Below are 243793 nucleotides of genomic sequence, written 5' to 3'. Positions count from 1 at the left end.
GAGGCCTGGTGTGCTACAGTCCACGGGTTCACAAAAGAGTCGGACATGACTTAGCGGCTGAACAACAAAATCATTCAACAATACAGGCAGACCTCAGAGAAGCTGTGAGTTTGGTTCCAGATCACTGCAGTAAAGCGACTACGGCAAGAAAGTGAGTCACACAAATTTTTTTGTTTCCCAAAGCCTACAGGGTTACGTTTATACCATACTGAATAGTAAGTGTAACAGCACTGTCTAAAAAAAAAAGTATATACCTTAATATTAAAATATTGCTAAAAAGAATGCTAACCATCATCTGAGCCTTCAGCAATTCATAGCAGTAACATCAAAGATCATTGATTACAGATCCCGAGAACCAATACAATAATTATGAAAAAGCCTGAAAAGCGTGAGACTTAACAAAAATGTGACACAGAGACATGAATTGAACAAAGGCTGCTGAAAAATGGTGCCAACAAACTTGCTTGAAGCCGAGTTCTCATAAATCTTCAATTTGTAAAAAATGCAGTATCTGCAAAGCGTGATAAAGTGAAGAACAATAAAATGGTGTATGCCTGTCATTTTAAGTGTTATCTGTTATTTCCATTGTTATTCCAAGTAAAGCCAAAATTGACTATTGGTCAAGTTTAGATAAGGAATTATAAATCATACTGTTACATTTTAAACTTACTTAAGCTTAGAAAACGCCTGTTGTATTTTATTTTTTGGAAAAAAAAAAAATAGCTAGAACAGACCCAAAGTAGATTTGGCCATGTATCAGAACTCACTTATCATTGTCTCCTTGCAGGCTAATATTCTGCTAGAATTCTCCCTAAGGACTCCCTTTTGTTCACTGATGGGAAAAGGGGGGGTTGTCATTTTAACTTAGAACACATATTTTCATCATTTAATCATTTTGCTGGTGGGAATAAATTTAAAGTTATCCAACTGGATGTGTCACTTACAGGAACATTACTGAGTACCAAAAGATTTATTCAAATATTTAATTGGAAGGAACTACATCTGGAATAAGTTTTATTGGAATTCTTATAAAAAGGAAAGTAAATCCATTAGAATTAATATCATAAACAGTCAGCTTTATCTGGAACCAGAAACATTAGTGAAATGGAGCCTAGGAATCCTAACCCTTTTTCTCTGTAAAAAAGCCAGTCGCTCTCCAATTTATGTGGCAATTTTTCTTTATTGCTTTAGGTAGAGTTTTGTTTTCATCTAATGGTTTAGAGACAGATCACTCATGCCACCCCATTTATTTCTTTGCCCCCTTTCTCTTCAAAGAACAAGCAAAAAGAATGCAGTAAGAGGCATCTGCCTATCTTCAAAACACTTGAAAAATCCTGTGAAGATCAGAAGGTCAGCAGAAACTCGCTGCAGTGAGGCTAGCAGTAACTACACAAATTAAGAGACATCCCCTTAGATGTCCACGTAGATGCCATTGATCAAATAATCAAGCCTCGAGTAACGTTTTCTGCGGAGGGATTCTAGGAACATTCTGCCCAAGAGGGCCAGGCCTATGGCAAGAAAGAGGACCCCGAAGAGCATGGTCCCAATCAGGAGCCACTGCTCAAAGGCAAGGCCTTGCTGGCTTCCTGGAGCACTGCTCAGGGCGGGCTCGTCTGCACTGGCCTTCGCATTCTCCTGGGAAGCTGTCATATTTGTAGCGGGATACTCCACATTTGACAAAGGAAATGTAACAGAGGCCCCGGCACCCTCTGCGCTCCAAGTCAGATTGGCGATGTCTCCAAAGGGCACCGTGGCCGGTGGGCCTCGAGAGTCCGTGGATGCCCTGGAGATGGAAGTCAAAACCGCAGTTGTGGTCGGGCTAGTGATCATGGCTGCGGGTGGGGCGGAGGTGGCTCTCTGAGGCTGCCAAGTCAGAGATGGCATCACTGCCGTGTTGGTGACGGGAAGGGATGCGGAGAGAGCCTTCGGAGTGGCCAGGATGGTGTGCAGAGAAGACACCGTCATCGTAGAGGGGACCGCTGTCACGTTCTCGGGCAATAGACTGGCTATTGCTGGTCCTGAGGAAGACTGTGACGTCTGAGAGTGGCCTTCTTCTTTATAATCAGACGATGGTGGACTCTCTGGATCAAACTTGAGTAGTTTCTCCAAGTGATCCGAGGATCCAGACGTCTGAGAAAGTGAATCTCTCCATAAGACCGTGGGCTCTGAGTCACGGGTTGGAGGCTGGGGAGTGGGAGTGATGGCATGGGAAGACGTGCCATGGAAGAGGGAGTTTTCCTGGGCTACCCCTGGGCTTGGCAAATCAGTTCTGGCCAAAGATGGGAAATCTGAAAATGGAGAGAAAATATTAGGAAGACTTCGACATTTCCATATGAAGGGAGGACAGAAGAGACAAACGTTATTAGCTTATTCAATAAGACCTCAGACTGTTGCTACCTGATATTTCATGGTACGTGAATGGGGGCTAAGTCACTTCAGTCGTGTCTGACTCTTTGTGACCCTATGGACTGTAGCCCGTCAGGTTCCTCTGTCCATGGGGATTCTCCAGGCAAGAATACTGGAGTGGGTTGCCATGCCCTCCTCCAGGGGATCTTTCAGATCCAGGGATCAAACCTGGGGCTCCTGCATTGCAGGTGTATTCTTTACCACTGAGCCATCAGGGAAGCCCAATATTTCATGATGTAAGGACCTGGCCTCTCCTGCAGAAGCTCTGGTTTATTTCTAGAGTAGTGGTATCTTCCTTCTAGAGGAAGGAGGAGGTGGGAGGGGCCAGCAAAGATGCTAAGAGGAGTTCAGTGGGGGCAGCAAGGGCTTCCCAGGTGGCACAGTGGTAAAGAATCTGCCTGCAATGCAGGAGACGTGGGTTCAATCTCTGGGTCGGGAAGATCCCCTGGAGGAAGAAATGGCAACCCACTCCAGTATTCTTGCTTGGATCTTAGTTCTTCAACCAGGGATGGAATCCATGCCCCTAAGTGTGGAGTCTTGATCACTGGACCACCAGTGAAGTCCCCTCCTTTTGACTCTTGAAGATTAAAATTCTATAGCCAGTATCTCAGGTTCTGAAGACCATGGACCAGTATTTGAAGTCATGCTGGCCACGTGGCTGACATAAAAAGCAGGCAATCACAGTCCCAACTCCTGCGGAGGAGGAACCAGCCTCAGATGCCCCTCCTGCTTGAGAAAGGTAAGAATTTTGCTCTTTGTCACACATGCTGTTTATGACAACTCTAACTGAAACGGCCAGTTAAAGCAATCTGGGGCAGGGAAAGGCCAGTTGAATTGCACCATATTATTCTGCTACTTAGGACTTCCCAGGTGGCACTAGTGATAAAGAACTCGCCTGCCACTGGAGGAGACATAAGAGACTTGGGTTCCTGGGTCGGGAAGATCCCCTGGAGGAAGGCATGGCAACCCACTCCAGTATTCTTGCCTAGAGAATTCCATGGACAGAGGAGCCTGGCGGGCTACAGTCCATAGGGTTGCAAAGACATGCACACAACAGAGGCAACTCAGCATGCGCTACTCTGCTACTGGGTGAATCATTACACTTCAGTTAGAACTGCAACAACACAAGGAAGGAAGCAAAGGAATTTTCCAGCATTCACTGGTTCACTCTCTGTTCTCTTCTCCCTCTTCTATTTCAGATCCCCTCAATACCAGTTCTAAACCAGCCCTCACTCTCCTCTCTCCTAACAAATAGATCCAGAGGCACATTCACATTTATGACATCTTTGACTACTCTCTAAACTCCACACCACTTGAGGTCCTTTAGAACTGTTACTTATTAATCCATCTAGGACAGGGGTCAGCAAATTATGGCCTGAGAGCCAAATCTAGCCTGCCATCTCTCTCTCTAATATTTTTTTTTATTGATTTGCCTGTGCTGGGTCTTAGTTGTAGCAATATGGGGTCTTTAGTTGCAGCACTGGAACTCTTAGTTGCAGCATGTTGGATCTAGTTCCCTGATAGGGATCAAACCCAGGCCCCCTGCACTGGGATTGCAGAGTCTTAGCCACTGGGCCACCAGAGAAGTCTCTGCCACCTCTCTTTATAAGGCTTGCAAGCTACGAATGGCTTCTACATTCTAAAATGATTGAAAAAAAAAATCAGAAAGGATATTTTGTAACACATGAAAATTATATGAAATTTACATTTCAGTTTCCATAAATAAAGTTTTATTGGCACACAAGCACGTTCATTTGTTCACGTATTGTCTATGACTGTCTCTTACTGCAAGGACAGAGGTGAGGATGTCTGACAGGTTGCATATGGCCCACTAAGGCTAAAAGACTTGCCTGAAAAGCCTAAAACACTTACTATTTGGCCCCTGACAGAAAAAAGTTTGTGGGTGCCTGCTCTAGGACACTTTCAAATAGAATTCTGATGCCGGAACATCCAACAAAGTTGAAGAAAAGAGTTACTGCTGCAGGTAATATGACATCGGTCAGGCATATTGTCACCGTGAGATAAACAGCATCTGTATTTTTAGGCTGTGTCAGATATTTTTAAAAAGAGCAGGACTCATCATATTTCATTTTAAAATTAAAAAAAAAAAAGGACTAAGTAAATGCTCTGTGATGTATGTAAACTCAGAAGTTAAGCCCATTGACAACAATGACCAAAATAGCTGTTTTCTTTCTCAAGAATGCAAGGTTATAAATAAAACAAAGTGAGGGCTAGTTCACTTTCTTGATAAGATTCATCTATTGGCTAAGATCCTAGAACCACGCTGGGCTCCTCCACACCTGTTCCATTGACCTCACCCTCTGAAGCTTGCCGTTGGGCTGTCAGTCAGATAGACACGAGCTACAGAAGGCGCTGGGAAACAGCCTTGTGTACTCAGCCCCTCTTTGGAGTTTCATATGCAAGCGACTTCATGAGATAAAACAATTTAAGTATTGACTATTAAAAGTTGGAGACCAGCTGAGCCAACAGACTCTCAATTTATTCTATTTCTGAATTCCCCTATTCTAGTCTATTCTGGTCCTTGGTGGCATCACAGACCACCAAGCTGCAAAAGCAAACAAACTGACATGAAATAATGTCCAGCTGCAATGGTCTTAGAGAATGAACAGAGTGCACTATCATCTTTCGAACTTTTGGTCTGTAAATATTAGTCAATCACAGGAAATTGAGTTCACCTCTAAACAAACCACCAAAAATATCTACTGGATTTCACTCTAAGCGGGAGGTAGATAATTCATTTTTATGGGGTAATCTCAATCCAGCAACATGGGCAGATTCAGAAACAGTATTACAAACACAATTAGTAAACATCTGTGAATACAGACAAGACACCAAGTCTGGCGTAGGTTGAGTTTGCCACTAGGTATCAACCTGCTCTGGGCTGGTGGTGCCCCCTGGTGGCTGCCTCAGGAACTGTTGGATTCTAATTTCACTTCACTATCTTCACTGGTGGCTCACGCGGTAAAGTGTTTGCCTACAATGCGGGAGACTGGGGTTCCATCCCTGGGTCGCGAAGATCCCCTGGAGAAGGAAATAGCAACCCACTCCAGTACTCTTGCCTGGAAAATCCCATGGACACAGTCCACAGGGTCCCAAAGAGTCGGACACGACTGAGCGACTTCACTTTCACACTGAACCCACTCCAGTATTGCTCAGAAAATCCCATGAACAGAGGAGCCTGGCAGGCTACAGTCCATGGCATCGCAAGAGTCAGACATGACTTAGCGACTAAACCACCACCACCACCTTCACACTGGCCCTTAAAAAAATGGTTTATCCAGATCTGAAAGAGACACGTGCACCCCAATGTTCATCGCAGCACTGTTTATAATAGCCAGGACATGGAAGCAACCTAGATGCCCATCAGCAGATGAATGGATAAGGAAGCTGTGGTACATATACACCATGGAATATTACTCAGCTGTTAAAAAGAATTCATTTGAATCAGTTCTAATGAGATGGATGAAACTGGAGCCCATTATACAGAGTGAAGTAAGCCAGAAAGATAAAGAACATTACAGCATACTAACACATACATATGGAATTTAGAAAGATGGTAACGATAACCCTATATGCAAAACAGAAAAAGAGACACAGAAGTACAGAACAGACTTTTGAACTCTGTGGGAGAAGGTGAGGGTGGGATGTTTCGAAAGAACAGCATGTATATTATCTATGGTGAAACAGGTCACCAGCCCAGGCTGGATGCACGAGACAAGTGCTCGGGCCTGGTGCACTGGGAGGACCCAGAGGAGTCGGGTGGAGAGGGAGGTGGGAGGGGGGATCGGGATGGGGAATACGTGTAACTCCATGGCTGATTCATATCAATGTATGACAAAACCCACTGAAATGTTGTGAAGTAATTAGCCTCCAACTAATAAAAAAAAAAAAATTAAAAAAAAAAACGGTTTCTGCAAGAGCCAAGCTTATCCTCCCACTTCCAGTGGAGAAAATCTTTACCACCACTCTCTGTCTCTAACATATGTATTATCAAAGCAACAAAATGACAGAAGTATTATGAAAGTTATAAAATAAATTCAACTATCATTTCCATCATGATGTCCCAGCAACTATTAATATTTATGTATACCTTAAAACTAAAACGTTTTTCATGTAACTTAAAAACAATCGGGTGTTGTTCACCTGAAATTTAGGTGACCTTTTGTTCTACATCTCAAACTTATTTTTTAATATCTGCATCGTATTCCCTCAAGTGGATACATCATGTTTTACACCCTACCATTCCCTAGCATTTGGACATCTAAGCTGTAGAAACTTTTAAACTAATTTCCTTTAACAGTCACTCCCAAAGTGCTGCTTTCAATTTTAAAACTAAGTTTTACACCAATCCCTTTTTGTTTGACATAGATTTTATGGATCAATGATCAATACAAAGAAATAGAGGAAAATAATAGAATGGGAAAGACTAGAGATCTCTTCAAGAAAATTAGAGATACCAAGGGAATATTTCATGCAAAGATAGGCACAATAAAGGACAGAAATGGTATGGACCTAACAAGCAGAAGATATTATGAATAGGTGGCAAGAATACACAGAAGAACTGTGCAAAAAAGACCTTCATGACCCAGATAATCACGATGGTGTGATCACTCACCTAGAGCCAGACATCCTGGAATGTGAAGTCAAGTGGACCTTAGGAAGCATTAGCTACAAACAAAGCTAGTGGAGGTGATGGAATTCCAGTTGAGCTATTTCAGATCCTAAAAGATGATGCTATGAAAGTGCTGCACTCAATATGCCAGCAAATTTGGAAAACTCATCAGTGGCCACAGGACTGGAAAAGGTCAGTTTTCACTCCAATCCCAAAGAAAGGCAATGCCAAAGAATGTTCAAACTACTGCACAACTGCTCTCATCTCACACACTAGCAAAGTAATACTGAAAATTCCCCAAGTCAGGCTTCAATAGTACATGAACTATGAACTTCCAGATGTTCAAGCTGAATTTAGAAAAGGTAGAGGAACCAGAGATCAAATTGCTAACATCCGTTGGATCATCAAAAAAGCAAGAGAGTTCCAAAAAAACATCTACTTCTGCTTTATTGACTATGCCAAAGCCTTTGATTGTGTGGATCACCAGAAACTGTGGAAAATTCTTCAAGAGATAGGAATACCAGACAACCTTACCTGCCTCTTGAGAAATCTATATGCAGGTCAAGAAGCAACAGACATGGAACATGGACATGGAACAACAGACTGGTTCCAAATTGGGAAAGGGGTATGTCAAGGCTGTATATTGTCACCCTGCTTATTTAACTTATATGCAGAGTACATCATGAGAAATGCTGGAATGGATGAAGCACAAGCTGAAACCAAGATTGCCGGGAGAAATAACAATAACCTCAGATATGCAGATGACACCACTCTTTTTTTTTTTTTTTTTTTTTGCTTTTAGGGATCTCTCTTTTTTTTTTTTTTTAAATATTATTTTATTAGTTGGAGGCCAATCACTTCACAACATTTCAGTGGGTTTTGTCATACATTGACATGAATCAGCCATATAGTTACACGTATTCCCCATCCCGATCCCCCCTCCCACCTCCCTCTCCACCCGACTCCTCAGGGTCCTCCCAGTGCACCAGGCCCGAGCACTTGACTCATGCATCCCACCTGGGCTGGTGGTCTGTTTCACCATAGATAATATACATGCTGTTCTTTCAAAACATCCCACCCTCACCTTCTCCCACAGAGTTCAAAAGTCTGTTCTGTACTTCTGTGTCTCTTTTTCTGTTTTGCATATAGGGTTATCGCTACCATCTATCTAAATTCCATATATATGTGTTAGTATACTGTAATGTTCTTTATCTTTCTGGGTTACTTCACTCTGTATAATGGGCTCCAGTTTCATCCATCTCATTAGAACTGATTCAAATGAATTCTTTTTAACGGCTGAATAATATTCCATGGTGTATATGTACCACAGCTTCCTTATCCATTCATCTGCTGATGGGCATCTGGGTTGCTTCCATGTCCTGGCTATTATAAACAGTGCTGTGATGAACATTGGGGTGCACGTGTCTCTTTCAGATCTGGATTCCTCAGTGTGTATGCCCAGAAGTGGTATTGCTGGGTCATATGGCAGTTCTATTTCCAGTTTTTTAAGAAATCTCCACACTGTTTTCCATAGTGGCTGTACTAGTTTGCATTCCCACCAACAGTGTAAGAGGGTTCCCTTTTCTCCACACCCTCTCCAGCATTTATTGCTTGTAGACTTTTGGATAGCAGCCATCCTGACTGGCGTGTAATGGTACCTCATTGTGGTTTTGATTTGCATTTCTCTGATGATGAGTGATGTTGAGCATCTTTTCATGTGTTTGTTAGCCATCTGTATGTCTTCTTTGGAGAAATGTCTGTTTAGTTCTTTGGCCCATTTTTTGATTGGGTCGTTTATTTTTCTGGAATTGAGCTTCAGGAGTTGCTTGTATATTTTTGAGATTAATCCTTTGTCTGTTTCCTCATTTGTTATTATTTTCTCCCAATCTGAGGGCTGTCTTTTCACCTTACTTATAGTTTCCTTTGTTGTGCAAAAGCTTTTAATTTTCATTAGGTCCCATTTGTTTATTTTTGCTTTTATTTCCAATATTCTGGGAGGTGGGTCATAGAAGATCTTGCTGTGATTTATGTCGGAGAGTGTTTTGCCTATGTTCTCCTCTAGGAGTTTTATAGTTTCTGGTCTTACATTTAGATCTTTAATCCATTTTGAGTTTATTTTTGTGTATGGTGTTAGGAAGTGTTCTAGTTTCATTCTTTTACAAGTGGTTGACCAGTTTTCCCAGCACCACTTGTTAAAGAGATTGTCTTTTTTCCATTGTATATCCTTGCCTCCTTTGTCAAAGATGAGGTGTCCATAGGTTCGTGGATTTATCTCTGGGCTTTCTATTCTGTTCCATTGATCTATATTTCTGTCTTTGTGCCAGTACCATACTGTCTTGATGACTGTGGCTTTGTAGTAGAGTCTGAAGTCAGGCAGGTTGATTCCTCCAGTTCCATTCTTCTTTCTCAAGATTACTTTGGCTATTCGAGCTTTTTTGTATTTCCATACAAATTGTGAAATTATTTGTTCTAGTTCTGTGAAAAATACCGTTGGTAGCTTGATAGGGATTGCATTGAATCTATAGATTGCTTTGGGTAGAATAGCCATTTTGACAATATTGATTCTTCCAATCCATGAACACGGTATGTTTCTCCATCTGTTTGTGTCCTCTTTGATTTCTTTCATCAGTATTTTATAGTTTTCTATGTATAGGTCTTTTGTTTCTTTAGGTAGATATACTCCTAAGTATTTTATTCTTTTTGTTGCAATGGTGAATGGTATTGTTTCCTTAATTTCTCTTTCTGTTTTTTCATTGTTAGTGTATAGGAATGCAAGGGATTTCTGTGTGTTAATTTTATATCCTGCAACTTTACTATATTCATTAATTAGCTCTAGTAATTTTCTGGAAGAGTCTTTAGGGTTTTCTATGTAGAGGATCATGTCATCTGCAAACAGCGAGAGTTTCACTTCTTCTTTTCCTATCTGGATTCCTTTTATGTCTTTTTTCTGCTCTGATTGCTGTGGCCAAAACTTCCAACACTATGTTGAATAGTAGTGGTGAGAGTGGGCATCCTTGTCTTGTTCCTGATTTCAGAGGAAATGCTTTCAATTTTTCACCATTGAGGGTGATGCTTGCTGTGGGTTTGTCATATATAGCTTTTATTATGTTGAGGTATGTTCCTTTTATTCCTGCTTTCTGGAGGGTTTTAATCATAAATGAGTGTTGAATTTTGTCAAAGGCTTTCTCTGCATCTATTGAGATAATCACATGGTTTTTATCTTTCAATTTGTTAATGTGGTGTATTACGTTGATTGATTTGCGGATATTAAAGAATCCTTGCATTCCTGGGATAAAGCCCACTTGGTCATGGTGTATGATTTTTTTAATATGTTGTTGGATTCTGTTTGCTAGAATTTTGTTAAGGATTTTTGCATCTATGTTCATCAGTGATATTGGCCTGTAGTTTTCTTTTTTTGTGGCATCTTTGTCTGGTTTTGGAATTAGGGTGATGGCGGCCTCATAGAATGAGTTTGGAAGTTTACCTTCTTCTGCAATTTTCTGGAAGAGTTTGAGTAAGATAGGTGTTAGCTCTTCTCTAAATTTTTGGTAGAATTCAGCTGTGAAGCCATCTGGTCCTGGGCTTTTGTTTGCTGGAAGATTTCTGATTACAGTTTCGATTTCCTTGCTTGTGATGGCTCTGTTAAGATCTTCTGTTTCTTCCTGGTTCAGTTTTGGAAAGTTATACTTTTCTAAGAATTTGTCCATTTCATCCAAGTTGTCCATTTTATTGGCATAGAGCTGCTGGTAGTAGTCTCTTATGATCCTTTGTATTTCAGTGTTGTCTGTTGTGATCTCACTCTTTTCATTTCTTATTTTGTTAATTTGGTTCTTCTCTCTTTGTTTCTTAATGAGTCTTGCTAATGGTTTGTCAATTTTGTTTATTTTTTCAAAAAACCAGCTTTTAGCTTTGTTGATTTTTGCTATGGTCTCTTTAGTTTCTTTTGCATTTATTTCTGCCCTAATTTTTAAGATTTCTTTCCTTCTGCTAACCCTGGGGTTCTTCATTTCTTCCTTCTCTAATTGCTTTAGGTGTAGAGTTAGGTTATTTATTTGGCTTTTTTCTTGTTTCTTGATGTGCGCCTGTAATGCTATGAACCTTCCCCTTAGCACTGCTTTTACAGTGTCCCATAGGTTTTGGGTTGTTGTGTTTTCATTTTCATTTATTTCTATACATACTTTGATTTCTTTTTTGATTTCTTCTATGATTTGTTGGTTATTCAGAAGCGTGTTATTTAGCCTCCATATGTTGAAATTTTTAACAATTTTTTTCCTGTAATTGAGATCTAATCTTACTGCACTGTGGTCAGAAAAGATGACTGGAATGATTTCAATTTTTTTGAATTTTCCAAGACCAGATTTATGGCCCAGGATGTGATCTATTCTGGAGAAGGTTCCGTGTGCACTTGAGAAAAAGGTGAAGTTGATTGTTTTGGGGTGAAATGTCCTATAGATATCAATTAGGTCTAGCTGGTCCATTGTATCATTTAAGGTTTGTGTTTCCTTGTTGATTTTCTGTTTAGTTGATCTATCCATAGTTGTGAGTGGGGTATTAAAGTCTCCCACTATTATTGTGTTACTATTAATTTCCTCTTTCATACTCGTTAGTGTTTGCCGTACATATTGCGGTGCTCCTATGTTGGGTGCATATATATTTATAATTGTTATATCTTCTTCTTGGATTGATCCTTTGATCATTATGTAGTGTCCTTCCTTGTCTCTTTTCACATCCTTTATTTGAAAGTCTATTTTATCTGATATGAGTATTGCGACTCCTGCTTTCTTTTGGTCTCCGTTTGCGTGAAATATTTTTTTCCAGCCCTTCACTTTCAATCTGTATGTGTCCCTTGTTTTGAGGTGGGTCTCTTGTAGACAGCATATATAGGGGTCTTGTTTTTGTATCCATTCAGCCAATCTTTGTCTTTTGGTTGGGGCATTCAACCCATTTACATTTAAGGTAATTATTGATAGGTGTGGTCCCGTTGTCACTTACTTTGTTGTTTTGGGTTCACGTTTGTACAACCTTTCTGCATTTCCTGTCTAGAGAGATGACACCACTCTTATGGCACAAAGTGAAGAAGGACTAAAGAGCCTCTTGATGAAAGTGCAAGAGGAGAGTGAAAAAGTTGGCTTAAAACTCAACATTCAGAAAACTAAGATCAGGGCATCTGGTTCCATCACTTCATGGCAAACAGATGGAGAAACAACGGAAACAGTGACAGACATTATGTTTTGAGACTCCAAAATCACTGCAGATGGTGACTGCAGCCATGAAATAAAAAGATGCTTACTCCTTGGAAGAAAAGCTATGATCAACCTAGATAGCATATTAAAAAGCAGAGACATTACTTTGCCAACAAAGGTCCGTCTAGTCAAACCTATGGCTTTTCCAGTAGTCATGAACATAGAGAGTTGGACTATAAAGAAAGCTGAGCGCCAAAGAATTGATTCTTTTGAACTGTAGTATTAGAGAAAACTCTTGAAAGTCCCTTGGACTGCAAGAAGATCCAACCAGTCCATCCTAAAGGAAATGAATCCTGAATATTCATTGGAAGGACTGATGCTGAAACTGAAACTCCAATACTTTGGCCACCTGATACGAAAAACTGACTCATTTGAAAAGATGCGAATGCTGGGAAAGATTGAAGGTGGGAGGAGACGGAGACGACAGAGGATTAGATGGTTGTATGGCATCACTGATTTGATGGACATGAGTTTGAGCAAGCTGCGGAAGTTGGTGATGGACAGGGAGGCCTGGCGTGCTGCAGTCCATGGGGTTGCAAAGAGTCGGACACGACTGAGCGACTGAACTGAACTGAACTAAACTGATAGATATTATGGAAGTACAGAATTACTGCATTACATTATAGTTTCCATAATATTCCATCATTTCTTTAATATTCTGCTTTAATCAGGAAATAGATGAGAGAAAAGACACACAGTGACAGCAGAAGAAAGGACACAATGAGGAAGAGGCAGCGAGAAGGGATCAGAGAGATGGATGTGATGGCCCAGCTTCCAACTGATGGGAGCTCTTGAAAGGGAGAAACAAACATTCCAATTAGTGTCTTGAGCCCTGCCACCTTTGGAAACTCAGACCAAGGTGTTCAGATCCTGCTAGATACCATCCCCGGGTGTTCAACAGGCTCTGCAGTGTTCCAGGTGATGAAAAAAGAGGACCAGCTATATCCACACATTACTGCTGGTCCCGATGTTTTCATTCAGGATTATATATAGACATGAAGAAGCCAAACAGTTAGGGGCAGCCTCCCTGGCCAGTGTGAAGCCCAGAAAATGCAGAAGGTGACAAGACTCTTTCCTGGCAAGGTATGATCCTAGATGTTCTGAGAAACCTAATTTGTTCTGTTTTTATTTTTCACAACAGTCGTAAAATACACTTCATACAACACACTACTTAAACCCTTTTTAGGAGAACAGTTCCATGGCATTGAGTATATTCACATGATTGTACAACCATCACCCTTATCCACCCCCAGAGCAAAACTGAAACTTTGTACCTTATCTGCCAATCTTTTAGGACTTGTGCTTCTATCATTATTTAGGAAGAATTTACACAAGCATTCTGTGCTTTATGCTCCTATTTAAAGGAATGTTGGACATATCAAGCTTTCCCAGTTCACGAACAAAACTCAGACACAGCCTCATCCAGGGGACAAAGCAGGGTCAGTGTCTGGGCACCCTGGGCAGCACCATGCCCTGGAAAATCTTCACTGCACTCTCCCTCCAACCCCCAAACCACTTCTCTTCAAATCTCCCCTAGTTCAGCAGGCAGCGCATCTAGATGCTCAAGTCAAGAACTACAACTCGGGGCTTCCCTGGTGCTCCCGTGATAAAGAATTTGCCCGCCAATGCAGGGGACATGGGTTCGATCCCTGGTCCAGGAAGATCCCACATGCCAAGGAGCAACTAAGCCCATGCCCCATAACTATTGAGCCTGCGCTCTAGAGCTTGGGGGCCACAACTACTGAGACCATGTGCCCTAGGGCCTGTGCTTCACAACAAGAGAAGCCAGTGTGATTAGAAACCCATGCATCGCAACTAGAGAGCAGCCCCCACTTTCCGCATGAGAGAAAGTCCACGTGCAGCAACGAAGACCCTGCACAGCCAGAAATAAATAAATTAAAAGAGAAAAAGAACTAGGCTTCAGCTTCACTCTTTTCCTCATTCCCCACATCCACCAACCAGCAAGCCCTGCCAACACTACCTCTGAAATGGCCTGTAGTTTATTTCCCTCCATCTCCTCCACCGCCTCCCTGGTCCCCAAGGCCATGGCCTTCCACTGTGATCGTCATCCTGCCTCCAACCCAGCCTTCCCACCTGCCCTCTTGCTGATTCGTGCTTGTCCGTTCCGAATAGAGCAGTCAGGGTGAGTTTCGAGACATCACCTTTAAAACGGCACGTTGTGGAGGCGGGGTGAACTGGGAGATTGGGATTAACATGCATACTATTGATACTGTGTATTAAATAGATAACTAATGAGAACCTACTGTGTAGCACAGGGAACTCTACTCACAGCTCTGTGGCGACCTAAATGGGGAGGAAATCCAAAATAGAAGGGATACGCATATACCTATAGCTGATTCACTTTGCTGTGCATCAGAAACGAACACAGCATTGACTACGTTTTTGTTTAGTCGCTAAGCCACGTCCAGCTCTTTGCAACCCCATGGACTGTAGCCCACCAGACTCCTCTGTCCATGGAATTCTACAAGCAAGACTACTCGAGAGGATGGCCCTTTCCTTCTCCAAGGGATCTTCTCAACTCGGGGACTGAACCCGTGTCTCTGGCACTGGCAGGCGATTCTTGACCACTGAGCCACCAGGGAAGCCAGAGGAGCTACACTCCAATAAAAATTAATCAAAACAAAACACCCAGCATGTTACACGCCTGCTGAAAACCTCCCAATGGCGTCTTATCATGCATCTAAATAAAAACTCCCTCCCCTCAACAAAGGTTGATGGGCTCGCCCCACTTTCCTTCCTTCCTGCCTATCACTCTTTACCTGCTTCACTATGAGTCAGCCACTGAGACGGGAGTGTTTCAACAAACACTCCCAAACCATTCTGCCTTAAGATATTGGATCCGGTTGTTTCCTCTAACTGGAAGGTCTTCCCACTATTTTCTCACATCTGGCTCCTCAGTGTTCAGATCTCGGCTTAGGGGTTAGGACTTCGCAGATGTGTCCCCTGATCACCTAATTGAGACGGCCCACTCAGTGATAATCTATTAGCTTAATTATATTAATCTTAGCTTAATTATCTGCTCTTGTGACTCTATTTTTTAATGGTAATTTCATGTTTTCAGTTTCTCTGCATTGAAAATATATTCTTATATAAAGGCCATGTTTCATTTTTTCATGATCACTGTTATTTTTTTAAATGGAGGATAACTGCTTTACAATGCTGTGTTAGCTTCTGCCGTACAACGGCTGCAAGAATATATTGATATATTCCCTCCTAATTGAGGATATATACCCTCCCGATTGAGCCTCCCTCCCACCCCACCCCAGTCCCACTCCTCTAGGTCATCACAGAGCACCAGGCTGAGTTCCCACTAGCTATCTATTTTACTAGTACTATTTTTTTATTTAAAATTTCTTATTGAAGTATAGTTAATTTACTATTTTGTGTTAATTTCTGCTGTAAAGCGATTAAATTTTCAATATAATACATTCTTTTTTATATTCTTTTAGGATACATTTTTATATTCATTTATATATACATTTTATATCCTTTATACATTTTTGTATAAAATGTATAATCTTTTATACATTTTTATATTCTTTTATAATACATTCTTTTTTATATTCTTTACCATTATGATTTTTCACAGGATACTGAATATAGTTCTCTGTGCTATGCAGCAGGGCTTTGCTCTTAAAAGGGTTAAAGTACTGCATTGTATGTAGGACCTTGCTGTGTATCCATTCTATATAAAATAGCTTACATGTGCTAACCCAAACCTCCTACTCCATCCCTCCCCCAAACCCATACTCTCTGGCAACCTCAAGTCTGTTCTCTATGTCCGTGGTGATTCTATTTTTTTAAATTATTTATTTATTAAGGTTATTGTCTCTCTCTCCTAAAACATCAGTGCCAGAAGTGAGAACCTTGTTTTTCATGTTTAATGTCGTATCTTTGTATCCTCAGGGGATTAAAAATGCTTGGCACATTAGAGATGCTAAGTAAAATCTGTTGCTTATTGAATAAATGAAAAAAGATAATATTGTTTCTACCTAAGGGTATAATGGAGAAGGAAACGGCAACTCACTCCATTATTCTTGCCTGGAGAATCCTGTGGACAGAGGAGCCTGGTGGGCTGCTGTCCGTGGGGTTGCACACAGTCAGACGTGACTGAAGTGACTTAGCACGCGTGCATGCATGCATTGGAGAAGGAAATGGTAACCCACTTCAGCATTCTTGCCTAGAGAATCCCAGGGACAGAGCAGCCTGGTGGGCTGCCATCAATGGGGTCGCACAGAGTTGGACACGACTCAAGCGACTTAGCAGCAGTAAGGGTATAAGGATAAAAACTTTCTGAAACTTAAAGGAAACTTGAAAGCATTGCATCCTGAGAAATTAACAAGCCAAAGTCTCACCAAGACAGATCCAAATAATTATACCATTTCTACTTGGTTATTCTCTGTATTCTGAGCAAATACATAATTTCCAAGTATAGAGACTGTATCTCCAATGCCTTTCACAGCATTTGGCACATGGCGGATTCTCAAGAACTTCTTTTTTTTTTTTCAAGAACTTCTTAAATGCGCTTCTTTTCAGGTCTGGATAACAAAATCCAGTGAGTTTGATTTCAGCGAATGTGATAATAAAATAATTGCAACCTAACAGCAAATGGAATTTTATATACTGTATTTACACAGGTCTTAACTCTTTCAAAATAGCCACCCTGGAGAACTGTATCCTTATTCCAGTGTTGCTGACACCGTTTACAGAGGTGTTTCAAAATGTTTTCAAGAAAGGTCTGTGTGTCTTTTATCTCAGGAAGAAAAACAGAAACAAAAACAAAACAAAATGCTGTCATCCATCAGTCTTTCACTGGGGAAAAGAAAAGAGGTTTGGTTGAATCAGCTGAATTTTAAATCATGAGATTTTTCTGATGTGCCTCTGTATTTGTGATCCCCTTTGGTAGTTTTTCTTAGACTCTGGTAGAAAACCTTTCTAAGTGAACCACATCCTTAAATAATTCCAATCACAAGAGACAAAGAACAAGGTTCTTATTACCTCGAATTATCCTGTAACTCATAAGTCCTTTTGCTGGTTTCAGGGGACAGGCTTCCTCGCTGGGACAGAAGAACAGGTAGCAATTGGGTAGTTTAATTTTTTTTTGAGTGTCGAAGATCATCAAGTTACATGCTTTGTCCCCTGTAAGGAAAGGTTTCACAAGTAACTATTTTGAAATAGGATTTTCCATAAAGCATGGTGGGCAGGAAAACTTCATTTACTTTGGTAGCCGACACAAAAACCTTTTTGTCTGCTGGCTGCCGAGTCATTTCCTTTTCCTTAGTTTAGTCACGGAAGGCAATTTATAAAGACCTTGGGTTTAAAACTCTGAATGAAGGTAACTTTGGCAAAGCATATTAAATTTTTTTTAATTTAAAAATTTTTTTGGTTGCGCGGCATGTGAGATCTTAGTTTCCCAACCAGAGATTGAATCCCTGCCTCCGACATTTGAAGCTCAGAGTCAATCACTTGGCCACCAGGGAAGTCCTGGCAAAATACATTTTTAAAAAAATTATGAACGTACAATAACACATTTACAGGAGACTTGGAAAATACAGGACACAGTTACATGTAGTTCTATTACATATTACAGTTATGTTTCTAAGTAGATAAAGATGTTTAGTTGGAGTTTAAGTATCAGGCTCTCAAAAATTAATAGAAGAAATAGAACAGTAGAAGGATACAGCAGACATGAAAAAAAACCAGTTCAACCTAATAAAGATTTATACAGTTTTCACACAATAGCAGGATACAAAGTCCTATTCAAGTTTCCATAGACTATAAACCAGGAGACACTGGAACATATCCAGGGACATAAAACAAGGTGAAAAAACTTCATGATCTAAAGGTATTGAAATCACACCGGATCTGTTCTCTTGTCACTGTGGAATGATGTTAGAAATCAATATGAAAAGATATTTGAAAATAAGACACATTTTCAAGTATAATGTGATATTTACCAATTGAGATCATCACAATAGTAAAAGATGCTGGCAAAACACATTTTTAAAAGTACACTTAATTCTTTAGAAAGAAGCCTTCCATTTGCTAAAATATTTATCAAAATATACACAGAAATACTGACTCTACAATTCAGTACAGAGTTGGACTTTAGGAAGCGGATTTAACCCTAATGATTTTACAAATTTCTTGCATCCTGAAGGCATCTTAGATGCCTATGAAGTCATCAGTTCTGGTTTTCTTGAAGGGGGTAGAAATCAGTAAATTTAGCCTTATATGTATCATGCCTCCTTCCAGTGAATGAATCTGCATAGCTTCACTTTTCAGTACCATTCTTCTTTTGGGTCTTCGAATTTCGGCTCTACATTATCATTTTTGCTTGTCTCCCAATCAGGCAGAGGTCAGAGATCATCCTTGATTCCCTCGATGGGAAAGAAGACAGAGTTCACGTCTGCAGGGGTTTTTATCCCGTCGTCTCTCCACTACCCGGATAACAAGAAAGGCACTCCAGTTTCTCTGACTTGTCTTCTCCCAGCAGTGTGATAATTCTGCAGCACCATTTTAGCTGACACTTAGGTAAAGGGGAGGGTCCATGGAGTCCACTTTGTACACACAATTTTGTGTCCTTTCTATCTGTGGGCATTTTTCTAGAGTCTGTGACTATGGGCAAATTATCAAAGTGTTTTTTTGAGCCCCAAACAGTTAAAACCCAACGCTTGGTAAAAGAAGGAAAAGTCTGGGATCCATTAACTGAGACCCACAGTTACCTCTGCTTAGGGCATGGCAACCTACTCCAGTATTCTTGCCTGGAGAAACCCATGGACTGAGGAGTTTGGGGGGGGTAGGTACAGTCCATGGGGTCACAAAGAGTTGGATACGACTGAGCATGCATGCACGCACAGGAAAGCAGCAACTTTTTGCTTGTGTTTTTGCTTGTAGAACAAAGCCGTAAACCCTCATTTCTTACTGAACACCCCCCCAAGGAACTAAAGAGAAAGGCCAGGTGTCCTGTGTGGTCAGAAAATGCCCACATGGCATTCAGTCCTATTTGCAGGCCGTGTTTCTATTTCACATAAATGTTGGTGTCAACATTTAGAGAAAAAGTAGAAGTTTAAATGAGAGCTCTATCAATTGCTTCTCTATAGAGTGTCCAAAAGCATGCTCATCAATTTGAGATCACTGAAGGATTTGTTTTTCTCCTGACAGCAAATATGGGTGCTTCCCAGGTGGCACAGTAGTAAAGAACCCACCTGCCAATGCAGGAGACACAAGAGATGCAGGTTTGATCCCTGGGTGGGGAAGATCCCCTGGAGGAGGAACTGGCAACCAACTCTAGTATTCTTGCCTGGGAAATCCCATGGACAGAGAAGCCTGGTGGGCTACAGTCCACGGGGTTGCAAAACAGTCGGGTACAGCTAAGCAACTGAACAGGCATGCATGACAGCAAATATATGGTGTCGTTTCTACGTGAAATCTCTAGTTCTCTAACACCAATGGGGTGTCTTACAATTCAACTCGATTCTGATACTAATTGCCTGAAGTGTCAGACCCCACAGGTCCAAGGCTCAGTCCCAAAAGGCTGTTCCCACTCAGACGCCAGTCACAAATCACAGTCACAAGACACCCAGGTCACTCACACATACGCCCAATTAGGCTGCTGCTAAGTCACTTCAGTTGTGTCCGACTCTGTGCAACCCCATAGATGGCAGCCCACCAGGCTCCCCCGTCCCTGGGATTCTCTAGGCAAGAACACTGGAGTGGGTTGCCATTTCCTTCTCCAATGTGTGAAAGTGAAAAGTGAAAATGAAGTCGCTTAGTCGTGTCCAACTCTTAGCGACCCCATGGACTGCAGCCTACCAGGCTCCTCCATCCACGGGATTTTCCAGGCAAGAGTACTGGAGTGGGGTACCATTGACTTAGGCTACCACCTCCCATCCCAGGCTCAGTAATTTGCTAGGACTACTCACAGAACTGAGGAAAATGCAGTACTTACTGTTACACTTTATTACAAAGGATACAAATGAACAGCCAGGTGAAGAGGTACACAGGGTGAGGTTTGGGAGGGTCCCGAGTGCAGCAGCCTCTGTCCCTGGTGGGGATGGGATGCCTCCCAGCACATGGATGTGTTCACCAACTTGGAAGCTCCCCGAACCCACCATTTAGGGGTTTTCATGCAGTTTTATTATGTAGGCAAAATGATTAAGTCATTGGCCATTGTGACTGAATTCAGTCTCCACCCCACTTCCCCTACCTGGAGGTGGGTGGGGAGACTGAAAGTTTCAAGTTTCTAAGCAAAGTTTGGTCTTTCTGGTGACTAGCAATGCTCCCAAAGCTATCTGTGCTGGGCTCAGTCACTTCAGTCGTGTCCGACTCTTTGTGACCCTGTGGACTCTAGCCTGCCAGGTTCCTCTGTCCATGGGATTCTCCCAGCAAGAATACTGGAATGGGTTGCCATTCCCTTCTCCAGGGGACCTTCCCAACCCAGGGATCGAATTTGCATCTATTACGTCTCCTGGTAGGTGGGTTCTTTATCACTAGAACCACCTAGGAACCCCATCTATCTAGGACCCCACTAAGAGGCACCTTATTAGCATAAACTCAGGTATGGTGGAATGGGGCTCATTATGAATAACAGAAGAAGCTCCTTTCCTTAGGGAATTGCCAGGGTTTTAGGAGCTCTGTGCCAGGAATCAGGGACAAAGACTAGAAATAAATATGGAAATTTGTGTCCTTCAATTTCATGTCCATATATATTTATATTACCATACCATAATCATTATAGAATGAAAAGGAAATAATGATCTAAGAGAAAGCATATGATTTTGTTGGCTGGATAAATCAAGTAAGGATCATGAGTCCAGTGTTCACTAGCTCTCCTAGGGTCCTTGACAATGGGTCTTTTCCATCTTATTAATGGTTTATCTCCAGCACCTAGCAAGGCATTAGATGCTCAATAAATTTAGGTGTTGTTTTTTTTTTTTTTTCCCATTTAGGGAATTAGGACAGGATCATAAAGTGAAGTCTCTCAGTCATGTCCTACTCTTCACGACCCCATGGACTGCAGCCTACCAGGCTCCTCCGTCCATGGGATTCTCCAGGCAAGAGGACTGGAGTGGGTTGCCGTTTCCTTCTCCAATGGGCCACTAGGGAAGCCCTTAACTTCATGATTTTTAAGGGCTTTTAAGGACAGGATCATAAAGAACTGAAAAATGACCATTGTTTTCACTTAGATACATACTTCTGTTTTCAGGTCATACGTTTGGAATCTGAAATGCCCAAGGTCGTGGTTCAAGCCTGTGGGCCTCAGTTTTCTTTTGTGTATTGCACATGGGTCATTCCAAGCCCCTCCCCGTGCCTCTTAGAGTCCTAGAAGCTGCAGTCAGTGATCAGTGGCTTCCTGACTCATCTATGCCACCAGCTCCAGGAAAGGGAGGGAAAATGGAAATTTTGTGCTTCCACTTAAAACGCAAATGCTGCTTTTCCTATGGGATGACTTAAAATTTTTATTTTTTGTCTCAATTCCCTTTCTGTTTAAATGTTCTTTCTTTTTAAAAAATTATGTCACTTGTTATTTTTATTATTATTATCTTGGAATACAGTGTGACTTTCATTTTATTTATTTATTGGCTGCGCTGAGTCTTGGCTGCTGCTGCCAGGTTTTCTCTAGCTGCAGTGAGCGGGAGCTGCTCTCTAGTTAAGATCTCATGGGTTCCTCATTGTGGTGGCCTCTCCTGTTGTGGAGCACAGGCTCTAGAGCGTGTGGGCTTCAGGAGATGCAGTGCACAGGCTCAGTGATTGCAGCTTGCGGACCCTAGAGCATGGGTTTCATTGCTCCATGGCATGTGGGATCTTCCCAGACCAGGGATCGAACCCATGTCCCCTGCATTGGCAGGCTGATTCTCAACCACTGGATCATTAGGAACGTCCCTAAACATTCTTTCTAAAGTCACACCGGGGTTTCCCCAGGGCCTTAGCAGTAAAGGATCTGCAACTGCAGAAGACATGGGTTTGACCCCTGGTCCAGGAAGATCCCACATACCATGAAGCAACTTAAGTTCGTGTGCCACATCTATTGAGCCCGTGCTCTATGCTCTAGAGCCTGGAAACCACAGCTGCTAAGCCTACGTGCCCCAACTACTGAAGCCTGTGGGCCCTAGAGCCCACGCCCAACAACAAGAGAAGCCACCACAAAGAGAAGCCCACGCACCAAAACTAGCAAGCAGCCCCCGCTCACAACTAGAGAAAAGGCCGAGCAGCAGGGAAGACCCAGCGCAGTCAGTAAATAAACAAATAAAACTGAAGTCACACTGTATTTCCTATACTCCATGATAATGATAGCCAAGCATTTAAATAGGATTTTTGGTTTTACTCTCTTAGATGCCTGTTAGAACATAACACCAGTGGTTTTCAACCTTTTCCTGCCCAGATACCTAAGTGATACATACACACTCATAGGTAACTGAGTCAGTTTAAGGGAGAGGACAGCACATCGTGGAACATTCCCGAATGATTTTGCCACCCATTTTTCTACCCCACTGAAAATCCCTAGTACAAACTACTCAGCCTCATTGACCGGGTACTCACATCACAAAACACATGGAATAAACAGTCATCAAGGCATTGTTACTTACCTGATATGTTTTTTGTCAAGCAGCAAGAATTAATGCAGTCCTGTTGAGTTAATGTATGTATGGGCTCATTGCCTCTGATTCCCTTGGAAAGAGACAGCTGGATGTCAATGATCACATCTTCAAGGCTCTCAGTGAGACAGTTTTGACTGGTGGACAGTCTTAGTGTCAGGAAACAAATTATTACAAAAGTGTAAGTTAAGCTCCATCCTCCCAGGAAGAACATGTTAAATTTCAGCTTAGTCTTAGTCACCAAAGGTCAGATAAACTCTCCCTTCTGCTTGAGTCTGCTTCAAGAAGATGGTACAGATGATGGAATTTCTCTCTAGGACAAAAACAGGAAACCATCAATGAGTTTTCTTTTTTTGAATGAACCTAGAGAAGCTACATTTCATTTCCTTCAAATCAATGTAAATGACTCACAATTCATAGAAGGCCAGAAATAAACAAGTAATTTTTATTCATTTCACTTTTAATAGATTTGAGACAACCTTTCATTAAAAACTTGGCAAAAAGCTAGTAAGCACACACACATATATTGGGTTGGCCAAAAAGTGCATTGGGGTTTTTCTATAGGATCGTACAGGAAAACCCTAATGAACTATCTGGCCAACCCAATGCTATCCAATTAATTATTAAAATCTGACAAATGTCTAAGAAAGAGGAGTAAAATACCATAGTAGTCTGCCTTTCAGTTTTAGAATCCTTCCTCTTCCTGCCTCTCCTAACAAGAGCGGGAAAAGACATAAAATCTGCAGTCATTGATGAAGCAGTAAGTGATCACTGATCATTGGTTTGGACATATTTTCTCTCTCAGTAATAACAATTAACATTTTAAATCACCTACTGAGGGGAAGGCAATGTGCTAAAATTTACATATATTATCCTAGTTAATTCTTACACCAGCTCTGCAAAAAAACGATTATTTTTCTCATTTTACAGATGAGGAAACTGAGGCTGCCTTTTTTTATTGCTGTCTCTTTTTAATTATCACACCAGAGGCAGGTTAATGCCAATAATCTAATACTAGGAATTAGCTCATCAGCAGGGGGAATAGTCTAGCTTAGTTGAAGGAAAGTGTAAGGGCAAGAGTTCTTTTTGACATCCCTAAAAACACAAAAGGAGATCCAACCAGTCCATCCTAAAGGAGATCAGTCCTGGGTGTTCATCGGAAGGACTGATGCTGAAGCTGAAACTCCAATACTTTGGCCACCTCATGCGAAGAGTTGACTCATTGGAAAAGACCCTGATGTTGGGAGGGATTGGGGGCAGGAGGAGAAGGGGACGACAGAGGATGAGATGGTTGGATGGCATCACCGACTCGATGGGCATGAGTTTGAGTAAACTCCGGGAGTTGGTGATGGACAGGGAGGCCTGGCGTACTGTGATTCATGGGGTCACAAAGAGTTGAACATGATTGTGCGACTGAACTGAACTGAAAAACACAGAAGTCCTAATACGTATTAATTCCAACTCCATTGGTGAGCTGGTTCTTCCAGCAAAAAAAAAGAAAAAAGTTACACTGGCAATGCTATACCAGAAACTATCCTCAATTCTAGAATACAAATTGTTCACTAATGATAGCCTAGATCAGAATTACCAATTAAGTTTTCTTTTTAGGTCATGAAGCTTTTGGTAACCTTTTGGTCATTAACCCTTTGGTACTCTGGTGATGCTTAGGTTCCCTTCTGACACGTTTTAAAATGTATAAAAGACATGTTTTTAAATGTATAAAATGAAATATATAGGATTACAAAGGAAGATAGTCCTATTGAAATGTAATCATTGAAGAGTTTTTTTTAAATCTACAAACCTGATGAAAGATACCAAGGTTGATCTAAAGAAATCGAGAGATATTTCATGTTAATCAGCAGCATTACTCTATATTGTTGGGATGTCAGTTCTTCCCAATTCAGTCTACAGAGTCAATGTAGTTTCAATCAAAATCCCAGTACATTATTTTATAGACCTCAACAAACCAATTTGAAAATTTTTATTTTATTTTTTGGCTGCACTGTGTGGCTTTTGAGATTTAGTTCCCCAACCAGGGATGGAATCCTAGCCCTTGGCTGTGGGAGCGCAGAGTCCTCACTAATGAACCACCAGGGAATTCCCTCAACAAGCCAATCTTAAAGTTTACACGGAAATGCAGAAAGGCCCAGAACAGTCAACACAACACTGAAGAAGAACAAAGCTGGAGGACTGACACTACCTGACTTCAACACTTAACCATAAACCACCAGTAATCAAGACAAGGTGCTATTGGCAAAAGAACAGACAAATAAACGAATGGGACAGAATAGCGAGCCCAGAAATAGACCCGAACAAATATAGTCAACTGATCTTTGACAAAGGAACAAAGGCAATTCAATAGACAAAGGATAGTCTTCTCAAAAATGGTGCTGGACAATTGGACAAAAAAGAAAAAAAAAATCTAGACATTGACCTTACGCCTTTTACAAAAATTAACTCAAAATGGATCACAGACCTAACTATAAAATGCAAAGCTATAAAACTCCATGTAACATAGAATAAAGTCTCTGTGACCTTAGACTGGATGATGAGTTTTAGATACGACACCAAAAGCACAATCTGTGAAAGAAAAAATTGGTAGGTTGGATTTCATTAAAATTAAAAACTTCTGCTCTGTGTAAGACACTGTTAAGAAAATGAAAAGTTAAGCCACAGGCTAGGAGAAAGTATTTTCAAAACACGTATTTGATAAATAACTGGTAGCTAAAATACACAAAAAACTCTTAAAACTTAACAAAAAGAAAACAAACCACCCCATTAAAAGTGGGCAAAAATCTGGACACCTCCCCAAAGAAGCATATAAAAAAGTGCTCAATCTCACTGTCATTAGGGAATTGCAAATTAAAAGAACAAGATGCAGGCTTTCCTAGTGGCTCAGTGGTAAAGAATCCACCTGCCAGTGCAGGAGACAAGGGTTCAGTCTCTGTTCTGGGAAGATTTCACATGTTGTGGAGCAAATAAGACCATGCACCACAACTATTGAGCTTGTTTTCTAGACCCACGAGCTACAACTACTGAGGCTAGGAGCTGCAACTACTGAACCCATGCACTCTAGAGCCTGAGCTCCACAAGAGAAGCCCCCTCAGTGAGAAGCCCGCACACCACGTCTGGCGAGTAGCCCTCATTCGCAGTAACTAGAGAAAACCTCACACAGCAACGAAGACCCAGCACAACCAAAATAAACAAATAAATAAAATTACTTTTAAAAAATAATGAGATGTCACGACACATTTACAAGAATGGCTAAAATTAAAAAAAATCCTTAACACTAAATCCTGACAAAAACCCACATACAAATATTTATAATAGTTTTTTTTTTTTATAATTGCCAAAAAAAACTAGAAGTAGCCAAGATGTCCCTTCCTAAGTCAAGGGATAAGCAAATTGTTGTATATCCCTATAGTAGAATATTATTCAGCAGGAAATGAGTTATCAAGTCACAAAAAGAGGAACCTTAATTGTATATCATTTGGTGGAAGAAGGAAATGGCAACCCACTCCAGTATTCCTGCCTGGAAAATTGCATGGATAGAGGAGCTGGTGGGCTACAATTCGTGGGGTCACAAAGAGTCAGACAGGACTGAGCGACTAACAATTTCACTTTAACTGAAAGAAGCTAGTATCTGATTCCAACTCTATGACATTCTGGAAAAGGCAAAACAACATTGAGAGTAAAAGATCAGTCGTTGTCTGGAGGAAAGGGTGGAGTACAAAGGATTTTGAAGGCTGTGAAACTATTTTATATGACTCTGTAATGATGAAAGCATATCATTACATTTGTCAAAACCTACAGAGTTGTAAAATACAAGAGGGTACCCTAATATAAACAGGTGGATTTTGGTTAGTAAAAAAATCAACATAGCTTTTAAAAAAATTATATGGTAACAAAGCACAATCTATTATGTCTAACTTCCCAAAACAGCAAAATGAAAATAACACTGTTTCTCTATGTGAGCACATCACGTACATTATGTCATTTAATCCTTACATGAATTCTAGAAGCTAAATCCCATCAGCTCCACTTTCAGTTAAAAAAAAATAACTGTGATAAATGACAAGTGGTACATCTAATCAATGGCATAATTTTTTGAATGACCCATTTTTAATTTAATTTTTAAAGGAGTATAGTTGCTTTACGATGTTGTTGTAGTTTCTGCTGAACATGAAGCGAATCAGCTATAAGCATACACATGTCCCCTCCCTCTTGGGCCTCCTTCCCACCCCACCCCCTAGATGATCGCAGAGCCCCGAGTGGAGCTCCCTGGGCCGTAGAGCAGTTTCCCACTAGCTGTCTATTTTACACAGGGTGGTCTGTATATGTCAATCTATTCTCCCAATTCGTCTCATGTTCCCTTTCCCCCACTGCGTCCACATGTCCGTTCTCTACACCTGCATCTCTATTCCTGCCTTGCAGACAGGCTCGTCTGTACCATCTTTTTAGATTCCATACATATGTATAAATTCATATACGATATTTTTCTCTTTCTGACTTACTTCATTCTCTACAACAGACTCTACCCAGGTCCATCCACATCGATACAAATGACCCAATTTCGTTCCATTTTATCACTGCCATAATTTTGAAGTAGCATCGAATGTAATGATTTTGAGACATATTCAGTCAGGAATGCGATACGGAAATAAGTACCACTTCTGCCAGAGGCAAATCAGAGCTACCCTGCCACTAATCCCACTGCGGCTTTTGCCTACACGCCTCTTAAAGGAAATACGACCCTGCATTTAGAGGTTAGCAAAATAAACTTTTCCACCCAAGTTCACAGATTTTCTGAATGCTGTCCATGGACTTCCCCCCCCCCCCCCCAATCCCAGGGTAAGAATCCTGGCACAAGTTACTTCGGACGCTACCACACTTTGCAAATCTCTTCTAGTCACTAGAAGGAAAAAAAAAAAACCAACAGAAACAAAAATAACAAAAACCAGACCAACACTTGGCTTAGAATGGATTCTGAGAGTCTCTCCTGAAGCTGCTGCAATGAAATGAACTGTGATGTGGGACACAGGATGAAGGCTGTGCTTCTAGTACCAGCATCCTTTCTGTGCCTGCAAGCAGGAATGAAGAGCTTAGCTCATTAACGATACCCAACTATTACTAGATAAATTAATTCTTCCAATCCATTTATTATTTAGATCTTAAAGGTCCAAAGAGGAACAGATTTTTAAATGTGGCACACACATGCAATAGAATATTATTCAACTACAAAAAGGAATGAAATTCTAATACATGCTGCCTCCTGAGAACATTATGCTAACTGAAATAAAATGGATACAAAAGGACAAATGCTGAATGTGTGCACTTATACCAAGTATCTGGCTTCCCCATTGGCTCAGATGGTAAAGAATCCACTTGCAACACAGGAGACCCAGATTCAATCCTTGCCTTGGGAAGATCCCCTGGAGAAGGGAACGGCAACCCACTCCCGTATTCCCGCCTGGAGAACCCCATGGACAGACAGCCTGGTGGGCTATAGTCCAGGGGTGGCAAAGAATTGGACATGACGCACCAAGTATCTAGAAAAGGCAAAGTCATAGAGATAAAAAAGTAGAATTGAAGTTACCAGAGGTTGGTGGAGGAGGGAGGGGGGGCTATTGTTTAACAGGTGCAGAGTTTCTGTTTGGGGTGCCCCAGATACCCTGAAAATGGATAATTGGTGTGGTCTGGGTTTGGGTTGGAAAATAATTTCCAGGCATGAGACAGAAGGAGATGGAAATAAAGTTTATTAGATTGGGAAACGATGTTAGAACAGCGGGCCAGCTCAAGGGAGAACCAGTGTTGAACAGGGGTCCTTAGGCCACTTTTATACCCAGCTTACAAGGGGTGGGATGGGGGTCTTGTGGGTCATTTGCTGATTGGATGAGTCACGTATACTGGGTAGAGCGGAGAGTAAGGCAAATACCTTCTCCCTATGGGGTAGGAGGGCCAGGTTATTCTGCTCAGGAGGACCGGAAATCCATTAACAGTGATCTTGGGGGAGGGACGGATGATAAGGCTCTGCTTTTTCTGTTCCCACATTCCAAGACCCTCCTTGGTTTTTTTCTGCTCTTTCGTCCTTGGGTCACCGCAGTAGTGACGGTTACCCAATAATGGGAATATACTTAAAGCCACTAAAGTCTACCCTTAAAAATGATCCAAATTATACATTTTGTTATGTGTGAGGGAGTGAGTGAAAGTCGCAGTCCTGTCCAACTCTTTGCCGCCCCATGGACTGTAGCCCTCCAGGCTCCTCTGTCCAAAGGATTCTCCAGGCAAGAATACTGGAGTGGGTTGCCATGACCTCCTCCAGGGGATCTTCCTGACCCAGGGGTCCAACCCAGGTCTCCCGCATTGCCAGCGGTTCTTTATAGTCTGAGCCACCAGGGAAGCTCTTGTTACGTGTATTTTACCACAACAAAAAGATCAAAACAAAACAAAAAAGATCAAAACAAGCACACAGTTAAACAAAAAAAGGTTCAAAGTGAAGTGGAATTCTGTTGAAAACTAGTGGGATACAGGTGGGAAGAAGACGCACCTGAGCTTTCACACCTGCTGAATAGAGTCATGGGATCTTACCAGCAATCACTCGGTCAATATTGTAAATCATTTTTTCTCATAGCATAATCTAACTTAATTTATCAGTGTTTATAACTGCACGCGCACACACACACACACACACACACACACACACACCCCTTACAGAGTATTAGACAATTAGCAAGTTGGATGAATACAGGAGACAAAGAATACAAGAGAACAAGGGAAATTTGCCCTTTCCTTGAGGAAGTACACCGGGCTCACGAAATGATTCTTTTGCCGCAGTAGCTGGCTTGCCCTGGGACCCCCCTCGGGGATACAGAGGTCAACAGCATCCGCTCAGCCCCTCCCTGCTCCAACCCGGTGGTCCGCGCTCCCGGACGGGCGGGGGAACCTCGCCCCGGGAAAGGTGGTCAGGTGGTGATGCTGTCCGCAGGGGCTGGGGGCGGGGGATCGATGGAGAAGAGCCTTTACCTGGCAACCGGAGGCCGAGGTCCTGCTGCCCTGCACTTTCAGGGCAGCCCCGCACGTTCCGGGAAGCGGCGGCGGGTCTGCTAGGGGCTCCGAGGCTCCGCAGCTCGCGCTTAGCCTCGGGTTTGTGGTTCACGAGTTCCTGCTTCCGTTGCGGCGGCCGAAAGTTTGCCGGAGGGGGAAGGGCAGGTTCCCGCCCTGCAACCCGGAGCTGCTTCCCAGCAACCTGGAAAGGTCCCCTGGGCACCGCGGAGAGCCGGGAACCCCTCCCACACCTCCCCACTCACCCATCGATGCCCGGGATCCAGGCTGTGCGTGCAGCCAGGACGGGGGGCTCAACCCTGGTGTATGCTTGAGGGTCTGCATCTTCGGATTCCCTGAGAACCGCGCAAATAACCCATGATGGAAGTCAAGCAGTACAAAATGTACATCATCAGACGTACCTCCTTTGACTGCACTTAGCAGATTTTGCATTAAAAAAAAAAAACAACTGAAGGTTTGTGGCAATCCTGCCTGGAGTGAGTCTATTGGGGCCATGTTTCCAACAGTATCTGTATCTCTGCGCCACCTTTTGGTGATTCTCCCAACAGTTAAAACTTATTCATTATTATTATGTTTATTAGTATTATGATTTGTCATCAGTGATCTTTGATGTTACTGCTGTAACTTGCTAAATGTTATGATGATTGTTATTGCTTAGTCGATAAATCCTGTCTGACTCTTGCAACCCTGTGACTGTAGCCCACCAGGCTTCTCTGTCCATGGGATTCTCCAGGCAAGAATGCTGGAGTGGACTGCCGTTTCCTTCTTCAGGGGATCTTCCTGACGCTGGGATGGAACCCACATCTCCTGCATTGGCAGATGGATTCTTTACCACTCAGTCACTAGGGAAGCCCAAAGGTTATGATGATAGCTATCATTTTTTAAAGCAACATTTTAACATTAATGGATGTATATTTTTAGGTGTAACACCATTACGCACTTAATAAACCACAATACAGTGTAAGCATAATGTTTATGTTGCTGCTTCTGCTATTCAGTTGCTCAGTCGTGTCAAACTCTTGTGACCCCATGGACTGTAGCCCACCAGGCTCCTCTGTCCCTGGGATTCTCCAGGCAAGAATGCTGGAGTGGGTTGCCATTTCCTTCTCCAGGGGACCTTCCCCCACGCAGGGATGAACTCTCATCACATGCATTGGCAGGCAGATTCTTTACCACTGAGCCACCTGGGCTTCCCCAAACACAACTTTTATAGGCACTGGGAAACCAAAAAAACATTGTGTGACTTTACTGAGATATCTGCCTTGTTTTGGTGGTCTGGTACTGAACTGTGCTGAACTCAGATACACCTGTAGAGTGAAAACCCTGCCTCTCACCCTGTGTCCCAATCTAGTTCTCCTCCCCAGAGGCAACCTCTGATCAAACGTTCTTCACATTCAAGAGTCTGCAGGGCCTTCTATATGAGGCATAGTTAAGAGAATCTTATTCAATCGTTCAAAGCGTGGAGAGTTCTTCATTAGGTTGGAGTTCTTCATTTAGAGTTCTTCATTTGCACTTGAGCTAATGTGCAAATCAAGACTCCAGCAAGGCATTGGGATTGGGCAGGATTTATTGTTTATAGGTATGAATAATAATGATGAAAACAATGGTTGTTTTTCCCTCACTAAGTCGTGTCTGACTCTTTGTGACCCCATGAACTGCAGCACACCAGGGTTCATTGTCCTCACTATCTCCCCAAGTTTGCTCAAATTCATGTCCATTGAGTCAGTGATGTCACCCGCCCTCTTCTCCTCCTGCCTTCAATCTTTCACAGCATCAGGTTCTATTCCAACGAGTCAGCTCTTCGAATCAGGTTGCCAAAGCATTGGAGCTTCAGCTTCAGCATCAATCCTTCCAATGAATCTTCAGGACTGATTTCCTGTAGGATTGACCTGTTTGATATCCTTGCAGTCCAAGGGACTCTCAAGAATCTTCTCCAGCATCACAATTTGAAAGCATCAATTCTTCAGTGCTCAGCCTTTCTTATACTTCAACTCATGACTACTGAAAAAACCATAGCTTTGACTATACGGACCTTTCTTGGTAAAGTGATATCTTTGCTTTTTAATATGCTGTCTAGGTTTGTCATAGCTTTCCTTCCAAGGAGCAAGTGTCTTTTAATTTCATGGCTACAGTCACCGTCTGCAGTGATTTTGGAGCCCAAGAAAACAAAATCTGTCATTACTTCTACATTTTCTCCTTCTATTTGCCATGAAGTGATAGGACCAGATGCCAAGATCTTAGTTTTTTGCCAGTTTTTCACTCTTCTCTTTCACCCTCATCAAGAGGTTTTCTAGTTCTTCCTCACTTTTTGCCTTTAGGGTGGTATCATCTGCATATCTGAGGCTGCTGATATTTCTCACAGCAATCTTGATTCCAGTTTGATTCATCCACATTTTGCATGATGTACTCTACATATAAGTTAAATAAACAGAGTGGCAATATACAGCCTTGTCATACTCCTTTCCCAATTTTGAACCAGTCAGTTGTTCCTTGTAAGGGTCTAACTATTGCTGCTTGACCCACATTCAGGTTTCTCAGGAGATAGGTAAGGTGGTCTGGTATTCCCATCTCTTTAAGAGTTTTCCACAGTTAGTTGTGATCCACACAGTATCTATTATTGAAAACAATGGTGTCTATTATTAAAATGTCACCCCTAATATTTAGCATAGTACCTGGTACATAATGAGGGCTTCCCCGGTGGTACAGTGGTAAAGAATCTGCCTGCCAATGCAGGAGGCACAAGAGACTCTGGTTCGATCCCTTGGTGGGAAAGATCCTCTGGAGAAGGAAATGGCAACCCACTCCAGTATTCTTGCCTGGAGAATCCCATGGACAGAGGAGCCTGGCTACAGGGCTATAGTCCATGGGTTTTGCAAAGGGCCAAACATGACTGAGTGACTGAGCCTGCACGTACACATAATAGTAAATATTTAATGAAAATATATTTGTTGATTGCATGAGTGGAAAAGAAAGACTAGGTTATAGGTTTTATAAGTGTGTCTATAAATCAATGCTTGCTCCACCCACCCCCATATACAGGAGAACAAGCGCAAAGTTACTAAACCTTTGACACCTAACTTGCTGAGGTTCTAACCCTTCACAGTATCTCTACTTCGGTCAATATGAAAGAGCTTTCAAGCCTAAGGCACCATGCAGCTGTAGATTGTTATTCTAGGCCTAAGAACCACAGCTCTAGTTTTAACCAATAGCTACTGGAGGCGTGTGGTGCTAGAGATGCCTGTGAACAATGGTCCATTGTGTGAAACTAACTCAACTAGTTGTAGCCAAAGGATGACCTGCTCTTGAATTTCAATAACGTTGCAAATATTTGTTTTGAAAGGTTACCAAAGGAAACTCCAGAGTGAATTACCATTGGAGCAATTTTCCTATTGCAATCAGTGACTGATGCACTTAGTACGTTTTCTCTCCATAGATGATATACATGTGGGTCCGGTACATATCGAGGCCACACTCTTGGACTCTCCTTTCACTCTAGGAGCTAAGTAGATCTTTCCCCACTTAGAAACTTCAGATTCGGGGGAAGGGGCGGCAGGCGCCATGTCGGGCCACGAAGGTGGCAAGAAGAAGCCCCTGAAGCAGCCCAAGAAGCAAACCAAGGAGATGGATGAGGAAGATAAGGCATTCAAGCAGAAGCCGGAGGAGCAGAAGAAACTCGAGGAGCTAAAAGCAAAGGCCAAGGGGAAAGGCCCCCTGGCCACCAGTGGAATTAAGAAATCTGGCAAAAAGTAAGCTGTTCCTTATGCCCGAGGCAATGATGACCTTTAGTTCCATTCCTGTTTAATCACCTGGATCCCCTGCCATAATATCTGTTGCCACCTATAGCTAGAATGACGTGTTGCCTTGGAACCTATTGTACATTTAAGAATAAACTTTTGTGAAAAAAAAATGAAAGAAAGAAACTTCAGATTCAAGGCTTGGATACAATGAATGGTTAATGTTAAGTGATTTTTCAGTTATGACAGTGAACAGAAGACATTGATGAAAACAATGATTAAAGACAAATTTTCTATTGATACAGACCTGGAGTTTAAAATTAGAAATGCCACCTCATTGCTGAAAAGATTCTTGTTTTGAAAATAATTTTTATTAGAATATGGTTGATTTACAATGCTGCGTTAGTTTCTGCTGCATAGCAAAGTGAGTCCGTTATGTGTACACATATATCCCCTCGGATTTGGATTTCCTTCCCATTCGCTCATCACAGAGCATGAGTAGTGTTCCCCGAGCTATACAGTAGGTTCTCGTTAGTTATCTATTTAAAACAGAGCAACAATAGTGTGGACAAGGGAATGGCAACCCACTCCAGAATTCTTGCCTGGAGAAATCCATGGACAGAGGAGCCTGGAGAGCTACAGTCCATGGGGTCGCAAAGAGTCAGACGTGACTGAGCAACACACACACACACAATAGTGTAAATGTGTCAACCCCCATCTCCCAGTTTATCCCACCCCTTCCTCCACCCTTGGTGTCCATACATTTGTTCTCCATGTCTGTGTCTATTCCGGCCCTGTAAATGAGATCAGGAGACCCGAGTTCGATTCCCGGGTCAGGAAGGTTCCCTTTGGAGAAGGAAATGGCAACCCACTCCAGTATTTTTGCCTGGAGAATCCCATGGACAGAGAAGCCTGACGGGCTACAGTCCATGGCTTCACAAGCGTTGGACACAACTGAGCAATTAAACCACCATACTATTTTTCTAGATTACATATATATGCAATAACATATGATGCTTTTCTCTTTCTGACTTACTTCACTCCGTATGACAGTCTCTAGGTCCATCTAGGTCTCTACAAGGAACAGTTTTGTTCCTTTTCATGGCTGAGTAATGGCTTCCTGGTGGCTCAGATGGTAAAGAATCTGCCTGCAATGCAGGAGACCCAGGTTCGATCCCTGGACTGGGAAGATCCCCTGGAGAAGAGAATGGCAACCCTCTCCAGTATTCTGGTCTGGAGAATTCCATCAACAGAGAAGCCTGGCGAGAGTCCATGGGGTCACAAAGAGGTGGACACGACTGAGCGACTGACGCACATATACAATATTCTACCATATATGAAGAGAGTCTTAATCCTCTTCTGCCAATACAGTACCTCTCCGTTTATTTAGAGGCAGATTTTTTTTTAAGGTGTTTTAGTCAGAAAATATACATTAAGCACCTGCACTGGGAAATTAAAGACCAATAAGACACTGTTAACAAACACAAGTTCATGTGGTCGACGCACAGTGAGATCAAACAAAACAAAATGTCAGAGTTTGGAGTGTGGAGCAGAGAAAGGTGTATGGCAGGGCCATGCTAGGAAAACAGGTGGCTGTGCCCCCCACCCCCCAAAATTCCCTAATTCCCTAAAGGATTTCAGCAAAGCATTTTTAAAGGCCAAGTGATGGAGGGTCCCAGGGTATGTGATCATTTGGGCATATTTCTCTGACTGGTTGATGGTGGGGTAACATTATCAATCCTTAGGTGCCAAAAGGATTAAGAGCTATTTACTTACTATCATCAAGTAGTTAATTTCTTCCATTTGGAAGAAGTTGGCGGTGGTTTTTAGCATCTGAAAACCTTATGAAATATGACTGAACTACCACAGAGGATGTCGAGGAGGGGCCTGTCCTGGGAAGGCCCCAGTGGGTCCTGCTCGGCTACACACCTACCTTCAAGATCCTTGTATTTCAGTCATAGTTTAGTGGGGAGAAACACATCCTTGTAGTTCAGTTATAGTTCGGTGGGGAGAAACACAGGTAAATTAATGATTGTGTAAAGACTACATGTTATATTAGAAAAAGCTAGCTAAGGAAGCTCATGAGGGGGACATCTAATCTGGATTTCTGGGAAGAGGTGCGTAAGTTAAAAAATTGTTGACTTTGTTTTTTAAGAGCACCTTTGTTGTTTGGTTGCTCAGTTATGTTGGACTCTTTGCAACCCCATGGACTGCAGCATGCCAGGCTTCCCTGTCCTTCACCATCTCCCGGACCTTACTCAAACTCATGTCCATTGAGTCAGTGATGCCATTCAACCATCTCTGTCACTCTCTTCTCCTTCTGCCCTCAACTTTTTCCAGCATCAGAGTCTATTCCAATGAGTTGGCTCTCTGCATCAGGTGGCCAAAGTATTAGAGCTTCAGCTTCAGCATCAGTCCTTCCAATGAATATTCAGGATTGATTTCCTTTAGGATTGACTGGTTTGATCTCCTTGCAGTCCAGGGGACTCTCAAGAGTCTTCTCCAACACCACAGTTCAAAAGAATCAGTTCTTTGGTGCTCAGCCTTCTTTATGTTCCAACTCTCATATCCATATGTGACTACTGGAAAATCATAGCTTTGACTATATGGACAATTGTCGGCAAAGTAATGTCTTTGCTTTTTAATATGCTGTAGAGGTTTGTCATAGCTTTTCTTACAAGCAGCAAGCATCTTTTAATTTCATGGCTGCAGTCACCATCTGCAGTGATTTTGGAGCCCAAGAAAATAAGAACCCTGTGAACGGTATGAAGAGGGCACCTTCAGGTTCACAGCAAAATTGAGAAGAAGGTACAGAGATTTCCCATGGGCCCCGCCCCCATCTGTGCATAGCCGGCTCTATTACCAACATCCTGCAGAGGAGAGGTATATTTGTTACACAGGTTTCCCGGGTGGCTCTGTAAAGAATCCACTTGCCAATGCAGGAGATGCAAGAGACACAGGTTCGAACCCTGGGTTGAGAAGATCCCCTGGAGAGGAAATGGTAACCCACTCCAATATTCTTGCCTGAAAAATCCCATAGACAGAGGAGCCTGGCGAACTATGGTCCATCGGGCTGCAAAGAGTCAGACACAACCCTGCAATGGAGCTCACACATGTGTGCATACAATGAACCTGTACTCACCCACCAAAATCCTTCCAAGTCTCTAGTTGACCTAGTGCTGTACTAGGTCATTCCTAGTGCTAGTTCATTGACCTAGTGCTAGTTCAATGACCTAGTTCATTCCTAGTGCTGTACATTCTGTAGGCTTGGCAAATACATAATGATATGTATCCACCATTACAGTTTTCATACAGAGTATTTTCACTGCCCCCCAAATCCTGTGTTTAGCCTATTCATGCCTTCCCCTTTTCCCCGTCTGAAACTATTACAAACATTGTTAATCGGCTTATGAATGCTAAGTCATTTCACTTGTGTCCGAGTCTTTGCAACCCTATGAACTATGGCCCACCAGGCATCTCTGTCCATGGGATTCTCCAGGCAAGAATACTGGAGTGGGTTGCCATGCCCCTCCTTCAGGGGATCTTCCCAACCCAGGAATCAAACCTGCAGCTTTTATGTCTTCTGCATTGGCAGGCGGGTTCTTTACCACTTGCGCCACCTGGGAAGCCCAATTGGCTTATACACCAATATAAAATAAAAACTTTTTAAAAATTAAAAAAATAACATTTTGACTCAATTTGTAAATATATATATATATAATACATATATATTATATATATATAATGAAATCATAGTTTATTTGAAAACTCAGGGCATTAGCTGAAAATTTCGTGAAACAAACAACATGAGCTTTAAAGTTCTGAAAATGCCATAGCCACCCAACTCCTGAATGGGAAAGCATTGCTACCTTGACATCCTTGACCTGTCAACGTTGACAGTCTGTGTTACACATTATCTCTACTTCCTTCTTGCCTTTTCTACTTTCAGAATGCCTGTGGGTAACTGTCAAAGTTCCCAGAAAGTAGACTTGGGGCATCCACTTTCCTTTGAAGACGCGCAAACACCCTAACACAAGAATCAGCATTTTCTATTCATTCTTCTCTCATTTCCAGCTCCTTCCTACACCATCTAGGATGGTTTTTCGTATGGTTGCCGCTGCCAAACTCCCAGCTTTTGGAACTACAATAGGAACTTTGTGTTTTGATGTTGTGGATTTCAAACCTAAGTCTATCCAGCACCTCTCTTTTTCCATCTGTAAAAGAGGATTTAAAATGTTGCAGCATACATGTGCAAATATCAAGTCATAATGTTGTACATCTGAAACTAACATAATGTTATATGTCAATTACATCTCAATTTTTAAAAATATCAAAAGGGCTTCCCTAGTGGCTCCTATGGTAAAGAATCCGCCTGCAATGCAGGAAACCTAGGCTGGATCAATGGGTTGGGAAGATCCTCTCGAGGAGGGCATGGCAACCTATTCCAGTATTCTTGCTTGGAGATTCCCCATGGACAGAGGAGCCTGGTGTAGTCCATGGGATCACAAAGAGTCGTTCAGGACTGAGTGACTAAGCATAGCACAGTGGCTTAGTGGTAAAGAATCTGCCAGCCAATGCAAGGGGACAGGGGTTCAATCCCTGGTCTGGGAAGATCTTACATGTTGTAGGACAACTAAGCCCATGCACCACAACTACTGAATCAGTGATCTAGAGCCCAAGTTGTACAACAAGAGAAGCCAATGCGAAGCTCAGGCACCTTAGTAAAGAGTAGCCGCTGTACCACGCAACTGGAGAAAGCTCTCCCACTGCAAGGAAGACCCAGCACAACAAAAAATAAATATAAACAAAGGTCATTTTAAAAAATGAAAAAGATAATACATTAAAAAAAAAAAAAAGCAAACCCAAACACTGGCAAAAACAAACCCCTCCAAAACCTATTAGTAAATTTCTAACTATAGAGGAAACGTGCCTAGCGTGTAGAGGATGCTTAAAGGTGAATCGCATCACTACCATAGGAACCGCCTCAATCTTAGGAGAGGCTCTGCGTTTAAGGCCATCTGGCCCTTTAAGGCTGCGCCCGCTGTCCTGGGTAGCACGCTAACCCAGTGTCCCCGCCCTCCCTCGGGCAGGGGGCGGGGCACTCTAACCCGGAACTGACCGCCGGTCGCAGCCGTCGCTGCCAATCCGCGTCGCGGAAGGAAAGAACCTGCGGCCCCTGGAGCGAGTGAGTGATTGCGGCGCCGCCCGCCGGTCGCAGGCGTGGCTGGTTCCCGGCGTTAACCCGCCTTCTTGCCTTTGGTTTCCCCAAAGAAGGCGGGCGGGCGAGCGGCGTGCAGCCCCGCGGCGCCTCCCTGCAAGCCTTCCCCAAATAGGGCCTCTCAGTCCCCACCGTCCGCGCCCACGCGTGGGCTGGGCGCGTTGTCCCCACATCGCCGGTGTAGCCTCCGCACCTTGGTCCCCCAGTCCCTGCTCTGTCGCCCCTCCGCCTGAGCTGTCGCCGCCCGTTCCGTCGTTCCTCCGCTGCCACCGCTGCCGGCACCATGGGCAGTGAGCAGAGCTCCGAGGCCGAGAGCCGACCCAACGATCTGAACTCCTCAGGTCGGTGTCCTAACTACTTCCACCCTCCTCCAGCCAGCCCTGCCTGCTTGCCGGGAGGGCTGCCTTCCCAGCGTGCTGGGAACCGGGACCGGCGGACGGAAACACACAGAAAGCTCTCGCGGTACTTTTTTTCTTAAAAAAAGCCAAAAAAAAAAAAAATCTATTATCTGTCCTAGCCTTAATTTCCCTGATGGAACCCAGTGCTGTGATTACAAGCTAAGCCAGCGTGGGCGCCCAAGCCCATTTTTGATTTTCAAAACAGCCATTTGTCTCAGCTGCAGCTTACTCCTTGAAAGACGTTCTAGTTAATATTTGGCTTTAGTATTCATGACTGTCGAGGTGAGATTGCGGTCGTACAGTGGATAGGTCATAGAATCTCAAAGAACAGATTCCTCCTTAAAAGTGGATCCTAGAAATTCCTTTTCAGAAGGGGCGTGTGACAGGTGTACGTCGCTTTGAACCCTTGGGTGCGAACATGTCCAGAAACTGCATCTTCCCATCGAATGGTGTCTCGGCTCCCTTTCTCATATAAAAGTTGGTCATGAAGGCAAGTTCTGATGTTTTGCCCTACTCTTTCCCCGTCCATATTTTTTAGATTTTCTTCGAGTTTAGTGTAGAAATGGGAGGAATTTTGTTCCTGTAATGTAGTGAGCGCTCAATTAATAAGATAGATGATGCTTAATTGAGGATCATTCTCGCCTTTATTTTTTATTTCTTACACACCAAACCCTCGCACCACTGGGGCTGCCCTGGATAGTAAGCTCTGGAGTGGTTAATCGAAACTGGCTTATATCTGGGGCCTGCTCTGACCTTGGTAGGACGTGTAATTCAGAAATGTAGAAGTTAACAGAGCTAGAGGTATTCCACACTGAAATGTGACCTTCAAGGCTAGTTCAGACCATTCTGGGGGCAGTATCTACGGCTACATTTTTATTTCTTTGGAAGATCCAGAATGCAGTATCTTATAACAAATACGGTAATAATTGTTACCCTTTACTTTCTTGCCTCTGTGTCAGGCCAGAATCATATTTTGCAAGAAGTGTGTCATCTTTTTAATAGGCTTGTTCGCCTTCTAACCAGCAGCATGGGCTCTGACCAGCACCAGCGCATACTAATACTGCCGAATCGTATAGGCTGAGTGCGTCACATGTGTTCATGTTTAATCCTCTCAGTAGCCCCATTTTACAGACAAGTACTAGAGGCTACCTAGAATCGCGTGAAGTCTGTTTTCCTCTGGAGTCTGGGGATGGAGGAATCACTTTGTCCCAGGAAAGATTTCTGACTTGAGGTTTGTAAAAACATTAGGTAAATTACCAAAAGAGGCGAAGAGAGATTTCTTGAAGAGCAGTGAAAGCAGCTGGGATTCTAAGAGTGAAGGCCAAGCCTCCAGAGACTTTATCCTGCAGGAGGCAGGATGGTTCTATGGCATGTTTGGATCAACCTTTGAGTCATGATTATGGTAATCCTGCAAATACTACTTTCTAGAGTGTAAAACAATAAAGATTCATTCTTGCCCCAACCAGAAGATGTTTGGGAATGCAGGATGTCTTGGTCTGGGGTGTCCTTAAATCACTTCCTTCTAAATGGATTACATTTGCCTAGAAACCTGAAATTGATCTGCCTCTTTAGCAGTCCTTCAAATTTCTTAATTTTGGCTCAGCCTACCATTGTCCCACTGGTTCTTTCTGCCCTGTGACTTTAAGGGGCGAGGGGGCTGGTGTGGTTGTCTAGGGTTGAGAATCAGGGTTTGTTTTTTTTTTTTTTGCTGTAACTAGGATCTATTCAACATACCAGGCTTACTGTGGTAGGGTGGCTACAGCTTTGCAACCCCAGCATGGCAGGGATGGGCTATGTATACTAATAATCCATTTATCTCCCATTCCCTTCTTAACTCTGTCTCTAGCACTGTTGACCTTGAGTAAGTCACAGCTAAATCTTGTGCCCTTATTTTCTCATTGGGAAATAGGGACAAACATAAGGAGGATCAAAGAAGCAAAAATTAAAAACAATCTGCTTATTTTGTGGCTGAATAAACTTTTAGTTACAGAAGCACTTTTATAGTTGGCACGTGTGTGTTAGTTGCTTATTCATATCCGACTCTTTGCGACCCAATGGACCGTAGCCCACTAGGCTCTTGGGTCCATAGAATTCTCCAGGCAAGAATACTGGAGTGGGTTGCCATTTCCTTCTCCAATAGATGGCATATGTCCCTGTAAAGTTTGAGGATTTTTTTAATACCATAGAAAACAGAGGTCCTCTGTAATTCATCTTCCCTACCCCAGCCCCCACCACAGCGTAAGTACGGTTAGCATTTTTTTGTGTGTAAGAATGTCCTTTTTAATGACTACAGTGAAAACAGCCTTGTTGAGACAGAGGTGGCTAAATAACATGCAACTCCTGAGTGATGTAACTTTATTTTCAGTGACCCCTTCTCCAGCTAAGCATAGAGCCAAGATGGACGATATCGTGGTTGTAGCTCAAGGCTCCCAGGCCTCAAGGAACGTCAGCAACGATCCTGATGTCATCAAGTTGCAAGAGATTCCAACCTTCCAGCCACTCTTGAAAGGTAAGGGTTTGCATTAAAGAAAATTTATTGATGTATAGTTGATTTACAAGATTGAGTTTGATTGATTGATTTGTTTGATTGTGTTTGATAGAGTTGATTTACAAGATTTCAGGTATACTGCAAAGTGATCCAGTTGGGTTTGTGTGTGAGTATATTCTTTTTCAGATTCTTTTCCATTATAGGTTATTACAGGATATTGAATATAGTAAGTCCCCCACTGATATCAGGGGACAGACCTTCCAGACAGAAAGTCAGTAAGGTAACAGAGATCCTAACTGACACAATAGGACAATTATACTTCATTGATATCTCTAGGTCACTCTGGGCTTCCCTGGTGGCTCAGATGGTAAAGAATCTGCCTGCAGTGTGGGAGACTTGGGTTCATTCCCTGGACTGCGAAGACCCCTTGGAGAAGGGCATGGCAACCCTCTCCAGAATTCTTGCCTGGAGAATTCCACGCACAGAGGAGCCTGGTTGACTAGAGTCCATGGGTCACAAAGAGTCAGATACAACTGAGCAACTAGCACACTTATAAAGTATATGTGGGTGTCGCAAAGACCAGTGATTTTCTCTTAACTGAATGGGGTTTCTGCTGTAAGAATCACTCTTTCTGTCTTCCTCTCCACACAAAAAATGAGGAACTATAAATGATTCAGTCGACCTTCCCTGGTTTACTTAACCTGGTCCAATATAATAGAAAACATCTTACATTTATAGAACTATTTATATTAAAAGCTTCCTTCCCCTACACAACATATATATTAACTTTTTAGTTAATACATCTTTAGTTAATACATACTTTAGTTAATACTCTTTAGTTAATACATTTAGTTCTTACATCATTACATATGTTTGAATGATTTGTGCCTGATAAGACAACTAGCAGATAGAGGTTCAACTTCAGCCTGTATCACTGATGTCAAATCTACTCGTTACACTATTTCACGCTATTCTTAAAAAACAAAAATAAAGCACCAAATGGTGCTTTAGAAATGATCCGTGTACCATCTCATTCTTCCCAGTGCTTCATCTGCTTTACAGATGAGGAAATGCAAGCTTTTAGTCTTTCCCCATAGGCCTCATTGTTAGACTTCAGTAAACTCGTCTGGTTCTTACACAAAACAGCACGTTGTATCCTGTTACCCATCTTCTCATTAGTTTCTGTTGTTTTGAGGAGTATGTGATTCTCCAAAGAAGCCAGCATTAATGAATTTTCCATCATCATATATCCTTGTGCAATCAGATTTAAAAGATACACCTTTATCTTCAGAAACTTAGAGGTGGACACTTGTGTTCTGTCCTGATCGCTTCTGGAGTTGCAGGTAGTGCTGCTCACAGTCACCCTGATCATGCCTCTTCTTCCTGTTAACTATGCCCTCTCTCCTCCCAAAGTCTTTCTGTCTTCCTCTCCTCACAAAAAGTGAGGAACTATAAATGATTTAGTTGACCTACCCTGGTTTACTTAACCTGGTGTAGTATAATATAGAAAACATCTTACATTTATAGAACTGGTTGAGGCCGGTGTGATCTATTTTTGTCCCCCCTTTAAGAAGTGAAAGTGTTCATCATGAAGCTGCGTCTGATTCTTTGTGACTCATTGCACTGTTGCCCACCAGGCTCCTCTGTCCATGGGATTCTCCAGGCAGGAATACTGAAGTGGGGAGCCATTCCCTTCTCCAGGGGGATCTTCCAAACCCAGGGATTGAACCTGGGTCTCCTGCATTGCAGGCAGATTCTTTTTTTTTTTTTTTTTTTCAGGCAGATTCTTTTAATGTCTGAGCCACAAGGAAAGCCCCCGTCCCACTTTAGGGAAATTCTGAAAGCAAACAAAAAACTTAAAACCGCTCCCCCCAACTTTGAGATATATTTAATATTTTTCTGGAATTACTGTTTCTTCTTTGAGCATTTGAACTAACTCCTACTTTATGATAAGTTGACTAGTAGGAGAAGCATCTATAAGAAAGAAGGTTTGGTGTCAAGGCACGTTAACCTCAGATTTAAAATCGTCTCTGGGAACCCTGGGAGTGAATAGTTAGTGCACTGCAGTTAATGCAACACAGCTGGACGTGGTTGCATTGTGCCCTGGATTTTATTATTTTTTATCCAAGTGTAGTTGATTTGCAGTAGTCTGTTAATTTCAGGTGTATGGCATAATGATTCAGTATTTTGTAGATTATGTTCCATTATAGGTTATTTCAATATAATGGGCATAATTTCCTGTGCTATACAGTGTATCCATGTGGCTTATCTATTTTATGTATAATAGTTTGCATGTGTTAATTTCATACCTCTAATTTGTCCCTCCCCTCTTCGTCTCCTCTTTAGTAACTACAAGTTGTTTTTTTCTACATCTGTAAGTCTGCTTGTGTTTTGCATAGACATTCATTTTTATTCTTTTTTTAGATTCTGCATATATGTAATACCGTATAGTATTTGTCTTTTCTCTGTCTGACTTCTGTCATGAAGCATAATATTCTCCAGGTTCATCCACGTTGCTGCAAATGGCAGCATTTCATTGTTTTCTAAGGCTAATATTCCGTTGTAGCTACATCACCACATCTTAATCCAGTAATTTGTTGATGAGCACTTGGTTGTTTCCATGTCTTGTTACTTGTAAATCATGCTGCTGTGAACATCGGGGTGCATGCATATTTTCAATTTAGTGTTCTTGTTTTTTCTGAACATGTACGCAGGAGTGGGATTGCTGGATCATACGGTAGCACTATTTTTAGTTTTTTAAGGAACCTCCAGACTGTTTTCCCATAGTGGCTGCACCAAATTATATTCTCAGCAACAGTTTACAAGGCTTCCATAACCTGGATTTTAATCGGGACTTGGCTACCAACTGGCTGTGTTGCCCTGGCTTTGTTTTCACCTCTTTGAAACCATGGTTGTTGAGATCATTGAGAACAGGTGCTGGAGAGAGGAAGGCTCGCGATAAGTAGCTTGTAGTTAAGAGGAATCTTGGGATTTGGCTACTGAAGGTAGAAAAATCACTTTATGAGAGTGATGTGAAAACAGAAACGGCAACAAGAGGCAGTGGCCAGGCTGCAGGGAAACGAAAAAAGCCAGTGAACATTTACGTTACCGCACTTCACTCATGAAGAAGAAACGTCTCGGACAGTGATCAGAAAAGGTAGGCCGGGGGACAGTTGGGTGGAAATAGTAAGTATAGTCATGATATTAACAATAATTGTAGCTAATCCTTACCTCCCATACTATGTGTGACCTGTTTTTCGTTCCCCACTTCCTCCCTTCTTTCTTTCCTCACTTCCCCCTTCCCCTTCTTTTCTATCTTTCCTTCCTTCCTTCCTTTTGCTGCAGTGGGTCTTAGTTGCAGCATCCAGAATTTTCCTCGGCGATATGTGGGATCTAGCTCCCTGACCGGAAACTGAACCCTGGGCCCCCTGCATTGGGGGTCCAGCATCCTGACCGTCTGACCGCCAGGGATGTCATTTGTTCTCTCCACGTTCTAGATTAAACATTGGCATTTAGAGAGCTTCAGTTCATGACCTAGAGAACTGCCATCTCCAGTTGGCATCTGGATAGTGAGTTTTAACTATTTTGTACATGGAATAAGACTCAGTTTCAGACTCAGAGATGCAGAGAATGCATTGGTGGTTGCCAGAGGGGAGGGGGTTGTGGGGGAGGTTGAGAGGTACAGACTTGCAGTTATAAAATAGACAAGTCCCAGGGTGTAAAGTACAGCATGAGGAATATAATTGGTAATACTGTAATAACTCTCTGTGTTGATAGATGGTACCTAGATTTATCATGGTCATCTTTTTGTAAGGTATAAAAATATCAAATCATTGTTGTACACCTGAAACAAATATAGTATTAGAAGTTAGTTATACTTCTTAAAAAAAAATTACAAAACTCAGTTTCCAACTCTAGGGAAACCCATGGTAAAAATCACGAGGCTGTAAATGGCAATAGGGTGATGGCCGTCAGCTGGTTTAGATTTTCAGCTGCCTTGTTCCTTACAGAGCCTCCTGTCTTTTTTTTTGTTTTAATTATTTACTTATTATTTCTGGCTGTGTCGAGCCTCAGTTGCAGTGTGCAGGCTTGGTTGGCCCATGGCATGTGGGATCTTAGTTCCCCCGACCAGGGATGGAACCCACGTCCCGTGCATTGGGAGGTGGTTTCTTAAACACTGGGCCACCAGGAGGGAAGTCCTGAGCCTTCTGCTTTGATGTTGTTCCGCCTGGTATAAAGCCCTGCATCTGCCTGCAGGACTGGGCAGGGGTGACTCATCACTGTTGCCTTTATTCCTAATCTCTTTTTTTCCTCCTTTGCTGCTTTTGGGATGAGGCTGTTTATCAAAGTAGTAAAAGGGCCACACAGTGAGGGCTGTACCCACAGGTTTGATTTCAGAAAGCTTTATTCAAGTTAATGACAGTGTATTCTTTCAAAACAATATATTCAAGCCCTGCACAGAGTCCACTATTGTTCCGTAATGTCATCTGATACACTGCTAATGCTGGTGGGTGATCTGCGGAGGCTGTGCCTGGGCGAGTTTGGGGCGATTCTCTGACTGAGGTAATGTGTGCATTTTTTTCTTTCTTTTTTTTTTCTTATAAGCAAGCAGATTCTTTCTTTGGTCTTAACCCTTTTGGGTAAACATCGCAGGGTATAATTTATGTTCCACATGAATGCCAAGTAACATTACATTAGCAAGGTTCCTCTTTTAAGCCTAAAAGAATTTCCTTTCTTTCCTAGAAGTCTCTGAAGTAGCAACTTATTTTGAAATGTAATGCACGTTAAGAGAAAAGGAGAAATTAAAAAATTAGAAAGTAGTAACAAATGACTGTGACAGCACAAAAGCAAAATGTAGATTTGATGCAAATTAGATTCCCAGAGAATTTTTTACTTAAGATGCAACCACTTATATTTTTTAATGAACCTCACTGTTTTTTATGTCATTCTACAGAAATGAAATACAAGAGAACTGCAATATTGATGTTTTGTGTATCACAGTTATAAGACTATTCACTCCTGGTGATAAATAAATGCGCATGAGAGTGAGGACATAGTGGTGTGTACAGATAGGATGTTGTTTGGAACTGACCTTGGATACAGACATAATATTGTCTTGTTGCCAGGAAGGGGACTGTCTTATTACCAACATATATAGTGTAAAAGCTTCAATGGTACTAAGCAGATCTGTTGGGAGTTCTGTGCTTGGTTGTTAAGAAGATGATGTACACGAAGGAGGTTTTGACAATTAAAAAGAGCCTGAGGCTTTCCTTGGTGGAGCAAAATCTCGCAAAACAGCAATGAAGCTTCTGAAATCATGTGTCATGTTGAGAGAGAGTGCTTGAAGTTTAAGTGGAGGACGGTGGGTGGGAGAAGCATGAATCGATGGAAAAGGTTGATGTGAAGAACACGAGGGAGCTGGATTTCAAATGACCAGTTTATTCATGTGTTTCTCACTCACCCACCTATTAGCCAGACGAATAAAATAATAAAGGAAGTTGGCCCTGACATTCATCAGAGGCCTGCCTCTGCCACCTGCCAGGCCTCACCTCCACTTTGGAAAGTGGAGTGACAAAGGGGGAACCAGGGGTGAGTCTTACCCAGAGCCAGCCTTCTCTGAATGACTTAATGGGGACCTCCAGACCCATGGTTGATCCTAAGAGGATAGTTTCCCCCCAGGTACTATCTTTGAAATGTTGATATTTCATTCCTTTATTACCTGTTACATTGTATGTGTGATAGCGCTTCAGTTAACCTTTTAAACGTGGCCATTAACCAGCGAAGTGTGAGTCTTACTGAGAAGAGTGGGACATACCAGGAGAATGGTCACTCTCAACGATGGAGAAGATCTGTGAGAGCAACCTCCCTTTTTCCTCACTCCAGTAAATCTCTGTGCCTGTATGCGTTCTTGTTTCTTTCCATGAAGTCTCTAAGAAGGTGTGTCTGTGCCTTTTATTAAAGACCCTTAAATAATATCTTTTAAAGAAATTAAGAAGAAGATCTATATATAGAATATTTACTCGTGTGCTTATCATTTCAGGAATTCTTAATCCCTTCCTATAGATTGAAGCTTCCATTGATGAAATTTGTTCTTAGTTTGAAGAACTTCTTGTAGCATTTATTACAGTGCAGGTCAGCTGGAAGCAAATTCTTTCTGTTTTTATTTATATAAGAATGTCAGTTTCACCCATTATTGTAATAAAGTTTTTTCTTTTTTTTTTTTTTTAATGATGACTATGTTTTTGAGGAGATACTGTGAGACTGTGTAATCTTGTTTTTCAAGACCAGTTCTTTCACCAGTTATAATATCCATTGATATTTCTTGCTTGAATTAATTATACAGTGATGGTTTCCAAATAGTGGTTTTCTGACTTTATCATTCCTTCTACATTTATTGGTTTGCATTTTACTGTAAGGAAGACCCTTTTCTTCTCCCCAGTATTTATTCATTTATTTAAGTCAGTGTGGAACAGCGAATTCCTATTACATTCAGTGGGTTATGATCTGTTAAAGTCATTACATTCAGCCTTTCATATCTGTGGGTTCTGCACCCACAGATTCACCCAAGGGCAGATTGAAAATATTCAGGAAAAAAATTCCAGAAAGGTCCAAAAAACAAAACTTGAATCTTTCTGAGCACCAGCAACTACTTACATAGCATTTGCATCAATTTCCACAGTATTTGCATTGTATTAGATACTGTAAGTAATCTAGAGATGTTTTAAAGTATACAGGAGTGTTGCGTAGGTTATGTACAAATATTACACCATTTTATATAAACGACTTGAGCATCCAGGGACTTGGTAACTGTGGGAGTCCTGAAATTAGTGCCTCCATGGACACCAAGGGATGACTATTTATTTTCAATCTCAAAATGCTCCAAATTTGGCCAGTTGAAATACTGTCAGTTTAGCTTCCTATGTCCTTTTCGTGTGCTCTTATTATTCTTTGAGCATATTTTTAATTTCTGGCACAATATAATGTTCCAGAGTTACTTTGTTCTTCCCTGGCCCCAGCGCTAGAATTGAGTGTTTCTTTAGGAGTGCTGTTCTTTCAGTGGAGAGGGGTGTTTAGAAACCACTTCCATACCCTCTCAGTGTTTAAGCAAGGAAATACACACACTTGTATATATGCAAACTCACACATTAACATCAGTATTTCTTTTTATATTTACTTATATATATTGAAAGAGGAGAATGAAAAAGTTGGCTTAAAACTCAACATTCAGAAAATTAAGATCAGGGCATCTGGTCCCATCACTTCATGGCAAATAGATGGGGAAACAACAGAAACAGTGACAGACTGTATTTTCTTGGGCTCCAAAATCACTGCAGATGGTGACTGCAGCCATGAAATTAAAAGACACTTGCTCCTTGGAAGAAAAGCTATGACCAACCTAGACAGCATATTAAAAAGCAGAGAGATTACTTTGCCAACAAAGGTCTGTCTAGTCAAAGCTATGGTTTTTCTAGTAGTCATGTATGGATGTGAGAGTTGGATTATAGAGAAAGCTGAGTGCCAAAGAATTGATGCTTTTGAACTGTGGTGTTGGAGAAGACTCTTGAGAGTCCCTTGGGCTACAAGGAGATCCAACCAGTCCATCCTAAAGGAGATCAGTCCTGGGTGTTCATTGGAAGCACTGATGCTGAAGCTGAAACTCCCGATACTTTGGCCACCTCATGTGAAGAGTTGACTCATATGAAAAGACCCTGATGCTGGGGAAGATTGAAGTCAGGAGGAGAAGGGGGCGTCAGAGGATGAGATGATTGGATGGCATCACCGACTCGATGGGCATGAGTTTGAGCAAGCCCTAGGAGTTGGTGATGGACAGGGAAGCCTGGTGTGCTGCAGTCCATGGGGTCACACAGTCAGACACGACTGAATGACTGAACTGAGCTGATATTTATTGAAAAGGATGAGTTCATACTTATGGGCTCCACATGGTCTCTGTAGATTTATAGCTTTTTAGCAAATACTTTGGCCATTATTTCTTCAATATTTTTCCTGCTCTTGCCTCTCCCAGTTTCTGTGTTTGACTAGTTTTGGTGTTTTCTCACAGGTCACTGATGCACCTTTTTTGTTTTTTTAGTTGTGTTTCTTTCTGTCCTGCTTTGGATAGTTTTTATTGCTATGTTTCCAGGTTCAGTGGTCTTTTTTTTCCTGTTGTGTCTATGCTGCCCTTAATCCCATCCAATGTATTTTTTGTGGTGGTGGTGGTGTAGTCGCTAAGTCATGTCTGACTGTTGCGACCGCATAGACTGTAGCCTGCCAGGGTCCTCTGCCCAGGGGATTCTCCAGGCAAGAATACTGGAGTGGGTTGCCATTTCCTTCTCCAGGGGATATTCCTAACCCAGGAATCGAACCTGGGTCGCATGCATTATTGCAGGCAGATTCTTTACTGACTGAGCTATGAGGGGAAATGTATTTTTGATTTCAGATAATTGTGTTTTTCAGCTTTCGATGTTACTTCCCCCTATTAAAAAAAAGTCTTCCATTTCTTTATCGTGCTTATGTTCATTTGTCTCTTTTTTGAAAATATCAGATATTTTTATATTGACTCTTAATTAACTTGTCAGTCTATCATTTCTGGATCTTTCTTTTTTCCTAAACGAATGAGCTTTTCCATGTCATGTTTTCCCATTTTCCTACTTTTTTCATGACTGGAAATTTTTTACTGTATGCCAGACATTATAAATCTTGTTTTTAGGTGCTGGATTTTGTTTGATTCCTTTAAAGGTTGTTGGACTTGGTTCTGGCATAAGTTGTCATCAGTTTGGTTCTTTCTAGGCTTGCTTTTGAGTTTGGTTAAGGCTCATCTCATTGGAAAAGACCCTGATGCTGGGAAGGATTGGGGGCAGGAGGAGAAGGGGATGACAGAGGCTGAGATGGCTTGATGGCATCACCGAGTCGATTGACATGAGTTTGAGTAAACTCCGGGAGTTGGTGATGGACAGGGAGGCCTGGCATGCTGTGATTCATGGGGTCACAAAGAGTCGGACGCAACTGAACTGAACTGAACTAAAGACTCATCTAGAGCAGCCTAGCCTGGTTTATTGAGCCTCCCTCCTAAGGCAGTACCCTTCTGATCATGCTGCCCACTGCCCCGTGTGTTATGACGTCTTTCCACTCTGGCTGCTGGGAACGTGAACTACTCTGAGCCCTATGTGAGTTTCAGAAATTGTTTGGCTTACTGCTGTCCTGGGCCTTTCTCCAGCCTTGTGAAATTTCAGCCCATAAATGCATAGGTTAGTGCCAAGTGTTTGGGGGTGCACTGTGCACTCTCCCAGAGTGTGCTTATGGAATGCCCTCCCCTCCCGTCTTCTGTCGTGCAAGTGCTAGACACCTTCGTCCTAGCAAGCCCTGTCCCTCTTCAACTCACCGTGGCTGCTGGCTGCTCCTCCCTGGGTTGCATCCTGGGAGCTGCTTTCATCAGGAAGCTGGGGAAGTGATACAGCTCCCTTGTCTCCCTTCTCGCAGGGCTCAGAGTAGCGGGCTGCCTGTTACACAATATCTGCAAAGAGTGTTCTGCGTATTTTCTCTGGTTTTCTAGCTGTCTATGGAAGGCATAATAGCAGGTAATCCTTTATGGGCAGAAGCAGAAATCCCCCCCAAAGATGCTTCTTAATCCGTGTTTTTCTGTCAGTTGCCACTTCTTCAGTTTACTTAAGTCCCTCTTGCCCACAGCTTTTGATGACCGCTGGGCATTCATTTCTGGAAAATCCTGGTAAAGCCCTGTCCAGGTTCTGGTAGTCCTCCAGAGAGCGGAGGTACCAAGGGAGTAAGACACAGCTGCTGCCCTCTGAGAGCGTGGCGTTTGGTTAGTTATTTCGACAGGTGAATAACTCGTAGTGCTATAGTATGTCTAATACTGGCCAGGACCCAACAGACTAGGCGGGCACGGAGGAGAGGCTCGTTAATTGGACCTGGGAATTTAGGGCAGGCTTCACAGAGGAAGTAGCCCTTTAGCTGGGCTTCCAGAAATGAATGGAAGGTAGCCACCTTGAGAAGACAGGGTCAACAAGGGGATTTAAAATCTTTCAAGTAAACATTGGTTGGCCAAAAGGTTCACGCGGATTTTTCCCGAATGAACTTTTTTGGCTAACTTACTAAAGAGAAGTAAAAGTTGCCTAAAGAGTTCTTGACTAAAATTACATCTCAAACATACTGCTTGGAAAAAAAAAAACATACTGCTTGAATTTTCTGTTCTTAGCCAACGTATGCAGGTACCCAAATGTATGTTAAATTCTGATTTTAAGCAAATTAATTTACTGGAGTAATTATTAGATAGTTTATGTACTGACTATTCATTCGGTTCTGTTTCTTTAAGCTTTTAATTTGTGTTATACTATGATATGAAGCAAAATATACATGGCTTATTTTACTTCAGCTAGAACCCAAGGATATATCCTTTGGCTTCGGGAGATGAAGGACAGGGAGGCCTGGCAGGCTGCAGTCCATGGGGGCGCAAAGAGTTGGACACGACCTAGCGACTGAACAACAACAAAGGATGTATCTCTCTAAGCAATAACTGTTCCTGCCTGAGTCAGCCTTTTACCCCTGGAATATGGCACTGAAGATGGGTGTACAGTATATATTTCCTTTTAAGGTTGTAGTTTTGTCAGTAGTTTCTGCTAAGTGACAGCCTAGAAAAAGTCTAAGGCTGAATAGTATAAAATTTTGTTAGTCATTTTCAATTTTTTGAGTATAAAAATTCTTCTATTTTAAAATACTCCAGCATTTAAGACTGAAATGATTTTTCAGGAAAGTAAAAGTTTAAAAGGTATTGGCAGAATTTTGAAAAAATTCGATTTCTCCCAGCCCCCAAATTTTAACTGATTATTAGATATTACTTTGGTGTTAATCGTATTTGGAATTGATACTCCTTAAGGTTCCTTACTCTGAGCACAAGTGGAAGCCACATGCTTTTTTCAGAACTGTGATACTTCATATGTTTGCTTACTCATTTAACCAAATTCATTAAGCTCGTGCTGTTCATCAGATATTGTTGGGCTAGAGACACAAAAACAAAAAACATTAACTCCTTCCCATGAAGAGCTCACAGGTTTAGTGAGGGAAATATATATTTACATATATGTATAGTTTTTTAAAGATACATATATGTATTGTTCTTTTAAAAGATATTGTAGTATAGTTGCTTTTCAATGTTGTTTCTACTGCACAGCAAAGTGAATCAGCTATACGTATACATATATCCTCACTTTTTTGGATTTCCTTCCCACTTAGGTCACCAGGGAGCACTGAGGAGAGTTCCCTGTGATATACAGTAGGCTCCCATGAGTTATCTATTTTATACATAGTATCAATAGTGTATATATATCAGTCCCAATAGAGGGAAACTATTGGGTTGGTCAAAAAAAGTTCGCTGGGGCCATTACATCTTACAGAAAATCACGAACACACTTTTGGATCAACCCAATATATTGTTAACAGACAAATTGTGACCTACATGGTAAGTGGTGTAAATAAAGTGAACCTAAAGGGTGGAACCATCAGAGAACCTAAGGATGGAACAACTTACTGTGTCCGAAAGAGGCAGGAAAGGTTGACTAGAATCAGAGCAACTTAGAAGAATTTATATTTGTGGTCTTGATAGTAATGATTTCCAAAACTTTATTATGCATTAATAAAACCACCTGGAGAAACTTTTTAAAAATTGCTGATTGTAGGGCCCCCAAAGTCAAGAGGTTCAGATGTAAGCCAACCATCTGTGTGTTGAGCTAGGGATTCTGAAATGGGTTCATAAACAACACTTTGGGAAACAAGGAGCCAAAGTTTTTGGTTTTTTTTTCCATTTATTTTAATTAGTTGGATGCTAATTACTTTACAATATTGTAGTGGTTTTTGCCATACATTGACATGAATCAGCCATGGATTTACATGTATTCCCCATCCCAATCCCCCCTCCCACCTCCCTCCCCACCCCATCCCTCTGGGTCTTCCCAGTACACCAGCCCCGAGCACTTGTCTCATGCATCCAGCCTGGACTGGAGATCTGTTTCACTCTTGATAATATACATGTTTCGATGCTGTTCTGTCAAAACATCCCACCCTCGCCTTCTCCCACAGAGTCCAAAAGTCTGTTCTGTACATCTGTGTCTCTCTTACTGTTTTGCATATAGGGTTATTGTTATCATCTTTCTAAATTACATATATATGTGTTTTGTATACTGTATTGGTCTTTATCTTTCTGGCTTACTTTCACTCTGTATAATGGGCTCCAGTTTCATCCATCTCATTAGAACTGATTCAAATGAATTCTTTTTAATGGCTGAGTAATATTCCATGGTGTATATGTACCACAGCTTCCTTATCCATTCATCTGCTGATGGACATCTAGGTTGCTTCCATGTCCTGGCTATTATAAATAGTACTGCGATGGACATTGGGGTGCACGTGTCTCTTTCAGATCTGGTTTCCTCAGTGTGTATGTCCAGAAGTGGGATTGCTGGGTCATATGGCAGTTCTATTTCCAGTTTTTTAAGAAATCTCCACATTGTTCTCCATAGCAGCTGTACTAGTTTGCATTCCCACCAACAGTGTAAGAGGGTTCCCTTTTCTGCACACCCTCTCCAGCATTTATTGCTTGTAGACTTTTGGATAGCAGCCATCCTGACTGGTGTGTAATGGTACCTCATTGTGGTTTTGATTTGCATTTCTCTGATAATGAGTGATGTTGAGCATCTTTTCATGTGTTTGTTAGCCATCTGTATGTCTTCTTTGGAGAAATGTCTGTTTAGTTCTTTGGCCCATTTTTTGATTGGGTCATTTATTTTTCTGGAATTGAGCTTCAGGAGTTGCTTGTATGTTTTTGAGATTAATCCTTTGTCTATTTCTTCGTTTGCTATTATTTTCTCCCATTCTGAGGGCTGTCTTTTCACCTTGCTTATAGTTAAGGAGTCAATGACCTTGAGTGCTACTTGAAATCACAAAAACTAATAGCTCGTTCAACTAAATGATTTAGACATCTTTTTTTTTTTTTTAAAGATCTGGTTATCAAAAAGATATTTTGGAAAATGTTACTATGTTTTTTACTATTTTTTGATGAATTCAATTATTAAAACTGATTCACATTTAATACTTGTGCATTAAATTTTAAATTCATTGGTAATTTATTGTTTGTAGAAGAATCTGTTAAAAGTCACAGATTTTTGATAATGTTTAAGTGTTTTTATCTCCACCAAAATTCAGTTTCATAGAAATTCAATGAAATGCAAAGTGATATTTTAAAAAATGAGTTTGGATAATTATTTGCCTTATATAGGCAGATGAAAATCAATAACAAAAGTTTCTAAACATGTTTACTTACATATGAAATTGTCAATAGATAAATGTGTAGAAATAAAAATGCAGTCTTGCTTTTCCAGATTTTTGGAATAGACAACCATTGGGGATTTCTTTGTTCTTCATTCAGTCTTTTAAATTGAGGGCTTTTCTCTAACTTATAATTAAAATATTAGTATCATTTATTTCAGTAACTTTTATATCAAAATTAATATTTAAGCAACTACAAGAATGGGCTTTCCAGATGGCTCGGTGATACAGAATCTGCCTGCAGTGCAGGAGACGCAGGAGACACGGGCTTGATCCTTGGGTCAGGAAGATCCCCTGTAGGAGGAATGGTAACCACCCTATCTCGTTTTCTTGCCTGAAAAAATCCATGGACAGTGGAGCCCGGCAGGCTGCAGTCCATGAGGTCCAACCGAGTGACCTAGCACCCTCGCATAACTTCAAGAGAAGGAAGAAATGATAAATCCCAATGAGAGGGGTTAATAATTAAATAGGCATAAGAGACATTAAAACATTTTTTAATGCTGGTAAATATCATAGTTCTTTCTCATATTTTGCCACTTGTTTTCATAAGATGGCTTCCCTTTAATGTAGTTTAATTTATAGCGGTGTTGTTTTTGACACTTTTGCCACTAGATGTCACTAGACTAAAAGAGTTGACAAGCTGGTTGAAACTTGCTACAACCTGTGGCAATATTTGCAAAAGCCTTTGGTTAATTAAGTTTACTCTATACCTCCTCTGGATTTCTCATAAAACCAGCTCACGGCTTGCTTCGAGCACAAGCTGGTTGGAAAATATACATGTTGTGTGACACATCAGTAATCTATTATTTTACTGCTTATCAGGACAGAAAAGGAAAAAATTACTACTGCAGGAAACTTTCAGTGACCTTGTTTCTGGAGAGAAATTCCACGTTCAGTCTGTCACTATACTCAAAATATTTATGACATCAAAAATTTCTGAAGAAGTAGGATTGTGTCTTAATCATTTCTAATTTCTCAGTGGCTCCCAAAAGCTTTGGGCTTCCCTCATAGCTCAGTCGGTAAAGAATCTGCCTGCAATGCAGGAGACCTGGGTTCGATTCCTGGATTGGGAAGATCCCCTGGAGAAGGAAATGGCAATCCACTCCAGTATTCTTGCCTGGAAAATCCTATGGATGGAGGAGCCTGGCAGGCTACAGTCCATGGGTTCGCAAGAGTCGGACATGACTTAGCGACTGAACCACCACCAAAATCTTGGCAATTGGTAGGTGTTCAGTAAATGATGTTAAGCATTGAGGTAGTGTGTGCTAAGTCTCTTCAGTTATGTCCGACTCTCTGCAGTCGTATGAACCGTAGCCCACCAGGCTCCTCCGTCCATGGGATTCTCCAGGCAAGAATACTGGAGTGGGTTGCTGTGCCCACCTCCAGGGGATCTTCCTGACCCAGGGTCAAACCCGTGTCTCTTACGTCTCCTGTATTGACAGGCGGGTTCTTTACCACTAGCGCCACTTGGGAAACCCCTAAGGTAGTGTATATAGGAGATGTCAGAGGAAAAGGAAGCCAAAGGAAGCCACATGTCCTGCTCTCCAAAAGCCTGATTTGGGAGACAGTCTGCAAAAACATATGCCTACAGCTCAGGTTGGTGTATATGTAGCAAATGACTAGTGTAGTCATTAAATTCTGTGGGATCTCAGTGGATCGTTAGCTCTTGGGAGCTAGGGGCAGTGATTAAAAGTGTCTAAGAAAGCTATGAACCAGGGTTCATGGGTAGGAAAATGGGGGCTATAAAGATTGAGACAGATTAACAAGGGCTCTGAATTTGAGGCTTATACTTGGACTTAATATTTTCTGGGGGGGTAGGGAACATGAAAGAATATTGCAGTAATGAAATAATAATCTGTTTGGTTATGCTTTGTAATTTACAAAACACTAGTACTTGAAGAAAGGTGAGTTAAAGGTGATTACTCTTTGATTTTTAAAATGCTTCTGCTCTAAAGTCTGTTAAAAACACTTATTTAAAAAGATGACAGAGGGCTCAGCATTGTGCCTGATGTTTAGTAAACCCTCAATAAATGATTCTTGTTAATAGTATTATTAAACAAGAAAAAATGTTGGGGACGTCCTATAAAGTAACTGACTACTGTTCTTCATAAAAGTCAAAAGTCATGAAGGACAGGAGTGACTGAAGAATTGTCATAGATTGGAGGAAACTAAAAAAGAAAGCTGAGCACCGAAGAATTGATGCTTTTTAACTGTGGTGTTGGAGAAGACTCTTGAGAGTCCCTTGGACTGCAAGGAGATCCAACCAGTCCATCCTAAAGGAGATCAGTCCTGGGTGTTCATTGGAAGGACTGATGTTGAAACTGAAACTCCGATACTTTGGCCACCTGATGCGAAGAGCTGACTCATTTGAAAAGACACTGATTCTGGGAAAGATTGAGGGCAGGAGGAGAAGGGGACGACAGAGGATGAGATGGTTGGATGGCATCACCGACTCAATGGACATGAGTTTGAGTAATCTCTGGGAGATGGGATGGACAGGGAGGCCTAGCGTGCTGCAGTCCATGGTTTCGCAAAGAGTCGGACACAACTGAGCAACTGAACTGAACTGGAGGAAACTAAGGAGACCTAGTAATGTGGGGTCCTGAACTGGATCTCAGAACAAAAAAGGACATTAGCAAAAAAAAAAAAAAAAAAAAATGGGAATGTGAGTATGGTGTGTAGTTTAGTTGATTGCACTGTACCAATGTTAATTTCTTGGTTTTGATCATTGTAGTATGATTATGTACTATGTTAATATTAAAGGAAGCTCTGAAGGGCAGATAGGAATCCTATACTTTATACAACTTTTCTTAAAGGTATTTTAAATATTTAAAGTTTAAAAATATAATGAAGGCTTAGAAAAGATTGCAATTCCATGTTTGAACTAGGTGTTCTACTGAGAGTTCAGATATTCGAAGTTTTACAGTCTCCTACCTTGTAGAATTTTTAGGATGAACTTCTACTAGGATGGCTTAAGTCAAGAGTGAGTTCCCTTGAAGACAGGGAAGTAGAGCTTTTGAAGACCCTGAGTCCATTTGAACCCCTGTAGACGTATTGTAGCTAATACATAAAATTGTCAAATGTCTTGGCCTTTAAGGTCACTTGAATTTTGGCTCTTCAGACTGCAGTTTAATATCCTCAGCGCCCTTTTGCAGAATGTTCACAGTAATCTAATGAGATTTCCCAGGGCTTTGCCATCAGTCCCTTTGTTGCATTTCAATAAAAAATGATTTCTTATGGCATTCTGCCCATGAGCCTTTGTTATATGTTTTCATCATCTTTACTCAGGTTCCCTGTGGGCCCAGAACAACAAGCGGAGGAACATCTCGTGTTTGTAGAGCTGTTGGGTATAATTAAATCAGTGTTAGAATCTTATATATTATTGGGTTTGCCATAAAGTTTGTTCTGGTTTTTCCATAAGATGTTGGGGAAAAGTCCAATCAAACTTTTTGGCCACCTCTATACTTACAACCTTGGAAAAAAATGTTAAATTATCAGTAAAGCACACTTTCAAATACTTATGCTTCTGTGCTCTAGATGTTTAAGGTAAGAGGAAAATCTACATGGATATATCTGGATATCAGAGCTTAGGAACCTGGCATAAATAAGGGATTAGTTTCTAGTTTTTTTCTTCCTCTTGTGATTCCTTTGGTATGAGGGGACACTGGATTCATGAAATCAGTTGGGAAGTACTTCCTCGTGCCTTCTCTGTAAGAGTTTATGAAGGATTGGTTTTTGTTTTCTCTCTATTATTTATTTATTTATTTTATTTTATCTTTAAATATTTGATGTAATTCACAGTGAAGCCCCTGGGCCTGAGATTTTCTTTACTTGGTATAGATCTATTCAGATTTCTATTTCTTCTTGAGTCAGTTTTAGTACTTTTTGCCTTTCTAGAAATTTATGTCACTTATCGAATTTATTGGCATAAATTTTTTCATAATCCCTTTTAATCCTCTAAATTTTTATAAAGTCAGTAGTGATATTCCTCTTACATTGCCAATTTTGATAATTTGAGTTGTTTCTCCTTTTTCCTTGGTCATTCTGGCTACAGTGTTATCAATTTTATTGATCTATAAAGTGAAGTAGGTCATATATTACTGATTTTCTCTATTGTTTTCCTGTTTTCTGTTTTATTGCTGCATTTTTAGGGGTGAAATACATTTATAATTATATCTTACTAATGTATAGTCACTCTATCATTATGAAATGTTCTTTTTCTCTTTTTGCCTTAAAGTCTGTTTTATCTGGTTTGAACATAGCCATTCTCAATTATAGTCCTCTGTATATCTTTTTTTCATCCTTTTACTTTCAGCTTGTGTCTTTTAATCTAGGGTGTGTCTCTTATAGAAAGCATGTAGTTGGATCTTGCCGTTTTATCCAGTCTGACACACTCTGCCTTTTGGACTCTCATTTGCCTTTTTGCATTTCTTTTCCATACATTCTCTTCTTGTCTATTTTGTCCCTTTATTTCCTCCTTGATTGCCTCCTTTCCTGTAAAATATGTATTTTTTTTAGTGTACTATTTTAACTTTCGTGTTAATGTTTTTTAAACTGTATATTTCTTGGAGTTGTTTCCTTAGTGGTACATCTTAATTTATCAGACTCTGCTTCAGATTAATACTAAATTAATTCTGGTAAAATATATAAATTTTGCTCCAGTATAGCTCCATTCTTAATTCTCCTTTGTGCTATTATATATAATATCTATCTATGATATAACATGTTAAAAACATATATATATATTTTTTAACATATGTCACACCAAAATGCACTGTCAAATTTATTGGTTTTAAAATATTTACACCTTTCAAGGAAGTAGGAGAATAAATGAATAAAAACACATATATAGAATCTTTATATTAACCCACACATTTACTATTTTTGGTGTTCCTCATTTCTTCTGGTGACTTCAAGTCACCAATTGTTGTCACTTTTTTTTGGGGGGGGGGGATCACTTTTTTTTTTAAACCCTGAAGAGAATTTCTACCCTGGAATGCAAAAGTAGGAAATCAAGAAACATCTGGAGTGACAAACAAATTTGGCTTTGGAGAACAACATGAAACAGGGCAGAGGCTAATAGAGTTTTGCCAAGAGAACTCACTGGTCAGAGCAAACACCCTCTTCCAACAATACAAGAGAAGACTGTATGCATGAACATCACCAGATGGTCAATACTGATATCTGATTGATTAATTCTTTGCAGCCAAAGATGGAGAAGTTTGATACAGTCAGCAAAAACAAGACCAGGAGCTGACTGTCTCAGATCATGATCTCCTTATTGCCAAATTCAGACTTAAATTGAAGAAAGTAGGGAAAACCACTAGACCATTCAGGTATGACCTAAATCAGATCCCTTACGATTATACAGTGGAAGTGAGAAATAGATTCAAGGGATTAGATCTGATAGACAGAGTGCCTGAAGAACTATGGACAGAGGTTCGTGACATTGTATAGGAGACAGGGATCAAGACCATCCCCAAGAAAAAGAAATGCAAAAAGCAAAATGGCTGTTTGAGGAGGCCTTACAAATAGCTGTGAAAAGAAGAGAAGCTGAAAACAAAGGAGAAAAGGAAAGATATACCCATTTGAATGCAGAGTTCCAAAGAATAGCAAGGAGAGACAAGAAAGCCTTCCTCCGTGATCAATGCAAAGAAGTAGAGGAAAACAATAGGATGGGAAAGACTAGAGATCTCTTCAAGAAAATTAGAGATACATGTCATGCAAAGATGGGCACAATAAAGGACAGAAATGGAATGAATCTAACAGAAACAGAAGATATTAAGAAGAGGTGGCAAGAATACACAGAAGACCTATTCAAAAAAGATCTTCACGGCCCAGATAATCACGATGGTGTGATCCCTCACCTAGAGGCAAACATACTGGAATGCAAAGTCGAGTGGGCCTTAGGAAGTATCACTATGGACAAAACTAGTGGAGGTGATGGAATTCCAGTTAAGCTATGTCAGATCCTAAAAGATGATGATGTGCAAGTGCTGCACTCAATATGCCAGCAAATTTGGAAAACTCAGCAGTGGCCACAGGACTGGAAAATGTCAGTTTTCATTCCAATCCCAAAGAAAGGCAATGTCAAAGAATGCTCAGACTACCACACAGTTGCACTCATCTCACACACTAGCAAAGTAATGCTGAAAATTCTCCAAGTCAGGCTTCAACAGTATGTGAACTGTGAACTTCCAGATGTTCAAGCTGGATTTAGAAAAGACAGAGGAACCAGAGATCAAATTGCCAACATGTGTTGGATCATCGAAAAAGCAAGAGAGTTCCAGAAAAACATCTGTTTCTGCTTTATTGACTTTGCCAAAGCCTTTGACTGTGTGGATCACAACAAAATGTGGATAATTCTTCAGGAGATGAGACTACCAGACCACCTTACCTGCCTCCTGCAAAACCTGTATGCAGGTCAAGAAGCAACAGTCAGTACCAGACATGGAACAATGGACTTGTTCAAAATTAGGAAAGGAGTACATCAAGGCTATATATTGTCACCCTGCTTATTTAACTTACATGCAGAGTACATCATGAGAAATGCTGGGCTGGATGAAGAACAAAGTGGAATCAGGATTGCTGGGAGAAATACCAATAACCTCAGATATGCAGATGACACCACCCTTATGGCAGAAAGTGAAGACGAACTAAAGATCCTCTTGAAGAAAGTGAAAGAGAAGAGTGAAAAAGTTGGCTTAAAGCTCAACATTCAGAAAACTAAGATCATGGCTTCTGGTCCCATCACTTCATGGCAAATAAATGGGGAAACAGTGGAAACAGTGGCAAACTTTATTTTTGGGAGTTCCAGAATCACTGCAGATGGTGACTGCTGTCATGAAGTTAAATTACGCTTACTCCTTGGAAGAAAAGTTTATGACCAACCTAGGTAGCATATTAAAAAGCAGAGACATTACTTTGCCAACAAAGGTCCATCTAGTCAAGGCTATGGTTTTTCCAGTAGTTAAGTATGGATGTGAGAGTTGGACTATAAAGAAAGCTGAGCACTAAAGAATTGATGCTTTTGAACTGTGATGTTGGAGAAGACTCTTGAGAGTCCTTGGACTGCAAGGAAATCCAACCAGTTCATCCTAAAGGAAGTCAGTCCTGAATACTCGTTGCAAGGACTGATGCTGAAATTGAAACTCCAATGCTTTGGCCACCTGATGTGAAGAATGGACTCGATTGGAAAAGACCCTGATGCTGGGAGAGATTGAAGGCAGGAGGAGAAGGGGACGACAGAGGATGAGATGGTTGGATGGCATCACTGACTCAATGGACGCGAGTTTGAGTAAGCTTTGGGAATTGGTGATGGACAGGGAAGCCTGGTGTGCTGCGGTCCATGGGGTCACAAAGAGTCGGACACGACTGAGCAAGTGAACTGAACTGAAGAGACTTCCTTGGGTATTTCTTGTAATATAGGTCTACTATCAATGAATTTTCTGTTTTTGCTTATTTCAAAATATCTTTATTTTCATTTTTGAAAGATATATTTGCTGGATATTAAATTCTTGGTTGACAAATGTTTTCAGTGTTGTGTGTATGTCGTTCAGCCCTCTTCTAGCCTGTATTATTTCAGATATGTTGCTGTTCTCTTGCTCTTTTCATGGTTTTTCTCTGACTCTGGCTTACAACAGTTTGTTATGTAACTCAGTGTTTATCTCTTTGTATTGGTCCTACTTTGAGTTTATTAAGCTTCTTGATTGTGTGGATTAATAGTTACATCAAATTTCATAAGTTTCTTTCTCTTCTCCTTCAGGGATTTCCTTCAGGATTTGTGTATATGTTGGTATGCTTGATGTTTTTGCACAGGTCTCTGAAGCTCTGTTCATCTTTCTTTAATCTCCTTTCTTTGTTACTAAGATTGGATAAATTCTGCTTTCAGTTTCACTGATGCTTTCTCCTGCCATCTCAAAACTACTGTTGAAGTACTCTTGAAAATGTTCTCATTTCAGCTATTGTACTTTTCACCTCCAGAATTTCTATCTCCTTATGGGTGATCTCTATTTGTATATTCATTGTTACCCTACTTTTCCCCCTTAATTTCCTTTCTTTCTGTGAACTTATATATAGTAACTTCTTTGAAATATTTGTCTGTGGTATCCAGTGTCTGTGATACTCAGTTCCTGTCAGCTTCTCCTTTTCTTGAGTGTGAGTCACACTTCACTGTTTCTTGTGTCTTATAATTTTTTTGTGTGAGAACTAGACATTTTTGACAAGATATTAAAGCAGCTTTGGATTCTGATCTCAAGATTTTTGTTTTGTTTTTTAAATTGAGGAATATCTAACAATTAAATATTGTGTATATTTGAAGTATACAATTTGATTAGGTATACATATTCACTATGAAGTAATCACCACATTCAAGCGAATTAACATATCCTATTATTACTTTTTCTTTGTTCAGTGTTTCTTTGTTTAGTAATATGTTTGCTAAACCTGTAAAATCTCTCTTCCCTGTGATTTGTAGCCACTGATGTCTCTGCTGCTTTTTAGATTTGTTTTTAAGTCTGCTTTCCCAGGGGTTGTCCTTAACGTTTCCATGGCTTGCTAGTCAGCCAGTGATTAGACAGATTATATTCAGCCACCTTGATCCAGTAGGGTTTCTGTCATCTATTAATGAATCTGTGTGTGGGCAAGTAGCTCATTTAAAGTTCAAGTCATTTTCAGGACTCTCCCATCTTTTGCATCCTATTGGGTCCTTTCACCTTTTCTCTTGGCATACACACAGCCTCACTTTCAGCCAAGAGTTTGTGACTGGTTAGACCCTCTGGATCTTTGCTATAAATGCATGCAGCCTTAGCCAGGAATAAACTTGCCCCAGTCATGACCACAGGGCTTCCCAGGTGTCTCAATGATAAAGAATCCTCCTGCCAGTGCAGGAGATGCAAGAGATGTGGGCTTGATCCCTGGGATAAGAAGATGCCCTGAAGAAGGAAGCGGCAACCCACTCCAGTATTCTTGCCTGGGAAATCCCATGGATAGAGGAGCCTGGCGGGCTACAGTCCATGGGGTCTCAAAGACTAAGACACAGCTGAGCAGACGAGCACATGTGCCATCATGACCATCACCTTGGGCTGGTAGAGCTTTTAGCCCTTCCCACCTGCCCGTCGCTGAGATCGTGAATTCTGCTGACACCGTCACTAGGCGTAGTGTTACCCACTACCCCAAATCAAGTGAACCTCTTTCTCCTGCAACAGAAAAGCTGCTTATTCTCAACCTGCCCCATTCTGGCACATCATCTACTTCAACTGAGGCAGGAAGGATAGGGGAAGCTCCAGGTTAGAATGGCACAGATCCCCACTGTTCTTGTCATAAGTTCTTCTGTTTTTAGGCATAAATGCTTCTCAGATTATTGTATGCCTTTGGTTGATTTCTCAAGCTTCAAAGTGATTGTTTTTTAAAATTTGTTCAGCTTTGTAGTTGCTTTTTATAGAGAGGACTTGTTGACCACCTCACTTAACTATAGTAAGAAATCATGCCTGGCCCATTCATTTGCTTTTAATCTAACTCTGTTCTTAAATTTCTTATTGCTTTCTTATTCATGTTGAAGTATCTCTGTCTTTTAAATAATATCTTTAGCCTCCTTATATTTGATACAGTCTCAGCATGATTGGATTAAACTCTTCACCTTTCTGTTTTCTATTTACTCAACTTATTCTTTAATCCTTTCCCCCTCTCTTTTTCTCTCTACTTTAGCATTAATCACATCTTGTTATGACCCAGTTTTTATCTCCACTGTTGGCATATCATTAAAATCTTAAAAGCTTTTTGTGTCCTTGCCTTTGGGTTTATAATGCACGTCTTTAATTAATCACTGCTTCACACAAAGTGTAGAGTTTTTTATCGCAGGAAGGTATTTATACTTGTTTCCTCTTCACATTTTGTGCTATTGTTGTTATACATTTTTCTTTTACATATGCTGTAAACCCATAATACATTGCTATTTTTGTTTTAGACCAGGGGTGGCAAACTTTTTTCTGTAAAGGGCCTGATAGTAAGTATTTTAGGCATTGTAGGCCATCTGGTCTTTGTCTCAACTACTCAACTCTGTCATGAAAGCAGCCATAGACAATACATAAAGGAATGGGTGTTACTGTGTTCCAATATAACTTTACTTACAAAAACAGGAAGTGGGTGCGATTTGGCCCTTACACCATAGTTTATTGACCCCCTGCTTTAGATGATCATTATTGAGAGCTATTAAAATTAAGAGAAAAGGTAGTTCATATTAGCTTCATTTCAGCCATTTTTGGAGATCTTTATTTCCTTGTATTGATCTAAGTTTCTGTTTGAGATCACGTTACTTTTGCCTGAAGAACTTCCCCTTGGTGTTTCTCGTAGTATGGATCTGTTGGAAATGTGTTCTTTTGGTTTTTGTTGGTCTGAACAAGTCTTGTTTCTTAATTTTTAAAAGACAATTTTTATTGTTCTTTTCTCTGTGGTGTATTTCTTTTTCTGGCTGCCTTCAAGATTTTCTCTTTTTTACCCCACCTTTTTCTTTCAATTAAGATATGATTTAAATTCGGTAAAATTTACTGACGTTAAAATACAGTTCTGTGAGTGTTGGTGTATCTCTACAGTTGTAAAGGCACCCAAACAATCAAGATATGAAATAGCTCTATCATTCTCCCAAACTCCTCCCGTATTGCTTTGCAGTCAGTTTCACTCTTCACCTGACTACCCTAGTAGTTCTACTCCTGTAGTTTTGCCTTTTCCAGAATATTGCTTAATTGGAATTATATGGTATGCAGCCTTTTGAGTCTGGCTGCTGCTTTTTTTTGTTTGTTTTTTAAATTGTCTGCCCCAAATCTTAAGTGCTTCCCTGGTGGCTCAGTGGGTAAAGAATCTGCCTGCAATGCAGAAGACATAGGTTTGATCTCTGGGTCAGGAAAACCCCCTGAAGAAGGAAATGGCAACCTACTCCAGTTTTCTTGCCTGAAGAATCCCATGGACAGAGGAACCTGGTAGTCTACAGTGCATAGCGTAGCAAGATTCAGACAGATTAGCGACTAAACCACCACCACCAAGTGTTAGCTGTGGCATGTGGGATGTTTAGTAGTGGCATGCGAACTCTTAGATGCAGGATGTAGGATCTAGTTCCCTGACCAGGGATCAAACCCAGCCCCTGGCATTGGGAGCATGGAGTCTTAGCCATTGGACCACCAAGAAAATCCCTGAGTCAGGCTTCTTTCACTTAATAATAATGTTTCTGAGAGTCATTCATGTGGTTATATCAGTAGTTTGTTTCTTTTTTGTTGCTAATAAATATTCCATCCTGTGAATCTACCATGGTTAGTCTGTGAAGCCACTATAACAGCAGTTTCACATCTGTCACAACGTATGGCAGGTTTGTTTTCCAAGGATTTAATAAGCCAGTTTATAGTAAAACCAGCAGGGCCTGGACGTGTTAGTTTCATAATATCCTCTTTAACACAGGGCATTATTTACATACTTTTTAACCCAAAATGGAAATGTCTTTTAATCTGACCATAAAAGTCATATGTGCTCATTTAAAAATTATAGACCAGGCTCTTCTCTAGACAAAACAGTTTCAGTTCCTTGTATAAAATGGCACTGCCTCTTCCCTCTGAACTGAAACTCAAACACCCTCCATTTTCCCTTTCAGAGTGTGACCCCCAGCACTGAATAGAGTGGTGAGGGCCAGCCTACTGCCTGCTCTGCATACTGCATTTCTTTTAAGACCAAGTTTGAAGTTGCTCTTGTGGCAGCCTCATGCAGTGGAGACACATCTAAAATCTTAAGGCCTTTTTCTCATGTGCTAATATGAAGCCGCAGCTCCCTCTTTCTGTATTTTTCCAGATAGTCATTTGAGCCTTCAGTGAAAGACGTTACAAGCATCCATAGTTCAGTGGCAGATGTAGCTGTGTCTCTAACTTGAGGCTGTTTTTGGATCCCCATGATTCACATACTTTGCAGGAGCTCATTCAAGTCATTGTAAAATCTTAACAGGATGGGACCCACATCAGAGAGCCAGAGAAGAGCTCAAGCCATATTACAGTCAACAGACACAGATCTCTTGCCATCTGTTAAGGATATATATATGTTTTTTATTTTCTAATTTTCTTTGGGACAAAGAGCCTGCCACTGTACATGTAATTAGTGAGAGGTAATGTTCAGTATTATAAAATTGATTGAGTCTCATTTTGGTATCTTTTTCTTAGCACTGTGTTTTATTATATATGTCACTGATGCAGTATTTATTATGATATCATATGTGTAACCCTATGTATATTAGTACTTATTTAAATTGTTGAAGTGTTTTTCCTGAGACTTTAAACCACATTGAGGACCATGCTTTCCAAACACATAGTGAGCGTCACCAGAGAGATGAGACTTGTATGTACCATTGAGGGGAGAAAAAAAATCCTATTTTAAGACTCCCCCCAAACCTGAACAGGCAAATAGTGTCAATGGCTGCCGCTAATTTAGATTACATGAAATCAACAAAGAGTAACTGCTAGCCAGGGTTAGTTAATATTCAAAAGCAAAAGAAATACATCTGTCACTAAAGAAGTTAAAATGTTTCATCATGACATCCACTGTTTTCTTTGGATGTGGTTGTTGAGCAGTAGTAGATAAAGGGTATTAGTAAAACCACTGTGACTACTGTTTCACAGTAATGCAATAAGGAAAAATAGGCAAGGTGTGAGTAATTATGGAAGGGAAACCGGAGTCATGAGTGGCACATATAAGAAAAGGTATGCATCATTTGGAAGTCTGGTCCAAGGACCAGAGAGGAAGACTAACATTAACATTGTGGCCAGATGGGCTTTATCTTTCTGCTGTTCTTTCCATTTCCTGCCAATGTACTGGAAGAGATGGAAACACAATATCAAGGCCGTCCCACACATTAGAAGTGTGAGATGAAAATGAAAAAAAAAAAAAGTTCCCAGATATGAGCCTAACTCCCTTTGGTTAGACAACTAAGCCATTCTTCTCCCAAGTTGAAGCCAGCGCTCCTCCGACTTGTAGCAAATCCTGGTAAGAAGCTGCAGATATGGGCCCTCTTTATTTTTGCTTTGTTTGATCCCTCCTTTTGTTTTGATAACACTCAATGACTTACCCTTTCCAACACAGGGATGGGACGCATGTTGCTGAGACACATGTTACGGGGTTCAAAGAGAAGGTATGTTAGTTAGTTGCAGCATGTGACATCTTAGCTGAAGCTTTTGCGATCTTTTAGTTGCGGCAGGTGACACTGAAGTCTGCATGCCACAATGAAGACAAAGATCCTTTGTACCGCAACTAAGACTGGGCGCAGCCAAAGAAATAAATTTATTTAAAAAATTAAAAACAACAGAGGAAGTATGTTTTTGTTGTTGTTGTGTTAGTCATGTCCAACTTTTTGGGACCCCGTGGACAGTAGTGCACCAGGCTCTTCTGTCCATGGGATTCTCCAGGCAAGAATACTGGAGTGGGTTGCCATTCCCTTCTCCAGGGGATCGTCCTGACCCAAGGCTTGAAGCTGTGTCTCCTGTATTGCAGGCATATTATTTACCATTTGAGCCAGTAACTAACTATCCCTAACCAGATATTTTCCCCTAGGCCTATTCAAACAAATCCATTTTAAATGAGCATTTTAAATTTTTTCCTTTTAATTACACACACGTAGTGCGAGAATCTTTGTTAAACCTAGCTCAAGTTATGTGATTCCTGCTTAAAGGATTGGGTTGCTCCATCCTGACGGCCAGATTCAGATCTGAACTCCTGGGCTCGACGTGAAGATTCTAAGAGGTTTTTGTTGTTGTTCAGTTGCTAAGTCGTGTCCTACTCTTTGTGACCTGATGGACTGCAGGATACTAGGCTTCTCTGTCCTTCACTGTCTCCTGGAGTTTGCTCAGACTCATGTCCATTGGGTTGGTGATGCCATCCAACCACCTCATTCTATGTTGCCCTCTTCTCCTCCTGCTCAGTCTTTCCCGGCATCAGGGTCTTTTCTAACGAGTGTGTGCGTGCTAAGCTGCTTCAGTCGTGTGCAACTCTTTGCAACCCTGTGGACTGTAGCCTCATCTGTAATTCTTTACAACAGAAGAGGTGCTGGAAGCTTAGACATAGAAAAAAGTATTTTCACTAAAAAGGGGAGGGATGAAGGAAGATGGGGCAATTGAAAGAGGGAAGATAAATCCAAAATGTGGGTCACTGTAAGATTCTGTCCGATGCGAACTCTTTGTACCTGCAGAGCTCGCTGCCTTTGAAAATATGGACTATTGTGCCTTTATCAGCCTTGTCTTTTGCAAACTAAACATTTTCAAGGTAAGCCTGTAAGAAGATTGCAAATAAGATGCCACAAGGTTCTGACTTTCTTTTTTATTCAACATTGTATCAGTTATTTAGCTCCTCTCAAAGGACTCGGGGCATACTGTATAATTCAGTAAAGAAATGTCAACTGACCTTAAATAAAGAGGTAGAAGCATATTAATCACACTTACAGATGATAAAATGTTAGAAGGAATATCTAACATGATGGAGGACAGATCCAGGGATCCAGGGTTCAAAATGATCTCAGCAGACTTGAAAGATAGGCTGAAACCACAATGACATTTAAAAGCAATAAATGTCAAGTCCTGCGTTTAAATGAAAAACAGTCAGTTGCATAAGGACAGGGTGTGGGAAAACTGGCTCAACGGCAGTTCACTAGGGGTTTCTAGCGAGAGCAAGATCTGGACATGGAAGTGAGTACTGTACCTGCGAGAGTGTTCTGGGTGTTGCATTTAAGTTGTTTATTTACAAGCTAAGGTATATCCTGAGTAAACACCCAGAAGGCCGTTGTTTGGAAACCTTGTCATGTAAAGAAGTTTTGAAGCAGATATGAGTTTTTAAGTTGGAAAAGAGATGAATTAGGGGAATACATCTCTTCTAATAGTTTAAAAAAATTTTTTTTTAATGACTTAAAAACATTTTTTATTGAAATATAGTTGCTATAGTCTTTTTTTAGGCCACACAGTGTGGCTTGTTGGATCTTAGTTCCCTGACCAGGGGTCAAACCTGTGCCCCCTGTGTTAGGAGCGGGCAGGGAAATCCCTACTCTCTCCTCTAATACTAAATGGCTGCTGAGCAGATGTGTGATTAGATCTTTTTTTTTTTTTTTTTAAAGAAAACAAATATCTGTGAGTTTATTTTTTTCTTCTTCATTTATTTTTATTAGTTGGAGGCTAATTACTTTAATAGGTCTTTTGTGAAGTCCCAGTGATCAGAACTGAGGTCAAAGGGGAGAAGTGATTGGGAGGTGGAGTTTGGTTTGATGTAAAGGACTTTATTGAACAGTTGCAGTACATCAGGCCGTGAGCTGGGCACTTTTCGCGCATCCTCTCGCATTTAATCCTCGCAGCAACCTTGTCATTTGAGTACATTTTAGTTCCATTTTGTAGATAAGGAAACCTGTTCAGTGAAGCTGGTTTGTTCAGTATTGTGCAGCTGCAAAGGAGTGGAACAGCTGTTCATAACCTAGATTGGGCTGGTCTCAAAACCCTCTGCTCATAACTGCTAAGCTGTCTCTCAAAGTCATGATCTCTCCATTTGTAGATTTGTTTAACTGGAATTGAAAGGATCCTTTCGCATAGTTTAGGATCACTTCTTAAAATTCACAAGGGCATGGAGGGGGCAGTGTGGCATGACGGAAAAAGAATGCCGACTTTGGAGTTAGCTCAGGGATGAAAAATGTCACACATGCCATGTGATCTTGGCAAAGGCACTTAACCTCTCTGAGCCCCATTTAATATCAATGTCTGGGGGCTAGTAGGAGGATTAATCTATGTAAGCAGCATGGCTTAGGTGTTTTATTTACTTGGTACATATCAGGGACTTGACAAATAATTGCTTTAGTCATGCAAAACATTCTTTTAACTTTTTAACACTTGTGATCATTAGACTTAGACAACTATCATTTTAATTTTGTATATTTCTGTATTTTTTTTCCCGCCCCCCTCCCTCCCTCCCTTTTCTCCCCTGTTTCTGTATTTTTTAACAGAGAAGTTTAACTCTGAGATACTTTATCTCTGAGACAATACATGCTAAATACCGAATTAGAACAGAAGCTTTGGTTGCTAGACTTGATTTTGTTTACCGTTTTGTGCAGATCAGGTGTGTATGTTTACTTTTTATACTTTTTCTGTTATCTCCTTTGCTGATAAATAGCAGCCACCTCCTAATTGAAGCTGTCAGCTTGGAAACCAAAATAAAAATCAATAGGCCCTCAGGGGCCATCTGAAGGGCTTCCTGTTAATAAAAAACATAGGCATCAATGTGAGGGATTTATAATAACTGGGCAACCTGTAAGCCATTTTATTTGTTTTTCCTTGTTTTGTTGGCTTTCTAGGGAGTTGAAATTACTAAACAAGTGAGATACAATTGGATGTGACAGTTTTGCTACTGGATAGTTTGTAACAATGTAGTAGAAAAATCAAAGCACAATTTTTGACTTAAAGCCTAGAATCATAGAAGCATAGTTGCTCATATAATACAGTGTGATGTTATAATACCTACCATTGTGGAGTGCCTGTATTATGTACTCAGCTACACTAGTTGCTCTCCATGCAGAATGTTTTGGGGTTTTTTTAAATCTTCGAACCAGTCTTTTGAAAGAAGCATTAATATCATCCTCATTTTGTAGGTAAGAAAGTTGAGCTATGAGAAAGAGAAATTAGACAACTTGATCAATTTTCCACAGAGATCGAAACTTAGGTCTGTCATATTCCAAAGACCCAGGTCTTTTGATCACACTTTTGGACGCAGTAGGCCATGGTCATAGGAAACAGCCATGCAGAGGGGTTATTAATTGAGCTGCACCTATGAGAACAGGCAGAATTTTGATGGGATGTGTTGGCTTGTGTTGGGCAGGGGAGTGGGGTGGGAGGAATTCCTGGGTGGGTGGGTAGTGTGAGCAAAGTGGGCCTGAGCCTGCTGCTTTTAGGGAGCTGGAGTGGAGACAGTGAAAGAAATGCTTGAGCAAAGAGAAAGGTGCACACATCCTAAGGAGGAGTAAGAATTAAGGTCTGAAAGTGAAACCATGGCCGGATCACGGGTGCTCTTGAAAGGCATTTGAGAAAGGAGTTTGGAGGTGATGTGGTAAGCAGCAGTTGGTGTTTTATATTCAGTGCAGTAGAGAGCAGGGTGTTGGCAGGTTGAGAGCTGTGTGCTTTGGATGGTAAGGATGACAGTAACCAGAGATGGACACACCAGTCTAGAGACTGCTGTAGTATTCTAGTTTGGAGGAGCTGATGAAAGTCCAGACTGGGATGGGGACAGTGGAAGGAAGAACGAATTTGAGAGACACTTTCAAGGAAGCAGTGACAGGACCTGACAGATTAGGTGCAGGAAATAAAGGAGAGGGAAAACACCTGTAGGGTCACTTGACCGGGAGAGAGTGAAAATGACAGAATTGGGAAGGGAAATTCCTCTTTTAAATTGGCCCTGCAAAACCACATCCAGTTCGGTGCTGCACACAGAACATTCCCTGGCTGAGCACCATTCTAGCACCCCATCTGGTCCTGGAGAAGACACTTTTGAAGGAGGTGGTAGGGGAGGGAGTGGAGGGGCAGGTGTCTTTGGAAGTTTGCTCTCTTTGGACTTCCCTGGTGGTCCAGTGGTTATGACTCTGTGCTTCTACTGCAGGGAGCGCAGGTTTGATCCCTGATTGTGAAACTAGAGATCCCACATGCCGCATGGCACAGCCAAAACAAAACAAAAAAATCTCTGTTTTCCTGACTTGATTGTCTGTGGGTCCATTGAGTTCAGTCAAGGCGAATGCCTCCATGCTGATGTGCGTAAACACAGATGTGATGTTTTTATAAAAGGGAAGCTAAAAATCTTGGGTAGGAGTTGGGGGGATTATGACTGTTGAGGTTACTATTTTACTGTCCAGGCCAAGGACCAAGTCACTCTTCTGGGTCTGTGTCTTCAAACAGAGTGAGAATTTACAGTGCTCAGGTTGGAAATTGCCACCCTTATTTAGAAGCCATTAGCCTTTATGTTGATAAAATATTGTTCTTCACTGAGCATTGAAATCCGCGCCGAACAGCTGCAGCCTTTCCGGAGCACTAACTTAAAAAGCAGTCGTCATAGTGTTGGAAAATCAAAAGCATGTGGGTGGGATGAAGTCACCTGAGCAATTTTCTATAATTACAACTTTCAAGGCCTTTTCCTTTGTGTTTTTCTGGCTGATTTCACACACACGCACACATGCACACGTGTGCGCGCGTTCGCACACACATACACACACACATTCGCAAAGCTATGATTTTCTTTATAAACCTTTTGCGCTTGTTTTTGTTAAATAGTTGCATTCCCCGGGAAGATACACACTTCCTTGTTCCTCTCCTGTTTTTTTATTTGAAACCTGGCATCTCTGAAGGCTGGAAACCCCCAGACAGATCTAGCTGTCTATCTAGACTTCTGAGCTATGAGGGACCCCTCTGAAAGTACGTCTGAGTGCCTTGGAACAAATGCCTTGATACCGTAGACAATGCACCAGGAAAATGTGAGCGTCATCACACATTTTGTGTGTGGATTAGGTTCCTCAGCGCCATCCTAGTCAGCAAGTCCTGGAATGTGACAGAATTGGCAGTCGTGCCCGGGACCAACCCACACTGGGAGTTCACGTCTGTGTTCTGATAATTAAGTGAGGTTAGCTGCTCATACTCCCCAAAGGAAGGAGAGCGAGGGAATTAATGTTGTTTCCAATCATGTCTTCTAATTAACCGATGGATGGAATGGGAAGGGTTTTAAGAAAGATTTCATGAGGGACAATTAGTACCTTCCATAGCTCAGTGGTTCCATCACAGTTGAACACATGTTAGGAATACCAGCCCCAACTTTTCCAGCAAACTAACTGAAAATAATTCTGAATTGTAGCTTATTTTATGTGTGTGTTATGTATGTGCCAAGTCACTTCAGTCATGTCCGACTCAGTGCAACCCTATGGACCAAGGCTGCCAGGCTCCTCTGTCTGTGGGATTCTCCAGGCAGGAATACTGGAGTCAGTTGCCTTTTCCTTCTCCAGGAGCTCTTCCTGACTTAGAGATTGAACCCACATCTCTTAAGCCTCCTGCATTGGCATATGGGTTCTTTACCACTAGTGCCACCTGGGAAGCCCTATTTTATGTGTAGAATATAATAATTACAACAAATAAAATTGTTGGCTTTTCAAAATTGTGCGTTAAGTAGTGCCTTGCCAGAGTGATGTTGAGCAGGGAGTAGTATAATATATCTGTCTTACTATTTTTTTTTTTACTTATTTTTAATTGGAAGACAGTTGCTTTCAATATTGTGTTGGTTTGTGTCATACAGGAACATGAATCAGCCATAAGTATATCTATATCCTGATGCTGAAGCTCCAATACTTTGGCCACCTGATGCGAAAAGCTGACTCATTGGAAAAGACCCTGATGCTGGGGAAAGATTGAAGACAGGAGGAGAAGGGGGCAACAGAGGATGAGATGGTTGGATGGCATCACCGACTCAATGGACATGAGTTTGAGCAAACTCAGGGAGATGGTGAAGGACCAGGAAGGCTGGTGTGCTGCAGTCCATGGGGACTGCAGAGAGTCAGACACGAGTGACTGAACCATACCCATATCCCCTCTCTCTTGAATCTCGCTCCTCCTCCCTCCCACCCCCCTAGGTTGTCACAAAGCACCAAGTTGAGCTCCCTGAGTTATAGAGCAGTTTCCCATTAGCTGTTTTACGTATGATGATGTATATCAGTGCTGCTCTCTCAATTTGTCTCACCCTTTCCTTCCCCCTCTGCCTCCACAAGTCTGTTCTCTGTGTCTGCATATGTTACTGTTGTAAAGAATATCCAGTTTTGCTCTTTTCCCCCCGAAGTAACAAAAATTCTTTACCTGAAGTGGACTTTTGGGGCTCTCATTTTCTTTAATATTGATAGTTCTTTCTTATTACTGAAAGCAGTGGTATTGTTTTCAGGGAGGTTAAAATGATCATGTTACCTTATCAAGTTCTCTTTTACCTTCTTAGTAACAGAGGCTATATTTTGTCTTCCTGAAGCTGTTAGAAAAAATCTCTGTATACAGATACAGTACCTCAGGTCATAGAAACGAGGTGTTATGTCATTTGCTTCAGAAGATAGCCAATGCATCAGAAACAGCGACAGGGAAAACAAAATGCAGTTAGTAATCTTACTTCAGAATGAGTAAACGTTTAGGAAGAGCGAGTTCTCGCTGGACATCACTAAATAAGAATGAGTTGATGTCACACTTGGCAAGAGGCAGCTCCGAAAAAAAAATTTTTTCCAAACAAATAGTACAACATGGTGGGGAGGAGGGATTTCGGGCAAAGGGTAAAGAATGAGGGGGGAAAATAAGCTGGAGAAGGAGTGGGAGAATGAGTTACTTGTTCCAGAAACATTACTAGTAGATGGAAAAGCCATGTTTGTTTTGTCAGGAGGCATCTGAATTGGAACTTGAACTGCTGAAGGAGAGCGCTCCCTGGGGCCCTTCCCACACTCCCTGCGAGCCTGTTGTGCGCGGGTCCCTGGGGAGGGGGTTGTGTAATCGCCTTGACTCATTTTCAGGGTAGAATGGCCCCTGTAGCTGTTTTGGCTCCATAGAGGGCTGCGGCAAGTATGAGTGAAGCCATCCCTGCAACCCACTAACAGCAAACGCAAAACATCCTTTTTGTTAGGATTTGCAGCCACACTGCAGACTGGGGGGTATGTGACACCCCCTGCCTCCACCTTCCCAAAATTCTGTGCAGCCTTGGGAATGGGGGCAACCTGATGACCAATTGCATATCTTCCTAAAAGCCCCATTCCTTGGAGAAGGGAATGGCTACTCACTCTAGTATTCTTGCCTAGAGAATTCCACGGACAGGAGCCTGGCGGGGTACAGTCCATGGGATCACAAAGAGTCAGACACGACTAAGTGATTAATACTTTCACACTTTCACTTAAAAGCCTCTCTCAGGTACTGCTAACCAACCCTTGTGTCATCTTGAATTCATGTGACACATTTTAAAGAAAGTACCAAACCCTGATGAGCCTTACCTTTCCAGCAAGGTTGAAGAAATTTTAGAGGTCTTTTTCAGTATTCAAAATTCCCAGGTTGTGAGGTGTGATGTTTAAGATCTTCATCTCCTGAGAGCATGCTATGAAAATATTACTCTACTAAAGATGGTTATTAAAAAAAAAAATTATTCATTTGGGTGCACTGGGTCTTAGTTGCAGCACGTGGGTCCTTCAGTCTTTGCTATGGCGTGTAAACTGCTAGCTGTGGCATGTGAGATCTACTTTGCTGACCAGGGCTTGAACCCGGGCCCCTGCATTGGGAGCACGGAGTCTTAGTCGCTGAACCACCAGGGAAGTCCCCCAAAGATGGCTATTTTTAAGAGAAGCAATTAAACCTTTATGGTATTGAAGTATATCTCCTTTTATCAGCTACATATCAAAAGGTGAGAGCTTTTTAGTTCTAAAAGTTGTGAATCTGAAGTTTAGAAGGTCCAGTGGTAATGTTTTTGGCCAAAGTATTTGAAGAGTCCTCACAGATTTTGCCTGTTGAGTCTTTTTTTTTTTTTAGGTAGACATGTAAATATTTACTTAAAATGAGAAAAGAAATTACAACAAACTACAAATTTAAAATACTAGGAAAAAAGTCACAAAATCCAGAAATTCAACATATTTTTCTTAACTAAAAAACTGACACATCTGTTTTGTCCTGTATCTTTTCTTTGACTGTCTCTTCATATGACAAGAATATTGTAATATTAATTTCTATATGTATTTTTTCAATTCAGAAACTGTTGAGTCTTAATAATGCTGTCAGTGGATTTGACTAACCATGGATCCAGATGTAGTCCTTGTTCTGAGATCTGGTGCCTTAAATATTGAAACTGAGTTTGAGCAAACTTATTTTTCTTTGGAGACTTTAAGCCCCCTCAAAGTCAAAAGTTTTTTTTTTTTTTTTTTTTTTTAAATAATTTTCACTGGAGTATAATTGATTTACAACATTGTTAGTTTCAAGTGTATAACAAAGTGTATCTGTTATACATATATCCACTCTTTTTTAGATTATTTTTTCCCATATAGGTCATTATGGAGTGTTGAATTCCCTGTTCTGTACAGTAGGTCCATATTAGTGATCTGTTTTATATATAGTAGTGTGTATATGTCAGCCCCGGTCTCTCAGTTGGGATTCCCTGGTGGCTCAGACGGTAAAGAGTCTGCCTGCAATGTGGGAGACCTGGGTTTGATCCCAGGGTCTGGAAGATCGCCTGGAGAAGGAAATGGCAACCCACTCCAGTATTCTTGCCTGGAAAATCCCATGGATGAGGAGCCTGTTGGGCTACAGTCCGTAGGGTCGCAAAGAGTTGGACACGACTGAGTGACTTCACTTTGCATTTGCAATCTCTCAGTTTATCCCTCTCCCTCTTCCCCCATATTAACCATAAGTTTGCACTAAGCATAATCACAGGCAGTAATAGGTACTGTCATGAAATCTTAAAGCTGGTAGAAAGCTAAGTCAGAGAAAGACAAATTTCACATGATATCATTTATATGTAGAATCTTAAAACATGGTACAAATGAACTTATTTACAAAACAAATTGAGTCACAGGTGTAGGAAGCAACATTTTTTTTTTTTTTTGGAAGCCAAAGTTTTTAAATAAAATTTTTAAAATTTATTTTTGGCTATGCTGGGTCTTTGTTGCTGCTTGGGGGGCTATTCTATAGTTGTGTGGGTTTCTCATTGCAGTGGCTTCTCTTGTTGCGGAGTATGGGTTTCAATAGTTGTGGTGCATTGGCTTCGTTGCTGCACGGCGTGTGGAATCTTCCCAGGCCAGAGATGGAACCTGTGTCCTCTGCATTGGCAGGTGGGTTCTTAACCACTGGACCACCAAGGCCAAAAGTTTTAACAGGTGGATGCTGTCTTCTTGTGAAGAGGTTTGAGAAAGGGAGCAGAGAAGCAAATAATCTATGGATTGTAACAAAGTCAAGTCTGCAAAAAACTATATCATCTAAATCAGCTTTCAAGATTTGTGAAAAATAAGAGGGACTTTGCAAAACCTTGGGGCATAACCAGGTGTACTGCCTTTCTTCTCAAGGGAAAGCAAAATGGTATTGGTTAGCCTTATCAGCTGGAATACTAAAGAATGCACTGCATAAATCAACTAGAATGGAAAATAAGCTTTCAGTGGAATGAAAGTCAGTCGTATGTTCAGGCTGTCAGGGGATAACCATGTTGTTTCTTGCTCTTAAGTTCTGGACAAACCTCCATCCTCGGCCATTGGGTTTTTTCACAGGTGAAATAGGGGTATTGCAGGGATTGGTATTGATACTATTGTGGCCCTGGGCCTTATAATTCTCTATTATGGGCTGGATATATTAAATGTCTTGGTTTTTTTTTTTTTTTTCCAAGATGTTGATTAATTCTGGGAGAGGTTTTGAGGGATCTCTTTGAATGTTGATAGGAGATGAACTGTGAATTCTGCCAATATTCGTTGATGATTTTGCCCATATGGACGATAGCAGCTGATCCATTAGGGGCAATTGATTAGTTTCCCCAGATTCCATTGTAGTGTCATCAGAAATGGAGCAAATAAAAGATGTCAAAGGATCATTTAGTTCATTTGGTTGGCTATATTGATTGTTACTGTCAACTTCTAGAATTACTTTCCCCTTTTGGGAGAAAGTAATTTCAGCATGAAACTATTCTAAGAGGTCTCAGCCTCTTGGTTACTTTAGGAAATGCTTTGACTATGGCTTGCAGTTTGGCCTTCGCCCAGGGAACATAAGATATTTGGAATTTATTTGGATCCTCAGAAGAGTTAAAGGGGCACATTCTGATAGGCTCAGAAGGGGAGGAAATGGAGAGAGGCTCAAGGGGAAGTGTGGCGAAAGAATTAGAATGTGGAAGCTGGGTGTGGAGGAGGTGGGGGTGGTGCAGAAGGAAAAGGGGATGAGGGCTCTGGAGTTGGGGTCAAAGAAAGTAGGGGGGTGAAAGAGAGACCTCAGAATCCTTTTTTCCTTCTTAAATTAATTGTTTGTTTGCCTCAGTTAATGTATAATGTGCATTTTGCAGAGAGGTAGCTTTAGGCTCTTGATAGCATTTGAAAGCCTCAAAATACCGATCAAAACAGGCATCTCATTCAGTTTTAACCATTTTAGAGCCATAGCTGTCCAGTTCTGTTTTAAGAAAAGTAACTCTGGGGAGTTTGGAAGTTCTCTATAGTGGCCATTTTTATTCTCAGTTATTAATACTTCCAGATTAAGTTGTTCCATTTAATTAGAAATGTGCATGAGGCAGGACTGTAGTTTTAAAACATAAAGCTGATTAAGGTTGTCAAAGAGGAGCACCCCTCAAAGCATTTTGATGACTGGGATCTGATTTCTTAGATGTTTTTCTCTAGAGCAAAAAGAAAAATTCCTAAATACCAGTTTTAGGAAGAAAAGCCTAATTCCAAGAGGAATTGGATCAAAAGCCAGCATAGTTCCAATAGAAACAGCCCAGTTCCTAAAGGAATTGGGCCAAAAGCCCAGTAGTAGTCTCAGAAAGGACAAGGTCTATAAACAGTTTCCAGCTAAGCCTGGAGAACTGAAAATGCAAAGATACCAAAATCCAAGAGAACTTGAATTGAACCTTAAACCTTTAACTGAATTTGGCCCTGAAACTCCAAGGTTGGTAAGAAACTAGTGGGCCCAGTTGGCTGTATTCATTTACCAGCCCGAGAGGTTTTGGGGGTTCATTTCTGGATCCCACTTCTGACACCAATTAATGTTGACTTTAAAAATAAAAGTCAGTTATTTAACCCCCAAAATGGGTTTATTCAGGAATAGTAGGGAATTGAAATTCAGGACAAGCAAGTCACTGCAAAAACCATAAGTAAGTCTAATAAATAAAGGTGAGGAATCGGGTGGAGAGGGAGGTGGGATGGGGGACCGGGATGGGGAATACGTGTAACTCTATGACTGATTCATATTAATGTATGACAAAACCCACTGAAAAATAAAAAATAAAAAAATAAAAAAAAGAGAAAAAAAAAAAGGTGAGGGAAGAATGTTACTTTGTAGAGGGAAAAAGAAGGAAGTTGGAAGGGGTTGTTTTGAATGAAAGTCCATTGGAGAAAAATGAGAGTTCAGGGTGATGATGATTTCTCACTGGTTGAATTGCTGGGATAGTTAATTTCTTGTAGGAGGTGCAATATACCTCTTTTCCTGTCTGGTCCTATAATGGATGATTCTTTCCTGTTGGTGATTCTTGAATTGAGATCTGAAATTGACAGTTCTTTCTGTGATTGATGTCAAGTGGGTACCACATGAGAATTCCCCCTCCCAACTCCATATTAGTGAGGCTTCCCTTTATTATTTTTCACACCCAAAAAGAGTTTAAGGATGTGGATAGAGGCCTTGCCCTCAATAGAGATTGCCAGCTGCTACCTAAAAAAATTTTTTTCATTTGAAATATCTTAGCATGTAGCAAAAATAGCAAACACCCGAGTCTTTATTTACCAATTTTGTCAGACTTTAATATTTTAATGTATTTGCTTCAGATCTCTTTTTTTTTTTGCCCCCAGGAGAAAAATATTTCAAATGAAGTTAAAGCCTCCCTCACTGTCACTTGTAACCTCCCTTAATATTCTCTCTTTGCAAGTAATCATTGATCTGACTATTGTTTATCATACCCATGCATTTTTTTCATTGCTTTACTTTTTACCAAATATTATGTGTCTCTAGACAGTATCTAATTTATTCTTTAATGTGTTATGTCTATATGAGGTGCATTGTGTCATGTGTTTTCATATACTTTTATAACCTTTTTTGGTTTATATTTTTGATATTTGTCTTTGTTGGTATACCTTATTTTTTACACTGCTGCATAGTATTCCAATATTTCACAGTTTATCCATTGTCCTGTTAATGTTGGAGTTTCAGACTTTTTTTTTTTAAACTATTAAACAGTTTTTCTGAGGACACCTCGTATGTCTCTTTGTGCACATGTGTGAGAGTTTTCTTTTTTAAAAAATGTATTTATCTTATTTTTGGCAGCACTGGGTCTTCGTTGCTGCGCAGGGGCTTTCTCTAGTTGCAGCAAGTGGGCAGGGCACTGCTTTCTAGTTGCGGTGCTCAGGCCTCTCACTGTGGCAGCTTCTTGTTGCAGAGCGTGGGCTCGAGGGTGCTCAGGCTTCCATAGTTGTGGCATGCAGGTTCAGTAATTGTGGCTTGTGGGCTCTAGAGCTCAGTCCTAGTAGTTGGGGTACATGGGTTCAGTTACCCTGAGGTATGTGGAATCTTTCTTGGATCAGGGATCGAACCTCTACCCCTGCTTTGGCAGGCAGATTTTTAACCACCTGGACCACCAGGAAAGTCCAAAAGTTTTCTCTAGGGTATGTAGCTAGGAATAAATTGCTGTCTAGTGGATCATGAACTCCTTATTGCTAGATTCAGACTTAAATTGATGAAAGTAGGGAAAACTACTAGACCATTCAGCTATGACCTAAATCAAATCCCTAACGACTATACAGTGGAAGTGACAAACAGATTCAAGGGATTAGGTCTGATAGAGTGCCTAAAGAACTATGGAGGGAGGTTTGTGACATTGTACAGGAGGCAGAGATCAAGACCATCCCCAAGGAAAAGAAATGCAAAAAGGCAAAATGGTTGTCTAAGAAGACCTTACAAATAGCTGTGAAAAGAAGAGAGGCAAAAAATAAAGGAGAAAAGGAAAGATATACCGGTTTGAATGCAGAGTTCCAAAGAATAGCAAGGAGAGAGAAAAAAGCCTTCCTCAGCAATTAATGCAAAGAAATAGAGGAACACCATCAAATGGGAAAGACTAGAGATCTCTTTAAGAAAATTAGAGATTCCAAGGGAACATTTCATGCAAAGATGGACACAATAAAGGGCAGAAATGGTATGGACCTAACAGAAGCAGAAGATATTAAGAAGAAGTGGCAAGAAGGAAGACACAGAAGAACTATACAAAAAAGATCTTCATGACTCAGATAATCACAATGGTGTGATCACTCACCTAGAGCCAGACATCCTGGAATGCAAAGTCAAGTGAGCCTTAGGAAGCATCACTACAAACAAAGCTAGTGGAGGTGATGGAATTCCAGTTGAGCTATTTCAGATCCAGAAGATGATGCTGTGAAAGTGCTGCACTCAATTTGGAAAACTCAGCAGTGGCCACAGGACTGGAAAAGGTCTGTTTTCATTCCAATCCCAAAGAAAGGCAATGCCAAAGAATGTTCAAACTACCGCACAATTGCACTCATCTCACATGCTCTCAAAGTAATGCTCAAAATCCTCCAAGCCAGGCTTCAACAGTACATGAACCGTGAACTTCCAGATGTTCAAGCTGGATTTAGAAAAGGCAGAGGAACCAGGGATCAAATTGTCAACATCGATTGGATCATCGAAAAAGCAAGAGAGTTCCAGAAAAACATCTATTTCTGCTTTATTGACTATGCCAAAACCTTTGACTGTGTGGATCACAACAAACTGTGGAAAGTTCTGAAAGAGATGGGAATACCAGACCACCTTAACCTGCCTCCTTAGAAATCTGTGTGCAGGTCATGAAGCAGCAGTTAGAACTGGACATGGAACAACAGAATGGTTCCAAATCAGGAAAGGAGTACATCAAGGCTGTATATTGTCACCCTGCTTATTTAACTTATCTGCAGAGTACATCATGTGAAATGCCGGGCTGGATGAAGCTCAAGCTGGAATCAAGATTGCCGGGAGAAATAACAATAACCTCAGATATGCAGATGACACCACCCTTATGGCAGAAAGTGAAGAAGAACTAAAGAGCCTCTTGATGAAAGTGAAAGAAGAGAGTGGAAAAGTTGGCTTAAAGCTCAACAGTCAGAAAACTAAGATCATGGCTTCATGGCAAATAGTTGGGGAAACAATAGAAACAGTGAGAAACTTTATTTTGGGGGGCTCCAAAATCACTGCAGATGGTGACTACAGCCATGAAATATGATGCTTGCTCCTTGGAAGAAAAGCTATGACCAACCTAGACAGCATATTAAAAAGCAGAGACATTACTTTGCCAACAAAGTTCCATCTAGTCAAAGCTATGGTTTTCCAGTAGTCATGTATGGATGTGAGAGTTGGACTATAAAGAAAGCCGAGTGCGGAAGAATTGATGCTTTTGAACTGTGGTGTTGGAGAAGACTCTTGAGAGTCCCTTGGACTGCACGGAGATCAAACCAGTCTATCCTAAAGGAAATCAATCCTGAATATTCATTGGAAGAACTGATGCTGAAATTGAAGCTCCAATACTTTGGCCACCTGATTCAAAGAACTGACTCATTGGAAAAGACCCTGATTCTGGGAAGGATTGAAGTTGGGAGGAGAAGGGGAAGACAGAAGATGAGATGGTTGGATGGCATCACCGACTCGATGGACATGAGTTTGAGTAAGTTCCGGGAGTTGGTGATGGACATGGAAGCCTGGCGTGCTGCAGTCCATGGTATTACAAAGAATCAGACACGACTGAGTGACTGGACTGAACTGAAGGGCACAGGTATTTTTCAGCTTTACTAGATACAGTCAACTCTTCAAAGATGGTGCCGATCTATATCCTTACTGTGTATGAGAGTTCCTGTTGTTCTACATCCTCAGTCATACTAGATATTGTCCCAGCTGTTCCTTGTTTACAGATTCATTTAAAGACAGCTTTGTGCTTAGCAACCCGCTCAAACATGGGTCAACAGATGCAAACTTATTTTTTTATATCCGCCTTCCTCCTTTTAAAGGAATTGTTTTCACTCTCAGAGTTATAGAATCAGTGTAACTATAGCAGGTTACTTTGCTCACATTTATTTTTAACAATTAATGTTTCTTTTTATGATCACAAAGTGAATACATAGTTACTTTGGATAGTTCAGAAAACAGAAGTTACAAAAAATAAGATGCAAAATGCCACCTCCTAGACATAGCCATTGTTAACATTTTATTATGTATTTCCTTGTATTGTAAACATATATGTGATATACATTTACTCTACAATTAGAATCATGCTAAATTTATTTTATATCATAGTTTCACTTAAGATTATATTGTGGTATTTCCTGTCATTGACTATTATTTTAAAATGCTATTTTAGCAGCTGCATAATGTTTCTTTGTATTACTGTTATAAATTAAGCATTCTACCCTTAGAGGACATCTTTGATGTTAAAATAATACAGCAGTAAACAGTCTTGGTATATAAATCTTATACATTTCAGGTTGTTTCTTTGGGATAGACTTCTAGAAAAGGTCAGTACATGTGTGTGGAGTTAGATTGAAGAAATAGATTTTATAAATAAAGGCATCCATACAGAAGAAAAAAGATCAGATGAGAGAGGAATCAGAGGGGGGTCATGAGATCTATTAATTTAGCGTCTCTTACATTAGAATTGAGTTAAGTCACTGTGTGTGACTCTCTTCAACCCCAGGAACACTGGAGTGGGTTGCCATTTCCTTCTCCAGGGGATCTTCCTGACCCAGGGATCGAACTCTGTCTCCTGCATTGGCAGGTGGGTTCTTCACCACTGAGCCACCAGAGAAGCCCCTTGAATTGAGTGGCAAATCTTTAATTGAATCTGAATCTTTCTCTTAATAGGAATGATTTTAGAGGTGAACTCCCTGGAGAAGTAGATGGCAATCCATTCTTGCCTGGAGAATTCTATGGACAGAGGAGCCTGGTGGGCTACAGTCCGTGGGGTCACAAAGAGTCAGACAAGACTGAATGACTTTCACTTTTAGAGGTGAACTCTATCTGACCATGGACATCAGAGAGTTTCTTGTGTATTGTAGTGTCAAGGTTTATAGAATTTTAGAATTGGGAGGGACTTTTAAAATTTTATTGCCCAATCTTCTACTTGCAGAGTCCTTAAATTGATTGTATTTTGTAGACTATCTCATTGAAGTAGACTTACAGGTTTGACTTGCTAAATATTTAATTCCAAGCAGATTGTTGCAACACGAGGCGATCTGTTCCCTTATTGCTCAACTTTGATTAGTTAGTTGAATGTGGTTCTGTCATTTAAGCCCAAGTTTGATTTTCTATAACTTTCACTTACCATTTCATTTGTCTTTTTTTTTTTTAATGAAAGGCTCCCTAAAAGTGTTGCTGGAAATTCTTCATCTTTATTTATTTGTTAACTTCTACTATAACTAATATGAACCAAACGTATGTTTGACCTACTTTTCGTCTTGTTTCTTTCCAAGATATAATTTAACTTTATCTTGACTTTGTAGTGAAAATTCCATATGTGAACACAGGTAGGCCAGAAAAACCTTCCACATATTTTTTACTTGATAGAAAAGTTCCAAAGTGTCTATAGGGACTATCTGTTTTATTATTATTTCTAAGTTGCATATGAGCGGAGGTTTTGGCTTATATAGTCTCACTTTTCCACTAATAATAATAGCAACTTTTATTTTTCCCTTTCTTTCCCATAAAGGGGTTACATGTATTACTTCCTTTAAAACCTGTCTAACCTCTTCGAGTGGGCATTTTCCTTATTTGACAAATGAGAATGCTGAGGCTCAGAGAGGTTTAAAGACTTTTTCTGTCACATAGCTATTAAAGGTAGTGCCAGTTTTAAACTCAGGTCTCATTCCCAAACCTGTATATTTAAACCAGTTTACAAGTCTGTCTCAGTAACTTATTTCTGTTAATTTTGCCATCATATTTGATTAGTTTCATCATAAAATCAGATGTATTTCTGTTCAGAGGATGTTCGCATCCTTGGCTTCCTCAGTTGGGATATCGTATTGCTAGGGTGGCAGGATTATCGGAGGTGTTGCTTCTGCTTGCTTCCCATTTGATGACCCCAGCTCTCCGATCCATGGTTTGGACACACCAAGGATTTCCTTCCTATGATAGCCCATCTCTCCCTAGTGCCCTACGGGACTCCTTCCAGTCTCTGGGGAAACTGAAACACAGGGTGAGAAAAAGTCACAAATAATTACATTTTTTTTTTTTCTTTTCTGAATGCTGTCAGCTGATATGTTCCATAAAGAAGGATGTTTTCACAGCTGTGTGCTTTGGGGGTAGCGGGGAAAGTCTGAATTTTTATAACTTGGGTGTCTTCTACCACAAAGGGAGTGACGCACATGGTTTGATGAACTTGGAATGTGGGAACCCATCCTCTCAGCCCTGTCATAGTGACCTTGCATTTGTGGTCACGTTGGGATCCAGGTATGTCACCTTGGTGAACTTGAGACAAGGGTCAGGAGACCATGGAGGGGACTTGCTGAGTTTATGGTTTAATTACACTAGATCAATCACGCTTTGACTGAGTGGCGGTGACAGGAGGCAGTGTGTGTGTGTTTCTGTAGTTGCCAGGGGAGGGGAACAGAGTTTAATCTGCGGTTTTGTTGACCTTTGGTATCACTTTTATCTGTAGTTCCATAGACCTGCCTTTGCCGAATTTTCAAAAGACTGCAGTCAAGTGATTTACAGATTAAGGTCTCCTGTACTGCTTGCGCAAGAGGAGCCTATATCTTTCAATACGGGTGACGTAAGTTTACTTTAGAGGCAGGAATGAGTTCATTTCTTTGGAGAGATATGAACAGAATGTGCGTCTCTTGCTTTCATGAGAAATAATTTTCTTTCTTTTTTTTTTTTGGCAAGCACACTTGAAAGTTTTTTTTTTTTTTAACTGAATAGTGTATTGGTTTTAAAATTTTATTTATTTTTAATTGGAGGATAATTGCTTTACAGTGTTCTGTGGTTTCTCCTGTACAACAACATGAATCAGTCCTAACTATATATATATATACACATCCTCTCCCTCTTGAGCCTGCCTCCCCCCTCCATTCCACCCCTCTAGGGAAAAATAAATTCAAATCAAAACTTTGCTTTGAGGAAATGGAATGGAGTGACCGAGCCCTCAAGCCTCTAGAATTTGGGAGCTTCAGCCAAGGCCCAGGGGGGTACCAATTGTGTGTTTGCAGAATTCATACAAAAGTGAGCATTCCTCAGAATATGAAACGGCAGGCATCTCTGGAGTACTACTTTGTATATATCTGTGAGCTACTTATGTGCCTTGAGTCTGAATTTCAGAGACAAAAGTACATGATTCCTTCCTCAAGGACCTTACCCAGTAACTGGAAAGAAAGCAAGGAGGTCAGTAAAATATACAAAAAGGATGCTATGATAACTGCCAAAAAGGGAATCTTCAACCAGGTGTTTTCCAGAGCTCCAGCCCCTGAAGAGTAAGATTTAGTTATAAATGAGCTATGTTGCAGCTGAAAATATTTTGACTCCAAAGTATAACCAAGTTTCAAATAAGCAAAACTGCCCTAAGCATAAATCAGAAGGAAAATAGTATTTTAAATTAATTCCTCAAGTGAGTTGCCAAATTTAGGACACTAGAATTTCAAGAATTGGCAGCTCTACAGCTCTCATGGTTTGGGTATTATCTCCCTTAAATTACAGGAGTATTTCTGTCACCAGAAATAATTAATTTACAGTATTTCTTCTTTGTTAACCCTATCGCTGTGGTTTGTTGTCATGATTATTATTACTGTTTATTTACTTTCTTAGTAGAGAAGGTACTAAAATCTGTCTCCTAAGGTCGCCTGACAATTAAAATAGAACATATAATATGTTTAGCACAGTGCTTGGCTAAGAGAGTGACATCATTAATGTTAACTGTTGTTTTTTTGAAATTTAATGCTTTATTCAGTGCCTGCCATATAGTTAAGTTTTAGTAAATTTTGATACTGCGTGGTTATAAAGGGCTTTCACATATCTCGTTTAATCCTCTCAGCTGCCTTCAAGGTACATAGTTTTACCCCTCTTTTACTGATAGAGAAGTTGAAGTGAAGTGTATCAGTCAGATTTTCCGTCTGATTTAAGCCGAGAAAGAATTCCCCGAAAGGGCAGTGACTGGTTTACAGAATCTCCTGAAGAACTCTAGAAGGAGGTTTTGGACAACCTACTCAAGCAAATGGCCAAAGTCAGGCCACAGAACTGACCCGGTGAGGTCACTGGCTGGCATGACCAAGCCCTTGACACGCCTTGTACCACAAACGGTGCCGGCTGGCCGCGGAGACTGGACTTTGCCACTCTTTCTGCTTCTGTTGCTTCCTCAGAAACATGGTTCTCCAGAAACCGGAGAATGTACCTCTTGGAAGGCCCCTATTTTACAACATTTGCTCCCTATTGAGAAGCTGGGGCGGGTGGATAGATGGCTGGAACTTCAGTCGTTGAGCTTATGTTCTGGCTGCAGGGCAGGTGGGAAAAAAGGCTTTTTGGCTCTTCAGTTGGGGTGTAATAGGTGACTAGGCGCTCACGTGTGAAACTTTGCCTCATTGCTAGCTCCTTGGGTCCTAACTCTCTGTGTTAAGAAAAAAAATACTCTTTTATTTCCTGTTAATTGTATATAAGCCGAGTAGAAATCAAAATTGTTTTCCTCACTGATTAGGACATTTGTGCATGGAAAAAAATAAAATAAAATAAAAATAAAATTGTTTTCCTTATTAGTAGGCCTCATGTGTGGGGAAAAATCAGTTTTTCTCTAAAATCCATCTTGTTCTTAGAAATTAGCTGTTAATTTATAACAGTATTGCCTGAGCACTTTAAGCTACTAGTGAGTGTGAGAACATTCTGTCCGTTCAGGGTGTTTTGTTCAGTGTAAACAATTTATTCAATGTGTCCCCTAATCCGTGGGACAGAGTATGTAATCCTTCAAGGAAGCCATGAGTTAACACCGACAAGAAGGGTGACTCCTCTGAACAAAGAAGTCCTGACATTAATATTTCTGATATCTTTTTCGTTGAATCCTTTTCTTAGTACTTCATTTGTTTTTGTATAAAGCAAATCTGTGATTCATGTTTCTGAAAACCTTAAAAAAAAAAAAATTAATTCAGGTCCCCAATGTGCTTGCTGTTGACTCTATAAAGACCCTTGCAGAGTCTGTAGTGTAAGGAGCTGTGGACACATACCTCAAACTAAATGTCAGTGGAATCAAGTGTTAGATGCTAGTGTTTAAAAGAACACTTTGTTCCTTAAAGCAGACTCTTTAGACAGGGAAGAAGCCCTTGGTGCTCCACAAAAACCATCCTTACTTTGTCTGGAAAGCTACATTTTTGAAAGCATTGATATTTCAGTAAGTGAGAACACCTGGGCGTGGGGGATGCTTGCTGCCAAGTTGCACGGAGGACCCAGGTGCCCAGTTTACAGGCTGGCATCCATTCTTCAGAGGAGGGAGACAGAATGGGCTTTCCGCATTCATTCAGTGAGAGATACTGAAAACCTGTGGCATCCGAACTACGCATGTTCGTAGTAGACTGCATTTCTCTGATTATTTTTTTAACTTTTTATTTTATATTGGAGTATAATCGATCAGCAGTGTTGTGATAGTTTCAAGTGGACAGCAAAGGGACTCAGCCACATATACGCATGTGTCCATTCTCCTCCTCCATATCTTTTATTTTCATACTCAGAGTCAAGAGTCTTCTGAATTTAAATATGTTCCTTTCTGCAGGTAATTCTAAATTAGTCTTGACTTTGTTTAAAAAAAAAAAAAAGAAGAAACATGGTATGACCATCTAGAATAATACTTCGTCTCCCTCTGCAGAGAAACTTGGAATTTTTGAAGTTTAGACTTGGAAGCAAACATGGTTCAACTCACTCAAATTTCAGAGAAGGAAATGAGACTTAGATATTTTCCCTTGGTTTATCCTTTTATAGTTTTCCTTTTATTCCCCTATTGGCCACATATTTTTGGCCACTTTATTAGGTATTGTGAAATATTTTTGTTGAGCAAAAATGAAAATCAACCTACTTGACTTCTTTTGTTGTGTAGAGTATACAGGAACAAAATTTACCATCTTAACCCTTTTTGAATGTGCATTTCAGTGGCAGTAAGTACATTCATATTATCGTGCAACATCACTACCATCCATCTCTAGAACTTCTCCATCATCCAAAATTGAAATTCTGTACCCATTAAAGAGTAACTTCCTATTTTCTCCTCTCAGCCCCTGACAACCATTCTTCTTTCTCTCTCTATGAATTTGACTGTTCTTTGTACCTCATGTAAGTGGAATCATACAATATTTGCCCTTTTGTGTCTGGCGTATTTCACTTAGCATAATGTTCTCAGGGTTCATCCATGTTGTAGCATACGTCAGAATTTCCTTCCTTTTTAGGCTGAATAATATAACATTGTATGTATGTACCACTTTCTGCATATCCATTAGCCTATTGATGGATGCTTGAGTTGTTTCCGCTTCTGAACTCTGATGAATAATGCTGCTATGAACAGGAGTGTACAAATACTACTTTCAGTCCTGGTTTTCAGTTTGAGGTATATACCCAGAAATGGAATTGCTGATAATCATACAGTAATTTTTAATACAGTAATTTTTAAATACAGTAATTTTACATACAATAAATTTACATACAGTAATTTTTAATTTTTTAAAGAACTACCATGCTATTTTCCACAGTGACTGTACTACACATTTTACATTCCCATCAGCAATGCAAAAAACACTTTGGAGAGTCCCAGTTCCTCCACATTCTCACCAGTTCTTACTGTTGTCTGCTTTTTTGATAGTAGCCTTACTAATGATTGGGAGGTAGTATCTTACTGCAGTTTTTATTTGCATTTCCCATATGATTAGTGATTTTGACCATCTTTTCATGTGTTTATTGGCTATTTATATATATCTTCTTTGGAGAAATATCTATCCAAGTCCTTTGACCATTTTTGAACCAAGATGTTTGGTTTTTAATGTGAGTTTTAGGAGTCTTTTTTTTAATATATTCTAAATTTTAACCCCTTATCAGATATGTGGTTAGCGTATATTATCTCCCATTCTGTGGGCTGCCTTTTTACTCTGTTGTTAGTGCCTTTTGTTGCATAAAAATTTTAAATTTCCATGAAATCCAACTTGTCTGTTTTCTCTTTTGTTGTCTGTATCTTTCATGTCATAGCCAAGAAATCATTGCCAAATCCAATGTTGTGAAGCTTCTGCCATTTCCTCAAAGAGTTTTGTAGTTAAGTCTGACCCATTTTGAATTAATTTTTGTATGTGGTGTTAGATAAGAATTCAGCTTCATTCTTTTGCACGTGAATATCCAGTTTTCTCAGCACCATTTCTTGAAAAGACTCTTCTTTTCCCCATCAATGGTCTTGACACCATTGTAGGAAAGCATTCAACCATACACATGAGGGTTTGTTTCTGGGCTCTCTATTCTATTCCATAGGTCTACCTTGGTGGTTTAGTTGGTGAAGAGTCTGCCTGCAATGCGGGAGACCCAGGTTTAATCCCTGGGTCAGGAAGATCCCCTGGATAAGGAAATGGCAACCCATTTCAGTATTCTTGCATGGAGAATTCCATGGACAGCAGGCCTGGTGGGCTACAGTCCGTGGGGTCACAGAGAGTCAGACACGACTGAGTGACTAACATTTTCACTCTTATTCTATTCCATGGATTTATATGTCTGTTTATGCCAGTAGCACATTGTTTTGATTATTGTAGCTTTGTAGTAAGTTTTGAGTATGAGTCTTCCAGCTTTTGCTCTTCTTTTTTAGGATTGTTTTGCTTATTGAGGTTTCTTTGAAATTCCATATAACTTTTAGCATGTGCTTTTCTATTTCTGCAAAAACTCTTGGAACTTCAGTAGACATTGCATTGACTCTGTAGATCACTTTAAGTAGTATTGATATCTTAATAACCTTGTCTTTTAGATCATGAAAGATGAGTTGTCTTTCTGCTTATTTATGTCTTTTTCAACTTCTTTCAGCCGTGTTTTTGCAGTGTTCATCATACAGATCCTTTGTCTCCTTGGTTAATTCCTAAGTATCTTTTTTTCATACTTCAGTAAATGTAATTGTTTTCTTAATTTCCCTTTTGGATTGTTCATTGTTCGTATATAGAAATGCAACTGATTTTTGTGTGTTAACTTTGTATCCTGCTACCATGCTGCCTCTACCGAGGATCAGGGCTTCCCAGACCTTTCTTAAGCCTGTACCTTTCCTGGGCATACACAGTGAATTTCTGATTTCCCCCATATATGTGGTTGCTTTTGATTGTTCTCATGTCCATTGTCTAGCTCCAGATGTTCTCATGTTCAATGTCTAGCTCCAAGAGGGGAAAAAACAGGAAAATGAAAGGGAAGAAAAAAGGTGCCAACACTTTAAGTCCCCGGAAATCACTTCAGCTGGAGGGTGAGAGGCCTTGCAGCAGTGGAGGATGTGCACCACGAGTGGACACTGCTCCTTGTCTGCCCCTTTGTGATCAGAACAGGGACCCCTGCTGTTTGGAGGGACAGGCTCCTTACTGCCCACCCTGGCTCCTACAAGCTGTGTGTAAATTGTTCACCGCTGCATGCCACAGGGTTTTGGGGATGGTAAGATGCTGCTGTGCTGAAAGGCTGAAAGTGACTGAAATCAAGCCCAGTTTACCTTCCAGACCCTCCCCTGGAAGTTGAACCCTTCAGTAGACTCCAGAGTTCCAAAATAGTTATATCAGACAGATTCTGCCAGTAATTGTTGTCTAGGTGGAGAGACGGATTCCTGGTGCGACCCAGTCTACCATCTTCCCAGGATCCTCTCTGTTTGATTTTTAAAGGAACTACCATATTGTCTTCCACAGTGGATGCACCATTGTATATTCTTACCAGCAATGCCTAAGGGTTTCAGTTTCAGCAATGTTTTGAAACATTGTTTTTGAAACATTTTGTGTCCTCATCAGAATTTATTATTTTCTATTATTTGGATAATAGCTACTATGTCAGTTAAAAGTGGATCTCACTGTGGGTTTTTTTGTTTTTTGTTTTTCTTTTTTTGCATTTCCCTAATGAGTAGTGATATTGAGCATCTTTACTGTGCTTAGTGACATCCTTGTATCTTTGGCGAAATGTCTACTTAAGTCCTTTGTCCATTTTTGAACTGGCTTTTGTTGTTACTTTTCATTTGAGTCCCTGTTCACCTCTGTGTTCTTTGTATTTAACTCCTGCTGCTTCTGGTAATCTGCCTGAGGAGGTGGATCACTTTTCTGTTATTTTCCACAGTGCTGATATATATAGTATACATAGAAGGCGGTGCTAGCAGATATTCGTATATCTGCTATTATGCAGGGCCAACCCTGCTTATTTGATTACAGCAACAGTTGGTAGTTGGGGACTTGGGGACATTGAGGACATTGACAAAATTAACATGAATTATGGCAGGCATAATTCATAATGCTTGGTATAATTCTCTCAGCACTCCTTTAATGCAGACAGTATTTAATTTGCAGATGAAGGGTTTGAGTTCAGGGAAGTTAAGCATCCACCCTCCCATGACACAGGTGGTAAACAGCAATTCCTGGATTCAGATTCCCAGGTCAGCCTGATTCTAAAGCTTATACTTTCTTCATTATGTCAAGCTGCCTCCCTTCCTTGCCCTGTAAGTTCAACAAGAGCGCAAGGCTTTGAACCTGGAGACTATTGAAGAAGGATAGTGAGTTGAACCTTTACTTAACTCTTTGGGAGGAAAAAGTGGAGGAGATTGTAAAAAGCTAATAAGTTAAGTTCATACTAGTCGATAGGATTCCTTGAAGATAGTGAGGTATCTCATTTGTGGGTACTGATCATGCTTGGAAAAGCTGTATCTGCTTTGGGTTGTTGACATCCTCTGTTCTTGTTTCTTTAGAACCATAAACCAGGGCATTGACCAAGAACAAATGGGTGCCTGGACCTGGAGGGGTGAAATGCGTTTTCTGCCCTACCGTTTATAACCCCCCAAGCCTGAGTACCCCTTTACCGCCAGAGTCTTAAAACAGGGAAGATGAAAGGGAACAGATATTTACCAGGATCCTGCTGTATGCTAGGTAAATCCCGAAAGGGAAGTGATTATTATCCCAGTTTTACATGAGAAAACTGAGACTCAGTGGTATAAGGTAAATTGTCCAAGTTTATATAGTTCATAAATAATGGGACTCAAATCAGCTTTCCCCATATTCCCTGTCTTGGTCCATTTGGGCTTCTATAGCAAAATATCATGGACTGGATGTCTTCAATCAGCAGAAAATTATTTCTCCCAGTTCTGGGGGCCGGGAAGTCCGCAGTCAAAGTGCTGGCAGATTCAGTGTTGGTGAGGGACCACTTCCTGATTCACAAACGGCAGTCTTTTTACTGAGTCCTACATGGTGAATGAATCAGTTTCACCCTCTGAGGTTTCTTTTATGAGGGCACTAATCCCATTCGTGATGGCTCCATCCTCATGACCTCATCACCCCAAAGGCTCCGCCTCCTCATACTCTCACATTAGGTTTCAGCACATGTATTTTGGGGGGATACAGACATTTAGTGTGTACGTAGCACTACCTCAATGAGGAAGTTCTTTCTTGGCCCTCTGGTAGTTAGAACCTCTGGTAGAAATTATTAGGAGGGAGCATTCTCTCCACACTGTGATAGATTGGCTGTTACACTGGGGCTGTCTACACTTGTAGTCTCTTCTGCTACATGGATTAACCAAAATAATAATGGTAGCCATTCTGGGTGATTGCTTCTTCTGAGTGAGATTGGTGTGCCTCTGAGGTGGACATAAAAGTTCCTCAGGGAACCAGTCATAGAGGGCACCCTTCTCTGAATACTGGAAAAGAATTGATCACTAACGTACATCATAAGGTCCTGTTTGAATGGGCAGGTGTTTGTAGACCTGAGTGCCTTTGGGATCTAGAGTTTAGGTACATGATACACATGGCTGATGTACTTTTGATTTTGAAATATTCTGTGACCAATAGAGTAAAAAAATCCTTGATTTTGTGGGGAGGTGATTTTTTTTATTATCTGTTGCTTAGTTGTACCTTCACAATAGCTGTTGTCAAAGTTACATAGCTTCTGCTTTCTGGATTTTGCAGAAGAAAATGACGCTTGTTATACTCTTTACCAAATTTGAGTGCCATTCCTATAATACTGATTTCTACTCCTGGAAGTAACTAAGCTTTTAAAAGTTAAGGAATTCAGCTTGGTAATAGCATAGGTTAATAGCCATATGGCTCTGTACTATACTTTAGAAAAACTTTTTTTTTCCTACCTGACATTTCAGAAAGAAAAAGATTTCTCAGCAAAAATCTTTTCCAAATTTCTAACCCTGATGGTTTTTCCACTCAACACTTTACACAGAGAGGTGGGTACAAATGGCAAGTTGCTGTATCTGTGTAATACTCAGGCGTGGTTCTCACCCATCCCCAGAGCCCACTCTTCATTCCTGTGTAAACAGAGTGGTTTCAGCAGGATCTTAGGATATGTCTCAGTATTTACCATTTGCAAATATGGAATCTATTAAATCACGTCTTTAACTCAATAAACATCTACTTTGTGTATATCACTGTGTTAAGCTAAAAAAGAGAAAGCTGAGGGTAATGGCCCTCTTCCCTAACACAGTAAAGAAGACATAATTTAGAAACTTTGGTTTAACATGAAAAACTAACCATAAATCCATAGAAGAATAGAATATCAGGGATGAAGTGTCATGACTGCTAATTTTTTAATGGCTTAGGAAAAGACAACAAAAGCCTGAAGTATTGATAGATGTGATAAAATGTCAGTGGCTGATTCTAGATGGTATTTGGGTATATAGTTTTTCTTTTCTGTCTATTTGAAAATTTATGTAATAAAATGTAAAAAGGGGAAAAAGGCTTAACCATAAAGAGCACTTATAAAACTATACAAAAGCTCATTTCAAGGGTATATAGGGTTCATTGTCTGTTACCTAAGCTAAAGGTTTAGGTTATCACTAGATTTGGTAAGTAAGACTCAAAATAGAGGTATAAGCCTAGAGGCCCGCAGAGGCCAGGCAGGTAATGTGAATGAGGGATGCTGGTTGGCTGAGTTCAGGTAGAGGTTGACAGAGCAGGAGAGCACACGGTTAAAGCATCAACAGTTTTTAAAAATGAACATGTATGCCAAATAAAAGCCTCTTGGAGGGCGGCAGTATATGGTCTCCTGCAAATGAAAAAACTTATCATCTCTGAATGTACCCAGCTTTTCTGTCTGCTCTCCCCCTTTCATCAGAAGATACAGGGGTGATATAGGGGTGCTTCAGGCATCAGAATGGGGGAGCTGAGTTCCTGACACTTGAGAACCTGGGAAACTTTGTTCTCTTTGCCTGAAGGACCAGCCTGATTGTTGGAGCTCTGTAACTTTAGGAGTAGAAAAAGTGGCCCATCTTTTTTTTTTTTTTTTCTTTCTGTCTTGCTCCTTCTGTGTCCTGGAGCTGGATTTGTGGGCTGATTTACAGAGATTCCTGTGAGTCTAAGAAGCACATTCTGATAATAGACCTGTGGACCTGGGCTTTGTTTGTAGGTGTTTAGGGGAAGGTACAATTGCAGTTTATAAGGGTGATTTCTCTTTCTTCTTTAAATTTATTTTTATTTTTTTAGAAAAAAAGCACGGTTTTATTATTTCAACTACAGAGGGCAGGTCTTTGCAAAATCAGGGGGCAAGTTCTGACAGCAGGGAGGAGGCCCCTACTTGCCAGCGATGAGCGGGTTCCTCAGGATCACGATGACAGAGTCCCTGCGCAGGAACGTCTTGGAGATGTAGCGGTCCTTGTTGACTGGCTTGGACTTCTTCTTGCCTTTGCCGCTCTTGGGGACCTCTGTCCACATTTCTTTCACGTTCTCCAGCACCGTGCTGCAGTGCCTGTCGAAGGCCTTCACGCGGCCCAGGAGCTTCTTGTTGTTACGGCAGTTGATGAGCACTTGAGTGTTGTTTTTGACTGACTGTGTGAGCACGGAGAGTGGCCCCGAGTTAAACTCCTCCTCCTCCCGCTTCTGCAGCTCCTCTGGGGTCATCTCACTCTTGGGCTTGTTGAGGAGACTCATGATGATGATGGTGACCGCGTTCTCAAGTCACTACCGTCTCCTACGCGGTGTGCCTTCCGAACCTAAATTTAATTTTATTTATTTTGGCTCCCCCAACCAGGGAAAGAGGCCATCCCCCTGCTTTAGAAGTATGGAGTCTTAACCCCTGGACCACCAAGGAAGTCCCTTTAAGTGTAATTTCTCTGACATTGGAGTTGCTGAGCAGCTTCATTTGAACACCTTAGGGTGCCTTCTAGACTTAGCAAACTTTCCCCCCACCTCCCCCATTTTTGTAGGAAGAAGGGTCAGTGTTTTGATTGAAGATCTGTCTCTGGTTTGGAGGCCCTCTGCTTCAGCCTCTGGTACCATAGGCCAGCCCTGGAGCTTTCCTCCCCGCCACTCTTCAGGGCAGGCTCTGGAATCTTCCTCACTCACCTTGGAGGAGCAGGTGCAGGCTGAGAGCAGACCTCACTCTTGAGTATATATGGGAAGGCAGAGCAGGGACCCTGAGAATCCTTTCTCCTCCTAAAGATTTCCTCAGCTTGCTCTCTCTCTCTCTCTCTCTCTCTCTCTTTTTTTTAATTAATTAATTAATTCGGCTGCATCGGATCTTAGTTGCAGCATGTGGGATCTAGTTCCCTGACCAGGGATTGAACCCAGGCTCCTTGCAACTGTAAACCTGGAATCATAACCACTGGGCTACCAGGGAAGTCCCCCATTCTTGATAATTAAGCTATTTAAATATGGTAAAGACTATTTAATAACTACCAATAGCAATTACACAATAAACAGCAAAATACTTAAGTCTTTACATTTAAATTCAAGAGCTTGACTGAGATTCTGGCAATTACCACTTATATTTAACTGTCTAAGAGAGTCTTATAAATACAATAGGGGTATAAAATAAGTATTATAGACATTATACATAAATAAAAAAAGTCTTTTTAAAGATATCACCTGAAAAAGCCAAGATACTCTAGAAAAACTTTATTAAATAAAGACAATTTGAACATGATAAATTCACCAAGGCAATGTATTTTCTTCATTTTACATATATCTTTCTTTTATTACTTCATATCCTTGGGAGATTTTTCCATGTGAGCATATACAAACCTTGGGTTTCCGTAATGACTCAGATGGTAAAGAATCTGCCTGCAATTCAGGAGATCCGGTTTCGATGCCTGGGTTGGGAAGATCCCCTAGAGAAGGAGAGGCTACCCACTCCAGCATTCTTGCCTGGAGAATTCCATGGATAGAGGAGCCTGGTGGACTAAAGTCCCTGAGGTGGCAAAGAGTTGGACATTACTGAGTGACTAACACACATACACACACACACACACATGTACAGACCGTCTTCATTCTTTTCCGTGGTCATGGAATACCATTTATGGATGTACCTTGATTGATATTGATAGCAATCTCCCTTGATGGACATTGAGGTATTTGCTCTCCTTTTATTATTATAGTCACTGCTACAATGAATAATCATTTAAATAATGATATGTCATTTAGCATGTGTGCTAACATATGAATTCCTAGTAGTGAAATTGCTGTATTAGTGGCTGTATGCATTTGTAACTGCATAAATTGATATCATTACCCTCTATGACATCATTCGCAGCTTACATACAAATCAGCAATGCCTGTTTCTTCATAGTTCTACCCACAGAGTTTTTATCACACTTTTGGACTTTTACCAGTTTGAGAGAAGAATGCACTTCCAGTGAAGTCTTCTTTTTTATTTTTCTTATTATGAGTGAACTTCTGCATCTTAGAGTTGTGGCATTGGTATTTACTTTTCTGTGAAATGCCATTCATATCCTTTGTCCATCTTGCTTTTGCTGATTTTTTGCTTGCCAGTTTCTAGGAACTCTTTATCTAATAGGAAGCTTAACCCTTTATGATACATGTAGCAAATATTTCTTGCAGATTTTTTGTTTTGTTTTAGCTTACAGTGCTTTTTGCCATGAGGAGTCTTGATTTTTATCTTCTTGGATATATCAATGTTTCCTTTATGGTCTCTATGTTATCCTGGCCCACTTTTTTTTTTTTTTTTATCCTGGCCCACTTTTGATGGCACAAAATTATTTAATTCCTTTTCTCACAGTTCGTCTTCAGTCTTTTACTACTTCAGTCCTGGATTGACAACAAAATACTCTAGGTGCCTTTCTTCCCACGTCTACATCCCTGGAACTATATTCTTTGTCAGTAGTAGCATGGCTGTTGATAACTTTGTTAGGAGATTTTAGTGGTCTGAAAAACCCCACATTTTCTCAGCATGGACACTCTAGAAAAATCTTTTGCAGTTGCTTATAATACTGAACATGCAGTTGTCATGCAACCCAGCAATTGTTGTTGTCCAGTCGCTTAGTCGTGTCTGACTCTTTGGGACCCCATTGATTGTAGTATGCCAGGCATCCCTGTCCTTCACCATCTCTAGGAGCTTGCTCAAACTCATGTCCATTGAGTTGGTGATGCCATCCAACCTTCTCATCCTCTGTCATCCCCTTCTCCTCCCGCCTTTCCCAGCATCAGGGTCTTTTCTAATGAGTTGGCTCTTTGCATCAGATGGCCAAAGTATTGGAGCTTCAGCTTCAGCATCAGTCCTTCCCATGAATATTCAGGACTGATTTCCTTTAGGATTGACTGGTTGGATCTCTTCGCATTCCAAGGGCCTCTCAAGAGTCTTCTCCAACACCACAGTTCAAAAGCATCAATTCTGCAGTGCTCAGCTTTCATTATGGTCCAAATCTTACATCCATACATGACCACTAGAAAAACCATAGCTTTGTTTGACTAAACGAACCTTTGTTGGTAATGTCTCTGCTTTTTAATACGCTGTCTAGTTTTGTCATGGCTTTTCTTCCAAGGAGTAAGTGTCTTTTAATTTCATGGCTATAGTGGCATCTGCTGTGAATTTGGAGCCCTAGAAAATAAAGTCTGTCACTGTTTCCACTGTTTCCCCATCTATTTGCCATGAAGTGATGGGACTGGATGCCATGATCTTTGTATTTTGAATGTTGAGTTTTAAGCCAGTTTTTTCATTTTGCTCTTTCACTTTCATCAAGAGGCTCCTTAGTTCCTCTTCACTTTCTGCCATAAGGGTGGACTCATTTGCATGTCGGGGGTTATTGATATATCTCCTGGGAATCTTGATTCCATTTTGTGCTTCATCCAGCCTGGCATTTCACGTGATGTACTCTGCATAGAAGTTAAATAAGCAGGGTGACAATATACAGTCTTGACAAACTCCTTTCCCAATTTTGAACAAGTCCATTGTTCCATGTCCAGTTCTTTTTTTTTTTTTCCTAAAAATTTTTATTGGAGTATAGTTGCTTTAAAATATTGTTAGTTTCTGCCATACAGAAAAGTGAATCAGCTAAATGTATACATATATCTGGACTTCCTTGGTGATTCAGTGGTTGAGAATTTGCAAGAAAAGTTATGACAAACCTAGACATCATATTAAAAAGCGGACATCAGTTTGCTAACAAAGGTCTGTATTATCAAAGCTATGGTTTTTCCAGTAGTCATGTACAGATATAAGAACTGGACCATAAAGAAGGCTGAGTGCAAAGGAATTGATGCTTTTGAACTGTGATCCTGGATAAGACTCTTTTTTTTTTTTTCTTCCATGTCCAGTTCTATCTGTTGCTTCTTGACCTGCGTACAGGTTTCGCAGGAGGCAGGTAAAGTGATCTGGTATTCCCATCTCTTTAAAGAGTTTTCCATAGTTTGTGATCCACACAGTCAAAGGCATTAGAGTAGTAAGTGAAGCAGAAGTAGATGTTTTTCTGGAATTCTCTTGCTTTTTGATGATCCAACGGTTGTTGGCCATTTGACCTCTGATTCCACTCCCTTTTCTAAATGTAGCTTGAACATCTGGAAGTTCTTGGTTCACAAACTATTGAAGCCTGGCTTGGAGAATTTTGCTAGCATGTGAAGTGAGCGCAATTGTGCGGTAGTTTGAACATTCTTTGGCATTGCCTTTCTTTGGGGTTGAAATGAAAACATCTTTTCCAGTCCTGTGGCCTCTGCTAAGTTTTCCATATTTGCTGGCATATTGAGTGCATCACTTTCACAACATCATCTTGTAGGATTTGAAACAGCTCAGTTGGAGTTCCATCACCTCCACTAGCTTTGTTTGTAATGATGCTTCCTAAGGCCCACTTGACTTCTCACTCCAGGATGACTAATCTAGGTGAGTGACCACCATTGTGGTTATCTGGGTCGTTAAGATTTTTCTTGTATAGTTCCTCTGTGTATTCTTGCCACCTCTTCTTAATATCTTCTGCTTCTCTTAGGTCCACACCATTTCTGTCCTTTATTGTACCCATCTTTGGATGAAATGTTCCCTTGGTATCTCTGATTTTCTTGAAGAGATCTCTAGTCTTTCCCATTCTATTGTTTTCCTCTATTTTTCCATTGTTCACTTAAGCAGGCTTTCTTATGTCTCCTTGCTATACTTTGGAACTCTGCATTCAGATGGGTTTATGTTTTCTTTTCTCCTTCTCCTTTTGCTTCTCTTCTTTTCTCAGCTATTTGTAAGGCCTCTTCAGAAAACCATTTAGCCTTTTTGCATTTCTTCTTCTTGCAGATGGTTTTGATCACCACCTCCTATACAGTGTTTTGAACCTCCATCTATAGTTCTTCAGGCACTCTGTCTATCAGATCTAATCCCTTGAATCTGTTTCTCACTTCTACTGTATAATCATAAGGGATTTCATTTAGGTCGTACCTGAATGGTCTAGTGGTTTTCCCTCCTTCCTTCAGTTTACGTCTGAATTTGACAATACAGAGCTCATGATCTGAGCCACAGTCAGCTCCCGGTCTTGTCTTTGCTGACTGTACTCTTGGTTTTGTCTTGCAGTTGTACCCTTGGGCATTCATCCCAGAGAAATGAAAATCTGTGTTTACAGAAAAGCCAGTGTGGCGACTGTCCCTAGCAGCTTTGTCTGTCTTTGCCCCAAACTGGAAAAAACCCAAATGTCCTTTAACAGGTGAATAGTTAACCAGACTCTGGGTGATGCATACCATAGTACTACTCAGAAATAAAGATGAACAAACTGCTGATACATGCAACACGTAAATGAATCTCTTGAGGGATTATGTTGAGTGAAAAAAGTCAGTCCCAAAAGGTTGCATTTTGGATTTTTCCCTTTTGGAACATTTTTGAAAGTGGCAGAATTTTAGAAATGGTGAACAGATTAGTGGTGGTTAGAGCTGAGGATGGATGAGGGGTAGTTGTGGTTATAAAAAGCAACAGAAGAACTTCTTGTGGTGTTGGAATGGCTCAGTATCTGACTGTGGTAGTGATACACAAACTACGCATGTGAAAAACTGTACAGAGCTAAACACACACATCCAAGTAAAGTGGGGATATCTGAGCAGATCAGTGGGTCGTACCCATGCCAGTGTCCTGACTGTGATATTGTATTATAGCTTTCAAGATGTTGCCTTTGGGAGAAGCTAGGTAAAGGAATACACAAGATCTTGTATACAGGATCTCAATAAAAATGTCAGATCTGAAAAATAAATCCTTATTTCTGCCAAAGTCAACCCTGTCAAAAGCTCCTGTGGGGAGGCAGACTGCAAGGAGCTCCAGGCTGTCCCGTGCCAGGGTCGGCAGTGGAGGTGGGGGAGCAGGGCCTGCACCCTGCTGTCGGGCCAGAGGAGGAGCTGAGAGAATTCTCTGGAACAGCTCCATCGGGTCAGCCAGCCTCCAACTTCTTGAAGGGATGAAGCGCTTGGCTTACGCCCCAGTTCTCGGAACCAGTGGAGGTTTGACATTGGCGGTTGGGAGGCAGGAGTGGGGAAGGCTTTCCAAGACAAGCTCGGATGCGTGCAAGTCCATCCTGATGGTGCCCAGTGCACGCGCCATCGTCGTGTTTATTTCAGACCCGCGCTGTGCCCTTGGCTCTGGTGTGAGTGTACTGCTCTGGGTGTGGAAGGGGGTCCCCGAGATCCCCGGGCTCCCAGTAGGGATTCTCAGAGGTCAAAACTATTTTCACAGTAATACTTAGAGGATTGTTAATTACTCTCATCCTCTTAACAAAAGTGTACAGTGGAGTTTTTCAGAGGCTTCATGATGTAAAATAGCAACATTTTAAATGCAGAAGCCGGTCTGAGACTCTAGCTGTTTGCTATGAAACCAAGACAGTGAAAAGACTTACAAAAATGTAAATGAATGCCACTCTTCTCACTTCTTTTTTTGGGAAAATAGTGATATCCTTTAAAATATGTTATTTACATTAGCACGTAATGGGGTTATTATTATTAATTAATTAATTTTAATTGGGGGCTAATTACTTCACAATATTGTAGTGGTTTTTGCCATACATTGACGTGAATGAGCCATGGGTGTACATGTGTCCCATCCTGACGCCCCCTCCCACCTCCCTCCCCACCCCATCCCTCTGGGTTGTCCCACTGCACCTACGTTGAATGCCCTGTTTCATGCATCGAACTTGGACTGGTGATCTGTTTCCCATATGGTAATATACATGTTTCAGTGCTATTCTCTCAAATCATCCTACCCTCACCTTCTCCCACAGAGTCCAAAAGTCTGTTCTTTATATCTGTGTCTCTTTTGCTGTCTTACATATAGGGTCATCGTTACCGTCTTTCTAAATTCCCTATATGTGTGTTAATATACTGTATTGGTGTTTTTCTTTCTGACTTACTTCACTCTGTATAATAGGCTCCAGTGTCATCCACCTCATTAGAACTGATTCAAATGCATTCTTTTTAATAGCTGAGTAATATTATTTTTAAAAATGATAAATGTTCAAGAATTTTTTTTTTTCATTTTTAATTGGAGGACAGTTACTTTACAGTGTTGTGTTGGTTTCTGCCGTACATCAGAATGAATCAGCCACAGGTACACACATGTCCCCTCCCTCTCTTCCACCCCATCCCACCCCTCTGGGTTGTCACAGAGCACCAGCTGGAGCTCCCTGAGTTTCTAACTGGCTGTTTTACATATGATAATACATCTGTTTCAGTGCTACTCTGAATTCGTCTCACCTTCTCCTCCCCCTGCTCAGTTTTAATTTTTTAACAGCTTTGAATATTGCTTTAAACTACATAAGTGCTTGGGGTCCTCAGTAATTTCTGGGAGAATCAAAGTGACACAAAAAAGTTTGTGAACCTTTGAGTTGGAAGGAAGCCCTTGATCAGAAATCAGGGGACTTTAGTTCTGGTCAGGACTTCGCTGTTGTGACCCTTAGCATGTCATTTAAGCTGGTATTTCATGTTTTGTAACTGCTAATAATTATCCTGGTCTACACACCTTAAAGAAAGGTAAGGTAATTCTGTGTGAAGGCTTTGAAAAATAATGTCCCATTCAAATTTAAGGGAATTTAATAGTTATCCGGGTAAACTGATATTGGAAGAAAATGTAAAGGATGAGGCTCATGGCATGTTAGTGGACATCCTGCTCAGCTTTTAAATGTCTTCATGAAAAAAAAAAAAAAAAGTCTTCACGTTTGTATTTCCTCCTAACAGTTTCCTTATATATTTTTTTTCTTCTGTTTCTCAGACAACCATTTTACAGTTCTTTTAGTCAAGAAGGGATGGGATTTGTATTCTTAATATCTTGAAGTAGTGCCGTAAGGTCAGGTGCTGTGTCTTGTAGAAACCACTTACTGTGTGACTTTAGGAAAGTTACTTAACCTCTCTGCATCTTGGGTTCCTTACTTGTAAAATGCAGCTAGTGATCATTTACTTTCCTGGGCAATTATAAGTCTGAAAAATAATGCCCAGGAGGCTCTTTGCCAAGTGCTTGGTACATACTAGACGCTCCATAAGTGATAGTTGCTGTGATTGTCACTAGCACACGACAAAAGATGAAAAGTTAAACCTCTTACTCTGTCTCCAGTAAACTTGTCATTAAACTACTTTATTCACACGTTTACTAGTAATTTTTCATTTCATTTGGAGTTTGTTTTTTTTCTTTTTTTCTGCTTTGAAGGGCTGTTGAGTGGCCAGACTTCCCCAACAAACACCAAACTGGAGAAACTGGATTCTCAGCAAGTGCTGCAGCTCTGTCTCCGCTATCAGGACCACCTCCATCAGTGCGCCGAGGCCGTTGCTTTTGATCAGAACGCTTTGGTGAAAAGAATCAAAGAGGTAATGGGTCTCGAGAAAGTAGCATGGCTGACTCAGTCTTGTGATTCCCTGAGTCCTCTTCTCCTGGGGTGTAACACCACTGACCCCACTTTTCTGGGAAGTAGTCATTTTCTGTTTCAGTGTCTTGACATTTGTCCCCATGACTTTGGGAACATCGTCTTTCCCAGCAGTAAAATTTGGTGATGGAGAAGAGTGGCCTGTGGAGTGGACTAATCTGGAGTTTGAATCCTGGTCCCCCGTTTATTTGCTTGGGAAGGTTACCTCCCTTCTCTGGGTCTCAGTTTCCTCATATGAAAAATGGGTCTAAGAGTAGTAACCTTCCTGAAGGGTTGAGTGAAGATTAAATTGCTCAGTAAGTGTTAACTGTTGTTAGTATGTGTGAAGTCCTGCCATACTAATTTGCTTTGACTGACACTTCAGTTCTTTCCTGTGTGTAATTTATGTTTTGTTTTCCAATCGAGTATCACTTCTTTGAGAGCAAAGCATCTGACATCTTCCCCAATTATATTTTTCACTGTGTTAGCAGGGAGAGCTCAGTGATTCTTACTGGTTAGATAAAAACAATTGTGCCTACTTAACCCACAGGGTTTTTGTGAAAAAAGACACAAGATAATTCAGGTGAAAGTACTTAGTAAATGAAAGAGTGTGTGGTGTACTTGTTAAATAATTATGAATAACAATAAGTGGGTACTTCTTTTAAGCATTTAAATGTATCATTGACTGGGCCAGTGCTTTGCACAGCTCTGGGAACACCAAGGTATAAGTAAGTATGTTTTCAAAAATATTCAATCAAGAAGGAATTTCTCTTCTGATACCTTGAAGTGATATCCTATAAAGAAAAGGTCAGGAGCTGTAACTTGGAGAAACTACCTATGTGAATGGCATTTCTTGGAGTTTAACAAATTAGTCCTGGTCATTGACTCTGGCAGGAGAAGATGGACATGAGGAAACACACAGGGAAAAAGTGGAGAATCACTGCAAATTAATGATCAGTTAGTAATAGAAGTACTACATCCTTGAGATGACAAAGTAGTCGTTAGCTCTACTGATAGATGTAAATGTGCCGACACCTCCATTATTTTACTATTTACTCTCCATAGAATGTTGTGTGCATATATGCTTTTCTTATGGACTAACTACATTTATATGGAAAAGTATTAAATATGACATTTTTTATTGGTCAGCATGCATGTGGCCTTTTCGATATTAGACTTACTTTACTACATTATGGTCTGCAGAACTTGAAGTTCCAAACATGATTATACATTAGAATCACTTGTGTTTTTTTGTTAGTTTTAGTGTTGATTCTTCTCTCCTCTCCGGTAGACCTAGCATGTGGTCTGTGAATCATTATTTTAATAAACTTATTGAATGATACAAACTCGATTCTCCATTACATGGGATTTAGGAACCACTGATCTAGAGCCTTATTTTCCAAGATAAGCTCTGTAAAACTGGTTCCATACAAAGAAGGCCAGACTTTTTGCTATTTTATTACCATCCTCAGAAAGTCCCAATGCATATTATCTTATTAAAAGTTCTTAGCAATGTTACAGTAAAGAACATAAACACTTTTCAAACTTATTTGATTTTGTAACCCTTATCTTGGGTAACATCTGTTAACATTTTATATAAATAGTGTTTTTTAAAAGTTGATCTTTAGCATCTTCACAGTACACATACCCTCTGACTCTCTCTCTCTCTCTAAAAACAACAACAGTATTTATTTTGTTGCGTTGGGTCTTAGTTGCATCATTGCAGATCTTTATTCCGGCATGCAGGCTCCTCACTGCAGCATGTGGGCCCAATTGCCCTACATAATATGAGATTTTAGTACCTTGACCAAGGATTGAACCCGAGTCTCTATTGGAAGGCAGATTCCTAACCACCGGACCACCAGGGAAGTCCCAGGATGCTGTTTTTAGAGCCTTCTTTGGAAAATGCTTCTGTAGACGGAAGACCTTACCATATTTGACTGTGCTAGACATTAACTGTGTCATTAATTTTCAGATTTTAGAATAAATCAACATTTTATTGTTTTCTCTCTTCTTTTTGATGGGGTCTTCTACTCCATACCTGTCACTTCATAGTTTAGGAAATTGTGGTACAGAAAGATTAAGTGACTAGCTCACTGTCAAAGATCTGGGTAAAGTATTTTTAGTTGATAGTGCCAGACAGATAGAATTCATTATACCACACTTTCAACTCCAGAGTGGTTTCTTGGGCCTGAGTGAGTGTTAGAATCACCTGGGAATTTTTACTCCAGTATAGATGGTGGAAAACTTTACACACACACTGAAGGAGGCAAATACTGAGACCTTTCCTGTCCTCACTACTACTCTCCTGTCTGGCTACTGCAGACATCAACTTGTAAAGACCCCTGTTTCATCCACACCCCCCACTCACTCCCTGCCACCTCCCCAACTGGTCTCTTTTGCAGGAAATATCAGACATATTATTTCATTCATGAATATTTAAGCATATATATCTTTAAAAATAGAAGACCCCTTTAAAAAACTTTTTAATTTGAATTACTTTCAGACTTAAAGAACAGTTCAAAGCATAATTCAGAGAATCCCTTATATGCCTCTCATTACTTTTTCTAAAGTGAGCATCTTACAAAGCCTTAGCACAATGACAAAGCCAGGAAATTCACATTGGTACAATACCATTCACTAAATGGAGATCCTTTTTTTTTTAAACCAGTTTTTCCATTGACAAAGACTCCTTTTTGAAAACACAGCCAGAGTGCCATTATCATACTTAAAATATCGCCTTCATTCATGCAGTATAGCTGAGATGCTTTTAAGTGATGTGTTGATTTCACTGCAAACCAGTTAGATGGAAATTTTTGAAGGGAGGTGGGTGGCGGGTGAAGGAGGCCGGGCCTCGGTGTTCGTAAACACACTCGGGATAATTCTCATGAGTGACCAGGGTTGAGCACCAGTGCTGTGGAGAATTCATTAAAGACAGTTAAACTGAGTTTAAAATTCTGTGTTTGAGGAGCCTTGGAAGTCGCTTTGAGCCATCAGTAGTGGCCAGGATTGTTGCCAAGCAGAGACAGCAGGCCCGCTATGAGCCGTGCCTCGTTAGCTCTCTTACGGCCGAGGAGGTCAGCATAGTTGCAGGTTTTCACGGGAGACGTGTCATGTGTCTTGGTGCAAACTCCTGAAACACACGTGTCTGTGTGCGCTCACTTCAAACTCCAGGGTTGAAATTAGTCACTTCCAAAGGAATAAAGCAGAGGATGTCGTTTTGATCAAACACCAGCTCGCTCATATTATTCCAGATGTTTCCTGGAAGTTGGGTTGCAAGTGTAAGGAAGTAACATAATGCTATATGTGTGGAAACGTCAAGGAACTTAATAACCGTGGAGAATGTGTGTTAATGGAAGTAGAACCTGGATCAGCCAGAAGCCCTGAAAGCTGCAGCGCTTGGGATCACTTCCGTTTGGCTCAGAGGGATATGTGACTGTAACCATTGCTGATTCAGACAGAAGAAAACCACGAAGTTAGCTGGGCTTTCCTATTGCTAAATTTGGATGATGCTCTTGAATAAAAGATTGATGGGAATTTGTTTTATCAGAGAGGAGTGGACGCTAGGGGTGTCTTCCTTCACACCAGAGAGTCTTGTCCATTGACCACTAGTTTCCCTAGTAGCTTCAGGATAACCCTCAGCCAGCCAGCATGGCTGAGCCGCTATTGTCGAGTGAGGGGCTTTAAGGGTTATAAAGAAGCGTGCTATGGTCCCTGCTTGCTGAGAGCTTCATCTAGGCGAGGGAACGAAGATACACAGAACAATAAGATGAAAGATTGGTGCCATCAATGTGGAGCCCTCAGTTGTGGTTCACGACCGAAAGCCGGGAGAGTTCAAGCTCGAATATTCTGGGTTTGGTGAGGCTAAAGTCATGTCTTCAAGGAAAACTGGGATTTGGGAAATGAATGGAGAGAGGAGAGTATCGCCGGCCGTGGGACCAGCTGAGTCTCAGAAGAAAATTAGCCTCGGGGCTTCAGGAGACAGTGGAGAAACTAAACTTGTTCCAGGAAATCTCTCCGGTAAGAAGCAGATGTCAGAACTGGAAGGACCCGAGAGAGCTTCTGGTCCAAGGCCCTCGTTACACAGATGCAGAAATTGAAACTATGGAATTAAAAGCGGATGAAGATCAAATGAGATTTGGGTTTTGGTTTTTTTTTGGGGTAGTATATTAGAACAGGCTAATGGGTTGAGGGTAAAGAGACAAGAAGAGGTGGTGGATAAAAGATACAAGGTCAATTCTGAGAGTGAGGCCCCTGAGGTAGCAAGAGCCCTGGGGGCATTTGTTTTGAAAGAACAGGGGGGAACTAGGCAGGTTTTTAAAAAGAGGGTGCCTGGCACAGACCAGTCACACCTGCGGAGCCTGTGTGTTCTCTCTGAAGGAGCGGCTTTGTTGAGAGTGACTGTTGGTTAGTAGCACACTTGTGAGTCCAGGAGTTATTGAGGGCTCAGCGGAGGTGGAAAGAACTCGGGCCTTGATTTTGTGAGCTGTTCTGTGTGGTGGTTCTAAGTGTGAACTCCAGAGTCTCATTCCTGAGTTCAAACCCTGCCACTGCCTTTAATGAGCTGTGTGACCTCAAACGAGTTACTTGTTTCTTCTTATTTTTAAATCTGGTTGTGCCCAGTTGAGACATGTCTCTTAGTTGAGACTTGTGATATCTTTAGTTGTGACATGCAAGCCCTCAGTTGTGACACGTGCGTGAGATCTAGTTCCCCGACCAGGGATGGTTTTCCCCTTGCATTGTCAGTGCAGAATCTTGGCCACTGGACCGCCAGGGAAGTCCTGCGACTTGATTCTTCTAAGCCTGTTTCCTCTTCTGTTACATGAGGATAAAAAATAGTAGTCCGCCTCAGAAAGGTTCTGGTGAGGGTTATGAGTTTTTCTGTGTAAAGTATGGGACCATGTCTGCCATATAATAAACACTGTGGTATTAGCTCTTGTTATTGTTTTGAATAAAAATAATGACTAATAGAAAAAAATAACAGAAAATAATGACTGAGAGAGAAAAGCCTATCCTTACTGCTCTGAATTGGGCTGTGTGAACTTTCCTGATACCAGCAGCAGCCTAAATATTGACTCATCTTAAGTACTATCAACAATCTGAGTATCACAAAGAACTACACAGAGGCACGACTGATCATTTTTAACCCAGTCTGCAAGCCCTGCCTGTTTTCCTTCATGCCACACATATGTGTGGTCTGGAGTTTTTGTAGTTAATTTAACTGGTTATTCTGCTCTGTGAAAAGCAAACTGGTGTCTGGGGTGCGTGGACCATGAGGAATGTGATGCTGGACATGGCACGTGAGTGGTCCTCAGCCTTTAAGCTGTGAATGTCTCGCCTCTGATCGTTCCAGTGATTTCTGTTGGTATCTCATCGTTTCTAGTTAAGGATTCAGGTTGGCAGGCAGACACTTTGAGTTTTAGGTCACATCTTCCATTGAAATCGGGGTTACTGAAAGGTAAGGAAGAAAGGAACATGCATCCTCTTAACGTAAGGGCTTCCGCAGGGGCAGGGGATGTGGGGAGGAAGGTTAGTGGCAAAGACCTGGAAGGGGGCCCAAGGAAGACGTGGTTGAGACAGCTGCGTGGCTCACCGTCACTGACCTGGATCTTGTTTCTGCCCCACTCGCTGCTGTCAGTGAGAGAATGCGTTCATGGTTTCCAGTACCTTCTTAGCTGAGCTGAAGCCCCTAGGGTAACTTCGTTACAGTTTCTGTGTGCTTGTTTAAAGGCCTTAAAACTGAATTCATGAGTGATTCTGGTAGCCTCTGTGTTTCATTGTTACCTGTGTTGAAAGCACGCTCTCTTAACGTTAATCCAAATGAAGCATTTTCAGATGGACACGTTAAGAGTCACAATCCTTAGAAAGCCACATGATTACGTGGGATTATAAAGACACTCTCAAATTTCTCTAATTCCACCATTTCACGGCACATTGAAAACCAAGGGTCCCTGAGTTTACTGGGGATTTGTCCAGGCTTTTTCTCCTAGTTAATAATTAAGTCAATAGAGGATGAATCTTTCTGATTTCCCGTCTTCTTTTTTTTTTTTTTGCTATACCTTACTACTTACATTCCACTTCCACAAAACCTTATCATCAGGTTTTTATTCCTTTTTCGTGCTGTAGGCTCTCAACTAGTGTTGGAAGGAGTGAGCTCCTGTTCTCGGGCAGGGATTTCTTTCAGTCGACAATACTGTAATGCTTGAGACCCAGCTGGAGCCATTTTCCAAGTATTTGACCTGACTTCCTGTACCATTTTTCCTGCTATGGGGCCGGGGGAGAGGCTGACCAAGGTTAAGTGAGTTTCTCAGAGTTTGCACAGAGAATCCGTGTCTGAATTGGCGTTAGTATTCACTCTGAGCCCCTTCAGCGAGAAGCTGCTTTGTGTGAGCCGCTGGCCAGGTGAGGCTGTTACCCTTTGCCTGGCACCTTGACCCAAATGTCCTCCAAATGATAATACTGTTAGATTCCTGATGCTGCTTTTAAACATATCCTGGCATCAGCCACTGCTTGCTCGACTTCACATTATAAAATGGGTTTGGCAGCATTGGTTAAAGCTGTAAATTTTGACAAGAGCATTGAAATGTTGGGTTTCTTTTTGCTGAAAGGCTGAGGGTGAGGCATTTCTGGAACGTCCCAGGTTTCCTTTCTGTCTGACAAGCTACCCTGGTGTAAATTTCAGGTTGAGCCCTTGGGACAGTTGTGCTCCCTTCTTGTCCTTTGGGCAGCCTTTCTCTCCAGTAAGAAACACAGCTGGTCCCTTGCATGGCAGGAAATCCAGCTAAGGGATTGGGCACATTCTGGTGTATCTGGCTGTAAGGGACGCCATCCAGCACTTCCTCAGACCTGGCCCCTCACTTCCTCTGCACCAGCGCTGGCCTGCCAAAAGGCAGAAATCCTGGACGAAGGCCCAATCGAGTTTATTAGTCGCCTGTTGGAAATGTGGGCCTGTGTGTTTTGGCGAGGTCCGAGCAAAACCCAGCTATGCGACTGCTTTGAGGTCCCCCTCCATGCGGGCTCTGGATACTGATGTGAAGCATGTGTGAGCAGCAGCCCTGTTTGCCTCCAGGTCACCTGCCCTAGTCGTGCCCCTGGACAGCCGGCTTGGCCAGCTTTCCTAGTATACAGGCCTCACAGGCTAGGCGCTGGGGCCCCACTGCACTCTCTCCCCCAGCTTGTTTTCCAGCCTGCGAGGATGGGTGGTATTGGAGGCCCCTCAGCCACCTCTCTTGTGAGGAAAGCCAGAGGAACTGCAGTCTGTAAGCCCGCAGGTGAGCAGTATTCTGGGCACAGAACTGGAAGTAGGACCGGGGAAAGACAGTTCCTGTCCTGTGTCTCTTTCATGAAGAAAAATAAGGAAGTGTAACACATTATTGGTCAGAGATATATAAATAGGTCTTTTGTTACCCAGACATTACTGACTGGAGACTTTCAGTCTTCACTTGCAAAATAAATCGCCCGCCACAGGCGTTAGCTTCTGCAAAAATCTCCCAATCAATAATGTGTTAATACATTTGAATGTTGCTGCAATGCTCAGCACATACCTGGCACATAGTAGACATTTAATAAATGCTTGCTAAATGAACAAGTTAATATATTCTTCACATGTGTCAATGTCTTTGGCATAGTGACTGATAAGCTTTCTTATTCTATTACAGAAAATAAAAGTTATGAGAGTTCTGTTAGGTAAATGTCCTGATAGCTCAGTGGGGTAAAGAATCTGCCTGCCAATGCCGGAGACATGGGAGATGTGAATTCGATCCCTGGGTCAGGAAGATCCCCTGGAGGAGGGAGTGGCAGCCTACTCCAGTATTCTTGCCTGGAAAATCCCTTGGAGAGACGAGCCTGGAAGGCTGCAGTCCAAAGGGTCACAAAGAGACGGACACGACTGAGTGATTAAGCACACGGCACACACATTAGGTAAATGTAGGCTAGACTGCATCTATAAATAGACTCAAGAATGTGTAATGGCTCAAATGCCGCTGAAGTTTACTTCTTGCTCATATTCAGGGTGGATGTTCTGATTAGCAGGTGACTCCTCCATTGAGTTAGGAATTCAAGGCTCCTCCCATTTTATGGCCCTGCCATATCCAACGGCCACATTGCTGATAGCATTCCAGTTGGCAGGAGGGGAAAACAGTGGAGTAGCACAGATGTGAGGTTCTACTGGATCAGACCTATAAATGTTGCAGGTCACTTTGGCTGGAACTCAGTCACATGGCCATAGCTAACTCCAGAGGAGGCTGGGAAATGTAGCCTGTTGTGTGCCCAGGGTGGTTTGGGGCTACATTTTGAACATCTCATTATCTTTTTTTTTTTTTTCTTTCTAGTCTTTTTTTTTTTTTTTTTTTTTTGGTGACTTTATTTATTTTTGACTGTGCTAGGTTTTGTTGCTGTGTGAGCTTTTCTCTGGTTGCAGTGAGCGGGGGCTACTATTCTTTGCAGCGTGCGGGCTTCTCAATGCAGTGGCTTCTCTTCTTCCAGAGGATGGGCTCTAGAGTGCTCGGGCTTGAGTAGCTGCAGTTCCTGGGCTCTGGAGCACAGGCTTAATAGTTGTGGTGCATGGGCTTAGTTGCTCTGTGGCATGTGGGATCTTTCCAGACCAGGGACCGAACCCGTGTCTCCTGCATTGGCAGGTAGATTCTTTACCACTGGGCTACCAGGAAAGCCTCTGTGTGCCATCTTTGAACTCACAATTCTAAAATGCATCTTCATTCTAACTTTGAGATTCACAGGGGTTGGTGCAAGGCTCCAAGGTCCCAAGTGAATTTCACTTGATTAAGTCCTCCTGTCAGTGAAAATCAAGTGACATTAAGCAAACAGTTAAATCATTAATATTAAGTGGAAAAAATTAATACATATTATATAGTTAATAGGATTTCAGATATGTTAAATCTCTTTTTAAAAAAGATTAGAAGGAAATATGACAGTTAGCCATGGTTGCTAACTTTAGTGATGAGATGACCAGTATTTGCTTTTAGCCTGGTTCGTTCTGTTTTCCTTTTTAATGAATCTCTATCTTGAACGTGCATTTTTTTTCCCAACTTGGAATAATTCTGTTCTCTTTTTCTCATTTATATGAGCCTTATTAGGGTTCTGTCTCCTTGGCTGCTGCTTTTTGACTCTCTGAGATAAGAATACGCTTTTCAGAATGTTCTGTGCTTGTACCTTTTCATGTTTGCTTCAAGCAAACATGTTTGCTTCAGCTCTGGGCCAGGCTCTGCTCCAGGTGGTAAGGATGTATCACTGAACAAAAGAGACAGACTCCCTTCCACATAGACCTTAACTGTCCATTGAGGAAACAGGTAATAAACAAGATGAAAAAAGTAGTTTTATATATCACGTGTAAGAAAAATGCCAAGAATCAAAATAGAAAGCAAGAAAAAGGATTTGAAGTGTCAGTGGGGTATAAATTTTAGGTAGAGTAGGCCCAGAAGGTCTTATTAGAAAAGATATAGTGACCTCTTGGCTAGTACAGAGCAAGCCAGGAGGGCTGTTCCTCACAACTTCTACACCTAAAAGTTATCAAAAATGTTTCGATCAGTGACAATCATAGTACCTGCCTATCCACTCTTAACAGTCTGTTCTTTATCACACTTGTTGGGACATCTTGAACCAGAGGCTCATTTGCTGTCTCTTTTGTTTCTTGGGAGGACACTTCCAGAGCCAAACTCCTTTTAAAAACATCTCTCATTCTTTCAAGGATTCTTCTCAAGGATTCCTGAAGGTTTTCTTGAGGAAGTGTCCCTAGAGCTTGAGATAAGAGTTAACTTTTTTCTGCCCTTGTTGACAGACTGTATTTTGGTATTGTGAGATTTTTATATTTTTTAATTTATTTTTTAAAATGCTCCATCATTTTATTTTCTTTCGGCCTCGCCATGTGGCACATGGGATCTTAGTTCCCTGACCAGGGATCGAACCCACATCCCCTGTGTAGCAGTGCAGAGTCTTAACCACTGGACCACCAGGGTAATCCTGGTATCATGAGATTTTAGATGCCGTCCTGGCCTCACTCTCCAGGGTTCATTCTGCACAGGAGGAGAGAGCTTGAAACTTGTCCAGGGATGTATCCAACCATTGCTAGAGCTGCTCTTGCAGAAAATTAAGGCGACAGCCAACTTGCATTCCAGAGCAAATGGGACAGGGAAGTTGCAAGCTCTCTGCAGGACTCTAAGGAACTGTGTAAATGAAAGGATTCTTTTAGTGAGTAAAAGTCATTTCTTTAAAATGCAGCAAGACCACCAGTGGGGTTTCTTACAGGATGTTACTGTAGAAGAATGAGCGTTAGTGGCACAATTAAAATAGCGTTTAGTAGGGATTTCTTCCCGCATCCTAGCACTAAGTGAAAGTGAAAGTTTAGTCGTGTCCGACTCCTTGCAACCCCATGGACTAATACAGTCTGTAGAATTCTCTAGGCCAGAATACTGGATTAGGTAGCCTTCCCCTTCTCCAGGGGAATCTTCCCAACCTAGGGAACAAACCCAGGTCTCCTGCATTGCAGGTGGATTCTTTACCAACTGAGCTATCAGGGAAGCATCCTAGCACACCTCAGCGGTTTTCTTTCTTTTTTTTTTTTTTTTTTACTTTTTTTTTTATCAAAATATAGCTAATAACAATGTTGTAGTAATTTCAAGTGTACAGCAAAGTGATTCAGTTATACATACATATACATATTCTTTTTCTGATTCTTTTCCCTAATAGGTTATTACAAAATGTTGAGGATAGTTCCCAGTGCTATACAGTAGGTATATCTATTTTATATATTGTAGTGTGTATATTTAATCTTTGACTGACTTCACTTAGTTTGATAACCTCTAGGTCCTGCAAATGGCATTTGCTGCAAATGGCATTATTTCCGTCTTTTATCAGCCATTTTCTCCCTCACCCTTGCTGAGACCAAGACCCCCTGTCAGCACGTACCTGCCTCTGCGTCCTGTGGTTGTCACAGTTGTGGCCACAGGACCCACTCGCCTCAGGTACTCCTCTGGTCTCCGTTCTCACCCCATGCCTGCTGCGTGCTCCCTTCTGCTGGACCCTGCCCCCGTTTCTGCCCGGTGCATCGCCTTCCCCCTCCGGATATGCCAACAGCCTGTCTAAAAACACTCCTGCTCTGCCCGGTCAAGGGGTCTCTGCTGCACTTCTCCCCTCGTGCCGAGGAGGTGTTCACTGCCTGAGTCTGTGTAGGGGAGTCGAGGTGTCAATGACATGGGCCTCTGGACTCTGCCAGGCGCTGCTCGCATGTCAGGAGGGGTCACCTGGCACAGTGTTTAAGAGCACTGACTCTGGCGTCGTTTGAGGTCGAGCAGACGATTATGTTAGTATAAACTTTATCATCAGCATCGTCACCGTCCCATCTTGGGTATCTCTGGTTCTTTCCTCACGCATAGCATAGAGGATGTTAGGTGTAAAATATGTACCTGCACATACCTCCAAAGTCTGTTCTCTAAGTCAGAGAAAGGGTTATATTCATGTCCAAACTGCATAAGTGAGGGGATTATAGAGCACATATTAACCCAGTTTTACATTGGTTGGGTGCCTTAGCTCAGGGTTTAAAATTGTGAATGTGTCGCTTAGGTCATACAAACTTACATTTATTTCCCTATAATCCTGGACATGGGGAAGGGGAGTCCAGGTTACTGTGTGCCTGCCAGATTGTCTTCACATCCGCCCCCTTCCATCTGTTACCAGGGCTCCTTCAGCTCTTCTCCTAGTGTGGGAGTAAGAGTAGTAGTAATACGACCACTGTAATTTCTTTTATGTGTTTACCACGTGCCAGGTCTAGAGCAGGCATTTGATGTACCTTGTCATAGACTCCTGACAGATACAAACCAGCGTTCAGAGACCTGAAAGGCAAACCATTCAAGGGCATGTGGTTGTTAAATGGTGGAGCCGGACATTCAAATCCAAATCTGAAACCCACATGGAAGACTCCAGAGCCCTTGCTTTTTCTACTGTTTTTTCTTTTTTTTTTTTTAAGAATTTTTTTTATATGGACCATTTTAAAGTTTTTATTTGTTACACTATTGCTTCTGTCTTATATTGTGATTTTTTGACTGCTAGGCAAGTGGAATCTTAGCTCCCCGACCAGGGATTGAACCCACACCCCCTGCAGGGAACCCACACACCCGCCAGGGAAGTCCCTCTCTTTACTTCTCTATCCAAAGGCGTTTTACTCTCCAACTCCTCTCCTTGATCACACTTAATGCTCTCTTTCCCTGATCCCGTATTCCTTTCTAGTATTCTCTCCGTGGTTTCACAGCACACTTTTTAAAATTTCAGACGCAGTCCTTATGGGATACAGCCACACTTAAGAAAATAACCCTGAAGACCCCACATATCCATCTCGAAGATGCCAGTTCTGCCGATTTAAGGCTAACTTTTCCATGCTCCTGGTCAGTCACCTTTTTTTGAGAAAGGGGCTTTTACCAGTATCTCAGAGGACTGTGGCAGAAATGAAGGTGGACAGAGGGATGCCACCAGGGAAGCTGGACAGTGGTTTTGTGATGTTCCCCTCTCCCACTCAGGAGGGCTGCAGAAAGTGGGGCTTTAATGAGAGAGAAAGCAGAACAGGGACTTCACAGGGAGGCAGAAGATCCTCTGGGACTATGGTCCCCAACCTTTTTGGCATCAGGGACTGCTTTTGTGGAAGACAATTTTTCCATGGACCAGGGGTGCAGGGGAGAGCGAGATGGTTTCAGAATGATTCAAGTTCATTATGTTTATTATGCCACCGCTGATCTGATGGGAGGTGGAGCTCAGGCAGTAATGTGAGTGATGGGGAGCGGCTGTTAACACATATGAAGCTTTGCTGGCGCGCCAGCCTGCCCACTGCTCATCTCCTCCTGTGAGGCCCTGTCCCTAACAGGCCATGGACCAATACCGTTCTGGGGCCCGGGGGTTGGGGACCCCTGTTCTATGATGTTTATGGGCCCTGAACTAGTATCTTTTGTAGAGTCCAGGGAGAGTCTGGGGGGGTGGGGGGTGGGGGGTGGGGAGGGAGAAGTGGAATTTCTGCCCTTGAGCTTTGATTTTGACTCTGATGTGTTTCTCTTCCTTTTTGGCTGCCTTTCAGTGTCGCTCTCTAGCCCATTTCCAGGGCAGGGCATCGGGGTGGGGGGTGATCCGCCTGACATTGATGTATTGAGCTTTGAGACTCACTCAAAGGTTTTGAGATTTCTTCCCTCCCATCCTGCCTCCAAGGGTAAGAAGGCACAAGGGAAGTTGGACAAGTCAAAATCATTACTGGGGCAAAGTGATGCAATTATTCCTGAGATCCTGGTGTCTTTTCATTTTCTTAAAGACCCAAATAGAATGGGTCCTTTTGCTGAGACATTTAGATACATTGTTTGAACAAAGGAAGCAGGGTCACTGTGAAATGTCCATTATGTGGTAATCGATGCCATTCAGCCTGTGGTGTAATTAATGAAAACACTGGCGACAGTCTGCCCATTGTTTGTCCCTTGCGCAACAGGAAATGGCCGACTACTCTGGAGCAGGAGGAGGCTTATGTAATTCCAGAAGGACCCAGAAACTGCGCACCACTGTGAGTGATACCCTCCTAGCTGCAGGTCGAGGCCACCTGACCAGGTTCCTGTTCCTAACGGACGTGGAGACACTTGACTGACTGGACCCTGTCATTTGATTTTAACATCAATTCACGATAGGCTTTTATTTTCCTTTTGGCCAGAAATAGTGTCTTGAGAAACTTTTTTTATATATGTATTTCTTTATGATTGAAGTATAGACCAAGCACGCGCATTATCATAGTTGGTTTGCGGTCTTTTGTTAATCTCTGCTCTGCAGCAGAGTGATTCAGTTCTACACATATACTCTTTTTCCGTATTCTTTTCCATCATGGTTTGTGCCAGGATATTAAATAGAGCCCCCCAGTGCTATACAGTAGCACCATGTTGCTTATCCATCCTGTATGTACTAGTTTGCATATGCGAACCCCAAACTCCCAGTCCATCCCTCCTCTTCCCCTCCTGGCCACCGAAGTCTGTCCTCTGTGTCTGTGAGTCTGGAAAACTTCTGTTTTAGGTCACGGTTGTGACACACGCTGACAGTCCGTTTGACCAGGTAGAGCTCGCTGTTGGAAAGCTGGTGGTAGTGTAGTGGGCCGGCCCTTCGATCAGACCTGGAGCCCAGCCCTGGCGCCGGCAGTCCCTGCCGTGTGGACTGACCCTCTCCAGGGTGGTCTCCTTCTGTAAAGTGAGGAGGGGTGGGATGAAATGATCTCGGAGGCCGCTGCTGTGCTAAACCGCCATGTTCTGAGCCCCCTCGGTGAGTGAAGTCAAGGATTGTGAAATGCTTGTATAAGTGAAATGTCAGAGTACAAAATGTACAAACAGACTTTGCCAGAGAAAATGTCACTCAAGTTTATCTGCTAATAAATAGTGTATTCCCCTTGGTCTCCTCTTGGTTTTTGTTTTGTAAATGTTCGTGTTATGTCTGGCAGCTTGTTCTCCTTGTTATTAAAAAAAAGAAATGGTGGTGCTTAAATTAGAAACAAAAGTGTCCTTTCACTCTACTGGAAAACTGTGAAAATTGCCATATTAATGCATCTGTCAAGGATATCAAAAAGGTCCCGAACACATGGCCCAACATGGTATATATTTCACTGAAGTAAATCGATATTTGAATTAATGGGCTCTGAAGAAAAGATAGGGGGAGATTAGACTAGAAAGCATAGGTTTGAATTCTGACTTCACTGCTAGTATGAGCTGTCTGACCCTGGACACATTTTATGATCTCTGACCCCTGATTCTGCAGCTCTAGTAGAAGAGTATTTTCCCTATAGGCCCCTTGTGAGAAATAAAGATAATGTATCTGTGGTACATAGTACAGTGCCTGACATTTAATTGATACTCACCCAGGTGGCGCTAGTGGTAAAGAACCCACCTGCCACTTCAGGAGACTTAAGAGATGTGAGTTAAATCCCTGTGTCTGGAAGATCCCCTGGAGGAGGGCATGGCAGCCCACTCCAGTATTCTTGCCTGGAGAATCCCCATGGACAGAGGAGCCTCGGGGGCTACAGACCATGGGGTCGCAAAGAGTCGGACATGACTGAAGAGACGGAGCATGCATGCACAGTGGATAGTAGTGGTGACTGTTAAACATTATTTTATTTTAGAAAATGCTTTTATTTATTTGGCGGCATCAGGTCTTAGTTGCATCATGTGGGATCTTTCCTCGCGGTGCGTGGATTCTCTAGTTGTGGTGCTCAGACTCCACAGTTGCGGTGTGTGGGCTTAGCTGCTCTGCAGCGTGTGGAACCTTAGTTCCCCAACCAGGGATTGAACCCATGTTCCCTTGACTGCAGGGTGGTTGCTGCAACACTGGACCACCAGGAAGTCCCTGTTCTTACATGATCTTATTACATTCATTAAAATCTCTAGGGAATTACTAAATTATATATTGTGTTCTGCCTTCCTAGTTATCCTAATATGATGTATAAGATTACTCATAGAAACAGTCCAGCTAGCATGGATTTCAGTTTCTATTTTCGGTAGACCTTGTAGGCTGAGATTTCCCAGGGAAGGATTTCCCTGCTTGTCTGACTTACAGATCAAAGGTGTGATATGAGAATAAGTGGCAAGAGTTTACTCTTATAAGCCGTCACCATAAATGATTGCTTTTGGAAACAGTCACTTCACAACATCCAGTGTGTAGTAATTGATGTCATCGAGCCTATGGTGTAATTGATGAAAACACCTGTCTGTCATCTGTCCATTGTGCAACAGAGCGGCACCCTGGAGAAGATTCCTACAGAGATCTCCTGGTCCTCTTCGGGGATGGTCGTCTGGAGAAGGGGCAGAAAGCCAGAAACCACAGAGTTGACTCGGAAGAGTTTTTGTTGCAATTTAGGAAACCCTCATCCTTATGATCGGTCTGAATCCCCATGAGAATGGATGGATGATGGTGGGCTACAACGGGCCAAACTTTGGTTGACGGCAAGGGGCAGTCCACTGTCTGAAGCGGAGACAGCTGATCATATGGGTCACAGGCAAAATCAGGAGGTAGCAGATGTGTTAAAGCTCGAGCAATGAAGCCACAGCGTCAGGTTCTTAGAGCTGAAGAAAGACCTCCGGAAGATGCTTCCAGTCAGAGTGACGTTAGGAAGGTGGCCATTACGGGGTCAGTGCAGGAACAAGTCAGGAATGCGACTTCCCTGGTGGCTCGGTGGTTAGAGACTCGGCACTGACACTTTGGGGGATGTGGGTCCCACCCCTAGTTGCGGAACTGACATCCTGCATGCCATGCGGCACGGCTAAAAAATAAACAAAAAAATTTTAAAAAAGAAGAAATCCTAAAGGAAATCATTCCTGGGTGTTCTTTGAAAGGACTGATGTTGAAGCAGAAACTCCAATACTTTGGCCACCTGATGTGAAGAACTGACTCATTGAAAAGTCCCTGATGCTGGGAAAGATTGAAGGCGGGAGGAGAAGGGAACAACAGAGGATGAGATGGTTGGATGATGTCCCTGACCCAATGGACATGAGTTTGAGCAATCTCCAGGAGTTGGTAATGGACAGGGAAGCCTGGCATGCTGCAGTTCATGGGGTCTCAGAGTCAGACACAACTGAGCGACTGAACTGAACTGAAGGAAGGTTCCAGGCAATGATTAAGAACTTGAGTTTTAGGTACCTCTCGTTGTTTTATAGGATACATTTCAGTGGTTTTTGGTGCATTCACAAACTTGTGCAGCCAGTATCGCTATCTAATTCCAGAATATTTCATCACCCCCCAAAATAAGCACTGTATAAATTAGCCGTCACTCCTCATGCCCCATTCTCCCACCCCTGGCAACCACTAATCTCCTGTCTCTGTGAATTGCCTGTTCTGGGCATTTCACATACTTGGAATCATAAGATGTGGCCTGTTGTGTCTGGCTTTTTCACTTAGCATAGTGTTTTCAGAGTTCATCCATGGTGTGGCTTTTATCAGTATCGCTTCCCTTTTTATGGTGAGCACTGTTCTGTTGTATGAATATGTCACAATTTGGTTTATCCATTTCCCAGTTGATTGGCATTTGCGTTGTTACTGCGCTGTGACTATTATAAAATTGTTAGGTAGTTAGAATAGGGAAAAGGAGTCCAGAATGGTGGTGGCTAAAAGACCTGGAAGGGAAAAGCGGGCGAAAATAGAACAAAGGAAGGTCCGAGGAGCGGAGTGAGAACCTCAGGTAAAACAAACAGCACTCCTGGCTGGCCCAGTTTACATAGGACAGGCCCAGGGAGAGAGAAGCATATAAAAAGAGGAGCCAAAGCTAGCTCCCTCTCTATCTCCCGCGCGCTGGGATGCTCTTCTCTTCACGTCTTTGGGTCTACATGCCCTCGCGCCTTAAAGATGGATTTTCCTGCCATTATCTAAATAAAATAGAGCTGTAACACTGATTTATCTAAGAGCTATAACACGGTCCGTTCGACACCTGAGAGGTATAACATGGTGTGTCCAAGACCCGAGACCTGTGACGCCGAGGGGGGCTTTAATGTCCGTCACTCCAAATCTTTGTTGTGACGAGACAAAAACCGAGGAGCATATGCTCGCCTGACAAAATAATGTTGTCATGAACGTGTGCTTACAGGTTTTTCTGTGAATAGCCATTTCAATTCTCTTGAGTATATATATCGAAGAGTAAGAGTGCTGGGTCATGTGGTATTTAATGGTCACCCTGTATTTAATTCTTGGAGAAACTTAAAGTGTGCCGTACCATTCCCACCAGCTGTATATAAGGATTCCAGTTTCTCCGCTTCCTCACCAGCACTTACTGCCTAGCTTTTTATTTCAGCCATCCTAGTGAGTGTCAAGTTGTAGCTGTTTGTGGTTTTAATTTTCATTTTCCTAATAACTGAAGATGTTGAGCGCCTTTCTGTGTGCCCACTGGACAGAATTTCAAGCTGTATTTGCAACCCCAGATTTTGCCCTTGGGACAGTACTAATTTACTTAGTTATGTCAACTGCTTTCTAATCACAATTGGTAGTTCTGAGATTCAGAATGGGAGAAAGAGTGAAGCTTTTTATAAAGCATTGAAGCAGTTTCTTTTGAATGTGATCATATAATTGGGGAATTTCTTAGTTTTATGTTAGTACTTATGAAAAACAGATCTCCAAGCAGATTTGGCCGTCCGATGGTATTTCTTATAATAATATAACTTTACATTTTTATAGCTCTGGTCTCTTTTTAGGTCATTTTCAATATATCGTCTCATTTGTAATCTTCATAACAGTACTGTAAAATAATAGGTGAATGGATGGACGGGTATTACCATTCCCATTTTTAAAAAGGAGAAACTCAGGCTCATACAAATAGTAGGGTTTAAATTCAAGTCTTCTGATTTCTGTCTTTCTATGGCAGTGAATTATTAGCCAAGTCAAGGATTGGGGGTTGAGCCTGCATTGCTAAAAATCAGTGATATGCCCATCTCCAAAAAGACATTAAAGGCTTGGCCACATCCCTATAGATTATTATAGACCTGAGAATTCATTATTTGGATATATGTAAACTAGAATGAATTCTCAGTTTTCCATTTAACCCCTCTAGCTAGAAAAAAATTAAAAGAGCAGAGTTGTGTACCCCTGTGTATTCATTATACTTGGGGGCGCTGAAGGATATCTATACAAAGGAACAAAGCTGGGGCTGGATTTGAAATGTGAGGAAAGGCCAGAAAGCCCTTGGTTTGTTGGCCTCAGCCCACCGTGGCCTCCAGCTCCCAACCCCCATATTCCTAAATTGACCAGCTTGGGAAACCAGAATTTAAAGGCAGAATGAATGCAGACAACGTGAACTTAGTTGAGATCAAATAAAAATTGACCTTGAAGCTTAAGTTAACTGAGACATCACATTAAAAGCTGAACATTACTTTTAAAGGATGGAAAAAATGAGTGACTTTTTAAAATAGAGTCTCAAGCTCTTGAGCAATCTTTTTTAAAAAAATATTTATTAAGGCTGCATTGGGTCTTAGTTGCACCATGTGCGATCTTGTGCTGGGGGCGCACAGACTCGCTAGTTGCCGTGTGTGGGCTTGCTTGCTCCGAGGCATGTGGGATCTTAGTTCCCCGACCAGGGATCAAGCCTGTGGCCCCTGCATTGCAAGGCAGATTCCTAACCACAGGACCACCAGGTGAGTTCCAAGTCCTTAAGCCATCTTTTTTTTTTTTTTAACAGTTTTTTAAAAAGACAAATAACTTAAGAAGAGGAGGAAAAGCAATAATCTGTTGATTGTATAGAGTTGAATTCTGTAAACTGTGAAACACAGTTTGTCTACTCATTTTCTTATGATCTGTGAAAAAGTTAAATTTGCTTTTCACCATCTTGAACCTATCTACAACTTAGGGTTTTAGAATTTAAAAGATGTACACTCTTCTTTCTGAAGCTCTTACTGTTGTCATGCATCTTTTTTCTAACTTAGAGCTATTTACTCTTGAGGTATGTATCACTACTTTGACAAGGTTACCTTTACTTTGAAAGGGAAGTTCCATAAAGCATATAGACATCCTCCATAGGATGACCTACCTTTCCCAAACCAGCATCAAAGCTTATTCTATCAGGAAATTTTAAAAAATAATTTTTGAAGCAGTGTACTCTTGCTAGAGAGGATATCGTTTATTGAAGCTCTTCTGCTTGCTTTCAAAATATCTTTTGAAAAATGTATATATACATGCAAGTGTATGTTTGTATTTTTATTTTACCATGTTAGTAGCACCAAACAGTGGTAATAGTAACTCATTCTCATGGCTGAACATATAAATCAAAAACATATGGAAGGACTTGTAGGTAAATAATGATTTCAGTTATTACGTAGCGTGAAATGTTTCTGTAAGGGAACTTGGGGGTAAGTAATGTGACTGTGTTGTAAGATTTTCAGCAGCAGAAGTTCAGAACAAAAATAAAACTTACCAGCAAAACACACAATGGTAGATTGTCCTCTGAGTGATTGTGTAAACCTTGAAGATAGTGTAATAGTGATGAGCCGTAAAAATTGCTCACCCGCCTTTAAAATTCCTTTTTTAACTGTTTTTATTTCTTTATGTATTTGGCTGTGCTGGGTCTTAGTTGCAGCATGAGAACTCTTAGTTGCAACATGTGGGATCAGTTCCCTGATGAGGGATCAAACTCAGGCCTCCTGAGTCTTAGCCACTGCACCACCAGGGCCTTTATAAAACAAGATACATGTGCCTATGTGGATATCTTCAAAGGTCATAATTTTTTCTGCCCATATTTACTTCATCTTGCTTTTCCATTTTTCATGTAAAAGAGGTTTCTAGACATAGTTTCTCTTTCAGTTCACATGTATTTGGTAATGTGTTTATCTGGGGCTCTTCTTTGTGTTTTGTGCCTGTTATCTCATTATTCCTCACTTTAATCACATGAGGTAAGTCCTACCATTATGCCTAGTTTAAGGGTGAAGAAACTGAAGCTCAAAGAGGTTAAGTAATTGGTTCAAGGTCACAAAGATGATCAATCATATGCACAACTGAGATTTTGACCCAGTTTTGTCTGATAGCACTGTCTTCAGCTGTAAGCTATATACACGGCCGTAAAGCTAGAATGGTGACATGCTCACAGTAATCCTTTGTTTATTTTGTTGCTTCTACTGAAGCCCCTGCCCCACTTCTGAGACAAGCCCACCGCTCTGAGAGCAACTCGTGAGTCATTCAGCTCCAGCTCAGAAATGCCTCAGATGTTTGAGCAGGTCATTTTGCAGGGTCTGGATGGTCAGTTCACACCTTAGGTGAAAGCTCTGGCAAAACCTTAGGAGGTAAGCTATTGAGGGTTTAAGCCAGTGGATCTGAAAACCACTGAGTGCTTTTCTGCCACCTCAGAAGGACGGGAGCATCTGTGATACGGGTCCCTCCCCGGTGAAGTGCTCAGCCCCATGGGCGCAGGTGTCATGAATAGCCCCTTCTCATCTGGGAGCAGTAGCTATCTAGAGACTGGGATGGCATCCAGGGTCATCTTGATCATGGACGAAAAGCCTCCAGTGTCCTCACAGTGATACGGCCGTTGACCATGATGTCTTCCTTTCCATACCATGTTGGGGCATCCCCCTGGGAGTTCTGTGGAAAATGCTGTCTGGTTAATATCCAGCTACTCTTTTTCCTGATCTGTAGTCCAGCTTACTTAGCAGTGCCCATGGGTTCAATCTTCAGGCAAGTTTTACTTTTTTACCCAAGAGATCCAGATTTGACTTCAATTTCACCTCCAGCAGGACTTTTCCCTGGGTTCCCAGACCATTTCCAGTGGCTTCCCTCCTTTCCTTCATAATAAATTCAGTTGACATTCAGCTGATGAGTTGGAGGCTCACTTTCCTGTAGTGGATCTTGATCCTCCTTTTCAGGGCTTCCCTGATGGCTCAGTGGGTAAAGGATCTGCCTGCAATGTAGGAGACACAGGAGATGTGGGTTTGATCTCTGGGTTGGGAAAATCCCCTGGAGAAGGAAATGGCCACCCACTCCAGTATTCTTGCTTGAACAATCCCATGGACAGAGGAGCCTGGCAGGCTACAGTCCAAAGGGTCTCAAAGAATCGGATACAACTAGGTGATTAAGCCTGCGTACATAAAGATCTTTTTTTTAACCATGAGATTTATTTATTTATTTATTTTTTCCTATCTGTTTATTTTTTTTTAATTTTTTTTATTAGTTGGAGGCTAATTACTTCACAACATTTCAGTGGGTTTTGTCATACATTGATATGAATCAGCCATAGAGTTACACGTATTCCCCATCCCGATCCCCCCTCCCACCTCCCTCTCCACCCGATTCCTCTGGGTGCATAAAGATCTTAAAAACAGATTTTCTTTAGAAATTCAATGAATGTTTTAATGAGACGGAGGACTAGGTCAGTTCTCCTGGGGGAAAAAAAACAAACTTGAATTTTTTTCCTAACATTGAGTTGTAAGAGGTCTTATATATTCTGAATATATGTGTGTGTATATATATACATATATATATATATATATATATATATATAAAAAATACCTTAGTCTCTGTCTTGTCTTATCATTTTCTTAATGGTTATCTTCAAAGAGAAGTTTTAAATTTTGATGATCAATTTAACCATTTTTTTGTTTTATGGTTAATGTTTTACGAATCTGAGAAATCTTTGCTTTCTACAGGGTAGCAAAGGTTTTTCTCCTGTGTTTTCTTCTAAAAGTTTTATAGTTTTAGATTCTGTGTTTAGGTCTGTGATTTGTTTCATGCTAATCTTTGTGAAGGGAGTGAGATGTGGCGGTTCAGGGTTGTTGTTTTTTCTGTATAGATATTTAGTTGTTCTGCAAGTTGTTGAAAAATTTTCATTACTATATTACCTTGGAAATTTTGGTTTAAAAAAAGTCAGTTGACCATTTATGTGTAGATCTATGTCTATATTCTGTTCAGTTACACTGGTCTATATACGTCTGTCTCTATGCCACTACCACACTATTCTGATGACTATAGGTTTATATTAGGTCTTGAAACAAGTACTGCAAGTCTTTCAAACTTTGTTCTTTTGTGCTTTTTTTTTCTGGCCACACCTTGCACAGCTTGTGGAATCTCAGTCCCCCAACCAGGGATAGAATCTGAGCCACTGCAGTGAAAGCCTAGAATCCTAACCACAGTACATCAGGGAGCTTCCCAAACTTGGTTCTTTTTCATAGTTCTTTTGACCATTCTATTTAGTGACAATCAGCCAATCAAATCCTTACCCCCCCCGCCCCACCAAAAGCCATCTAGAATTTTGATTTAGATTGCAAATGAATCTATAAATCAATTTGGTAAAAGTTGACATCTTGATATTTAATCTTCCATGAACATTGTATATACCTCTCCAGTTTTTGAGATCTCCTTTAATTTTTCCCAGCAGGGTTTTGTAATATCAGTGTTCAGGTCTTATACATATTTTTTTTTTACATTTTCTCTAGGTTGATGTTCATGCAGTTGTTAAGTTTTATGTATTTTTTTTTTCATTCCATTGTTGGGTTGTTCACTGCAAATACATAGAAATGCAATTGATTTTTGTATATTGACTGTGTATCTTGCAACCCTGCTAAATTCACTTGTTGGTTTTATCAGGTTTTGGGTCTAAGTTTCCATAGGATTTTCTAGGCACACTATCATGTCATCTGTAGATTAAGACCATTTTATTTATTCCTTTCCAGTTCCTGTGCCTTTTATTTCCTTTGGTTGTCTTATTGCACTGGCTAGGATCTCTAGTACAATGTTGAAGAGAAGTGGTGAGAGTGGGCAGGAATCCTTGCCTTATACCTGCTCTTAGGGAGAAAAGTGTTGTCTACCACTAACTATGATGTTAAGTATTGGTTTTTCATAGACACCTTTATCAGATTGAGGGAGTTTCCTTCTGTCCCTAATTTGCTGAAATGTTTTATAATTGAATTTGTCAAGTGCCTTTTCTACATTGTTTTGAAATGATGGTGATTTTTAATCTTTATTATATCAAAATGACAAACTTTCATTTTCAGATGCTGGGAAAGCTTACATCCTTTAGATAAACCCCACTTGGTAATGATATACTGTCCTTTTTGCATATTGCTGCTTTGATTCGCTAATATTTTGGACCCATTGCTGGGCAGTGGGCCAGCCAGATGGGCAAATCCACATCAGGTATTTGGAACGAGTCTGAGCCCCTTCTACAGATGTCTCATGCCTTAGTAAAGCTTGTACTTGTACAAATAATCTTATCTCCTCTTTCACCTGCCCTTTGAAATATACTGCCACCAGTGACAATGTGTGAATATGTGGGGCAAGGTTTAAAGTATGAATTTAAGAGTAAACAGCAAGTTCGTAAGGGTAGGGACTTTTTCACATTCATCCTATCAGTGTAAGATTAAATCCCCCAGGTTTACCAAAACCTGAAATTACAGTGGCTCATACAGAATGGAAATTTGTTGTTCTCTCCCACTCCTGGTACAAGTTGCATGGGCAAAAGCCCTCATAGGCCCAGACTTCATCTTGTTCACCACTGTGCCAACCCAAGGATTGTGACCTTCATTATTCTTGTGACCCATGAGGACTGCATCTGCCTTTTAGCATCAGCAGAGGGAGGGAAGGGATGAAGGAGAAGAGGAGAACAGGCCTGCTAACTTTTAAGGAAGACGCCTGGAAGCTCCATAAGAGACTTCCTCCTGTACGTGCCGTTGATTGGTCCTTAGTCACGTGGTCACAGCAAGGCCAGGATTTTGAGGCAAGAGTCATGGGAACTAGTCATTCTCTATTGGAAAAATCTAGTAGTTTTTTTTCTTGAACTTAAATGGTTTTGCTTAAAGTTCCTGAAACAGGGTTATTTGCAACATTTCTCCTTCTGGACCTGAGTTTCCTAGAATAGTAAAGTCATGTTAACAGAGTGGAAGAGAAAAGTCATGTTAATTCACACAGTCTGCCGTGTGGGTGTAAACAGTTCATTGTCAATATCCGTATCGCTAGGACCCCACATGATGCATGGCAGTAAATGTCTGCTGTCTCTGTATATTCTATTTACGGTTCCTTGTTGGAATCCCGGTGCCAGAATAAAAATGGGAAAGGTAAACATGTTCCAGTTTGTCCAAATGGTAAGATTCAGGGCTGGGTCACTTTGCCGTGCACCTGACTATCACAACTATAACAACATTGTCGATCAGCTCTACTCCAATACAGAATAAAAAAGTTTTAAAAAAATGGTAAAAGGTTCCAAACTGTATTAGATACTGACAGTGCCTAAAGTTGTGTCAGATACGCAGGAGTAAGTCTGTGCCTGGGGCTCATGGGTACATACTACAGTAGGGATTAGGGCTCAGTGGTCAGGAGCAGTGGTAAGAGAATGAAGGGCAGGCTCTCTTAGAGGTTAGGGTGTTTTGTGTTTGTCTTTATCACACCATGCTCGCGGGCTTTGCAGAAACAGGTGTTGAGCGCCTGCCAGCACTTTGCCTGATGCCGGGGCTAGGAAGGACCGTGCTTCTGGGAGCCACAAGAAGGAAGGACTGAGGGAGCATCTGAACTTTGAGACAGAAACTTGAGTCTTGGTGTGATTGTTTCCTCCCTGGTCAGGGAACAGCAGCAGGCAGAGAGGGAGTGGATGTGGGTCCATGCAGAGGAAGGGTACGGGCATCTGACACTCTGGTGGTGTCTTCTCCCTGCTCTTATCCAGGTGATCGGTTCCAGAGAGCCCCATCAGGGAAGGAAAAGAGATCCTAGAAGGGGAGCCCAGAACCCCAAGTTTGTTTGACTGGAGGGAGGGTGCATGAAACAGTCCTCTATTTACCTCTTGTGGTGCCGACTTGACTTGGTTGACATTTGTGGTTCTGGAATAGAGTGCCACTCCCTCCAGGCAGCTCATGTAGATTGACTGTGCTCCACAGAAGGATGGAGGACCAAGCGAGTTTTAAAACTCCTCGGTGCCGGGCCGAGTCCTGAGCTGGGGTGGTGGTGGTGTTCAGACCCTAAGTCATGTCCGAAGCCTTGTGACCCCATGGACTGCAGCCCGCCAGGTTCCCCTGTCCGCCATTATCTCCCATGCATGCGTGTGTGTCTGCTAAGTTGCTTCAGTCATGTCTGACTCCCTGCAACCCTGTGGACTTGTAGCCCTCCAGGGGATCTTCCCGACCCAGGGATCAAACCCATGTTTCTTATGTTTTCTGCATTAGCAGGCAGGTTCTTTACCACTACGCCACCTGGGAAGCCACCACCATCTCCCAGAGTGTTCAAATTCATATCCATTGAGTCGGTGATGCTATCTAATTATCTCATCCTCTGCCACCCCCTTCTCCTTTTCCCTTCAATCTTTCCCAGCATCAGGGTCCTTTCCAATGTGTCAACTCTTCACAGCAGTTGGCCAAAGTATTGGAACTGGTGTGTTAGCACACCTCATCTCATTTTGTCCTCCCAACAACCCTACAAATCTGCCATTAGTCCCTGGATTTTTGCAGATGAGAAACCTGAGACAGGAAGGATGAGTATTAGCAACTCAAGTGGCAGTTGTTGTTCAGTCGCTCAGTCATGTCTCACTCTTTGCTACCCCATGGACTGCAGCACACCAGACTTTTCTGTCCTTCACCATCTCCCGGAGCTTGTCCATTGAGTCAGTGATGCCATCCAACCATCTTGCCCTCTGTTGTCCCCTTCTCCTCATGCTTTCAGTCTTTCGCAGCATCAGGGTCTTTTCTAATGAGTCAGCTCTTTGCATCAGGTAGCCAAAATATTGGAGTTTCAGCTTCAGCATCAGTCCTTCCAATGAACACCTAGGACTGATCTGCTTTAGGATGGACTGGTTGGATCTCCTTGCAGTCCAAGGGCCTCTCAAGAGTCTTTTCCAACACCACAGTTCAAAAGCATCAATTCTGAGGTGCTCAGCCTTCTTTATGGTCCAACTCTCACATCCATACATGACTACTGGAAAAACCATAGCTTTGACTAGAGGACCTTTATCAGCAAACTGATGTCTTTTTTAAAACGCTGTTTAGGTTTGTCATAGCTTTTCTTTCAAGGAGCAAGCATCTTTTAATTTCATAGCTGCCGTCACCATCTGCAGTGATTTTGGAGCCCAAGAAAATAAAATCTGTCACATTTCCCTTATTTTCCCATCTATTTGCCATAAAGTGATGGGACCGGATGCCATGATCTTTGTTTTTTGAATGTTGAGTTTTAAGCCAACTTTTTAGCTGTCCTCTTTCACCCTCATTAAGAGGCTCTTTACTTCCTCTTCACTTTCTGCCATAAGGGTGGTATTATCTGCATATCTGAGGTTATTGGTATTTCTCCTGGCAATCTTGACTCTAGCTTGTGCTTCCTCCAGCCCAGCATTTCTCATGATGTACTCTGCATAAAAGTTAAATAAGCAGGGTGACAATATACAGCCTTGACATACTCCTTTCCCAATTTTGAACCAGTCCATTGTTCCATGTGTGGTTCTGACTGTTGCTTCTTGACCTGCATACAGGTTTCACAGGAAGCAGGTAAGGTGGTCTGGTATTCCCATCTTTTGAAGAATTTTTCACAGTTTATTGTGATCCACACAGTCAAAGGCTTTAGCATAGTCAATGAAGCAGATGTTTTTCTGGAATTCTCTTGCTTTTTCTATGATCCAGTGGATGTTGGCAATTTGATCTCTGCTTCCTCTCTCTTTTCTAAATCCAGCTTGTTGGTTCACATACTGTTGAAGCCTGGCTTGGAGAATTTTGAGCATTACTTTGCTAGCATGTGAAATGAGTGCATTTGTGCAGTAGTTTGAACATTGCCCTTCTTTGGGATGGAAGGAAAACTGATCTTTTCTTGTCTTCTGGCCACTGCTGAGTTTCCCATATTAGCTGGAATATTGAGTGCAGCACTTTTCACAGCATCATCTTTTAGGATTTGAAGTAGCTCAGCTGGAATTCCATCACCTTCACTAACTTGGTTCGTAGTGATGCTTCCTAAGGCCCACTTGACTTCACACTCCTAGATGTCTGGCTCTAGGTGAGTGAGAACACCATCGTGGTTATCTGGGTCATTAAGATCTTTTTTGTATAGTTCTTCTGCATATTCTTGCCACCTCTTCTTAATATCTTCTGCTTCTCTTAGGTCCATACCGTTTGTGTCCTTTTTGTGCCCATCTGTGCATGAAATGTTCCCTTGGTGTATCTAATTTTCTTGAAGAGATCTCTATAGTCTTTCCCATTCTATTGTTTTCCTCTGTTCACTTAGGAAGGTTTTCTTACTTCTTGCTTTTCTTTGGAACTCTGCATTCAGATGGATATATCTTTTCTCCTTTGCCTTTCACTTCTCTTCTCAACTATTTGTAAGGCCTCCTCAGACAACCATTTTGCCTTTTTGCATTTCTTTTTCTTGGGGATGGTTTTGATCACCGCCTCCTGTACAGTGTCACGAACCTCTGTCCATAGTTCTTCAGGCACTCTGTCTATCAGATCTAATCCCTTGAATCTATTTCTCACTTCCAGTGTATAATCGTAAGGGATTTGGTTTAGGTCATCCCTGAGTGGCCTAGTGGTTTTCCCTACTTTCTTCAATTTAAGTCTGAATTTTGCAACAAGGAGTTCATGATCTGAGCCACAGTCAGCTTCAGGTCTTGTTTTTGCTGACTTATAGAGCTTCTCCATCTATACAAGGGCGAAGCCAGAGTGAAATCCCATCTGCCTGATTTCCCAGCCCAGGATTCTTTCTATAGAGAAAAAGAGCTAGAAACTCCCTGGGCCTCACCCAGGACTAAGTGGCTCACAAACTCAGAATGGGAGCTGGCGGCCTTCACCTCACTCCCCCTGCGGAGGGTTCCAGCCACATTCAGGAAGGTTTTCGTCCCCCATGCATCCACTTCTAGGAATGCTGATCCTCCCCCACGTGGCCCGTGCTCCGCACCTGTTGCTCATTGCGCCCCGCCCCATCCTCTCACCGACTTGTTTCCACCATACTGAACGTGTCTCACTTTTCTCGCCCCTGCAGATGGATCTGTCTGTAGAAACCCTCTTTAGCTTCATGCAGGAGCGCCAGAAAAGGTACGCCAAATATGCCGAGCAGATCCAAAAGGTCAACGAGATGTCAGCCATCCTGCGTCGCATCCAGATGGGCATAGACCAGACGGTACCGCTGCTGGAGCGGCTCAACAGCCTGCTGCCCGAGGCCGAGCGCCTGGAGCCCTTCAGCGTGAAGCCCGACCGCGAGCTCAGGCTGTAGCCATGTCCCCCAGCACCGCCAGGGCTCCCGGCGAGCTCAGGCTATAGCCAGGTCCCCCAGCACCGCAAGGGCTCGGGGCCTTTGGAACCAGAGACACAGGAGGTGACCTAGGTCAGGGGAGTGTGGTGCTCCTTGAAGGCAGGGGAGGCAGTCCGTTGCCCTGGAGACCTGTGATGCCCCAGCTCTCCCCGTGACGCACTTTCCCCTGCAAAGCCAACCAACCTGCCCTCCCTGGTCTCCGAAGTGGGAATATTTGGACTCTTAGGAATTCTGTACAGAACCCTGCCTTAGGAGTTATTATTTTTTTAATTTAGTTTGCTTTTTTTTTTAATTGACAGTGTATATTATCTAATCTAGCTTGCAGACTGAAACTATGAAGAGAAGGGGGAAGAGGATTTGAGGAAGCCCTGTGTCCTTGATGCCTTTGTGACGTTTTTCTCCATAGGCTGTCCAGGTTGTAAAGATAAAGAACTAACTTAATCCAGGTGTGCATGTCATATTTCCATTACAACCAGTCCCGATCTGGCCTGGCAGGGCGCTGGCATTGCTCCTCTGACAGCTTAGGGTGTCCCTGCCGTGTCGTCATTGGAAACTGAAGCCTCCCTTTCCACAGCCTGGTTGGGTCCGTCTCCCACTGATAATGGGTTTCCTTGATGCAGACATAGTTTAGGTTTCCTCTTGTTACATCAGCGTTGGCAGGACTCCAGCTTCTGAAGCAGGTTTTAGCCAGCATCGCTTTAGCAGTTTCAGAGACGCGTGGAGTGGAGGGGAAGAGCGCATACCCAGAGGCATCCACGGGGCCCACTGCCTGGGCCAGACACTGTGTCTGCATGCGAAAAGGGCTGTGTAGTCTCTGCCCTTCTTTTCTGAAGAGAAAAAACAACTCCAAGCGCTGCTGAATTTCTCTGGGAGTTTAGGAAGTGAAGCAATTTGAGGAACCACAGAAGTTCTTAGCACAGTACTTTGCACGTCATAAAGGTTCTAGTGGACGAGAAGACTGCAGAAGCCAAGAAATGGAATGCAGGACCGACCCAGGCCGGAAGACGGAGACCAGGAGCTGGGGATAGAGGGAGGTCACTGGGGCCCACGGGGCTCCGAGGTTTCTCCAGACCTCAGAGGGTGACTTTTTACGTGTCCAAACAGCCTTCGGTATACTTATAAGGTTAAAATTGATCCCACTTAATTTAGCATCTCTCAGGTAAACATCATCTTCTAATCAGATTTTGATTGAATTTGATCAAACTATCCTGTAAGGTTCTTAGAACCCAGAGTAAAATGTAGAGCATAAAACAACTGCATGATAGCTCAAGTATAAACATTCCAAGCTCAATGGAAAATATAATTTTCTAAAATTTAGACATGGTGTAAAAATCAACAGCATCTAGAATTCTCTAGGGACCAAGACATATCAAGATGGTTCACTCTCTCGGAGTCGGAAAGACAGGTTGGAACCCAGAGCCAAATGCAGAGGCCAAGATGGCGTATCGTCTGCCTTCCTCAGAGGGCACCCTTCTGGGAACCGCTTCTTTGCACCATGAGGAAAGTGGGTAGACACCCAGCCCAGGAAGGTGAAGTGGCCTGAGGGAGCCAGGGAGGGGTTGGAAGCTCTGCACTGGGAGTGGGGAGCTAGACTTTCAGAGGTCAGGGGTTTGGGGGCCATTCTGGTAAAAGAAGCTCTTCTTTTTTTTCCAAGTTGTATTCCCTCCTGGTTTTTTTTTAATTATTTATTTTAATTGGAGGGTAATTACTTCACAATATTGTGGTGGTTTTTGCCATACGTCAGTGTGAATCAGCCACAACTATACTTGTGGTCCCCCCGCCTCCTGAACCCCCTTCCCACCTCCCTCCTCACCCTGTCCCTCTAGGTTGTCCCAGAGCACCATCTCTGGGTGCCCTGAGAAGCTTGTCTTTATAAATGCCTTTGATGGTCGGGATTTCAGTGGGGCTTTGAACCATTTCTGGAGCAATTCATCAGAGTTCACATCAGGAAAGATGTTCTGTAATTTTAGAAACCTGTTGAGTAGCTAAGTTTACTCTAGGAAATGTCACGGATGGGAAGGCCACAATGTTCGTTAAATAATGCCCCCCCACCCACTGCCACATTGCAGTGTTCCTCTTGTGTATTAAATTTTCATGTAATTGAGAATCTGGTGTTGGACTTTATTTGAATCCATTGATCTTTGTCTTCATACTGTTTCATGCTGTTTTTCCTTTTTTTTCACACTTTTAATAAAATTTCATAATACATTTTAGTATCTGATGTGGCTACATAAACACCCCCTTTTTCCTAACTTCACTTTTTTTTTTTAACTTCAAACTGGCAGAAAAACTGAAAAAAATAATACAAGGTGTTCTCATCTTCCCTTCCGCTAGACTGACAGAACGTGGCATTTTTCAGCCCTCACCATCATTGTCTTTTGAGTTCCTGTGATATCAGAACCTGGTTCTGAACACCAAGTAGCTTGTAGCCTTCAAAGAAGGAAGGGCTGGTTGTCTACTGAGCTGTAAGAACAGCTCAGGGGTCAGGTCCCATTATCCTCACTGTAGTTAATACAATTTATAAATAAAAGCACATAACACAGTGGCACACGACTAAGCCTATGAGGACAGAGCTTTCCTCTGGTTTGTACGTGCAGAAAGGCAAGCTAGCACAACGTGTAAAACTTCTCTGCCAGCCAGCTCTCCATCCAGTTCTTTTCCTTCTTATAAAGATGTTAGACAAAACATGGTATTAACTTAGATTTGGGTCCACAGGCTACTTATTACTGGGAAGAGGCAGGGCAGTAAGAACAATAGGCAGATCTGATGTATTTTGAAATAATTCTAGTTAATTTAATATTTCTGGTATGTGGTGGTTTTGCAGTGTTGTCAACTTTGGCCAAATTGGATTACGTTTCCCGGAATCCCCTTCCCTGTCCCTTTTCGATTAGGGTTGGCCACAAGAGAAATTTGCATGAGATTTGTTAGTGGAAGTAAAGCAACATGTATGCGTGTTTGATGAAAGTCCCTGTCAGTCAGGCCCTGTTGCATCTTGTGCACATTTTCAGGGATCTGTTGCACCTATGGTGTGGGCAGAAGCTGGGCCAGCTCCCCAGAATTCTGCCTTCAGCTTTTCAGCATCTTGGGTCAGGTATGAATGAGTACCAGCGTCTTCTTAGGTCTTCTGCAGCACAGAGGATGAGGGCTTAGAAAGCAGACGAGGCCAGCGTGGGTTCTAGCTTGTTGCAGGCTTCAGGTGTCCACTGCCCATCCCTCCATCCCCATTGCCCATCCATCCCACTGTCCTCCACTGCCCATCCGTCCATCCTCCACCACCCATCCCCATTGCCCATCCATCCCCACCGCCCATCCAGCTGCTTTCCTGACCACCTGCCTAGCGACTTCCGGTGGAGAAGAAATAGCCAAACCAGGACTCTGACCAGCTCCTCTAATTAATTGCGTAAGGTAAGTCTCTTGAACAACCTCCTTATTCTATATCATTCCTAATGGTTCTTCACGGATTGAACCCTGACTGGTAACATTTTACTTTTTCCTCCTCAATACTTTACTTTTTTGAACAGATTTTGGGAATGTCATGGGTTTGCTGTTTCCTAGAGTAATTGAAAATTTTATCTTCCTATTTTGTTTACCCCTCAACTAAACCCAGATATGTAGTACTCAGTTGGAAATTACTTGAAATGTTGTTACTAAAAACGGAAGGGCAGAATAGAGAGCAGGGAAATATTTTCTTGTGGAATTTTTAGGTGTAGGTTTTTTCTTAATTGTGAGAGAAGTAATTTTGCTTTCCCCTCACCCTGACTTTCATTCCTTTGTTAAGAGCTACAGTGCCTAAGAGATGTCGTTGTTTTCTGGTTTGTGGTCGGTAACACTTAATTTCTTGCACACACACGAGGCATGTACCTCCCATGCAGATGTTGGGACTCCAGAAGGAAAGGGTAACCAGAAAACCTAATTATTCCCATGCTTCAAACCATAATGTTAGAACTTTTTTGGCAACTAAATCTAGTTGCTTATTAGTATAAGCAGTACTGATGTGGTGGGCTGGCTGTGTGTGTGTGTCCATTACTCTAAGGAGTTTGTTCAGGGTCATCAGTGTCAACATAAGACAGGATGGAACTTATTGATGATTCGATTAATTTTCTTCACCAATCAAGGCAAATTCCTGTTGCTACCTTTTATTATATAGTGAAGCAAGATTTATGCTAAAGACTTTTAATACAATCTTTGAAACTGTCATACTTCCCCTGACCAGAGAAGCTAGGCCACCGCTGAGCTAATAACCCTCTTCCAGTTATCCTATTCGCTTGTGACACCCTCCTCCAAAGTCATATTCTGCATGTGCTACAAGAAAGCATTTTGAACCAGTTCCAGTGTGTTAGCCAGAAGCAAAGGAATGAAACTTGTTTTTATTCCTTTGATATAGATAGCCAGCTTGGTATCTGTGTACGTAAACTGCAGCAGTATGATTGACTTGCAACTTCTTCCAAGTTGGTGCTGTGGTAATTCTCATAGTTGATTTTTGCAACATTTCAAAGATAATAACCAAGTATAATTTTGCTGTACAATGATGAATGAGCCACACACAATGCAAGAAATAACTCACATTCCTCTTTCATTGATAGAAGCAGAAGAGTAATATTTATAGAGAAAAAGTCCCTAGACCTAAATTTTGTTTACCAGACCGAAAACATTTCTGCTTAGTGTCAGAAAAGGAAAACCACCAGACAGGAGCATCTAAGATAAAATGACGGTGAGGGTCCTGATGAGGGATGAGGGTCCACTTGTCCCATTGTGTATGCCTGACCCTTCACATCTGCACCTACCCTGCTTCCCTTTAGCCTGAGCCCTGGTCTGGTCATGTCACACCCAAACTAGCCCTTTGATGCCAGCCTGCTACGGCTGGTGATCCCCTAGAGACCCTCAAGTCTATCTAAGTCATAACTGGCTTGACCTCCGGGCCTTCCAACACCTACAAGTTCTCATCCAAAGCCTCTCACCGAGGCACGTGCTCCCTCCTGCCACCTTACATCTTAAGGCAGATTTATTCCTACGTCTTCCCTGGTGACTCAGATAGTAAAGAATCTATGTAGGAGACCTGTGTTTGATCCTTGGGTAGGGAAGGCATGGCAACCACTCCAGTATTTTTGCCTGGAGTCGCCCATAGACAGAGGAGCCTGGAAGGCTACAGTCCATGGGGTCACAAAGAGTCGGACACAATGGAGCAACTAACACTTTGTCTTTCTGTTCCTCTGTCCCACACCCACGTCCACTTTTTGACAAGGTCCTAGCCAAGACAGCTCTTTCTGGTCTTCACTCACTCCGTCCAATCCTTACTTTTAAATTTCCTTAAATCTAACTTCAACTCAGAAGCCTTTCACAACCAACTGAAATGATGTCACCTGTGACTATCAGTGTCATCAGTATCCTGTCTGCTTGCACTGAAGGTAAATGCTTTACTCCTTTAATGCATCATCTTTTTTTCCCCCCATTAACAACATGATGAGGTTGAGCTTCTAGTCTCATGAGTCGTTGTGCCGTCATCACTTAGAAGCAGAGAGGTCATTAGGACGTGCATGACAAGGATGGAGAACAGATCTTGAAATAACTACTCTCCCTCGGTTTTTCCTACAAGAATTCTAAAACTGCACAAAATGCACCATGAATGTTTGTCTTTTTTCTTCCTACCCTGAACCATTCTGGATTCAGCCAGTCAGCAAATGTTTACCTTTGAGGTTTCTATGCCATAGCGTGCATCTGATGTACCCATGAAAGGATGACGATGACGGCAGTAGACTGTTAGCCCCCACGCGCGTTCCCTGTGCAAGATGGAGCCTGTGACACAGGCTGAGGACTCAGCGTTTCACCTTGAGCTGAACCCTCTGATGGGAAGCCAGCAGGCCAGGCCCCACCACAGCCTCCCGAACCCCTCGGACGTGCTGCAGAGAGAGGTCCCTTCTCATATTTATGTATAAACAGGTACCAGTTTTGATTTTATTTCATCATATTAACATTCATGACACATCAGAATAAGAAATGCACAATTGTAACCATTCAACAGCTTGCCTTACTCCAAAAGAACACTATATTCATATTACACATTTATACAGTCTTCCCACTCAACTTTACAAATGTCCTAAACCATTTTCCAGCACTTCTCACATCGAAGTCTAGTTCTGCTGCTTAACATCACCATTCTGTGTCATCTGGTAGGCTCCAGCGCGCCCTCTGATTCACGGTGCAGAGAACCAGCCACCTGGACCCTACGGCCACCCATGTGGCTCCAGGGCTGGCCCGAGAGGCTGTCCCCTCAGCTGGGAGGTCTCCATTCCGAGGGCTGATTATTTGACATTAGCGATCAAGAACTAAAAGCTGTAACATAGGACCACATCGGTCACAGGAAGGAAGGGGACCATGGCCAAGAGAAATCCCGAAGGTTGGAAGGCCAGTTCAGCCCAAATATCTCATTAAAACCAAATCCCACAACCCTCCTGAAACATACAGCATTGGAGCCATTGTTTTCACTTCTCAGAAATGTTCCACAGTTGTGACCAGACTCTGGAAGCTGGGAGCTGTTACACAGTTGGTGCATGTGTATGTAACACATCAAAAATCAATGTGTGAAACCTTGATAATTGGGTCTGATTACACCCAGAATTTGCATGTATAGAGAAAAGCTAAATCACTTAACAGAACCTTTCCAGTATGGTAACAATGCGCTCCCTACACAGTTTACTCTCTTCATTTTACACCCATATCACAGCCCGTTGTTTGTGCATAACCAGTTATGTTCTATGAAGTTCAGAATTGTCACAATCAAGTCAGTTTTGAATCATGTCACTCTATGCTGGTTTTAGCAGTCACCATAAGAAACATGAAGTCACATCCGACTCAAAGGACTGTCCATTTCTCACACGTAGAAAAACCTGAGATATGAGTCAGCAACTAGCTACACTTACAGTAAAGAACAACACGAACACCCACCCACCACCCTTAAAAAAAAAAAAAAAAAAAAAAAAGCTGCTGACGTGAATTAAGGCTTCAAAACAGGACCAGACTGTAGCTGACAAAACTCAAGCCAGGAAGTTTAAAAGCAGGTAAGTACTATCACTTGTTTACTTGTTCTAATCACCTAGTTTCAGCTGCCAGGGTTGATTCCATACAGTGATTGTAGGTACGGACTGAGACCACTTGGTCCCGCTCCATTTTGGTGTCCCTTCTACTAAAATATGCTGGGGGTAGTTTGAGAATAGTGTGGGTGTGTCTTTCCACTCTGCTTGCGATGAAACAAAATTTGTCCGCCTCCTCCTCACATTTCTATACTGTTGAGTTCTGAGCACTCCTGGCTTACGAAAGCCTCTCAGCCCTAGCAGTATGAAAGCCTAAGGAAATCGTAGAAAATACCACCTTCGTCACATGCTAAGGGGAAAAAAAAACCACTGAGAAAATAAAATCCCCCTGCTGCTCCTCAGTAATTTTATCTTCTCTTATCCTTCCACAGTTTTCTGCCTCTTGGTAGTTTCCAATAAAATTCCACCTTATTCCATTTTCACAAAATACCTCTGTGCAGTGAAACCAAAATAGAAAATACCTAGTTTGGCTGAGACCTTGAAGGGGGTGCTGCTCTGCTACCAAAGAAATTCACATCTGGCTTGAAACCAGGTTAACCTTTACTTCCCAGGATTAACAAGCCCATCTTGAACAGTTCTTTTGATTTAGAAAGAGGGAGGTAGACTCATTTAACCTCCCAACATTAGCTTAAATCATGATGCTGCCAGATTCCTGGCTGTTCAGTTGATCTCAGATAGCTTCACCTTCCTTCTTCATAAAGCCGAGAAGAAGAAAGAGGAGCCGGACCACTTCCATCCAGGCCTGACTGGAAATGCCTGCAGAGACCGTCTAAATTGGTCGAAAGGTGTGACTAGCTACCTACCTGTTCACAATGCCTAGAAACCGGGCCACCAGACCTGGTAGTGGTGAAAGCCCCGACTTTCTGTCTGAGGTACTGGGGTTGCTCTAAAGTAGGTCTTGGCAAGGCCCCCTAATGGTCGGTCAGCAGAATGACGCTGGCAGCCAGCGCAGCGGCTGGCGGGTGCGCTTGGATCTGTGCATCGGCTTTGGACGTGATGGTTCCTTGTGGATTTACCATTAGGTTTTGTTCCTAACGGGGTCTCCCCGCCCGACCCACAGGCTGGCTCAGTCTCAGCGCTAAGGTGCACTACGGAAGGGACCAGACAGGACTAGGATCTGAGATCTCTTTGTAGCACAACAAGAGAACGGTGGGGGCTTCCGTCCTCCAACTCCAAGTAGAACTCAGTCTAGTAAGAACGGGAGGATGTGCAATCCATTGCATAGAACTGTGTCACGTGTCTGGGGGAAAGCTGGCCTGGGCCCTTCCATTTGTGTTGAGAGAAGTATTAGCTGCTCTCTCAACTGCAGATGTTAAAAAAAAAAAGAATGGTGTGGATCCATGTGTTGTTTTTACACCATAGCTCCATTTTCCAAAAAAATATATGTACATATATATATTTCAGATTTACAGGGAATTAGTTTTTGTGAACAAGACAAGTCCTGTCCACGGGAGTCACAAGTGTCCTCCTGCTCAGGAGACCTCGATGATTTCCATGCTGCCTGAAAAGCTTGACTGGCTGCCCACCTTGCCCAGTTCCTCCCGTGACCGGTTCTCCGACCTGATGCTCTCACCAAACTCCATCTGGCAGCTGCGACGCTTGAACTGCTTCTCGAAGGGGCTCTCCTCGTGCCAGCTGCGCCGGGAGTCGGCCCTGTCGCCGGGCTTGTGGCGCCGGCGCACCGAGTGCCCGGGGTCCCCGCCGCACGTGGGCAGCTGGCTGCAGCTGAAGGCAGGGTGGCCCGCGCGGCCCCCGTAGACGGCCGAGGCCGAGTAGAAGTGCGGGGGCTCTGGTGTGAAATACCAGCTCTTGGTCAGGGCCGGGGCGGAGGTCTGGGGGGCCAGGAGGTCCGAGTGCCTGCCCTCCAGGCCCAGCCCCGTGGCCGACGTGGCCAGGTGCTGCTGGCTGGCCGAGAGGCCGAAGAGGAAGCGGGGCTGCCCGCGGTCCTCCACACTCCCGCTGCGGTGCAGGGGCGACCACAGGGGCCGCCCCGGCCGGGGCCGCGCACCCTGGCCGCTGCCGTCGGAGGGCCGGGGCGGCGGGGCCTCCTCGTGGTCCGGGCTGGCCTCCGGCGTCTGCTCCGACACCTCCTGCACCGGAGAGAACTGGCAGGGCTGGCAGGGCTTGCCCGCGCCTTCCAGGCCGGGGGCGGCGGGCTTGTAGAGCTCCAGGGCGGCCTCGGGCGATGAGAGCCCGCCGGGCGTCGGGGACACCGACTTGATGTCCAGCGAGAAGGAGCGCTTGAGGCGGCCACTGTCCTCCAGCCTGTCCGAGGGCAGGTGGAGCCCGTTGAGCGCCTGGACCAGGGGGCTGTCGTCGGGGGCCGTGCTGGGGGGCGCAGGCGGGGGCCCCGCCCCCTCGGAGGGAGCGGGAGCCGGGCGGGCGCGGGGCGGCCCTGGGGGCAGCTGGCTCCCCTGTGCGCCCTCCATGGGGCCGGGCCCGGCAACCGACTCGCTTGGCTTCTCCAGGGGCAGCAGCTTCAGTTTGCTCTTGGGCCCAGCGGCCCCGGTCTGGCTCTTAATCCTCTTCTCGTAGTCCAGGAGCTGGCCCAGGAAATTGAAGTTGGGAGATATAGTAGGTCTTTTTTCTTTCACAAATCTGTGAGGAGTGGGAAAAACCAAAAAGGCTTGAATCTGACAGCTGACCTGTTAAAGTTATTCAGGTACAGTAAGTGAAGAGGTGAGACTGAATGATCAGAGAGGTCTTCCCAAGACCTTTGGAAGATGGCTGGTTTAAAAGTTCAGGGAGCAGGTGGAGGAGGAGGTATGGGCTTCTGCCTTGGGGAACTTTACAGGAGGACCCTGAGAATGCTAGAAAGCAGGGAGCCCAACCCCAAAAGTTTTAGGTTCATCCTCCCTATTTTCAAGGACTTAAGGCTTCCAGTGGGTTTCCCTGGTTAGTTTAGCTGGTAAAGAATCCACCTGCAATGCAGGAGACCCCAGTTCGATTCCTGGGCTGGCAAGTTTTCTTGGAGAAGGGATAGGCTAACCCCTACAGTATTCTTGGGCTTCCCTGGTGGCTTAGACAGTAAAGAATCCACCTGCAATGCAGGAGACCTGGGTTCGATCCCTGGGTTGGGACGATGCCCTGGAGGAGGGCATGGCAACCCACTCCAGTATTCTTGCCTGGAGGATCCCCTGGACAGAGGAGCCTGCTCCATTCCATGGGGTCACAAAGAGTTGAACACGACTGAGGGACTTGAGCATGTGCACAATGTCTCCCGTGCAGCTGGTAAGAGATGATTCTTTCCTCGCCACCTGGGACACCCTCACCCCCACCCCGCCCCGCTCTGGTGTTCCCATCAGAAGTATAGCTTAACAGGCACGCCACCTTCAACTTTCCAATGTCAGAGTCCCCACAGTGACTTCGAGAAATTTCACATCTATAATTAATGACCAAAAGAGAGAGGGTATCAGATGGCCAGAGCATCAAAGCACACACTTCTCAGTTCCCTGCTCTCTGTATTTAATGGGACAGAATAACCAGCCACACAGAAGACTCTTGTCTGCTAAGCATGATGTTAATGCACTAACAAGAGTATTAGCTCATTCAGCCCTCAAAACTACCCTCCATCACAGAGGTACACACAGTCCTTATGTGACTTGCCCCAGTCACAGTTATTAAAGGATGGGGCTGGGATTCAAAACCAGGTCTAACATCTGGATTCATTCCTGTAACCACCTTGTTAAAAGAGTTGCCAAGGGATCAAAACTAGTGGTAAACAGCTTTTCCATTTCATTGCAGAAACAAAGATTCAGAAATAGTAGATATGTTCTTTAGTGGCCCCAGATTCTCACAGACACGCCTCAGAAGATGAAGGAGTGAAACTACCCTAAGAATTTGAATAAGGAAGGAAAGAGAAAACTCAAAAATAAACTCCTTAGAAATACATAACCTAAAGCCAAAATTAACAAAGCCAGAAATAACTGGCTCAACTGTGACAAGTGTAAATACAGGGTCTCCATGCTAAGATCCCCTATGAGGATATGAGGGTGCCTTTCCTGCTGGTTTGTGTGGGGTTCAGGAGGAACTTAGGGGGCTAAGCCAGAGGGGAGGACCTGCCTTCCCACTTCCTTCCTCCAGTGAGAAACCGTTCGAGTAGCTCATTTCTTTGTTCCAAATTTTCCAACTTGAGAAAAAAAATCCTATTGTTACAACAGGTCTGGTTCTGTGTGCATATATTTATTGATCCATTATCACATGGAGACTAACCACCTCTATCCAACAAGATACACAGAGGGCTCTGCTTCATACGTCCCTCAACACAACCCCAGTCCTTGGTGCTGCCGTCACTGGCTGCCTTCTGTCTGGAGAATGAGATTGGGGGCGACCAGTCAAAATTATACACTGCAAAATCTGGGCAAGTCTATGGACGGCCACATGCAAATCAATGAGGTTAGAACACACCCTCACACCATACATAAAAAATAAACTCAAAATGGCTTAAAGACTTAAATATAAGACATGACACCATAAAACTCCTAAAAGAAAACACAGGCAAAACATTCTCTGACATAAATTGTACTGATGTTTTCTTAAGACCATCTCCCAAGGTAACAGAAATAAAAACCAAAATAAACAAATGGGACCCAATCAATCTTAGGAGCTTTTGCACAGCAAAGGAAACCATAAAACAGACAAGCAAGGAATGAGAGAAAATATTTGCAAATGATGTGACTGACAAGGGCTTAATTTCTAAAATATACAAACAATCCTATAAAAAAAGGGGCAGAAGACCTAAATAGATATTTCATCAAAGAAGACATACAGATGGCCAAATGGGGACATGAAAAAGATATCTGTCATTGCTAATTAGAGACATGCAAATCAAAACTACAGTGAGATATCACCTCCCACAAATCACAATGGCCATCACTGAAAAGTCTACAAATAATACATGTTGGAGAGGTTATGGAGAAAAGGGAACCTTCTTACACCATTGATGGGAAGGTAAATTAGTGCGGCCACTATGGAAAACAGTACAGAAGTTCCTCCAAAAACAAAATACAGTTGCCATATGATCCAGCAATCCCACTCTTGGGCATATACTCAGACAAAAGTATAATTTAAAAAAATACATTGACACCAATGTTCACAGCAGCACTGTTCACAATAGCCAAGACATGGAAACGACCTAAATGTTCACCAAGCGATGAATGGATAAAGATGTGTGTGTACACACACACTCGAATATTACTCAGCCATGAAAAAGAATGAAATAATGCCAGCAGCAACAATATGGGTGGCCCTAGAGATTATCATACTAAGTGAAGTCAGAAACAGAGAAATATCATATGCTGTCACTTCTATGTGGGATCTAAAACACAACACAAGTGAACATATCTACGAAACAGAAACAGACATAAGAACAAACCTGTGATTGCCAAGGGGTGGGGGGGGAGATTGGGCGCTTGGGATTAGCCGGTGCCAACTATTATATATAGGCTGGATAAACAACAAGGTCCTACTATATTCAATATCCTGTGATAAACCATAATGGAAAAAGAATATAAAAAAGAATATGTGCCTGCATAGCTGAATCACTTTGCCACACAGCAGAAATTACCAACATTGTAAATCAATTATGCTTCAATAAATATTAAAAAAAAAACAAAAACTGGGCAAGTCTAGATTGTGAGTGGAGTTTGACAATTATTTGGTTTTATACTTACATATACTGGACTTTATCCTCAGTGAAAGTGAGAGAGAGTCTGAAGCACAGTAGGAATTCTATAATGAGTATTCTCCTGGAGCATTTTTTCTCATGTGTAAATTAGAACAAATGATATTTCTCCAACTAGGGAAAGATCTCTAGATTTCCTGTTTCTTAAACTTAAAAAAACTCAGGACTTCCCTGGTGGCTCAGATGGTAAAGAATCTGCCTGCAGTGCAGGAGACCCAGGTTCGATCCCTGGGTCATAAAGATCCTCTGGAGAAGGGAATGGCACCCACTCCAGTATTCTTGCCTGGAGAACCCCATGGGCAAAGGACCCTGGCAGGCTACAGTCCGTGGGGTTGCGAAGAGTTGGACATGACTGAGTGTCTAATACTTTCACTTTTTTCAAACTTAATAAAGCAGCTGAGGATGAACTTGATTCATGGGAGGGTAGAATTAGTGCTAAATTATAAAAATACATTTTTCTCCAACTTTGAAACATTTAAAAGTCAAGTCACCTGTAAAAAGTGTTAACTAAAATAATCGTGGTCACCCACTCTCATATCTCCTCATGATTCAGGTCAAAGGAGAAGCCACTCACATAGGGCATGTTCCTGTCCTCACCTGTAAGCTTCATCCAAGGACATATCCATCCTCTTCATGATGTAGGCAATGGCGATGGTGGCGGAGCGGGAGATCCCTGCCAAGCAGTGCACAAGGACACATCCATTGGAGGCTTTTGCTTTCTCTGTAGGAGTCAAATTCAGAAAAGATCATTAACAACTTTGTTCAGCAGTAAAGTCGTGTTTCCATATACTCACACAGTGTCCTTCACCTGCCGATGCAAAGTAAAGTCCCTCTCTTGATACTTATCTATTTTTCCTTTCAATACTCTTTTAAGGAGGTAGGGAACATGATTTCCCCACCATTTTCATAGAGAAGAGAGAAGGTCCCCACATGTGTTAATAAGCAATTTGTCCCTAATCCAGGTTGCCTCTCATTCAATACATTTCACTGCAATTTTTTTTAATATGGTAGTTCTGTTTTTCTTTTTCATTTATTTTTATTAGTTGGAGGCTAATTACTTTACAATATTGTAGTGCTTTTGCCATACATTGACATGAATCAGCCATGGATTTATATGTATGCATTTTTTACATTATGTATTATTTTTATTATTCTCCCTGAGTATAAATCATAGATTGTGATCACATGATTCTACTTGCTTGGCATAGAAAACTTCAGAAATACAGAATAGTATACAAGAAAATAACATCCAAAATCCTAAGATCTTAGCTAATATTTTGTTTATCCATGTTGTCTAACACTTCAGCTTTTTGCTAATTACGTAAGAGACCTTTCTCCAGTTTTAAGAAACAACTGACATATAACGTATTTTAGGTTTATGACATAATGATTTAAATATATGAGATTAAGTTTTAAAAGCACTTCTTCCTTTTAAACATACGGGACACATTACCGGGTAAACAGCAGGGAGGTGGGGAGGGGGGAGACCTAGTCACAGTGACACTACATCACAACGTGAAAAGATGCCAGGTCAAGAATCTGAAATGCCAACTCACAGAGCCCTTCTTCCCCATAGAAAAATAGTTTCCCCATTTTTCTCCAGGAGACTTCGCCATGACATAAAATGGCTCACTGAACTTTATTTCTGAACTCAAGGAGAAACCACATGTGCGCCATCAATCAGGTTTAGTGGGTCCTTGAATGAGGACCAAGGGAACCCTGACCTCTTCCCTGAGATCATACTATCACACTGCGTCATGCTCACTGCCCATAACATGGCAGGACTCTGTTAGAACCAAGAACCAGGGAAATTCAATCACACAGTCCTGCCACCTCTCACTGTAGATGAGCTTTAAAAGCTTTCTCGTGGGTAAGGATGAAGTTACCCCAGAGCCTGGAAGCAACCACCACTTCAGTCGGTACTATGACGGCCTCAATTCTGAACAGTTAACCTGTGTGCTTACCTGCTGCCATCAACTTCCCTTTTCGTTCTTGTTTTCATTGATTAACTATCAAAAGTTTACCAAGCCTTATGTTAATATTCTTGGAATTAACAGCTATCCCAGGGACTCTGCTCTGGCAGCTGAATAATACAAGGCTCCAGTCTCGCCACCTCTGTTTACATATTACAAACATCTAACGTGCATGATGTATTATTTGTTATATACAGAGCACTGAAAGGCTTTGAGGTAGTACATCAACAATCAAGCAGTTTCCCTTTAAATAGAGAAATCAAACACACAAAACAAGAAATAAGGACACACTATACAACATAATAGTATATAAACTCATGTCCACAAAGTCCACGACCTCCTGGGCCTCCACAGCTCTCTTCCCCCTTTACTAGTCAGTATTTAGCCTAGACTGCTCTTAGTACTTCCTTTTTAACCTTGGCTACTGAGAAGCTCAAAGTCAAGGTTTTCACTCAATTTCAACAGGGAACGGTGATTCGGATTTTACTGTACCTTTGCTAGCCACATATTACTTGGTTCTTGATCTTCTATCTCATTTTAATGGTACTATGGATGAATGTGTGTTACTTTCTGATCCCAACCTCTTCCTGTAAGCTGCTTCATATTCTTACTGGAAATAGGCTGGCTTGAAATATTTTTTTAATGTTGACAGTATCCTCTCATTTTTAGTAATTATCTCAGAACTAGACTCGAAGTGCCGAGAAGGGTTTTACTTCTAATGCTCTCCCAAAGTACTGAACACTGAGCACAGTATAAACCCTGTATACACAGGCCGGCTGGCCAATACATATTTTAAAAGGTAATCTTTATAAAAAAAATTGAAAAAGGCTGGAAGGAAATAAAGCTATGATGATAACAGATGAGTTAGGATGTTGAGGGTATAGGTTTCCTTTTCTCTGTTTTTCAAATTTTCTGTGTGGTACTTATACTGCTTTTACAACTATTTGGATGATGTATTTAAAAAATCTAATTGAAAAGTGATTATACGGAAGTGGAGCTCATTAGAATACTGTGGCTGGACCACTGCTCAGAAAAGAGGCTTGCCTGGTGCGTGCTGGGTGGGAAGGGACTGAACCGGAGGATCAGAGGTGGGGAGCAGCTGCCGGAGAGTCTGGGAAACTCGGGCAAAGGACCCAAGACGCTTAAGTAGCCTCTGCGAGTGCTGAACAGGGGCAACAGGAAGGCATGGATGGGGAAAACTGGAAATTAAAACAAAAGCAGGTTGCCACTACAACAATCCAAGGATGAGAAAAAGATATATGTATTTTTCAATTTTGCCTTTATTTTTCTTTTATCAATTCAAGGTTAAAAAAGAGGAGGTGGGGGGAAGTTCAAGAGGGAGGGGACATATGTATATACCTACGGCTGATTCGTGTTGATATCTGGCAGAAACCTATGCAATTCTGTAAAGGAATTACCCTTAATTGAAAAATGAATTAATTAAAAAAAAGAAGATAACAAATGAAATGGATGAAGGGGAGGAGTTACAAAGGTGAAAATGGAGGAGGTAATAACTGAGGTGGCAGAGTACACCTCTAAGAAAAAATAGAAAAAGGCTTCTCAGATAATTTAATTCAGCTACTATTTATTAAGAGCCAGTTACAAGTCAGGCGCCGTGCAAATGTTTATATGTATTATCTATTTTAATCCATATAATATCCTTATAAGGTATATACAGGTATATAGTATACCTTATAAGATAAATACATAAATACATTATCTTCAGTCATCAGATCAGTAGACTAAGGAACAGAGAATTTTTAGTAACTCACCCAGAATCACTTAACTGATAACCAAGGGAGGCAGGACTCAAATACAGTTTGGCTTCAAAGTGTATCCTCTTACTTACCTCCCTGTGTTGCCTACAAAAGCCCTGAGCTTGCTGTGGGGGAGGTGAGGCAGGAGCCTGTACACAGAGTCAGCTGGGCTGGGGGCCTGGGCAGGGTCCCAGGCACAGACAGGCAACTGTGCTCACCTCCGCCTCCCTCTCCTAAAAGCAAAGGCAACACTCAAACCTGAGCTTTTCCAACAAACCCAGGAACTTACTGAAATTTAACCTGAATGATAAAAAGTACGAGCCTGTAAGTTAGTAAGTCCTGGTACGAGGGTACATCTTTATGTTCTCTGCCATGACTGACCAAGGCTTTAAATGGCCTGGCGGAGACTAGCACCTCTAGTGAACACAGGCTGAATTCCACGGTGGGCTGGAGGTATTGCACTGGATGGTCTGGGTGGGAAAAGGGTGGTGGCCCTAACAGTAAATAGGGCCAAGCAAGTGAACTACTGGTAAGTAAAAATATCTTCAGATATACAATTATAATATATATTTGGGTATGTATCTCACCAACTTGGAACATGGTAAAGTTCCTTTTGTATGAATTAAAAGCAGCCAATAGCTCCCATGAAGTCAAAGAAAAGTAAGCTGGAGGCAAAGTTCCCTCTTTCTTACCAACCTTCCTAAAGCTTAGACACTGTGATGACTTAACAGAATCAGGTTTTCTTCTGAATTTAGACTCTGAAACCGTACTTTTAGCTGAAATCAGAGCCAACTACCTCTGGATCAATGTGACATTTAATGGGAACATTAACTATAACCATCGTCTTTCAAACAGGTAAACACTGAATGATATGCTGAATACTTCCTAGAAGTAGAATGGCAGGAAAAATTAATTACGGGAGTTTTGTTTGTGATGATTTTCATGCGAATTATCTAAGCCATTTATCTTCTGGTGTTTCACAGGATGCATGCCTATTAAAGAGAAGTCTTGGCAATCTGAAATCTTGAGAAAAGGGCTATCTGTTTCAAAATTACCCAAAGTTCCAAAAGCACTGTCTAGAAAATTCCTCTCATAGATGAAAGGATAGAGTGAGGGGCTTAATTTACATAGTTACATTGTTTAAAAGGAATCAGTTCTTTTTTTAAAAAACACTTTCAGTAATCAATTCAAGAGTATTTAATTATGGATGACGGTGCTCCAGCTCATGACTGGGGGAGAACCAACGAAAACTCCTCACATGGACATCAAGAGTCACACCTAGTCATGCTGCCCAGGAGCAACGAACCCATGTTGTTGGTTTAGCCATTTTCCACCAAAACCACATGTCAAGTAAATGTAAAATTGATTTCCTACCAGCAGACCTGATTTCAAGGCGCCAAAAATGTCATAGCAGTGCCAGAAGCTGGGAGCTGGGGAGGCTCCAGGGCTGACGGGCCCAGTGAGCAGAACAAAGTACCATCCAGACCAGACCCCGTCACAGTCATCGCCAAGGAATGACCACACGAATGTGAGTGTGTGTGTTGGAATTTCATTAGACCCAATACTACTAATACTTGAAATTGCTGGCACACAGATGGAGGCTTAGGAATCTTGTGACATAAAAACTTTAAACGTAATGGGATTAGTTTCCACAGGACTTGGCTGTTCCCTGGGGAAAGCACAGCAGCAAGGCGTGCCACCAGTTTCCAGAAGTCTTTTACAGGATCTGACGAAGTGGGTGGCGAGTTTAATCCCAGAGAGTTTAACCCATTTTCAAACACTCGCAAACCTGTAATCACAGATCCCACCAGGCTTAACCATGGGAATGTTCGAGTTAGCTGAGATGTCACAAGGCCAGTCCCTTAGGGACAGCATGGCCCACACGGCACACACGTCACCTGGCCACGGAATGAGATAAGCGGCGTCATGTTTGTTTTCAGACTTGTGAAATCTGTGAAGTAGGTTCCTTTTCTCTAATGAGAGAAAGGGGGAGGGAGGGGTATACTCATACACAAGACTATAACCCAAAGGATTTGTAATATCACTTGAGCTACTTACCAATAAAATCCACTGATTTGTCCAACCACGGCAGAATTTTCTCACAAAAGCTATCATTCACAGGCACTCGCAGGAAATGAGATTCGGGGATAAAGTCAGGCTTGGGGCAGGTATTGCTGGCATTTAAAACATAACCAATCCCATTCTGTTGCATCAGCTCCTAGGGAAGGAAAGAACAATTAAAGTGACATAACGTAATAGCACGATCATTTTTAAAGAGAAAAACGTAACATGATGATTAAAATGACTAGTTTCCTTGAAGCGATCAGATTTCATTCAGTCGGTAAAATCCAAAACCCTAGCACAATGACACGTGAAGACAAGTTTAAAGCAGAATTTTTAAAAACTGAAGTATAGTTAATTTATAATGTGTCAATTTCAAGTGTACAGCAAAGGGATTCAGTTATACATATGGCATATTCTTTTTTTATATATTTTTAAATATATATATTTATATATTTTTATTCTTTTTTATGTAGTTAAATATATAGTTATATATTTACAGAATACTGAATTTAGTTCCCTGTGCTATACAGCAAGTCCTTGTTGTTTATCTATTTTACATATTTACATGTTAAACCCAAATTCCTAATTTATCCTCTCCCTCCCAGCTTTCGCCTCTGGTAACCAAAAGTTTTTCTTCTTCATCTGTGAGTCTGTTTCTGTTTTGCATAAAGGTTCATCTGTATCATTTTTCTTAGATTCTACATATAAGTGATATCAGACGACATGTCTTTCTCTGACTTCATTTAATATGATAATGCCTAGGTCCATCCATATAGCTGCAAATAGCATTATTTCATTCTTTTCTATGGTTGAGTAGTATCACATTGTGTGTACATATATGTGTACACACACACAAGCACTTTATATACACACCACATCTTCTTTATCCACTCATCTGCTGATGGGCACTTAGGCTGCTTCCATGTTTTAGCTATTGTCAATAGTGCTACAGTGAGCGTTAGGGTGAATGTACCTTTTCTATTTATAGTTTTCTCCAGACATATGCCCAGGAATGGGACTGCAGGATCATATGGTTAGTTTTTTTAAGGAACTGCAATATTGTTCTCCATACTGGCTGTAACAATTTACCTTCTCAGCAACAGTGTTAAGAGAGTTCTCTTTTCTCCCCACCCTCTCCAGCAGGTATTATTTGTAGACTCTTTAATGATGTCCATCCTGACTGGTGTGACGTGATACCTCGTTTTGATTTGCGTTTCTCTAATGATTAGCAGGAATGGATTTCCCTGCTGGCTCAGAGGGTAAAGTGCCTACAATACGGGAGACCTGGGTTTGATCCCTGGGACAGGAAGATCCCCTGGAGAAGGCAATGGCTACCCACTCCAGTACACTTGCCTGGAAAATCCCACGAACGGAGAAGCCTGGTAGGCTACAGTCCATGGGGTTGCAAAGAGTTGGACACGACTGAGCAACTTCACTTTCACAATGATTAGCAATATGAAATACTTCCATATACCTGTTAGCCATCTGTAGGTCTTCTTAAGAGAAATGTCTATTGAGGTCTTGCACCCATTTTTTTATTGGGTTGCTTTTTTGATATTAAGCTATGTGAACTATTTGTATATTTTAGAAATTAGTCCCCTGTCTGTAGCATCACGTGAAAATATTTTCTCCAGTCTGTAGGTTGTCTTTTCATTTTGTTTATGGTTTCCTTTGCTGTGCAGAAGCTTTTATTTATTTATTTTTTCATTTATTTTTATTAGTTGGAGGCTAGTAGGTCCCATTTGTTTGTTTTTGGTTTTATTTTCCATTACTCTAGAAGATGTTTCCAAAAAAGCATTGCTGCAATTTATGTCTAAGTGTGTTCTCCCTATGTTTTCCTCTAGGAGTTTTATGGTTTTCAGTCTTACATTTAGTTCTTTAACCCATTTTGACTTATTTTTGTATATGGTGTTAGAAAACATTCTGATTTCATTCTTGTACGTGAAGCTGTCTAGTTTTCCCAGCACCATTTGTTGAAGAGACTATCTTTTCTCCATTGTATATTCTTGCCTCCTTGGTCATAGATTAATTGACCATAAGTGTGTGGGTTTATTTCTGGGCTTTCTACCCCATTCCATTGATGTACATATCTGTTTTTGTGCCCTACTGTTTTGATTACTGTAAATTTGTAGTATAGTCTGAAGTAAGGGTGTATGATTCCTCCAGCTTCATTCTTCTTTCACAAGATTGTCGTGGTTATTCTGGGTCTTCTGTGTCTCTATACAAATTTAATGCTTTTTGTCTGAGTTCTGTGAAAAATGCCATTGGCAATTTGACAGGAATTGCACTGCATCTACAGATTGCCTTGGGTAGTATGTTCATTTTAATGATACTGATTCTTCCAATCCAAGAACATGGTGTATCGTTCCATTTTTGCTGTGTGATTTCTTTCATCAGGATCTTACAGTTTTCAGAATACAGTTTTCCCTCCTTAGGTAGGTTTATTCCTGGGTCTTTTATTCTTTTTAAAGAAATGGTTAGTGGTACTGTTTCCTTAATTTCTTTTTCTGATATTCTGTTGTTAGAGTACAGAAATGCAACCTGTCTGTATATTAACTTTGTATCCAGAAACTTTACTGAATTCATTGATGAGCTCTAGTAGTTTTCTAGTAGCATCTTTAGGATTTTCTATCTATAGCATCATGTCATCTGCAAACAATGACAGTTTTACTTATTTTCCTATTTGAAATCCTTTTATTTTTCTTCTTTGATTTCTGTGGCTAGGACTTCCAAAACTATGTTGAATAAAAATGGCAAGACGGCATTCTTTTCTTATTCCTGATCTTGGAAGACATGCTTTCAGCCTTTCACTGTTGACTATAATGTTAGGTGGGGGGGTTTTCATATATGGCCTTTATTGAGGTATGGTCCCTCTATGCCCACTTTCAACCACTCCCCCTTTTTTTTGGTTGTGCTGTGGCATGTGGGGAATGGATCCCACATTTCTTGACCAGGGATCAAACCTGTGCCCCCTGAAATGGAATTGCAGAGTCCTAACTACTAGACTGCCTGGGAATTCATTTAATTTTTCAATTTTTTTGTATGCCTACTTTCAGAAGAGTTTTTTTAATCATAAATGGATGCTGAATTTTATCAAATGCCTTTTCTGTATATGAGACATTCATATGATTTTTATTCTTCAGTTTGTGGATGTGGTAGATATGATATCTGCAGATACTGAAAAATCTTTGCATCCTTGGGATAAACCCCACTTGATCATGGTGTCTGAACCTTTTAATATATTGCTGGAGTTGGTTTGCTAGTATTTTGTTGAGGATTTTTGCATCCATGTTCATCAGTGATTTTGTGTGTGATATCTTTGTCTGGTTTCGGTATCAGGGTGATGGTGGTGGACTCATAGAATGAGTTCAGAAGTGTTCCTTCCTCTGTAGTTTCTGAAACAGTTTCAGGATAGGTGTTAACTCTTCTCTAAATGTTTGTTAGTATTCACCTATGAAGTTACCTGGTCCTAGACTTTTGCTTGTTGGGAGTTTTTACTGATTCAATTTTGGTACTGGTCATTGGTTTGTTTATATTTTCTATTTCTTTCTGGTTCAGTCTTGGGAGATTGTACCTTTCTAAGAATTGGTCCATTTCTTCCAGGTTGCCCACTTCGTTGGCATACACTTGCTCACACTAGTCTCTTATGATCTTCTTATTTCAGTGGCATCAGTTGTAACTTCTCCTTTGTCACCTCTGATTTTATTGGTTTGAACTCACTTCCTTTTTTTCTTGGTGAGTCTAGCTAAGAGTTTATCAATTTTGTTTATCTTTTCAAAGAACCAGCTTTCATTCATCTTTTCTATTGTTTTTTTAGCCTCTATTTCATTCATTGGGCTTCCAGTGTGGCTCAGCTGGCAAAGAATCCACCTGCAATGTGGGAGACCTGGGTTCAATCCCTGGGTTAGGAAAAGCCCCTGGAGAAGGCAAAGGCTACCCACTCCAGTATTCTGGCCCGGAGAATTCCATGGACTGTATAGCCCATGAGGTCACAAAGAGTCGGACACGACTAATCGACTTTCACTTTCACTTATTTCCTCTCTGATCCTTATGATTTATTCCTCCTACTAACTTTGGGTTTTATTTGTTCTACTTTCTCTAGGCATAAGGTTGCTATCTGAGACTTTTTGTTTCCTGAGGTAAGCTTGCATCACTATACATTTCTCTCTTAGAGCTGCTTTTGTTGTATTCCATAGGTTTTGGATCGCTGTGTTTTCATTTTCACTTATCTCTGGGTTCTTTTTACTTCTCTCTGACTTCTTCAATGATGCATTGGTTGTTTAGCAGCATATTGTTTAGCCTCCACATGTTTGATTTTATAGCTTTTTCTTGTAGTTGATTTCTAGCCTTATAGCATTGTGGTCAGAAAAGATGCTTGATATGATTTAAGTTTCTTTACATTTATCAAGGCTTTTTTTTTTTTAATTGAGGCTTTAAAACAGAACTTTTTAAGGGCAAAAAAGGCTGTTTAAAAAAATCACACATCACTAATATGGTCAACTCTCTATTATCTTCATTACTAGAGAGAGAAGTGGAACAAAGAATACAAAATGAAACCACCGACAGTTTACTATGACTTCCCCCTCCTTGGCAACTATGTAGATTTATTATGACCATGTTAGATGTAATCCCCCAAATGCATGAATAAGTGCATTGGTTTACAAGATTTGGGAGTATACTAGAATACTTTTGTTATTTTGTACTGTGACTTCAGAAAATATGTGCACATAACCAGAACATTTTCTCCCCAAACTGAACATGGTAGCTGTTCTCTAAGATACAGTCCTGGGTCATCTCCTGGCTCTAAATACTCTCTCTGAAGGCTGACTATCTCCATGTCTCTACATGCTAATGACTCTTAAATAAATACACATACACACACACACTTCAATTTTTGATCCATATTTCCAGCTGCTTCCTAGATATCTCTATTTAGATGCTCCTCAAAACGTTCAAACTCAGAAACAGCACATTCTCTTTCTCCCTTCTCTGCTTCAAATTCTTGCTTCCTCTCTATAATCCAAAATTGGGTTTTGGTATTAATATCCACCCAGACACCTGAGCTAAACAATGGGATCCTTTCGTCCCGTTTCTCTTCCTCACCACTCCCCTCCAAATACCGTCAAACCCTCGCAGCATCAACGCCTCCCAGCACCCCTTCTCTCTGTTCTCAGTTGCTGCCCAGCCAGCAGCTCACACCATGAGGTCAGAAAAGCCACCATGGATCTCTTAAATTTGCAGTGTTCTCCTCTCCAAACCGGAACTGAACAACAACAACTACAGTATCCTTTCTTGGAATTAAACAGGGGCTATGTGTTTTATGCACACTTATCATGCACACTTCATCAAGTCTCACTGCCCTCTCCTGTCCCATACAACCTTTGAATACCCAACATCACATGTGCATCCCGCCTTCCTCAATGTTGTTCACACCATTTCTGAGCAGGCCCTATCCTTCCATGATGACTCTACCACTTTTCTACTTTAACCTTCCTATGAACCCCTTCCACTGGTGCATAATTAACCATTCCGTTCTCTGCTTGTCCAGAGGACTTTGGACATGCTATTAGTAAAACACAGAGCATACTGTGTTATCACTAGCAGATAATTCTTGTCTCTCCTATTAAGCACTGAGGTCTTGGACTAAATCTTGCTTGTTTTTCTACCTTTAGCACCAGGTACATAGTTGTGGTCGGTATGTGTTTGTTCAACTAACATCCTGTCTGCCATTTTCCAGTCAAACCTACATGACCCGCTTCATTTAGTCATCCACTGCTGCCTCTCAGGAAATGTTTTCAGCCTGAAATCATTCTCTGCTCAGCAACCATGGTCACTTCTTTTCTAGGAATGCTACCTCCTCTACAAATCTTTTTGTTAGATCATTTTCAACCATGGTCTTGAATTTGGTAATTTTCTTCCTATTTTAGCCTCCCGCCAACTCCCTAATCCCTTCATTTACACAATGAATTGGCACAATGAATATATTTGGCACAATGAATATATTCTGCTTTACATAAAAGGTAGACTGAGCAAATCCAGATCAGGTATGAAGCCCTCTCAACTGGGAGATAACAATGTCAAGAAGTAGTTCTTGGAGCTAAGTGAGCTCAAAGTGATCGACCCTCATCTTCTGAAGGTCTCAGGGGCTCCCGCAAGGCTAACAGTCAGGCTGTGAAGATCTTAGTGCTTACGATAGCAACATCTGTACGTGAGCGAAGGTTTTCTACCACCATCTGATCGCCACAGTGTTCCTGACCAAGGAGCTGGAGATAAAAGCCTTTTGGGCCTTTCTCACCAATGCTCCTTAAAGAAAGGAACCTTCTTACATATCCTTCTCCTTTCTGTCAACAGTACCACAAGGCTTTATTAAATGAAAAGTAGTCCAACAGTAAAGACACAGGCGTTTCTGAGGAGAGAGGCTGACGCAGGCAATGTCTCCCACTCTATGCAATCACAAGATCACAGCTCACTGAGGACAACACTGAGGTGAAGCGACTCATAGTCAGCATCACGTACGATTTCCCCACAGAAAGACGGGAGCCATGTACCCTTCTGACAAGCAGCCACAGGACCTCCCTTGTGGCTCAGCTGGTAAAGAAGCCACCTGCAATGTGGATTCAATCCCTGGGTTGGGAAGATCCCCTGGAGAAGGAAAAGGCTACCCACTCCAGTATTCTGGCCTGGAGAATTCCATGGACTGTATAGTCCATGGGGTCACAACACGTCAGACAACGACTGAGCGACTTTCACACTCTATAGAAATGATCACTTAACCTAAATTAAAAAAAAAAAAATCTGTAGGGCACCTTTGCTAAAGGCCTATTAACAATATACTATTATGGTGCATGGTACATATACAACAACATCCAACATGTTGAATGCCTACTATGTACCTGGTACTGTGCTAAACTTTTTTATTTTTTTAATTTATTTATTTTCGGCTGCCCTGGGTCTTTGTTGCTGCACAGGCTTTCTCCGGTGGTGGTGAGCAGAGGCTACTCTTCCTTGCAGTGTGCGGGCTTCTCCCTGTGATGGCTTCTCTTGTTGCAAAGCACAGGCTCTAGGCACACAGGCGTCAGCAGCTGCGGCTTGCGGGCTCTGGAGCACTGGCTCAGTAGTTGTGATGCACGGGCTCAGCTGCTCCGCGGCATGTAGGATATTCACGGACTGGGGATCAAATCTGGGTTCCCTGCATTGGCAGGCAGATTCCTAACCATTAGACCACCAGGGAAGCCCCTGTGCTAAACTTTTTTTTTTTTTTTTCTGTTTTTTTTTTTTTTTTCTGCCCTGTGCTAAACTTTTAAATAGACTGTCTCACTGAATCCTCACAACCACCCTTTGACATGGGTACTATTATTATCCTCATTTTAAAAATGAGGACACTAAGACTTAGCAAGCTTACGTTTCCAAAGTTACACAGCTACCAAGTGGTCCAGTGTCAAAAGTCAAATCCAAATATATTCATCCCTAGAATATGTCTTCTTTATTGCTGCACTCCATTGAAGTTCTTTTTAAAGCAAATTAGATGGACTGGTGCTGACTTTGACCAGCTGATGTGAAGAGCTAACTCATTAGAAAAGACCCTGATGCTGGGAAAGACTGAAGGCAGGAAGAGAAGGGGTTGACAGAGAACGAGATAGTTGGATTGCATCACCGATTCAATGAGCATGCGTTTGAGCAAGCTACAGGAGATGGTGAAGGACAGGAAAGCCTGGCATGCCACAGTCCATGGGGTCACAGAGTCAGACACGACTGAGTGACTAAACAACAAAGATGGAGCAATAAAGTAAAGTAGCTAGCCTACACACAGATTTTTATTGTTTAACCAAATGAGGTAATATAGTTTCATCCCTTTTCACCCTTTTAAACTGTAACCAGTTATAAAGTACAGGAACACCCCTCTGGGCATGGTTCTGAACAGACTCTTGGAGTACCTCAGGACACTATATAGCTATTGAAAGAGACTCATCAGTTGTACTTTGCCTCTTTTTTTCCCAATTGTTGCCTCGGTTGCAGACACGGGCATCACAGCTGGCATCATGTGGGCATCACATGCTGGCCCTGCTGCCAGCATGCATGTTTCCTGGCCTCAAGCAGGCTGCTGCTAGGCGCCCAATGACCATGGCTGAAACATGAAAAGGGGGCAGTTCTGACCTCATGTAAGAAAGAGCCATCCAAGCCCACAATAGTTTATATCTCAACAATATTCTCCATGTAGAAGACAGCATGCCATAAAAGATGCATGTAAGGGGTAGTTTTATTTATAACTGACATAAGGGAGACACGTTTCCCCAGTGGCTCAGACAGTAAAGAATTCGCCTGCAATGTAGGAGACCCAAGTTCAATTCCTGGGTCAGGAAGATCCCCTGGAGAAGAGATACCACTCCAGTATTCCTGCTTGGAGAATTCCATGGACAGACAGCCTGGTGGGCTACAGTCCATGGGTCACAAAGAGTCAGACACGACTGAGTGACTAACACTTTCTAAGGGGGAAGGGAACATTATTGTGTTGAAATGGAGTGATAACAACTTAAATACAAAATGAAATGAGAAAAAAAAAAGTGGCAGTTACTGCGTCAGTAAGACTGAGTTAAAGGAGGAAATCACTAAAGATGTTACATATATACATAAAACATTTTAATTCAAATAAATGTACGTTAATTCACTAATTTCTGATGCAGGACCTTCGTGTTTAGGGTTTTTTTGTTGTTGTTTTTTTCAATAGCTTAGCTGACTAGAGTTCTTTAGAAAATTACAACCAAATGCATCTATCATTTATAGTTTCCATTCTTTAAAGAGCAAGAACTAGTAAACTAATAAATCAGGACAGAATGTTCTAGATTTACAGCTGCCTTTCCCCACCTCTTAAGACAGGAAAAAAAAACATAGAGCAATTTGTCTCTCCTGAATCTTTTGAAAACATTTAGCTCAGAGCATAGACAAACAACCCTTTCCCCCCATTCATATTTCATTCATATATGTGATATTTTCATGAATGTACATCACTATAATAACAAGTACACTGGCCTAAAGAGTCTGAGAACAAACACAAATGCCTCCTGGTGAGCAGACTATTCAAATGGGGCAACTAGCCCTGCGACAGCCCAGGGCCCACTGCTGCCCAGGACCCACGGTGGCCAGGAGGGGGGCTTCCACCTGTCTCCACCTGGGCGGCTAAGCGGAGGGGCAGCAGGTGCTGTTAGCTGAGGTGTCACATGACTGTTCTGTTCCCTTCTCTCCTGGTTATATTTATGGCTGGGCGTGTAGGTGCCCAAGAGTGTGTCTGATGTCACAGTTCCTGATAGCAGAACTGGGATGGAACCACACGTGTGAAGAGTGCATGTGTATTACAGATTAATGATTGTTTTTACTCACGGATGAATGTGACAATAGAGGATGAGATGGTTGGATGGCATCATCAACTCGATGGACATGAGTTTGAGCAAGCTCCAGGAGTTGGTGATGGACAGGGAGGCCTGGCGTGCTGCAGTCCATGAGTTGCAAAGAATCAGACACAACTGAGTAACTAAACTGAACTGACGAGGACTTTATGTCATTCACTCAGTTTTGTTTCCGTGTGTTGTGGCAAGCATATACAACTCAACAGTCCTTTGTCCCCTAATTAAACATAGGCTTCCATAGAGCAGTCATCTTACTCTGTTTAATATTTAGCTCAACTTTGCTCTCAGTTAGCTAATATATGTTTCCGACGGATAACGTAATCTGTCTTCTCTGGCCTTTCAGATACCCTTCTGACACCCTGGCCTCTGAGTTCTCTGAGCACCTCGCCTTGACCACTCCCTCCCCGGGGCCTGATCTGGTCTCTGCTGTGACCAGTAACCACAACCACACACAACCCACTGCAGGACTGTGCCTCCTCCCGCCAGCTTCCGCTCTGCCACCACCATGGCTGGAGTCCCTCAGTCCCCTCAGGACCTACAATCTGCTACCGTCTCTCCTCTGTCCTTCCTCCTTACAGTGTCTGTCGTTCCTTCTGGGCCCAACTGAAATTCTGTGCTCAGTCATGACACAGTTGACCCTTGAACAACTTGGGTTTGAACCGCGCAGGTCCATTTATGCGTGGGTATTTCTCAGCAGTAACTACTACAGTACTGGGCTCCGCAGGCGGCTCAGTGGTAAAGAACCCACCTGCCAATGCCGGAGACCTAAGAGACGTGGGTTCGATCCCTGGGTGGGGAAGATACCCTGGAGGAGGGCATGGCAACTCACTCCTGTATTCTTGCCTGGAGAATCCCATGGACAGAGAAGCCTGGCGGGCTACAGTCCATGGGGGTGCAAAGAGTCAGACACGACTGAAGTGACTTAGCATGCACGCAGGCACTGCAGAATTACAGAATCCACTGGTGCTGAACTGGAGGACACAGAGACCCTGCAGACGCGGAGGGCTGGCCATAAACAATAGAGGATTAACTCCTGCACTGCTCAAGAGACAGTTAGAATCCATCCCTCACTTTCAACCTGAACTTTTTAATATATATATTTTTTAGCCCCACCACGTGCAGGATCTTAAGTTCTCTGATCAGGGATGGCACCCGTGCCCCCTGCAGTGGAAGCACAGAGTCTTAACTCCTGGGCTGCCAGGGAAGTCCCTCACCCTCAATTCCTGTGTCCCTCTGTCACTTCTTTGCACTTGCTTGGCAAGATCACAATAACTCTGAATAAATCTGGCTCTCCCCAGAGCCTACATCTGCACTAGGCAGCTGGATGGGCCCGAGAGAAACACTCCGCCACGCTGCCAAGGGGCCCCTTCAGGCCCCACGCATCGACAGGCACTGTATTTCCTGAGTCTTCTCCTGCTCTCTTCTCTGGATGCCATTCCACCCCTTCCCCTTTCTCTTCCAACTCTCCACATGCCCTCCCTCACCCTCTCTCTCTGCTTGTGGATGATCTTGGTTCTTACTACTCTGAGAAGATAGAAACCACCAGAGACAAACTTTAATAAACTTCCTCTACCACCATCCCTTCTGCCAGCACACAGGTACCAGTCCCAGGAAACTGAGGGCACGGTTCAGCGTGGGACTGTTCATTACCTGAATAATCTCACTAACCTCCCTGAGCTTTAGTTTCCTTACCTGTAAAATAGAGCTGATGAAGACTATTTTGTAAAGCTATTATGAGGATGAAGTGACTTATGCACAATATACAAGTCTCATTAAATGTTAGTTCCCTTACTTTCTCTTATTTTTTTAATTAAAAAAAATTTTTTTTGTCTGTACCACACAACATGCAGGATCTTGGTTCCCCAACCAGGGATCAAACCTGGGCCCCCTGCAGGGGAAGTACGGTGTCTTAACCACTGGACCACTAGGAAGTCCCACCTAATCTTATTTTTAAAACAGTTAGTGGGAATGTAAACTGGTGTAGCTACTATGGAAAATGGTATGGAGGTTCCTTAAAAAATTAAAAATAGAACTACCACATGCTTAGTCACTCAGTCATGTCTGATTCTTTTCAACCCCATGGACTGTAGCCCACCAGGCTCCTCTGTCCGTGGGATTCTCCAGACAAGAATACTGGAGTGGGTAGGTAGATATTCCTCCTTCTTCAGGGGATTTTCCTGACATAGAGATCAAATCTGGGTCTCCTGCATTGCAGGTTGATTTTTTACCATCTGAGCCACCAGGGAAGTCTAGAACTACCACATGATCCAGCTATTCCACTTCTGGGTCTTTACCCAAAGGAAACAAAAATACTAACTCCAAAAGACACATGCAACCCTGTGTTCACTGCAGCACAGTTCACAAAAGTCAAGACATGGAAACAACCCAAGTGGCCACTGACAGATGAAGGGATAAAGAAGACATGGTATTATTATACAATGGAATATTATTCAGCCTTAAAACAGAAGGAAATCTTGCTATTTGCGGCAGCACAGATGAACCTTGAGGGCATTATGCTAAGGGAAGAAAGTCAGACAGAGAAACACGAATACACCATATGTTCCCATTACATGCAGAATCTAAAAAACAAACAAATATAGAATTCATAGATACAGACAAGAGATTGGTGGCCACCAGAGGAGGTAGAGGGGAGGGTGAAAGGTGGTCAAAAGGTACAAACTTCCAGTTATAAAATAAATAAGTCATGGAGAAGTAATGTACAGCATACTGATATAGATAATAATACTGTATTATATATTTGAAAGTGGTTAAGAGAGTAAAGAAATGTGTAACTATGTATGGTGGTATATGTTAGATTTATTGTGATCATTTAGCAGTATATACAAGTATTTAATCATTATGTTGTATAGTTGAAACTAATATAATGTTATATGTCAGTTATAGCTCAATAAAAAATAGCCTGTAAATCATATGGTGTATGAATTATACCTCAATAAAGTTGTTGCCCACCCCTCGACCCCCAAAGCTTGTAATGTATATTTTTCAGTAATTCAAACTGTCCCTCCTGCTAATTGGCCTTAACTAGGGAAATTACAGGCTTCCCTGTTTTCTCAGTAGTAAAGAACCCACCTGCCAATGTAGGAGACGTGGGTTTGATCCCTGCGTGGGGGAGATCCCCTGGAGAAGGAAATAGCAACCCACTCCAGTATTCTTGCCTGGGAAGTCCCAAGGACAAAGGAGCCTGGCAGGCTACAGTCCATAGGGTCACAAAAACAGTTGGACACGACGCAGTGACTAAACAATAACAAAGGGAAACTGCATTGAATGTAGCAGGTTGGGTATAAAAAAAAGGGCTCAGTTGTAAAGCAGCAAAGATGACCCCCTAATAATTTTTTTTAAAGATTCTAAAAAAAAATAAAGAAAGAAAAAATAAAATAAAAAGTTTCTAGTTTCAAAACACAATTAAGAAAATGTTAAAAAATAATTTTTGTGAATTCAAAAATAAATCTTCATTTTACTACTATGGTTTGCAGTCACTACTTTTTTCCCGTTTAAGTTTCTTTCTCTTAAACTGTGAAATAAACTTTCCCCAATAGTGGGACTAATTTCTAAATGTGGGCTCTGTGCTCTTGTGATATAGATTGTGGAGTAACATATGGAATATAGATTAAATATACAGCCTTAATTAAACTGCTCTATTTGGTTCAGTTTCCCATGTTCACCTAGGCTGAGGACAGAGGTCTCATTAAATCACGCAGGCACTGCAACTCTAAAGGGATTGTAATCTTTCTTTCTGAAGTCAACTGAATAAGTTTGTATTCGCCACTCCTTTTGCCTTCAGAATTGACCTACTTCCTCCAGCTAGCCCTCCTCAACCAGCCACACCCACTGTATCTACCACTGACCCTAGACCTTGGTATACTCCACCCATGGTGACAATAACAGAGTCCCCTATAAACCAGGAAATGTGTTCAGTGCCTGGCATAATGCCTTGTCACTGGAGCCTCATGTGAACACTAGGAGGCAGGAGTCATTTCAGTTTGCAGGTGAAGAAGCGGATTCCGTCACCTGGCTCAGGTGCTCTGCCTGGTGAGGCCAACCAGCTGGGATGCAAATCCACCCGGTGCAAAGCCAGCCCTCACTCAAGCCCTAAGTCACCTGTCTCATGAACAGGTCTTGTCTAACCAACCTGCACTCTATATGGTGTTCTACACACAGTGGACACTGAATAAATATTTTTACTGACTGCTTTGACAACATGACTCTTTGTCTTCCCAGATCACAGAGAAACCTGAAAGCAGTATTTGGCTATATGGTATCTGGGCTCCTGCCTAACTCTCAAATGAAAATACCAGAGAAAGTGGCAGTAGTCTTGGTGATGGGCAGAACAGCAGGGCAGCACAGGAAAGTCAACTTTGCACATTGGAAGACTGAAAAAAGAAGCTACCCAGGGACTTCCCTGGTGGTCCAGTGGCTAAGACTCCAAGTGAGGGAACCTGGGTTCGGTCCCTGGTCAGGGAACTAGATCCTGCATGCTGCAACTAACGCCTGGTGCAGCCAAATAAACAAATAAATATTAACAAAAAAGAGGCTACCCAAAGAAGGCTGACAGCAGTCTGTTTAAAATGGGGAGAGAGGGGTAGAGTTGAATTGGGTGAAGAAGCTGAACAGGTTCAGGCTCAAGAACGATGCACAGTAGGTAATTCCATCACACATCCTGTGTGTACGGGTGAAACCGAAGTCCACTTGGAATTTTAACTGATGAGAGAGGAGAAAACATCAAGAACTTTTGTCTTGAACATTCTAACCACAAGGCTCTGGTTCCAAGCGCAGTCAGATGTGAACTGGCACCTGCAGACTGCTTTAGTACAACTGCTATTCCTGTTCGAGCTCCAGTACAAAGACCAGAGGAGGACGGAGTGTAGGAACGAAACACACGTGTGAGGGGAAGGGCGTTCTTTTCACTGCCGACGCCGTCCTACAGCCTCCTGCAGAAGAGCCACGTCTCTGAGACAGACGTAAAAACGATCACATGACCTGCAAGGTCTGAGGTGGAAGCCGGCGCGTGTGGCTCATCCACAGCCAGAGGAGCAGTGACCACAACACACACACACGAGGTTTCCAAGACCTAGTACCGAAATATGTAAAGCGCCGATAAGTTTTATATTGATTGCCGGTTGAAATAATTACTCTTGATATAGGGTGATAAATGTTATTAAAATTGATTTCATGGGACTTCCCTGGGTCGAGTGGTTAAGACTGCGCTTCCAATGCAGGGGGCATGGGTTCAATCCCTGGCCGGAGGAACTGAGATCCTGCATGTCAAGTGGTGCGGTCATAAAATAACAAATAGATAAATATATTTTTTAAGTTAGCACTTTTTTTTTTTTAAACTTCTTTAAAAAAAAAGGCTATTGAAACATTTTGGATTATATGTGTGGCTTGCATTCTACTTCTATGAGATGGTTCTGGTATAGACTATGCTATAGAAAAAGCAGGGGAAACAAATTTCAATTAGATTCAATAGACCATTAGAATCTCAGTCCTTTGTTAACAGCCTGTTATGGAGATTTCCATTTTCCAGGAGATGAGGATTTCTGGTGTTCTATAAACACAGGACTCAGAGCCAGAGTAGACTAGGTTTGAGAATGATCTCTGCCACTGACTAACTCTGAAGTCAATGGTGTTCTAATACAAAATTGTGGGTAGGCAAATCATACAACTCAGGGCCAACCTACCTCTAAATCCTATTATGAGGGTTAAATGCAGTAACATAAAGAGTGCAGCACTTTATTTTCTTTTTTTTGAGCCTAGCATTTTAAATGTTAAACACTATTATCCTCCTAAGAAAATTTCTATGACATGCTTTTAAGATACTTTGGTGGCACTCTGTTAAAAATAAATAAATAAGACGACTAATAAAATTAGAGGTTTTGTGGTGTTTGTTCTCAAAGACTTCATCTTCTAAGTTTGACTAAAAAGGAATACACTATTAGAGAAGATGATAAAATCTCCATCTTTGGAGAGCTCTGGAAATTAGCACACTATTTCTCCTGGAAAGTTTAAACCACGGAGTGGAGCAGGAAGGTGAGTTTATGCTGCCTGAGAAAGAGAGGCAAGTTTGGTTCTAAAACTTAATGACAGGGTGATGGTGTGGAATTCGTGTAACATTTCTGGAATAGCGGTTTCCTCATTATTGAATGAAGGAGGCTAAGTGGTCTGCAAGACCGCCTCCAGAACTGAGAGTTTTCTCAACTATGAATCCAGAGGTTACGTACTTAAGCATTTCCATTCACCACTTGGAGAACACCCTTATGTCTCACACATCTGCATGTAGGAAGGGTCTAAAGCCACTTTCTCAGGGTCTTGCAGAACGACCCTGCTCAAGCTGTTTCCCACAGCTTCCATAAGCCCAGTCTCCATTTCCTCTCAAGGCATCGATGGGTGTATCCTGTTTCCCATACAGACATTTAGAAGCCAATTAAAAATAGAAAACTATCTCCCCCTCCCACCTCAACTTCAGGTTCCAGTGTCACTGCTCTCACCCTGTGGGTACTCACTAAGCTGTTAACTGATGCATCTGTTAAACCTGGAGAAGGTACGAAGCATAATCACGGTACCATTTCACTGAACATCAAAAGTAACAAAAACGACCTGTAATGCAATTATTGGTAAAATCATCTGCTTGCCAGCTGACTGGTGAAGTTTTACGGAGGGCAATTCTGGACAGGATCCACAACCAGGAATTTCACTTCATTTTATTTTATTTTCTGATTTGAGGATTACATAAAGCATCTCCAGCTTTGCCCTAGGGATGTGTCTGACTGTAGGAAATTAACTTTGCTTGCTGTGACAAAGGGCTTCCCAGGGGGTGCTAGTGGTAAAGAACCTGTCAATGCAGAAGACAAAAGAGATGCAGGGTTGGGAAGATCCCCTAGAGTAGGAAATGGCAACCCACTCCAGTCTTCTTGCCTGGAGAATCCCATGGACAGAGAAGCCTGGTTGGCTACAGTCCATGAGGCCGCAAAGAGTAGGACACGACTGAAGTGACTTAGCACGCACGCTGTGACACAGTTTGCTTATTTCTCAGAGGACTAATAAGAATCACATGCTCAAAGACATCATGACCCCACCAGAAAGTCTCAATGCAAGCACGCACTATCAAATTTCAAATGCCTCACAGTAACAACAGACATATTAACAATGTCCAGGCAAAATTTTGAAGATGCAGGGGTTTTAAGAGCAAAAAAAGAATAAAAGAAGTAGTAAAAAGAAAGCCTCCTTGCTGCCCAATGATAGGGTGTTTTTGCTTTCCATGTGCTAAAGCAAGCCCGTCTAGAAGTTTATTTTTATAGCCAGTCCAATTCTTTCAGCTACTCAAGAAATATTCAGGCAGTGCTTTTCACATAAGAAAGCAGCACTTGTAAATCACCAGCAGCTGAATTAAGATCTCTGATTGCTTTTTCAATTAGAGGTGATGTAAATAAGACATTTAGGGCCTCCCTGGTAGCTCAGTTGGTAAAGAATCTCCTTGCAATGTAGGAGGCCGGGGTTCAATCCCTGGGTTGGGAAGATCCCCTGGAGAAGGAAATGGCAACCCACTCCAGCATCCTTGCCTGGAAAAATCCCATGGACAGAGGAGCCTGGCGGCCTACAGTGCATAGGATCACAAGAGTCGGACATGACTTAGTGACTAAACCACCACCAAATAAGAGGTTTAGAGACATCACTTTCCAGGCAGTTAGAGGTATGTTCTAGTAACACTGGTTAAGAGCATATAAGTTGTGGAGACAGACCAACCTTAGTTCTACTGCTATTGTGTGTGTACCGTTAAATATGACGGCCTCAGCCAATCAACACGGCTCCTCTGTCGGCCACACCCGGCTCAGAATGGCCCACATCCTTTACATCCAGGATTCGTGTTCTTCCCTCTTCTGTCTCCACCAGACTGCTTCAAGAAACCTCAGGCAGGGCATCTGCACTGCATCCTCTTAGCGCTGGTCCTCACCATCTTTTGACCCCCCTCCCCCACCCCTCTGGAAGGGGGAAGTCATCGTGAAATCTTCCTCAATGCAAGCCACTCTGAGTTCTTTCCTAGTTGATGCAGCAAATGCACACATTTCTAAGTGTGAGCTAATCTAGATGGTATTAGCCTTCTTGAGTGTGCCCAGTTACTGTAACAGAACATCTAAGAAAATGGGGCGAAACTTCTGAAAATCCCTGTCCTGTCACAGGTCTCTTGGACCTGTAAGAACGGCACATCTGACAGTGGCTTAGCTCTCTGACAGCGAACAGAGCATCCTAGCTGACAGCATGGGGGAGGAGGTAAGGCTGCTGGGCTGCTGGCTGGGGAGTTGCTTTGAGAACATTTGTATCTGAAAGGATGGCCCACCGGTGCCTCTCCGGCTGCTGTCAAGAAATCCTGCAATGAAGGATATTTTCAAAGCACCCACCTTGTTGAGGACATCTCGCTGGCAGCCAAGATAGAGATTGGGCAGAATTCGGGTTGGCCCGATGTTGGCAACAGGTAAGCAAGGCTGAGAGATGCAGGTGGGGACTAGGGTGGACTTTCCTTCACAGAGGCCAGGGAAACAGCGGGAGAACTCGGCAAACCCACCTAAGGACAGACATGGTAAAGTTACGCCGTGCACAGAGATGAAAATCAGCCTTCTGGTAACCAGTCAAACAAAGCTGTCTGAAAAGAAAAAGCAAATCCCACAAACGCAAGTGGATCCTGCCATACACAGATCCCTGGCTACAGCTGCTTGCTCTGGGGTACAGGCCAGCAACAGCCCTGGCTTGCAGGGCCTCGAAAGGGGTCCCAGGCCCTGAAAGTCCCCCGTCTTCTTCTGTGTAACTTAAAAGAGAACAGAAAGTAAGCGGCAAATAACCAAGCAGAAGTAAAATGGGGATAAAACAAATCCTCAACTGAGGCCAGGTGTTATTTCTTCAAAACACAGTTGATCAACTTAAGTTTCTTTCAGAATGAACTTTTTAAATCTTCCTACTATATAAATTTTTAATTTCAAAGATACCACATACACCCTCTACTCTTACAAATATTCTCGGTATTGAGGGTTTCATAATTACTCATGATTCCGGGGTCGCTTGTTCCTTTGCTGAGCACTTACTATCAGCAAGGGCCGACAGACCCTAACTGCTCAGGGTACATACGGAGGCCTTGTGGCAAGACTCCTGGACTCAGAGGAATTCACTTTTTTCTAGTCCTGTCTATATAATGACCACTCCATGACCTTTATTAGGTCACAATCTTGCTACTGTTAATGACGAGAAACCATTGGCTAAGGAGACGCTCACCTTCTCTGGGAAAAGAAAAGATGAATAAGGTCTTCACTGGTTTTTCCAATCTAAATACTCCTTGTGATGCAAATCCAAACCTGGGAACTGAACACATTTTGATACATTTTCAGATAAATCCCTCCCTATCCAGCCCTCACTTACTAGGTACAAACCCAGGAACCAAAGAGACTCAGAATATGTGAATGTCTGTGTGTGCATGTTTTAAAATTTTTTATTTTGTATAGGAGTATAGCAGATTAACAATGTTGTGATAGTTTTAGGTAGCCAGCAAAGGCACTCAGCCATATGTACACACGTATATATTCTCCCCCAAACTCCCCTCCCATCCAGGCTGCCACATGACATTGAGCAGCATTCCCTGTGCTACTCAGTAGGTCCTTGTTGGTGATGCATTTTAACTATAGCAGTGTGTACATTTTTAACACTATTAAATTAAAAAACAATTCACTTGTTGAGAAGATAGGGCAGTCCCACTCATACCTCCTTAATCAAACCTTAAAAGGGACCCTAAAAGCTCATTAAATATTTACCTCCATCTCCTTGAGCGACATTCTGCACACCTTTCCCTCCCCTCTGGACACATACGAAGCACACCCTCACCAGCTGCACAGGTGCAGGGAGCTGACACCCGCGCCTGCAGGAGAAGCGTCGCCCTTCTTATCCCGTGTTGTTCAGGGCACCTGTCAGCGGGACCCCCCGGACACCTGTGTGCATCATCTGTGTTTGGGTGGCGTGCGCAGTGCAGCAAGTCAGTGACAATAACCAGTCCACTTGCAAAACCTAAGTGTCCGCCCCTAGCCTCCAACCCAGGCGTCTGGACTGTTTTTCCCCATAAGCAGCTTGCTTGTAAAGTTCTTATGGGAACATGGGAGACAGAGTAGGAGGTTCCGTTACAGGAATCCCACTTCCTCTGTGCAATCGACGGGATCCTCAGGGTCTGCACCTACTCAGAGTGAAGATTTCATGTCTCGCCCTTTCCAAACATCCTTCCAGCCACACAAAACTCACGTCAACTGTACATGCTGTTCCTCACCACCACCAGCCTATCCTGGGCATGTACACACACAGGGCATTCAAACCAGACACACACACACACACTTACACACACACACACACACACAGCATACAAACTACATATACATGGCATACAAACCACACACACAGGGCATACGAACCACACACACACACACACACACACAGTGTACAAACCACACACACACACAGGGCATACAAACCACACACATACACAGCATACAAACCACACACACACACACATACACACAGGGCATACAAACCACACACACACACACACACAGGGCATACAAACCACATACACACACAGCATACAAACCACACACACAGGGCATACAAACCAGACACATACACAGCATACAAACCACATACACAGGGCCTACAAACCACATACACAGGGCATACAAACCACACACACAGGGCATACGAACCACACACACACACACACACAGGGCCTACATACCACACACACACACACACACAGTGTACAAACCACACACACACAGGGCATACAAACCACACACATATATGGCATACAAACCACACACACACACACACAGGGCATACAAACCACACACATACACGGCATACAAACCACATACACAGGGCCTACAAACCACACACACAGGGCATACGAACCACACACACACACACAAACAGTGTACAAACCACATACACACACAGCATACAAACCACACACACACAGCATACAAACCACACACACAGGGCCTACATACCACGCACATGCACACACACACAGCACACAAACCACATACACAGGGCATACAAACCACACACACACACACAGTGTACAAACCACACACACACACGACATACAAACCACACACACAGGGCCTACAAACCACACACAAACACACACACACAGTGTACAAACCACACACACACATGACATACAAACCACACACACAGGGCATACAAACCACACACAAACACACACACACAGTGTACAAACCACACACACACATGACATACAAACCACACACACAGGGCATACAAACCACACACAAACACACACACACAGTGTACAAACCACACACACACATGACATACAAACCACACACACAGGGCATACAAACCACATACACAGGGCATACAAACCGCACACGCACACACAAATGGCATAAAAACCACACATACACCATACAAACCACACACACACAGGGCATACAAACCACACACACACACATACAAACAGCATACAAACCACACACACACAGCACAAACCACATACACACATGACCAACATCCGAGGGGAGAAGAACACAGGCCCCTGTACTGAGTTCACATCCTGGCGTCACCATGTTCTAGTTGTCAGGTTTGCACAAGTGAATGACGCCCTCTGGCTGTTGGTTTTCCGGTTCCTAAACTGGGAGCAGTGATCAGATCCCCTCCCAGAGCTGTCAGAGGACAGAGAGGATGGGGTCAGTCAGGATGCCTGAGAGCTTGGGCCTCCAGAGGAAGCCCCCCATGGCACAGGCATCGGACATCCAGTTCCCAGCCTCGTGTGTGGCCTTCCTCCATGGCTAGTCTGCAGCTAGAGCTCGGCAGGATTCACCTGAAACAGCGAAAGCAGCAGCGCTTCGAAGGCTGCATCTCCCAGAGTCGGCTCTGGGGCACTGACCTCCTGCCAGAAGCTGGCAGATGGGACATGAAACACTACATGTCATTTCTCCCGAGGAGACTTACAGCTCACACAGTAAAAGCTCTCCGAGGAGCCGAAACCCTCTAAGGAAACTGGTTTACTTTCATTTAATTCAAGGTTCCCAAACTTACCTGACCAAGGAATTTCCCCTCCCATTTTCCCCCTAATATCTTTTAATAGCTGGTAGAACTCACACTTAAGGAAACATCAAGATAAGGCCATAGCAACCCCTGAAATAGAGTAAATTGGAATTTCCACACTTAAAGTATAACCCACCAGCTATCTCAAAAAAGGGTCAGTTAATACAGGCATTTCCTGGTGGCTAAGATGGTAAAGAATCTGCTTGCAATGCTGAAGACCCAGGTTCCACCTCCAGGTTCGGAAGATCTCCTGGAGGAAAGAATGACTATTCACTCCAGTATTCCTGCCTGGACAATCTCATGGATAGAGGAGCCTGGTGGGCTACAGTCCTTAGGGTCGCAAAGAGTTGGACATGACTTGAGCAACTAACAAGTTTCCCTTTAATACAGGCATATGTATATGCCTGTCATGATTTAGGATTTACAATTCTGCTTCTATTAATGTTTTATCCTTTTCAGTCTCTTAATGGCATAATACAGTCATTTAAGGTGAGTTATTTTTCCCTCAAGTAATTCTTATAAAAACAAACATTAAAGAATCTGAGCATTCTTGGCCTATCTTACGCTTGCTTACCCAACACAGTAACTGACAGCCACAATTCTGATTACAATTTAATTGAATGGGTTTAAATTTTAACTTCCAGTAACTTTTGTGGTTCTGGTGTTTCTCTAAGAAACTGCTGTCATATTTTTTTTTTTCCTATTCTGGCTCCAAAACAATTCAGGGGATGGTCTCTCTCATTTAAATCCAATAAAATGGGAGTCTAGGAAATGTTCTTAGAAAACAGAAAAACCAGACCATCCAAGGAATTCCATTTTAAACTTATAAGTCATCATATTTACAAATAAGTCATCCTAGAGTTACTGAACATGTACTATGTGACAAGCATTGCTCTAAGCACTTCACAAGTTTTGTTTGATCGTTACAACCCCCTGAAGGAGGTACCTGGGTTATTCCCATTTCACAGATAAGGAAACTGCGGTTCAGAAAGACACAGACTGATAACCAACAGGGCTGGGGTGTGAGCCCTGGCAGCCCAGCTTTAGACTGTACTCTCACTGGTTGCATTAGGACCACATCTCCAAAGTGCCATGGAATTAACTGCCATGTTGCCTAGAATGTGGGGACAGCCTGCTGACATCTCTGGGGCCCTGCCCTCATTTTAGCCTCATTTCACTAGGCTGGAAATGGCCATGGCCTCTCCCAAACAGACAGAAGAGCCTTGCTTCCCCCTAAGCCACATGGTTCAGAAGCTTTGAGGCTGGGCCAGGGGCTGGCCGCTGGCTCACGGGCACAGTCTGGGACTGGTGGTGAGGCTGCCGCTGCGTCTTGGTGGCTTTCAGCCCGTTCCCGCCAACAAACCATGTTCAGAGGGGCAGGGTCTCCAACAACCGTAAAGGGAGAGCTGGCCAGCCTGGGCTGTTCCAAGTCCAGCTCTGTCATTCATGCTATCCTAAATCACTTCTAACTTCAGTGGGTCTAAAACACTAAAATGTGAGTGCGGCACTAGAAGATTCTAATACAGAAAACAGAAAGAAAGCAGACCACTATTTAGCATCAAAACAACCCCCCAGAACCAAACAAAACAGCAGGAACACATAGTAAAACACATCATAAAGCAAACAGAAACACCGCCCCCCCTTTTTCAACAAATTTTTCCAACTCATCTCTAGTAGCACAAACCCAAACAGCCTTAAAATATTTAACAAATTTCATTGAAATCTATGCTCAGTCTGGCTTGAAATGTCCCAAACCAGGACTCCTGGTCACTTCCACAGGAGACTATCTTGGCCAACGAGTGCATTTCCCCTGATCTTTATCTCTGACAATGTTCCACTCTGCTGACATCCGCTTCTATTGACAGTTTTTTCCATTCGCTGACCTTTCATTCATCGCTGGACTCCAGTGACCCTGGTTTCATTTCATTAATTAATCACAGATGAGACACCGCCTGATCTACCCAAACCCTCAAGAAACTATCTGTGGCCTCATCAGCAACTCAGTTTTGAAATATGTCTAAAATATCCCTCTGCCTCTATTAACTAGATCCACACAAGAAGAACAGTACAATTCATCTACGTGAACTTTCTGTGACAAGGGGATGACAGACACAGAATAGAGAGACGTCTCGGCCCTCGCTCCTGGTTCTGTGGTTCCCAGATCCCAAGTCAGAGTCTATCACAACAAGAAGACAGAATGTCAGCTCAGGATCCCCCTTTGTTTACTGTGAGAGCGGCACTGGAAAACTGTCATGCTTCTTGAAAACAGTTTTAAAATAATTTTTAAAGTTGTCAAGGATTTGACTCAACCGTCCAATCTGGCCAAATTTCCCCCATCCCTGGATTTTACGCTGCTTACTGTCTAGCAATGGAGAAAACAGAAAGTCGGACAACCCATACGTTCTTCCCTAAGACAGACCTGAATCTTGGAACATTGCACCCACTAGGCCCTCTTGTGCTAGGAATGCTTGTTTTTAAGGGGAAGGAAGACCCATATGCAGACACCCTGGCCTGTAGAGAAATGGGGGTAGCGAGACCAGCAGACAGACATACAGACGTCACTGGCCTCTACAGCTCTGGATAGACACCCAAACAGACTGCAATGTTAAAAATCCATATTCTATCTGTTGTCCACAAATTCACCAGGAGAATGCATGTTTATAAATAAAAACATACATACTACTTTGGAGAGAGAAAACATTTGGTATAGCTTAAAAGCATTAAAGGCATGATTTGTATGTTGCTTTCTTCTCACTCAGGCAAGAAAACACTTCTTAAGAACACCTCCTTCATAATTCCAACCATAAACATAATTTTCTGTAAGAGCCAATGTTAACCACCATCCCATTTTCATAGGGAGAAAAACTGCCAAGTAAAAGAAAATATACATAAAGAAACACCACTAAACAATTCTAATTGGTCATCTTTCTCTTCCTTCTGACCCTGACAGTTATAAATCATAGCAGTGTTTCTTAAAAGTATATTTCCATAATCAACAAAAGTAGCACTGTACTACAGATGAGTGATGCTAATTTTAAGTTAAGTTCTAAAAATGTATCCCTATCCTTGAAGTCAAACTAGAGATAAACATCAACTCCATGATTCTAAAGACATTTCCCTGTAGGAAGAAATAGAGGGCTGCTCACTTATGCTTCAATTCAAACAGGCAGCAGGTCTAAGAGCTTTATCAGCTGTGTGAGCACTAAGTCACTTCAGTCGTGTCCGACTCCTTGCGACCCCATGGACTATAGCCCACCAGGCTCCTCTGTCCATGGGTTTCTCCAGCAAGAATACTGGAGTGGGTTGCCATGCCCTCCTGCAAGGGATCTTCCTGACCCAGGGATTGAACCTATATCTCCTGCAGCTCCTGCACTGCAGGCAGATTCTGAACCCTCTGACAGCTGCCCAAACTGCGAAGTGGGATTCAAGGCAACCCCTTCCCACATTGGGGATGGAGTCCATGGCTATGTACAGAAATCGGTTTATACAAAACCACTTCATGAAACACATTCTTCTAAAAAGTGACATGCAAATTTAACTTCCACTCATTAAATCATTTTCACAGTTTATATAGTCTCATAGTTTTTCAATATAGTTTTCATGGAGTTCAATCCTTTTGTAAAATCCAAAGTCCCCTTTTCTGTGACATAAATATGACCCATTCATCTACTTATTCTAGAATGTATGTGAAGGACTGAAATGGAGTATTCCTTTGTCTGTACAGAACAGCTCTTTCCATACAGAAAGTAAAATCTGGGCTCTGCTACTGCACGAAGGAGACAACCCTAATATTAAACACTGAAATGTTGAAATGTGTATTTTGGAAGTACTGGGTTGGCCAAAAAGTTTGTTCGGGCCTTTCTGTATACTGTCATGGAAAAACCCAAATGACGTTTTTGGCCAACCCAGCATGTTAACTGCTCTCAAGAGTAATTACTTTGCACTTTTAGTCTGAAGTGTCTGATTCAGCCAACTTTATTCTCTAACCATTTAAAAATATTCAAGCATGGTCACAATTCTCCTGAGGTCTGTAGACTGTATATATGGAGAGTTGAAACTAGTTACATAAAATGCAAAGAAAAAGAAACACAATGTAATTTTATACCTGCAAAGAAAGCAAGCAAAAATATGTAACTGTGGGAATACCCTGCTGGTCCAGTAGTTAGGACTCCAGGCTTCCATTGGAGAGGGCATGGGTTTGATCCCTGGTCAGGGAACTAAGCTGCGTGGGCGAAGGGGGAAAAAAAGTAACTGTACTTTTCCAGTGTTTTCCAGTGTACAAAGGTTGGTGTACGGAAGCCCAGCCACATGGGACAGAAAGCCTGGCACACTTTTCTCAGCAGCGTCAGCAGCAACTATGTTCCACCCAGTCAACTGTCTGCTGAGCAGCACAGAAGAGAAAAAAAAAATCCCAAATGACATGGTGCCTTCATTTTAAACTCTTATTCCACCCCTCCACTTCCCTCAAGAGGAAGGGGACAGACGTGCATTTCTGTGAAGACCCTCCCTCCAGGAAGCCTGAGAAAAAGCCTCCATCTCATGAAACCTGGCCCATAAATGACACTTCCAACAAGCTCCCTCTGTATGAAGCCACCGATCGATCACCCGGCGCAGTGGGGATGGGCCGTTCCAGCTAAGTTTTGGATTAACATCATTACCCAACACAATAAACAAATTAAAATTTTTCAAAATACTAGCATTAAAAAAAAATCACTAAATACTAAAAGAATGTAACTTATCAGAGTTCTTATGACTCATAATTTCTAAATTTTACATTCCTCAAGATAGTGTTATCTAGATCGATTCAACTGGCAAAATCCAGAAGTGTTGTTTAGTAAGAGTTCTCAGAAGATGTCGATTGACTTTTTTTTAACTCTTTTACTGATGTTTTAAAATTTCTTATTTATTTGTTTTTTGGCCATGCAGAGCAGCATGTGGCGTCTTAGTTCCCAGACCAGGGCTTGAACATGCACCCTCTGTATTGGAAGCACAGAGTCTTAATCACTGGACCACCAGGGAAGTCCCTAAGCTTTCAAATTGGTAATACCTAACGATGCCCAGAGACTCTTTCTCTTAAAACACACACACACAGAGCTAGGCAGTCCTCTTAATAAATCCCTTCACACACAGATTGTTCTGAAGAGTACAGCCAGAACAACCAATCAAAAGGAATCATGGCCAGAACCCACCCTTGGCTGAGTGAAGGCAGTGAGCACTGTAAGCAGGAGAGAGGGTCAAAGAGGCCACCCCTTGGATCCTCCAGTGACCTGAAGACACAGCCAAGCAAACAGCAGCCGGGGGCTCCTGAGGAGGCAGGATGTAAAAGGCCTCTGAGGCGGTTCAGGAGATCACTTTTGCTCCTGGTGGTGGTGGCTTAGTCACTCAGTTGGGTCTGACTCTTTGTGAACTCATGGACTGTAGCCTCCCAGGCTCCTCTGTCCCTGGGATTCTCCAGGCAAGAATACTGGAGTGGGTTGCTATTTCCTTCTTCAGGGGCTTTTCTTGACCCAGGGATCAAATCTGGGTCTCCAGCACTGCAGACAGATTCCTTACCAAATGGGCCACGCTTTAGTTCACCTGGAAGTTAAACACTTCCAAGGTTGCATTTGGGAACTTGAGGTCCCAAATTCCAATCTAACATTTTCAACCCTCTTTTGAGCATTTGCACTCGAAAGACTTATTGACATTTTAAAAATAAATTCCAAGCCAATATCTTGTTCTCTTTCACTCTATCCCTGTACCTGTCGGCCCCGTTCTCCCAGTCGCCTTAGCAGCATCCTCCTGGCATGGCAACACTCGAATTTGCCTTTGTGACATCTGTCTGTCCCTGCCTCCCAACTTTGCCCCCACACCCCTGCTCATGAGCTCCGAGTTGCACCATTGGATAAATTCAGGAACAGCTCTCTTTGATCTTCCTGTCCTTTCCCCAACTGGTTTCCACTCTGGTGCCAGATTAAGCTCCTAAGATAGTTTTGATGTATCCTATGCTCCCAAATGCCCGTAGAACACAACCCAAAATTCCTGACACTCCAGCTCCTTCATCATCTGACCCCACTCCACTGTCCACCTTCACTGTCCCTACTCCGCCCACCACATCACAGGTCCACCCATCATCCTCCTGTTTTCCCAACACACCTGTGTGGTCTCATTGCCAGCCTCTGATCATTCAGTCCTCACGAACCAGAGGCAAACATGACTCATAGCTCTTCTCCAGCTGCATATGCCATGGTTTTCTTACTATGATCAATAGAATATACATTTTACCTTCTCATCACCCACATTCACTCACCACCAATACAAGTTTCATGATACAATCCTCTCTTACTATGGAGCTGCTCTCTAGTTTCAATTCTAATACTCTGCTGCATTTCTTAAAATTCTGCTGTATTAAAAAAACAAAAAACAATCCTCCCTGACTAGTGTATCTAAATATGGTCTTGCCAACTTAGAACTTCTATAAAATATACAGCCACAGTACTACCCTGATAAGCTGGTGCTTACAGCCCCATGCTTCCACCTCAGGGAGCACGGGTTCCATCCCTGATCGGGGATCTAAGATCCCACAAGCTGTACAGTGTGATCAGAAATACATACATACATAATTTGTTGTTGTTCAGCTGCTCAGTCATATCCAACTCTTTTGTGACCCCATGGACTGTAGCCCACCAGGCTCCTCTGTTCACGGGATTCTCCAGGCAAAAATACTGGAGTGTGCTGCTATGCCCTCCTCCAAGGGATTCCTGACCTAAGGATTGAACTCGCTCTTCTGCTTGGCAGGCAGATTCTTTACCACTGAGAAGCACAGACACACATATATATATGAATGTATATACAGTCATCACATGGCAGTATTTTCCACTGACCTGGTCACTGTAAATTCTCATTCCATGTTTATGGTGACCTCCCATCTCTCCAGGTGTAACACACTGTCAACTGTCTGTGTGTAAGAATTGTGTCTCACACTTGTTTGCAATCATCTCTGCATTTAGCACAGTGCTTAGCATATAACTAAATGTTTACTGAATCTTTTCTTGTTACAATGAATAGCTGTTGATGGACATAAATCTTGTGTATGCTTGGTGTTCAAAAGGATTTCCTGATTCCACTCAGCGCCGAGAGCTCTGTGGGCCTGGGTGAGAGCCAGAACCTCTTCCTACTCCTCCTCTGAGACCCCAGAGGATCCTCAGGGTGAGTGAGGCAGCTGAGAGCAAGCAGGACATTTCTCTGATGTCAAAAAAGAAGGGAGAGATGGTAAATGCTGCCTGCATCATCCAGAATCCCCAGTGAGTCCTCAGGTGCTTCTGTCATGTCTAGGGAACTTCCTTCAAGAGATAGGCTCAGGCCTTCAAATTCCAGGCTGACCTCCAGGGCTCAGGGGACCAGGGGCAACAGCTCTCAGGAGACAGGCTGGACCAACGACAGACTGACCCTGGCTGAGGACAAAGCAGCTGCTGTCTGTGCCCAGGGTGACCATCTGTGCCCAGGGTAACCATCTGTGGGCAGGGCCTCCTGAGACCCCTCACCCCCACTAGGAGACAACGCTCTGAGTCACGGGGAAAAGGGAACAGGAGTCTGGTCTCCAGAGAAGGGCTCCTTGGAGCCCAAATGGGCTTTCTCCCATGAAGCTCAGGCTTCTAATCCTGAGCAGCCCACCCCGACAGCCCTCCCGTGTGCCCACTTTGATGTGTCCACTCTGGCAGCCGTCCTCCTCCAGGGCCAAGTGTGTCGCCTCCCCAAGGATGTGGTGGAGCATCGAGGAAGGAAGAGGCCCCCGACTGTCAGCCAGACAACACCAGAGGCCACTGGCATCTGCACGTGGTTCAGAGACGTGCCCTGAACGCCTGCCGGGGGCTGGACTTGGGGCTGGGTGACGGGACCCTGGTGACGATGACAGGGGCCGTCTCTGGAATGGACACTTTAGCGGGACAAACTTCAGCCAAACAATTAGATGAGCAATTAGCTGACTACAGTGGGTGGCCAGAGGAATGTGTGTGACAGAGGACACGCACCTCTATCTGGGGACCAGGGGAGGTTGGAGGGCTGCCGTGAGTCAAGTGGGAGATACCCAGATATGGGGGAGAGGGGGACACCTCAGGGCAGAGGAGGCGCCTTGGAGTTGCAGGGCTAGGGTACCTCAGACCGAGAGAGCTAAAATACACACAGAGCAACCTGAGGACGGACTAGGGCCTGAGATGAAGGTGTGAAGGCGGGCAGAAGTGCCCCTGCAGGGCCTCGGAGTCAGGGAAAGATTATGGAATCTACCCCCAAAGTGCTGATGCGTATTAAACCAGGGGGTGGTAAAATCAGGGTTACATTAAGAATATAAAATAGAGACATAACGCTGGTGAGAGTGTGGGTAATGGGGTGGGAGGAGAATGTGGACAGGGTGTGTGAGCAGCAGGTCTGGGGGGCTGGTGTTGGCTGGAGTTGGTAGCAGAAGTACAGAGCAGAGAGGCCAGAAGCAAGCTCTGGTGGCCGAGAGGTCACAGGTGTCACCAAGTCTCCAAGGCACCCCAGGCCACCCCAGCCTGACTGTATTTCCACTCAATTCCCCTTCTTCCCCATCACAAAAAGTCTATTCTGTCTCCTCACTACTAAAATCAATGTTCGCTCATAATATCTGTAATCACGTCCTTTCCCTTCCTTTCAGTTAGTCCACCGAGGACCCTCCCCCTCCAAATCTTACTCATCTTTCAAGGTCTGATCAAAGTTCCACCCCTGCCACCAAATCTTCCCCAACCCCGGCAGGCGACACCCAGTCACGCCCTTCACCACCTGGCAGACTGTCAACCGCACCTGTTTCACCCACTTCGAATGTGGGACTCCAAATTAGCTGCGCGTTCTCAGGTGCAGAGCGAGCTGCGCGCTTTCCCAGTACCCCGTCCCCCAGGCGCAGCCCAGGGCCACCCAAGGAAGCCCTCGGACACTGAGAGGCTGGCTGAGTGGAGAGGACACAAGTGACATGTTTGGGTCGGGGGAAGACTGACATCACCGCTGTCGCCCACGGGGCCTCTGGGTGGCTTGTGCAAGGCGTCACGGTCAAGAATCATCTCCAGCACGGTCTGCAGTCCAGCTGTTGAACAGAAGCAGCCCCGGGCATGACGTCTGAGGTCCTGGTCACTTAGGGAGTGACATAGCTGTCTTGTTACCATACTGGCAGGTAGCAACGGGAGAAAACGGGGTCCAGTCTGGATAATCGCATGCAAACTGAGAAGTGGAGCCAGCAAATACATGGCGACCAGGGCAAAATGGCACCGAGTTTTAGTCTGTTTTCAGTGCCTCTTGGTCACCGCAGCTTTTTAAACATGAGAAGAGCCAATTTCTGACTAACTGTGGTACTTTGACTAGAACCCATTAACAGCAATCTGTTTCACCAGCTACTGCAGGATCTAAAATGCAATGATTGAAGACTTCCCATCTCTAGACACGGGGACAGAAGAAACGCCACACGGGATAAGACAACAGTTGGTAACAACAGCACACACAGCTAATGTGTAAGTGGGAGGGTCCGTTCCTGCCCTACTTCCAAGTGGAAGGACGGTAACCGGTTCCACTAAACCAAAGCTGCACATTTCTCCCATCAAAGTCCTAACCAGGCCTGACCCCGCTTAGCTTCCCAAATCAGATGAGATCGGGCACGTTCAGAGTGGTATGGCAGTAGAAAGCTGCACATTTTGCACACAGAACTGCTGACAGAGTCTAGGTCCCTGTTAAACTGGGAGTGAAGAGTCAAGCACATTTTTATTCGCTCCCAGCTCTAACTACACTAGCAACTCTGAATCAGAACAAAGAAATACATACTTGGCCTTTAGCAGACATTCATCTAAGACCTCAGCTGCGTTCAGAGACGAAATGTTTCTAAGAACCCTTAGCACCGTACCTGACACCAACCCCCACGGTGAATATCTTGTCGTTATCCAGAGTCGTAACTCAGCTCAGAACAGAATAGACTTTTATTTGATGATTTCCTCCCGACTGAAAAAAATTAATGCTTAAAAATGTTATATCCAGTATATTTTTATATGTTGCTTCTTCCATACAATGTGAAGTAAGAATAAGACTCTGAAGTCCACAAAGAGGCTGAGAGAGGGCTACCATAAAAGCAGGCACAGACCTGACCTGAAGTGGGTACCCCCGATTCTCAGCCCGGCCTCCTCAAGGAATCCCAGAAGGCTGGGCACACCAGCCTGGGGACAGCTGCAGAGAGTCAGTAGCGGTGCCAGTCACGCAGTTGTGTCCGGCTCTTTTGCAAACCAGTGGACTGCTGCCCACCAGGCTCCTGTGTCCCCGGGGTTCTCTAGGCAAGAATACTGGAGTGGGTTGCCATTCCCTTCACCAGGGGATCTTCCTGACTTAGGGATCGAACTCGCATCTCCTGCATTGGCAGGCAGATTCTTTACCTCTAGCACCACCTGAGAAGCCCAGGGAGAGTCATTCCTCATTTATAAATGAAAGGGCTGAGGTCAGTGATTCAGGGTTTTTTGCTTCATAACTATGCTGTGCCTCATCGCAGGACAGAAATGAGGGCTGCATGGACGTCTTCTCAATGTTATGTGGCAGCATCGACGGGAGGGGGTTTGGGGAGATGGGTGTGTGTGTGTCGCTCAATCGTGTCTGACTCTTTGCAACCCCATGGACTGTACAGGCTCCTCTGTCCATGGAATTCTCCAGGCAAGAGTACTGGAGTGGGCTGCCATGCCCCTCTCCATTGGGGAAGAATGGATACATGCATATGTATGGCTGAGTCCCTTCACTGTTCACCTGAGACAACCACAACATTGTTAATTAGTTATACCCTAATACAAAAATTAAAAGTTTAAAGTTTGGGGGGAAAAAAAAGAAATGAGTGCTGGAGAATTAACCAACTGCTGTGGGTCCCTCCTTTTGCTTTTACCCAGAGTTACAACAGTGAAGAGAAGAAAATAATAGAAGAGCATTTTTATCTGTAGGTTGATCTTTATTTCTAGTAAATTAACCCATTTATTCTCCATTATGTTAGCACATACAAAAAATTTCAAATTCAGAGGCTTTTCTTTTTTTCCCTAATATATTTATTTTCAATCTGGCACCCTTAGAAATATAATAGACAAAGGCAAGTAGAATATAAGTAAGTATTATGATGAATAATTAAAGGCCAAGAAACAAGATTAGCTTTTAGAGAGTTTCCTGGAAGTTAACAAGACCAAAAATGTTGATCAATAAGTCAATATTGGCAACTGTTTATATCCATCAATGATGAGGGAGAACTTTCCAAAAGATCCAAGTTCATTCTTTTTGGCTAAGATGAGGCTACAACTCACAGTAAAATGCTTTAATCCTCTGAGGAGTGAAACAATGCTATAGTTTAATCTGGCTTGGTTACTGGAAGACTTTGTTGTTGTTCACTCGCTAAGTTGTATCCGACTCTTTCGCAACCTCATGGGCTGTAGCCAGCCAGGCTCCTCTGTCTATGGATTTCCCAGGCAAGAGTACTGGAGTGGGCTGCTATTCCTTCTCCAGGGGATCTTCCCAACCCAGGGACTGAACCCATGTCTCGTGCATTGGCAGGTGGATTCTCTACCACTGAGCCACCAGGGAAGCCCATTGGGAAACTTACTAGTGGCTAAATAATGAATTTACTTATAAAAACTTACTTCAACCAGTCTCAATTCATATGGATTCAAGCCCATGTCTCTTCCTGTGAGTGGCATTAGGTTTTCCAGAGCTGTCAGTTCCTTACCAAACTTCAGTATTTAAGCTTAATTGTACCAGGGTTTTTATTAGATCTTAAAATCATGCTAAAATCTACTTCAATAGATGGAAACATTTTTGTATTAGATACTTTTCCCATAACAGCTGTATATTTTTTAAAAGACTTATTTATTAATTATTGCTTGGCTGCACTGAGTCTCTGTTGCTGCACGCGGGCTTTCTCTAATTGCAGAGAGTGGGGGCTACCCTCCAGTTGTGGTGTGCGGGCTTCTCATTGCTGTGGCTTCTTCCGTCATGGAGCGTGGTTCCAGGGTGCACAGACTCCAGGAGCTGACGCACGTGGACTCTAGAACACAGGCTCAATAGCTGCGGCTTGTGGGTTTAGCTGCCCTGTGGCAAGTGGGATCTTCCCAGATAAGGGATCAAACCTGCGTCCCCTGTGTTGGCAGGCGGATTCTTAATTACTGGGCCACCAGGGAAACTATGTTTTTGCTTTACCTGAACGAAGACAACTTACATATCATTTATTTCAAAATACTTCAAGTTCTTGCTACACTTTCCGATTAGTTTCATCATTGTTTAACATAATCACTTATTCTAAACTAAAAAAATAAGTCAAATGAAATACTAACAATCTAAACCTACCTGTGAGCTGTGAGTTAATTTATATTTCAGATATTTATTGAAAACTGAAAAAGTGCTTGGCCTTGTGGGGAACACAAGATGAACAAGGACAAGATCTTCAGCTTGAAAAAGAGAATCCAGCAGGGGAGTTAGGCTAACAAATGAAAAAGATATGTGACAACATAGGTTTAAATAAGGTTTTAAGGTAATAATCGAAGATGTGCATGTGGTGGATGTCTATCAAATATTAATCACTTGGTTTAGAACACTGTTTGGGCTTAAAAAGAGGGAAAGTTGATCAGGCCAGGGTCAAGGTCCCTGGCCAAGCAGGCCCACAGATGTAGTCAATACAGGCTGAGTTCATTGCAGAATCAGGTCAAAGTTTCAGGATTGGAAAATCTTACTGATAATCAGCTGTCAAAGTGGCTTAACAGAACCCCTTTCACTGGCAGCGAAGCTAAAGTTTACCCACCTAGCCTATCCCAGGGCCAGACCTGCTGTTCCATACGGAAAAATTAAGCCCAGAGCTGCAGTACAGCTTCCACTGTCAGGAAGCCCTCACTGTTAATGTCCGTGTAACTAGGTCCCATAGGTAAGTCTGGGTCCCCTCTTGCTTGAGGGAAAGAGCTTGTTAAGATACTACTTCTACCAGCTCCTTGGGGAGGTCCTCTTTTTCCCTTTCTCCAGAGCCATGACTCTCTGGGTAAGGCGGCCCCAAAAAGGAGGATGGAGCAATTGTGAATGGCCACAACTCCTCCCCTCATAGATAATGACTATAAAGAGCCATCTCACGTGTCTGAAACTTTCTTCCTCAACAATCTCAGGACAGCTAAAAGCTCTAACGTGATGGAGAGATTACCACAAGAAGCCACTTGGTCTTTCCATGATCAAATCCCCATGGAGCCAACAAGCATATCTAACTGCTGAAAGCATCAAGGGGCAGTGTGTAGTGAAAACTGTCTCCAGTGGCCCTGCCATTTCCCGCAGCTCCTGTGGGGTGCTAGTGTGCTTGTCAGTTATTTCCCCTCCAAACAAAATTTAAGAAACACGTATCGATGTGTCCTTCTACCCCATATCTCTGGGATGTCCTCTGACCATCTGGACCTTGGCAAAAAAAAAAAAAAATGAGCCAAGAACCGAGAGCCCGGCCTTCCCCAGCGCTCTCCCACTAACTACATTCTTCTGTCTACTCCAAGTGTCCAACTAGCCAGAGGCTTTTGGATGGCTGGGGAGGCCTTTAATCATCCAGAAGCCTCTCTGAGGCGTCCTAAGAAATCTGGCTGCTCAGAAACTCCCAGACAAGGCCATTCAGGCCTTGAAGCCACCTTTGAAGCTAAGAGAAATACCGGATTCTGGAGTGTGGATGGTGAGACGGAGCTACACATGTGTGGTTCCTGGAGCTGCCTCAGTCAGCCTCTGTTTAGGCCCAGGACACATCTCCTGTGCAAAGTGGAGACGCTGAGGGCTCTGACCCAGCACCAGCCCACGGGTCCCTAGGGCTGATCTAGATGATCAGAATGCGTCTTTTTACTTCTTTGCTTTCCAACGTGAATGCCCCTCCCAAAGCTGGTAAGAACATGGTTCATAAGAACCTTCCAGGTAACAAGGGCATGTTCCTGGAGAAAGGGGAGGAAGTTACTTGAGTAACTAAAAACTCGACATGAGCTCATTCCTCCAGGAGCGTCTGCCCAGCCAAGTTGTCAGGTCAGAGGCCCGCAGGGAAAAACATCTGAAACAAGAGCCAGATGGGGTAATCAATTTCCAGGTGTGCCCTGTTTAAGAAAAACCTTGGTACTGATGATATGATTCTGAGGTAAAGTCCCACACTGCGGCCCCAAGAAGCATGAACTGCAGTCTTAAGCGCAACAACTGAGGTCAGTGGAACTCAAGTACAAAGGCTGAGCGCTGAAGAACTGATGCTTTCCAACTGTGGTGCTAGAGAAGACTCTCGAGAGTCCCTTGGACAGCAAGGAGATCAAACCAGTCAATCCTAAAGGAAATCAACCCTGAATAGTCACTGGAAGGACTGATGCTGAAGCTGAAGCTCCAATAACTTGGCCACTTGATGTTAAGAGCTGACTCACTGGCAAAGATCCTGATGCTGGGAAAGACTGAAGGCAGGAGGAGAAGGGGATGACAGAGGATGAGATGGTTGCACGGCATCACTGATTCAATGGACCTGAGTTTGTGCAAACTCTGGGAGATAGTGAAGGACCTGGAAGCCTGGTGTGCTGCAGTTCCTGGGGGTTGCAGAGTTGGACACGACTTAGTGACTGAACGACAAGTAACAGTTGTCAGATTTAACAGTTACACTCCTAATAAAAGAGCGTGCCTACCATTCATAGTGCTATGAATTCTCCATTACAGAGTTCTGAGAGCTACATCCTGAGACAAACTGGCTTCACTTAAGGAAAGAATCACAGCATAGAGGAAACACGTGGCAACAGATGACCTGAAAGTGACAGGTAAACTACGCTTGTTCTTAATAACAGCAGCAAAAGCTGGTGAGAGAACTGGAGACACGGAAATCTTATTTAGGCCTTCAGAGAGTTTAAAAGTGATAACACACCAGTAACTGATTCCTCTGACAACTGAAATACCTGTACGTATAACACATAATTGCCAACATCATCAAGGTTAACAGAACCTCCTTGCAACAAAAGACAAAAGGTGTGAAAGTGATCGTTTCCTTCAATATTTTGTTTTCCTTGGGTCAGATGTTTGAAGGTACGCTTGCCGATCATTGTGGAAGAACCCACTGAACACACAGCAGCTTTGTGGCAGAGGTTACCATGCATTGTCAAATTGCCCGCTCTGGGAGCCCATGTGAGTGGAAGGGCTTTGGGACCATCTTCCAACCAGGGAAGCCAAGGATGAACAGTTGGCTTTGGAATTCAATGAGACAGAACTCCCACACCACCCTCCTTGAGGGCAGATATAAAACAGCCTTTACCATGCACTTTATAAAGTCATCTGGTTGCCTAGCATTTGCAAGTTGAGACTTAGTTGTGAAAACAAACCATGCAAAAATACGTAAGTTAGTTTAAAAATATTCCCCCTAATTATTAGAAGAAATATTCTACGCACATTCTCTGCCTATCTTGTTGTACAAAATGTCCAGGACAGGCGATCTTATCGCCAAGAGTCCAGTTTAACCAGGGTTCACACTGAGCACTGGCCGGGTTCTTGCCTTGGGGTGGGAGTTGAGATGCAGATTACACTGTGTTCACAGATTGTAGGTGAAAGGAAAAGTCCCAGATAGAAACAGCTGGGTTTGAGCCATCTGTACAGGCACACAGATCTACGTGGCTTTCTGGCTAATAAATACCAAATGAAGAGGCATTTGGGTGAAATAAAAAATACACTGGCCAATGGGGAAGAACAACCGTATTCAAGTTAGGTAGAACAGTCTCATCAGTCAAAAGCTACAAATAAATAATTTAATATGATGACCTCAAAGCTTCACCCATCAAGGGCAGTGCTTTGAGCTCACGGTGGAATCCTGCCCGCTTGCAGGATTCATGAGATCCTGAGTTCTCCCACTCCTACCCAAGACTTACCTGCGAGCAAGTGCACAGAGCTGAAGCTCTTCTCCAGTTTCCCCAGGAGGACAGTGAGAAAACAGTCTGAAGCCAGAGAGGCCACATCCTGGGAGCTCTGATCATAAACCACAACCTTCTGACTGCAGTCGAGGTCGACCTACAACGTAAACGTGAGGCTGTGAGGAAGGAAGGCGAGGAACACAGTCTCCAAACCGCCGCTGCTGGGGCAAGTGAACTGCTTCCTGTTTTCATTCATAATCTGAATATCAGAGGGAGGGGATATAGGTATACTATAGCTGATTCATGTTGGTGTATGGCAGAAACACAACATTGTAAAGCAATTATCCTCCAATTAAAAAAAGTTTTTTAAATACATTAAAAAATATTTGAATAAAAATGAGAACTGGTCAATGTACTGGATAAACCAGGCATACAAATGGTTTAAATGCTTGTGAAAATCAACTTTTATACGGCAAACTTGATGCTGTTTCTGTGTAACTGTACTCACAACTCCTTAGTTTTAAATCCATAACACTATAAAAAGGGTATGAAAAGCATGTACAACACAGTAGTATGCAACATAAACATAATGATTCTTGAGCTGAAAAAACACATAAAAGTGATTTCTACATAGTAACATACCAGTTGTTTAGTAAAACTAAAGCATGAACTCATTTTAATTCCTGAACAAAAGAAATCGCCTTACCAACCACAAATATGAAATTTTGGTATCCTAAGAAAAACTTGCCTTGAAGATCCTTAACTTTTGATCATTACCTTCCCACAAAAGAAAAGTACTTCTAAAATAATTAGTTTCTACTTCTTTTCCCAGGGCACTTGAAAACAATGACTCCCTTTCATTATGTTTGTAAACAACAAAAAACAATGTGCTGTGCACACTAAATTGCTCAGGTATTAATTATTAATAACACATGTGTAATATTATATTCATACATAATTACTAATTGAGTATTAATAAAATATTGTATTAAACATAACTTATGGGTGACTGAATTAATAAAACAATTTTTTAGCATTAACAGGAAAACACAGCACGTGATCAAATTACAACAGGTTACACCTTTGTGTACAGTTCAGAAAAATTCTGAGCAGGGACACTATTTAGAATTAGTGAATTATTTCAAGATATCATCCAGTACCAAAGTTTAAAAAAAGCAACCAAAACTTCCCCAAATTACTTTCTCCCCTTAAAAGGGGGGCTTCATTTAAAATAGTTCCCCATTCAATATGTTCATTTATTTTCAAAAGGAAAAAAAAAAAACCAGCAAGCATGTACCTTATGTTTGGCCGAGTGCTGGATGAGCTCCGTAATTAACACTTTGTCCTGCTGCAACCTTCGCTTCATAAGCTTGGAGCAGTTGATATTAATGGCTTCCAAAATGTGGGACGTATTGTATTCCACGAATGGCCGGCTATCAATTAGCAGCACTTTTTCCGTTCCACTTTCCAGCAGAGCCACCAGCCTCTCAGTAACAATTTGAGTTCCAATCATCTCATGGGCCATGACAACAATAAGTCCTCTTTTCCCACCTCTTCCTTTAATTTGCCACGATGATGTAATGGTGGTGTGCTCAAAGGCTCAGCCACTCCATTGTACTGAAGTGTATGAGGTCAGGCTGGTGGTGACTGGCAAGAGCAGAGTTAAACCCATTTTCGGCGAGAGCCCTCCAAGTGAATGTGTCTTTCTCTTTCCCGTTGATGTGTTCTCGCAAAGGCCTGCGTCCACAGAGCAGCCCCTCACATTTGATTCATAAAGAGATGACTGGAATAACCATTCCAACAAAAGATGCTTTGGGGCGGCCAGTGCATTACATCATTCTTTACCTCTGTTCTCTCGCTCCAACAGCTTGCCACGGGGCTGAAAAGCCTATACCGAGAGAGAATGACAGACGGAACACAAAACACGGGGGTCAGAGAAAGAAAGAGCAGCGGATTAGAGGGACTGTATGATTCATAATATTTACTCCATTAATCTAATTCCACACTTGACGCACTGTTTCATGTGAACACACAAACAAAGGACAAGTAGGTATGCCTTCAGAAAACATACTAACGATCATTCACTTTCACCTCAAAATATAAAAACTCAGAGATGACAAAAGAAGACATAGTCATGAATCATAACCACCTGGGGGCCCAGAGCTGATGGACTTATGGTACGAAATTAAAAAGAGCTATAAAAAGCCACTTCGGGTATCTTTATTCCAGATGGGTTTCCTTCATTTTATCTGCTTATTTCTTGAAAAAAGCACAAAGAAGGGCAGCCAGGGATCAGGTTATCAGGACAAAAAGTCTTTTCTGATAATGGGCGTGTGTGTGCTGTGAAGATTCCTTTAAACTGCCCTCTGGGAGAAGAGGCAGTAACCCGGGAGGTTCTGTAAATTTCGGGCACCTTTTAAGGAAGACAGGGGACAGAATGACTGATATGCCTGTCACACCAAGTGCTGAACTTGTTGCGGGGGTCTGCGATGTTCTCACTCCTCTCCCGGCAGACCCACAGCTAAGACCCTGGCCTGGTGCCCTCCCACCACCTCGCAGTTCTCCCTTTCTTGTACCTTGTTTTTAAGAGTCTCATGCACTCCCAGCCTCAGGAAACTTCACACCTTCACTGTGGACTCTAAACCTAACAACCCAGGCAGACAGGGCTCTAAATAGTGGCCCTGACACTTCTATCCTTTAGCCATTGTTCAGTGACTCAGTCGTGTCCGACTCTTTGTGAGCCCATGGACTGCAGTATGCCAGGCTTCCCTGTCCTTCACTATCTCCCTACCCTTCCTAAATTCCTAAGACAGACCTTTTCCTATTAACACTAATTGGAGTTTTGTGCCCACCATTTAGATCTCACCCTGACCTTCACTATTCTCATGTTACTATCTCCCCAGTCCATCTCTGCTTACAGGAAATGCTCTGCTACTTTAAATGAGATATCCACTGTTGGCATTCAACTTCTAGAGGACAAACAATCTGAGAGCAGATGTTTTGTATTCTATTTCTCACCTTCACAGTGCTGTGCACATAAGGTATTCAATTAGCACTGTTACAAGTAAGTAAAATTCTGTTAGGAAAATGACTTAAGATACCGAATAATTCATATTTGATTAACTGATAGTAGAACCCCTCAGGGCTTCCCAGGTGGGGCTAGTGGTAAAGAATCCACCTGCCAATGCTGGAGACTTAACAGACATGGGTTCAATCCCTGGGTTGCAAAGATCCCCTGGAAGAAGAAATGGTAACCCACTCCAGTATTCTTGCCTGGAGAATTCCATGGACAAGGAGCCTGGCAGGCTACAGTCCATGCGGTTGCAAAGAGTAGGACACGATGAAGGGTCCCAAGAACACTGATCACTCTCAATCATCACTGAGTCCTGCTTCCCAATCTCAGACTTACAAATTATTGGGTTGGCCAGAAGGTTCGTTCGGGTTTTTCCATAAAAGATCGGGTTTTTCTTAAAAAGATCGACAAACTTTTTGGCCAACCCAATAGGAACTGAAGCCTGGAGAAACAGGAAGAGGTGGGATGCAGAGAGGAGTGGCCTTGCCCTTAACTTCAGACAAATCATACTAACCTCTCAACCACATTCTCCTCATATACAAAATATAGATATATAACATGGGCTCTGTCACCCCACGGAGTTTGTTTTGAGGATGAAATTATCTCAGTTATCTCAAGTGAGTAAGTCAGAAAGCAACCCATCATCACATAGAGGAAGGAGGGAGAATGCTGCAAAGATGCCAATGGTGAACAAAGCTGCCTTGCAGCTGGAATCTGAAAGACATCCCTCAGCAGATAAAGACAGAAACTCCATCCTCCTCTCGTCCAGCTTCAGCCAGGCTGTGCCCCTTCTCATAAGAGCCAGACACACGAGGAATTAGAAGGCACCTGAGGAACCACCTCGTCCACCCTCACATCTTACAAATCAGCTCCATGTAAAACGCGGTTTCTCCGTTTCTCATCTTCATTACAGCAAAGTATTGCTTTTAGTCCAGCCTAAATGGCAGTCAAGCACAAAAGTCATCTCTACTACAACTGAAGAAATCAGAGCAGAGCATTTGTCCTCGTCGATCAACTAACGTCTGTTTGCAAAGCACCTACCAAGGGAGTTTCTGAATCACGTCCTGACTGGCCGGGGACACAGTTCACAGCCATGCCAGGTCCTCTGCTGAGACAGCCCGACTCCCGCCCTCCCCAGGGCTCCCACTCCCGGGTCACCCTATTTTCTAAGACTCCATTCCCGCAACGAAGCTGCACTGAGACAGTGACGCGCCTGGTCCATGCGGGAGCCGGGGCAGCACAGCAGCTGGAAACCCGAGAAAGGGAGCAAACGGACGCTGACAATGGGCCGAGCCTTGGAGCGGCACTGGCTTCTCAATGGTACAATGTCCTCTGGGGACAGAGCAGTATCTGGGTTAGCAGATCCAGGCACGAAGGAGGGAGAAGATGGCAAACATGCGAAAGCCGAGTTAGAAAGCTCTTATCTTTGCTTCCCTCCAGCCAAAAGCCCTGGAGAAGGAAATTGCAACCCACCCCAGTATTCTTGCCTAGAGAATTCTGCGGACAGAGGAGCCTGGTGGGCTGCAGTCTATGGGGTCGCACAGAGTCGGGCAAGACTGAAGTGACTTAGCAGCAGAAGTGGCAGCAGCCAAAAGCCCAAATCACTGAAGCTGAAGCAGCCTGCAGCCAACTGGTCCACCAGGAAGAAAACAGTCACTCCAGATACAATGACCAAAGTCTGTAGTCCCAGATAGAAAAAGACCCTTTTCCTTCCCAGGAAGAGGTCTGTCAAAGTGGCCCTGACACGAGGATGTAACTGAAACAAATAACGAAGGTGACCTGAGGATAAAATACGCCTTTCATGTTGTACCGCAGCCAGTTTGAGCTCTCTGACGGCACCTTTACGGGCACGTCTGATTTCCGGTGATCCCAGGTGACTAAGGAGAGGCTGAGGCTGCCAAGGGGGTGTGCAGGGAGGGGTAATAATAGCCGACAACCTCGTTTACTTGCAGCTAGAGAATTCTGGGGAAGTCTTCACCCTGTGCTACAGCTCTAAGTTCAAAATTTTTATGAGGGGTGGGAGATGGGAGTGACATTCAGGAGGGAGGGGACATATGTATACCTATGGCTAATTCATGTCGATGTATGGCAGAAACCAACAATATTGCGTTTGCTGCTCTTTCTGAAGAATGTCAACACTCTGAGATCAGGAACATATCTGTGACAGGTCTGCTCTCAAAATCTTTGGCATCAAGTAGGATTTAAAAGGGCTTCCCTGATGGTTCAGCAGGTAAAGAATCCACCTGTAATGAAGAGACTCTGGAGACACTAGTTAGATCTCTGGGTTGGGAAGATCCCCTGGAGAAGGAAATGGCAACCCACTCCAGTATTCTTGCATGGGAAATACTATGGACAGAGGAGCCTGGCGGGCCACAGTCCAAAGGGTTGCAAAGAGTTGGACGAGACTGAGCAACTATGCACTAAGCGACTAAGGATTTAAAAGATGACACGTGGGACTTCTCTGGTGGTCCAGTGGCTAAGACTCTGTGCTCCCAATGCAGGGGGCTCGAGTTTGATCCCTGGTCAGGGTAACTGGATCCCACATGCCCCAGCTGAAAGATCCCGCATGAACATCAAAGATCCCATGTGCCCAACTAAGACCGGATGCAGTCAAATAATATTTTTAAAAAGAAAAATACATCACTAAGAAGGAAAACCTCTTTAAAAAATGAATAAAATAAATGATGATAAGACAGTATTTGATTGTTGCAACACCAAAAAGCTCATCTTATCCTAAATCTCTTCAAGAAGTCAACAGGAATAAAACTTTTCAGATGGAACACAGGGGCCCAAGTGTGTACAGCAAACCCTAGACCAAGTCTTGCTCAGTGGACTTGCGCTCAAGTTCAGATTCTCAGAGAATTTATGGAAAGGATAAAATCAGGTCAGAAGTTTACTGTTATTAAACTACAAGCTTGTCTTAATTTTTTTTCCCCTCCAATAAAACTAAAGAAATTGGCAACAAGATACACCAAATAGGCTTTCAGCAGCGGTCTACAAATAGAATCTTCCTTAAAGAATTTCACCTTCCTCTTTTTTAAAAAAAAAATTATTTTTATTTATTCATTTGGCTGCACTGGGTCTTTGTTGTGTCGTGTCCGTTCTTGCAGCATGTGGGATCTAGTTCCCTAACCAGGGATTGAACCCCGGCCCCCCGAGTTGGAAGCTTGGAGTCTTAGCCAACAAACCGCCAGGGAAGTCCTCACATAGACCTTTCTTTTAAATTTGTTTATTTTTAATTGGAAGATAATTGCTTTACAATATTGTTGGCTTCTCCACATATCAACATGAATTAGCCATAGGTATACACATGTCCCCTCCCTCTGGAGCCTCCCTCCCACCTCCCGTACCATCCCACCCCTCATTAAAAAAAGAAAAGTGAAAAAACTCAAAAGGGGAAAAAGCAGCCCATGTTGTCTGGAAGCAAGACCATCTGGGACTCCAACCATCTTAGGTTTACATTGGTTAAAGCAACTCTGCCTCATGTTCTGTGGATTAACCCTGACAGAAATTCTGAGGTCTAGTATTTAGTAAAATATATTCAACAGAGAAACAAAAACAAACCAAAAAACTGTGCTCAGCAAAGCCAAGAAGGCAGTATGAACTTAATGTGTCTTTCAGTCACCTATTCCTGCCTTGACCATATTTTCTTACCCCAAAGCAGAGGTTGCAACCTGACTAGCGGTGGATGTAAGGGGTTAGAGGTCGCCTGGATCACTGTCTAGACAGAACCAGGCATGGAGACCACACTTGTCAGCACCGTAAAATCCAACCATTTGCAGCAATCCCCGGTGCAGTAGGAAGAACCCACGCTTGAGAGGCTCAGGCTGTCTACACGCATCTCAAGGATGTTTACAGGCATCACCGACTCAACGGACATGAGTTTGAGCAAACCCCGGGAGTCAGGGGACGACAGAGAAGCCTGGTGTGCTGCAGTCCATGAGGTTGCAGAAAGTTGGACATGACTGAGCGACTGAACAACAAGGATCCACAGACAAAGGCTGGAAGAGTAGCCATCCTGCCAAGACTGAATCCAAGGCCTCTGCTTCAGATGCAGGCCCCCCCAGGCAGATTCCAGATCTGTGACAGTGGCCCTACTGATGAAGACCACTGTGCTCTCGGCACTGGCTCAATGGAAGCCTCCTGTTGACGGTCACCTGTTCCACCAGCCTCCCCCATCCCTGACCCACCTGAGCTCCCCTCCTCTCTCCTGTGGCCACACCAGGTATCCATTCCAGACACACTCCTGCCACAGGGCTCCCTCATTCACCCTCTGCATTTAATGCTTCCTTCCGGGGCCCTGCCTGAAAATAAGGACTCTCCTCCACTGGAAGTGATGGTCCTGAGGGAGTGAGAATGAAGGATGCCGGGATGGCCTGGTAGGGCAAGAGAAATGGGGCCAGAGGCTGCTTTATTGTTTATTTATTTATTTTTGGCTGTGCTGGGTCTTCATTGCTGCTCTCGGGCTTCTCTCTAGTTGCAGTGAGTGGGGGCTTCTCTCTAGTTGCGGTGTGCTGGCCTCTCATTGTGGTGGCTTCTGCTTTTGCAGAGCACAAGCTCTAGTTTCAGGACTCAGCAGTTGCAGCTCTTGGGCTCTAGAGCACAGGCTCAATAGTTATGGCACATGGGCTTAGCTGCCTGAGGCATGTGGGATCCTCCCGGACCAGGGATAGAACCCATGTCCCTTGCATTAGCAGGCAGATGCTTTACCACTGAGCCACCAGGGAAGCCCCCAGAGGCTGATTTAATCTGAGAGCTAAGGAGAACTCATTTTGGAAGGATATTTACAATAAAGGTGGGCTGCAGCCAGGAAAGGAGACTCAGAACATCAGATGAGGAATAATTAGTACATCCTGGTTTTCCTGAGCATGTGTCAGGCCTACTGCAACTCATTCAGTCAATTCACAAATGGTTACTGGGCAACTAATAGGTGCCAGGCACTGGTGTGGAAATGCAGGAAAAATAAATGAGGCAAAAACTCTTATCCTCCTGGAGCTTCTAATTTAATTATGAGAAATGCATAATAAATAACAACAACAAAACATCATATGAAAGATGGTGATCAATGCTATGGAGAAAAAATTAAGTAGGGAAGGAAGGAGAGTGGGGGTGCAGTTAAAGTTTAAACAGAGTAGTCAGAGAAGGCCTTGCTCTGATGGTTGAGTAAAGACCATGAGGGGGTGAGTGATGGCTACATAGATGCCTGGGAGACTAGTTCTCTATGTCAGGGCTTGAGGCCAATGAATATGTTGATCAGAGTAATGCTGAATGGGGCAAATGCCAGGAAAAGATGTGGCAGGTGTTCAGTCTTTCTTCAGAACTATGTTATATCTTTTAGAAATGAAGCATTTTTAGCCACTTAAACTTCTAACTTAAGCATTAAAAAAAAAGATAGATATACACACAAGAAGATATATATACACACACAGATATATAAGACACACATATATAAAATATATATGTATATAAGACATATATATAAAGTTTATATACAAAAAGTTGAGTATAGTTCCTTCTTTAAAACTACAAAGGAAGAAGCTGTGGTTCCTATATTAGTGCATTATCTGGCAAAGAAATGAAAAGAAACACTGTAATAAGAAAGATCATGGCATCCAGTCCCATCACTTCATGGCAAACAGATGGGGAAACAATGGAAACAGTGACAGATTTTATTTTCTTGGGCTCCAAAATCATTGCAGATGGTGACTGCAGCCATGAAATTAAAAGACGCTTACTCCTTGGAAGAAAAGCTATGACCAACCTAGACAGCATGTTAAAAAGCAGAGACATTACTTTGCTGTACGTCCATCTACTCAAAGCTATGGTTTTTCTAGTAGTCATGTATGGATGTGAGAGTTGGACTATAAAGATAGCTGAGCACTGAAGAATTGATGCTTTCATCTGTGGTGTTGGAGAAGACTCCTGAGAGGCCCTTGGACTGCAGGGAGATCCAACCAGTCCACCCTAAAGGAAATCAGTCCTGAATATTCTTTGGAAGGACTGATGCTGAAACTTTGAAACTCCAGTGAAACTGGAGCAGTGAAACTGCAGTGAAACTGGAGCAGTGAAACTCCAATACTTTGGCCACGTGATGTGAAGAACTGACTCACTGGAAAAGACCCTAATGCTGGGAAAGATTGAAAGCCATAGGACAAGGGGACAACAGAAGATAAGATGGCTGGATGGCATCACCGACTCTATGAACATGAGTCTCAGCAAGCTCCGGGAGTTGGTGATGGACAGGGAAGCCTGGCATGCTGCAGTCCACGGGGTCACAAAGAGTCGGACACAACTGAGTAACTAAACTAAACAAGAAAGATTACTCTTAATGCTAATTTAATACAATTCTTCAGCTCCACAAATGTGTAGTATCTAGTAAGAGAATCTTGGCTTTATAGCACAGAATGTAGTAAAAACATCAAAGACATATTAAACAAGATGCGTGTTTGAATACAGCTATACAACAAGTAAATCATTTAAAGGAGCTTCACATTAAAATAAAGAAAAATGTTTTCAAGGAGCTCTCCTTGTCAGAAGGTATATCAAATATGCACCACAAGACCTTTGTAAGCCAGACTGCTGTAGGCAGGGGGTTGGTGATACTAATACAAACTTATCATCTTTATTCATGCACCAGTTAGCTCACCCTCCCCTCAACAACAAAATTCCACTACATAAAAGGTGTACTTTCCTGACAAAGTGCCCTCGTAGCTCAGTCGGTAAAGAATCTATCTGTGATGCAGGAGACCCATGTTCGATTCCTGGGTTGGGACGATCCCTGGAGAAGGAAATGGCAACCCACTCCAGTATTCTTGCCTGGGAAATCTCATGGACAGAGAAGCCTGGTGGGCTACAGTCCATAGGATTGCAAGAGTCGGGCACGGCTTAGTGACTAAACTACCACCATTATGAACAAAGTAAACAACCAACAATGAGAGAAGATCATGACATGTAAAGAGAGTAAAACTGAAGTACAGAACAGTACATAAAGCAGAACCTCAAACACCCATATACATACAAACACACAAACATATATATTGAAAACGTCATAATAGTTTTGCTTGGGTGAAGTAAATGTAATATGTACTACATTCTTTTCTTTCCCATTCTTTCTTTCTGGAAAATGCATGAAAAAATTAGAAAAAAGGCAAGACATCCGTGTAGACCTGGGTCCTCAGTGGATCTAGTCCTCCTAAATAGCGCTGTCAAGAAAACTGGCGGTCTGGGAGAAACAGAAGATGAATAAAAGATACAGGAAAACTGAGGTTTACCCTCAAGGTAAAAAGCTGAATCTCTACTTCACAAAAGAACTTACAAAGGATTATTTAATAATAATAATGTTGGGGGGGTGAATAAAATTAAATTTTAAATTACACCCTTGTGACTATAAAACTGGACTTTTAAAAGAGGTCAGCTGATATATTTTAAGTGGATAACCAAAAAGGTCCTACTGTAGAGCACTGGGTACTCTGCTCAACGATATGCGGCAGCCTGGATGGAGGGAAGTCTGGGGGAAAATGGATACGCATAGACGTATGGCTGTGCTTTTGAACTGTGGTGATGGAGAAAACTCTTGAGAGTCCCCTGGACAGCAAGGAAATCAAAGCAGTCAATCCTAAAGGAAATCAATCCTGCATATTCAATTAGAAGGACTGATGCTGAAGCATCAATACTTTGGCCACCTGATGCAAACAGCCAACTCACTGGAAAAGATCCTGATGCTGGGAAAGACAGGGCCAGAGGAGAAGGGGACAACAGAGGACGAGATGGTTGGATGGCATCACCAACTCAATGGACATGAGTTTGAGCAAACCCTGAGAGACAGGGAAGGACAGATGAGCCTGCCATGCTGCAATCCACGGGGTCACAGAGAGTCGGACATGAATTTACGACTGAACAAAAGCAACATATCAATGGCTGAACCCCTTTGCTGTCCACCCGAAACTATCACAACATTGTTGTAACATAATGTATAAATATTATTGGAGTATAATCAGCTATACTCCAACACAAAGAGTTTTTCAAAAGGTCAACAATACAAAAAAAAAAAGAAAAAGAAGTCAGCTGCGGTGTGACTCTTTCAATACAGAAGGTTTTTTCTGTATACAAAGGACTCATAGCTAGCTTTCTATTTAAAATATCTTTCCTAACACTCTTAACCTGTATTTTAATTTATAAAGTTTCCAAAACAAACCTACTTAAAGCATCACAAATGAAACACAATGTGACTTTTACTCTTGGTGGAAAAGCACAAATTCTTCTAACAAAGTCTCTGAGCGGCCCCGTCACTGTCCTCAGCTCCAAAACAGACGTGCACAAGACTTGAACAGATTCCAGACGTGGCCTTCAAGCCTGGACCACACCTGCTTCCAAGGCCCCAATGCTAAAAATAACCCTGGGGCCTCAAAAACGGGACACTGGCCAGGCCGGGGGGAGCTGCCGGCCCCCAGGCTCAGCTCCACTGACAGTGAGAGCCGGAGCTGCAAAGCTGGACAATCACAAGACCCTCCATCACAGGCTGTCTGTCTGTCTCTTCATGCCAACCATCTCCATTCTAGGTCAGCTCGATTTCTTTTCCCTCGGATGCCAAAACTAACCCTAGGAGCTCAGAAACAAGTGGGCTTTAGGGTGCACTGATTTTTTTTATTTAAAAAACAACAACAACAAACTTGTGGACCAGAACTCAGGAGACTTTGTTCCTAACTTCAGCTCCTTTACATAGATGCAAAAATGTCATAACAAGAGACATATCTTCCAAAAAAAAGAGAGAGAGAGAGAGAGAGATCCTCCAGCCTATTGTTTCCTCATCTGTGATCATGTAACATCGAAGGATTATTTCAGTAAGAACATGATAAGATCGAGGATTCTCAAGTGGCTCAGTGGTACAAAATCCACCTCCCAAAGCAGGAGATGTGGGTTCAATCCCTGGGTCAGGAAGATCCCCTGAAGAGAATGGCAACCTGCTCCAGTATTCTTGCCTGGGAAATCCCATGGATAGAGGAGCCTGTTGGGCTATAGTTCATGGGGTGGCGAAGAATCTGACACGACTGAGCTACTGAACAACAAAATGATGAGCTCACCATTAGTGCATCTCAGGCCTCAAGTAAGCGGGCCTGACAAGCTCAGAGCATCAGGGTTGATGTGATCACTAAGCAGTCATGTTGAGGAGCTACTTTACATCCCACAACACCGAAGTTACAACGGGTAACCCCTGGACAATGGCTCCACAAACAGCATGGTGAGCAGAGAACTTCCTCTGTGGTGGGGGATTTCCAAGGTTGGTTCTGAGACAATGACTGCTGCTTCTCTGCCAGCACCAGAGTTTGCAAGATCCCCCTCTGGGGCCGTTAGGCCACCAGGTAAGGAAGAACGAGAAGGAAGGAGGCCAGGGAAGGGGCAGCAGCATCCCACCAGGCTCCTGGGCTAACTTGAGTCACCCAATCTGTCTTCTCACTTCCCCTCCTGAGGCCGGGGAGTCACAGTATCAGGAAGCTGCTTGTGCTGAGTTCCTCAGTCAAGTCCAGCTCTCTGCGACCCCATGGACTGTAGCCTGCCAGACTCCTCTGTCCATGGGATTTCCCAAGCAAGACTACTGGAGTGGGTTGTCATTTCCTCCTCCAGGGGACCTTCCCGACCCACGTATTGAGCTCCTGTCTCCAGCACTGCAGGACAAAGTGGGTGACAGGGCCAGGACCTGGGCTGAAGAATCACAACCCAGAAGGAGACCAAAGAGCAGCCCAGATGCTCCCCAGATGGGAGTCAGACTGAGCCTATCCTCATCCCAGAGTTCCGTTCTCCACTTCGTCCTTTCCTCCTGCCAGCTCTTCCCCATGATTTGACTCTTACATCATCACCTCATGGCATCATCTTTGCCCTTATATGTTCTCAGAAGCCTTGATGTTTCCCTCTCACCCTCTCTTCTTCATAGTCACCTTCATTTCTCTCTTTCTGATTAAAACAAAGCCTCTTCCTTTCTAAGGTTTACCCGTTATCATCAACCCATTTTTTTTGGGGGGGATGGTCTGCCAAGACCCTGTGTGTGTTGTTGTTATAATGAGTAATTGTAAGTGCTTAAGACTGCTTTGAGGCAGTCACCTGTGGACTCAGGTGTCTGGTCAACCTTTAAAATCTTTTGATTATTTACTACTGTGAAATAGTTTCATTTTGGAGGAGAGAGGTAAAACATTTCCAGTGTGGTATTCCATACGTGGTCATCTTGAGTAGAGATGATTACTCCGGGATCTTACATTTTCATAAGCCCTTAAATGCCCTGGTGATTTAGACTGTTGTTGTTGGTTTAGTTACTAAGTCATGTCTGACTCTGTGACCCCATGAACTTAGCTCACCAGGCTTCTCTGTCTATGGGATTCTCCAGGCAAGAATACTGGAGTGGGTTGCCATTTTCTTCTCCAGGGGATTTTCCTGACCCAGGGATCCTGAATCTTTACCACTCAGCCACCAGGGAAGCCATTCTCTATGTTAGCTAAGTGAAAATTATTTTGTAGGCATCATTAACCAAAATAATTAACAGAATCAGGGGATATATCCAACAGCAACTTATTAGTATGAAAAAATGAAAGAGATTTTCAAAATGTAATTACCTATCTCTATGACAACTGTGTTCCAAGGCAAACGGCATTCAAATGTATTGCAGACAAAGCAACCTAAGTATATATGTTTTAGTACAGGGCCATGTTCCTTTTCCAAGTGACCTTCAGTATCAAAGACCACATATTCAAAACTAAAATTAAAAGCAAAATGACTAAAACATAGTAGACTTGCCACAAGTGATTTTAATATAAAGCAGACCACAGGATTCTCTATTAAGTAGTTCAATGATTTAAAAACCAAAATATCCAATTTCATCATCTCCTCTAAAATGCAGTCCATGGCATATATCCTAAGGATAATGTTCATAAAGCTCTACTGTTTTATCCCATTGTCCAGATTCCTAAATGAGTTTAAAACAAACCTATCACAATTGCTATTAACACATGTAAGTATCACAGAGCACTATGTACAGTGCAATGTTCATTTTTTTCTCCTGCAAAAAGTGCTTGTTTCAAATTCTAGGATTGAGGACTAATCTGTAAAACTATAGGAAGAAAAATTAAATGGGTTAGTGGAATAGATGTGTTCATTTACTGAGTGCCTACCATATTCAATTTCCTAGAGAGTAACTGCTCACTTCTGTTTTATCACAAGAATTACTTAGGATTTTGCTTTTTTAAAAAAAAGATAAAAATAATCACTCAGACCCCACCCCTGGAGTGGAGGCTGGGAATCTGCATTTTTGACAAATGCCCCAGAAGGTTCTTAGGATTGTTTTTAAATACATTATTAAGTTTGAAAAACATTGAGCTCAAGACACATTCGTGTCTCTCAATGTTCACATTCAATGAGTTGTTAAGACCTACTGAGTGCCGAAGAATTGATGCTTTTGAACTGTGGTGTTGGAGAAGACTCTTGAGAGTCCCTTGGACTGCAAGGAGATCCAACCAGTCCATCCTAAAGGAAATCAGTTCTGAATATTCACTGGAAGGATTGATGCTGAAGCTGAAACTCCAATACTTTGGCCATCTGATGCAAAGAACTGACTCATTGGAAAAGACCCTGATGCTGGAAAAGATAGAAGGCAGGAGAAGAAAGGGACAACAGAGGATGAGATGGTTGGATGTCATTACCGACTTGATGGACATCAGTTTGAACAAGCTCCGGGAGGTCGTTGTGATTGACAGGGGAAGCCTGGCATGCTGCAATCCATGAGGTTACAAAGAGCTGGACAAGATTGAGTGAAATCAACTGAATTGATTTTCAGTCTCTCTCACCTGGATGGCATAAGGGTGTGAAATCTATGTTCGAAGTGTACATAATGGCAACAGTAGCAGCTGATAAAGGAGGAACAAGCAGTCAGCCAGACCATTCCATTCTCACAGATGAAGCAGGACCTCCATTTAATCTGCTGTGGGACTTATGGTAGGTTAATAATATCCCTTTTACAAAATGTGAAGTATTTGCCCAAAGTCACACAATTCATCAACGGTAGAAGAGAAACTTGAATTTCTATGACAGAGCCTTCCACAACACTACAGAGCTTACCAAACATTTTGCAAACTTTAATGGGCTCCTAAAAGGCACAGAAAACAACAGATTTCAGAGACTTCCCTTATGGTCCAGTGGCTAAGATTCCACACTCCCAATGCAGGGGGACATGGGTTTGATCCCTGGTCAGGGAACTAAAATCCTGAGTGCCTCACGGTGCAATGAAAAGAAAGAAGAAAGGGAGCAAGAGATATCAAAAGATGAAGAACAACACGCCCTGTTTAAACGCTTGATATGTGTGGCTCTAAAGAGAAGTGGTCTCACCATGAGGCCAGCCCGTCACACAAACAGCCGTGTAGAGTGGAGAACAAGACGGCAACAAGCCCTCAGAGGACCCTAGGGAAGAATGAGGAACCCTGGAAGCAGAAGTCTGTCTGCGTCATGGAGTCACTGCGAGAACACCGTATGCAGAAGAACCATATTTGTACACTGGAACATTCACTAAAAAGCTAATAACTTAAAATAGGATCAATGGGGGGAGTATTTTGGTTAATACAATAGTTCTGAACCTTGGCGGCACATGAAGTCACCCGTGTGTGTGTGTGTGTGTGCGTGGTCAGTCGTGTACTCTGCAAGCCCATGAACTGCAGCCCACCAGGCTCCTCTGTCCATGGGATTCTTCAGGCAAGAACACTGGAGTGGGCTGCCACTTCTTTCTCTGAGCCACCTGGGCAACTCTTAATTATCCCGAAGTACCTCGGACCAGTAAATCAGAACCTCTAGGGAGAAGGGTGTAAGCATCAGTATTTTTCACACAAACACTTAAAGGTGGATTCTTGATCTCCTCCCAGGGGTCACAAAAGAGAGGCCACTTGGAAGGCAGAGTTTAAAAGGGAACAAAGGAGAAACATGCTGATATACACAGTGCTGTCATTCATCTGACCTACTTCTTCAGGTATGTGTTTTATAACATCTGCTGGAGGCCTGATGTTCTGGATATATTCTCAGTAATAGATCAAGCTGTCAGTGCATAGAGTCTTGAATTCCAGTAATAATAAAGGCGCACACTTCACTATGACTCCCAACAAAAGGCCTTGAGGATGTGCTAAGACACAGAATCCTACCGCGGCTTAATCAAACAGCTTACGGCTGAAGCAACCCAGTTTCCAATCCTTTCCCCTGTTTTTTCAGATGTAGATATATCCAAAACATGTTTTTAAAGTTTGGTAAATTCAGTGTTCACCTGTGAACGAGTGAGTGCAGGTTAAACATCTCCGCCCAGGAATTTCCCATTACTAAGGGCAAGTCACCAAGCGGAGACAGTCTTTCGTAACTCCTCCTTCTAGTCCAATCCTGCAAAACTTCATTAAATAAGCTGATGATGGACACCAAAAATTGGGTCTCCAGCCAAACCATCCATATTACATTAAATAAAGGATATCCCCACCCATCTCAAGGTTTGCCAGCAGTTTCTTTAAAGAAAAAAAAAAGTGGCATTCAACCAAGAGTCCAGAGTTTTTATTCATGATATAGCTGATTAACAAACAATAGAAGAAACTAGAGAGGAAGTGCTCACAGGCTGTCTCCTTTGAACAGCGGGTCTCCCCAGGGCTCATTCATGGAACAAATTTTTGAACAGCCAGTCTGTGTGAGCCTCTTTGCTCAGGTACTTTGGGAGGACACAATTAAAGGCCACACCAAAGAAAGAAAATTTGTACACAGGTATTAATATCTGCCAGGCTCAGCAGGATGGGGATGCTTCAAGAGGAGATGGGAGGACTTGCAGGGATGATGTCTGGGGGTCATCGAGGAGGCGGCGATAGATCCCACCAGCATATATTTACTCTGGACGCCCTCCTACCCCAGTTCTGATGATGCTACACAAGCTGTATTCATGAACAACCTGTGGCCCCGGGAAGTCTGGGGGGAGCAGGGACGTCACTAGCCAGAAGACCCTTCTACAAATTCTGGAGGCAACCTCTTTTCAGCTGGTCCCTGAGACTGGCTGCTTCCTGCCAGGATATACAAACAAACTCATCTTCAGGAGGCAAGACAGGCTGCTGGTTCTCACTGTGGTACTGACCTAGCAGAGGGGAAGTGGGGAGGGAAGAGGTGGTTCCTCTTCCTTCAGACCCCAGGTGGGAACCGTCCCCTTCCCCAACACAAATACAAACACAGAGAAGAATGAATGGGAGGTACCCACTGCACAACTCTGACAGTTATCTGACAAGATTACACTGCCTCGACTTCTGTCCAGCAGCATTCTGTCCACCCACAAAGTGTAAGCAGAAAGAATAAAAGAGAGGAATTCATTAAAATTAGTCCATTTTGCTGGAAGGTCCAGTAAGGTAGACGAAAGGCCATAAGCACTCAGGAGCTGGGCAACCTAAATAGTCACAGACAAGAGAAGTTAGCTGTCTAGGCCTACGGTCCTCAGGCTTTTCAGTCTATAGACCACTTGGAAAAACAAAACTGCCCAGTCCACGTCCCCTTAGCAATTGTTTCTCTGACTAAAGGCATCACTCAGTAAACACAGGGAGTGGTCCCAGAAGCCCCTGTGGATACCTAAATCCTAGGATGCTCAAGTTCCTTAAATAAAATGACGGTGTACAACAGATACAGTCAGCCCTCCTTATCGGTGGGTTTTGGATGTGGAAACTACTCGTAATCCATCTCAAACTCTAGAGGAAACAATGGCCAAGAAAGATCGAGAGAGTCTACAGTGACATATGAAACCTAGGTCAGAATTTGGATATGAGAGTACAGAAAACATTTAGACACAAACCTGCACAAGAATGTTTATGGCAGCATTATTTATAATGGCCCCAAAGTGCTTCAGCTGATCAATGTGTGTGTGTTTTAGTCACTCCATCACGTCTAACTCCCTTCGACCCCATGGACTAGAATGGATATGCAAAATGTAGTCTATATGTCTATATCCATACAATGGAATATGACTTGGTCATTGAAAGGAATGGATTTGATACCAACTGCAACATGGGTAAATTTGGAAAATATTAAGCTAAGAGAAGGGGAACCAGACACAAAAGGTGGGGAGGAGGGTGATGGGGAGTGACTGCTAAGATGGGAAGGGATTATTTGAGGATGATAAAAACATTCTAGGGTTACATAGTGGTGACGGTCACACAGTTCTGTCAATATACTAAAACACTGATTTGTATACTTTAAAAGTATAAATTTTATAGTTGTGAGCTTTATCTCAAGTTCTTTGGAAACATAAATTTTACGGCATGTGAATTATATCCCAATAAAGTTATTTTTTAAAAAAGACAAAGAAAGGCCAAGGGACTATACCAAATAAAAGGAAACTAAAAAGATAAGTGACAAGTAAACACAGCATCTGATGCTCAACTGCATCCTGTACTAGAGGGAAACCGTGCTATGAAGAATCTTGCTGGATTGATGGACACGACGGGAACAGAAATGGACTGAACAGAGGTATGAAGTCCACGCTAGCTTACTGGGCTTGACGGCTCTACTGGGTGTAGAAGAATGTCCTTGTTCTGTGGAGACCCAGGGAAGTGCTTGGGGACAGAGGGCCAAGATGTGTGCAAGTTATCTGCAAATGGAAAAATATATCACGTATATGTGTAAAGAGAGATAAAGCAGAGAGAGCAAACTGTTACCAGTAGATACTGATCTTTTAAGTGTAAAATTATTTCCGAACAAAAAGTTTAAAATAATTTAGGCAGCACTAGTGGTGAAAAACCCACCGGCCAATGCAGGACACAAGAGATCCGGGTTCAATCCCTGGGTTGGGAAGGTCCCCTGGAGGAGGACATGGCAGCCCCACAGTATTCCTGTGGGGAGAATCCCACGGACAGATGAGCCTGGCGGGCTACAGTCCACAGGGCTGCAAAGAGTCGGACATGACTGAAGCGACTGAGCATGCACGCATACATACTGTAAGACCCAAAACTACTCCTTTCAATAAATTATCCCATATAAATATACTTGCTCAAGTACATTTTAGGTGAAATATTGTTCACAGAAACGTGTTTGTGATTATAAAAAGTCAGAAACAACCTCAATGTCAATGAGTGATAGATAGGCTAAATATATTATATTCCACAGGGCTCTAAAAAAGAAAATCGTCTATCTATAGGTACTGATATAGAATAGTTTCCAACAGTGTATTCCTTTGTGAAGAGAAAAAAAACCAGGGATACAGGAAGAATGGATTTATCCCTAGCAACAAAAGCAACAAAAAAAACTCAAGAAGCCTAGGAATGTCTTGATTTAGTTAGGAAAGAATTTAAGCCTGTTCTCTGTATTTATTTATGGAGCTCTCTCTATTTATTTGTATCTGTAGATACACATAATTTTCTATCTTACAACACTGATAATATGAACTTTACCAATGCAAAAAAAACCTAATATAACCTTGGATGCCATTCACTCCTATGGTTAACTCAAAATATTTCTTTTCATAAACTTTTTAAGTTCAAATAGAAGATATTTCCATAAAGCATAAAAATCATGAATGTACAAAGAACTTTTAAAAAGATAGTATACTCATGGAACTACCATCCTGATCAAGTAGAAAACTCTAGAAGTTGGCCTCATATCCCATCCGATCAACTAATCTCCCATCCTAAAGGTAACCACTATCCTGACCCCTATCAATACATTAGTTTTGGTTGTTTTTGAACTCTTCTGTGTCTGAACTCTTTTCAACATTGTATTTGAGCCCATGGTGTTGTCAATAGCAATAGCTTTTCCTATTTTATGTTATTTCATTGAATATACAACAATGTATTTCTCCATTCTTATACTGATGGACTATTGGGGTTGTTTCCAGTTTGGAGTAATTATGAATTATGCTATGAACATTCTTGTACATGGTTTTTGGTGAACATAAGCACATGTTTGTTGGGTATACAACTAGGACTGGATTTGTTGGGTCTGAGGCCCAGTGCAAGTTTCAGCTGTAACATAATACCACCAATTTTCAAAACAGTTGTACTAATTCATGATTCCCACCATCAGTGTTTGAGAGTTCTTGCTCCATATCCTTGCTGACACTGGATATTTTCAAGCTTTTTGTTGCTATACTTGTTTTTTTTTTTTTTTTAATTGAAGGATAATTGCCCTACAATACTGTGTTGGTTATTTGTTTTTAAATTTTAGCTATTTTGGTCGCTGTGTAGTAGTAACTATAGTTTTATTCAGCATTCTTTGGTGACTATCATGTTGAACACCTTGAGAACCTTTTTATTTGACCTCCTGTATTTATTTATTTATTTATTTATTTATTTATTTTTTTTTAATATTATTTTATTAGTTGGAGGCCAATCACTTTACAACATTTCAGTGGGTTTTGTCATACATTGACATGAATCAGCCATATAGTTACACGTATTCCCCATCCCGATCCCCCCTCCCACCTCCCTCCCCACCCGACTCCTCAGGGTCCTCCCAGTGCACCAGGCCCGAGCACCTGACTCATGTATCCCACCTGGGCTGGTGGTCCGTTTCACCATAGATAATATACATGCTGTTCTTTCAAAACATCCCACCCTCACGTTCTCCCCCAGAGTTCAAAAGTCTGTTCTGTACTTCTGTGTCTCTTTTTCTGTTTTGCATATAGGGTTATCGCCACCATCTATCTAAATTCCATATATATGTGTTAGTATACTGTAATGATCTTTATCTTTCTGGCTTACTTCACTCTGTATAATGGGCTCCAGTTTCATCCATCTCATTAGAACTGATTCAAATGAATTCTTTTTAACGGCTGAGTAATATTCCATGGTGTATATGTACCACAGCTTCCTTATCCATTCATCTGCTGATGGGCATCTGGGTTGCTTCCATGTCCTGGCTATTGTAAACAGTGCTGCAATGAACATTGGGGTGCACGTGTCTCTTTCAGATCTGGATTCCTCAGTGTGTATGCCTAGAAGTGGTATTGCTGTGACCTCCTGTATTTAGATCTACAATTCAGTTGGGGTTTCTCTGTGTGTATGGTATGAGGTAGGGGTTAAAATCAGTTGTTTTTAATATGGATAAGCAGTTGAGGATCATTTACTGAAAAGATTTTTCTCTCCACATTTCTGTATAATGTCATCTGAATCATAAATTGTGTCTATGTGCATGTGTATGTATACACACACACACATTATTACTTACAATGGCTTCCCTGGTTGCTCAGACGGTAAAGAATCTGCCTGCAATGCAGGAGACCCAGGGTTTGACCCCTGAATTGGGAAGATCCCCTGGAGGAGGAAAAGGCAACCCACTCCAGTATTCTTGCCTAGAGAATTTCATGAACAGAGGAGCCTCGTGGGCTAACAGTCCATTGGGTTGCAAAGAGTTGGACACAACTGAGTAACTATCACTTTCAGTTTCACAAATGCACACACATACTTTTATATACATGTGTAAAAAAAAAAAAAAAAGATGTGGATCTGCTTCTGGTTTCTGTTCTATTCCATTGATCCATTTATTTATTCTACACTGCATATCCAACAGTATAAATTCGGCAGTTTTGTTTATCATCAATATTATTACTTTGACTATTCCTGCCATTTGTGTTTCCATATAAATTTTAGAATCAGCTTATATAATGATTTTAGACATCTTTCATTTAGATTTAGTCCTAGGTTTTGATATTTTTTTGCTCTTACTATACATGTCATCTTTCTTACAATTTCATTTTCTGGTTACTACTGTTATACAGAAATACAGATTTCATAGATTGACCTAGTATCTAAACTTACTTTTTTTTAAATATTACTTTTAATTTATAAAAAGCAAAATTCACGTTTTTTTTTGGTGTATAGTTCTATGAGTTTTTGACCAGATGTATAATGTAACCCTCACCACAACCAAGACACAATGCTTCCATTTGCCCAGAAAATCTCCTCATGCCACTCCTTTGTAATCAGCACCCTCTCCCCTCCCTAAACCCAGGCCACAACTAACCTGTTCTCCAATGCCTATAAGCTTTCCTTTCTAGAATATGACTTAAATTGAATCATATAGCTTATCACCTTTTAACGGTAGGTTCTCTTACTCAACTTGCTGCCTTTAAAATTCATGCCTGTTGTTGGATTTATCAACAGTGTGTTTGCAGGAATGTGCCACCAAGTATATATTCATTTGCTAGTTGTAGGATATTTGGGTGCTTTCTAGTTTGGGGTGATTATTCCTAAAGCTGCATAAACATTTGAGTACAGGTTTTTGTGTGAACCTAAGTTTTCATTTTTCTTAAGTAAATACCTGGGAGAAGGACTGATGAGTCACACGGTAAGTGTGCGCTTATCTTTATGAGAAACTGCTGAACTGCTTTCTGCTATAGAGGACCGTTTGTGGTGGTGGTGGTTTAGTCACTAAGTCTTGTCTGACTCTTACAACCTCACAGCCCACCAGGTTCCTCTGTCCATGGGATTTTCCAGGCAAAAATACTGATGTGAGTAGCCATTTCCTTTTGCCAGGGAATTGTCTCCACCCAGGGATTGAACCCAGATCTCCCATATTTCAGGCAGACTCTTTACCCTACTGAGCCACCAGGGAAGCCTACCATTTTGTACCCCCAACCAGCAACATAGGAAAGTTCCATTCACTCTGCATACTCAACAGAATTTGGCTCATATTTAGGAATTCCCTCTTCTTGTTTGTTAAGAGTTCTTTCATGACGAAATAGGTTTTAACAAATGGTTTGTCTGAATCGACTGACATAGTCATGATTTTTCTACCTTTTTAAACAGTTAATGAGATGAGTTATACTAACTGATTTAAAGCTATCAAAACATTTTTATACATATATTCCCTATTTAATTAGAAAAGTTTATTTAATGATCAAATCGTTACCCTAATAATAGATTAGAAGCTACATGGATAAATGAAGTCTGATGATAGTCTAAATGCTACCATCTAGCCAAACCTGTATGACCCCTTCACTCACACTTCCTAATAAGTCTTTCCCCACCAAATACAAAGCAGATCAGAGGAATGGAGACCAAATCACAGTCCTAGAGCCACATGCATCACTCTGATGTTTAGTATGTGGATTCTGAAGCATCCAGAAGGAAAAAGAACTTTCATTACAAAAGATATTGATGAGAACTGCCTGCCTGGGAGGGGGGATCGGGATGGGGAATACGTGTAACTCTATGGCTGATTCATATCAATGTATGACAAAACCCACTGAAATGTTGTGAAGTGATTAGCCTCCAACTAATAAGAAAATAAATAAATAAATAAATAAATAAATAAACATAAATAAATTTAACCGGAAAAAAAAAATAAAAACATTTTATCAATTAAAAAAAAAAAAGAACTGTCTGCCTAGCACAGGGAACTCAATGCTCTGTGGTGGCCTAAATGGGAAGGAAATCCAAAAGAGGGGTTAGATGTACACCTGAGGCTGACTCATTTCAGTGCACAGCAGAAACTAATAACACTGTAAAGTAACTACTCTCCAAATAAAAAAAGTCAACAGATTTACCATCAAACTCTTTTTAAATAAATGATAGTGATGTGGTAGTAACATTTTATACTTTAAGAAACCAGAAACCAAAGTATATAGAAATAAGTTACATTTCCCATGCAACAGAAAGAAATGGATGAATAATGAAAACATGTGATAGTTTTACATATTATAAAATTCATGAAATGCTACTACTTGGAGGGAAGGCCTCACACCCTTTTGAAAATGATGATGTTAAAGGATTCTGGCCTACTAATTAAAAACCACATTAGTCTTGTCTTTTCACTTTACCTGTTTTCTGGTGGTTATGTTTTTTCATAATTAAGTGATATGATCAGAGGGATGGTGATGGCAAGCCCCTCAGGGCCTCGGTAAACTTTTGCTATGAAATCATCATAATGTTACAAAATGCATTTTCAACCCTTGAGCGGACTGTATAATCAGGATTAAGAACACCATCAGCATACTTCCCTGGTGGTCCAGAGGCTAAACTCTGTGCTCCCAATGCAGAGAATCTAGGTTTGATCCCTGGTCAGGGAACTGGATCCCACATGTGTCAACTAAGAGCTTGAATGCCACAACTAAAGATGCCACATGCCACAAATAAGGGCTTTCCAGATGGCACCAGTGGTAAAGAACCCGCCCGCCAATGCAGGAGACACAAGAGACGTGAGTTCAATCCATGGGCCAGGAAGATCCCCTGGAGGAAGGCACGACAACCCACTCCTTTATTCTTGCCTGGAGAATCTATGGCTACAGTCCATAGGGTCGGGAAGAGTCAGACACAACTGAAGCAACTTAGCACACACGCCAAAACTAAAGCCCGATGCGGCCAAATAAATAAATAATAAACATTTAAAAAAAGAAGAAGAAAAATGACACTGGGTGGCTCTGAACATTTCTGTAGCTTCTTGCAACATAGCTCTCTGACGCTGCCTCAGTCCCTGCATTACCTCCCCGGCTCACACACCTATATTTAGTATTTTGGGCAAAAGAAGGGACTGGTAATGTTCCACCAAGCCCTGACAGCAAGGCAGAAGTCAAAGGAGATGCCACAGGGGTTCGAGGACAGACACTGCTGGTCTAGAAACCTTGGGGTCCACTACAGGCACTATCTGCAGCTCACTCTTCCCGAGTCACCGCGCGTGTCCCTCACCCGCTCCTGTGTGGTTTACTGAACCCAGCCTGTTTACCTTATTGCCTCATAGGATACTGTTGCCATTAGCATTTTAAGTCACAGTGCCTTGCGGCAATAACCTAACTCCATATATTAATAACTAAGATCAGCTCCCTGAAGACTGGATATCTATCAGACAGTATCTAGTAGATACAAAATATTTTTAAACTACCAAGTACTTGAAATCTAAAAGTAATCCTAAGCAAGTCATATCAGAGTCTACGGTAACCTTCAACATCAACCACCACAATCAACAGTGCCTCTTTTTTTTTTTTTTAAACTATTACCAAAGTATCACTGTGAAAACCACGGACAAAGAATAAACATATCAGTTGGGTAATATTTCTTTAAACCTAGCACTTAACACAGAAATATTGCTAGTTTTACCAAAATGAGAATTCACCAGATTTGGACTAGTTTTGCCTGCTCTATGTGTTCAAAACAACAACAAATACACTGTCCAATGAACTTTGGCTTCTATTTCCTCATGCCTGTGAATAGGCTTAAAAAACAACAACGCTGTATATCTCAGGGCAAAGTCCAAGCCTGAGCACCCTGCCACATGCCCACGGAAGGACTTATGTGCGGCAGCAGGAACGAACTGACCTGTAGGCCCAGAATCTGGGGGTGACACCGCACTATAAGGACCCAAAGGAGTAAGATTAAAAGTTAGCAAAGATCCAACGGGCCTCTGGAGGAGAGCTTCTTACTAGCCATCAAAGACTTCTTAGTCTAGAAGTCAGATGTTAATGAGGTTCCAAGGAGATTTGAGATCTCTACCTAGAGGTCAGTTGGTAAAAGGCAGTACTCTCAAAACTCAGTATTTTAGAGATGGAAGACACCTCAGTTATCATCTTGTCCATCCACTGGTTTTACAGGTAGTGAGGAGGAGGATGGAGAGGAAGAGGATGAAACTGAGGCTTCAAATCCTCTTTGGGAGTAAAAGCTCTCAATTAAACAAGCTGCACTGGGAATTCCCTGGTGGTTCAGTGGCTAAGACTCCTTGTTCCCAATGCAGGGAGCCTGGGTTCGATCCCTAATCAGGGAACTAGATCCCACATGCCACATCCCATGTGCCATAACTAAGAACTGGTGCAGCCAAGCAAAAGCTAAATATTTAAAAAAAGAACAGACTGCACTAATAATGGTTAGAGATGGGTGAATCTCTCTGCTGTTACCCCACTCCACTCACTGCATTTCTGCACCCTGTACTAATTACCACCTGATCTATGAGCAGTTCTACTCCACTAATTCATATTTGAAAAAGAAAATGGCACCTTACAAGTCAACAATAAAAAATTAAATAACTGACCAAAAAATGGGCAAAGGACTGAGACATTACCCCAAAGATAATACAAATGGTCAACAAGTGGATGAAAAGATGTCCACCATTACTAATCATCTAAGAAATGCAAATCAAAACCACAATAAGATATCACCTCACACATTTAGAACAGACATTATTTTAAAAAAATAAAAACAGAAAATAAGTGCTGGCAAGGATGTAGAGAAAGTACCACCTTTGTGCACTGTTGGTGGGATTATGAAATGGTATAGTGAAAGTCGCTCAGTCATGTCTGACTCTTTGTGACCCCATGGATATACAGTCCATGGAATTCTCCAGGCCAGAATACTGGAGTGGGTAGCCGTTCCCTTCTCCAAGGGATCTTCCCAATCCAGGGACTGAACTCAGGTCTCCCACATTGCAGGTGGATCCTTTACCAACTGAGCCACCAGGCAAGTCCATGAAATGGTAAAATGCTATATAAAACAGTATGGCACTTATTAAAAAAATTAAAAAACAGAATTACCATATGACCCAGGAACTCCACTTCTGGGTATTTATCCAATAGAACTGGAAACAGTCTCCAGGAGATATTTGTACACATGTGTTCCCAGCAGCCTTATTCACAATAGCCAAGAGTAACCCAAATGTATATCAACAGATGAATAAACATGATTATGCGTACAATGATAACACAATATGATTCAGCTTTAAAAAGGAAGGGGATCCTGTCACACGCGACAACATGGATGAACCCTGATGACACTACACTAAGTAAAATATGTCACAAAAAGATAAAACGCTTATGATTCCATTTATATGAGGTTATCCAAAGTAGTCAAATTCATGGAAACAGAGCACAGAATGGGGCTCACCAGAGGCTGAGGGAGGGAGAAAGGAGATTTCAAATACTCTACACTGTGTAGACTTTCAGATTTTGAAGATGTAAAAAGTACTAAAGAATAGTTTCACCACAATGTGTATATACAAAACAATACTGAACTATACACCTGAAAATGGTTACGATGATAAATTTACATTGCCTTTACTACAATTTTTTACAAAAGAAAACAAACAAAAGAAAAAAAAGAAAATGGCTGTTTTTCTTTTCAAGAGATGCTGGTAACAAGTATTGCTATAAACTCCTTGATGACCAAGGTCATAGGCCACATACACTTCTTTGCGTCTCTTCTAATACCTCACTTTCGGAAGACACTCAGTAAGACTTGTTCACGCCAATGACAAAGACATGCCAACAACCAATGGCAAAAAGAATGAATCTTTTGTCCACCAAAAAAGCCTACTGGACTCAGAAGTCAAAGTGCTCATTTCCACACATGAACCAAGGTCATTTGTATAATAAAATACCTCCACTGACTTCACAATAATTTTTATTAAGAACTTGTATAAAACTACTACCTCCTGGTAGTGGATACCACACTGATTAACACTTGGTAACTAGAAATCCACCCCACCAGCAAATACTGTATCGCCTCAAATTAACATCCTGTTAATTACATCCTCTAATGAGATGGCCACTGGCAACATTTAAGAGCCAGCCACACAGGTCACTCCACTGCCAGAACAAATTGCTTGGGTTTGTCTTTCAGTTGGGACTGCAGTCAAAAGAAGGGGTTTTCCACTATACGTGACTTTTATTGTTGGTTATAAAGCCAAGAAGCTATAAAATCAAGCTTCCTGAATATATACATTAACGAGGCTCTTAGTCATCCACAAAATGAAAAATGAAAACAATCACTTTAATTACATAGTCAAAAGGGTTTCAATGGAAGGAAAAGTTTCTGACATTTGGATATTCTAAAGTAATGAAATTAGATGCTGTCTGTCCCTAAAGTTGTTTAAAGCAGTTGTTAAATACATATACATACACCCATTTTATTCTTAAAAATACATTCTAAACTGCAAATGACTTCTGGCCCCTTTAAACGCCAGAGTTAATAATGTTTATCTTCAGAGTCTCCTAATACTGATAAACCACAATAAACCGCATTGCAATCTTTCTATAAGACTTCTGTTGGACAGAAGATTAATACATTTTTAGGTTAACATTTCAAGAGCCTATTCTATAAGCAGTGTTTAATTGCTTTGCAAGTTTCTAGAGCTGAGAATGTGATTTTCAACTCACAGTATATCCAAATTCATATAATCTTGACGGAATTCTATAGGAGGAGCCAGACTGTCATTCTCTCAGAAACACAAGATGAGACAAAGGTTTTGGCCTCATTCAAGTCAAGTCGAGCTGCCACCATGAATGAAGGGAATCACACTCCTTTAGTTGTCCTCTAATTTTATCTAAGGCAAATATGCAGTGCAAACATGATTAACAAATAACAACAAATGCCCAACAAGCAAAAGGGGCCATTCGACCAGGTTTTAACCACTAGTGCTTCAATTTAGGACATGGTACTGAGGCTATGCTGAGTACAGATTCTGTACATATATGGCTATGTCCCCTATTAAAATAAAAATGCAATTAGTTTTTCACCTTCAGGGAAATTTGGGGCGTAAGTACTATCACATTACTTAACTGCCAAAAAGCCAAAACCTAATTTTAGCTTTAACCTTCTATACCATCAAGACTGTTATTAAAGACACTGGCCAGCTGTCAAGATGACTATAAAACACCATACACTTTTATATCCTCTAATCCTGTCCACTTTTTTGATTAAAAAAAAAAAAAGATATAAATGTGAAATGATCAAAAGACAGGAATACAAGGAGAGACAAGAATGCCTGAACCAGAAGCACCTCCAAGATCATCGAATACAATATTCTTATCTCACAACTGAGGAAGCTAAGACCTAACTATCTCTAAATCATTGCTCCACACGAACTGGGATCCAGGTCTGTGTAACCTTCCACTGGAGTAAGAAAGAAAATGGAATCTGTGAGAAAGGAAACCCACACAGAACAGTCTCTGGGCTCCAGGAAAGGAGCTGTAGCGGGCTGCTGACTACCCTCTGTGCTTTCTCTTCTGCTTATCTGTGGCAGGCACACAGCCCGTCACCCAAGAGACACCTCCTCCCCTCAGACTTGCCAAGAGTCCCGGTTCCTCCCGGACAGCAAGCAGTGTCCAAGCCTAGGAAATGCCACACGACGTGCGTTGCACCAAGCCCGGCACCCACTCCTGTGGGACAGACACAGACAATTCAAGCAACGAGGCGTCAGACAGAAAGGGGATGGAAGCTTCTGGGGGAGATTCTGTTCTCCGCCAGGCAAGCACTGGAGTAGGAACTGCTTGCTCTTGCCTACTTCCTCCTTCGTGCCTCGGAAGGAGATGTGGTGCGACCACTGAGGCGGCCATTTTGTGACCCGGTGGAAGTCTGGAAACACGCGAAAGGCGGCTGAGAACCCGGCGGAGGGCTCTGCGGAGCAGCTGGATCGCCTCAGACCACCTACTTCGGAAGTTCCCTGAAATCTTCTGAAACACACAGTAATGGCTTACGGTTTAAGCCTCTTCTTTGCTGAAAACAGTACTGAATTAAAAAAAAAAAAAAAAAAAATTTTTTTTTCCTGGGCAGTTCTCTGGCGTTCCAGGGGTTAGGATGAGCGCTTTCACTGCCAGGGGCCCTGGGTTCGATCCCCAGTCAGGCAACAAAGATCCAACAAGAAGCATGGCACAGCCAAAAAAAAAAAAAAAGATAAAACAAAATCTTCTGTGCCCTGTTGTAATCTTCCTGCCACATCACTACCATTAAAAGTGTTTATTCTGCTCATATACATGCCACTAAACAAAGTGTTATATTTCTCCTGCACAATTAACAGCATGTGTGCATACTATGTCACTTCAGACATGTCCAACTCCTTGTGGCCCTATGAACTGCAGACCCCCAGGTTCTTCTGTCCACGGGATTCTCCAGGCAAGAATACTGGAGTGGGTTGCCAGTGGTCTCTCCAGGGGATCTTCCTGACTCAGGGATGGAACTCACGTCTCATCTGTCTCCTGCATTAGCAAAAGGATTCTTTACCACTAGCACCACCTGAGAAGCCACACATAATTAATAGAGACTAGTTCAATTACCTTATAGTTACAAAACATCTCAACTATGACCCTATTAAAATAAATGTCATCAGTAGACAAAACGTAAGGGACAAAACATGACTGTGAATCATTTTTTCTTGATTATGACTTTGATCCTTCCTTCTGCCATCTCAAATCCTTTTTGGAAATGAGTATCACATAAATAACAAACTGATGAATAAGATTTATTTGAACTAAACTCTTCTGCTCCTTTAATCATAATTGCTGCTTCAGTTGCTTCAGCTGTGTCCAACTGTTTGTGACCCCATGGACTGTATCCTGCCAGGCTCCTCTGTCTATGGGATTCTCCAGGCAAGAATACTGGTGTGGGTTGCCATGCCTTCCTCCAGGGAATCTTCCCACCCCAGCAATGGAACCCAGGTCTCGTGCATTACAGGCAGATTCTTTACCACTGAGCCACCAGGAAAGCCCTTAATCATAACTGCTAGTAAATGATTAAATATTAAAATTTCATTCTTGAATTTACAGCCCCCAAAGTGGCCGAGTCAATATTTTCACATACGGATGCTTGTAACGGAAGCCTGGAGACTTAGCAGTCCTACACCAAATTCATGGCCTTGCTGTTTTCTCCTTTACAGGTTATAATAATAGGATTTGAATACTGACAAGACATTAAAAGTCAGACTACTCAGTACCGCTATTTCCATAGTAATTTTAACTGTATTTTGATGGAACTCTGTCAAATACATGTTCACCTCCATGACCCCAGTTGCACCCACCTCTGTACTTTCCTAGGTCCCATTTTTCTGTATTCACCCCACAATATTCCTCTGGCTCCCAACACTCATCTCCACGCTGCCCACAGCCAGTTCAGTTCTGCCTACACCAGCTCTGTGATCACTAACATCTACTCCACTCACAGCCTCCCTGGTTGAAAGAAACAGACAACAGCCACAAACATCTCTTCTCTCAAGGGTGCTACCATCTTTCCCCTGCTGTCATTCAAGGAATGAAATGGCTGAGGACCCTGATTGTGAGCACAGATAAAAAGGAGTATGAATATATAGATTTATATGAATGATGTATATGGACTCAGTGCTTTCTTAACTTCAAAAAAAAAACAGAACTAATGCTTTTTTTTGGGGGGGGGGGTAAGCTATAAAAGCACTTTTGGGCTTCCCAGGTGGCTCAGTAGTAAAGAATCTGCCTGCCAATGCAGGAGACACAGGAGACACTGGTTCGAACCCTGGGTTGGGAGATTCCTGGAGTAGGAAATGGCAACACATTCCAGTATTCTCGCCTGGAGAATCCCATGGACAGAGGAGTCTGGCAGGCTACAGTCCACAAGGCTGCAAAGAGTCAGACACAATTGAGCGCACACACACACAAAAGCGCTTTTATTGAATCTTCCTTTGTGTCTACCCTTCACCCACCACTCTCCGAGGTTACTTAATCTTCTCCCCTTGTGGATTCAGGACCACATGGTTCATCCCACACAACAGCATGTTTCCTTCTTCCCAACAAGTTAATCAGCTAAGATGGAAACATTTTTTTTGCTACAGATTGTCTATGTTAGACTACTCTAAAAATATGTTAGAACAGGGCACCAGTTTATATCAGCAATATCAAATTCTCATGATTTACCCTGAAACTACCATGCTGATATCTCCTCTGAAGGCACAAAAGCAATGAAAGGCAAAACTGCTGGCAATTTAGCATCAATTATGGCAAGGGTCCAAACTGTACTAGCAGGAATTACATTCTTCACAGTCTGTCAATCACTTTTTTAAATATTGATTTTATATTATTTATTTGGCTGCACCAGGGTCTTAGTTGCAGCATGCAGGAAAGGCATATGGGATCTAGTTCTCTGACCAGGGATGAAACCTGGGTTCCCTGAATTGGGAGCAGGGAATCTGAGTCACTGGACCACCAGTAAAGTCCCTATCAATCTTTTTTTTTTATAATTTATTTTTTATTGAAGGATAATTGCTTTACAGTATTTTGTTGTTTTCTGTTAAACTTCAACATGAGTCAGCCCTAGGTATACATATATTCCCTCCCTTTTGAACTTCCCTCCCATTTCTCCCCATCCCACCCCCCTAGGTTGATACAGAGCCCCTGTTTGAGTTTCCTTAGCCAAATAGCAAATACCCATTTGGCTCTCTATTTTACATATGGTAATATAAGTTTCCATGTTACTCTTTCTCCTATCAATCATTTTTAAAAAGCCAGTTTCACTTAACAATGTCCTTGATAAAATAGTAAAAGTTATTAATTATTAAATCTCACTCTTGAGAACTTGATCTTTTTAATAATCTGTGTGATGAAATGGGACCATTTCATCGTATCTAATATGTACAAAAAGCATTTCTACATACCTAATACAATGGCCATCTTAAGGAAAAGCATTTATGCAATTGAGTTGTGAGCTGAACTATACACTTTTCCATAGAATACCATTTCTGCTGAAAGAATGCCTGGCAGACAACTTATTATTATGTATAGTTATTCAGACTTAAGTACTTGGCAGACATTTTCTCTAAAGTAGATACAGTGAGCCTGACACTTCAAGGAAAGAACTGACAATACCTGTTGCTGATGATAAAATCTGAGTTTTCAAGAAAAAATTAGAATTTTGGAAAACTTGAACTGGATACCAAAATCTTGACTGCTCCTCAATTCTAAAGACTTTTTGGATGAGATTAATGGTTGTATTGATGAATACTATGTAAACAAATGTGTCAACATTTGAAAGATCTGCAGAACTCAACAATTATTTTTTAAAATGACCAAAGGACAATGTTATAAAATCACAAGCTGGTCAAAGATCCATCCAAAGTGCAAGATGGACCAATAGATTTCTCCGTTACAGAGTAGCACAAAAAATTCATTGACAATGTTCAGATTCAACACCACAACTAACTCTTAAGAATATCTTTCTAAAAAAAAAAAAAGAGGCAAAGGGAAAAAAAAAGAATCTACCATTTGCTGAGTCTTGACATATTAAAAAATATAAACAATTACATGAAAAAGACACTAAAATACCCCACCTTTTCTCTACTATGTATCTGTGTATAAGTGGGGTTTCTTCATATATTTCAAACAAAGCAACATATCACAATAGACTGAATGCAAAAGCAGCTATGAAAAACACCAGTGGTCTTCTATTAAGCAATGAATTAGAGAGTGGCAAAACATAAAACCATCTCACACTTATCACTATATTTTTGTTTTGGAATATTTTTTTCATTAAAATATGTTATTCATGTTAACCTTTCATGAGTTTGTTGTTTTCAAGTGAATAAGTATTTTAAAACATTTCAGACTTTTAATTTTTAATATGTTAAATATTGATACAGTCCACATAAACAAAAGATCTTTGGGGCGTCAATAATTTGTAAAGAATGCAAAAGTGTCTCAACACCAAAATGTTAGAAAACCTTTGGTTTTCAACACCACAAAAAAAAGAATGCTTACATGCGTGTGTATATAAGAGAACAGGCAAAAAAAAAAAAAAGAGAGAACAGGCACCTGAGAAGGAGTCAGAAGGTCTCAGCTCCAGGTCCACTTGCTTCAGGATTTGGATAAATTAATCTAAGTTCTTAGTTTCTTCATCTGTGAAATGGGTTATTCATGTCTTGTTCTGAGGATTAAAGACAAAATATGTCAGAACAGTTGATACAGTACAGGTATACTGCTATTGTTACAAGATCTCAAAGTTAAGAGTTTTAACCTTGTGACCATATTTCTAAAAAATTCTCTATTCTTAAATTTTTTTGCTAAATGCAGAACTTACAGAAAATGCAAAGTGGAGATTTTTTGATTAGTCAGTTAGTTCAAATATCCAACCACATAACTTTACTGTATTAAATTTAGCCCTTGACAGTTCTAATTGGTAATGTGTATATTCTAATTATTACAGATATTTCCAAATACACACAGAAGCACAGAAAATTGTAACAAATGCCCATTTACTCTTAAAAATTACCAAAAAATTGCCAATATTATTTCAGGTCATAGGAAATGTGTATATGCCTATTCTGATGTTTTTAAAAACAAGTATTAGGCATCATTTCATTTTGTCTATATATACTCCCATATGTATCTTTTTAACAGATGAGAATTTAACATAACCCCAATACCATTAACATAGAAATGAACTCTATAGTTTTATTCTTAAATATCACCTAAAACATGCAATGCTAAGTCGCTTCAGTAATGTCTGACTCTTTGCGACCCCATGGACGGTAGCCCATCAGGCTCCTCTGTCCATGGGATTCTCCAGGCAAGAATACTGGAGAGGATATTGTAAAGTAATTAGTCTCCAACTAATAAAAATAAATGTAAAAAAATAAATAAATAAAACACTCAAAAAAAGAATACTGGAGAGGGTTGTCATGCCCCTCTCCAACCTAAAATATATCTATGTTCTAATTTCCTGATTTCTCCCAAAAAAAGAGTCTTCATTAGTTTTTAGTTGTTCTGTAGGATCAAAATATTCTCAACAATTCAGTTACAAGTAATACAAGATTTTCAGCTAAAGACAAGAACGAAGCAGAAATAACACCATACTCTATATACATGTACGGTTTACAAAATCAAGTCAAGAACTATTCTCCAGGGAAATGTGCTTCTTCTCCAACAAAACAACAGACAAAAATAACAAGAGACACCCACCACAAAAAAGGCCAAACTGGGGACACGTCAGTACTCTGAGAAGTGGCCAGAAGAGGACACACTCAGCTGACCAGGAAAGGCAGGGACTGTAGGAAGCCACCACCTGCCCTTTCGGAAAAGACGGGGTCGGACCAGCCCCATGGTCAGGCAGGCTGGAGGGAAGGTCAGTGTCTGGGTTCCAGAGTGACAGTACCGCTCAAACAAGCCCACTATCCAAAAGGCTGGATGGCAACCACCTGCGGTTCCAACCCAGAGCTCAAAAATCAGTACTCTGGGACTTCCCTGGCGGTCCAGTGGTTTTAAGACTCTGTGCTCCCAACACTGGGGCCACAGGTTCGATCCCTGGTCAGGGAACTAAGATCCCACATGTCATATGGCACATCCAAAATAAATTAATTAAATATGAAAAGATAATTGTTAAAAAAAAAAAACACAGTGTTCTAAGCTAGAAATAGAATGCAAATATCATCAAAATAAACTACCTGTGACAATTCAATTTATTCAGCAAACATTTGTCAAAAAAGTCAGTTCTACTAGGCACATCTTAGGATATGAGCTATAGTAGTTTTGTGTATAATTATTCAGTGAAACAATAAGCAGCATATACTTCTCTACACATTACTTTCCCCATTAATTTTAAGGGGAAGAACAGACAAATTTAATATTAATACCTTTCCACATACATGACAATTTATAGTGCAAAGCCTGCAATTTGGCCCACCTCTCACCCAGACATTAAAACATATGAATTCTACTGTCCTTCCCAAATACTTTTCAAGATTACACATCACATTAGCTTTTATCATATACATCACAGACTCCGAGCACTTACATCTACAATTTCTTTTCTAAATGGAGTATTTAGTTGAAGATTGACATGTACACACTGCTATATTTAAAATGGATAATCAACAATGACCTAGTGTAGTGCACAAGGAACTCCGCTCAATGTTATGTGGCAACCTGGACAGCAGGGAAGTCTGGGGGAGAATGGATACATGTATATGTATGGCTGAGTCCTTTCACGGTTCACTTAAAACTATCACAACACTGTTAGTCAGCTATACTCCAACATAAAATAAAAAGTTTAAAAAAATAAAAATAAATGGAGTATTCAGAAGGAAATCAAGGAAAGGCTAAAGAATCTCCCACCTCCTCTGAAAATCGTTTTCTTTTCCATAGGCTTATCCCAAGCGTGTCAGAATGAATTGTAAATGAAAACTGCTCAGATGCATATAGAAAATTTTAAGAGATGTGGTTCTATAGGCACATAAATCCTTTTTGGAATCCTTTACCTCAATTCTACCTATCAGGGTTTTTTTTGTTGTGTGTGTGTGTCTTTTTTAAATTTAAAACTACAGAAAAAGTGGAGAAGGAGAGGACACATTTCTTAAAGAATGCTTAAGAAGTACTTCATGAATGTGTTCCAAATATGAAAGAGTCACTAAGGAATGTTTTAGCTGCCGCTATAAAGGACATCTTGTCAATAACAACAAAAGCTGGCAGTCAGACAACTGCAGACAACTGCAGACTTCCCCATTTCAGGACTGACACTGTTGCATCAGGTCTACTATCTGCAGAAAGACAGTAAAAGTCCTAAGTTTAAGATAATATTTCCAGTGAGACCACTAAGTCCCCTACCAACCTGTAAGGAGAATGATTAAGTTCACAGAGCACAACACAGCCCCAAAGTCCCATGCAGACGAGGCCTGGAGGGAATGTCACCCTTGACCTCATTTTCTGGTAACTAAGCTGAAGAGCCGACTTATACTTTCTGCCCACCTTCAGTTTTGTGTGCCCTCATACAACGTATCATCAAAACAAACTGTCCTTGGAGTTTAGCTTCCCTTTATAGCACTGTTGTGATTACTGTTCCTAATGGAGAATATACCTAAATATACAGCCCAATACATCACAACTCTAAGTAAACCGGAAGGAATGACATTAACCTCACTGCAAAAACATGAGGTTTTTAGCAGACAAGAGCAGCAGAACTGCATAAAAATTGTTAACGAGGAGTTGAAAACTCAAAGCCTGCATGCTTCCATCTACAAAATATTATGTAGGTTTCTTTTTAAAAATTGGTTAAAGATGGAGTCGATGACTGTGTAGATAGATGTCTATTCAAATTGGTTTGGGCTGCAAATAAATATTAAAAAGTTAAATCATTAACATTATTCACCAGGCACATCACAGGCAAAACAGGTCATTCACAAAGTAAGTAGGGCTGTAATGAACACTCTGTAATTTCCTTGTCTCTGATCATTCCTATTTTCACAAGACATCACTCTCTGACATCAGATTTTCCATGAAGTGTTTACTTGTTTATTGCCCTTCTCCCACTAGAATGTAAATTCCATAAGGGCAAAAACCTTATCTTACTTTCCACTCTTTGCTGGGTTCAGAGAACAGTGCCAAGCACACAGCTGAGGTTCCAAACAGATCTGCTGAATGAAGGGGTGGTTGAATGGCCACCCCCTGCCCCTCCCCTTCCTTTCCTCCTTACACAGGTTAACCATCCTTTGAGGTCAGGGTCAAATTCTACTACCTCTATGAAAAACATCTCCCACTGCTCCAATCATACCATGAACGCCGCCCCTGTCTGCTGTCTGATAACTGTTTATCTTTGCATTTGTATATAGCTCCCTTAAAATTCTCATAATCCTCATTAAGGGCATGGACCCATGCCCCTACGTTTCAGTATCCACCTAAGGACCCATACATAGCCTACCACTAATAAATGCTCTGCTTGACTGACTCATACCTATAGTTAATCCAGAAATCAATTGAGTTAATAGTTTCACCTTTTTATAACCTAACCCTCCCTTTCCAATAACTCAGCTGAAATTGCAGTGGGTCCCCTCTAGTTTAAACTTATTTTTGGCAACTTCAAGCTTTACATTCTCATATATGTAACTATAACTGCTCATAATTCACTTTATCCATCCCTCCCCCAAGATTAATTTTTGTATGTAATTTAAAAAAAAAAAAAAAAAAAAACCTTGTGACTTTTTTGGGGATACCTTCAAATGAAGTATCTAACCCCAATCAAGAAGGAAGTTGGAGTTTCATTACTTTCTTCCTGTTGCTGAGGTACTGGAGGATATTTTTCCTTTTTATGCCTTTTTCCTTTCATGTCAAGATGGATCCCATTTCCTTCTTTCCTGATCATAGTCCTGGCAAGTTTTTTTTATTGCTTTGTACCTGTCCTTGGTAATCTGCCTTAGATCCTCCTTTCTGAGCCACTCCTGTTTCCTCTAGTCACTTATTTGATCAGATTTCAAACTTTTCAAATGAGACTGGCCTCTTCTTAAAGCTTGAGCCTGCTTCTTTAAATCTGGCCATCCCTTCACAAAGCCAACCAAACCCGGGTCATCTGGGCTAAATGAAATGTACAAAAATATCAGATTATCCACAACACAAGAAAATCAGAAAAAAATTGACATCTGGGCTTTGGAATATACCATGTGGTTTTGGGCAAGATTTACTTTCTTAAACTTTTTGCTTAAGCCATCACTGTTAGTAACAATGTCTTTTACCATAGTGGAATATCTGTCTCAATTTTAAATTTTGATGCAGTTTTTTGCAAAAAGCCAATCAAATATCAAGTGAGGTTTTTCCTATGAAGTCTTTAACTCGTTTTTTCAATCTGTTGAAAACTATCATAAAATCTGGTTTCTGTTTCCCCTGATTTATTTCCTCCCTGTTCCTGGACTTCTGATCCAAATCAGCTTACCCTATATTAATTTACTTCTTTAATTTAAAGTACCATTTGCTTGAGAATGAAATGCATTGTAATAACACTAAATGTCTAATGAAATTTTCAGTCCAAATAACACTGGATAGAAGACTTTTTTTTTTTAAGCTACTGCAGGAAAAGTTGGGTTTCTAGGTTAAATTACACTGGTAATTCTAGCAAATTTATATTTAGTGGGTTATTATGATTGACTGAAAAATAGAAAAACATTAACTTTAAACAGCTATATGCAAGTCAGCTTTGTCAATATATAATCCCATAGGCCAAAAATTATGAAATTAAATCCTCAGTACAGGCATTTATAGAAAAGAGCATCAAAACAAACTCACACATCAACCCTGGCCCCTTTTCCTGACCCCAGCCTAAACTCTGCACAATCTCACACTTGATTGCTGCTGCCTCACTTCCACAAATGAGTTTTTAATGTTTAAGAAAAAGGAAAAGAACTAGGTTAACAGGTTCTTCTCTTTTGCCCCCTTTTCAGCTTCTGTCATTGAGCTCTTGGTCAAAGAGATCCCTAATCCTCAATTTTACATGACTGTTTTCACTTTACAGGTATTCAATTATTTTACACTCAAATGCACACTTACATAGCGCTTGAACCTACTCTTTTTCATGTTAATCACCATATTACCAGCAGAATTGAGAATAAACTCATTTTTGCGGTTCCCCCTCATAAAGAACTTTGGGAAGTACAAATTATTTTACCTAAAAACCAACTTTTGGGCTGGTGTCTTTTAGGCCAAGTTTTTATATAGGATGTTAAATGTTAATCCCCAAAACTTTTTAAAACATGATTTCACAGTCATCAAACTCAGTTAAGTTCCAGAACTTAAAAAATAAAAACAAACTCAGGATGCCTAGTCACACTTTGACTAATATACCCAGACAAAGCCCCAAATTCTCAGTTTTTCAATGTACCTTCTCCAGGCTGCAGCACAAGTCTCTATTAACTACGGCCTCCCAAGCTGTTTGTCCACCATACACATCACTTCTCAAGGAAAAATAAATAATTCCCAAGTGATTGATTCAACTGGTAAGAATTCTTTCCTTCTTTTAAAAATTTACCTTAACTTCAAAAATCTCTTTTCTTGATGGAGTTCAGAAGAGTATAAATCCTCTGAGGAAAACAGTTGTCACCTATGTGCGCTCAAAACATGAGTGGCTTAAAGAGCCATTTTCTGACAGTCTAAGTTCCCCAAATACTAGTCATAAGGTCTTTCGTGGATGGTAAATTTTACACACACACAAAAGAAACACACACACACACAAAAGAAAGGAAAGAAACATACCTGGTCATTTTCTAAACAGGTTTGATAGGTTTGGTTCCCTTGTAAGAGCAGAGTATTTACTTATAATCTTTTAAAGCACAAGTGGCAGCCAGGAGAGTGGGTAAATAAAACCTTCAGAGAGGTTTAAAAACCCTGCATCTTAACTCACTTCCCCTTGATTTCAGGGGCCGGTACTGCAAAGCCCACGGCAAATGAGATTATGTAACAGGTTTTTCCTCTCTCCACTTTATTCATCACGGGCTGATTGGAGGTGTGCTTTCTCCAAACGAGTTGAGACTCCTAGGACTTTATTTAGGACGGCTGAAGTTGAGGTTTGATACATTTCCTTAGGATTTTGCAGGATCCATTCATTTAAATATCTATTTGTATTTTTCTCAAGTGAGAAAACACAGTAACAGTGTAGTTGCTGTTGTAATTTCAAGGAAATAAACGCAGCTGCACCTGAAAACTTCCGTTTTGCACAAATATTTTCCTCCCCTGTGTTTCATTCCATGAAACTGCACATGATATACACAGACCTTCACTCGTCTCCCGGGGCTTCTTCCTTTCTCACGTTTTACGGTTGGTGCAGATAAAGAAGTCGTCCCTGGCGCACCGGCCCCCCAACACCCGGCCTCGGGGGGAGAGGGGGGTCCCCGGAGGAAAAGCGAGTGGGCTGAAAAGCTTAGCCCGGTCGCCACTCAGGTGGCCCCGCCGCTCACACGGAAGGCGAGCTGGGGATAATGGGGACAGTCAGGCCGGGGCCCCTCTTGGCAGGCGTGTTGTGTAACAGTCGCGCCTGGAAGTGAGCAGCTTGGCCCGCGAAGGGACCGCGTCCGGCGGCGGCTCCTGGCGGCGGCACCCGGCCGCCCGGCCCGCTCGGCCCGAGCCCGCGCGCCCGCCGCCGCCGCCGCCCCGACCCCGCGCGGGCCGGGCCCCCGCCACACACACCCCCCTCGCGCCTCTGCTTCCCACGCGCTCGCCGCTCGGGGCCGCGATCGCCCCCACCCCGCCCTCGACCCCGGGCCCGGCCGCCGGGAGGGCAGCGCCGGCGGGGCGCGCGGACCGGCGTCCATGCTGCCGGCGCGGCGGGAGCCCGGCCCCGCGCCCACCCGCCCCGCCGTCCGCGCGCCCACTTACTTTCGGGGCCGCCGACCTCGCGGCTCCCTCGGGGGGGCGGGGGGGAAACGAAAGTTGTCACGGCGTCTCCCCGCGGGGCCCCCTCGCCTCCCGGACCCGCGAGGCGCCGCGGCGGAGCCGGGAGGGCTTGCTGCGCTCCCGCCCGCGTCCGTCCCGTCGCGCTCTCCTCCGCCTCCTCTTCTTTTCACTATATTATCTTCTCCTGCTCGGAGGGGCGGGTGGGGGCGGGAGGCTTAGGAAGCGAGGAGACGTTTGCAACTTTTCTTCACTCTTTCTCTCCCCCCCACCAACCCCCGATCAGCCTTGAAAAAACACTGTTGAAAGGGGCGAGGAACCTGTGGAGGTGGCGGGGGGGACGCGGAGGGGGTCGGGAGAGGTGATGATAGTCGTTTGGAAAACTGATCAGAGCCCCCCCGCCCCAAACAGAGGTACCCAGAAAGAGGGGGAAAGGCGGGGGGTGGGGTGGGGTGGGGGGTTGGGGGGAAAGAGAAAGAGTCGCTGGTCAGGAAACTTCAAGCGCGGATGAGGTCATTGGTTTAAAAATAAAGAGATGGCGTCACTTGAAACCAATCCCAGTGAATGAACTCAGCGGAGCCCCGGGGAAAGGAGGAGACAGGCAGGGCAGGGCGGTGGGCGACGGGCGGGGCCGTGCGCCCGCCCGAACCCGGAGCGCGGCTCGGCGCCTGGTCGCGGCCGCCCGGGGAGGGGTCGGGTCACGTTCCGTTCCGGGGCCCGGCGACTCCGGGGCAGGTTCCGCGGGCGCCGCTGGGAGGAGCCGGGTGGCCGGGGGAGGCGGCCCCGCGGCCTCCTCCTTCCGCGCCCGCGCGCCGGCTGCCCCCGGGGCCCCCGATCCCCGACCCTCGGGCCGGCTCTCGGCCGCGTAGGGCTGCGCCCCAACAGGTATTTCAGGGTTTCCCCCCTCTCCCCGCCCCAGCGAGGCGCAGAGCCTTTTCCTCCTCTTTGGGCTGTTTCCAGCTGCCTCCCCAGGGTGAAGAAACGCAAACAATGATTTGAGAGAATTACAATCGCTCTTTTAAAAGTGACGAATCCAAAATGCAGGGCACTGCGGGCTCTTAGGAGAGAGAAGTTACAGGTAATTTAAGAAAAATCACGCTCAGGTGGCTCAGGCAGTCAGCTCTCCCTGTTTGTCATAGAAAGCCCCCACCTGAATGCTCCTAACATTTATGGTTTTATTGTGCTTCTATTTACTTATTTCTATTTACATTTGTAAATGTAACGAGCACGAGTAGCCTAACATGCTCTTGAAAAGTGTGTCCTTTTCAAGCACTGTGTGCCCGGTGCTTGGGCAGCACAGAATCGTCTGTAAATTAGACCAGAGGTTCACCACCTTTTGGGAGGTGCAAGACCCCCGTTGAGTTTACTTCACACACTTCGTGCATTTTAAAGTTTGGATTTTAATAGCTTTGTTTTGAAACGGCATTGCACACTTTGGGAAATAGAGACCTGAGCTGGTGACACACCAGGACTTGGAATCACTGGGTAGGACAATCGGAGCTTTATTCTAGTGTTCTTTGAGCATTTGAGCATGAAGCTGCTTCTACTGAGAAGTACTCACGTGGATATCACATAACAGAGATGTGATTAATGACGGAAAAGCACACTCCGAGTGAACTGCTCCATGAGCCAGAATTTGTGTGTAGGAATAAAATATTCCATTTGCAATGTATTAGATTTGGGACGTTGGTTCCCCGAAGACATCTTTGTTGGGAAATGTCAGTTTGGACAGTGCCTGAGGTTTTTTGTCGTCTTGTTTTCTGTGGGTGTTTTTTGTTTTTTGTTTTTGGATTGCCAAAATAACTGAGAAGCATGTTTGGGGGGGGCGGGGGGGCGGGGATTGTTAGAAAAGTGAAACTTGTCTATACTTCTTTTTTGCCTTTAAATCCTGCAGCTAAAGCCCCATCGTTACTATAATCATTTAAGGTCAGTATTAGAATAAGCCTGTAGGAACTTCCGGCCCATCTTTTTTAGGAGGAAAAGGAGTCCATCTGAAGAGGGGAGCGCGAGGGAGCCCTTGAGGCAGTTAAAGAAGCTGAAGGCCATAGATGCAGAGCCGACTTTCTGCCTCCGCCTTTGACCTGGTTAAGCCTTCTGCAGGGGCGAGACGATCTCTTCCGCGGCACGCTGTCCTCTGGTGGCCGGGGGATGTTGCTGCAGCTCCAAAGGGATTACTATCTACGCTCTAACAGGTAACCTCTAAAAATCGACTGCCTATAGACCTGCTGTCTTCAGAACAGTCACCGAAGAGAGTTGGAGAGGATCTGCATCTCCAGTCTGCTTAGTTGGAGGAGTTGAGATTCGGAAGAAGGAAGGAAAAGAGAGAGAATCCTTGTCCTAGACTAGATCCTGGATCTATTGGATGAAAAAATGGATCCTGCCTGGATGAAAGACCTCTTTACATGCTGCAGCCCCAGTCGCCTTATTCTGACACATCTTGAAACCTCTCTCTCCTCTTTCTTCATTGACACAATTAAATTGGAGCACCTTCCATATCTGTGCTATTATGGGAGTCTCCCACTGTATATCATCTAATTAGGGAAACAACACAAATTAAAACCAATTAAAAACCAAATTAATGATTGAGTGGCATACAATATTGGTTTAAAGAGTCCAGCGAACTCTTCATGTCATTGTATGGCAAAAAACCACCACAATATTGTAAAGATATTATCCTCAAATTAAAATAAATAAAATTTTTTAAGTAAAAAAAAAAAAAAAAAGGTAGAATCCAGAAGAGAAAAGGAGTGATGTTGGCTGCGTTGTCAGGGAAAGCATCTTCTGAAGATCTTTGACTTCATGCTTGAAGGTAGTTAAGATTTAGTTTGGTGTAAGAGGGTTCAGCAGAGGGACTATTATAGATAGGAAATGGCAGAGCAGACATGGAGATGGATTGCATAAAGGGTATTCAGGTGAGGGATGAGTAGACCCCTCTAATAATAGTAGGGATTGGGGTGTAGCAATTAAGAATTAGACCAAATTTAAAATGTAGAAGCACATTAGAGAGGTACATGAATGGTTCAATACATAGCTTGTTACTAGTCCAGCAAATAAGCACTGAACAAGTTTACTTCACTAAAGGATATTTGCCTTCTTGTTCTACTAAGAGAGCTTCTATGCATGCCAACAACAAATATATTTTAAATAGTACCATTTACAATTCCTCCAAAGAATGTGAACTACTTAGGTTTAAATCTAACAAACCATGTGCAGGATCTGTATGCTGAAAATTATAAAATATTGATGAAAGACATTAAAGAAGACCTAAATAATTGGAGTGACTTGCTATATTCATGACTTGGAAGACCCAATAGAGTAAATATGTCAGTTCTTCCAAAATTGACTTATAGATTTCACACAGTATCAGAACCCCAGCAAGGTTTTTTTGGTAGGCATAGCCAACTTAACGTAAAACTGCGTCCAGTATGTTTAAAGGATTGAGTGAGTGCTAGATTTCCCAAAGGCAGGCAAAGGTCTCATGTACTTAGGACACCAGCAAAGCAGAGGCTCTGAGGTCTTAGAATCAGATCATTTGGGAAGAAGCTGTCTTTGTTGCAGTACATGTAAATGTACAGTTTAGTACTGGTTCTAGTTAGAGTTTAATATGAGGGAGGTGCACCAAATATTTTAGCTAGAATTAAAGATGGAAGAGGAGCACCATAATCTTTAGTGCTTAGACCCCCTGAAGGTTTTAATCTGTCCCTAGCTCTGGGAATAAATAAGAGAGGCAAGGTCCCATCTCCCTAGGAACTAACATTCTAGTGGGAAAAGAAGACAAAAACAGCCAGAGCTGTAACAAGATCAGTTCTACAGGAGAAATTGGGTGTTGTGATAGCACATGTTGAAGAGGAGTTAAGGTGGTTGGGAGAGGCATTTAGGAGGAGGGGACACTTGAACTGAAGCCTGAAGGATAGCTGCCAGGGACATGGTCTAAGGAGATACAGCAGGTCACTCTGAGACTGTTCAGCAAAAACAGTGTGACTTGTAGAGAGCCACTAATGTTGCCAGAGCAAAAGCAAGGCCAGTGGATCTCAAAAGTACAAAACTAGGACCCAGACCACATAGGCCTTTATAATGCACAGAAAGGAATTTGCATTCTGCTATGGGAGATTTAAGCAGGTTAGCACATGACCTGATTTATGAAGGTATTTACAAGTAAACATAATAGTTTAGTTTTGAAAAGAGTTTCAATAATATTCTGCATGTATTTTTTCATTTTACAGCTCCCTTTTCCAATGGGAAGTAAGCATTTTTGATAATTTCGTTAATCTCCAGGGATCCCTTTAATGTTCCCAAATCAAATATTCTTAGCTTAGGGTTTATGGATTCTTACAGAGTACATGGATGGACTTCAGAAGGTCTAGGAGCCCCCTAAAATTGTGTACTATATGCTTATGTGTGTTTTCCTGTGGTCCCTAACTTTCAACAGATTTTCAAAGTGTTTTATCAGTATACATACAAATAAGACCTACTTTAAGTCTTGGCTGTGTCTTTTTGGACAGTGTGTTAGTCATTCAGTCGTGTCCAACTCTTTGCGACCCCATGGACTGTGGCCTGCCAGGCTCCTCTGTCCATGGGATTCTCCAGGCAAGAATACTGGAGTGGATTGCCATTCCCTTCTCCAGAGGATCTTTCCAACCCAGGGATCAAGCCCTGGTCTCCTGCACTGCAGGCAGATTCTTTATCATCTGAGCTACGGGGCTGCTGCTGTTGTCCTAGGGCTCGTGGCACCACACAAACGAATTCCAGTTCTGGAAGGAAGCAGGTTCTGCCTCAAAGAGGTGATACTATGTTGGAGGAGACACTATTCTGTCAGAATTAGGAGAGAATATTCTGAGTTTGCCTCTGAAGGAAGTTCTGGGAAGAAAATTGTACCTATGTGATGTGAAAGCTAGTAGATACCTAGGTCATTACCTGATACCATCCCACTCACTTTGTATATAAGAAATCGAAGGTCCAGAGAGGTTAAGTGGCTTGCCCAAGAATGCACAGCTAGTTAGGGATGAAACTGGGATTAAAAACAGGTTTACTGTCATTCCATACAGCGTTCTGTGCTCCTCGTCAGAAAAATCTGGACCACATATCGTACTTTAAAAAGTCTAGTGGGAATTAAGTGTTCAGTCTCACTCAATTAAATTAAACAAGAGGCTACAGAAAAACCTGAGTGAACTCTTTGGCCAACCCAATACATGCTCATTCATAAGGAAATGGAAGAAAGGAGGGAGGTGAAAGAGTTCAAAATCATACAGTCCCAGTTCTGAAAGAGATGAAAAACCTCAATGTCAAATTAAGATGTCCAATCAACAAATAGCAACAACACTGTTATCAGTGTATATCTGATCTTTGTGTAGCAGATATGTAAACAGACACAGCAAGTTACAAACACTGGATGATTTTTCATTTATCAATTTGGCAAGGATTTTTAAAATGAGTAATCCCAGGATTTAGTCTAGAGTGTGAAGACACAGAAAAGTAGAAAGAAAAGCAGTGGATGTGGCTATTACAGAAAGCTGAGAAGAGAGCATTTCAAGAAAGGAAAGAGTGTGTTTCCAGTGAGTTAATACTTAAGGAAGATAAGGTTAAAAAAAAAAGTCTTCCTTGGACTTAGCAACTAAGTGACTCTGAACAGGGTGGTTTCACCAAAGATGATCTTGCAGAGGCAAGATGGCAGTGAGTTCACCAGGGAATGAAAAGGAAGGGAGGAAGTGGAAACAGTGAAATAGAAATTATTCTTTCAGAAACTTCTAATCCCAGTTTCATCCCTAACTAGCTGTGGATTCTTGGGCAATAGAAACTGTTAAAAGGAAGTGAAAAGCATCCTACCCAGCTTCAGGCAGATGGAGAACATTTCAACCCCACAAAGGTCCTACTGACCTCCTCAATTTCCTCCACTGTTGTTATGAGGGTTAAAAACCCAGTATATACCTTGTACAAAGGAGTTGGTTGTTTCCATATTGGATTAACATGGTGATGCTAGTTTATTTTCACATTCCATTTAATTTCTAGTTTCTGTATAGTCATGATTTGAGATGGTCCTAAAGCTCAGTGATCTAAAGAGAACTAGACTTTTTTCTTCAATACCTTAAACACTGGCTTTACACAAATTTTTAAAAGTACTTTTTAATCAAAATGGTATTTGGCTATTTGATTAGAATATCCTTGGGCTTCCCAGGTGATAAAGAATCTGCCCACCAACGCGGGAGACACAGGACATGTGGGTTCAACCCCTGGTGGGGAAGATTCCCTAGAGGAGGAAATGGCAACCCACTGCGGTATTCTTGCCTGGGAAGTCCCAAGGATAGAGGAGGCTGGTGGGCTGCAGCCCATGGGGCCACAAAAGAGTTGGACATAACAACACAAGCAGAATATTCTATCTTGCTGTTTAACCACTGTTGAACAAAAGGTTCAATTACTAAATTACTAAAGACTGTTCCTAAAGGTATTGCTTACGTTTATAAAAATGAATTATTATTGAACATTGTCATTTTTTAGTCCAGAAAACCAGGGAGCACATTGAAACCTATGCTCACTTACTTGGAAAATGGAAAAACCCATCTAAAAATTGCTTATTCAGGTACCATCAGTTATTCACACCAACTCTCCAGAGCTGTTGTGAGGTTCAAATGAATACCAAGGAAGGCACCAAGGATACTGCATAATTCACAGGGTAGATTCTCACTACATACTGACTCCTTCCTTTTTAGGAAAGGCTGCACATTGAACAGACTTAAATCTTGAACAGTAGTATTAATTGGGATATTAAAAGGGAAGGGGAAACCCATTCCAGGAAGACAAAACACAGTTGGAGACACAGCAGGGAAAAGGTGTTTAAAATAGTTTAACTGAAGCAGAACATTTGTATTCAACAGTACATAAATAATAAGCCTGGGAAGCATTTGGGGGCTAGATTACACAGGGCCTCAGTCAAAAAAATTAGCTTTTCTATTTTAAGTAGCAGGGAATGATCAGTAATTTGGTTCCTTTTCTAAAATTATGCTTCATTGTTGTTGTTTGGTTGCCTAGTCGTGTCTGACTCTTTGCAACCCCACGGACTGGAGCACACCAGCCTTCCCGTCCCTCACCATCTCCTGGAGTTTGCCAAAGCTCATGTCCATTGAGTCAGTGATGCCATCCAACCATCTTATCCTCTGTTGCCCCATTCTCGTACCCTCAATCTTTCCCAGCATCAGGGTCTTTTCCAATGAGTTGGTTGTTCACATCAGGTGGCCAGAATATTGGAGCTTCAGCTTCAGCATCAGTCCTTCCAGTGAGTATTCAAGGTTGACTTCCTTTAAGATTAACTGGTTTGATCTCCTTGCTGTCCAAGGGATTCTCGAGTCAAAATTATGCTCTATTGGTCTTATTTTCTATTGTAAAGCAATATATGTCCATTGCTAAAAGTCTGTCAATTATAGAAAAGTGTAAAGAAGAAAATGTAAATCACCTTATTCAATGGCTATGCTTGGGAGAGAGACAAAAGTTGATGGTGGTGGTGGTTTTTTGTTTTTTCGGTGGGGGGTTGGTTCACATTTAACTGAGAACCATTTAACTGACGTAGAAAAATATATTCACTGCAGTGGGTTGGGTCACATTATGTGCCTTACCATTTGGAGAGTTTGATCCTTAAGATTTTACTTCAAGTATGGAACTTGAGAAAACACTGCTCAACATGTTGACATACAATTTTAGCATTTTGTAAACTTTTTTCTTTTTATTATATAGAATGCTAAAATATTCTGAGGTCAACTATGTTGGGCTTCCCAGGTGGAGCAGTGGTGAAGAATCTGCCTGCCAGTGCAGGAGACATAGAAGAGTCAAGTTCAATGCCTGGCTTGGGAAGATCCCCTGATGGAGGAAATGACAACCCACTCCAGTATTCTTGCCTGGAAAATCACATGGACAGAGGGGGCTGGCAGGCTACTGTCCGTGGAGTCACAAAGAGTCAGACATGACTGAGCATGCACGCACACACAAGTTGTTAGATTTCTCACTTTTCATTATTAACAACAGTACAAATATAATTTTATTTTGAAAAACAAAGCATTAAAGGTCTCTGATTCCTTGAAAAATTTCCCTCAAAGCTTATAATGGCATTATAAGTTATGACACAGATTGCCACTTAATAAAGAAGATGAGTTGCAAATATATATAAGTAATAATCTGAAGTGCCTTTCACTGCTCCTTGGTTATCGAACTAGTTAACTCATCTTAAAATTACTAGTGAAGGAGTACTCATTTGCTCCCTTTACCAGAAAATGGTAACAAATATTTACTGAGCGCCTACTCAGCCCAGTCATTGTACTAGTTAATTTTTATAAACATCTCATTCTAGTCATTTAGTCTCAGTTTTTTATTGTTATATCCTTTGTTGGTATTTTGGTTCAGATTTTCTTTTACCATATCCATTTGTTGTTTTGCTAGTAGAAATGAAGTTTATAAATTATGGAAACAGTAAGTAGATTTCAGTAGCTTTTTTAATTGCAAAGATTTGCCTGTAAAAATTGGAATTGTGTATTTGGAATGGTTAGATGATCAGTGAGAACTCTTCAGTGCTGGAACAAATTAAGTCTGACCTACACATTTACAGGGTACAATGTCTGCTTATCTTTATTATGTCTCTTGCCCTATGATTTCAACCTATAGTTTTTAACCATTTTTTCTTTTAACTTTAATACAATGAAGTTATTTAATTTTTCAAAAAAATATTGCCACCATCACACTGTCCAAGGATAACCTTTGGGAACATTTGGATGTATCTTCTCCAATTTAAAAGTTTGAACTCAGAAATGGACAGGATAAAAGTTGGATTTTAGGTGACTTAATTTGACCCCACTCCAGTAATCTTGCCTGGAAAATCCCATGGATGGAGGAACCTGGTAGGCTGCAGTTCATGGGGTCACTAAGAGTCAGACACGACTGAGCGACTTCACTTTCACTTTTCACTTTCAAGCATTGGAGAAGGAAATGACAACCCACTCCAGTGTTCTTGCCTGGAGAATTCCAGGGATGGGGGAGCCTGGTGGGCTGCCGTCTATGGGGTCGCACAGAGTCGGACACGACTGAAGTGACTTAGCAGTAGCAGTAGCAGCAATTTGACCAAAGCATATCAGAAAAATCTGAGCAAGGGGACCATAGAACAAGAGAGACCATATTGAGTTATAGTGACAAGTCAGACATAAGTCAAAAAGAGCCAAGGCTGGTACTGTGGCAATGGACATGAAAAGAAAGCAGCAAATACAATAGCACAGAGGGAGGATTGAGAGGACTTGGTGACTCATGAGCTCTGGAGGGTGAAGAAGATAAGTAATTAAAGATGATGTTAAGGTGTCACCTTGGGCAATTTATATAAACTTCAATTTCCTCGTCTGTAAAATAGGGTTAACAATTGTACCTTCCTCATAGGATTGTTGGGAGGATTCAATGGATGACATCTAAAACGCTTAGCACAATCACTGGAATGTATTCCCAGTAAGGGTTAGCTGTTATTGTTTTTATAGCTATTGAATCTAGATGACTGGGTTAATGATGAAACTCTTAAAAGGAATAGGAAAGTCAGGGTGGAGGTTGGATTGAGGTGGGGGAGGTGGAGTTAAGATATAATCTAGACGTGTGAAATTTAGGTTCATGGTGTCAAAAGTATTCAGCAAGTAGTCATCACTGCCCAGTGATGTTTTTGACAACAGGTACATTCTAGGAAGATTATATTCATAAGAAGCGGAGCTATGAAAAGTGGATACCCACTGCAAAGTATTATCTGCCCCTCTCCCCATGGCCTCCATTTATTAGAGAAATTACCTTGACTAATGAGCAATCTCTGTAAGAACTGACTTCCTTGTTGGATGGCTCTCCAGGTAAGACATGTCAAAGTAGTGACGCACCTGGATTTTGGAATCAAATCTGTGACTCTTGACTCTTCTACTTAACTATTATCTGATTGTATAAAAATTAACTCTAGGAAATTCCCTGGCAGTACAGTGGTTAGGACTCCATACTTCCACTGCCAAGGGCCCGGGTTCGACCCCTGGTTGGGGAACTAAGATTACAGAAGCTATGTGGTGTGGCCAAAAAAAGAAAAATTCGTTTTCTAAGCTTCAGCTTTGTTTACAAAACAGAAAATAAAAATTTCCACCTCTCAGAACTGATGGGAGGATTAAATGGAAATATTAAGTGAAACTCTTTACACATTATAAGATGTGACATAAATACCAAGTATGGCTCTGAGTCCTGTCTTTCCTGTAGGTTATAAGTTGTATTTATACATCTTCTCCTTCCTTTATGATGCCAAACACGAGAAGCACGCTCTACCAACTGCTGACCCCGTTGCCCCCTTGACCTTCGTCTTCGGCCTCTCCTTCTGTCTCAGTCTCTTTGGAATTTTGTTGCCCGTGATTGTGAGAAATTCCAGAATGCCGGGCAGGATCTGACATGAACTTGAGCAAACTCCAGGAGACTGGAGGACGGGGAAGCCCGGAGTGCTGCAGTCCACGGGGTCCCAAAGAGTCAGACACGACTTAGCGACTGAACACAAGACAGAATGGTCGGTTAGCCTTTGTTCGGAGAGACTGTTAGTTTTCTATTGCTGCTGTAAACAAATGACCACAAACAGTGTCTGAAAACAGCACAGATTTAATATCTTTGCTCACTCAGTTGCTCAGTGAAGTCCGACTCTTGTGACCCCATAGACTGTAGCCTGCCGGGCTCCTCTGTCCATGGGATTCTCCAGATAAGACAACTGGAGTGGGTTGCCAGTCCCTTCTCCAGAGGACTTGCCCACCCAGGGATCAAACCCAGGTCTCCTGCATTGCAGGCAGACTCTTTACCAACTGAACTGCGAGGGAAGCCTTTTTATTATCTTATAGTGCTGGAATTCTAAAGTGGGTGTCAGTAGGCCAAAGTCAAGGTGTCGGCAGGGCTGTGTTCCATCTGGAGATCCCAGAGGAAATGCATTTTCTTGTCCTTTCCAGCTCCTGGAGGTGCCTGTATTCCTTGGCTCCTGGTCCCTTCTTCCATCTTTAAAACCAGCAGCAGTAGATTGAGTTCCTCTCACATCCCCAGCCTTCTCCCCTGGTTCTCCTCTTCCCACTCTTCCCCTACTAAGGAGCCTCATGATTACATTGGGCTCACCTGGACAACCCAGCATACTCCTGCATTGTTAAATCTGCTCATTAGCAACTGGAATTCTCCCTTGTTATGTGGCCTGATCGGAGAAGGCAATGGCATCCCACTCCAGTATTCTTGTCTGGAGAATCCCATGGATGGAGGAGCCTGGTAGGCTGCAGTCCATGGGGTCGCAAAGAGTCGGATACGACTGAGCAATTTCACTTTCACTTTTCACTTTCATGCATTGGAGAAGGAAATGGCAACCCGCTCCAATGTTCTTGCCTGGAGAATTCCAGGGGTGGCGGAGCCTGGTGGACTGCTGTCTATGGGGTCGCACAGAGTCGGACACGACTGAAGCGACTTGGCAGCAGCAGCAGCATGTGGCCTGATATTCACAGGTTTTGAGCATTAGGACACGACTTTGAGAGGCCATTATGCTGCTGACTACAGAAAGGAAACTTCAGGGAGGTTTGCCCCTGCTTTTTCCCTCTGCCTTGCAGGACCTAATTGATTCATCAAATGATGGGCTGGCAACCACAACTGGAGATTGTAGTAGTCACAGTTAGGAGGTATTTCACACTAAGACTTTTCTTCTGGTCTACTCCTGACTCAGCTCCATACTGAAAGATACATTTGCAGGCAAACACAATAAACAGTAGCTAACTAAAAATTTTCAAAGAAATAATAATCCCAGGAAATATTCTCCAGCATGGAAAAAAAGGTTTATCTTCAATCCTTAATTTTTTGGAGATTTTTTTTTAATGTGGATCATTTTTAAAAAGTCTTTATTGAATTTGCTACAATATTGCTTCTGTTTTATGTCTTGGTTTTTTTGGCCATGAGGCAAGTGGGATCTTAACTCCCCGACCAGGGATCAAACCCACACCACTTGCATTGGAAGGTGAGGTCTCAACCACTGGAACACCAAGGAAGTCCCAATCTTTAATTTTCATAAGTGATATCCATTTCATTTCTGACACATTTTTTATTTCTCTAGAAGAACTTCAACAGCAGTGTTTTCACTTTAGCTCCAATTGATGATGAATGGACAGCAGACTATGGCTTAAGAAAGACAGGTGAAAAATATCAAGTTGCAAAGCAAAGCATGTAAATATATCAGAGACTGGAATTTTTTTGTTTAAAGGGGTAAAAGGCCATCAGTCTTATTTTAGGAGCACCAGGAGTTCAAACACTATAGTTGGAAATGGCTAAAACCTCAAAACCTTTGAATTTCACTCTGAAATTGAGTATTCCTGTTTTTTAAGTATTGGAGCTTCAGCATCAGTCCTTTGAATGAATATTCAGGACTGATTTCCTTTAGGATGGACTGGTTTGGTCTCTCTACTGTCCAAGGGACTCTCAAGAGTCTTCTCCAGCATCGCAGTTTGAAAGTATTAATTCTTTGGTGCTCATCCTTCTTTATGGCCCAACTCTCACATCCATATATGACTACTAGAAAAACCATAGCTTTGACTATATGGACCTTTGTGGGCTTATCATTTCAGTTCAGTCTATCAGTTATGTCCGATTCTTTGGGACCCCGTGGACTGCAGCACGCCAGGCTTCCCTGTCCATCACCAACTCCCATAGCTTGCCCAAACTCTTATCCATCAAGTCGGTGATGACATCCAACCATCTCATCCTCTGTCACCCCCTTCTCCTCCTGCCTTCAATTTTTCCCAGCATCAGGATCTTTTCCAATGAGTAAGGTGGCCAAGTATTGTCAGCATATAAATGAGCTCAGAATAAACGGGTCCAAATCTCCAGTGAAAGTAATTTTTAAAAATTTTAAAATAATTGATCTTAATTTTCTAGGGGGGAAGAGGCTAGTCTTAGTATGTAACCGAAAGGATATTTAGCTTGAATATCAGAAGAGGCCAGCACTGAATTGTTTGATGACTTTGGGCAGGACATTCAAGAGAGCTCCTATAAGTCCTGAGCATCTCTATTCCCAAGCACTGTGTTTACATACACTATCTCACTTAATTCTCACACCATGGGGAGGCATTGTTATCCCCATTTTAAAGGTGAGGAATTGAGCCTCTAAGACGTGAGGAGACACTCACAGTCACAGCTAAAGAGGGACAGA

The 243793-nt window shown here is 42.2% G+C and overlaps 4 protein-coding genes, 1 long non-coding RNA gene and 1 pseudogene across 9 annotated transcripts; 3 read left to right on the top strand and 3 right to left on the bottom strand.

The window, feature by feature from the left end:
• Window positions 1–997: 997 nt before the first annotated feature.
• MANSC1 (MANSC domain containing 1) lies at window positions 998–30115 on the bottom strand. Its single transcript, XM_065941170.1, has 4 exons — window positions 29925–30115; window positions 22893–23214; window positions 17302–17442; window positions 998–2288 (listed from the first exon to the last, which is right to left on the bottom strand). The coding sequence occupies exons 2-4, from the start codon at window positions 23113–23115 to the stop codon at window positions 1411–1413; spliced, it is 1242 nt and encodes a 413-aa protein (XP_065797242.1). The 5' UTR covers window positions 23116–23214; window positions 29925–30115; the 3' UTR covers window positions 998–1410.
• Window positions 30116–33513: 3398 nt separating this feature from the next.
• On the top strand, window positions 33514–33713 carry LOC136159730 (translation machinery-associated protein 7-like). Its single transcript, XM_065922258.1, has one exon. The coding sequence runs from the start codon at window positions 33522–33524 to the stop codon at window positions 33711–33713; it is 192 nt and encodes a 63-aa protein (XP_065778330.1). The 5' UTR covers window positions 33514–33521.
• A 5092-nt stretch (window positions 33714–38805) lies between these two features.
• Window positions 38806–135944, top strand: BORCS5 (BLOC-1 related complex subunit 5). 2 transcript variants are annotated; one of them, XM_065941133.1, is made up of 4 exons: window positions 38806–38882; window positions 41679–41822; window positions 104894–105051; window positions 133497–135944. In XM_065941133.1, coding segments are annotated over exons 1-4 (534 nt in total). In that variant the 5' UTR covers window positions 38806–38881; the 3' UTR covers window positions 133728–135944. The 2 variants fall into 2 exon arrangements, with proteins under 2 accessions (XP_065797205.1, XP_065797196.1); XM_065941124.1 differs by lacking the exon at window positions 38806–38882 and adding an exon at window positions 38891–39256.
• On the bottom strand, window positions 96586–96942 carry LOC136159724 (small nuclear ribonucleoprotein Sm D2 pseudogene; annotated as a pseudogene).
• Window positions 135945–139704: 3760 nt separating the features above from the next.
• Window positions 139705–230820, bottom strand: DUSP16 (dual specificity phosphatase 16). 3 transcript variants are annotated; one of them, XM_065941098.1, is made up of 8 exons: window positions 230590–230820; window positions 223276–223387; window positions 191004–191594; window positions 189725–189863; window positions 170147–170310; window positions 152326–152485; window positions 147135–147258; window positions 139705–143452 (listed from the first exon to the last, which is right to left on the bottom strand). In XM_065941098.1, the coding sequence occupies exons 3-8, from the start codon at window positions 191229–191231 to the stop codon at window positions 142327–142329; spliced, it is 1941 nt and encodes a 646-aa protein (XP_065797170.1). In that variant the 5' UTR covers window positions 191232–191594; window positions 223276–223387; window positions 230590–230820; the 3' UTR covers window positions 139705–142326. The 3 variants fall into 3 exon arrangements, with proteins under 3 accessions (XP_065797170.1, XP_065797185.1, XP_065797178.1); XM_065941113.1 differs by lacking the exon at window positions 230590–230820 and adding an exon at window positions 229989–230124; XM_065941106.1 differs by lacking the exon at window positions 230590–230820 and adding an exon at window positions 229471–229882.
• A 356-nt stretch (window positions 230821–231176) lies between these two features.
• On the top strand, window positions 231177–233190 carry LOC136159717 (uncharacterized). 2 transcript variants are annotated; one of them, XR_010661503.1, is made up of 2 exons: window positions 231177–231489; window positions 232579–233190. It is a non-coding gene; the product is annotated as an uncharacterized lncRNA (long non-coding RNA). The 2 variants fall into 2 exon arrangements; XR_010661504.1 differs by having other exon boundaries at window positions 231177–231682.
• Window positions 233191–243793: the final 10603 nt, after the last annotated feature.

This window comes from Muntiacus reevesi, chromosome 1 (genome assembly GCF_963930625.1).
Source record: "Muntiacus reevesi chromosome 1, mMunRee1.1, whole genome shotgun sequence".
Taxonomy (NCBI): Eukaryota; Metazoa; Chordata; class Mammalia; order Artiodactyla; family Cervidae; genus Muntiacus; species Muntiacus reevesi.
The sequence above is the reverse complement of the archived record's forward strand: the minus strand, read 5'-3'. Positions and strand labels throughout refer to the sequence as shown.

Excerpts from the sequence above, each read along its gene's own strand:
- BORCS5 (XM_065941124.1), top strand. The coding sequence starts at position 39,199 with ATGGGCAGTGAGCAGAGCTCCGAGGCCGAGAGCCGACCCAACGATCTG. Across the intron at positions 41,823-104,893 it reads CTTCCAGCCACTCTTGAAAG|GGCTGTTGAGTGGCCAGACT; the intron begins GTAAGGGTTTGC and ends TCTGCTTTGAAG. Across the intron at positions 105,052-133,496 it reads TGGTGAAAAGAATCAAAGAG|ATGGATCTGTCTGTAGAAAC; the intron begins GTAATGGGTCTC and ends TCGCCCCTGCAG.
- DUSP16 (XM_065941098.1), bottom strand. The coding sequence starts at position 191,231 with ATGGCCCATGAGATGATTGGAACTCAAATTGTTACTGAGAGGCTGGTG. Across the intron at positions 189,864-191,003 it reads AGCACTCGGCCAAACATAAG|GTCGACCTCGACTGCAGTCA; the intron begins GTACATGCTTGC and ends TTTACGTTGTAG. Across the intron at positions 170,311-189,724 it reads CTCTGTGCACTTGCTCGCAG|GTGGGTTTGCCGAGTTCTCC; the intron begins GTAAGTCTTGGG and ends GTCTGTCCTTAG.
- LOC136159730 (XM_065922258.1), top strand. The coding sequence starts at position 33,522 with ATGTCGGGCCACGAAGGTGGCAAGAAGAAGCCCCTGAAGCAGCCCAAG.
- MANSC1 (XM_065941170.1), bottom strand. The coding sequence starts at position 23,115 with ATGTTCTTCCTGGGAGGATGGAGCTTAACTTACACTTTTGTAATAATT. Across the intron at positions 17,443-22,892 it reads CTTGACAAAAAACATATCAG|GGGACAAAGCATGTAACTTG; the intron begins GTAAGTAACAAT and ends CTTTCCTTACAG. Across the intron at positions 2,289-17,301 it reads GAGTTACAGGATAATTCGAG|ATTTCCCATCTTTGGCCAGA; the intron begins GTAATAAGAACC and ends CTCCATTTTCAG.